This window comes from Pleurodeles waltl, chromosome 5 (assembly GCF_031143425.1).
Source record: "Pleurodeles waltl isolate 20211129_DDA chromosome 5, aPleWal1.hap1.20221129, whole genome shotgun sequence".
Taxonomy (NCBI): domain Eukaryota; kingdom Metazoa; phylum Chordata; class Amphibia; order Caudata; family Salamandridae; genus Pleurodeles; species Pleurodeles waltl.
In genome coordinates, this window is record NC_090444.1 from 836,087,796 (window position 1) to 836,376,153 (window position 288,358).

Here is a 288,358-nt window from a genome sequence, read left to right on the forward strand (position 1 = left end):
TTCTACCGCCGTAGTGGTCAGAGTGTTAAAGTGGCTGTCTCTGTTGGCAGTTTCTGCCATGGTCATGATTCCATTTTGTTTTCCGCTGGACTGTTTGCGGTATTACCACCGCTTTAACACTGACCGCCAGGGTTGTAATGAGGGCCTTTGTCTGCTCAGCTGCTTCCAGCTATCTCCTACGGGTCTGAATTATTGAAAGGCCGTGAGATCATGGCTCTGAATACCAGTCAGGTTAAAACATATAAGGCCGTTTTTAACATCCCGAAAAGTGCCTCCCCGGTGCAGGTCAGACTGGAGATGGGCCTAAAAAAACAAAGTTTCCAGCAACAGGGCGCCTTCCTTAAATCATCGTGGAAGTTACTTGTGGTAGAGGATTCTTCCATTCTCTACTCCTGCTGGCAAGAAGTGCAGGCGCAGCAGATTGGCAAAATGAAAGGAAGATGGGAAGCTACCTAACTCAGGTTATTACTAGCCTGGAAATAGAAGAAGCCTCGAAATGTAACATTGTGAAGGCTGAATTTAAGAGATTAGTTAACAGGACGGTTCGCTTACTCTCGCTCATCACACACAAAGCCATCTTGGCTAAAAGACGGAATGCCTGGGCCGTCCTGGGGTCCTATTCGACATTGTCCCCACAGGGGTACTTGGCCAACCACTTTTCTGTTCACATTAAACATCAATTCCTGTTGTACTGTATGGGTTTCTTTGACACTAAAGAAGGTTGTCTGTCCTGGAAAGGCCAGTACATGGATCAAAATTGCTGCTTATGCGGCTATAATCAAGAATCTTTGCTGCATGTCTTTTGTATTCGTCCTGCTTTAGGTCTGGAAAGAAGAAGACTGTTAAAACATGATTTTATAGTTAATAATATCCGTTCATGTAGATCAGGTGTAATATTCTGGCTCAAGGATGAGTCAATTCCATTTTGCTGTAAAGGGGTAACATTTTTTAAACTGCTCCATAAGAAACTGAACAAAGTGGATTTGGGAACACTGCTGTAGGTTAGTTCTCAAGGGTTGATCTTATAAGTTTGTTTTGGTTAGAAATGATTTTGAGCTATTAAGCTCTTGAAAATTTATTTTATTTTTAAGTGTCAGTTTTATTGCGTAATGTGTTTGTTTTATATTGCAATGTTTTTTATTAATCGAGCAATAAATCGAAATCAATCAACCACCCACAACACCCAATACCCACGCACGCAATCTTGGCATCATACTGGACTCATCCCTCTCCATGACTCTGCAAATCAACGCCATATCATCCTCCTGCTTCAACACCCTTTGCATGCTACGCAAGACTTTCAAATGGATCCCTTTAGAAACAAGAAGAGCAGTCACCCACGCCCACATAAGCAGCAGACTGGACTATGGCAATGCCCTCTATGCAGGGACCACAACCAAGCTTCAGAGAAAACTCCAGTGAATCCAAAATGCAGCCGCACGCCTCATCCTCAACCTCCCTCACCATGAACACATCTCTGCCCAACTCAGATCCCTACACTATCATTTTCAAAATCCTTGTCCACGCTCACAAAGCTCTCCACGACACCGGACTGGCCTACCTCAATGAACAAATCAACTTCCACAAACCAACTCAACAGCTCCGCTCTGCCAACCTTGCTACAGTGCCCTGCATCCAACATACCACCTCCGGCAGCAGATCCTTCTCCCACCTCGCTGCCAAAACCTGGAACTCCCTCCCCACCAACCTATGCAAGTCCCAAGACCACCTAACCTTCAGAAAGCACCTAAAAACTTGGCTTTTAGAACAGTAACCCCCCCTCCCCAGTGCCTTGAGACCCTGCCGGGTGAGCAGTGCGCTTAAGAAATTTGTTTGATTGATTGATTTCGACAAATCAATGATAGTAAACCACTCAACATCACATGGAATCTGAAACATTATCACAGCTGGATGTGGCACCACGGGACAACATTTGCCCACAATCTCATTTATTTTTCGCAAGTTCTGGACAATTCAAACTTTCCCACAGGGCTTTTGAAAACCCATAATCGGTGAAGTACATGGACTGCGCAATACTTCCTTCAAAACCCCTTGCTCTACAAAGTCTGCAATTATCTGGGCGACCTTCATAAGGACATTTTGTGGCATGTGGTACTGAGGAAGTTAGGGAAAAACTACATTCGGCTTTACAGGAACCTTAATTGGCTCAAATCCCTTTATCAGACCTACTTCTTTTCCTGTCAAATCCCACACTTTCTCCTTAACTGTTCCCTGCAAATCAGGAGGAAGCTCCCTCATTGTGAACATCGGGAAAAATTAAATCAGAGGGTACTCCTCATTTGTAGTTTCACCTTCTAACTCTGGGGCTTGGTCATCTTCATCATCACTATTCATCTGAATCTCAATTCCATCATTTGAACAAGTAATCAAACATTTTGTTTTACACAGCACGTCTCTTCCCAATAGATATACCGGTCTTGAATTGCAGACTACAAATTTGTGCAATCCCTTAAAGTTGCCAATTTTAACCTGAACTGGTTCTGTAATCGGGTTAGTCAAATACTGAATCACCACTCCTACAATCTGAACTGTTCTACCTGAAAGGGGCAAATTTGGTACTTCTGCACTTCTCACTGTAGTGCGTGTAGCTCCTGTGTCAACCAAGAATGAAACTCTGTGACCCATAACCTTTCCCTTCACATAGGGACCTCTTTGATCTACTTCTAAGGAAGTTGCAAGCACACATGGCTCCTCATCCGAACTGTCGCTCATCCAGTCATCAGTTATTCCATTCTCACTGTGTACTTTGGTGAAGCCTCTGACCCGTGATCTGTTGAGAAAGCATCATCTGTTGCTGTTCCATTGGACTTGAGGTATTTGAATTTGCTGTCTAGGTACCATGGGAACCTGCTGTTGCATTGGCTGCAACTGTGTCATTTGTACACGTGGCATATGCACCTGCTGCATGGGTTGAAAGTTCTGCACTTGATTCACATTATTTTGAAAATGTGGATTAGGACCTCTCACTCTCGGCCCTCTCCTGTTCTGGAATGAATTGATGTAATTACTTTGCTGAACAACACCTTCCTGCACCATCATCAGACATTCCGGTTTCCACTGTCCAATGGCTCCGCAAATGTGACATGACAACAATTTCTTCATTCCCTGCACATCATTCCGAACACCTACAGTACCCAAGTCTGGACCACGATTCATATTACCTCCGCAACCTCTACCTCTCATCTGGGGCTGAAACATCATGTTTTCCTGCTGTTGCTGTGGTAACTGTTGTGGAAAATTCCCTTGCATTCACGTTTGAGCAGCTTTAATCTGCATCGCAATTGCCTTCTCTTTCAACTTTTTCTGTTTCATTTCAGTGTCATCACTACAGTATTTCGCATACTGCAACACCTCATCAATTGGCTTTGCTTGCCAGCAAATCAAATGACTCTAAATCATCTGGATAATCTCAGTTCTCAATCCTTCCACAAATCTGAACACAAAATGAATTATGTCTCTCACCTCAATTGTCTCTGTACCACTGTAATGCTTGAACGCCTGCAACAATCTATCATAATATGCATGTATCGACTCCTTCGCTTCATGAACTGCCCTGTCAATTCTCTGCCAAACAATATTCTTGGGCGAAATTCTCGTTTTCAAAAATTCAATCACCTTATAGCAATATTTCATCGCCTCAGGAGATGGAGCACTTTTATTTTTGTCTCTCTCTGGTTCACTTGTTGGCCAATCTACACTACTCTTACACTCTATCCACAGATCAGCTGGAACCACTATCTCTAGTAATGTGTTCAAGTCCTCCCACAAGCACTTTGCAAGTTTCACAAACCTGTCTGTCTGCTGATACCACTCTACTGGCTTCTCTCTCAGTCTTGGATAATCATTTGTAAATGATAGAATGTCACTTCTGCTCCAAGAGACATGAATACAATTTCCTTCTGGAATCTCTCTCCTTGGTATAATTTTGACTATATCTTTATACTGCTGCACATTTGCAGTCAGCTCCACAGAATCCCTTTTTCTCTTGTCTCTTTTCTTTACCTATCTGCCATCCCATTTGTCTAATGCTCCCCAAGTCTGGGCACTTTAAAGCAGTTCCTTAAGGTGTGCCTTCATTCCGGCAGATCTCAGGTGTTCAAAATCTTTATTCTCAAAATTGAATCTTTAACTCCTCTTCAAATGCTTTGTTTTCTCTATTTCTATGCCATACTTCTCTGCCAGGTCTGCTAGTCTATGATGCACATTGCTCACTTCCCTTGTAATATTCAGGCACAAATATTTCAATTCTGCCTCTGCGTAGGATTTTAACCTATTCACACCCATAGTTTCTCAATGAGTTCACCCGCTTCCATGCTTAGCCTAGCATGATTCAAACACTGCTCTCCCCTACGAGCACTCTGTGGGGTATTCAGCTTGTCTAACAATTTAGTCAACTGCTGAGCTGTAAATCCTTGCAACAAAATGTTACTTGCTTGGACTGGTGGCACCTGCTGTGCAACTGCAGTTTGGGTCTGAGGTGTCAACAATTTCAAACTCTGGCTAACATTTGACCCTACCACAGTATCTGGAAGTGCTACGAATGGACTACAGTATAACAATGATCTTGATCCGTCAAAGTCTGTCCCACAGGAGAGACTACCTGAGCATTTTTATTATGTCCTCCCCTCATTATATTCTGGGACATGGCACCCTGCTTACATACAGTAGGGGTTTTCTATGTAATGAGGGTACGGCTAGACCAACAGTAATAGGTAGTGATATAGCATCTGGGGTTGGCCTGGCACTGTGGGAGAGTAACTCCCATGTTCTGATTCATCATTGAAGACATATCTGACTGTGGCCCTGTCACTGGAGTAAATCCTGGCATTACCTGCGGCTGCACTTGGGGCAGTAAAAGTAGAGTTGGTTCAGTCTGAACCTACATCAGTCTCGGGTAAACCTGTTCCATAGGCAGCATTAAGTTCGAATTCATTTCCATAATTGGCACATCAGGGTAAATTCTCTGAACGTGTGGTGGTTGCATCTGATTTTGTACTACAGGAGTGGTAGGCACATTAAGACCACTCTCCATGGCATTCTGTGTCAGGCTAGCATTAACCTGCATTGTCCAATTAACCTGTGTCAGAGCTGTCGGATCAGCACTGGTGCTCGGACCTCTCTCATGTGTTGTGTATGGTGGTGGGCTATTTCTCATTAACTGTGTAATAAACTTATCATCATCTGATTCCTCCTCCACTGTTGAGAATTTTCTAGCCTCCCTTCTCTCAGATGACTTCTGTTAGGCTTCCTAGTAGCTTTCCTTCCTTCCAATTTCATGATTCTGCATAATTGCCAGAAACAACTTAAATCCATGCAAAGCCTCCATCCTCCAATCTCTCTGATCACTATGCCACCTAGCCTCTGCTAAAGTCTTTTCTGCCTTTCTCATTCTCCTCTCGAATTTCTGTTGCTGTTGCTGCCTGGCTACTAGCTCCCAAATCTCTAATGCCTCAAACTGTGCTGGTCTCGGAAGGTTCTTCGATTCATATTGCACCATCCTTAAATGCTCCAAAACCCTCAAATTGAATGTCCCATTTATAGGAAAAGCTAAGTTCCCATCCTTCGCTGTCACCTTGCACCATTGTTTTAGCCAAAGACATGGCATGACACCCTTCTCTTCCATTACAATGTAAGCTGGTGTACCTTCAGACGGTGTAGCCTTGCCTATACTCGTAATACACGCACCTCCCCTTAAAGCGCTCTTTAAAGCTTTGAAAAATATCATCTTTTTGACCTTTTTGTTATTCAAAATCAAATCAGGAAGTACCTACCTTCTCAACCAATTGCCTCTCATGGACGGCTGACAATCCGTGCGCGACCCTTCTCACTAACCGGCCTAACCCAGGGCGGCTCCAATGACGTCACACTCACACGTACTGCAGCTGACAAAGTCTTGTGGCTTGTCCTCCATAACTTGGATTGACACAAAATGAATGCAAAAATTGTGAGCACTAATCAAAAACCAAAAAACAAATCTGCTGGTTTAACACAATCGCTTCAGAAACGTTTTGGATTTTTCACTGACGGCTCTCGCTCTAACAGCTACTCCTTTGTTCTCAGTCTCCCAGATTTCCATGCAAAATTCGACCTGCAAATTTTACTCTCAAACGATCAGTGCATCTGTCCTGGTGCACATAGGACTCACCAAATCTCAATCTAATTTTTTTCTTTCGCTCACTATGACTCACACTCTAACTTGCCGACCAAGCCGGATCAACCTACTAAACCAGACAGAGTACAACATAAAACCCATGTGTCTCATACACTTTTCGATATACTCTGGAGTCTTAGACCGCGTAGGGTCCGTACATCATCAACCATGTGGACAAGTTTTTTAGCACAAAGCGCCACACATGTGAAGTTCGATGACTTCCCTCCTGTCACACTGTGGAGTACGCACACTCATTCTACAACTTAATTTGGAGTACACAAACTCTCTAAACCCTCACAAACATGTGATTTGCATAAGCTGTACAAGCGCAACCTATTTTATTCACACTATCACAGCAATGCAGAGAACATCCGCAAACAACCATTAGCAAGTTCTGGGATTCTGGGAAAGTCATGTCTGGACTTAGGGAAACATTTTCTCTCCAATTTGCATCATTGAAAAATAAAATCCAAATCTCAGTAATAAAAATCCAAATCTCATTAATAATGAACCTCCACCTATGTTACTATCTCTGGACCTCTATTATAGGCTTTTAAGGAGACAAACCATTACCTCTTTTACCAACACTGTTAACACCTATTACTCTGTACTGGACGTCCATGATAAGCTCTTAAGAAGACAAACCATTACCTCTCTTTACCAACACTGTTAACACCTGTTTATCTGTACCCAATGCCTATGATAAGCTCTTAAGGAGAAAAACCATAAGTCTGCTACCATCATTGTTAGCACGTCTCACCTTAATAAGTAAACTTACAAGGGGACGTGAATAGGTCGATTAACCTTTTGACTCGCAATTAAGATGTTCCCATCATAACTCCGGTATATGCAAATCACTGATCACTAACCAATACACAATATCAATAATCAACAATAATCAATAACATTAATAATCAATAGAGTCAGTAATAATCACACACCATGACCTTTCAGCCATGAATAACCACACTTTCTAGTAAAAGTTAAAATATTTATTTCCCTATATTAACAATGCTAAGGCCATGTAGATCAATCTCAAAATCAAATGAATCACATACAGAAACAATACTGCCTGTCCAAAGCGGGGGAAAAGACGTAATCTAATAAAAGCTTGAACTACAACGCATTCTAAGGTTATGGTGCAAATTAATAACAAGGACAACTGCGTCAGAGTGATTACATACATTGGAGTTCAGCAGAGAAATTAATCAAGTATTGTTCCCTATTAGCAGAATTCCATTAGTGAGGATCCTTAACTACCACCAGATTAGCATCAGCAGGATGGGCTTCATGTAAAACAATTTTGTAACACGAATTTGGAAAAACATTTAACTATGGCTCTATCAAAACAATATGGTTGGTACCTAGAAAGAAAGAGCAAATATGCATGATAATCAACAGTCTAATTCATAATAACTATCCTCAATGTGGATCAGCAAACCGAGTCAGTCTTCATCCTCGGGACATCAGTCGATAAGCAAGGCATCAGGATTCAGCATCAAAGTTCAGAAAATGCAAAGTATTTAAGCAATAAAGTTAAGCACGTATTTAGTCAAGATGCATAAGGAAAATATTGACCTTTTGGCCAGCAAGAAAATGGGCAATGACGACATCCTCTCTCAGTGCAGTCTTGTTAAATTAAAACCACTAAAACTTTGTCTCAAATCCCTATTGGTCAAGGAATCTCATGTTCACACTTTGTCCAATAAAACTAAAACTCCAAATCTATGAATTTTACTATTACTCCATTCACATGTTGTTGATTGGTTGTTCTGCAATGTCCTCGTCATCCGGCTCATCAGTTAACAATATTGCTACAGCTTCTACTCCAGTCAGTGTCTCCATTGTTCTCCTCCTGAGAAAATCAGTCTCACAACATTACATACAAAATGTTACATTTAACGAGAACAGCATCTTCTAGCGGTCGGTCCTCATGAGAAAACTTCTTAGCTACGAGCACATTTAATCAATACAATAGAAAATCACAGTTTAACTCGCTAGGGCAGCAATTTATTTAAACGTTATGAAATACAGCTTGACATGAGGCTTGGCAAGTAGGCCAAGACCTTCGCTAAGTTAAGGCCTACAATTAATAAAGCTAATACATATTGCATAACCTTTAATATGACACATTACTACATTAGTCAAACATATGCTCAACATTTCATAACAATAGAATATTAATAAGTACACTTTGTAAACATTGGCGGCAACTCATCGTAATCACATTTTAAATTGTGTGCGTTATTTTTCAACGTTATTATATTTTCTACACAAATCCATTACTCAGAATACATAAACACTCATTAATAATTTTTATTAAAACACCTGCGCTAGCACACCACAACCCAAGAAATCAAGGTTGAGCTTCAGAAGTGAGAAAGCAGGCCGCTGCAACACTTATGAGTGCACTATCAATGCAAAAGAAGAGTGAGGCAGACTCATGAGACACAGACAGAGAATTACATGCTGTAAGACCAGGAGAGATTGATTAGAATGCTGTGTGAATTGAGCCTAAAATGTAACTCATATTAGACAAAAGTAGTACATTGTAAGTCAATTTGGAACCAGTTATGTAAGAGAATAGTTAGAAGATGCAGAAGATAGCCCTGGAAACCAGATCCCAAACTTCAATGCACAGCACTAGTGTTCATCTAACAGACCTTGAGAAGGCATGGGCAGCAAAGTTAAGTTACTGGGCTATGGGAGGGATATATATGTATGCCTACCCTGTCAAGGCTTTGATCATGGAGCTTTCCCTATTTGCAGCGTAGCAGGGGAAGGCTCTGACTTCAAAGTAATGATTGTAGCCCACTACAGCAACCTCATGTGCAAGGCCCAGTCAAACAATAAACATTCATTACATGTCATTCCTCTGCCTCTACTGCTACCTCAGAAAGCCAAACCCAGCCAATGCATAAATAACCCCAAGTGGGTGCTGGAGTGCACGAAAAATGACATCACCCTTAAAGTAATCCTTAGGGAGCCAGCAACCTGAGGGTGGACAATTCCATCCTTATTGCCTACACTTCCTCAAATGTAACAATTGATCCCCCCTCTGCAACCTCAGAAGAGGATATCCCCATCACCAGAGCATTCGTGGAGGACCTCTTCCATACATTAATGGAAGATATCTCAAATTTGAAGATAGAGCTGACAAAAGATCTTCATTAAGTCAAATAAGACTTATCTGAACTAGGAAACAATTTGAAAGATGTGAGTGATGCACATGAGAAAGAAGTAGAAGTCCAGAAGGTAGTAATATAATGTTCCAAGGCACAGCGTAAACTTACAAGGGCACTTATAAAAACTTCAAAAACGCTCTAGAAGCCATACCATCAGAATCAGATTACCTCCATCTAATGTATATTTAGGGAGTATATCGAAGAATATATGAAACAACTCTTCTAACAGATCAATTTGAATTGAACAAAAGCCTATATAGAAACAATAGAGTAGCAGAATGCTAACTAGTAACACAATACCTGCTAAAATCCTAACATGTTTTCAGGATTTCAAACTCCAAGAAGAAATGATGAAACTGGCCAGGTCCACAGGGTCAATAACACTTGAGAGACACAAATTTCTGCTTTACCAAGTTCTATCCCTCGTCACCTTATAACATTTTGGGACCTCTGTCCGATTAAAGGCTTTCAAAGAACCAGACATCAGGTGTAAATGCAGTCACCTCTGCTACCTTCGATTGCTGAGGTAATATCTAAAGCCAAGACGTTCCTAGATATCCCAAACCTACACTCTGAGCAAGCAGAGCCTGCCCCCTCTCCTCAAAGACACATTCACAAAGCTCTGAGAAGCAGGCAATGAAGGAAAGTAACACATAAGAGGAGATATTCTAACCCAGACTTTGCTACCATAGCTCAAGAAAGACAAGCAGTACTTGAGATGCTCAAAGAAGTCGACAAACTACTGCAAATCTTCAGAGTGCCCTGATCCAATGTTGGGATTGGGGAGTTCTTTGTTTACATGTAGCTCTATGGACTGGGGTGCTTGAAATTTTTGACTTACAGACAGGAGCCAAAGAAAAATCACACTAGCAACATATTTCAAGATGCAATTACAACAGATATCCTTTTTATGGACATCTTGAGGTCAACATATCCTGCAAGAATAACACTTAAGATACCCAAGATAGATCACAAAGAAAATCATAATGCTTGGGGCCTAAACACCAGAGCATAATGACTGTTCTCGCAGTGTTCCATGATTCCGGTGGGTATGTCTCCTACAAGTGAGATATTTCTTGGAGAAAGACTGACATCTAAATAGTTCCAGAGAGTTCCTGTACACTGCAGCCATCCAACAAGAGGGGAACTAGCAGTTGCTGATATCAAAGTCCTTTACCGGCAATGTTTACGAGAAAATATTCAAAGAGGACGGATGAGCTTTGGCTCTCCAACTCACACAAAACTCACTGATTGTCACACTTTCCAGCTTACACACACCAAAAAGTTCCAAGAAAGTCTTTGAGACATGCTATACTCAACATACTACAGGTAACATGCAAATTAATCCTGCAAGATGGATACTTCAACCTAGAGTTAGACACAAACTGGATAGATCAGCATATAGATCAGAGTAATCAAGGCTAACTTGAAAAACGGGAGGGCGTGACTTGAACACTTAGGCCCTCATTACAACATTGGCGGTAAGTGCCGCTTACCACCATGCTGACTGCCGCCAACGTACCGTGACTGCGCCGGTATACCGCTACGGGTATTATGACCCACACATAGAAATCCGCCACTATACAGACACCCACACAAATCAGCCAGCCCAAAGGTCAGTGATAAACTGGCTGTACCAAAACCCACACCGTTACGCCAACAGAAATACGCCCACAGCATCATGACCCACTAATCACTGTGGCAGACATTCAACCGCGGTAAACAATTGGCAGAACAGACCGCCGTGCTGAAAATACACACACACCAACAAAACAGCACTGCATTGGACAATTCAAACTACACACTCCTGACACACATACACACACCACACCCACAACACTATAAAACACACACCCACAATACCCACAACCCTTTACGACCCAAACATATTGCCAAGTGAGAGCGAGACAAAGCCAGGAGCACCCACTGAATCTGCGCCACAAAACACTGTCACCCATACACCATCCACGCACCTCACAGCACACAATCCCAAAACATCACCCCACACACCCTCACACATACCACTCACACTACACCCATGGCACCACAAAGACACCCCAGGTTCTCAGAGGAGGAGCTAAGGGTCATGGTGGAGGAAATCATCTGGGTAAAGCCACAGCTATTCAGATCACAGGTGCAGCAGACATCTATTGCAAGGAAGATGGAGCGATGGCGGAGAGTCGTGGACAGGGTCAACGCCATGGGACAACACCCAAGAACAAGGGATGACATCAGGAAGAGGTGGAACGACTTACAGGGGAAGGTGCGTTTTGTGGTTGCAAGATACCAGGTAGCTGTACAGAGGACTGGCGGTGGACCCCAGGTCCTCCCCCACAACTTACAACATGGGAGGAGCAAGTCTTCTCGATCATGCATCCTGAGGGCCTGGCAGGAGTAGTAGGAGGACTGGACTCTGATAAGTCAAATCTTTACTACTTTATCCCCCTCCCTCCCTGCATGCCATCACAAACAACAACCCCTACCCTCACCCCCATCACTCCACCACTTCACATATACCCCACCATCACAACCCACCCATCCCAATGCCAAGCCCTGGATGCAACAACAATGCATCTTCCCCCATCACAGACCTGCATGGACACCCATCATCACAGCATGCACACTAGTAACAAGCACTTAGCCAAACCAATTACATCTCACACAACCCAAAGGTACCTTGCTAATAACAACCATAGAGGGAAACGTATCCATGCACAAGATGGCACACACAGATACAATAACACTGCATTTACATCCCCACAGGACCCCCACTCAGCGTCACCGGAGAGGAGGTGCCAGCCACATCCACTCCCCCCGAAGAGGCCAACAGTGATGACAGCAGCTCTGTACGCCTGGATCACGATGACCAACCTGGCCCATCAGGGACCGCTGGACAGTCGGTGACTGAGCCACAGTCCCAACCCACCACAGAGCACCCACCCAGCGGACCCGTACCTCTGTCCCCCGGACACATCAATCAGCAGTGTGTCCATCACTACAGGGGCCCCAGGCAACCCCACAAACACAGGATGATCAGGGACCTGGATCAGTGGCAATGGGCACATGGTTCAGGGGACAGAGGTACAGGCCCAGGGAACCGACTCTCCACAAGGCACTCACCTACATCCTGGGAGCATACCACCATTCCCAGGAGACCATGGGCCAGATACTGGCCAAGCTGCAGGAGATCTAGCGGCTGCAGAAGGGACAGTACCTGGGGATCAGGGAGGACCTGAGGGAAATCCACACCACCCTGGTCACTATTGCAGGGGTGCTGGAAGGCATGGCAACACCATGAGGGAGGCAGTGGAACACCTACGGGCCCCTGACACTAGCCAAACCGAAGACCAGCCTCCACCTCCGCCGGCGCTAGTGGACAGGAGGCCCTGCCACAGGAACAAAGGGCCATCAGCACCCCACCCCCTGCAAATGGCCTCTGCGATCCAGGCAGAAGCCAGAGAACATTGCCAAGACCCCCGCTAGGAAATAAGACTCTCCTGATAGTCACCTGTCTGTCCCACTCTGTCACCCTGTCCACCTTGAACTGCCATTGCTCCCCCTCCTATGCCCCCTTGGACAATGCACCTGTAACACAAACAGACTGGACTCTATTCTGGACTTTCCTCTATCAGCAACCCAGCCCATTGTAATACCCCCTCCACTTATTAGCTCATAAATGAACACCCTTGGAGCAAATTCAAGTATGGAGTCTGTCAATTGTTTGACATATGTATTAGTTTAACAAACTGTAAACATTGCAATTGAAATGTACTGTAATATTTACATAGGTATGACCTGTAGTGGGCAGCAGTAAACACACCAGGAGCCAGAGTGGGGCACAGAGATCTGAAAATAGAGATGCCCAAGGGTGCAGTAAGTGCCCCGAGAAATAGGGAAATCAGGCTGCCATGTTCAATGTCAAACACAAAACTGCAATGAAAGGTGAAGTTACAGTGTCTTACCTGTGTGTCACTGGAAGTACTGTTGGATTAGTGTACTTCTGTTGTCCACATCTTCATCCTCTGCCTCCTCTTCGTCACTGTCCACAGGCTCCACCGCTGCCACACGACCATCCCCAGGCTCATCCTCCTGCAGAAAAGGCACCTGGCGTCTCAAGGCCAGGCTGTGCGACATGCAACATGCAACGATGATCTGGCACACCTTCTTGGGTGAGTAATACTGGGATCCACCTGTCAGATGGAGGCACCGGAGTCTGGCCTTCAGAAGGCCAAAGGTTCTCTCACTGATCCTCCCTGTTCACCCATGTGCCTCATTGTAACATTCCTCTGCCCTTGTCCTGGCATTCCTCACTGGGGTCAGTGGCCATGAGAGGTGGGGTTAACCAGAGTCACCTGTAAATATTTGAGGGATACCTGTTAGCCACACACTCACCCTCAGGGCCAAACACACACCCACATACCTACATCAACTGAGTGGGGAATATGGGCTCACCTATTAGCCACACCCTGTGCATCTGGAGTTGAGACATCACATACGGAATGTTGCTATTTCTCAAGATAAAGGCATCGTGCACAGAGCCAGGATACTTAGCATTCACATGAGAGATGTACTGGTCCGCCAAACACACCCTCTGCACATTCAGAGAGTAAACGTTTTTTCTATTTCTGAACACTTGTTCATTTCTCCTGGGGGGGACAAATGCAATCTGTGTACCATCAATGGCACCAATGATGTTGGGGATATGTCCCAGTGCATAAAAGTCAGCCTTCACTGTGGCCAAATCCTCCACCTGGGGGAATACGATGTAGCTGTGCATGTGTTTCAGCAGGGCAGACAACACTCTGGTCAGCACATTTGAGAACATTGGCTGAGACATCACTGATGCCATGGCCACTGTTGCTTGGAAGTAACCACTTGCCAGGAAATGGAGCACTGACAGGACCTGCACTAGAGGGGGGAGACCTGTGGCATGGCGGATAGCTGAAATCAGGTCTGGCTCCAATTGGGCACACAGTTCTTGGATTGTGGCCCTATCAAGTCTGTAGGTCAGGATAATGTGCCTGTCCTCCATTGTCGCCAGGTCCACCAGGGGTCTGTACACAGAGGATGTCTCCATCTTCTATTCATCCTCAGCAGTTGAACTCTAGGGTGAAAAACGGTGAGCAGAAGGTCATATTCACACATATGTCAATATTAATATGCATTTCTTCCTTTACAGAAACAGTATGTGAACTTGTGACTCAGTTGATGTGCCAATGTCTGCTGTGAGGCAGTTAGGTGCCATGGCCTCTGCCCCCCGAAATGGAGGCTGCCTGACCTGTGAGGAGAGACAAGTGGAAATGAGGTAATTCCACCGGCATTGTGCGCTGTTGTGGTCGGCAGTCAATGACCGCCGTGCAAGATCGCATTGGTTAGCATTGGGCCCTATGGGTTCCAGGAGGTAATGGCGATGTACTCCGGCGGTGACGGTATGCACCGCCGTAGATGTGACTGCCATTTTCTATCTGTGTACTCACTTGCTACTTGACCTTCAACCGAAGAGGACCTACACTGCAAGTGCTGCTGTGACCTGTGTCTGGAAGCAACAATGGCTCGAGTGGCTGGGGAAAGGGCCCCTGCCTTCACTTCCGAGGAGTTGGAGAGACTAGTGGATGGTGTCCTTCCCCAGGACACTTTACTCTATGGTCCTCCAGACAAACAGGTGAGTACACTGTGTGCATGATGCGTTGCCCATGAATGTATGGGGTGCTGTGTATGTAAGCCCCATGTAGGGTGGGGTCTGAGGTGTCCTGGGCAGAGTGCTGCATGTATGGTGGTCAGTGTATGTGTGTAAAGGGCTGGGAGGGCTATGGTGGGCCATGAGTATGACAGTCCGGACTGTATGACTAATACCTTTTCTGCTGTAATTTTTCTGCAGGTCAGCACCCCTCAGAAAAAGGGTATTTGGCGTGCCATCGCCAAGGAGGTGAGGACCCTGGGGGTCTTTGACAGGCAGAGCACCCACTGTCGCAAACGGTGGGATGACCTGCGCCGCTGGGCAAGGAAGACAGCAGAGGCCCAGATGGGGTTGGCCTCCCAACGAGGAAGGGGTGCCCGTTGTAGGAAAGTACCATCTTGCCTGGCATGTTACCCCCATATTTCACTGTATATATGTTGTTTTAGTGTATGTGTCACTGGGACCCTGCCAGCCAGGGCCCCAGTGCTCATAAGTGTGCCCTGTATGTGTTCCCTGTGTGATGACTAACTATCTCACTGAGGCTCTGCTAACCAGAACCTCAGTGGTTATGCTCTCTCTGCTTTCCAAATTGTCACTAACAGGCTAGTGACCAATTTCACCAATTCACATTGGCATACTGGAACACCCTTGTAATTCCCTAGTATATGGTACTGAGGTACCCAGGGTATTGGGGTTCCAGGAGATCCCTATGGGCTGCAGTATTTCTTTTGCCACCCATAGGGAGCTCTGACAATTCTTACACAGGCCTGCCACTGCAGCCTGAGTGAAATAACGTCCACGTTATTTCACAGCCATTTACCACTGCACTTAAGTAACTTGTAAGTCACCTATATGTCTAACCTTTACCTGGTAAAGGTTGGGTGCTAAGTTACTTAGTGTGTGGGCACCCTGGCACTAGCCAAGGTGCCCCCACATCGTTCAGGGCAAATTCCCCGGACTTTGTGAGTGTGGGGACACCATTACACGCGTGCTCTATACATAGGTCACTACCTATGTATAGCGTCACAATGGTAACTCCGAACATGGCCATGTAACATGTCTAAGATCATGGAACTGTCACCCCAATGCCAGAATACAATTCCATGATCCCCGAGTCTCTAGCACAGACCCGGGTACTGCCAAACTACCTTTCCTGGGGTTTCACTGCAGCTGCTGCTGCTGCTGCTGCCAACCCCTCAGACAGGTTTCTGCCCTCCTGGGGTCCAGCCAGGCTTGGCCCAGGAAGGCAAAACAAAGGACTTCCTCAGAGAGAGGGTGTTACACCCTCTCCCTTTGGGAAAAGGTTCCAGGGCTGGGGAGGAGTAGCCTCCCCCAGCCTCTGGAAATGCTTTGATGGGCACAGATGGTGCCCATCTCTGCATAAGCCAGTCTACACCGGTTCAGGAATTCCCCAGCCCTGCTCTGGCGCAAAACTGGACAAAGGAAAGGGGAGTGACCACTCCCCTGACCAGCACCTCCCAGGGGAGGTGCCCAGAGCTCCTCCAGTGTGCTTCAGACCTCTGCCATCTTGGAAACAGAGGTGCTGCTGGCACACTGGAATGCTCTGAGTGCCCAGTGCCAGCAGGTGACATCAGAGACTCCTCCTGATAGGCTCTTACCTGTGTTGCTAGCCTATCCTCCTTCCTAGGTAGCCAAACCTCCTTTTCTGGCTATTTAGGGCCTCTGCTTTGGGGAATTCTTTAGATAACGAATGCAAGAGCTCATCAGAGTTCCTCTGCATCTCTCTCTTCACCTTCTGCCAAGGAATCAACCGCTGACTGCTCAGGACGCCTGCAAAACCGCAACAAAGTAGCAAAGACGACTACTGCAACCTTGTATCGCTGCTCCTGCCGCCTTCTCGACTGTTTTCCTGGTGGTGCATGCTGTGGGGGTAGTCTGCCTCCTCTCTGCACTAGAAGCTCTGAAGAAATCTCCTGTGGGTGGACGGAATCTTCCCCCTGCAACCGTAGGCAACAAAAGACTGCATCACCGGTCCTCTGGGTCCCCTCTCAGCACCACGAGCGTGGTCCCTGGAACTCAGCAACTCTGTCCAAGTGACTCCCACAGTCCAGTGACTCTTCAGTCCAAGTTTGATGGAGGTAAGTCCTTGCATCCCCACGCTAGACTGCATTGCTGGGTACCACGTGATCTGCAGCTGCTCCGGCTCCTGTGCACTCTTCAGGATTTCCTTTGTGCACAGCCAAGCCTGGGTCCAGGACACTCTAACCTGCAGTGCACAACCTCCTGAGTTGTCCTCTGGTGTCGTGGGACTCCCTTTTGTGTCTTCGGGTGAGCTGCGGTTCACTCCTCTTCCAAGTGCCTGTTCCGGTACTTCTGCGGGTGCTGCCTGCTTCTGTGAGGGCTCCCTGACTTGCTGGGCGCACCCTCTGTCTCCTCACCCAAGTGGCGACATCCTGGTCCCTCCTGGGCCACAGCAGCATCCAAAAACCCTAACCACGACCCTTGAAGCTAGCAAGGCTTGTTTGCGGTCTTTCTGCATGGGAAGACTCTGCAAGCTTCTTCACGACGTGGGACATCCATCCTCCAAAGGGGAAGTTTCTAGCCCTCTTCGTTCTTGCAGAATCCACAGCTTCTACCATCCGATGGCAGCTTCTTTGCACACTCAGCTGGCATTTCCTGGGCATCTGCCCAATCTCGACTTTGTCGCGACTCTTGGACTTGGTCCCCTTGTTCCACAGGTACTCTCATCCGGAAATCCACTTTGGTTGCATTGCTGGTATTGGTCTTCCTTGCAGAATTCCCATAGCACGACTTCTGTGCTCTCTGGGGAATAGAGGTGCACTTTACACCTACTTTTCAGGGTCTTGGAGTGGGGTATTTTTCTAACCCTCCCTGTTTTCTTACAGTCCCAGCGACCCTCCACGAGCTCACATAGGTTTGGGGTCCATACGTTATTCGCATTCCACTTTTGGAGTATATGGTTTGTGTTGCCCCTATACCTATGTGCTCCTATTGCAATCTATTGTAACTATACACTGCTTGCATTACTTCTTTTTGCTATTACTGCATATTTTTGGTATTGTGTACATGTATCTTGTGTATATTTGGCATCCTCATACTGAGGGTACTCACTGAGATACTTTTGGCATATTGTCATAACAATAAAGTCCCTTTATTTTTAGTATATCTGTGTATTGTGTTTTCTTATGATATTGTGCATATGACACCAGTGGTATAGTAAGAGCTTTGCATGTCTCCTAGTTCAGCCTAAGCTGCTCTGCTATAGCTACCTTCTATCAGTCTAAACTGCTAGAAAAACCTCTTCTATACTAATAAGGGATAACTGGACCTGGTACAGAGTGTAAGTACCCCTTGGTACCCACTACAAGCCAGGCCAGCCTCCTACATTGGTTGAGCAGCGGTGGGATAAGTACTTGCAACTACTTACCACTTTGTCATTTTGTACTTTTCATGAGAGAAAAATATACAAAACAAGTTCAGTGTATGTACACCTAACCAAAAGTTTTGCTTTTCTTCTCTTACTCTATTTGCTAAGTGCTGAAAAGTACCTCTAAACTTTCAAAAAGTTTCAAAAAAGTTGAAAACGTTTTTTTTTTCTGTTTCCTTAAAAAGTCCAGAAACTTTTTCTTTCTTTTATCTGTCCCTAAACCTTTTTCTATCATGTCTGGCACAGGTCCTACTCTTGATCTGGTCAGCACAGCTTATGACCACCTTAGCTGGAAAGGTTTGAGGAGTCTCTGCATTGATAGAGGTTTAGGGGTAGGGAAGAATCCCTCTAGAGAATTGTTATCTAACATGCTCATTGAGAATGATAAGGCCTTAGCTGGCACATCAGTTGAGAATTTAGGAGATGGTCCACACTCTGACTCTGGGGCACCGCACCCCCAGTAAGAAAGTTAGATGGCATCTTTCCCAACCTGCCCCTTAGCAGACCACCTAGCATAACTGGTACTAATGTGAGCTCTCATCACAGTAGGGATGTCATTCCTGCAGGCCAGGTTGTTAGGGTGCCAACTGTTAGGGACAGGTCTCCCTCTGTTCATTCATTCATTCTTCTGTGTCAAAGCATGCCCAACCCACCCACCCTGATGACAGAATGTTAGAAAGGGAGCTCAATAGATTGAGAGTGGAAGAGTCCAGGCTGAAACTTAAACAGCAACAGCTGATTCTAGACAGGGAATCTTTAGACTTAGAAAAAGAAAGACAGAGGTTGGGGTTTGGACCCCATGGTGGCAGCAGCAGTATTCCAGATAGTAATCCTGTGAAAGAGCATGATTTTGGGAATATGCAAAAGATAGTTCCCCCTTACAAGGAGGGGGGTGACATTACCAAGTGGTTTGCTGCACTTGAGAGGGCCTGTGTTGTACAGGGGGTCCCTCAAAGGCAGTGGGCTGCTATCCTATGGCTATCTTTCAGTGGAAATGGTAGGAATAGGCTCCTTACTGTGAAGGAAAGTGATGCCAATAATTTTACAGTTTTGAAGAATGCACTCTTGGATGGATTTGGCTTAACCACTGAACAATACAAGATTAAGTTCAGAGAAACCAGAAAAGAGTCCTCACAAGACTGGGTAGACTTTGTTGACTATTCAGTGAAGGCCTTGGAGGGGTGGTTACATGGCAGTAAAGTTTCTGCCTATGAAAGCCTATATAATCTGATCCTGAGAGAGCATATTCTGAATAACTGTGTGTCTGATTTGTTACACCAATATCTAGTGGACTCAGATCTGACCTCTCCCCAAGAATTGGGAAAGAAGGCAGACAAATGGGTCAGAACAAGAGTGAACAGAAAGGTTCATAGAGGGGGTGACAAGGATGGCAAGAAGAAGGATGGTAAGTCTTCAGACAAGGGTGGGGACAAATCTAAAAATGAGTCTTCATCAGGCCCACAAAAACACTCTGGTGGGGGTGGTGGGTCCAAATCCTCTTCTAATCAAGTAAAGAAACCATGGTGCTATTTATGTAAAGTAAAAGGCCATTGGACAACTGATTCCAGTAGTCCAAAGAAAAGCACCAAGCCTCCCACTACCACAACCCCTACTGCTACACCTAGTGCCCCTAGTAATAGCAGTGGTGGTGGGAGCAAACCTACTAATAGCCAATCCAAGTGAGTAGCTGGGCTCACTTTTGGTACTTTAGGTGGGGTTGGTCTTGTTAGGGAGACCACAGAGGCTGTGCTAGTCTCTGAAGGTGCCATTGATTTGGCCACCTTGGTTGCTTGTCCCCTTAATATAGATAAGTACAAGCAACTTCCCCTAATAAATGGTGTTGAGGTTCAGGCCTACAGGGACACAGGTGCCAATGTTGCCATGGTAATAGAGAAACTGGTACACCCTGAACAACACCTACTTGGTCACCAGTACCAAGTGACTGATGCTCATAACAACACTCTTAGCCACCCCATGGCTGTTGTGAATCTCAACTGGGGGGGGTTACTGGTCCAAAGAAAGTTGTGGTTGCCTCAGATTTACCTGTAGACTGTCTACTAGGGAACGATTTAGAGACATCAGCTTGGGCAGAAGTGGAGTTGGAGGCTCATGCAGCAATGCTGGGCATTCCTGGGCATATTTTTGCTTTAACCAGGGTTTAGGCCAAGAAGCAAAAAGGACAGGGTGACTTGGATCATGGAACAATATACCAAGTGCTCCCTAAAGCTAGGGTTAGTAAGGGTAAATCCCTACCCACTATCCCTCCCTCTACAGATGATTCAACTTCTGAGGAAGAAGAATTTCCCCCCTGTGCAGAACCTTCACCAGAGGTGCTGGAAGCAGACACTGCTGAGCTTTTGGGTGGAGGGGTGCCTGCTAGGGAGGAGCTGAGTGTGGCACAGCAAACCTGTCCCACATTAGAGGGTCTAAGACAGCAAGCTGTCAAACAGCAAAATGGGGATGTCAGTGACTCACATAGAGTTTACTGGGAGGACAACCTCTTGTATACAGAGGCAATGGACCCAAAACCTGGAGCAGCCAGGAGATTGGTCATTCCCCTGCAATACAGAGAGTTCCTCCTAACTCTAGCCCACGACATTCCCTGGCTGGACATTTAGGGCAAATTAAAACATGGGAAAGGCTTGTCCCCCTGTTTCATTGGCCTAGAATGTCAGAGGACACAAAAGATTTTTGTAAGTTCTGTGTCACCTGTCAAGCCAGTGGCAAGACTGGTGGCACCCCAAAGGCCTCCTTATTCCACTGCCTGTGGTTGGGGTTTCCTTTGAAAGGGTAGGGGTTGACATAGTTGGCCCCCTTGACCCTCCTACTGCTTCAGGCAATAGGTTTATCTTGGTGGTAGTAGACCATGCCACAAGATATCCTGAAGCAATTCCTCTAAGGACCACTACAGCTCCTGCAGTGGCAAAAGCCCTCCTGGGAATCTTTTCCAGGGTGGGTTTCCCAAAAGAGGTGGTATCAGACAGGGGTAGCAACTTTATGTCTGCATACTTGAAGGCCATGTGGAAGGAATGTGGTGTAACATACAAATTCACCACACCTTATCATCCACAAAGGAATGGACTGGTAGAGAGGTTTAATAAAACTCTCAAAGGAATGATAATGGGACTCCCTGAAAAACTCAGGAGGAGATGGGAGGTCCTGTTACCTTTCCTCCTTTTTGCTTACAGGGAGGTACCCCAGAAAGGAGTGGGCTTCAGCCCCTTTGAACTCCTATTTGGGCACCCTGTAAGAGGTCCTCTAACACTTGTAAAGGAGGGTTGGGAACAACCTTTAAAAGCTCCTAAGCAAGACATAGTGGACTATGTACTTGGCCTAAGATCCAGAATGGCTGAGTACATGAAAAAGGCCAGTAAAAATCTTCAGGCCAGCCAAGAGCTCCAAAAGAAATGGCATGACCAGAAGGCTGTTCTTATTCAGTACCAACCAGGACAGAAGGTGTGGGTCTTGGGGCCACAGCACTCCAAGACAAATGGAGTGGACCCCACATCATTGTTGAAAAGAAGGGAGAAGTCACCAACTTGGTTGACTTGGGCACTGCCAGGAGTCCCCTTAGGGTGCTCCATGTCAATCGCCTGAAACCCTACTATGGCAGGGCTGATCTCACCCTGCTCATGGCAACAGATGAAGGACAGGAAGAAGAGAGTGACCCTCTCCCTGATCTCTTCTCTTCCACAGAACAAGATGCTCTGGTGGAAGGTGTAGTTTTGGCAGACTGTCTTACTGCTGAGCAGAAAGACAACTGCATAAATCTGCTGGGTCAGTTTTCTGAACTCTTTTCTACTGTGCCAGGCACCACTTCTTAGTGTGAGCACACTATATATACTGGAGACAGCATGCCTGTCAAAAGTAAGATCTATAGGCAGCCTGACCATGTCAGAGACTGCATAAAACAAGAGGTTCAGACAATGCTTGAACTGGGAGTGGTTGAACACTCTGAAAGTCCATGGGCCTCTCCTGTGGTGCTTGTACCAAAGCCTCAGTCCAAAGATGGGAAAAGGGAAATGAGGTTTTGTGTAGATTACAAAGGTCTCAACCAGGTAACTAAAACTGATGCTCACCTTATACCCAGGGCAGATGAGCTAATAGATACACTGACATCTGCCAAGCATCTAAGCACCTTTGATTTTACTGCAGGGTATTGGCAGATCAAGTTATCAGAGGATGCTAAAGCAAAAACTGCATTTTCGACTATTGGAGGGCACTACCAATTCACAGTAATGCCCTTTGGTTTGAAAAATGCACCTGCCACTTTTCAGAGGTTGGTGAATACAGTCCTGCAAGGGTTGGAGGCTTTTAGTGCAGCATATCTAGATGATATAGCTGTCTTTAGCTCCATAGATGGCTCCATAGCAGCCCCTCTTAATGACCTCACTTCTAAGAAAATGCCTAAAAGGGTATTGTGGACAGCTAGCAGTCAGAAAGCTTTTGAGGAGCTGAAACAGGCCATGTGCATTGCACCTGTCCTAAAAAGCCCATGTTACTCCAAGAAATTCATTGTTCAAACTGATGCATCTGAATTAGGGTAGGGGCAGTCTTATCACAACTCAATTCTGAGGGCCAGGATCAACCTGTTGCTTTTATCAGCAGGAGGTTGACCCCTAGAGAAAAGCGTTGGTCTGCCATAGAGAGCGAGGCCTTTGCTGTGGTCTGGGCACTGAAGAAGTTGAGGCCATACCTATTTGGCACTCACTTCATTGTTCAGACAGAACACAAACCTCTACTTTGGCTAAAACAAATGAAAGGTGAAAACCCTAAATTGTTGAGGTGGTCCATATCTCTAGAGGGAATGGACTATACAGTGGAACATAGACCTGGGAGTACCCACTCCAATGCAGATGGACTCTCCAGATATTTCCACTTAGACAATGAAGACTCATCAGGTCATGGCTAGTCTTATTGTCCTTCGTTTGGGGGGGGGTTGTGTAGAAAAGTACCATCTTGCATGGCATGTTACCCCCATATTTCACTATATATATGTTGTTTTAGTGTATGTGTCACTGGGACCCTGCCAGCCAGGGCCCCAGTGCTCATAAGTGTGCCCTGTATGTGTTCCCTGTGTGATGACTAATTGTCTCACTGAGGCTCTGCTAACCAGAACCTCAGTGGTTATGCTCTCTCTGCTTTCCAAATTGTCACTAACAGGCTAGTGACCAATTTCACCAATTCACATTGGCATACTGGAACACCCTTATAATTCCCTAGTATATGGTACTGAGGTACCCAGGGTATTGGGGTTCCAGGAGATCCCTATGGGCTGCAGCATTTCTTTTGTCACCCATAGGGAGCTCTGACAATTCTTACACAGGCCTGCCACTGCAGCCTGAGTGAAATAACGTCCACATTATTTCACAGCCATTTACCACTGCAGTTAAGTAACTTATAAGTCACCTATATGTCTAACCTTTACCTGGTAAAGGTTGGGTGCTAAGGTACTTAGTGTGTGGGCACCATGGCACTAGCCAAGGTGCCCCCACATCGTTCAGGGCAAATTCCCCGGACTTTGTGAGTGCGGGGACACCATTACACGCGTGCACTATACATAGGTCACTACCTATGTATAGCGTCACAATGGTAACTCCGAACATGGCCATGTAACATGTCTAAGATCATGGAACTGTCACCCCAATGCCATTCTGGCATCGGGGAGACAATTCCATGATCCCCCGAGTCTCTAGCACAGACCCGGGTACTGCCAAACTACCTTTCCCGGGGTTTCACTGCTGCTGCTGCTGCTGCCAACCCCTCAGACAGGTTTCTGCCCTCCTGGGGTCCAGCCAGGCTTGGCCTAGGAAGGCAGAACAAAGGATTTCCTCAGAGAGAGGGTGTTACACCCTCTCCCTTTGGAAAAAGGTGTCAGGGCTGGGGAGGAGTAGCCTCCCCCAGCCTCTGGAAATGCTTTGATGGGCACAGATGGTGCCCATCTCTGCATAAGCCAGTCTACACCGGTTCAGGGATCCCCCAGCCCTGCTCTGGCGCGAAACTGGACAAAGGAAAGGGGAGTGACTACTCCCCTGACCAGCACCTCCCAGGGGAGGTGCCCAGAGCTCCTCCAGTGTGCTCCAGACCTCTGCCATCTTGGAAACAGAGGTGCTGCTGGCACACTGGACTGCTCTGAGTGCCCAGTGCCAGCAGGTGACGTCAGAGACTCCTCCTGATAGGCTCTTACCTGTGTTGCTAGCCTATCCTCCTTCCTAGGTAGCCAAACCTCCTTTTCTGGCTATTTAGGGTCTCTGCATTGGGGAATTCTTTAGATAACGAATGCAAGAGCTCATCAGAGTTCCTCTGCATCTCTCTCTTCACCTTCTGCCAAGGAATCGACCGCTGACTGCTCAGGACGCCTGCAAAACCGCAACAAAGTAGCAAAGATGACTACTGCAACCTTGTATCGCTGATCCTGCCGCCTTCTCGACTGTTTTTCTGGTGGTGCATGCTGTGGGGGTAGTCTGCCTCCTCTCCGCACTAGAAGCTCCGAAGAAATCTCCCGTGGGCCGACGGAATCTTCCCCCTGCAACCGCAGGCAACAAAAGACTGCATCACCGGTCCTCTGGGTCCCCTCTCAGCATGATGAGCGTGGTCTCTGGAACTCAGCAACTCTGTCCAAGTGACTCCCACAGTCCAGTGACTCTTCAGTCCAAGTTTGGTGGAGGTAAGTCCTTGCCTCCCCACGCTAGACTGCATTGCTGGGTACCACGTGATCTGCAGCTGCTCCGGCTCCTGTGCACACTTCCAGGATTTCCTTCATGCATAGCCAAGCCTGCATCCCCGACACTCTAACCTGCAGTGCACAACCTCCTGAGTTGTCCTCCGGCGTCGTGGGACTCCCTTTTGTGTCTTCAGGTGAGCTCCGTTCACTCCTCTTCCAAGTGCCTGTTCTAGTACTTCTGCGGGTGCTGCCTGCTTCTGTGAGAGCTCCCTGACTTGCTGGGTGCCCCCTCTGTCTCCTCATCCAAGTGGCGACATCTTGGTCCCTCCTGGGCCACAGCAGCATCCAAAAACCCTAACCAAGACCCTTGCAGCTAGCAAGGCTTGTTTGCGGTCTTTCTACATGGGAACACCTCTGCAAGCTTCTTCACGACGTGGGACATCCATCTTCCAAAGGAGAAGTTTCTAGCCCTCTTCGTTCTTGCAGAATCCACAGCTTCTACACACCAGTGGCAGCTTCTTTGCACCCTCAGCTGGCATTTCCTGGGCATCTGCCCAATCTCGACTTTGTCACGACTCTTGGACTTCGTCCCCTTGTTCCACAGGTACTCTCGTCTGGAAATCCACTTTGGTTGCATTGCTGGTGTTGGTCTTCCTTGCAGAATTCCCTTATCACGACTTCTGTGCTCTCTGGGGAATATAGGTGCACTTTACACCTACTTTTCATGGTCTTGGGGTGGGCTATTTTTCTAACCCTCACTGTTTTCTTACAGTCCCAGCGACCCTCTACGAGCTCACATAGGTTTGGGGTCCATATGTTATTCGCATTCCACTTTTGGAGTATATGGTTTGTGTTGCCCCTATACCTATGTGCTCCTATTGCAATCTATTGTAACTATACACTGCTTGCATTACTTCCTTTTGCTATTACTGCATATTTTTGGTATTGTGTACATACATCTTGTGTATATTTGGCATCCTCATACTGAGGGTACTCACTGAGATACTTTTGGCATATTGTCATAAAAATAAAGTACCTTTATTTTTAGTATATCTGTGTATTGTGTTTTCTTATGATATTGTGCATATGACACCAGTGGTATAGTAAGAGCTTTGCATGTCTCCTAGTTCAGCCTAAGCTGCTCTGCTATAGCTACCTTCTATCAGCCTAAACTGCTAGAAACACCTCTTCTATACTAATAAGGGATAACTGGACCTGGTACAGAGTGTAAGTACCCCTTGGTACCCACTACAAGCCAGGCCAGCCTCCTACACCCATCATACCTTGACCTCCCTTGATATTCCGCATCCTGGCGGTGGCCTAATTGGAGTTGGATGGGCGCTTGAAGGCATCACAGGAACAAGAAGGGGGTGAGTACAGTATCAGAATCATGACCTTGCGTGCGTTAAGGTTTTACCTGGGTTGGGGATGTTGGCTGTGGGTGCCTCTAGTCCAGGGCTGATTGCAGAGGCCCCCTAGCTTTTTGCCCCCATTTTCCACTTTTTCCTGGTGTTTTCCTGACTCTGATGGTGCCCTGGGTACTGCTAACCAGTCCCAGGGCCTGTGCTCTGTGTAAAATCTGTATGCAAATTAGGCTAATTATAATTGGCTAAGTCAACCTAGCTATAAGTCCCTAGTATATGGTAGGGCATGTAGGTTTAGGGACCCCAGCATAGGTAGTGCACCTGCTGAGGTGCCCAGTCATTTTAAAGGCAGGCCTGCCTTGCTGGCTGCTTTTAAATTAAAGTTATATGCAAATTCAACTTTGGAATTAAAAGTAATTCCAAAGTCTTAAACTACCTTATTTTTACACATACGTCACCCCTAAGGTGTGCCCTATTCGCCCCTAGGGCTGGGTGCCATGTAACTATAATCAGGGACCTTATACAAATAGTTTTATAAGCCCTGGTGAGGTAAAACAGCCAAATTTGTTTTTCCCTCATTGTAGTGAATGGCCTCTATAGGCTAGAATGGGGAGACTTTATTTTAATGTTAAAAGTCCCCTTAAGTAACAGATACCAGAAGTTTGGTATCAAATTAATTGTTATAATAAATCCCACAACTTCCAGTTGTTGAAGTTAATATAACTTGTTCAGGTAAAGAGTTTTAAACTTTACCTGAAAAGTTTCCAACTTCAGCCCTGCAGTGTTTTTGCTCCTGTGCTCTGATTGACAAGCCTCTGGCAGCCTTGCCAGGCTGCCTTGATGAGGTGTGAAGTGGCCTGGCTCCACACAGAGATGTGCCTAGGGGAGGAGATCTCCCCCTCAGCAGATGGTGAAGCAGGAAGGGGGAGGGCTGCCAAACTGGTCTTCAAAGACAGAGAAGGACATTTGGAGCAACCCAGCAACACCCTCACATCCTGCAAACCCAGACAATTAGGTGCCCCCTTGATTAGATTAGGAGAGGGCAGGAGAGGGGTGTATTTAGGATTTTTAGGCACACCAGTGGGTGGGCTCAGCCAGATGTAACCTCCAAAAATCAGTTTAAGCCATGATGGATTTTTGAGGAATGTTGCTCCCTGGGATTGATTTTTGCCACACTTCCCAGGAAGTGGTCATCACAGGGGGAAGGACCCTGCCCCTGATTGGAGAACCAGGACCCCCTTGTTTTTCACCCAGGAGCAATGATAAAACTGGCAGACCTGCACCCACACCTCAGTTCCCTATCAGATTCCAACAAGGAAGAACTACATGAGAATAAGGACTGCCCCGCTGGACCCCTGACCTGTACCTGGACACTGCACTCTGGAGGACTGCACCAGCTGCACACTTGGGCTTCACCACTAAAAGGACTTTACCTGTCTTCTACTGCTTCAAGAAGGGACTCCCTGTCTGCTACAGGTACAAAGGAGCTGCACAGAGTCCCCTGCATCAAGTCCTACAAGCAGAGCCCAGCTGACCAGCGTCCAGTGGCCATTTGAGGATTCTGACCAGGTGCATTCTGGGAATTGTAGTCCCAACTCCCAAGGAGCAACTCAGAGCTTCTGGATCCTTGGATCAAGTTGTGGACACTTCAAGGACACAAAAAGGACCTCTGGAAGAAGATCCAGAAGTTTGGAGACGTTTGGAGCAACTCCATAAGTTGAAGAGGTGCATTGTGGGAGTCCCAGACCCCAAGAGGCACACCAGAGCTTCTGAACCCTTGGCTGGTGCTGTGGACCACTTTCCTGAATCAAACACTTCTGAAAGTAAGTGTGACAGTGTTACCTTGTGGGTGGTCTGAACCCTGGACTTTGTTCCTTTCCAGTGCGACCTTTTTTAACCCTTTAAGCGATAGTTGCTTCTGTGCGCTAGAAAGCATTAATTCTTTAAAAATTCATATCTCCGGTTCCCCTTATCTTATTTTATTCATTTTGGTGTCATTTTAAAGATAATAATCTACACAATGTTTAGAAATTGATTTCAGATTTTAAAACAAACTGTTTCCTGTGTTTTATTTAATTGACCAAGTGTATCCTTTGTCTTTCCCCCCCTTTTTGTTTTGTTACCCAGTCCATGTGTGCATTAGCATCATTTGGCGTAGGAGCAGAGGCACCGGCGACGGAGGGAGCCACATCCCATATGGGCCTTGAGGCCGAATCCCCCGACGATAAGGGCACCAGTGGGACGGAGGACAAGGGGAGCACCATGACGGAGACTGGAGGGGACACTACCGACTGCGACTCCTCCTCGGATGGAAGCTCCCTGGCGGTGGCGGACACCTCTATGCCCACCACAACAACAGGTACAGTCGCCACCCCTGTACCAGCACCACCCTCCCAGCAGCCCCTCAGTGCATTCACTCTGGTGTGGCGGACCAACAAAGCGCATTCCACGCTCTGGCCTCCGCACTGATGACAGCCATTGTCCCTGTCTTCAGCCTCCCCCCTCCCACTTCCTCTACCCAGTCCCAATCCCCTCAACCCCAGCCTATCCCAAGCACACCTTCAGACCAGCAATCACCCAAATCAACACACAGAAGTGGCTCAGGCAAACACAAGCACCACACTTCATCCCACAGGCACTCACACAAGCACCATCCCCATGCAGACACACCAACATCCACTGCCTCCACTGTGTCCCCCTCCTCCTCCTTGTCTGCCTCCCTCCCACCTGCATGCACTACATCCTCATCCACTACCTCCATCACCAGCACGCCTATCACTAAACGCCCCTCACTGGTAGTCACCACCCCCACATCCATGCACACGTCTCCTGTGTCTTCTCCCACTGTGTCTGTGACCCCTCCTTCCAAAGTACACAAACGCAAGCACAGACACACCCAACAGCCATCCACCTCACAACAGCATCCAGCCCATGCACCTGCACCCAAACACAGCAGACTGACAGCTCCTGTAACCACTCCCTCTTCCTCCATTCCTAAACCTTCACCCTCTTCCCGCCCCAGTGTCCCTAAGAAGCTTTTCCTCACCACCATTGACCTATTCCCTACCCCCCGTACTTCACCTTTGACTAGGGTGGCCAGAACCCAGCCAAGCACCTCAGCCACCCAGTCTACGGCCACTGTGGTTTCTGCAGCTGTGAGAGGCTCCAAAGAGGCACCCATCAGCCCAACCAGTGTGCCAGCACCACCTGCCAAGGCCAAGAAGGGCCCGCCACCTGGCAAGGGTAAGAAGGGGACACCAGCCAGCAAGGGGAAGGAGGCACAACCAGCCAGCAAGGGCAAGACAAAGAACCTAGCTGGCAGAAGCAAGGAAGCACCACCATCTGCCAAGTGCAGGAAGGGGCACAGAACACCAGCCATGGCACTTCAGTCGTCCGAGGCTGAAGGTGAAGGCCTGGAGGCTACCACCACCACTGGCAGCACCGCCATCTTCACCGCAGCCAGCAATGCCACCTGCGGCCAGCACCGCCACCTGCACCGCAGCCAGCACCGCCACCTGCCCCGCCGCCAGCAGCACCACTGTCAGCGGCAGCCCCAGTGGGCAGCCGTCCAAGGCTGCAGGTGAAGGCCTGGAGGCTACCACCACCACTGCCTGCACCGCCACCTGTAGCGCAACTGGCATCCACTGAGAAGCCGTCACCGCCGGACAACAGTGTGTAGTGTTGACTACATGGGCTACAGTGCGTCCTGGACCCTGCAACACCTGTCGGTGTGACACACAGGTGAGAGACTGTGACCTTGCACCATCCAGGATGAAGAACACTGGGCACACGGCCCCCTCCAGAACCAGTGGAATAAGCCATCCACTCAGCCCCTCCTTGCCAGGATGAAGCACACTGGGTACAAGGCCCCCTCCAGAACCAGTGGAAGAAGCCATCCACTCAGCCCCTCCTTGCCAGGATGAAGCACACTGGGCACAAAGCCCCCTCCAGAACCAGTGGAAAACTGGCACCCACTTGAGAGACTGTGGCCTTGTACTCCCCAGGACCAAGCAGTGGGCAAACCACCCACTTGAGAGACTGTGGCTTTGCACTCTCCAGGACCAAGCAGTGGGCAACCCACCCACTTGAGAGACTGTGGCCTTGCACTCCCCAGAAGCATGCAGTGGGACCCACTTGTGAGACTGTGGCTTTGCACTCCCCAGGAGCAAGCAGTGGGCAAACCAACCACTTGAGAGACTGTGTTTTTGCACTCCCCAGGACCAAGCAGTGGGCAAACCACCCACTTGAGAGACTGTGGCTTTCCACTCCTGAGGACTAAGCAGTGGACAAACCACCCACTTGAGAGACTGTGGCCTTGCACTCCCCAGGACCAAGCAGTGGGCATGGAGCACCCTCCAGGCCAGTGGCGTTATTCCATCTTCCGGCTGAGGTGCTCCCCATTCCCCGTCCCCCTGAGGTGCCTGTGTGTTTTCGACCTGATGCCCCTGCAGTGTTCTCTCTGTATTGAGGCAGGACTCAAGTGTGGCCTTGGCCTATTTGTTTTGGGCCAGTGCGCCACAGACATTTTTTAGTGGGCATTGTCCCTCCTTTTGTATATATTGTATATATTGTACATGCTGTTTATTTATTTATGAAGGTATTTCTCACAATTTCTAATGTTACACTCATTTGACTTCATTCCTTTTGTCCTTGCATTATTCCTGAGGGTTACGGGGTGTATGTGTAATGTTGTTGCATGTGTTTGTGTGTATGGTGTGGGGGTGGGGGTGTTGCCTGTTGCATGTGTGTGTCACCCTCTCCCCCCCGTGTGCTAGGTGCAGGACTCACTGTGGTTGTCTTTGCCGGCATTCATGCTCCTGGTATATGAGAAGATACACCAGCATGGGGAACACCTGCAGTTCGGGCTCCATGGCGTCCTGGTTCTTCCTTGTGTGTTGAGAGGTGAGTTGTTTCCCTTCTGTCTTCTGTTTCCGCCATGCTTTTGATGGTGTTGGTACCACTCCGGAAAATCTGGCGGATGGGTGTGTTGTAATGCAGTGGGCGGCACATTGTCTTCTGCCTGGTTGTTGGCGGTTACTGCCGCGGTGTTTGTTGCTACCGCCGTGGCGGTCGGAGTGTTAAAGTGGCTGCAACTGTTGGCGGTTTCCGCGTGGTCGTGATTCCAATTTTTTTAACGCTGGCCCATTGGTGGTATTACCGCCGCTTTATCACAGACTGCCAGGGTTGTAATGAGGGCCTTCGTTTGCAGGATATATGGGGTGCCAATACCCAAAAGTAGAAGAACAAACTCTTACATGTCACACCATACTTCTGCAAAACTATACTATTTTCTATGCACTCCCCAAGTAGTCAGTAAAGTGTCCACTGCAGTGATTGGTCCTATCACCTTTGTACACCAGGCACTAATTAAAACCACATTGGATATTCCCAATGGCTCAAAGAAACCTAGTCCTTGGAAAATAAAATACAGCATTAGCCAAGATTGGTAAATATAAAGAAAATCTCAGAGGGCATTTTTAGATATCTGACAGAAAATAACAAATCTGAGGTCAATATTAACACACACTGGGAGACTCTTAGGAACACTAATTGGTATATCAGCAGACAGAATAAAGAGAGGAGAGAAAAAATGGAAAAAACTGCGGTGAGGCTGAGAGAATTAGAAGTGATTCTTCAAATGATTGGGGCCTTCCAAGAGGGGCATAAAATACTAGGGGACATGATTAAGAGCTGCTGGCGCCATTTGAAATTCATATTAGCATAATTTGTTTACGCAAATGTGGCGTTAGAAGGCCAAACCGCTGTGCCATTTTTGCAAAGTGGTGGAATGCATGCATCGTGCCACTTTGTAACCCGGTGCTGGATAGTGTGGAAGAAGCTTTAATAATGGTAATCCCCAAGCTTGGCAAAGATCACACACTTTGTTCATCATATAGACTAATATTTCTCCCCAACGGTGATGCTAAGCTAAAAATCCTAAAGATCCTAAAAATATTGGCTCATAGACTGAAGTCCCTCATGCCCCTCATTCCTCCACAACGAAACCTCCATATCACTGACAACATTAATAGAACAAAGAAAAACACACTCCTTCATAATGGATGCTGAAAGAACATTTGTTATAGTACAATGGCTCTTTCTAGAAGAGACCTTAGCAGCATTCAGATTTACCCCAACATTCCACATGTGGATATTCATTAGCTACAACAACACAAGTGCAAATGTAATAATAGATGAGACCTCCTCGAGACGTCTTGCTGCACAAAGTGGCTTGAGACAAAGGCGCACCGTCTCTCCCTTTCTTTTTTCATTTAAATGGAAACATAATTTCAACAGTAGTAAAATCGGGGGGTGACACTCTAAAATAGCATATGTACACAGATGACGTCTTAGTATTCCTCGGTGGCGTCCTAAAACATCATCTGTGTACATACACAACTTGTGGGTGTCACCACCTATTTTGATACTTTTAATATTATTGAATAACCAGTCTGCCAAGCTCCATAATATAACACAAAGTACCAGGAAATGTTTGGTACAAGACTCTTCAACTTATATGGGCTAATGGGTTATTTTATGCAATATAAAATTCATTTAATCTACACTAAAACTCCCATCTCTAATAGTAAACACCGGTTCCCCTTCGTACAGATGGAGTCATTAATAGATATGTAAGTAGGGAATGTTTTAATGATACTAGAACTAAATCCTATATGCAACTATGTCTCACAGACACATCTTATGAATCTTTTTATAACTTGTCTTGAAGCAATTATATAAGGATGAAAATTCTGTGATCAAGAATGTTTATGCCAAACGGTTAAGGCAGATAAGTATTCCTAGATGTGAAAAGAAGGGTTTAGAACATGTGTTCTGGTACTGTGAAGTGATGCCCATATTTTGGAAATATATCTTTTTGGCCATTGTTGTCAGAGTTGGACATATTATCAAACAAACATCATGAACTGCTTTGCTGGGCATAACAGTGCCACCTCTTTCATATAATGAATGCTTACATTTAAATTTTACATCTACGCTGATAGCCGAATATTTTATAACTAAGTACTGTCAGTCTTTCTTAAGCCCCACCTGTACAGAGTAGATGAATACAATTAAAAAATGAGTAAAAGGGAATGCTGGTATCGTGTTCGTTCAAATAAAATACCAGATAATAGAGAGATGTGGGGCAAGTAGGCAAACAACTGAATAAGGCTGAATAAGGACTACTGCATTTTAGTCATGTTTTAGGCACTCATTGAGAATTTTGGAACTGCTTTTTTTTACTATGCACTGATACTTTAGAAGGTTTTCAGTGATTAACTTATACTGTATGGAGAAGGGATTCAAATTGCTATTTAGCATTCAGGTTATATAAAGCAACCCGGTATTACAAAGATTCACTTTTTCTAGAGAGGTGTGTGTGTTTATATAATATTTATAATAATAATAACTTTTATTCGGTATGAAAAAATTCATCCATTACAATAAATAATCTTCAATACATTTGTTAAAATTAGCAATAGAACCATAAATAATAAGAACACCCATCAGGAGTAAAAACATATATAACCACATACGTAAAAACAATAAAATAGAAGGATTCATTCTAAAAACTCTACATTGTTACGCCAAGTAATAGCTCCCTTCAGGAATGATCCCAGCCCCTTCCACACCAATACATCTGAGGCCATCTGCAGCCACATAAAAGCCGGACGATATTGCACAAAACCCTTGGGCTTTAGGAGAGGTAATAGAAAACGAGTTCTGAATGGGGAATAAAAAACACAAAACAAAGTGAAATGGGGCAAGGTCTGTTGGGACACCCCATCACAGGGGCAGGGTCTAATACATTTGTCCCCATACTGACCTAACGGGAAACAAAAATTACTTCTAATGATACCCAAACGGAAACGGGTTATGAGAGACCTTTCCCTCACATCCTTAATCTCTAAGAGATAGCGCTCAGGTCCTACCCACATCTTTAGCATAATAAAAACCCTGATCGATTTTTTCCCTAAGGCCTCCCCTCCCTCCTGTTCTTCTGGATTTTTAAAAAATTCTCCTTAACCCATTTCTTATCACACCTGGTCAGGCCTTCCGGATAATCAACCAAATCAGGACGCCCCAAATCATGAGCCATCTTCCTTATGTGCATCAGCCAGGGAATATTCTTTACATTGTCACAAGCCAGACAATCCTTTAAGATATCCCTATTCAGAGTGGCATGCTCATTAGTCCAAATTGAAATCCATAGCAGAAGGGGAGCCAACTGAATGGTGTCCTGGACAAACTCAAGCTCCAGCTCCAAGTGAAGGCTGAAACCAGGGATATTTTGTCCAACTCCCAATAGCCTTCTACAGAACCGATTTTCTTCCACCGTAAGGGGTCGGGAGTGCCTATACCCCCAAAGTGCAGCACCATACAGCAGGACGGGGAGGCATTTCCGCCTATAAATTTCAAGCAAGGGCTTGATGGGTTTACTACCTACCCTTACAGCAAAATCAAAAGTTGTGCCAACTACTGCATGAAAAAGCGCACCCCTTCTGGCAATACAAGGTTTCCATGATCCTTTCTCATCAAAAATAATCCCTAGATATGGAAACTCATGGACCCTACTAATAATTTGATCCTCCACCCTTAGCTCCCCCACTCTACTCAGGGGTCTTCCACACACCATAAAATGAGATTTCTTAAAATTGACCTCTAAACCCAGAGCTGACGTAAAGGAGGCATAAGCTCTAACTGATTCCCGGAGACCATTCATAGTACCGGCCATAAGGACTGCGTCATCCACGTACGTTAGTACAGGGATATCAGCACCATTCACCTTTGGAACATCCCTACAATCTTTCATCAGAAAATCAGACAATCCATTTGTATATAGAAGGAACAAAGTAGGAGCCAGAACACACCCCTGGTGCACACCCTTTGAAAGCTTAAAGGCCTCTGAGCATTCCCCATTCGACCCCACCCTAACATTAGCAATCGTCCCAGAATGTAAATATCGGAGCAACTCTACAATATTAGAATCCAGCCCTAGCTGATTTAATCTTTCCCATAATATAGACCGGTTCACCTTATCAAAGGCACAGCTAAGATCCATAAAAGCAAGATAGAGCGTACCTTTCCTAGCCTGCGTGTATTTACCGATCAGCATCAATAGATTAAGACATTGATCTTGCGTGCCAAGGCCTTCCCTGAAACCATACTGATCCCGGCTTAAGATATCATTCTCTATCACCCAGGACTCCAGGCACCTTAAAATAATCCGTCCCAAAATCTTCACCGAAGAGTCCAGTAGAGAAATAGGGCGGTAGGACTTAGGATCATTTTGGTCACCCTTTTTAAACACTGGGACAATACGTGCCAGTCTCCAAGAGGCAGGGATACCCACAGTAACTGCTGCATTAAGGACATTCAAGAGAACAGGTGCCCATAACTGGGGGTTCGCTTTATACAGGTCCATAGGGATCGAATCCGGGCCCGGGGCTTTATTGCATGCACTACTCTGTATCGCATCCATAACCTCCTGGAGCGAAAACCTAATTGCTAGGTTGGGAGCCATCCCCTACTCATTTTCTTGATTATTTCTTAGGGGAGAACCCTCAAAGATACTACAAAAGTGAGTTACCCATGCTTCCGGGGCGATGTTACAGCCAAGGCCCTCAGATGTGTCTGTTCCAAAGGAACCTCTATTTACCACTCTCCAAAACAGGCCAGGATCTTTCAGAGCTATGGCACGTTCTAACTCTTCCCAGGCTTTATCTTTATGTTTAATCTTGCTATCCCTCAGGGCCCTCTTGTATTTCATTCTAGCTTCTTTTACGAGGACCCAATCTATAGGATGTTTCTTAGTGGCCATCTTCAGGTTTGCCCTTGCATCATAGCAGATCTTGTCATACCAACGACAATTACGTTTACTAGGTTGGCTGCTTACTGAAAAAAGGCAGTCTCTCGCTGCTGCATTTACTATTGTTATTGCATTCATAACAGTTTTAGGATTAGGGGCCTCCGTCAAGAGTGTGTCCATAAATAGATCTAAATTTTTCCCCACCACCCTTTCAACAATTTTTAGGGAATCCACTTGCTTCCACCCAAGCCGCCTACCCTGGTCCTTTATCTCCACTACTACCGGCCTGCCTCGCCCCAAATTACGTAGGGCCCCAGGGAGTTTAAAGGATACTATAAGGGGATTGTGATCACTGAAACTCTCCCCCATCACCTCCCCCCCAGTCACCAGGTCTTTCATAGGTGGAGACATAAAGATATAGTCAATAGTGGATTCAAATCCTCTTCCCACATAAGTTGGGAGTTGATGAGTGCCTGCGGCTTCTATATCACACACATTCAGAAGACCCATCTTCCTGAGTCCCTTGATTAGAACCCTGCCTCTGGTGTCCTGCAGACCGTCCACTAAATAATCCTCACAGTCAAGAATAAAGGGATTAACCATAATAATATTTATGGGGGTCATTCTGAGCTTGACGGGCGGCGGGAGCCGCCCGCCAAGCGGGAACCGCCAGAATACCGCTGTGCGGTCAAAAGACTGCCGCAGTTATTCTGAGTTTCAGGCTGGGCTGGCGGGCGACCGCCAGAAGGCCGCCCGCCAGCCCAGCGGGAAACCCCCTTCCATGAGGATGCCGGCTCCGAATGGAGCCGGCGGAGTGGAAGGGGTGCGACGGGTGCAGTTGCACCCGTCGCGATTTTCAGTGTCTGCTTGGCAGACACTGAAAATCTTGGTGGGGCCCAGGGGCCCCGCGACACCCGTTACCGCCAGCCAGGTTCTGGCGGTCAAGACCGCCAGAGCCAGGCTGGCAGTAAGGGGGTCGGAATCCCAGGCAGCGCCGCCATGGAGGATTCCCCAGGGCAGCGGGAAACCGGCGGGACACCGCCGGTTTTCCGTTTCTGACCGCGGCGGTACCGCCGCGGTCAGAATGCCCATGGGAGCACCGCCAGCCTGTTGGCGGTGCTCCCGCAGTCGTTGGCCCTGGCGGTCCATGACCGCCAGGGTCAGAATGACCCCCTATATGTTCATCTTACCAATTATTACATTTTTTTATATATATATGAATTCTTACATTTCTGAATACCAAGTATCGAAGGGCACTTTAGAGAATTTTTCCTGGAGACCGTGTGCAATACTTGAACTGAGTCAGAAACAAGTGGGGCAGCTATATCATCATCCGTAAGGAAATAATCCAGTATTTATACATTGTAATTTGTATTCATTTGTAAGAGTATGTGGCTTAAACAAAACACAGTAGTCCTTAGTGACCTGTTAAATTCACTTCCAGCGTTAATAGAAGAGATGAAAGACTTTGAGGAGTTCTCTGGTTAAGCATCAATCTGCAAGTCACAAATACTTAACATATTAGTCCCCCAGATCCAATAAAGCCAGTTAGAAAATGCAATTCCGCATAGAATGGGTACACATTCGGTAATACATACAGGGATTCAAACAGAACTGACAGTGTGTTGTGTCGACAGGGCTGCGGTGGTGGAGGCACCAGTGAGTGTTATAAATGAAAACACATGTACAATAACTTGGCTTTGCTTTATGCGCTCGAACAGGCAGGCTAGTGCTCTGAGACAGGTTTTTTTAAACCACACCTGTCAACCTCTTATTTATAACCCTTGACCCACATGGTGTGGGGACCACGCTACATGTTATTAACATGAAGAGGTCCAGCATGTCGACCCCTCTCTCGCAACAAACAATTTGGCTGTGCCCATAACCCTTTGAGTCACTGGTGCGACACTACATTCCTCCCCAAAACAAAAACACAAAAACTCTTTGAACAACGGTACAAACATCAGTGTTACTTTGGCATTTCACACTAGATGATATTTCAGCCTTTGAGATGGAGCAGGGTTGCCCCTGAGTTTACACCTGGTGCAGGTGGCACAGTCACACTGGCTTTCCGACTGGGAGAGTTCAGTCTGAAAGGCCTGACCTCCATCGGTTGGCCTTAGGTTATACCTTGGTAGGGAAGATGGTGGCACATCCGGCAGAGAGCAGCCAGCATCCAACAGTCCATCGTAATCTTCATCTGGGTAATCGTCTGATGCATCACACTCCTATTAGTCTGGCTGTGGGTAGATTCTCTTGAACACGGAAATGTTTCGGGTGACCTTTTCCACCCCTCACCTGGCAATCACCATCATGCCTCTTTGGTGGACGATAGTCCATTGGTGGCGTGAGAATAGCAAGCAAAATTTGCTACCATAAGTTTGGTCTTTGAGGAGCAGCAGGTCTCCAACCTTCAGATCAGAGGCTTTTGCCCACTGATGTCGATTGGCCTTTCCATTTGCTTCCTTTCTCCTCAAGTGCACTCGCGGATCATCTACCGGTATGGGTGTCCAGAGGGGATGGTGTGGGATAGAGTTGGTGACCAACCACCCCATGGACAGGTGTCCTGGGGATTGCCCTATGGTTGAGTGCGGGATCTGACGGTAGTTTTGAAAGAATAAATAGATGGCCAACTCTAGTGATTGATGGCCGGCAGCTGCTATGCGGATTACTTTGTTTAATGTTCGCATAAATCTTTTGACTTTAACGGTGACCCTGCGCTGGTGTACACCTGTCATCTTGAGATAGGATAATAGGTTGTGGCTTTGGGATGGGTGTCCGTTGTCTGTTTTTAGTTCTGATATAAGGCCATTCATGGCCAGAATCTTTTTCGATCTTGGGATTACCTTGTTGCCACTTGGTGACGGTATGACCTCCACTTCAGGATATTTTGAGTCATCTATTACCACCATGGTGTGTCTACCATCGGGGAGACTCCAAAAGTCCAGAATGGCTGATACCCATAGCTGGTGTGGCCCCTTTTTGGTCTGTATGGGCACAGGCTGACTAAATTCCCCGTACGTTCCAGACAGTGGTTTGTTCAGTTTGGTGTTCGGTTTGCTGCTCATTGGCTTGATTGCGTTGACCAATAGTTCCTTGATCAGCCTTTGCAGTGCCCTGTTCTTCGATAGCTCTTTGGTACACCCCATTAGCAGAATGTTGGTTAGGGACCTCCCACCCTCCTCTAGGATCCTTTCACGTAGTTTGGCTCACATGCACCCTTTTTTGATCTGCCCTCTGATTTCCTCATTTTCATCTGCGAACCGGCAGGTACTAGCTGGCTTGTTTAGTCTCATGGGAAATGTGTTCGTTGATTCATCTGCTAGTTGCCTGGCTTGTCAAAATACTAAACTCTCATAGTTTGTGTTTACTATGGGCTCGACGTGTGCATTGAGGGTGGCGATAAGAGTTAGGTGTGTCTTGGGGGTGACTTCTGTAAGCGTTTTGGAGATCCTTTGTATGTCCATGCCACCTAGCTGAAGAATCATTGATAGCTTCTGGGCATTTTCTATTTTGGTGGCTTCAAAAGATAGCAGTACTCGCGCCACCCAATCCTTTCATCTAGGAGCCTGGGCCGACGGGGCCCCTTCAGCAACAAAAGTTTCTATGGATGGAACTGCTGCCATGTTGAATAACTTTCCCTTTTCTTCCTTATTCGTGTGTGTACCTCCACACTTCCTTTTTATGTCGCTCAACGTCATTGTGCTTGGGGCAAAACTTGTGCCACTTTGGCATGCAGAGCAATCCCACGGCAGGGCTGTAGCTGCTGAAGGCAGGCTTGCATGTAAGAGCCAACGGCGAGTGTGGCCAAGTGTTGGGCCAACAGGGGAGGCCTAACCGTTTGGGGCCCTAACTCTCCTTCAGGCGCTCGTGGCACAGTGTGTGGCATCTGGGTGCCACGCTGGACTTTCTGCTGTGGCGGGGGGGGCTGATGGCATGTGATGCAGCCAGGTGCGGGAGAGGCGGATCCAAGCATGGTGCAAGGATCCTCTGCGGCCCCGGTGAGCTGGCAGGTACGCCTCAGCCATTAAGCTGCTTCTCCACATCGCTTTCAGGGTGTGGGGAGTCCAAACACTCCTCATTGCCAGAAAGTTGTGTCGACAGGGCTGCGGCGGTTGAGGGACCAGCGAGTGTTATAAATTAAAATACATCTACAATAACTTGGCTTTGCTTTATGCGGTCGAGCAGGCAGACTATTCCCCTGAGACATGTTTTTTTAAACCGCACCTGTTGACCTCCTTTATTTATAACCCTTGCCCACATGGTGTGGGGACCATGCTACAAGTCATTAACATGGAGGGGGTGCAGTGAGTCGACCCCTCGCTCCCACAAACAGCTTGGTAGTGTTCGGAACCAGTTTTGTCACTGGCCGACAATACAACAGTGGAAGCTGCAGTTCACATAAACTACAAAAATCGAACCAAAGCAACACAACACAAGTTACAATCATATCACTCACTTTGCTTATCCTGGCTTGGGAGAGTAGTTGTGGTTAAAATCACAATAAAACTTAAGTTCTTGATTTCAGTCTCTCTATAACTACTCCTATCAACACTTAAACAGCTAAAAGGTGGCATTGGGAATTTCATATGATCAAGGGAAAAGACCCAGACTTGAGATTAAGCACTCATCCCATAGCCCATGGAGAACAGCATTGTCATCAACTTCCAATCTGCTCAATTAAGGTACATGATGGAGTGGCCTAGGACTAAATCTGGGGGGGGAGAGCGTGAGGGGTGTTGCCATGCTGGCATCCAAGCTAACCGCAGAGCAAGGAGCTTGTCTGGGGGGGAGATCCTTGTCCTTATGTGAGGGGCCTACCTTGCTCTCCCAGTCCATGCACAACTAGAGGGGGGTAAGGGTCAACCCCCTATAGGAACCTGGGTGCCACCTGCCACTGCTCGTGGGGGCTGAAATCATGCTTGCCACGGATGCAGCCTATTCAGGAGTGCAGGCCTTGGAGGCTCCACAGTGACAGGGGCTGCGGGTGAGCCTGAGGCCACTCTCGTTGCCCACTCGCTGAGTTGGGTGGGCACACATTGCTGTGGTGTAGCCGTAACACCTCCCTCCACCTGGTGATGTGGGTATTACCCATGGTCACTGATGGAGGATCAGGCTGGCTGGTGGTGGTACCAAGTAGTGACACTGATCATGTGCAGGTTGAGGGCTACCACTGGACACTGGACTGCCCTGCAGGACTGGTGTCTGGAACCCCCGGTCGTTAACCCAGCCTGGCAAGGAGCACATTAATAAACAACAGTACACTCAAGCGGAGATGGTGGGTGTTCACATAGGACTCTGCCGTAACATCAGCTATTTAGACGTCCACCACTTCACTGGCATGTACTACTCTTTCATAAGAGTGAGGCCAACCCTTTGCTTTGTGAGAACTTCTCCCCTGGGACTGTCTACTTATGCTATCCTTGATGCTGTTCTGACTAAGAGGCCACGAGTGGGAGGCGTTGGAAACTGCACTTATCCCAACCCACCAATCGCCTACAGTGGAAGAGTCCCTCCACACTGGGGCTAAAATGCTGCGGCCCTTGAAGCTGCCCTGATCCTGGGGGTGGGGTGATGCACTAAGAACATATTCATCGTCCTCCAGGAAAATACTATCTGGAGCTGTTTTTGTAACTGATCCATGCATCCTACATCTATTCCCCACTTGCTGCGTTATGCCCATCGTACGGAATGCATCCACTGACCTGCAATGTGAACTTAACAAGACCGTTGTGGTTTCCTCACTGTACCTACGAATATGCATGGATCCCAACATCACCGTTTCCTGGAGACCCTGTGAAAGGGTCACAGGATTTCCTTAGCAGGATCCATACTTGTTCCTCACTCTGGTAATGAACCGTGACAGGGCAATCTCCCCTTTGAGACAAGGAAGACACTGCAGCATGCTGACTCTTCTGCTGCTACTTCAGATCTGTCACATGATGTGGTGAACTATGAGCCCTCGTTGTCCATGACAGCTATTCTGGCTCACCTTTACGTGTCTGCAAGCCATTGATGTCATGATTGACCCCAAGGCCATGCATCTTGACTGCCTCACAAATGACATGGATAACCAAGTGATGCCAATCAATGGAACTGAACAACCATTTTCACACCCTCAGTAAAACAGCACTGACACTAAAACAAAAGTTGCTCAGCTCAAGAAGCATGTCTTGGCAATTACAATGAAGAACAAGGATCTGAAGGTGCACTCTAGATGCAATAATGTTAATATCATGAGGACGCAAGGCAACATATTTGAGGTTTTGCTAATGTCATCTTTTTGCCAACAGGATTTCTCTATGGGATTCTTTGTGGGACAGGTGCACAGATCACTCTGCCCCTGGCTATCCAACTAGTGCCCATACAAGGCTGATTATTGCCAGACTTATCAATTACCAGCAGTGTGAAGCTGTCATTGATCTGGCAGAGAACACAGACCCACGTCATCATCAGCGCTTAACAATTTCAAAATTTCTGGACTTTGCGGCTGTAGTCTTGGAGGCCAGGTGCAAGTTCATTGAGGTTTGGCGCCTGCTTCAGGATAGGTGCAAAAGGAACAGATGATGGACAGAATGCTGATCATTGTCAAAAATTCACCCCGTCACAAATTTGTGTCTAAATTCATCACTTTTTTGCTCACACGCCATCCCAGTTTGGACCCTGACATAGGCAAATCAGTTTTGACACTGCTCCCCACTGGAATAGTCCAACCTGAACTGGTAGTCGTGCTCCTCCACGGCCTGGAAAATAAGCATCCTGGGACCATTTTCAAAGTATCATCCTTCATCAGCCAGGCTACCTTCAATCTGGTGGCATAGTGAGCATGGGATCCATGTCTAGGCATACCCTTACCACTTAAGGATACAAATGCAAAAAGAACAGATGATGGACAGAATGCCGAACAGTGTCAAACATTCTTGACTGTTGGAGGCATTCCAGTTCACATTATTGCAGCGGCTAAAAATCAAAATTGTGTTTCGGTTGTATGGTGTTTTGTATTTGTAGAATGGTTGGAATGGGATATGAATGGTGAGTATGAGAGGGAATGGTTTTGTATGTGAGGAGAGTGAGTGAATAGTGGTGTTATCTGAATTTGTATTTCTGGACTTCCTGTGGGGAGCAGGGTCAAGAAGGATTTGCATGAGGCTGGGAACAAACTGGGGTGGCATGGTGAGCAAAAGAACAATGGATTGAACCCAGATCTGTGACTGGGTGAGTGTTTGAAAAGTTTCAGCACTCTGTCCATCATTCTTTTGTGTTGCTAAAGATGCCCTACGTGGGAAGGGTATGCCCAGACCTGGTTCTTCTGCTCACTGAGCCACTGGTTTCATGCTAGCCTGGCTGTTGGGGGGTGACAACCTGAAACAGATCCCAGTAGGCTTGTTTCTGCTTTAGGGAAGACCTTGCCTTGTAGTTCAGGATGGACTGTTTCCATAAGGAGCAGGGTCAAGACTTGTGTATGGCTGGGTCCAAGCTGGGGTGGCATGGTTTGCAAAAAAGATGGATTGGGATGTGTCCATGCGTGATTGCCAGTGGTTAAGATAATTTCAAGCATTCCATTTATCACCTTGTTGTTAATGCTTCAGGAGAGGCGCTTCAGATACTCCATGCTCTACCATGCAAAACGTGAGGTGGAACTTGATGGCAAGGGCAACATTTTTCAGTAAGTCTGACAGGCTTTTCAATTCCTCAGATCACTTCCTACCTCCATATCCACATCTGCACAACCCAACCAGGAGCAGTCACTCTGCTATTCATTGCCAGGCTGGGACTCCAGAGTACTAATTTAGGGAACCCCTGTGGCTCTTTCCTCCCTTGCCCCCCCCTTGTCTGTCGTCAGAATACATTTGTGATGACTCTACTCTAACCCATACACCTGATGATGGCTTTTGGATTGCCTGCTCTTACTTGATTCCTAGTTTGTGGCCAAAGAGGCTATAAGAGATGCTACAGGGGGAAATGGGTGACACTCCCTTTACACATTTGTAATTAATTGCATTGATCCTTATTGTTCCTCTCTTAGGATCGATGTCAAGCCACTTTGTGTGTAACACGTACCATCTGATTTTCATCTTGTTTTGTTTTTGTTTGTGGGAGTTACAAGTTGGGGATCCAGCACTATTACACCTGGCATCCTTGCCATGATCTCCCCTGGCTTTGTTGCCTTCTGACCCCCTGACTTTGTATTTGATGGCTTTAGGGCTCTGGGGCCTTTACCACTGCTGACCAGTGATAAAGTGAATGTGCATTTTCCCTTAACCATGATACCATTTGGTTATGCACAACTGGCATATTTAATTTACTTATAAGTCCCTAGTAAAGTGGACTACATGAGCCCAGGGTCTGTAAATTAAATGCTACTGGTGGATCTGCAGCACTGAATGTGTCACCCACTTTAGTAGCCCTTTAAACAGGACTTAGACCTGCCATTTCAGAGCCCATGTGTGCAGTTTTAAACTTCCATGTTTACCTAGAAAGTTAACCCACTTTTAGAAAGTTGCCTATTTCTTACTTTAACCATCTAGTGCCTTCTGTCTGTCTTTGAATGCACGTCTGGGTAGGTGACAGCTAGGAGCTTGTGCATTCTCTCTGGACAGCCACACACAAAGGAAGCTTAGGTGTGACTGAGTGACCATTGGCATTTTGATGGGCTATCCTGGGCAGGGTAGGAGGGAAGAACTGACACTCACACCTGAATAGGCTGTGTCCTGAGCCCTCGGACGCACATCCCCTGCAGTGCATCTGGTGCCAGGGCTTGAAGGGCAGGGACTTTGTGTATTTCAAAGGCCTGTCTTTGAGTTATCTCCCACTTCAAAGGCACCACTGGGTATATGGACTGGACTTCTGACTGTACCAAGTCAGTATACTCCTGGACCTCAGGGCATTCTGCAAGGAAGAAGGACTGCTGTGCTGTTGAAAGGTCTGTCACTCTGCTGGACTCTGCTGGACCTTGCTGGGTACCTCCCCTATTGCGCCTGCCCTGCTGCCCTCCTTGCCTGGGAGTTAGAAGGACTGGACCTGCATCTCTACATCCCCGGAACCAAAATGACTCCAATGGCTTGCTAGCTTCCTTCCTGTTCTGAAGACTAAGGGACATCAAAGACTTCAGTCCATCCTGTAAGAGCACCTGGACTTTACTTCCCAAGTGGTGCCAATCCAATCCTGGGCCCTTGGTATTGTGTATAAAGTGCTGCAACTGTAAAATCCATGCACAGCTGTTGTTGTGATGGTTGGAACTGATACATCTCTCCTTGACGGCACCATATTGCCTCTACAGCTGAGGACAAAAACATCACATCACTGGCTACACGGCTCGATAATGACGCATCGCCTTCATACCAAAGGGGTTCATGGACACGACGCTGTTTGAGGACATTGGCTCGATGACAATGCATCTCTGACTGCGTGGATCAGAGCCTACACATCCCCTGCATCCGAAGGGATCGAAGCTGAGGCATCCTGTTCTCTGCTCCTTGCATTGGGTCTTCGACATCATTGCAACCCTCCATCCAAGGAACTTTTCTATTGAGTCACAGTTGGTCCCTATATCTGACCCATGTTCCATTGTCGTCAGCTTGACTTTTCAGAATTTACCTGATCTAGCGTGACCAGATATCCCTAGCTGGTGCTTTAAGCTTCTACGACTACAATTGCATATAGTTCAAAAAAATAATATCCCAACTTCTACTGTTTGGATCTTTTGTCATTTTATTCTTGTTTTATTTATAAAATTAAGTTATATTTTTCTAACTTGGTGCATATTTTGTTTCTGTAGTGTTTTCACTGTTTTAATGTTTTATGTATGCACAAATACTCTTCACATTGGCCCTCATTACGACCCTGGCGGACGGCTGTATTTTGGAGAAAAGTAATGCTAACAGGCTGGCGGTACTCCTCCCCAAAATATGACATTGACAGATTGGCTCAAGCTAAACCGCCAATGTACCACTCCGTCTGCCAGGGCTGTAACAGCCGCCAGGCTGGAGGCTTCAGTCACTGACCCACCCGTGGGAATATGACCCCGCCTACCGCCATGGTTTTTGTGGCTTCCTTACCGCCACAAAAACCATGGTGGTAGGCACTATCAGTGACAGGGAATCCCTTCCCTGTCACTGATAGGAGTTTCCCCCGCCCCCTCCCTCTCCCCAGAGTCCTCCCCCACCCTCCCACTCCAGACCCTCCCACAACAGACACACACATTGACGCACCATCATACACACGCATACACACACTCATACCCACATTCACCCACGCATGCATAAATCCATTCACACACACATCCACACACACTTACATACAGACAAGCACCCACGCATTTACACAACACAACATACACGCACACTCACAACCATGCATGCACACACGCATTCCACACGCCACACACCCGCATTCACGCACACACAAACATACACCCACTCTCCCCCCACACACACAACACCCCCGAACCCCTCCCCTGATGAAGCACCTGACTTACCTGATTGCAGGGGGTCATCCGGCAGGAGACGGAACGGGGCGCTGCTGCCAGCAGCAGCATCCGCCAGCAGAACACCGCCAGGCCGTATCATGTGTCATGATACGGTCTGCGGCGGTCTACTGGTGTGGCGCTGCTGCTGGCACCAGTGCCACCTTACCGCTGTCCGCCGCAATGGCCTCAGCCAGAATTCCGCCATCCTTCTGGTGGAATTCCGGCTATGGTCATAATATGGCAGGCGGCAGGTAGCCGCGGCGACGGTATTTTGGCGGCCGTCGCCACGGCGGTAAGTGGTCAATACCGCTGTTGTCATAAAGAGGGCTATTGTCTCTTAAGTTAAGCCTGACTGCTTTGTGCCAAGCTACCAGAGGGTAAGCATAGGTTACTCTATGGCATGTATCTGACTTACCTTGACTAACATTGTGGTCCCTATTTGGGCAGGGTGCATACCAACTGAATGTTGAGTTATTCAGTGCTTTTAGATGTTTTCCCACATTTCTATTTGTCATCCTATAGGTCATATTCCAGAAGAGTGTATATTTCTGTACTCTCATGACCCTTTTAAATTGCAGCATCAAAATGCTGACCCAGCAGGCTGACTTCTTATTCTTGAGGAGATCGTTGATAAAATTCCATTTGTTTCGATCAACACCTATGTTCCAACCGTGGATGCTCCCCAGTTCTTGCTTAACATCTCATCTGTAGCCTGGCCAGAGCTGGATCCGCTCCTGTGCTCTAATGCTCCAATGTTAGCGGACAAACAACCTACAACGGTCCTGAGGGGCGCCATAGGTGTTTCCCCTATGCCTCTTGGTAATCAAAGAAACCACCCGACTCAAATCCAAACTCCACTCATCAAGGCCAGATGGGAGTGGCTGCCGGTAGCCCTTAATGCCCCTTGCCTCGCATGAGAATCAGAACCACCACAGGTATGTCCAGACCAGAAGTACCTAAGGCTGCTATCCTGGAACATAGCAGGTGTCCAATCATTGTTGGAAACAGGCTCTCCACCCAAAGCCTGACATAACATGGATATAATTGCACTCCAGGAAACCTAGTCACAACCGGTTTTTCCGATGTCATGTCTCACATCCTTTCAAATGAATGCAGTTAAGCACAAGCAGCATGAGAGGCCAAGTGGGAGTCTAGCAGTTTACCTCTCATGGAGAGCTGCCACAAGATGACAGACTGGCAAGTGCTCAAACTCTGCAACTGGAACTCCAACAATAGGCCACCAGTATTATTGGCCAACGCCTACGTACACCCCGGTACTTCCCCCAAATGAGCTACAATAAAAAGCCTAAAAAACTATCATTACATACTACCACCAGACCCACCCCGATTGGGCCATCATTCTGACAGGAGACTTCAACTCAAACTTATTTAGGGCTCAAGAGGAAGATGAAATACTAAGCGCCAACAATTCCTACAGGAACGTCCCGAAACAGGTGTTATTGACCTTTACTCGTCGTGATCAGCAGGGAGCACAATTGGTGACATCACTGGAATACCTCAAACTACGAGTACTAAAGAGGAGGTTCACTGGTGACTCGCCCCAAGCCACAACTTCCACTGCCTTAATTCACTTAATTCTATTATAGACTACACCCTAGACACACTGCCTCTGATCCCTCTGGTACAGCAATTTTAAACAAAATACACCACTTCCAGTGACCATTCATATCAAATACTGACCTTAAGGTCCTTTTTGCTTGTGCACGAACCTGCCCCGGCACAAAAGGGCTCAATAGAGTCAACGAGTTTGAAGAGACTACGTTGGTCATCTGCCACAACAGGAGACTTATCTTTATCTGCAAAATTGCAAATGTTGGAGAGCCTTAAAAACCACAAACACATAATGGATGGCTGGGAGGACTTCTGAGTGTAAATACTGGACCAACAGTCTCATCGCAACCCATCACAGCCAATTCGGCGAATCACCTCAGCCCACCTTTCAAAACAAGCCCAACTCCTCAAAAAAGCTCAAAGGAAACTTGCAAGACTTCTGAAAGCTCACCCAGGCAATCTGCTACTCCGAGAACAACTGAAGTACTCAAAGAAAGAGAACAAAAGACGAATACGTAAAGACAAGGTCGAAGACATGAGCTCCTTTCAGCTAAAAATAATGCATGCTGCAAAAGGAAAAAATCCCAGGGAATTATGGGATATCATTAATAATCTAAATACCCGAAGGAATTCAATCAACAACTCAAACATCCCGGAAAAGACCTGGGTGAGTTGCCTCAACACAATCTTCACAGCAAGGTGCTTCCTCCGTGAAAACACCCCACAATTGCCAGCATGGACACCCATAATGGGAAACATCTTGCTGAATGACAGGGAGATGATGAAACTCACCCAGTCGACTAACAGGACATAACAAACACTCCTAAAGGCCAGTTGGGAAGGAGCCCCTGGGCCAAATGGCCTTCCGCAAGCCATTTTTACGGAAGAAGCTGTCTTCTGGTCAGAAGTGCTAACCTTCTTATACCAGGAAGCAAGCTTAGGAGGAGGCATCCCTGAGAGCTGGTGAGGCTCTAAAAACAATTCAATCTTCAAGGGTGGCAAAAGAGATTATCCTGGCAACTATAGGTTAATCGCCCTTATTGATGTTTAGGCAAATAACTACGCCTCCCTGCTCCTTGCTGAACTAACAACATGGCCTGAAAAACATAAAATCGTCACAATCAACCAAACAGGCTTCAGTAAAGGAGTGGGTACTATATCCTAATAACTTCATTTCTGGTAGAGTAGAGTAGACTGCGGTACAGGAAACTACATCTTGGTTTCAAAGATGTTAAGGCTGCCTTCAACTGAGTGAATAGACAAGTGCTCTGGAGCAAGTTGAAGCAATGGGGCCTTCCGGCCCCCTCCTCAACGCGATATATACTCAGACACTTGGGTATGCATAAAGATCAGGGATGGCACAAGCCTCTCAAGGAAAATCTCCACAACCCTTGCTCTGAAACAAGGCTGCGTACTCTCCTGCATCTGCTCCCAGCTCTGGACACCAGAAAAGTTTATCCCCTTGCCTGGGAGGGCTCTCACTGACACAATGACTTTATGCGGACGATCTGGTACTGCTCAGCTGCACTAAGGTTGGGCTACAAAGATCCCTAAACATTCTTGCAGACTATGTTCAATCCAACCAGCAGGAAATCAATGTGTCAAAATCTAAAATAGTGTGTGTAGGCTGCAAGCACACCCTTAAATCAAGGATGGCCCTAAGCAATGTTTCATTAGCGATGGTGCCCTACTACAAATATCTTGGAGTAATTTTAGACACCCAGGGCTGTTTCCAACAACAGAAGAAATACATCGATCAAAGAGTCCCGGCACTAATTTATGCTTTCTCCCTACTGGCCAAACGGCTACACGGTCCATCATTTTGTCCTCTGCTAACAGTCATTTAATCTGAACTGCTTTCCACACTGACCTATGCAAGAGTAGCAATGCACGGTCACGACGAGCCCCTGATAGACAAAACACAGCTCAAAGTATTCAGACAAGGCTTCAAATGATAAAATTCTGCCTCACTGGTGCTGCTCCACCTTGAATTTGGACTTGTACAGCAAGACTTGGCTGCAAGAGCAGAGGCGGTTAAAACTTGCACAAAATCAATCACTCAGCAGACAAATTTAATTGAATTCAATTGAACAAAGCTCTTTGACATGCCTTAGAATATGACCAGCACTCAGCCTACCATAAGTACCTTCGATCATCAATCATCGAACTACGATATACAATTCATTTTCTAGAGGGGCTACTAAGGCCATTAAAATTATTTCATTCATAGAAGACAAATTCAAATTTAGTGCCTGGACACACGCATGGATGACCATAAAATACGATGCCAAACTTTAACCGGCTGCCTATCTCTTCACAAAGTTTGCACCACATATGAAACATAATCTTACGACAAAGGGTCTAGGCAACCTGCTAACCTTGGCCAATGCTCCACCCTGGAAGAACATTACCTCGCAGCAGTGCAGACACTGTGCATTGCACAAGGAAGATCTAATACATATATTCTGCATCTGTCCAGGCCTGTTAGATCTCCGAAACAGATTTCTCAAGAGCATGTTCCCCGACAGAGCTATTAGAACCTGCAGAGGAGCCATAGCAGCCTGCTTCAATCCGCATGACCCCCAGCTAAACTGTAAGTTTGTCAAGTTCTTGAAATATGTTATGCATACTGTCCACTCAAGCTAAACTGTAAGTTTGTCAAGTTCTTGAAATAACTGGTCAATGCATTGCTCTGCCTCCCGTGGCTCCACCTTGTAAGTAGAGCCCTTTCCCTGGCTCTTCTGAACTCTTGACCCCTGTCAGGAGTTCGAGGATTTCCTCCACCCACAAGCTTCTGCCTGCACCTCATCCCTGGTGTCCAGTGGGAGAGCTCTGCTTTCCTACTAGTCTACCTTCTGCCTCTCTCCTCCTTTTTCTTTGCTTTGCTCTCTGCTCTGCTACACTGCTCTCCCTTAGTGCTCCTTTTCCTCATTTCTCTCTCACTCTGCTCTCTCTCACTTTAGCTCTCCCCTTCTCTCTCTCCCCGCGGCTCCTGCCCCATGGCCCGCCCCCTTTTTCGGCTCTGCCCCCTTTTTTGTGCCATTTTTGTCCCTCTCCCACCTCCCAGCTGTCCTCTCCTCCCCCCTACCTTCCTACATAATGGTGGCTGCTTCATGGCCGCGCAGTGGATGCATGCAGCAGACGCACACAGCGGGCGCGCCGCTGGCACACCAAAGGCAAGCCTGTCTGCATCCATTCGCGCCTGGACCACACCCAGCGCCAGAACCCCTGGCTCCCATCCCCCTCACCGCCGCCATGCACATCTTCACTACCACCGCGCCATCCTCCGCGCCCTCAACACCGGCCTCTCTCCTGCCTGAATTCAAGCCTCCCCGCAGATCACCCATGGACCCTTCTCCTGCCAGAAATGCACCTTCACCAGCCTCCATGCCAATGACCCACCCACCAAGGCAGGACGCAACCTTCTCAGATGTATCCTTCTCAACACCCGCTTTTTCCACATGCACGCAGTAGAGCAATGGAATCTACTCGACTCAACCTCCCCGGACGTCGCCTTCCTGACCGAGATCTGGATGAACCACTACTCATTGCTTGACATCGCCATAGCCATCCCGGACGGCTACAAGATCACCCGCAGGGACCGCTCCAGCAAACTAAAAGAGGATGCATCGCCATCATCCACAAGAACACCCTCAGGATCATGACGAACACCGAAGACACCCTCAGCACAGCTGAACACCTGGACTTCCAAATCCACACTGACCCAAACACCACGCTCCAAGGAACCCTCATCTACAGGCCGCCCGGCCCACAACAGCAGTTCAGCGACTACAGTTCAGTGACTACATACTGCTCAAAGACTTAAACTTCCACCTTGAGAACACCAACGACAAAAACACTGCCATCCTGCTCGACAACCTCTCCAACCTCGGCCTCAAACAGCTCGTCATAAAACCAACCCACTCCACAGGACACTAACTCAACCATATTTTCTCTGCCAGCAATCATGTCTCTTTCAGCCAAACCACCGAACTCCACTGTACAGACCACCGCTGCATCCACTTCTCCTTCAAGAAACCCACAACACACCACCACCCACAACGGATCCCCGACCGCAGTTGGAACAAGGTCACCGAAGACCTTCCTATCGCGACCCTCTCCCGGAACCCAACCATCGGCACCACTGACACTTATGCAGCTGCCCGCAACTTCAGGCAATGGGTCAACACCTGTGCCAATACTCTTGCCCCAATCAAGAATCTCTCCAACAGACGCACCAACAGAAAGGCCTTCTGGTTTACTGCCGACCTCCACAAATCTAAGCAAAGCTGCCGAAGACTCGAAAGAAAGTGGTGACAAGATCCGACTCTGGACAACCTCACAGCCTTCAAAAACGCCATCTGCAGACACCACCAACTCATCGAGGCACCAAGAGAACCGCCATCAGAGACCGAATCAACAACAATGCACAAAGCCACAAGGAGCTCTTCAACGTTGTGAAGGAACTCTCCAGCCCCAGCTCCAACACCAATGACATCCCGTCATCCCAAGACCTCTGCGACTCCCTAGCCTCCTACTTCTACCGCAAGATTGCAGACATCCATGACAGCTTCAGCACCCAACCCCCCCCAACCACCTACACCACAGATTCACCTCCGACCAACCTCCTGTTCTCCTGGACCCCCGTCAATGACAACAACACCATCGAAATCATGAACACCATCCACTCCGACTCTCCATCTGAACCCTGCCCTCACCACAACCTCAACACAGCAAGCTTCATCATCACACCCCAACTACGGAAGATCATCAACAGCTCCTTCGAGCCCGCCACTTTGCCGGAGAGCTGGAAACACGCCGGGATTAACGCCCTCCTCAAAAAACCCAAGGCGGACCCAAAGTACCTCAAGAACTTTCGCCCCTTCTCCCTGCTCCCCTTCCCGGCAAAAGTCATTGAGAAGGCTGTCAACAGACAACTAACCTGCCTCCACAAGGAGAACCGCACCCTGGACCCTTTCCAATCCAGATTCTGCAGAAACCACAGCACCGAAACCGCCCTAATCGCCACCACTGACGACATCATAAGCATACTGGACAGCGGCGAAACAACGTCCCTCATCCTCCTGGACCTCTTGGCCGCGTTCGATACTATCTGCCACCATACCGTATGCTCATGCCTCAGTAATGTTCGAAATTTGCGACAGAGCCCTGGACTGGGTCACCTCCTTTCTCACCGGCAGAACCCAGAGAGTCCGCCTCCCCCCATTCCGCTCAGAGGCCACCGAAATCATCTGCGGCGAACCACAGGGTTCATCCCTCAGCCCGATCCTCTTCAACGTCTACATGGCCACGCTCATAACATCGCCTGATCCCACAACCTCAACATCATCTCACACGCTGATGACACCCAGTTGATCCTCTCCCCCACCAAGGACTCTGCAAAGACCTACCTCCATGAAGGAATGAAGGCCATCACCAAATGGATGAAGAGCAGCTGCCTCGAACTCAATTCCGACAAGACGGAAGTCTTCATCTTCAGCTCCACCCCCTCTGCATGGGATGACTCCTGGTGGCCTGCCACTCTTGGAACCACTCCGACTCCCACCGACCACGCACGCAACCTAGGATTTATCTTGGCCCCCTCACTATCCATGACCCAGGAAGTCAACGCCATCTCCTCCTCTTGCTCCAACACCCTCTGCATGCTCTGAAAGATCTACAAATGAATACCCACCAAAACCAGAAGAACAGTCACCCAAGCCCTCATAAGCAGCAAGCTGGACTACGGCAATGTCCTCTACGCAGGAACCACGGCCAAACTCCAGAAAGGGCTGCAACGCATCCAGAACGCCTCTGCACGCCTCATCCTGGACATCCCCTGACACTGCCAGATCACAGACCACCTGAAAAACTTGTACTGGCTCCCAGTCAACAAGAGAATCACCTTCAAATTCCTCACCCACACTCACAAAGCACTGCACAACACTAGACCAGAATACCTAAACAGGCGACTCTCCTTCTGCACCCCGACCCAGCATCTCCACTCCGCCGACCTCGCCCTCGCAAGCGTCCTACATGTCTGCAGAACTACAACTGGCAGTAGATCATTCTCGCACCTCGCCACCAAAATGTGGAACACCTTTCCCACCCACCTGCGCCAGACCAAAGACCTCCTTTTCTTCAGGAAACTTCTCAAGACCTGGCTGCTCGAGCAGTAGCATCAGTAGCATCATTACATCAGCATGCCATGCAGGCTAATCAGCAGGGAGGTGTCCTACACAAACGAGCACTGTGGCATCAGGCAGCTTCTGGCCGTCCGATGTATCGAAAGAGATAAAGACATACACATTCTGGGAATGCAGGAGGCTCTGTAAGGAGGTTTTAGCTCATAGAAAGTGTGGCATCATAAATCAAGCATCACAATATCAGCAGGTGAATTAAAAGACAGCTGAGCATTCTGGAGGGTTATCAATCAGCCCTTTTATTCTGAGGCTGCAGCTCCAAAGGTGGAAACCCTGTTCCCAGCTGAAGTTTGGGTAATTCACTTTAGCCAATTATTCTTGTTCACACTGCACAGTTTTGAAGGATCTGTAGAAGATATTGAGGCCCATGTACGTTTCTTTGCTCAACTCTACTAAAAAGATCTTAGGCAGGGTCCTTTTGGCTAGGCTTGAATCCTAGGCTGAAAAGAATGCTATCCTGAATGATGTGCAATATGGTGTTTGCTGAGGTTTATGGACGGTACAACAGTCCCTAAATGTATATCTTTTAATTGCTAAATATACTAAAGGTGAGGACACTCCCATCCATCTGGTATTTATGGATCTGACTAGCACTTTTGACACTGTTAATACCTCTCAGCTCTAGTCCATAATGTTGGAGATGGGCATGGAGGACCCAATGATTGGATTATTGAAGGATATTCATAGGGATACCACGGTGAGGATTTGCTTTGGGCAACATGGAATACGTACAACGCCTAGGCATTTTGTTAGAGGTGTTCCTAAAGATTGCATATTAGCACCTTTTTATTTTCTCTCAACATGAATGAGCTTCTGGCTACTTAGTTAAATTTGGAAATGATCTTGCACTTGTAGGTAGACACCCAATTCTGGTGCTGCTGTAAACAGATGATGCAGTCTGTTTGCCATAACTGGGGGCAGTCTTTAAGATCTTTTGAATCATTTTACCTTTTTTATGAAAAATTTGGAGCTTAAAGTTAATTTCATGAAGGCCTTTACTATGACCTGTGGCCCATAGAATACTAAAACTAGCCAACACTTAATAGAGGGTGCAACAGAAGAGCAGGTTGAAAATGTCACTTATCTAGACATCACTTTTAGGTCATCACCCATCTTGTTCCATCTGATTAATGTTAGATCTCAACAGTTAGAGAGATCAGTTCAGGCTGGTTTTATATTTGCACAGTGTCTTATCCAGGTGATTGATTGACACCTGATCTGATCAATATAAGTCAATAAGAACGCTCAATGAAGGACCGCACACCAATAATGCACACAACTTGGCTTTTAATAGAATTTTCAGTGATACATTTGGCACATCAACAAAGTAGAATAAAAAAATAGCAATAAAGAGTATCTATTTATATATGAGCAGAGTTCACCAATATGAATGCTTCATTAATTGACTGCCTATGAAATGCACGTCTGCTACTGCATCATATTCACGTTAAGACGTTCAAAGAAAAGCCAAGTGTAAATGAGCAGAATAAATTAGATTATAAACATAGCACTAGTATGTCCATCAATCAGAAATAAAGCAGAGAAGCAAAGGCCTTTTATCCCTGGGTGGAACTTAACTTCATCCACAATGCTGGAAGGCCCTGTCCCGCTTGCTGGAACCTCTCTCCCCCTCGAGCATCGCAGTCTAAGAACAGCACAGCCAGGGAGGCAGCGAGGTGGGTGATGGCAGCTTGCACAACTCCATCTGCGAGCTTCAATCCCCTCACCCGCGCTTCAGTGCTTAAATAACCTGAAGCTTGGACTCTATCCCTTTCTCGCCTTTTCTAGCTATGTTATCAGCACATGTCCCTTGGCTGCTCTGTTGTTCACTAGCCATTATTTAAAACGATTTATCAGAAGACTTCAGGCAGCGCCGCAGGCTGTGGCACTCATATGTCATGGAGAGCTAGATATATCATTTTTGGAGAATGGAGTGAAGGTGAGCCTACTCTTATTGTGGATTTCCATATGGAAGAAACAGGAGCTGATGCTACACACAACAGATCATACATTTTGAATAAAGCTCACTGTATCCCATGATTAGCATTTGTAAAAAAAAATACATTTTTGACATGGGGTGGATAGAGGCTTTTTTTTAACCCTGAAGAAGCAACATCATTAAGTAAGCAGATCATAAAAGAATGGTAGAGGGCGAACCTAGGGAAGGCTAGATAAAACCACAGTTTGCTACCATCTTGATTTGCTCACTAGGGGAGAGGTGGAGCCTTATCCATGAAATGGTATGACCCCCCAGCATAAATTTTATGATTTAGACTAAAAATGGTTCCCTTTTTGGTGGAGTTTCCAAATTGTAAAACTTGAGCAGATGATTTTATTGTATGTCCCTATGACAATTATTCCACACAAAGTACCCTGCACTTCATCATATTGTGCAATATATATTCTGAACCTAGGGAACATTATCTTTTGCTTTTATTGTGCGATTTAAGGATAAGGTGGGTTAAACAAGCATTAGGAGCCTTGCAACATCTGTTTTCTGATAAGTCCCATGTAAATATGAATTTTATTTTAGGTGCTATAAAGATAAGGAAACATTATGTTTTCTTAGACCGATGGGGATCACCCTGTACACATGAAATTGTATGTATTTAATGTCTCTTTTTGAGACACACTTTTATTTTTTAGTAAGGTTTTTACTCTATGTTGGATGTATTGAATTTTTCTTAACCTGTACTGTATGTGCTTCACCTATTGTTGTTGGAAGGAATGAATGCACTTTAATAGCTGTTATTTTAAGCTGTATACATTTATTTTGACTGACTGACTGATATACCTATCTTCCCAAGAACCTCCCTTCTAACCTGCAAACTACTAAATATACCCTCTGTAGGGTATGGAGAGGTAGCAGAGGAAACAGAACAAATGGATTTGGGGAGAGAGGAAGAAACCAGATCTTAAAAATTAACATTTCCGTTAATAGAGGAAACCAGTGTCTCTGAAGCCACAATGGGCAAACAATAAGGTCTGCTCCCTCTCTGAATTCTCAGCAGAAGTCGTGGATTCAGAAGGATTAGATGAAAGGCATAGAAAAGGCTTTTTGGCCCCTGGCAAGTTAATGCATTCACTCCTGCTGAGAGAGGCTTTCTGAGCCTAGAAAAGTACATCAGAAGAAGGGCAGAAGTTTGATCTGCAAAAAGATATACAGAGGGACTAGCAAACCTCTGACACATTATTTGGGACAATTTCCTCGAAATTCTCAAATTCAGAGAAAAGGCAAACACACTGCTCAAGGTGTCTGCTATTATGTTGTCTTTTCCCTGAACACGGATTGCTTTCAGGGATGCTAATCCCTCTGCCCAGTCCATTACCCTTTCCTCTTGCATCTCTAGTTATCACCATCGTCATTGGTGGCCAAAGATAAAACTCCTTTCTCCAAAATGGCTGGAACTAACCACCAATGAAGTTGAGCTCTCTTTGTAACTGGGGTAAGGAGCGTGAAGCTCTAGGATGTTGTATGCTAATGCTGAAGCATGAGAAATACAAGAAATACCAAAACATTTCAGTATAGTGAATGAATACAGCTAAAATCAACCATTAAAGGAAACTGGAATATTTTGTAACACAACATATGTCCCTGTACCCATAAGCATTCTCTTCCCCATGCATGTTCCATGGTCAAACAAGTCAACTATCTGTGAATTAATTTTAGTCTTCTTTCTACTGGAAGACAGACCAGACCCCCATACTTCCTGAAACCAGGCTTCAATACACGTTAGGCTCTGAGAAGGAATACACTTCAATCTCTTGAGATTGAGGAGAAAACCACACATGCTTAGGCTCTGTACCACCTTTGATTCATCCAATGTCAACCTTTGGGCACAACTGAGATGATCCCACAGGTTAGTATTTACCTGAATATTCATCCCTTGCACAAAGGCAATCACTGAACCAAAAGTCTTGGTGAACATCCTTGGATAGATCTTGTGGTCCATATGGAAGGACTCAAAACTGCCAGTGACTCTTACCCACGGCTACTTTAGAAACCAAGGCAATGGGAATATGTAGATAAGCATCCTGAAGGTCTAGGTATGCTAAGTAATCCTGCAGATGAAAACTTGGACTCACATATTGAAAACCTGAAATGAATTGTAATTAGAAACAAATTCAGATTCAGATCTTCAGGATTTATGATAAGGCGATATTCTTCCAGGAAATTCTTCACTAGAAAAACAGGAAAGCACCAGCCTTGACATTTTTTCTGAATCTAGAACCGGTACAGGTAGTTCTCTTCTGGAGCAGCAATGCAATTTTCTTCCCCAGAATGCTTGACTCATCCTTACAGTCTTTGGGGATATGTCCATGGAAAACAATTCTCTGCTCATCCATTTGACTGCCCTCTGCGTATTCGCTGATTGTGCTTTGAATCCTGAGAGTTCTTTGAAGTACCCTACTGAAGACTTGGGTTGAAACTGATTGTTGGTGAAAGAGGGGTCAAATTAAATCCCTCTACAATTGTTATAATTCTTTAGTAGTAGAAATACTTTATGTGTTTATCAACAACCATCAAAGTAAAAACAACATTTCATTACATACAAATAGAATTAAAAAAATACTGGTACTATATAAAATCATAACAATCATTTTAAAAGGGAAATTTAATAAAAGCTATTGACTGTGCTAAATATTTAATAACAAACATCTGTTAGCCACAAAGATTCCACCATTTCACATTCATAATTCTCTTGATTTTAAAAGGGACTGAAGCCTCTGGCGACCAGTAAATGGGGTATATTTTGAATTCTGCAGCTGTCAAAATAAATTATTGCAGACCGACTCAAGTAATATAACTATATAACAAGATAAAACATATAAGTACTATAAAAAACATAGGAATCATTAGGAGTCAGGTATTGATAAGAATGTATGTCCCTTGTACCAAATGTTCAGTAAAAATCTGCTCACTGCAAAACCAATGTGTTCCGCTGTGTCACTTTTCAGAATCCTTAGGGTTTGTAGGTATCGAGATGTCCTTAATTGCAGGCATATTGGATGTATCCGTTTGCTACGTGACCCGCTATACTCTGGACAGAAAAACAAAAGGTGGGCTTCAGTTTCATTTGCTAATTCACATCCGAGACACACACTTGATCCTATATCTCTACACCATTTACTAGAAAAGTATGTTAGCAGTAATGAGCCAACCCTAAAACGTTTGGCAAGAGCAGGAGTACTTTTTTCCAACAATAGCTCAAAGCTTGGGAGAAGCTTGATTTCCAGGAATTTGTACATCAGTGAACCATAATCCTCAGCCAAAGTGTGCCACTTATTAATGTATTCCCAGCAGCGATTTTTAAGCACATTGAGATCAGCTTTATGAAGCAATTCTGGCTCATCCCAAAACCTCCCTAGGCACAGTCTTCATAACAAGTCATACATTGATCTCACCCAGGGAATTATGTCTAGCATTTGAGAGTTATCAGGGGCCATATGTACGAACACATTTTCCCATAGACATAGAAGGGGTAAAATCCTTTGATACATCTGGCCCCAGATCTCTGAAAGAATCCCTATAATAGCTCAGTTCATTAGTGGACCACAAGTGGACCCAATAAACCAAAAGCTTCATAGCTGCCAGGTCAGCAATTCTCCACAAGTCAATATCTAAATAAAGTGGGGTCAGTGAAGTGCTCGCAGGTAATAATAGCAACTTCCTTCCAAATGTATTTTCTGCAGCAGCTAAGCAGCTTGTGTTACACTGGCCCCAGATCTCTGTGCAAAATAAATCAGTGTTTTGTGCCTTGGCTCGAAAGACTGCTAGGGCTGCAAAAACAGAGCAGCAGTTGGTCTTCTTATATACCCTAGAATGTCATTACATCTATGCTCTATAGTTACAGAGGACTTAGTGAGCTGAGGCAGCCATTTAAGTTTGCTGGTCAATTTGACTCCTAGATAATCAAATCTTCCAATATTTTAATGCCCATTCAAATTAGCATACTACTAACTTCCCTCTGGTCAAACACCAGACATTGTGGCCCTTATTATGAGTCTGGTGGTCTTCAGACCCCCGGACCCGCGGTGGCGGTCAGACTGCTGCGGTTGTGGCAGTCTGACCACTGACACTGCCAGGTTGCCCCCAGTCAACAGCCTGGCAGTCATGATTGTTGTAATCCACCAGGGTGGCGCTGCATGCAGTACCGCCATGGGGATTATAACTCCCTGTGGGAGGCTGGCCTGGCTTGTAGTGGGTACCAAGGGGTACTTACACTCTGTACCAGGTCCAGTTATCCCTTTTTAGTGTAGAAGAGGTGTTTCTAGCAGCTTAGGCTGATAGAAGGTAGCTATAGCAGAGCAGCTTAGGCTGAACTAGGAGACATGCAAAGCTCCTACTATACCACTGGTGTCATATGCACAATATCATAAGAAAACACAATACACAGATATACTAAAAATAAAGGTACTTTATTTTTATGACAATATGCCAAAAGTATCTCAGTGAGTACCCTCAGTATGAGGATGCCAAATATACACAAGATATATGTACACAATACCAAAAATATGCAGTAATAGCAAAAGGAAGTAATGCAAGCAATATAAAGTTACAGTTGATTGCAGTAGGAGCACATAGGTAAAGGGGCAACACAAACCATATACTCCAAAAGTGGAATGTGAACCACGAATGGACCCAAACCTATGTGAGCTTGTAGAGGGTCGCTGGGACTGTAAGAAAACAGTGAGGGTTAGAAAAAAAGCCCACCCCAAGACCCTGAAAAGTAGGTGTAAAGTGCACCTATAACCCTCAGAGAGCACGGAAGTCGTGATAGGGGGTTTCTGCAAGGAAGACCAACACCAGCAAAGCAACCAAAGTGGATTTCCGGACCTGAGTACCTGTGAAACAAGGGGACCAAGTCCAAGAGTCGCAACAATGTCGAGACTGGGCAGATGCCCAAGAAATGCCAGCTGAGGGTGCAAAGAAGCTGCCACCGGATGGTAGAAGCTGTGGATTCTGCCAGAACGAAGAGGGCTAAAAACTTCCCCTTTGGGGGATGGATGTCCCACGTCGTGAAGAAGCTTGCAGAGGTGCTCCCACGCAGAAAGACCGCAAACAAACCTTGCTAGCTACAAGGGTCGCAGTTAGGGTTTTGGGATGCTGTTGTGGCCCAGGAGGGACCAGGATGTTGCCACTTGGATGAGGAGACAGAGGGTGCGCCCAGCAAGTCAGGAAGCCCTCACAGAAGCAGGCAGCACCCGCAGAAGTACCAGAACAGGCACTTGGAAGAGGAGTGAACCTGAGTCCACCCGAAGTCAGAAAAGGGATTCCCACGACGCCGGAGGACAACTCAGAAGGTTGTGCACTGCAGGTTAGAGTGTCGGGGACCCAGGCTTGGCTGTGCACGAAGGAAATCCTGGAAGAGTGCACAGGAGCCGGAGCAGCTGCAAATCACGCGGTACCCAGCAATGCAGTCTAGCGTGGGGAGGCAACGACTTACCTCCACCAAACTTGGACTGAAGAGTCATTGGACTGTGGGAGTCACTTGGACAGAGTTGCTGAGTTCCAGGGACCACGCTCGTTGTGCTGAGAGGGGACCCAGAGGACCGGTGATGCAGTCTTTTGTTGCCTGCGGTTGCAGGGGGAAGATTCCGTCGTCCCACAGGAGATTTCTTCAGAGCTCCTGGTGCAGAAAGGAGGCAGGCTACCCCCAGAGCATGCACCACCAGGAAACAGGCGAGAAAGCGGCAGGATCAGTGATACAAGGTTGCAGTAGTCGTCTTTGCTACTTTGTTGCGGTTTTGCAGGCCTCCTGAGCAGTCAGCGGTCGATCCTTTGGCAGAAGGTGAAGAGAGAGATGCAGAGGAACTCTGGTGAGCTCTTGCATTCGGTATCTGAAGAATTCCCCAAAGTAGAGACCCTAAATAGCCAGAAAAGGAGGTTTGGCTACCTAGGAAGGAGGATAGGCTAGCAACACAGGTAAGAGCCTATCAGGAGGAGTCTCTGACGTCACCTGCTGGCCCTGGCCACTCAGAGCAGTCCAGTGTGCCAGCACACCTCTGAATCCAAGATGGCAGAGGTCTGGGGCACGCTGGAGGAGCTCTGGGCACCTCCCCTGGGAGGTGCAGGTCAGGGGAGTGGTCACTCCCCTTTCCTTTGTCCAGTTTCACGCCAGAGCAGGGCTAGGGGATCCCTGAACCAGTGTAGACTGGCTTATGCAGAGATGGGCACCATCTGTGCCCATCAAAGCATTTCCAGAGGCTTGGGGAGGCTACTCCTCCCCAGCCCTGACACCTTTTTCCAAAGGGAGAGGGTGTAACACCCTCTCTCTGAGCAAGTCCTTTGTTCTGCCTTCCTGGGCCAGGCCTGGCTGGACCCCAGGAGGGCAGAAACCTGTCTGAGGGGTTGGCAGCAGCTGCAGTGAAACCCCGGGAAAGGTAGTTTGGCAGTACCCGGGTCTGTGCTAGAGACTCGGGGGATCATGGAATTTTCTCCCCAATGCCAGAATGGCATTGGGGTGACAATTCCATGATCTTAGACATGTTACATGGCCATGTTCGGAGTTACCATTGTGACGCTATACATAGGTAGTGACCTCTGTATAGTGCACGTGTGAAATGGTGTCCCCGCACTCACAAAGTCTGGGGAATTTGCCCTGAACGATGTGGGGGCACCTTGGCTAGTGCCAGGGTGCCCACACACTATGTAACTTTGCACCCAACCTTCACCAGGTGAAGGTTAGACATATAGGTGACTTATAAGTTACTTAAGTGCAGTGGTAAATGGCTGTGAAATAACGTGGACGTTATTTCACTCAGGCTGCAGTGGCAGGCCTGTGTAAGAATTGTCAGAGCTCCCTATGGGTGGCAAAAGAAATGCTGCAGCCCATAGGGATCTCCTGGAACCCCAATACCCTGGGTACCTCAGTACCATATACTAGGGAATTATAATGGTGTTCCAGTATGTGAATTGGTGAAATTGGTCACTAGCCTGTTAGTGACAATTTGTAAAGAAGAGAGAGCATAACCACTGAGGTTCTGATTAGCAGAGCCTCATTGGGACAGTTAGTCATCACACAGGGAACACATACATAAAGGCCACAAACTTATGTGCACTGGGGTCCTGGCTAGCAGGGTCCCAGTGACACATAACAAACATACTGAAAACATAGGGTTTTCACTATGAGCACTGGGTCCTGGCTAGCAGGATCCCAGTGAGACAGTGAAAACACCCTGACATATACTCACAAACAGGCCAAAAGTGGGGGTAATAAGGCTAGAAAGAGGCTACTTTCTCACACTCCCCAATCCACCAGCCTTTCCATGGCGGTTGAACTGCCACAAAAAGGCTGACAGAATGGGGGTATCTGGGGCCAGTTGGGGCCCCTGTACTTCCCATGGACAGCCCCTTCACGCTTTCCACTGTCCGAATTACGTTAATGTTAAGGCCCTGTTTCCAGCTGAGCTAGTGGGTGGAAACATTGTTTCCACCCCCTGGCCGAGTGGGAAATTTGTAATAGGGTTGGAAGTGTTCTGGCCGTACTGGCGGTACAAGTTTGGCAGGTGGTCTCCGTTGCCAGCCAAACTCGTAATGAGGGCCTTAGTCTTCTTTGCATTCAGCTCCAGTCCTCTAGACCTACAAAAATTCATAAATCTATTGTTAAGGGCCCAGAGCCCCATTCGTGTTTTGGAAATGAGTAATGAAGCATTTGGGAAAAGTAAAGTAGGTATTTTTGCATTATTAACAGTAGGAGAATCATTTTCTTGATCAAGGAGTTTCTTCACCGCATCATTCTAATAAAGTGAGACTAATGTAGGCACCAGCACACCACCTCTAATAGCAGTCCTATCTGCTATTTCTCCCTGAGTGCCCAAATGCACCTGGGCATAGTTCTTCAAATAAAACTTAATAACCAACCCAAGCAAGTTTATGGGAACCCCCAAGTTAACTAGCACATGCCACAAGAAGCTACGTGGGATGAGAGTAAATGAAGTTTTGAGGTTTACAGAAGCTCCATAAAGCATTTGTTTTGCTAGTAGAACATATTTCCAATATACACCAACTAACCTGAAAACCTGGTCAGAAGTATTGGTCTTCGGACGGAAGCCTGCCTGCAAGGACAACAAAAGTTTCTCCTTTTCTACCCACAGTAACAGTCTATCTAAAACTTGCCTAGCAAAACATTTCTGGGGGCTGTCAATAAGACTTATAGGTGTGTAATTGGAAGGAGCAGTAGCATCACCTTTTTTATAGATCAGAATTATCTCAGCCCACTGCCATGTTTCGGGAATATCTCCTCCCTTTGAGATGGCATTAAATAAGAGATTTATGTAGCTAGTCCAGAATAATGGCTCCAACTTATACAAGTGTCCTGGAATTGTATCCAGTACGGGCACCTTAGCATTTTTCAGCACTTCAATTGCCCTAGCTGAATCATCAAGACTAAAAGAAACTGGACCTCCAATGTCCCCTCCACCATGAACAAATGCAAAGCCTCAATAGAAACATCATCTTCACTACATACGAACCTGTGCGAACCTTCGGGCGTGCAGACTAACTAGTAAAATGGGAGACCCAAATGTTGGGATTAATATGATAGTGATGGGAGCGTCGCTTTCGGACCCTGCTATGTCCATAGTTCTTATAGTTCTTTATTCTTTTTTAAAAGGTCCTTGATTCTGCTGCAGGGTAATTCAAAACTTAAAAAATGTAAAGAAAGACAAACTCTCCCTTGAAGATGTAAAGACAGTCCTTCACTGTTGCCGCAGGGAGATCAACCCTCATCACAGAGGCAGGCAGCTGGTCTTAATTTGCTGTAACACAGACAGCTTCTTATATTCAGAATCACACAATCCTTTATTACAAAACAGTAAATAATAATTGACTGGCCAATCATAAACTGAAACAGAAAAATATTTGAACACCTGTGACCCTGTAGACCCTAAACTATAAGCTAATCTTCTACACATTCTTCACTTGTGGCTTTAAAAATGCTCAGGCAAACTAACCATTCTTCAACCTAGAACACATACATATTTGGAGTAAATACAGTTTTATTACCATGTGTGCCTTATTGTTGTAAGCCTAACACCTCCATGTAGTTTGAACTGATTAGATTTCCTGCACTCATTGTCTAATCAGGTTACAATCTATTTGGAAATACGAAGTACGCTCCAGTGAGTCTGTGTGCTGAGAGTTATAAATACCTACATGTTTGCTAAACACACGTTAGATTTTAACTGCAACCCTTTCAAGTTACTTATTTCAGTACGTCCTCAAGTGAACTCCATCCTATTCTGGTCAGTATTTTTTTGGGCCTGCAATGTTCGTTTGCTAGATACATCTGGGTAACACCTTCTGCCAATATCTGTTGTTGAGTTATATTTTTACAGTCATCTTCTACATTTCCTGTAACATTCCCCCCTCTAGCTGATATTTCAAATATTGGACCTAAACCTTGATCTTCATTTAGCACTAAATGATACACATTACCCTGAGAATTTGCTGCATGTGTTGGTGACCTAACTGGAAACATCCCTCCCTCCTTAGCACCTACTCTTCTACAACATGCTAGAATCAACTCTATATCACCATAGTTTAGTAGTAAGACTACAATAGATGGAATCAAAGTTCCCAACAGTCCCGACATCCAGGATAGCAGTAATGTCAACCGCCCATAAAACCAATTACCTGGGGGTACCTCCTTCATCTACCATTTTCTTTTTTTAGATTATGCAGTGTCTTCATGGCTTCTGATAAGGTTCTATTATTTGCATCATTTGCTGGAATGAAAGTATACCCCCCTTGCGTGGGCATCATAAGGTCAGGTGTATAGCAGTGCTGCATTACCATCATTCTCATCGTACACAGCTCTTTATAACCACTTTGAACCCATCCTTTGTAGTGTTGATAGTCTTAAGAAGTTCCCATTGGGTTATCAAGCTGTTGTCTTGGCCTGCACAAATGGCAAAAATAGCTGTGCATGATTGAACAAATGGTACACCTGAGGAATGTCACTCCAAGTACTTGTACCATAATATTCTGCAGTTCTCTTCTTTTGATTATGATGCAGCAAGGTTGTTAGATGGCTCATGGGATGTTCATGCAAACCTGGCAGATTAATTCCAGGAATTATCAAAAACTGAAAATGCAAAGTAACAATGGAGCAGATTCCACCCCAGTTTGGTGGCAACTGGGAATACAGTAGTCTTCCACACTGCCAATGATAATCCATAAGGCTGGAGGTACCTTCATACATGTCAATGTTATCTATTGTAGTCTTACACCCAATATTTTGGCTCACATCAACAGTGCCATTTCCTCTGAAACATAAAGATATGGTAGTTAGTTTCATGACAGTTTGAGGGCTTACTCTGCTTGCTATAAAAGCATAACATTAAATATTTTCACCCCAGATATGTGTACACTTCCCTTTTGTACCCTAACATTATTAACTTTCCATAGAGATATAACCCTACAAGAAAATAATTTGATATCAGAATGCCATTGATCATGGGCAAGGAATGATCTGGTGACTCTAAATCCTTGCCTAGAAACACAATCTAGGGGTAACGAATTTACTAAATATGCGTTACGCTTAGTGGGCAGGCATGCTACTCCTAGAAAACCTACATCGGGGATCATCTGAATCCAATCTACAGTAGTAGGACAACCTAACTTCTTCATTCATGATGTCTCTTCTTTGATGTCCTGTCTGTCTGTGAGAATGTATAACACTTCTGCTAAAGTATCATATTTTGTGGTGTTCATGAAGAAATGTGCCACTTTAACATTTGCCAGCTGCATTTGGGCCTTACCTTGACCTACATAAGTAAAGATGTAAGAAACCTAAGGTTGTACTTGGGGGCACTTCTTTTGTTGAATATAGTCTATCTGATCCAGTAGCATGAGGAATTAGGGAGGACACAAAACAAGACTCACTAGTGTTTTCCAAACTTATGCCTAACATATACCAATACCACATATTATCTAACAATTGAGTATGGGCATTATGGACCACATTATTATGTTAAGAAGGTTCCCTTCCTAGTTATAAAATATTATATTTAAAGAACTCATTCTCGTAGAAAAGTAGAAAAGATAGAATCAAGAGACAAAAAAGAAACAAGAAAACAAAAATGCATATCTTTCATGCTTCCCTTTCAAAAAAGAATTGTCCAAAAGTAGAGGTGGGGGGGCTATTTTTACGATGACAATCTTCTTTCCCCCTCTTGTTCCATTTACATTGTTTATGAATCTTGATGAGATGCTGGACTTAGGTTAGCGTGGGTGCAATGAATCCAGAATCCAGGGGTTTCTGCCATCGAGCAGTGCAAGTCATCATGCTCACAGTGTACGGTTTATCTAAATGTTTTTTCTTCCACTTGCATATGAAGTTCTTAACAAAAACTTTGTCTCCTATATGCACAGCTTGGAGGTCAGCCTCAGCATTGGCACACTTCTCCTTTTTCTTAGTTACCATTTTAGAAATGAACTTTTCAGTTCTCCTTAATTCAGAAAGATACACTTGCATTTCATCATTTAGAATTTCTGCAGAGCTTTCTCCCTGAACACTACTTCTGGTGGCAGGGACTTGCTTATTCATGAGTCTCCCTGTCACTAACTGATAGGGAGCCAAGTGATGATCAGAACTAGGTGTATTCCTAAGAGAAAAGAGTGCTATTGGTAGGCAACACAACAATTTGTTATCCAATGTAGCACATAGCGTATTGATCTAACATTTCAAAAAGGCTGTTTAGGCCTTCAACAATGCCATTACTTTGAGGATAGTACACAGAGGATAACTTATGCTTTCTCCCCAACTGTGTTGTGATATGCATACATATTGCATTGACAAAATGGGTGCCATTGTCAGATCTTATTCCCTGTGGAATTTCCCATCGTGGAATTACTTAACAGATTAGAAAGGTAGCTGCTGATTTAACATCACAAGGAACACATGGTCCATCTAGAAAAGGGTCAGACCACAACTATAAGATACCAGTATTTACTGCACCTATCAATCATGTCCACAAAGTCCAAGTGAAGAGCTTTGAAAGAACCTTGTGGTCATGGAATGGTGGGATTTATCACTTCCAGTGAAGGTTTAGGAGAAAACTGCTGACAGGCAATGCAGTTATGAAGATACATGGTAAGTGTGTTGTGCAGATTAGGAACAAACAAGTCTTGTTGTATTTGCATAGACAGATAATCTCTTGAAGTCTGAGCTGGTAGATGTAACTGATCAAGAGCTATTATAAGGAAGGCTTATGGCATCACTCGTTTACCTGTAGATAGTTGTGTATATATTAGGGCATTCCCTGACTAGATGCATCCTCTATCCTCCCATAACATGAGGAGCAGTGTAGGAAGTTGGCTCTGTATGCACTATTTCAAAGTAAGGAATAGTATGCACAGAGTCCAAGCGTTCCCCTTAGAGGTAAGATAGTGGCAAAAAGAGATAATACTAATGCTCTATTTTGTGGTAGTGTGGTCGAGCAGTAGGCTTATCAAAGGAGTAGTGTTAAACATTTGTTGTACATACACACAGGCAATAAATGAGGAACACACACTCAGAGACAAATCCAGCCAATAGGTTTTGTTATAGAAAAATATATTTTCTTAGTTTATTTTAAGAACCACAGGTTCAAATTCTACATGTAATATCTCATTTGAAAGGTATTGCAGGTAAGTACTTTAGGAACTTTGAATCATTTCATTAGCATGTATACTTTTTACATAAAACACAATAAGCTGTTTTAAAAGTGGACACACTGCAATTTTCACAGTTCCTGGGGGAGGTAAAGTAATGTTAGTTTTAACAGGTAAGTAAGTCACTTACAGGTTTCAGTTTTTGGTCCAAGGTAGCCCACCGTTGGGGGTTCAGAGCAACCCCAAAGTTATCACACCAGCAGCTCAGGGCCGGTCAGGTGCAAAGGTCAAAGAGGTGCCCAAAACACATAGGCTTCAATGGAGAGAAGGGAGGTGCCCCGGTTCCAGTCTGCCAGCAGGTAAGTACCCGCGTCTTCGGAGGGCAGACCAGGGGGGTTTTGTAGGGCACCGGGGGGGACACAAGTCAGCACAAAAAGTACACCCTCAGCAGTGCGGGGGCGGCCGGTTGCAGTGTGCAAACACGCGTCGGGTTTTCAATGGTTTCTTATGAGAGATCAAGGGATCTCTTCAGCGTTGCAGGCAGGCAAGAGGGGGGCTCCTCGGGGTAGCCACCACCTGGGCAAGGGAGAGGGCCTCCTGGGGGTCACTCCTGCACAGGAGTTCCGTTTCTTTAGATGCTGGGGGCTGCGGGTGCAGGGTCTTTTCCAGCCGTCGGGAAATGGAGTTCAGGCAGTCGCGGTCAGGGGGAGCCTCGGGATTCCCTCTGCAGGCGTCGCTGTGGGGGCTCAGGGGGGACAACTTTGGTTACTCACAGTCTTGGAGTCGCCGGACGGTCCTCCCTGAGGTGTTGGTTCTCCACCAGTCGAGTCGGGGTCGCCGGGTGCAGTGTTGCAAGTCTCACGCTTCTTGCGGGGAGTTGCAGGGATCTTTAAATCTGCTACTTGAAACAAAGTTGCAGTTCTTTTGGAGCAGGGCCGCTGTCCTCGGGAGTTTCTTGTCTTTCTCGAAGCAGGGCAGTCCTCAGAGGATTCAGAGGTCGCTGGTCCCTTGGAAAGCGTCGCTGGAGCAGGTTTCTTTGGAAGGCAGGAGACAGGTCGGTAAGTCTGGAGCCAAAGCAGTTGGTGTCTTCTGTTCTTCCTCTGCAGGGTTTTTTTCAGCTCAGCAGTCCTCTTCTTCTTGTAGTTTCAGGAATCTAAATTCTTAGGTTCAGGGAAGCCCTTAAATACTAAATTTAAGGGCGTGTTTAGGTCTGGGGGGTTAGTAGCCAATGGCTACTAGCCCTGAGGGTGAGTACACCCTCTTTGTGCCTCCTCCCAAGGGGAGGGGGTCACATCCCTAATCCTATTGGGGGAATCCTCCATCTGCAAGATGGAGGATTTCTAAAAGTTAGAGTCACCTCAGCTCAGGACACCTTAGGGGCTGTCCTGACTGGCCAGTGACTCCTCCTTGTTGTTTTCTTTGTTTCCTCCGGCCTTGCCGCCAAAAGTGGGGGCCGTGGCCGGAGGGGGCGGGCAACTCCACTAGCTGGAGTGTCCTGCGGTGCTGTGACAAAGGGGTGAGCCTTTGAGGCTCACCGCCAGGTGCTACAGCTCCTGCCTGGGGGAGATGTTAGCATCTCCACCCAGTGCAGGCTTTGTTACTGGCCTCAGAGTGACAAAGGCACTCTCCCCATGGGGCCAGCAACATGTCTCTAGTGTGGCAGGCTGCTGGAACCAGTCAGCCTACACAGATAGTCGGTTAAGGTTTCAGGGGGCACCTCTAAGGTGCCCTCTGGGGTGTAGTTTACAATAAAATGTACACTGGCATCAGTGTGCATTTATTGTGCTGAGAAGTTTGATACCAAACTTCCCAGTTTTCAGTGTAGCCATTATGGTGCTGTGGAGTTCGTGTAAAACAGACTCCCAGACCATATACTCTTATGGCTACCCTGCACTTACAATGTCTAAGGTATTGCTTAGACACTGTAGGGGCACAGTGCTCATGCACTGGTGCCCTCACCTATGGTATAGTGCACCCTGCCTTAGGGCTGTAAGGCCTACTAGAGGGGTGACTTATCTATACCTGCATAGGCAGTGAGAGGCTGGCATGTCACCCTGAGGGGAGTGCCATGTCGACTTACTCGTTTTGTTCTCACCAGCACACACAAGCTGGCAAGCAGTGTGTCTGTGCCGAGTGAGGGGTCTCCAGGGTGGCATAAGACATGCTGCAGCCCTTAGAGACCTTCCTTGGCATCAGGGCCCTTGGTACCAGGGGTACCACTTACAAGGGACTTATCTGGATGCCAGGGTGTGCCAATTGTGGAATCAAAAGTACAGGTTAGGGAAAGAACACTGGTGCTGGGGCCTGGTTAGCAGGCCTCAGCACACTTTCAATTCAAAACATAGCATCAGCAAAGGCAAAAAGTCAGGGGGTAACCATGCCAAGGAGGCATTTCCTTACAAGCAGCTTCCTACAATTTGGGCAGATGTAAATGTGCTGTCTCAGCACAATGTGGCATATCATTGTCTGTGATAAGATTACATTCAGATTCAGGCAGTGAGACAGTTTAAGCCACCAAGACAGGGATATGTTGTGATGCCAATGGCACAAGGGGGGTATGTGTCTAGCTGCATCTCTAGCTGCCCAATCTGCTAGTGCATTACCCTCAGATACAAATTCCTGTCCACTTGTATGTGTTGCACATTTCACAACTGCCATTGCCTGTGGTAGTACAAGTGCCTCTATTAAAACCTCTAGGAGGTTTCTATTTATAACAGGGTTTCCATCTGATTTAAGAAAACCTCTCCTGCTCCAACTCATGATTATGGAATGTAGTGTAGTTGTCACATAAGCTAAATCTGAATAAATTGTAATAACTGCTCCTGATCCTTGCTTAAGAGCTGCTATTTATGCTATTAATCATGCTGCTTGCGCAGAATAGTCTACTTGTAGTGTCAAATTCTCCACTATATTGAGTGTACCAAAAGAGTCATGCTGTTCTGCTCTGACTGCTGCTGCACCTGTGTATCTAATTCCTGTATCTTGGTCAATGGTAGAAGAGCCATCAACAAAATAGCTATCTGGTATAGGATCCTCTGTTGCCGCCAGCAAAAATCCTTAAGAAAGCGATCAACCAGTAACTCAGCCATCACCTAGAAGACCACAACCCCCTGGACACCTCCCAATCTGGATTTTGAGCTAACCACATCATGGAGACAGCCCTGTTTGTGGCCACAGATTATGTCAGAGCCCTCCTGGACCACAGGAAAATAGCATACCTCCTCCTCCTGGACCTGTCTGCCATGTTTGACATGGTCTTTACCACATCCTGATCAACAAACTCCACCACATTGGGATTCAAGGCCTCATACCTCACCGTCAGAATCCAAAGGATCCTTCTCCCACCGTTCACCTCAGAGCCCAAGAAGATCATCTGTGGGGTCCCCGAAGGATCGTTCTTTAGCCCAACCCTCTTCAACATCTACATGACTGTCCGTGGCCATCACTGTCAGATCACACAAACTCAACATCATCTCTTATGCTGATGACACACAGCTCATCCTCTCATTGTCCGAAGATGCCTCCAACACAAAAGCCAACTTCCACAGGTGCATGATGAACTTAGCGGACTGAATGAAGGATAAGTGTCTCAAACTCAACACAGAAAAAATGTAAGTCCTCATCTTTGGGAACAGCACCTCGCTATGAACTGACACATGGTGACTGTTGGACTTTTGCTTATGCAGGGTCATCCCCAGTATTTTTGCCTCCTGCCTCCTATTTTTTTCTGACCTGTTGCTGTTGGCTTTTCAACTCTGAGCACTTTACCACTGCTAACCAGTGCTAAAGTGCATATTCTATCCGTGTGAATTGTATGTAATTGGTTTATCCATGATTGGCATATTTGATTTACTAGTAAGTCACTAGTAAGGTGCACTAGAAGTGCCAGGGCCTGTAAATCGAATGCTACTAGTGGGCCTGCAGCACTGGTTGTGCCACCCACATAAGTTGCTCAGTAATCATGTCCCAGACCTGCCACTGCAGTGTCTGTGTGTGTATTTTTACACTGTAAATTCGACTTGGCAAGTTCACCCACTTGCCAGGCCTAAACCTTCCCTTTTCTTACATGTAAGGCACCCCTAAGGTAGCCCCTAGGTAGCCCTAACGGCAGGGTGCAGTGTATGGATAAGGTAGGACATATAGGGGTTCATTCTGACCTCGGCGGTAAAAGGCGCTTACCGCCGGTCAGAAGACCGCCAGAACACCGCCGCGGCCGCGGTAAACCGCCACGGTCATTCTGACCCGCAACTTGCAAACCGCCAAAAACCCGACATCCACAAAAGTCCGCCACACCAAAGGTCAGCGAAAAATGGCGATGACCAAACCTCCACCGTCACGCCAACAGAAATACGCCCATTCCATTCCGACCCACAAATCCCCGCAGCGGTCTTTCAACCGCGGTATTCCATTGGCGGTACACACCTCCGCGGTCAAAATACACACACACATAGAAAACTCAGCCACATTGGTCAGTTTGAAACACACACACCTGATACACATACTAACACCACTCCCACTCACCCAACACAATATAAAACACACACCCACATCACCCACAAACCCCTACGACCCGAAATTATTGACGAAGGCTAGAGAGAGAGCACAGAATAGACAATCCCACAAAACAGAGGCACACAACACCATCACCCACACAGAATCCACGCACCAAACACCACACACCACCACACGCACCACACTCATCACCATAAACGCCACCCCACACCTCATCCACACCACCCCATGGCACCCCAAAGACACCCCAGGTTCACTGAAGCAGAACTCAGGGTCATGGTGGAGGAAATACTCCGTGTAGAGCCCCAGCTCTTCGGGGCACAGGTGCAGCACACCACAATTGCCAGGAAGATGGAGCTATGGCAAAGGATAGTGGACAGGGTCAACGCGGTGGGACAGCATCCACGCAATCGGGATGACATAAGGAAGCGCTGGAACGACCTACGGGGGAAGGTGCGTTCCATGGTATCAAGGTACAACATTGCGGTGCAGAAGACTGGCGGCGGACCTCCACCTACTCCCCCAGAATTTACAGCATGGAAGGAGGAAGTCTTGCACATCCTGCATCCTGAGGGCCTCGCAGGAGTAGGCGGAGGAATGGACCCTGGTAAGTCAAATCTTCACTACTGCTTCCCACCCCCACCCCACCTGCATGCCAAATCATACCCCCACCCCCATCACACCAACTCCTTGCAAATGGCTCACCATCACAACCCACCCATCCCAACACCAAGCCCTGCATGCGACCACAAAGCATGGACACCCATCACCAAAGCATGCCCACTGCACACACACATCACCCCCACAAGCCACCCTCACAAAAGCCCCCACAAGGGAATGCCTGCACTTGGGTACACGGACACCCACCCATCACACGAAATGCCACACACAGAAGCAATAACCATACCTTTATACCCCTGCAGGACCCGAACGCCACCACACCGCCACGGAGGGTACAGAGATGTCCATCCCACCCCCAGAAGAGGCCCCCAGCGATGACAGCAGCTTTGTCTCCCTGGACCCAGATGACCAGCCCGGCCCATCGGGGACCTCTGGACAGTCGGTTCCCCACAGACAGCCACAGGCTACACCAGACCCAACCCCCTCTGGGAACACCAGCACAGCTCCCACCCAGCGGGCCCATGCCTCTGTCTCCAGGACACGTCGATCAGCGGTGTGTCCACCACTACAGGGCACCCAGGTTGACCCACCACCCCAACAACAACCCTGGGGGCAGTGGTAGTGGGCACACCGTCCAGGGGACAGAGGGCCAGGAACACAGGGGAACTGGGAGGGCTGCTGTGCGACAGGGGGGGGACAGGCCCAGGGAACCGACTCTCCAAGAGGCCCTCTCCTCCATCATGGGAGCTTACCACCACTCCCAGGAGACGATGGTGACGGTACTGGCCAGGTTCCAGGAGATCCAGGCACTGCAGGAGGAACGGTACATGGGGTTCAGAGAGGAACTGAGGAACATCGGTTCCGCAATGGGGACCATCGTCGTGGCCCTTAACCAGATAGTCACCACATTGCGGGACCATGTGGCACCCCAAAGGGCCCCTGTCACTAGCCCAGGCCAGGAACAGCCTACCACCTCCGCCGGCGCTAGTGGACAGGAGGCCCCCACACAACAACAGGCCACCAGAACCCCACCTCCTGCAGAAGAAGAACCACCCCGCAAGTGGAACCTGAGATGTCACAAGAAGACAGAGTAGGATTGCAAGACCCCCGCCAGCCTAAGATACCCCCTGAGGTCATCCCACTGTCTCACATTGTCACCCTGTCCAACCTTTAACTGCCCCTGCTCCATCCTTCCACAGGCATATAGACAATGCACCTGTGCGACTGAGAACTGGACTCTGCCATGGACATTACTCCACCCCCACCCATCACCGTTTTACAATCATGTACCTATATGTAGCACTTAAAATAAATCACTTATTGCACTTAAAATAACAGGAGTCTGCTTGTATTCTTAACAAATGTATTACACATAACGGTGCAATAATGTCCAGTTACTTTGTGATGACAACATACCAATTTCAATAAGCTTTAGTCCATGGGCAAACAAAGCAGAAGTCACGCAGTGGGTCATACAGCTCTGAAAAGGGAAGGGAAAGTCACAAATCAGTTAACAGGAACTGGGGGGAAACACAGACAGTAGAGACGCATGAGGCCTTAAGGAAATGTAAAATGGCGTGGGTGATTCTTACCTGTGTGCTACTGAAAATATTGTTGTATGACTGTATCCCTGTTGTCCGTGTCGTCCCCGTCGTCTTCCTCCTCTTCACTCTCCACAGGCTCCACAGCTGCTACAACACCACCATCTGGACCATCCTCCTGCAGAAAAGGCACCTGGCGTCGCAAAGCAAGATTGTGAAGCATACAGCAGGCCACGATGATATGGCACACCTTCTTTGGTGAGTACATTAGGGATCCCCCTGTCATACGCAGGCACCTAAACCTGGCCTTCAGGACCCCGAAGGTCCTTTCTATGATCCTCCTAGTTCGCCCATGGGCCTCATTGTACCGTTCCTCAGCCCTGGTCCGGGGATTCCTCACTGGTGTCAGTAGCCACGACAGGTTGGGGTAACCAGAGTCACCAATTAGCCACACACGGTGTCTCTGTAGCTGTTCCTTCACATAAGGGATGCTGCTATTTCGCATGACATACGCGTCATGCACTGACCCAGGGAACTTGGCATTTACATGGGAGATGTACTGGTCAGCCAAGCAGACCACCTGGACATTCATCGAATGATAACTTTTTCTGTTTCTGTACACCTGCTCACTTTCTTTGGGGGGAACCAAAGCCACATGGGTCCCATCAATGGCACCAATGATGTTGGGGATATGTCAAAGGGCATAGAAATCACCCTTCACTGTAGCCAAATCGCCCACCTCAGGGAAAATAATGTAGCTCCGCATGTATTTCATCAGGGCAGACAACACTCTGGACAAAACCTTAGAAAACATAGGCTGAGACATCCCAGATGATATGGCCACTGTTGTCTGAAAAGACCCACTTGCCAAAAAATGGAGTACTGACAGAACCTGCACCAGAGGGGGAATCCCTGTGGGTTGGCGGATGGGGGACATCAGGTCTGGCTCCAGCTGGGCACATAGTTCATGTATAGTTGCTCTGTCAAGCCTGTATGTAAGTATGATATGTCGTTCTTCCATTGTCGACAGGTCCACCAGCGGTCGGTACACGGGAGGATTCACCCTTCTCCTCGCAAGTCCCAGCAGCCGGTGCCTAGGAAGGACAACATGGAGCACAGAGTCAAGCAACCCACAGGTTCGTTCACACAGCTTGCACAGTACACGAATCGCTATGCATTCAAAGGCTTGTATGAGTGGCAATGCAAGGCCTAGGCCTGTGTGACGCAGTAGAAATTCAGCCATGTGGGCCCTTGAAATGGCGGCTGCCTGACCTGTGAAGTGTGACAGTGGGATGTGAGGTCAATGCGCTGGCGTGGCACACCGTGGCGGTAGGCGGTCGAAGACCGCAGTGCTAAGCCGCATTGGTTAACATTGCACCCTATGGGCTTCAGTAGCCAATGAGGATGTGCGCCTGCGGTCGCGGTACGCACCGCCGCGGGCGTGACCGTCATTTTCTATCTGATTAATCACTCGAGACCTGATCATCCACAGGAGAGGACCGATACTGCAAGTGCTGCTGTGACCTCGGTCTGGGAGATACAATGGCTGCTGCGACTGGGGAAAGGGCCCCTGCCTTCACTTCTGAAGAATTGGAGAAACTTGTTGATGGGGTCCTCCCCCAGTATGCTCTACTCTACGGTCCTCCAGACCAACAGGTTAGTACACAGGGTGCACGTTGAATGGGCTATGCCTGTGTTGAGTGGGGTGTATGTAAGATCGTGGGGAGGGGAGCGAATGAGGAGTGCAACGCACGAAAGATGAGAGCATGTGCCACATGGCAATGTTGGGGAGGGGGGGGCCACTCACATTGACCAGGCAGAAAAGTAATGAGATTTCCTTTACCACCCTGTACATGTCACATAGGTCAGCGCCCATCAGAAGATCGACATGTGGCGTGCCATCGCCAAGGACGTCCGGGCCCTGGGGGTCCACAACAGACGGGGCACCCACTGCCGAAAGAGGTGGGAGGACATCCGCCGCGGGACCAGAAAGACCGCCGAGTCTCTGCTGGGGATGGCCTCCCAACGTAGGAGGGGTGCCAGCCGCCAATTGACCCCCCTGATGTCCCGGATCCTGGCGGTGGCCTACCCCGATTTGGATGGGCGCGTGAGGACATCACAGCAGACACAAGGGGGTGAGTATCAGCACATTCTGCTATCTTTGCGCGCAGTGAAGGTGTCTGGGTGGGGGAGGAGGGCTGTGGCTATCTCTAGGCCAGGGCGCATTCTGTAGGCTAGGCCCCTCCGTTAGGCATGGCCCTGTGCCCCCGCCCCCCATCTCTGTAGGGTGCCAAGTACAGCTATCCATGGTCCGGCCTCACCCATGTGTGCATTTGTCGTCCATAGACCTGTAGGCCTAGTCACAATAGCTGAGTAGTGTACCCCAATTGCGCGGCCTAGTGCAGGGGGCTTCTGTGTCTGTCCTCTCCGACAACGGTGTTGCCAATGCATGCACTCAACCTGTCTTCATTTCTCCCCCCCACCCATTTTCTTTGTCTTCCTGTTCATGTGTGCAATAGCATCATCAGGCGGAGGAGAAGTGGCATCGGCGCACGAGGGAGCTGCATCTCACATGGCCCCGGAGGGCCATGCAACAGACTCCGAGTACACAAGTGAGACGGAGGGCGAGTGGAGCTCCACAAAGGGGACCCGTGCAGACGTCAGCGACACCGACACGTCCTCGGAAGGGAGCTCCCTTGCGGTGGCGGCAACATCCATGCCCACCGCCACAACATGTACAGCCGCCACCCAGCGCACCAGCCCCGCCCTCCCAGCAGCCCCTCAGCCTTCGCCCCGTGCCCGCTCGGCCAGGAAGCCGGGCATCTCCTTCGCCCCAGGCACCTCATGCCCTGCCCCAGTTACCCCTGCTGCCCTCAGTGAGGAGGTCATTGACCTCCTGCGGACGCTCATTGTTGGGCAGTCTACCCTTTTGAATGGCATCCAGGGTGTAGAAAGGGAGGTGCATCGGAGCAATGCATACCTGGAGGGCATTCATTCGGGTCAGGCTGCCCATCAGCGATCGTTCAACGCTCTGGCCTCAGCACTGACGGCAGCCATTGTCCCTGTCTCCAGCCTCCCTCTTCTGACTCCCTCCACCCAGTCCCAGTCTCCTGTTCCTCTGCCTATCCCATCCACACCATCAGACCAGCCTGCACACACCTCTACACCCAAGGGCAGCTCATCCAGACATAAGCACCACAGATCCCACAAGCAGTCACCCAAGCAACATCCAGATGCAGACATGCCAACAGTCAATACCACCTCTGACCCCCACCTCCTCATCTCCCTTCTCCCTCCCTCTGACGTCTCCACTCACACCTGCATGCACACCACCATCAGCCAGTACTTCCATCACCAGCACACCCTCCATTACAGTCCGCACACGTGCAGTCACCACCCCCACTGCCATTTACACGTCCCCTGTGTCCTCTCCCAGTGTGTCTGTCACCCCCTCTTCCAAACCACACAAACGCAGGCAGCCACCCACCCAACAGCCATCCACCTCACGACAGCCTCCGTCACAAACACCTGCACCCAAAGACAGCACACTTGACTCTCCTACAACCACATCCTCTTCCTCCACTCCCATACCCACTACACCTACCCGTCCTTCCCAAGTGCTTTTCCTTTCCAACCTTGAGCTCGTTCCAATCACTGACCCACCCCCTCCATCTGGTAAGAGTAAAAAAAGCACCTCAGCCACCACCAGCCCTGCATCTACTATGACCATAGTGCAGGGCTATTGGAGTCCACCAGCTCCTAGGGCAGGAACATCGGCCAGCAGCAAGGGGACAGCCAGCCCACCCCCTGGGAAGAGGGCAAAAAAAACTAAGGGGCGGCGCGACAAGCCTGAGACGGCTGCCACCAAGGACAGTAGCCTTGCCCCGTCACCTGCCACATCATCAAAGGGAGGGAAGTGCCACAGAGCTTCAGCGAAGGAGGGCAAGGGCAGCAGGGCGGAGAAGTCAGGCAGCAGGCGAGCTGCCCAGGAGGGCCCCACCAGCCCCATTCCGGTTGTGACGGACGACACCCACGGGCCCAGGACTCCATCACAGGAGGGCCTCGCGACCGCAAGGTCGGATGGCGACTGAGCGGGAAGTCTTGGCCAGGTCTGGCTCCCTAGAAACACAGGACAAGCACCGCTGAACAGGGCCCCGCCGTGAGAAGAACCGCTGAACAGGGGCCCGCCGTGACAAGAACCGCTGAACAGGGGCCCGCCGTGAGAAGAACCGCTGAACAGGGGCCCACCGTGAGAAGAACCGCTGAACAGGGGCCCGCCGTGAGAAGAACCGCTGAACAGGACCCCGCCGTGAGAAGAACCGCTGAACAGGGGCCCGCCGTGAGAAGAACCGCTGAACAGGACCCCGCCGTGAGAAGCACCGCTGAACAGGGGCCCGCCGTGAGAAGAACCGCTGAACAGGGGCCCGCCGTGACAAGCACCGCTCCGCTGGGCACCGCCGTCTCAAGCACCGCTCCGCTGGGCCCTTCATCTCAAGCACCGCTCCGCTGGGCCCTTCATCTCAAGCACCGCTCCGCTGGGCACCGCCGTCTCAAGCACCGCTCCGCTGGGCCCTTCCTGTCAAGCACCGCTCCGCTGGGCCCTTCCTGTCAAGCACCGCTCCGCTGGGCACCGCCGTCTCAAGCACCGCTCCGCTGGGCCCTTCATCTCAAGCACCGCTCCGCTGGGCACCGCCGTCTCAAGCACCGCTCCGCTGGGCCCTTCATCTCAAGCACCGCTCCACTGGGCACCGCCGTCTCAAGCACCGCTCCGCTCTGCCCTTCATCTCAAGCACCGCTCCGCTGGGCACCGCCGTCTCAAGCACCGCTCCGCTGGGCCCTTCATCTCAAGCACCGCTCCGCTGGGCACCGCCGTCTCAAGCACCGCTCCGCTGGGCCCTTCATCTCAAGCACCGCTTCGCTGGGCCCTTCATCTCAAGCACCACTCCGCTGGGCACCACCGTCTCAAGCACTGCTCCGCTGGGCCCTTCCTGTCAAGCACCGCTCCGCTGGGCACCGCCGTCTCAAGCACCGCTCCGCTGGGCCCTTCCTGTCAAGCACCGCTCCTCTGGGCCCTTCCTGTCAAGCACCGCTCCGCTGGGCCCTTCCTGTCAAGCACCGCTCCGCTGGGCCCTTCCTGTCTAGGCCCGCTCCGCTGGGTACCGCCATCTCAAGCACCGCTCCGCTGGGCCCTTCATCTCAAGCACCGCTCCACTGGGCACCGCTGTCTCAAGCACCGCTCCGCTGGGCCCTTCATCTCAAGCACCGCTCCGCTGGCCCCTTCATCTCAAGCACCACTCCGCTGGGCACCGCCGTCTCAAGCACCGCTCCGTTGGGCCCTTCATGTCAAGCACCGCTCCGCTGGGCCCTTCATCTCAAGCACCGCTCCGCTGGGCACCGCCGTCTCAAGCACCGCTCCGCTGGACCCTTCCTGTCAAGCACCGCTCCGCTGGGCCCTTCCTGTCAAGCACCGCTCCGCTGGGCCCTTCCTGTCAAGCACCGCTCCGCTGGGCCCTTCCTGTCAAGGCCCGCTCCGCTGGGCCCTTCATCTCAAGCACCGCTCCGCTGGGCACCGCCGTCTCAAGCACCGCTGGCCCATTGACAGTGCAGGTTCTGTGTCGAGCAGGGCTTCACGAAGCACTCTGGGCACCATGCCTCCTCCATTAACAGTGGAGTCGGTAATCCATCTGATGGACTGTGGCTTGGCACTTCCCAGGATGGAACAGTGGGCAAGCCACACACTGTAGAGACTTGAGAGACTGTGGCTTTGCACTCCCCAGGATGGCACAGTGGGCAAGCCACCCACTGTAGAGACTTGTGAGACTGTGGCTTTGCACTCCCCAGGATGGGACAGTGGGCATGGAGGCCCCTCATAGATCTGGCGTCGTGGACTCATGTGGCTGAGGTGCCCCCCCTTCCCTTCCCCCTGAGGTGCCTGTAGTTTTATCATCTGATGCCCCAGCAGTGTTCTCTCCAATGATATCTGGTTTCCTGTGTGGGCTTTGCCCATGTGTTTGTGCACATTGGCCCACGGACTATGGAATTTGATAGAATGGGCAGGACTTATTGCCTATGTATATATTTTTAACTATGTTCATTCCTTATTTTGTATCTTTCATATTGCATATTTCCCATAACTTCAATGGAGCTATTTATACAAATATTTTATAGATCATTTTAATTGTGTCTTTGCATTATTCCGGTGGGGTTGGGGGGTGTCACTCTGACTTGTTGCTCTGCATTGGGGTGTAGGTATTTGGGGTGGGGGGGTGGGTGTATGGCATATGTGTGTGCCAGTAAGCTTTCCTCCTCCCCCCTCCCCTGTGTCGTAGGTGCAGTACTCACCGTTGTCGTCTGCGCCAGCGTTCGTACTCCTGGTAGATGAGCAGGTAGACAATAGCTGGTAGGATGTTTAATTCGGGTTCCATGCTGTCCTCCTTCCTTGTGGAGTGTGTAGAGGTGAGCGTTTTCCCGTTCGTAGTCTGTTTCCGCCGTGTTTTTATCGGCGGGGCTCCCGCCCCGGAAAAGGTGGCGGATTGGTGAGTTGTGATAGGGTGGGCGGTACATTGTCTGCCGTCTGCCTGTTGGCGGTGACCGCCGCGCTGTTTGTCTGTCCCGCCGTGGCGGTCGGAGTGTTAAAGTGGCGGGGGTGTGCTGGCGGTTCCCGCCAGGGTCAGAATTCCATTTTTTTGACCGCCTGCCTGTTGGCGGGTTGGCCGCCGCTTTATCACCGACCGCCAGGGTTGGAATGACCCCCATAGTAATGTGGTTTATATGTCCTGACAGTGAAATACTGCCAACTTTGTTTTTCACTGTTGCAAGGCCTGTCTCTCTCATAGGATAATATGGGGAATACCTTTAAATATGATTAAAGTGTACATTCCCCTAGGGAGTAGATGGACATGTGGAGTTTGGGGTCCCTGAACTCACAATTAAAAAATACATCTTTTAGTAAAGTTGATTTTAAGATTGTGCGTTTGAAAATGCCACTTTTAGAAAGTGAGCATTTTCTTGCTTAAACCATTCTGTGACTCTGCCTTGTTTGTGGATTCCCTGTCTGGGTCAGTTTGACAGTTAGGTTGTTTTTCACCTCACACTAGACAGTGACACAAAGGGGGCTGGAGTGTAACCTGCATTTCCTGATTAGCCATCTCTGCCAGGAGGGAGGGGTGGAGTGGTCACTCTCATCTGAAAGGACTGTGCCTGCCTCTGACAATGCCGGCTCCAACCCCCTGGTGTGTGTCTGAGGCCTTGCCTGGGCAAGGCAGGATTTCACAAGTAGGCGTGAGTCCCCTTTGAAGAAAGGTGACTTCAAAGACTCAAATGGGTATAAGAAGGGCACCCAAATCTACAGACTTTAGAAACACTTCTGGAACCAAGAGGAACCTCTGCCGGGAGAAGAGCTGATAGCTGAGGAAGAAGTGCTGCCCTGCCTGTGACTGTGCTTTGTGGAGCTTTCCTGCAGTGCTGCTTCTGCCAGAGTAAGAGGGCAAAGACTGGACTTTGTGTGCCTTCCATCTTGTGAAGAAATCTCCAAGGGCTTGAGTTAGAGCTTGCCTCCTGTTGTTTGAAGTCTCAGGGACAGCAACGACTTCTCTCTGCCAGCACCTGGAGTCTCTGGAGAGACTCCTGCCCGACAAGTGGTGCCCTATCTATTCCCTGGGCCCTTGAAAGGAAAGCTGGTGGAATCCAAGGAAATCGACTTCGGACGACTTCGGACCGACGCCGCTGCTGAATCCGGTAACGCTGCCTGCACCTGACGGCGTGACCTTCGCTGGAAACGCGACGATCTTCGCAGGCCCGACGCCGCAGCAGCCCCGCTGAAGTCTGCGACTCCGTGGAAGTCGCCGCACCACATCGTGACCGACGCCGCTCGAAGTGCACGGATTCAACGTTTCGCACAGACGCCGCGATTCCCGGCTTTGCGCATCGGCTTGTTTTCACTCTTCACCAAAGGTACTGTACTTGGGGGTCTACACGACTCCGTGTCCAGCGCCGCTGGTGTCGGCTTGTTGGAAACGACTCCGTCACGACGCTGTGTTAACATCTCATCGAAGCATTTTTGTTTCTAAGCGCTATTTTTTTAGTTTAATCTTTACAAATGTATAACTTGACTTGTGTATGTCGGATTTTTGTCGTTTTGGTCTTGTTTTGTTTAGATAAATATTTCCTATTTTTCTAAACCGGTGTTGTGTCACTTTGTAGTGTTTTCATTAAGTTACTGTGTGTGTTGGTACAAATACGTTACACCTAGCGCTCTGAAGTTAAGCCTACTGCTCTGCCAAGCTACCAAGGGGGTAAGCAGGGGTTAGCTGAGGGTGATTCTCTTTTACCCTGACTAGAGCGAGGGTCCTTGCTTGAACAGGGGGTAACCTGACTGTCAACCAAAGACCCCATTTCTAACAGTGACACGCTGAGCTCCGCACACCCGCCCAACAGACCATGCCAGCAACCTCAACATCATCCTGGATAGCAAGCTATCCATGAAGAAACAAGTTGACGCAGTTTCCATTGCCTGCTTCGACACTCTTTGCATGCTCCGCCATATCTTGAGGTGGCTCCCAGCAAACATCAAAAGAACCATCACACAGGCCACCAGCAGACTGAACTACGGAAACACGCTCTATGTAGGAATCACAGCATGCCTTCTGAAGACACTCCAGACAATGTAAATTGACTCATACTCGACCTCCCCAGAAGGACCCACATCACACCCCATCTCAAGAAACTACACTGGCTCCCTATTTAGAAGAGATGCCATTTCAAGATGCTGACCCACTCCTATAAGGCCCTGCACAACAAAGGACCAGCACACATCAACGAACACCTGACCTTCCTCTAACTGACCAGGCACCTCCAATCAGCTTCGCTCCCCCTCACAAACACCCCATGGATCTGTCGAGCCAACAGCAGAGAATGCTCCTTCTCGCACCTGGCAGCCAAGGCTTGTAACAACCTCCCTCTGCACTATCGCTCCAGCTATTCAGAAGAGAACTAAAGACCTGGATGTTCAAAAGAGACTCTCACAAGTGATTTGCTGTGCTCTATAAATGTTTGATTGATTGATTGACCAGACTGGATGGGCAAAGAATGTTACAGGGTTCACTGCATGACACTTCACAACCTTCAAGGATGGTAGTAACAGTATCACCTCACATGCTCACACTCGCTGTGTAGTCAGAGTAGTCTTAGCCTTCTGAATAATAAAAAAACAGCATGTTCTACATATAGCATCAAAGGTGCCCCTATAACAATGGGGGTGCCCTTCTGCACTGCAAAGGCTGCAGTGGCAAGAGCTTCTACACAGGGATAACCACCTTTTATCACTGGATCTGAGAGTCTGCAATGGGTTTGTGTCCCAGAGGATGTTTCTATGTAATGATGGTTGTCATCACCTGACCTTTTTTTTTTTAAATGGCAAAATAAATAAAATTCCTTGGTATAATCAGGAGTCCCCAAGACCGGAGCATTTGTTATTTCAGTCTTTAATTTCTGAAAAGTCTCCCTCATCTCTGATGTACATGTTATCCTGTCATTTCTGTCTTTGGCCTGTTTGATAGAAGCTAACAAAATTGCAATCAAAGTACTATAATCAAAAACCTATTGTCTCACATAATTACAAACACCAAGAAGCGTCCTATGGTGATCGTACTACAGCGGAAGTGTTATCCGTCACATGTGGAATGGAGTCTTTCTCTACTTTGTATACTCTTTGTGCAAGAGTGACTAGAAGAGATATGGTCTGATTTAGAAATTGGCAGCGGGGAATACTCCGCCTCAAACATGAAGGATATCCTGTCCGCTGTATTGCATTCCCATTAGATCCTAATACAACGGATGGGTTATCCGTCACATTTGTAATGGGGTATTCTATCCTCCAGGTTCTAAATCAGGTCCATAGTGTCCATTCTACACTGCTGCTTGGTAGGACTACAAATCAGTATGCCGTCAAAGTATTGCAACAATGTGCTGACATATTGAAAATCAGACAAACAATTTCTTACCATTCTGTTAAACATACAAAGGGACTCACAACACCCTTGGGCCAAATGAGAATAAAGATACTGAGCCCCACAATGAGAACACTGTCAAGTACTGACTGTCTGGGTGAAGAGGGATACTAAGAAAACATTCTTCAGATCAATAACAGAAAAGTACTTAGCATCCTGAGGAATATTTGTCAGAATGATAGCTGGATCAGGAAGAATTGGAAATTCAGGTACCATTATATCATTCAGGGAGTACAGGTCTTGAACCACGTACCAAGTATTGCCCTTAGACTTCTTAGCCAGGTAAATCAGGGTCTTACAAGGAGACATTCCAGGGTAAATTACTCCGTGCTCTATCAAGGCCTGTATAGTCGGGCTGGATCTAAATGTAGGGTGAACTGTGCTTCTAATTGTCCTGTATGTTGGGATTCACTAAATCTTTGCTTGCTGCCTAGGTGTGCTCACAGAGTTTGGCTTTGGTATTTGTGGAACAACATTAGGGGTAGCTTTTGGGGATTGTGAAGGGGTCACAATTTCAGGGTTCTCCAAACCCACTGCAGCTTCTTGTAGCTGCAAAGGTAGGTAAATTCTGAGTACCTTGGGACAGGTACTCATAGAATTGCATGGGGGTGGGGAAACAGATGGGGGGCTAGTGATATTGGATTTTAAGGGGTCCTTATATTGTTTGCAAAATACTTGCCATAAAGCTTAAATAGTTTCTCTTTTTTGTAATTTGGTTCCTTCATATTTACTCCTAAGGTATGTAACAATATGCTCATTATTTCATCATCAAATGTTGCTTCTTTTGGCCAGGGATACGCATGTTTCGGGTGGCTTTAAACCAAAAACATATTGTTGTGATTTTCTCTGATTATTGGGAAAAACCTTCCCCATATGTGCTAGGGGACTCTCCATAATGACTCGTCTTCCCAATATGTTTAAATTTTACCTTTTTATCTATCTAGTCAAATACTATTCTTCTTTTAAAACTTACCCAAATATTTTTGAAAGCAGGAAAACTTAGCAATTTTGCCTTTGTCAATTATACAAAACACATTAAAAAACTATTATACAACATTACACAACAACATGACAACAGTAGCCACTTCATTCATAAACACACATACTCCCCATCAGCATGAAAAATATGAACACATGAACTATTTCCTAAATATGAATCACCATTTTTTAAACTCTAAATGGTAAAAACAACCAGCAACCCCATGTCACTTTCCCACGCTTAGCGAGGATAACCTTTTCAGGCTATGCATCTCTCAGATCATAGAATGAGTTCTGGATAATAGATCCAGGGCAGAAATTTGAGTGTCCAGATTGTACTTAGAGGTAAATTGAAACAACATCAGCCTTCCAGGAGTCCTTTCATGTCAAAACATTATGTACACATTGGCAACCACCAATTTCGAACTACACAAATTGACTATGTCCAACTCGTCTTTGGGAATAACAAGTTAACCAGCTATACAGCGCTCAATTAATCAATGGTACTCTACTCTAAACGATATATGCAACTGGCCACCGTGGTCACCTTTCTCCACGTTCAGAGAAGATAACCTTTTCAAGCATTGTGTCTTTTAGACCACAGAATGACTTCTAGACATTAGGTCTAGGGCAGTAATTTGAGTATTGAGATCTGGAGGTAAAGTTTAGGGGCATCAGCTTACCAGCTGCCCTGCTATGTCAACAAAACACACATTCGGCTCCATCTGAATTCAAATTACCCCCATTGACCACTTCCAGTTTGTTGCTGGGAGTAACAAGTAAACCAGTTATGTTGTGCCTTGCTATTTGTACTTCCTATTTGATATTGTGCAACACGTACAAAGTCTTGCATGTGATACCCTTATGTCTCTTATAACATTATGGGTCTCATTACGAGTTTGGTGGTCTGACTGAAAGACCGCTGCGGTGGTGGTCACCAAAAGACAGCCATCTTGGTTGTCATGCAGATGGCTGTATCATGAGTTACACAGCCAGGACTGCTGAAGCCCAGCCAAAATTCCAGCACCCCCAGGACTCTGGAGGACAAGAAAGAGGCAGTTATATCACCAGCACCGCCAGCCCGTCAAAAATCTTCCAAACCAATTACGACTCACAAATCACAATAGCGTTTCTCCCATGACGGAAAACCAAAGGTGGTGCGAACCGCGGCGGTCGGTGGTCTACACAGCAATACACCACACCATATTGGATAGTTTGAATTCTACACACCTGACACACATCCATATACTCGATACACCTTGAATCAGCACTATTAGACACACCCCTTTGCACCCCACAATCCTTTGCATAAAAATGCCATAATCAGCAAGATAGAGGCCGCACACAGAATTTAGGAACCATGGATTAGGCACCCCTCATCACTCCAAATACCACTCATCTCCACCTAATATCATGCAAATCACACTAGTTTTTGCCACACATCAGACACCACCCTTCACCCACTCACAGCACAGCCCCCACACCTCATCACCCATCTTTTCACCTTATGGTGCCTTCCATCACTACCATGTCCCCACAAAAACATCCAGCTTCACAGATAATGGGTTGAGAGTCATGGTGGATGAAATTAACAGAGTAGAGCCACACCTATTTGGAGCCCAAATTCAACAAACATCTAAAGACAGGAGGAAAATGGCAATGTGGCAAAAAATAGTCAACAGTAAATTCTGTAGGAAGCTATCCACGCACAAGGGAGGACATCAGGAAGAGGTAGAATGACCTCAGAGGGAAGGTACTTTCCATGGCCGCTAGGCACCAACTGGGTATCCTCAAGACTGGTGGTGGGCCCCCACTTTCTCCCCCAACGTTCCCAACCTGCCTCCTGAGCGCTTGATCGGACTACCTGTGGGAGTGGAGTCAGGTAAGTCACAACACTGAAAATGTCACCCTAAAGTTCTGGCTTGTGTGCTCACTGATCACCTTTTGACATCTTAACAGCCAACACACTTGCCACCCCTGTGTCCAACTGTCCAAGTAACTCTCTCTGCCATATCACATGTCAATGAAACTCACCTGGGGGCACAGAGTCTGTGTATGACATGGGTAGTACAAGGACTAACAGCACTATAACTCCCAGGAGACACTGTTCTACCTTTAAGAAAAGCAGAACAGTGTTCCATAATCAAAATAGCCTTGCATGTTAACGACACAATCGACTCAACCCACCTGAATGACCCACATTTATACAGTCTAGGGCAATGTCAGCAATGTTATGGGCATCTGCCAGTATAATACCACCAACACACAGCCACTGCTGTGACCTCTGCTAAAATGGCCCTTTTACCTCCCATCACAATGGAAAGATACTCACCTGGGGGGGGGACACAAATCTGTAACCTGATATAGAGGCTTAGGTTACTCCTAAGCTGATGGACAGGTCAGTGTCCACTTTACATTCTACAGCTGTCTGGTGACACAATACTGAACTACTACTAACTGGGAGGTAATCTGAACAATATAAAGCTACACAGCAGACCAGACATGAGTCTTTCAACAGACCTCCAACTGACAAGCTAATCTGATATCCTGTAGCAAGGTGTTTGACATAGGAATTCCCTCTATCCAGCATAGCTGTGTTGTATAGCTATTTCAGCCATATTTTGTACATGTTATTTTAGCTACCTAGACCTGCAGCTGTGCACTTTCACCTAGATACGTTTTCTTACTCTGTGCTCTTTCCAAGGCTAAAGTCAGATAGGATTGCCGGCAAACATGGTATGCTGTGTCTCCAACATTCACAGAAACCGGGGACTATTTCTTAGAATGTTAGCTGTTTTATTATAAGAACACCCTTTTGTCCCAAACCAATTAGAGGGAGATTCCAGCCAGATGACCACGACTGTATGCTGATTGCTGATTGCTGATTGCTCCGCTACAGCTACCTGCTTAGATGGCAGAGCCCCTGATCCATATGGGGATGGTATCTTTCTAGACTACAGGCCTCTTTTCCAGGTATAAGGGATGATGTTCTCCAAGGGGGAAACCAGAAGGGCAGATTAGTTTTAGTATGCTGTGCTCACACTTAGCGTAGGCGGGAAGATTATAGATCAATACCCCTTTTGACAGTATGGTGAGACTGTTTTTGTGTTTTACACTTTTAGTCACATGCTTGCTTTTATTGTGTTTTATCATCCTAGTTATTGCTATACATACACTTTTATCTAAGATGCAGTTATTTCAATAAATGCTTATTGAACTATATTCTGCCTCTGTTGTCTTTGTTTGAGTGAGACTTTTGGTAACTGAGAGAAAAGGAGGTGATCTGATTTACCACAATTACCTGAGGAGTCTATCTTGCCATGTGCCCGGTTGCCACAATCATCTCGGCCAGAGATGAGGCGCTGCTAGTTAGACGGAAACCCCGGATTAGGCCGACAGGTGTCACCTGGTGTGGATTTGTACTCAGTACCCGCAATCCATGTGATCCTACTGCCCAAATCTAGTAGCCTCATTAGCATAATGAGAACCTATTTGACATGGTGCCACCAGTGTTTGATCAGGCACTGATATTCGGATCCTCCTAAGTGTCTCTGTCTCACTGAAGGCTAAAGACACCTCAATACTATATACGGAGACACCCATGGTATTGAGGATTTCCTCCTCAGCTAGGTAGGTAGGACTTATCTTAAGCTGTAGGTTGTTCAAGCTTGAACCTTAAAAGGATTAATCTCCAGTTGGTATCCTTATCTCTGAACACACAAGTACCAGTAATATGGCAAACCCTCAACGGGTAGCAATTGCAGTAAATATGAGACCCCCCCTTACTGCACATTTAGTGGCAAACGGCCTAATGGCCCAAAGGGGCCAAGTTACATTTGTTTTTGAGGCTCATGCAGCCTACAGAACAGAAATGTTTTTTTCTTGGGTCACCTTTCCAGCAGCAGATGGGTACACACATACATTCCATCACTACACACCTCCAAATGCACCTGCATAATACAGAGCATTTGCACATTTAGAGATACCTTTATCTTATCATGACAATAATAATTGGCTTGGTGGTGCCCTACCCCATACAATACTACCTGTTAGGTTAGGTCCTTTGAGTAATGATGTCCGGACCAGGCCATTGTTGGCCACATATACACCACATCCTGGCGCAACAACCTTGGCGATAGGTCAGGTCTGCCGCTTAAATATAGAGCTTACAACAATGTATAGACAGTTAGTACAATTTGTTATGCAAACATTAAATGTAAACCCAGCATGTGCTGCTCCGGCGCAACAACACGCAGTAACGCCAGGCCTTAATCCTGCTACTGTACATTCGATCAAGGGTAAAGTACCCGCCAAGCGAGAGGAAGTTCCATTTTGGTTAGCTCAAAAAATAAATGCCCTGGAAGGAGTCTTTCCCCATACGGGACCTCAGGATAAACATAGAATTCTGACAATGTGCTTGCCAATCGGAATGGTACCCACAATTAAAAACTGCAATACATGGGGCACGGTATTTGCCACGCTCTATACTACTGCACACGGTACACCAGCACTTGCCAATATTCTGGAGGTGTTGAAACAAATTCAAGATGAATGCGGGGCTGCCACAGTCCTAGACTTGGGGGTTCAATTAATGGGCAATTTTGCAGCGGTGTCTTCAATCATATTAAGTAACCTTAAAGGGGAAGCAGTTGCACTAACAGTGCATATGCGGCTCCGTGATGTTTCTCTACAGGATCAAGAACGAGAGCTGCCAAAGATTATTGCTGAAACCTATTCTAGTATTGATCAAGATAATCTGGGAGCCAGACCGACTAAACCACAACTACAAGGTAGATCCAATGAGGATACTGCCAAGCAAGCACCTAAGGGCTACAAAAAACGCTGGGATAAAAAACAACAAACACCTAAAAAAAGAAAGGGGAGAATCTCTGCATACGGAGACCCCCCCCAAAATAGATATAACCTTAGAAATAGGGATAATATAAAACCGACTGACAGATATCAATATACTGATACACGCCACTCTTGTTCCTTTCAGGACTCACTAGAAAAATGCAGTGAGAGAGGTGGGTGGTCAGAGCAGTGAACCCAGTATCTGAAACCGAGAAAGGACTCACAACGTTTGTCTGAAGTTTCAGTTAAGAAAGAAGAGAAACCTCCACAACAGAAACCCCAATTCAGTAAGAAAAAAAGTGGCAGCAGTTGCAATCCGACATGCCACTTAAGAAGAGGGCTTTATGAAAGTACAAGAAATGGGCACTGGCACTGCTAGATAGTGCGGCAGAAGTCACAATAGTTTGCCAGGATCTTCTAGAGCATCTGGAGGTGAAAGCAATTGATGGCTATATGCAAGTAGAGACTCCAGGCATGAGTGTCTCCACACCCGAAAGGGTGTATAAAGTGACTAATCAGTTAGAAGGGGACATTGAATGCATGATTGACACCATCTTTTGGGACTGCGTCGTCTCTATTTATGAAATCTTGCTGGCTGAAAAAGATTGGCCATCAGTATTTGTCGGTGATCTTCCATATGGAGAGGTCGTTTTTGAGAAATCCTTCTTGCTCCTTGTTCCTAAAAAGCTAATTGAAATGTCTGCCATTAATTGGGCAGTGGCGCAGGCACCTGCATTATACCCCAATCATGTATGATGCAAAAGCCCCAGTGAGGGTAATCCTCAATTAATTAGAATACCAGGGTGTCAATGAACCCTCAGACTCATCAATGAATAATCCATTATTTCCAGTCGCAAAACCCGACCACTCATATAGAATAGTCTTAGACTACAGACATTTAAACAGTCACACAAAGACTTTTGCTATACAAGACGCATGTAGCACAGCACTGATGAACAACACTGTGCGGAAAAAATACAAAACGACCCTGGATATTCCCAACTGCTTTTTCTGCCAAAACATAGCACCTGAAAGTATAGACTTAACAAGTTTCAGCGTCCTAGGCTCTCAGAATATTTTTTGCCAACTCCCACAAAGCTACAAGAACAGTCCAGGTCTGTTTTCCGCTCATGTAACATCAATATTACATGACATAGAACCTGATGCGTTGTCCTATGTGGATGATATCTACCTCACGGATGACAACCCCATGCAACATTTAAGACTGGCAGCCCACATTGTTGTAGGATTTTCTGAAATTGGCTACAAATTCAACTTCAAAAAAACAAAAATAGCCTTTCTCAGTATTCTGTTTCTGGGATACAAGTTGTCGGCTGAAGGCAAGAGTCTTGCTCCCTAATTTTTAGAAAAATGCACACAACTGGAACCACTGAATCCAATAAAAAAGCTCCGATCAGTATTGGGCTTTCTAAATTTTGGCAGAACTTACTTTCCAGACTATGCACAACGCATTAAACCCTTATATGACTTAACATATTCTGACTTTCCCAGCAAAATCTGGACAGTCGAACACACACATATTCTCAAAGCATTACAAAAAGACATGCTTGAAGCAAAACACCTACATTCAAGGGACAATAAAACACATTTGGTCATCAGAGTAATTGCTGGTGCTATGGGTTTCACCTATGTGACTTTCAATGAGGGTGAGACAGTCCCAATTGCATGTAATTCACACTTATACTCCACAGCTGAACAATGCTTTGCTCCCACTGAGAAAATTCTCATTGCTGTTCAGACAGCCGTTCTTAAAGAGATACCTTTGGCCCACGGGAAACGCATCATTGTCATAACCCCCATTCCAGCCCTTGAGGCTGTTACCAAAGCAACCGTTCCTAATGCTACAGCATTACATCCAATTGGATTAAATTGGCAATGTCTCTGACGGCCTCTGATGTTGATTATGTTTTTGACTCGAAATTGCTGACCCAATAATTCCTACAATATGAACTTGAATATCCAGTCCCAGCAAACACACTACCTATTGAACAATATCAGACCATCCTGTACACCGATGGATCAGCTCAACCTGCTCTAGGCACCAAACGCCAATACTCATCTGCTTGTGCAATTATGAGTGGATACATGAAGGATGGCAAGTTCCATGCACAAAGTACTTACACACAGACTCTAGGGGACTGTACCGCACAACTTGCAAAGCTCAAGGCTCTGGAACATACATTCAAGGCTCTGGTGATGGCACTGGGACATACGGATCCTGAACAGATGACATTGATTGTCTGTGATTCGTAATACTGTGTCCAGTCCTTCAATGAATACCTGCATTACTGGCGACAAAATGGGTTCAGAGATTCAAAAGGAAATACCATTAAACACAGACTTCTGTGGGGGAAAGTAGCAGACATGAAAGAAATGGTTCCTAAGGTCCATGTTGTACATACACTAGGACACCTTTGCTTCGGAATATACATGGAAGGCAACACTTTGGCTGATGGAGAGGCAAAGTCATCAGTTGCTATGGCTTCTGTTGCAGCAGTAACTCGTTCTAGATCAATAGTGGATGATGAAACACTATCAGCTGTAAAAGCTTCGGCTGATGGCACACCCTTGCTTAAAGCCTATCCTGCTAAATATTCCTACCAAATGGCAGGCATGTTTGACGCAGAAGTGACAATACCAGGTGTGGGAGTTTGACTGATTCCCAATAAAGACCTTCGACCAGAGTTAGAAAAAGCAGCGCATGAGGGAGTTGGTTTTGCACATGTTGGTGTGGCAGCTACAATTTCAACATTACAATCACGCTATTGGTGGCCAGGTCTTTACAAACAGACCAAACAGTATGTCCTTTGTTGTGACATCTGCCAACAAATTTAAGGTTCCAGCGTTAAGCACCCACCGCAGACACCCCTCCTAATTTCCAATAAACCAATACAATGTGTGTACTTGGACCATTGCGGTCCCCTGACACCAGAAAGTGCTTACATATAGATCTTAGTCGCTGTTGACTCGTGCTCCAGATTTCTATGGGTTTGACCACAATGCTCGGCTGACGCTCAAACTATTGTTAAAGATTTGCAAGTCTTTATTGGTACATATGCTATTGCGACTTTCCACTTGGACCGGGGCCCTTCTTTTGCCCCAAGGGCTTATAGGGACATCATGGGTTCATTAGGGGTTCAACTGCATTACTTGTCTCCATTTCATCCTGAGGGAAATAGTGTTGTGGAGCAACAAAACTGAGATTTAAAGCAATCCTTGACTGCTAGATTATTAGGCATGGGTCGTAATTGGCTCACACATCTCTATGGAGTTCAGAGAGCACTTAATAATCTGCCCAGAAGGTCCCTGGGGGGACGTATTTCATACAAGTGTCTGTTTGGAACTCAAATCTATGTTTCAGATCTCAATGGTCCTGGCATGGAGGCGGCAGATACACCTTTTGACATAATGAACGTGTCACTGTCTTGCAGGAGTTATAACAATTCCGTGATGACAACGCATCTGCCAGTGCTGCCTCCCTCTAGAATTAGGGATGTTCCAGTAATATCTACCGGCTGTATTCCTAAATTAGGGGATCTAGTGCGTGAAAAGATTGCTGTGAAAAAGGAGTTCGGTCCTTCTTATCGTGCACCGGTTCCAGTCTTGGGAATACACAGTACAGAACTGCCATTCTACCACCACTGCCTGGTTCAAAAGAGAAACGCTTTATCTCCGTTGACAATGTCAAGCTACACCATGTGGCCGATACTGCACAGCAGACCTAGGGGACTCCAAGGTAGTACCCGAATCCCTCCCACTACAAACCAGGATGTTCCCCTACAAGTCATCAACAGCAATGCTGACACCTTTTTGAGCTTGGGGAGGGTGGAAAATGAGCTTTCATTAGTTCCACTAGCAACTATTTCTACATTGCTTTCTGCTGATACGGAGCAAGCTTCTAAAAATTAGACACAAACAGTTAGCATAATCTACTATGAACCACTGAGGGAGTATTCTGCAGCTTCTTCTCTTCAAAATAGAGCTCCAATATTTGCATGTACAGATTCTGGTTATTTCGGCAATATTGATGACTCCTTCACAAACTCATCTGGCTCAACTGTAACTGAACTGTTACGAGCACGTAAGCTAATACATTGGCTAAAAAATAACTATTTCACTCCTCCATGGAAACGTCTATGGTCCTCATTCACTATATTTGCTTTTCATCTTTGGATTGGGTTTGTCTTTGTTTTAGTTCTCCTTACACATGGTCATTACATTCCTGAACGCTCTACAGTTGAACTGGTGGATAAAGTTTTAAACCCACATTTTTCAATACACAAAAATTGCAGAGACTTGTCCCTAGTGAACATTTTAGCTATACCAATTCCTGATGAGATTGTTTGGGATAAATTATTATTCAATATACATGGACCTATAGAGTTCATTCAAATTCCATATGTATTCAAATTTTCATTAGCTGATGTAATTTCACCCGGTGTGGTTTTGATGATTGGTATGTAAAAACAGTTGATACTATGATACCTGATCTACAGTATTATACAGTTTTTGAAAATGATGATGTGTACCAGTTTAAAGGAAATTATGGAGATATGTTCAGTTACAACTACTACGGAAATCGTTTCATTCACAAAATCAGTACCCCAAAGACTATTTTTAAATATGCACAATGGGAACAATGTCCGACTCTGCCAGCGGGCAGTTCTAAAATGTGTACTGAAAAGTTTGCATATTTTTCTGGGCACAATGTTAAAAATGCTGAGTCATATTATTTTAACCCCTTCACTGCCAAGCCTTTATCCCCCTCAGGTGCCAGGCCCTTTTTTGGCTATTTGGGGCCGTTCGCACTTAGGCCCTCAAAACTTTTGTCCACATAAGCTACCCATGCCAAATTTGCGTCCTTTTATTCCAACATCCAAGGGATTCTATAGGTACCCAGAAGTTGTGTGTTCCCCTGGAGGAGACCAAGAAATTAGGCACAATACAGTAAACATTTCATTTTTTTTTTTTAAATGGGAAAAAGGGCTGCAGAAGAAGACACGCTTTTTTCCATGAAAATGACATCAACAGAGGGTTTGCAGTGCTAAAATCACCATCTTCCCAGCTTTCAGGAACAGGCAGACTTGAATAAGAAAAACAACTTTTTCAACACAATTCTGGCATTTTACTGGGACATACTCTGTTTTTACTATATTTTGTGCTTTTAGCCTCCTTCCAGTTAGTGACAGAAATGGGTATGAAGCCAATGCTGGATCCTGGACAGCTAAACATTTCTGAAAAGTATAAAAAATTCTGAATTCAACAAGGGGTCATTTGTGTAGATCCTACAATGTTTTCCTACAGAAAATAACAGCTGAAATAAAAACAAAATTGAAATTGAGGTAAAAAAAACAGCCCTTTTCCTTTAAATTTTAACTTTTTCCTGCCATGTCAGATTTTCAAAAGCAATATACAGTTAAGTCTGCTGGACTCATCTGGTTGCGGCGATATATAGGGCTTGTAGGTTCAACAAGAACCCAGGTATCCAGAGCCAATAAATGAACTGCACCTTGCAATGGATTTTCATTGTATACAGCAATTAATTTGCTGAAATATGAGGAGTAAAAAATAGGTATCAAGGAAACCTTTATATTTCCAAGATAAGGTGTTGAGAAGCAGCGGTTACTTGAACATCTCTGAATTCCGGGGGTCCCGGATTGCCATGTGAATTACAGGGCATTTCTCAAATAGACCTATTTTTTACACACTGTCTTACATTTGGAAGGAAAAAATGTAGAGAAAGACAAGGGGCAATAACACTTGTTCTTCTATTCTGTATTCCCCCAAGTCTCCTGATAAAAATGGTACCTCACTTGTGTGGGTAGGCCTAGCTCCCGCAAGTGGAAAGGCAACATGGACACATCATTTTTACATTGAAATCTGATGTGTTTTTTGCAAAGTGCCTAGCTTTGGATTTTGGCCTCTAGCTCAGTTGGCACCTGGGGAAACCTGCCAAACCTGTGCATTTTTCAAAACTAGACACCTAGTGGAATCTAAGTGACCTGTGTGGCTCTCACCAGGTTCTGTTACTCGGAATCCTTTGTAAACCTCAAAATGTGTCCACAAAAACATTTTTTCCTCACAATGCGGTGATAGAAAGTTCTGGAATCTGAGAGGTGCCGTACATTTCCTTCCACCCAGCATTCCCCCAAGTCTCCTGATAAGAATGGCACCTCACTTCTGTGGATAGGCCTATTGCCCGTGAACGGAAAGGACCCAAAACACTATGTGGACACATCAAAATGATCAAATACAAAATTACCTGTTTTTGCGGAGGGGGGGACCTACGTTTTCGGTCCTGGGCTCAGCAGCCATATAGAGAAACATACCAAACCCAAACATTTCTGAAAATTAGACAGCTGGGGGAATCCAGGGAGGTGTGACTTGTATGGATCCCCCAGTGTTTTCTTACCCAGAATCCTCAGCAAACCTCAAATTTAGCTAAAGAATCTAATTTTTGCCACATTTCTGTGTGGGATCACCGCACTGGTGCAAATTTCCTACCACCCAACATTTCCCTCATCTTCCTAATAAAAATGATACCTCACTTGTGTAGGTGGGCCAAGTGCCTGTGAGCCAAAAACATGTTGAAATTGAGGGGAAACCAAAGCGGGTCCAAAATGGCAGTTTGAAAAAAAACATACCCCCACCCACTTAAAACAAATAATAATAATTCTTCCTTGGTCTCTGGTGGGCTTTTTGCCCCCCAAGTGGGGCAGATATGGCCATCAGTAATGTGCCCCCATTGGGAGCGACCCTTGCCCAAGGGGCTGCCCCCCAAACACAACACACACACCAATCCCTGGTGCCTAAGTGGTTTCTGCCCCCCCCAGGGGAAGATTGGCCTAATATAAATGGGCCGATCTGCCTCAGAGGGGGGCAGAAATGGCCTAAAGTAAATTTGTCCACCAAGGTAATGACCCTTGCCTGAGGGGTCGCTCTCCTTGCGTGAAATTGGCGCAAAAAAAAAATCCCTGGTGTATAGTGGTTTCTGTCCTCCTTGGGGGGCAGATTAGCCTAATAAAAATACCAATCTTCCCCAAAGGGGGTCAGAAATGGCCTAAAATAAAATTGCCCTCCTGGGAAGTGACCCTTGCATAAGGGGATGCTCACCATCTGTAAAAATAAAAAATAAAAATCCCTGGTGGCTAGTGGTTTCTTCCCCCAAGGGGGGCATATCAGCCTAATTAAAATAGGCTGATCTGATAAATTCCCCCCCCACAAGAGGAGCTACCCTTGCCTAAGGGGTCGCTCCCCACATGTGAAAAAGTTTTAACAAAAACAAACAAAAAAATGATTCCTGGTGTCTAGAGGTTTCTGCACCCCCGCGGGCAGATTGGCCTAATTAGAATATGCTGATCTTCCCCTGTGGGGGGAGGGGGCAGAAATGGCCTTAAAATAATTTGACCCCCTTGGGAGCGGCCCTTCCCCAGGGGGCCGCTCCCCTTATACATAAATTTAAAAAAACTCCCTGGTGTCTAGTGGGCATTTCTGCTGCCCGAACGCTTCACGATCGGGCAGCTGAAATGCTGAGAGAGACATCAAAGGAAAGGAAAGGCCTCTCCTTTCCTTTGATGCTTCTCCCACCCCCATCATGTTATCGGAAGAGAAATGCTTTTGCTTTTCTCTTCTTATCCGCGCGGGGTGGCCTTGATGAGGTCAGCACAATATCGCACGCTGACGTCATCAGACATCACAGGGGTGGCTGGTGGGGGTGTAAGGGAAAGCGATTCCACTTCCATCCCTGCTCAGGGGAGTGGAGTGCTTGGCAATCGGGGGAAGCGCTGAGGCCCATAGCAGTACGTAACGGTTACGTCCTGGGCACCCAAGTGGTGTTTTACCTGACGTAACCGTTACGCTCTGGGTCCCCGGTGGGTTAAATTGCCAGTAATGAAAGATTTGCATGTTTTATTGACAGACACAGAATTAATATATTCCAATTCCTTTGTTTCCCGATTGGCCATAGAAGGTTATGAATATTGGTTGAATTCTATTCATCATCATCATACACAGCTTTATTCAGTTATATTCAACCATCAAAGCAATAACATAATAAAAATACAGAAATAAAATCAATTTCAAGAAGAGAGGACACAACTATCATTCTATCAGAAATAACTCAGGCGGAGAATAAAAGCATAAATATTTAAAATCATAAGCATACTTCCCTGCAAATTGTATTTAACCACCTGGAAGCCAATTTCTCTTAGCAGTCTCATTAACAGCTGGTGAACAATCACAGTAATCTTAAAAAACATATATTATTCAAAAATAAATAATTAAAACTATAAAACTTAGAACTAGTCATTATAGTTTTTTAGATGACATGTGCGTACATACCATGTGGCCGCAAGGAACTTACTTACCGCACAGAACAGGGAAGTGAAGGTATCCCTCATCATAATCCTTAGGGCATCTTTGCAATGTATCATGCCCATATTCCTACAAATTGGGCGTAGCCACTTCCGCCGTGCAATCCTATATATGGGACATATAAACATAAAATGTACTATGGATTCTGGAGTGCAATTACAGTTGGGACATAAATCAGTTGTTGTAGCAGAACTCCATGTGCTGTTAAAAGATTTAAGAGGTAAGCATCCATACCTAAACTGGATACATAAACCTTTGCTTAGCGGGTCAGAAATTGAATCCATAAATGGTTCAAGATGAGGATACCACTTGAAATCAAGAAATTGGGATGTCAATCTGCCATGTGACATATGTAGCAGGTAATTTTCCCTGACATAAGTCCATACAATGTTTTCAAGTGTTTCTTGTGGTCCCTCCTTAGATTGTAAGGTTGACTCCAAAAGTTTTTAAGACCCAAAATATGAAGCCAATTTGAGATATGCTTAAGCCAAGGAATAGAAAGTGCATTGGGTCTTATCTAGAATATCTTGGAGGGACTCCTTGTATACAATTAGTTCAGGAGTAGTCCAGATGCGTACCCAGGAAAGCAGGGGTTTTAGAACAATTTCATCTGAGATACGCGAAAGACCAATGTCCCAAAACATTGGGATCAAAGGGGTATTCCGAGGACATGCCATAAGCGATCTTATGAACCTATTTCCCCCCACGGAGAGTTTACTTACATTAGAAAATCCCCAAATTTCTGCCCCATAAACCACAGCACCCTGGGCCTTCGGCAAATAGATTTTAATAGCTGGAGAGACTGCTCTCTCTGTGGTGGATTAATGGCCCCAGATCTGTGTGATAGAAGGGCTATGCTTTTATCAATCTGAGCCTCCCAATGCATATTATTGCTGATTCTTACCCCCAGGTAATCGATGGAACATACCTTACTTAGGGGGGGTCCCGTTGTGAAAGATGGTATATCTCTTAGTATTACCATGTTGGAAAATGGGTTATTGGTAAGGGCAGGTAGGTACCTACACTTAGCAATAGGCCACTAACCTCCACTTAGGTCCAGTTAGGTCTCAGTAAATTAAACCCAGCTCAACCCTTGGTTGCTTGGCAACGAGCGACTAGGCTTAACTTAGGAGACAGAGTATAAAGCATTCAAATATCACAAAACAGTAATTAAATAAAACACAGGAAACAGTTTAAAAATCCAAAACCAATTTATAAAAATAGATTATAGTTTTATCTTTAAAATGACACAAAAACAAATACAATCGGATAAGGGGAACCAGAGATATGATTTTTTAAAGACTTAGGTGGTCATTACAACCCTGGCGGACGGCGTTAAAGCAGCGGAAATACCGCAAACAGGCCGGCGGACAAAAAAAGGGAATTATGACCCTGGCGGAAACCGCTAACAAAGACACCCACTTTAACACTTCGCCCGCCACGGAGGTACAGACAAGCAGCGCGGTGGTCACCGCCAACAGACAGGCGGAAGACAATGTACCGCTCACAGTATTACAACCCGCCAATCCGTCACCTTTTCCGGGGCGGATTCACCGTGGATAAAAACATGGCTGAAACAGCTTTTGCAATGGGAAAACGCTCACCTTAACATATCCCACGAGAAACGAGGAATCCATGGAGATGGAACACCAAATACTCCCTGCCCTTGTGTTTCTGCTCTTCTACAACCAACAGCTACGTAGGCGCCGCAGACAACAGTGAGTACTGCACCTACGACATGGGGGAGCGGGGAGGCAAAAGTTAGGGGGACACACACCAAACACCCCCACCCCCACCCTCGCATATTACAACGTACACACCAATGCATTCACAAAAATCACAGTAACAACCCACAATCCCCCGGAAGAATGAATACACAAAGCGAAAATCGGTCAAACAATGTAATGTGCCAATATACATGTCATACAAAAATATACAGATATATATTTGAAAATCAGTCATAATTATATACAATACGAGAAGTAGTGCAGATATGTACATAACAATGTCCGTGCACCATCAGTCCAAAAATACATGGGCGAGGCCCACAAACGATACCTGACCACAATCGGAGAGAACACTGCAGGGGCATCAGATAGAAATATTACAGGCACCTCAGGGGGAAGGGAAGGGGGGCACCTCAGCCGGATGACTGCAAAGCCAGATCCACGACGGGGCTCCATGCCCATTTATGCCCTCCTGGGGAGTGCAAAGCCACAGTCTCTCAAGTCTCTACAGTGGGTGGTTTGCCCACTGTGCCATCCTGGGGAGTGCAAAGCCACAGTCTCTCAAGTCTCTACAGTGGGTGGTTTGCCCACTGTGCCACCCTGGGGAGTGCAAAGCCACAGTCTCTCAAGTCTCTACAGTGGGTGGTTTGCCCAATGTGCCATCCTGGGGAGTGCAAAGCCACAGTCTCTCAAGTCTATACAGTGGGTGGTTTGCCCACTGTGCCACCCTGGGTAGTGCAAAGCCACAGTCTCTCAAGTCTCTGCAGTGGGTGGGTTGCCCACTGTGCCATCCTGGGTAGTGCAAAGCCACAGTCTCTCAAGTCTCTACAGTGGGTGGTTTGCCCACTGTGCCATCCTGGGGAGTGCAAAGCTACAGTCTCTCAAGTTGATGCAGGTCTCTACTGGTACTGAGGGGGACTGGTGTCCAGATTGGATGAGTCTCCCCGTGAAAGGTTGTGTCCTGTCACTGTCCCAGCTGCACATGGGATAAGGATGCCTGATGTGGCGGTCCATTCACTCCTATCCGGTGCATTGCCCTGTTCAGCGGTGCTTTGCCATGGCGGTCTTTGCCCTGTTCAGCGGTGCATTGACATGGCGGTCTTTGCCCTGTTCAGCGGTGCTTTGACATGGCGGTCTTTGCCCTGTTCAGCGGTGCTTAGCCATGGCGGTCTTTGCCCTGTTCAGCGGTGCTTTGACATAGCGGTCTTTGCCCTGTTCAGCGGTTCTTTGACATGGCGATTCAGGACTGTTCAGCGGTGCTTTGCCATGGCGGTTCAGGATAGTTCAGCGGTGCTTTGCCATGGCGGTTCAGGACAGTTCAGCGGTGCTTTGCCATGGCGGTCTGTGCCCTGTTCAGCGGTGCATTGACATGGCGGTCTTTGCCCTGTTCAGCGGTGCTTTGACATGGCGGTTCAGGACAGTTCAGCGGTGCTTTGCCATGGCAGTTCTGATAAGGACATTGGTGTGTGGCATGACGTTCTATACACTGGACATTGGTGTGTGGCATGACGTCTCATCATTGCCCAGTGGGGCTGTGGCAGCCTGGGCCCTCCAGGGCACTTACTCCGGCGTTGGCGGTGGTCTCCTGACCAGTGACGATAGTGGGGCCCTCCTGGGCTGTGACTCTGGTGGTGGTCTCTGGACCAGTGACGATAGTGGGGCCCTCCTGGGCACTGACTCAGGCGGTGGCGGTGGTCTCTGGACCAGTGACGATAGTGGGGCCCTCCTGGGCTCTGACTCTGGCGGTGGTCTCTGGACCAGTGACGATAGTGGGGCCCTCCTGGGCACTGACTCTGGCGGTGGCGGTGGCGGTGGTCTCCTGACCAGTGACGATACTTGGGCCCTCCTGGGCTGTGACCCTGCGGTGGTCTCCTGACCAGTGACAATAGTGGGGCCCTTCTGGGCTGTGACTCTGGCGGTGGTCTCCTGACCAGTGACGATAGTGGGGGCCTCCTGGGCTGTGACTCTGGCGGTGGTCTCCTGACCAGTGACGATAGTGGGGCCCTCCTGGGCTGTGACTCTGGTGGTGGTCTCTGGACCAGTGACGATAGTGGGGCCCTCCTGGGCACTGACTCCGGCGGTGGCGGTGGTCTCCTGACCAATGACGATACTTGGGCCCTCCTGGGCTGTGACTCTGGCGGTGGTCTCCTGACCAGTGACGATAGTGGGGCCCTCCTGGGCTGTGACTCTGGCGGTGGTCTCCTGACCAGTGACTATAGTGGGGCCCTCCTGGGCTGTGACTCTGGCGGTGGTCTCCGGACCAGTGACAATAGTGGGGCCCTCCTGGGCTGTGACTATGGCGGTGGTCTCTGGACCAGTAACGACGGTGCTGGCGGTTGTGTCTCGACCGCCGGAAATGATGGCGCACTTCTCCGCCGTGACACTCACAACAGGCTGGGCAGACATCCTCTGGCCCTTCTCCACCTTTGGTGGAGTCACAGCTGACTCTCCAATCCCCTTGGAACCCATGTCAGTTGTTTTCCCACCTGGAGTCTTAACACGGTCCCGTCGGCCACTCTCCAATTTTATTGCCTTTACAGTGGGTGGGCTGCCAGTGCCTTGGCTCCGGGTCCTACTGCCTGCCCTGGTGGCCGGTGCACTCCAAAAACCTTGAACAGGCACCACTGGTATTGGAGGCTTTTTGGCTGAGGCGCTACGACGGGACTGATGAATTGGAGGGGGTGGGGTGGGGGCAAAAAGGTCAACTTTACAGAAGGACAGTTTCTGACGAGCACTGGGATGGGTAGCTGGAGGGGGTCTGGGAGTGGAGGAAGAGAAGGTGGTTGTCGGAGGTGTCACTTTAGGTGTTTTGGGGGCAGGTACTGGAGGCTGTTGTGAGGTGGATGGATGTTGGGTGAGTGATTGCCGGCGTTTGTGTACTTTGGGAGGGGGCGTCACAGACACACTGGGAGAGGACTCAGGGGACGTGTAAATGGCAGTGGAGGTGGTGAGTGCAGGTGAGCAGGGTGCGGTGCTGGGTGTTCTGGTGCGAGTCTTAGTGGCTGTAGATGTAGTGCATGCAGGTGAAAGTGTAGACGACACTGGGAGGGAGGAGGGAAAAGAGGAGGAGGGGGACACAGTGGAGGCAGTGGATGTGGTTGTGTCTGTATGTGGGTGAGGCTTGCGTGAGTGCTTGTGGTGTGTGTGGTGCCTATGTTTGCTTGAGCTACTTGGGTGTGTTGACGTGTGTGCATGCTGGTCTGTAGGTGTGCTTGGGATGGCTGGGGTACAGGAGATTGGGTCTGGGTGGAGGAAGTTGGAGGGGGGAGGCTAGACACAGGGACAATTGCTGCCATCAGTGCTGAGGCCAAAGATTGCAGGGTTCACTGAAGGACAGCCTGACCAGAATGAATGCCCTCCAGGAATGCATTACCGTGTTGCAACACTCGTTCTACACCCTGGATGGCATTCACAATGGTAGACTTCCCAGCAGTGAGTGACCTGAGGAGGTCAATGGCCTCCTCACTGAGGGCAGCAGGGGTGACTGGGGCAGGGCCTGAGGTGCCTGGGGTGAAGGTGATGCCCACCCTCCTGGGTGAGCGGGCACGGGGCGAACGCTGAGGGGCTGCTGGGAGGGCGGTGCTGGTAGGGGAGGTGGCGGCTGTACCTGTAGAGGTGGGGGGCACAGATGGTGCCACCACCACAAGGGAGCTCCCATCGTCGAACTAGTCCGTGTCGCTGGTTGGTGATCCGGTGGCCGACGTGAAGCTCCCCTCGCCCTCTGTCCCACTGGTGCATTCAGAGTCTGTGGTGTGGCCCTCCATGGCCATGTGGGATGCAGCTCCCTCGTGCTCCGGTGCCACTGTACCTCCGCCTGTTGATGCTGATGTACAAAAGGACAGGGAGAGCAGACAAAGGGGGGAGACAGAAGAAAGAGGGTTTTAGTGCATGGCATACCGCTACCGTTGGCGGACAAGACAAACGCAGATGCCCCCTGCATTACGCCGTGCTCCTGCCCTCTGCACATGCAATTTCTGGGATATGGCCTATATGGCAATGGTGGACATCGGCGCACATGGATGCCATAGGGGCAACTATACCTCGACTTGGCACTTTGCTAAGGTGGGGTAGAGTGCCACATGGGCTACATTACGGAGGGGCCTTGCCTACCGAACTCGCCCTGGCCTAGGGACACCCACAGCCCATCTCCACCACCCAGACACCTCCACTGCACGCAAAGTCCACAGAATGAGGTTGTACTCACCCCCTTGTGTCTGCTGTGATGCCCTCAAGCGCCCATCGAACTCCGGGTAGGCCACCGCCAGGATCCGGAACATCAGGGGGGTCATGGTGCGACGGGCACCCCTCCCACGTTGAGAGGCCATCCCCAGCTGAGCCTCCGCCGTCTTCTTGCTGCAGCGGCGAATGTCCTCCCATCTCTTACGGCAGTGGGTGCCCCGTCTCTGGTGGGCTCCCAGGGTCCGGACCTCCTTGGCGATGGCACGCCAAATGTCCCTCTTCTGGTGGGCGCTGACCTACATGACATGCACAAGGAAAGAGGACCAGTCATTACCAACTGCACCGTCGTTGTGAGTGGCCCCCTCCCTACTCTGGCCATGTGGCCCATTCATTCCCATGCATTAATGTTCTATGGACTCTGCCCCCTTCCCTCTTCCAACCAGCCCTCTCCACCCAGGACTAGCCCATACAACGTGCTCCCTGTGTACTAACCTGTTGGTCTGGAGGACCGTAGAGTAGCGTGTACTGGGGGAGGACCCCGTCTACCAGTTTCTCCAACTCCTGTGCAGTGAAGGCAGTGGCCCTTTCCCCAGATGCAGCAGCCATTGTCGCTTCCAGACCGAAGTCACAGCAGCACTTGCAGTGTAGGTCATCTCCTGTCGAAAGTCAGCTATCTAGTGATTGAACAGATAGAAAATGGCGGTGACTTCCGCGGTGGTGACGTCCGCGGCAGGGCGCATCATCACCGCCGGCGCACCTGTTCATTGGCTCCTGGGACCCATAGGGTCCAATGTTAACCAATGCAGCATTGCGCCGGCGATCTACGACCGCCTACCGCGACGGTGTGTAACGCCAGCACTCTTACCCCACAATCCCATTGTCCCAGTTTAGAGGTCAGGCAGCCGCCACTTCAGGGGCCCACATGGCTTCATTTCATACTGCGTCACACATAGCTAGGCCTACACTCAACACACATACAGGAAGGGTTATGTGAGTGTTGTAGTCTTGCGTGTGACTGTGGGTACATACCAGGAGGAATAATGACTGGTTCTTCGCTGTTGTCCTTCGTAGGCACCATCTGCTGGGACATATGAGAAGATGGCGGAATCCTCCGGTGTACCGACCGCTGGTGGACCTGTTGACAATGGAAGAGCGACATGTCATCGTAACCTACCAGTTTGACCGTGCCCCAATCCAGGAACTATGTACCCAGTTGGAGCCAGACCTGATGTCACCAATCCGCCATCCAACTGGAATCCCCCCTGACGTGCAGGTGCTGTCAGTGCTCCCTTTCCTTGCAAGTGGGTCTTTTCAGACAACAGTGGCCATGGCATCAGGGATGTCCCAGCCTATGTTTACCAACGTGTTGTCCAGAGTGTTGTCAGCCCTGCTGAAACACGTAAGGAGATACATCATTTTCCCTGAGGTGGAGGATTTGCCTACAGTGAAAGGTGACTTCTATGCCCTTGGACATATCCCCACCGTCATAGGTGCTATTGATGGTACCCATGTAGCTCTGGTCCCCCCCCACAGGAGTGAACAGGTGTACAGGAACAGGAAGAGTTATCAGTCCATGAATGTACAGATGGTATGTTTGGCAGACCAGTACATCTCGCAGGTAAATGCTATGTTCCCTGGCTCAGTGCATGACGCCTACATCCTGCGGAATTGCAGCATCCCTGATATGATGGGACACCTCCAGAGGCACTGTGTATGGCTTTTGGGGGACTCTGGTTACCCCAACCTTTTCTGGCTATTGACCCCAGTGAGGAATCCAAGGACCAGGGCAGAGGAACGCTACAATGAGGCCCATGGGCGGACTAGGAGGGTGATCGAACGCACCTTCGGCCTCCTGAAGGCCAGGTTCAGGTGCCTCCATGTGACAGGTGTATCCCTATTCTTCTCACCGAAGAAGGTGTGCGACATCATCATCGCCTGCTCCATGCTCCATAATTTGGCTTTGCGATGCCAGGTGCCTTTTCTGCAGGAGGATGATCCAGATGATGGTGTTGTAGCAGCTGTGGAGCCTGTGGAGCCTATGGACAGTGATGAGGATGAAGCTGATGAAGAAGACAACGACAACAGGGAGTCAGTCATACAGCAATATTTCCAGTGAGACACAGGTGAGAACATTTTCATTTTTAGCATTACATTAACTTTCACACGTCTACCTCTAACCTGTTTTTCGATTTAAGTCAACATTTGGAAACTGAGTTGTACCCTTCCATTACGGTTTCACAGGTGTGGTTACCTACATGTCAACTGCTTGCATCCTTCAAGGGCTTGTGATGTGTGACATAGGTATGTTAGCTTTAGAATGGTACACCCATTATGACACTGTCATTGATAATACATTTTTACTAAATCACAGACTGACTCCAGATTGTTTTGTGTTTCAAGGGTGTTTATTGAAGTGCTCAGAAATAGGAGGGGGTTGTAAAATGAGGATGGGTGATGGTGGAGGAATGTCCATGGCAGAGTCCAGTCTATTAGTCTCACAGGTGCACTGCCCATCTGGGCATAGGAAGAGGAGCTGGGGCAGTTAAAGTATGGACAGGGTAACAAAGTGGGACAGTGGGAGGACAATCAGGGTGGTGTCATTTCCTGGCGGGGGTCTTGCCATCTTGCTCTGTCCTGTTCCTAGATCTCAGGGACCGCTTTCGTGGTGGTTGTCCATCTGCAGGGGGTGGGGTGCTGGTGTGGTGGTTCTGTGGCGGGGCGTCCTGTCCACTAGCGCCGGCGGAGGTGGTGGGCATTTCATCATCCTGGTTAGTGTCAGGGGCCCCTTGGAGTGCCACGGTGTCCCTCAAGGTCTGCTGTATGTCCTTCAGCACCCCTACGATGGTGCCCAGGGCGGAGCTGATGGTCCTGAGCTCCTCCCTGAACCCCAAATACAGTTCGTCCTGCAGGCGCAGGGTCTCCTGCAACTTGTCCAGAACCGTCGCCATCGTCTCCTGGGAGTGGTGGTATGCTCCCATGATGGAGGAGAGGGCCTCGTGGAGAGTGGGTTCCCTTGGCCTGTCCGCCCCCTGTCGCACAGCAGCCCTCCCAGATCCCCTGTGTTCCTGTGCCTCCGTCCCCTGGACCGTGTGCCCACTACCACTGCCCCCAGGTCCCTGTTGTTGTTGGGGTGGTGGGTTAGCCTGGGTGCCCTGTAGTGGTGGACACACCGCTGATTGACCTGTCCTGGGTAGGGAGGTTTGGGCCCGCTGGGTGGGTGCTGTGCTGGTGTTACCAGAGGGTGGAAGGTCGGTGTTGGGCTGTACCTGTGCAAGGGGAACCGACTGTCCCGAGGCCCACGATGGTCCGGGCTGGTCATCAGGATCCAGTAGGGCAGAGCTGCTCTCGTCACTGTGGGCCTCTTCTGGGGGTGGAGTGGTGTTGTCTGGACCCTCTGGTGTGGTGATGGTCCTTCGGGTTCCTGCAGGGGCATAAGAGCATGATTATTGCATGTGTGTGTGTAATGGTGTGCAATGGGTGGCTGTTTGTGTACCCCAGTGCATGCATTCCTATGTGTGAGTTTGTGTGGTGATGGTTGGGGGGGTTGTACTGGATATGTGCAGTGGGCATGCTTTAGTGAGGGGTGTCCATGCTTAGTTGTGTCATGCAGGGCTTGGTGTTGGGATGGGTGGTTTGTGTCATGGGTACATTAGTGAGGAGTTGTAGTGATAGGGGAGGGGGTGAGGGAAGGGGTGTGTGATAGCATTCAGGTAGGGTGGGGGATATGATAGTTAAGAATTGACTTACCAGTGTCCCATCCTCCACCGACTCCTGCGAGGCCATCAGGATGCAAGATGGTCAAGACTTGCTCCTCCCATGTTGTTAGTTGTGGGGGAGGAGGTGGGGGTCCGCCGCCAGTCCGCTGTACCGCGATGTTGTGCCTGGAGACCATTGAACGCACCTTCCCCCGTAGGTCGTTCCACCTCTTCCTGATGTCCTCTCTATTTCTTGGGTGCTGTCCCACGGCGTTCACTCTGTCCACTATTCTGCGCCATAACTCCATCTTCCTGGCTATTGATGTGTGCTGTACTTGTGAGCCAAATAGCTGTGGCTCTACCCGGACGATTTCCTCCACCATGACCCTGAGCTCCTCCTCGGAGAAGTGGGGGTGTCTTTTGCGTGCCATGGGGTGGTGTGGGTGATGTGTGGGGTGGTGTATGTGGTGATGAGTGTGGTGAGTGTAGTGGTGTGTGGTGTTTTGTGCGTGGATGTTGTGTGGGTGATGGTGTTGTGTTCCTCTGTGTAGTGGGGTTGTCTATTCTGTGCTCTCTCTCTGTCACCTTTGTGTCTAATTTTTGGTAGTAGGGGTTTGTGGGTTATGTGGGTGTGTGTTTGGTGTGTGGGAGTGTTGTTTGTATGTGTATCAGGTGTGTGTATTTGTAATTGTCCAATGTGGTGGTGTTTTGGAGATGTGTGTGTATTTTGAGCGCGGCGGTGTGTACCGCCAATGGAATACCGCGGTTGAAAGACCGCCGCATGGATTCGTGGGTCTTAATAGCATGTGCGTGTTTCTGTTGGCGTGGAGGTGGAGGATTTGTTTCCAACAGTTTATCACTTACCTTTGGTGTGGCAGTGTTGTGTGGGTGTCTGAATTTCAGCTGATTCCAAGATGTGTGTCATAATAGCTGTGGCGGAATGCCGCCGCCGCGGCGGTGTATTGGCGGTCTTCTGCACGGCGGTAAGCGCCTTTTACCGCCAATGTTGTAATGACCCCTTTATTGTTTTTTTAGCGCTTAGAAACAAAAAGCGCCAATCGGGTCATCTGGTTGCACCTCGACCGGGGCAAAGTAAAAGTTTAAGGCCGACCTCGATGGAGCCCTGCTCGGCTGCAGCTCGCGGGAGGCCTCGGTCAAAAGTTTACCTTCGGACTTAGGCGGTCATTACAACATTGGTGGTAAAAGCCGCTTACCGCTGTGCAGAAGACCACCAACACACCGCTGCGGGAGCCGAAATCCGCCACAGCTATTATGACCCACAGCACGGAATCCGCCGAAATTGAGACACCCACACAGGTCCGCCACACCAAAGGTCAGTGATAAACTGGCAAAAAACAAATCCTCCACCGTCACACCAACAGAAATACGCCCACACTATCACGACCCACAAATCCACGCAGCGGTCTTTCAACCACGGTATTCCATTGGCGGTACACACCGCCGCGCTCAAAATACACACACATATACAAAACACTACCACATTGGACAATTCGAAATACACACACCTGATACACATACACACACCACTCCCACACACCCAATACAATATAAAACACACACCCACATCACCCACAAACCCCTACGACAACAATTACTGAGAGAAGGCCAGAGAGAGACGCCACCATCAACAATACTAGTATCCACAGGCACACAACAACATCACCCACATAACTTCTACACACCTCACACTACACACCACTACATATCAGCACACTTATCACTCCACACACCACCCCACACATCACCTACACCACCCCATGGCACGGCAAAGACACCCCAGGTTCTCTGAGGAGAAGCTCAGGGTCATGGTGGAGGAAATCGTCCGGGTAGAGCCACAGCTATTCGGATCACAGGTGCAGCACACCTCCATAGCTAGGAAGATGGAGCTATGGCGCAGAATAGTGGACAGGGTGAACACAGTGGGACAGCACCCAAGAAATCGGGAGGACATCAGGAAGAGGTGGAACGACCTACGGGGGAAGGTGCGTTCCGTGGTCTCAAGACACCACCTGGTGGTTCAGCGGACTGTCGGCGGACCCCCATCTCCTCCCCCACAACTAACAACATGGGAGGAGCAGGTCTTGCCGATTCTGCATCCTGAGGGCCTCGCAGGAGTAGGTGGAGGAATGGACTCTGGTAAGTCAAATCTTAACTATTACATCCCCCACCCTACCTGCATGCCATCACATACCCCCACCCTCACCTTCACCCCATCACTCTAACTCCCCACAAATGTCCCAACATCACAAACCACACATCCTAACACCAAGCCCTGCATGTAACAATAAAGCATGGACACCCATCACTAAAGCATGCCCACTGCACATACCCATACACCCCCATAAAATACCATCACACAAGGTCCCACACAGGTATGCAAGCACTGGGGTAGGGGAAACATCCTTTATGCCGACTTTTTTATAACGAAGTCCTGGTTAACGAAAGCGGAACAACGCTTTCTTTAACCACAACTTCGTTATTTTGTGCCTTAACCACGCATGTCCTGAACAACGAACATGCATGGTTAAGGTACAAACAAGGGAGTCGGCTGAGGAGGACGACGCAGATGAGGTGACGACTCAGGTAAGTGGGGGGTTTTAGGTTTTGGGGAGGGGGTGGGGGATCGGGGGTTTTAGGTTTTGGGGTGGGGCGATTTTGGTTTTGGGGACGGGGTGGGGGGGTCGGGGGTTTTAGGTTTTGGGGTGGGGTTGGGGCGTTTTTGGTTTTAGGGAGGGGGTGGGGGGTCGGGGTTTTAGGTTTTGGGGTGGGGTTGGGGGGGTGGGGCGTTTTTTGTTTTGGGGAGTGGGTGGGGGGTTGGGGGTTTTAGGTTTTGGGGTGGGGTTAGGGCGCTGGGGTGAGGCATGCAGGATCTATGGGTGCCTGTTACTAATGACTTTACCAGGAATGCCTTTACAACAAAATATCGTTGTTAAGGCATTCGTGGTAAAGGCATTAGTAGTAACAACGAGGTTGGTGTTCCGACCTCGTTGTTTAGGCACCCGTTGTTTTGTCAGTCGGCATTCCGTCGTACAACCCTGGGGTTGACGGTCACCCACCCATTGCAAACCATGGCACACACAGATGTAATAAACATCCTTTTATACCCCTGCAGGACCCCTACCCAACGTCACCGGACAGGAGGGTCCACACATGTCCACACCACCAACAGAAGAGGCCCACAGTGATGACAGCAACTCTGTCCAACTGGATCCAGATGACCAGCCCGGCCCATCGGGGATCTCTGGACAGTCGGTTCCCCTCACCCAGTCACAGGCCACCACAGACCTTCCTCCCTCTGGAAACACCAGCACAGCACCCACCCAGCAGGCCCATACCTCCGTCCCCAGGACACGTCAATCAGCAGTGTGTCCACCATTACAGGGAACCCAGTATAACCCACCACCCCAACAACAACAGGGACCTGGGGGCAGTGGTAGTGGGCACATGGTCCAGGGGACGGAGGCCCAGGAACACAGGGGAACTGGGAGGGCTGCTGTGCGAGAGGGGGCGGACAAGGAAAGGGAACCCACTCTCCACGAGGCCCTCTCCAACATCATGGGAACCTACCACCACTCCAAGGAGACGATGGCAACGGTACTGGCCAAGTTTTAGGAGACCCAGTGCCTGCAGGAGGAACAGTATTTGGGCTTCAGGGAGTAACTCAGAGCCATCAATTCCACCCTGGGCACCATTGTAGTGGTGCTGAAGGATGTACTCAACACCAGGAGGGACACTGTGGCACTACAAGGGGCCCCTGACACTAGCCTGGATGATGAACTGCCCACCACCTCCGCCGGCGCTGGTGGACAGGAGGCACCGCCACAGGACCACCACACCAGCACCCCACACCCTGCAGAGGGAGAACAACCTTGCAAACGGTCCCTGAGATCCAGAACAAAGACAGAGAACGATGCCAAGACCCCCGCCAAGAAATGAGACCACCCTGATTTGTCATCGTACAGTCCCACTTTGTCACCCTGTCCATCCTTAAACTGCCCCAGCTCCACTGCCTATGCCCATTAGGGCAATGCACCTGTGAGACTAATAGACTGGACTCTGCCATGGACATTCCTCCACCATCAACCCTCACCATTTTGCTACCCCCTCCAATGTTGAGCACTTAAATAAACACCCTTAAAGCACAAAACAATCTGGAGTCAGTCTGTGATTTCGGAATACTGTATTAGCAGTCATGGGGCAAAAAGCTCTTTCATTTGTAATGTCAACATACCTATGTCACACAGCTGTAGTCCATGAGGAATCAAAGCAGATGTCACACTGTGGGACCCACATCTGTGAAATCATAAGGGAAAGTGACAACTCAGAGACCATACACTGGGTGAAAACGACAGATAGTAGAGAGGTAGTAGTGTTTAAGTACATGTAGTAGGCAGGTTTGTATACTTACCTGTGTTTCAATGGAAATATTGCTGGATCACTGAGTCCCTGTTGTCCATGTATTCTTCTTCTGCTTCCTCGTCTTCACCTTCCACAGGCTCCACAGCTGCAACAACACCGCCATCTGGACCATCCTCCTGCAGAAAAGGCACCTGTCGTCGCAAAGCCAAGTTGTGAAGCATACAGCAGGCCACAATGATCTGGCACACCTTCTTTGGTGAGTAGAAAAGGGATCCATCTGTCATATGGAGGCACCGGAACCTGGCCTTCAGGAGGCCAACGGTCCACTCGACCACCCTCCTAGTTCACCCATGGGCCTCATTGTAGCGTTCCTCTGCCCTTGTCCTGGGATTCCTCACTGGGGTCAGTAGCCATGACAGGTTGGGGTAACCAGAGTCACCTGCATATGGCGAGGGACAACTGTTAGACACACACTAACCTGTAGGGATATCCCCAGACTCATGGCCCAGCGGCGCTTGAGACGGCGGTGCCCTGTTCAGCGGTGCTTGGAGCGGCGGGCTCCATTGCAGTGACTCAGCTGCCGGCGCTCCTTCATGTCCCAGCGGGGCTTGTGCTGGCGGTCCTCTCTGTCCCAGTGGGGCTTGTGCTGCTGGTCCTCTCTAGCCCAGCGGGGCTTGTGCTGGCAGTCCTCTCTGTCCCAGTGGGGCTTGTGCTGGCGGTCCTCTCTAGCCCAGCAGGGCTTGTGCTGGTGGTCCTCTCTGTCCCAGCAGGGCTTGTGCCGGCGGTCCTCTCTGTCCCAGCGGGGTTGTGCTGGCGGTCCTCTCTGTCCCAGCGGGGCTTGTGCTGGCGTTCCTCTCTAGCCCAGCGGGGCTTGTGCTGGCGGTCCTCTCTGTCCCAGCGGGGCTTGTGATGGCGTCCTTTCTAACCCAGCGGGGCTTGTTCTGGCGGTCCTCTCTGTGTCAGCGGGGATGACAGCTGTGGACTCCTGGTCAGTGGGGATGATGGCTGTGGCCTCCTGGTCAGCGGGGATCTGGTCAGCGGGGATGGCGGCTGTGGCCCCCTGGTCAGGGGGGATGACGGCTGTGGCCTCCTGGGCATTGGGGATGATGGTCCCAGAGATGTTGTGGCTGAGTTGCTAGTTCGGGGCCTAGGAGACGGACGAAGTGGGGCAGGTGTGGGAAAGAGGTCAAGGTTGGACAGGAAAAGTTTTTGGGAGACACTGGGATGGGTAGCTGGAGGGGGTTTGGGAGTGGAGGAAGAGGTTGTGGTTGTAGGAGGTGTTCGTTTGCTGACTTTGGGTGAAGGTGCATGCGCTGGAGGCTGTCGTGAGGTGGATGGCTGTTGGGTGGGTGTGTGCCTGCGTTTGTGTATCTTCGGAGGGGGCGTCACAGACACACTGGGAGAGGACACAGGGGACGTGTGAATGGTAGTGTGGGTGGTGACTGCACGTGAGCGGGGTGTGGTGGTGGGTGTGCTGGAGAGGGACATAGTGGCTGTAGAGGTAGTGCATGCAGGTGTGAGTATAGACGAGACAGGGAGGGAGGAGGGAGACGAGGTTGAGGGGGACACAGTGGAGGCAGTGGATGTTGCTATGTCTGCATGTGTGTGATGCTTGCGTGAGTGCCTGTGGGATGTGTGGTGCTTATGTTTGCCTGAGCTTGCTTTGTGTGTTGACGTGTGTGCATGCTGGTCTGTAGGTGTGCTTGGGATAGGCTGAGGTACAAGGGATTGGGTCGGGGTGGAGGAAGTTGGAGGGGAGAGGCTAGACACAGAGACAATGGCTGCCATCAGTGCTGAGGCCAGAGTCTGAAAAGCTCGCTGAAGGGCCGCCTGACCAGAATGAATGCCCTCCAGGAATGCATTTGTTTGTTGCAACTGCCTTTCTACACCCTGGATGGCATTCAAAATGGTAGACTGCCCAACAGTGAGGGACCTGAGGAGGTCAATGGCCTCCTCACTGAGGGCAGCAGGGGTGACTGGGGCAGGGCCTGAGGTGCCTGGGGCGAAGGTGATGCCCACCCGCCCGGGGAGCGGGCACGGGTGAAGGCTAAGGGGCTGCTGGGAAGGAGGTGCTGGAAGGGGGGGTGGCGGCTGTACTTGTAGATGTGGGTGGCACAGATGTTGCCGCCACCACAAGGGAGCTCCCATCAGAGGACGAGTCCGTGTCACTGGTCTCAGCTCCTGTCCCCGCCGTGGAGCTCCCTTCGCCCTCCATCCCACTGGTGAAGTCCGAGTCCGTAGTGTGGCCCTCCATGGCCATGTGGGATGCAGCTCCCTCATGCTCCGGTACCACTGCTCCTCCGCCTGATGATGCTAATGCACACAAGAACAGGGAGACCACAAAAAGGGGGGACGAATGAAGAAAGACATGTTGAGTGCATGCATTACCGCTATCGTTGGCGGATACGACAGACACACAAGCCCCCTGCACTACGCCGTGCTCTTGGGCTCCACTGTTCAATTCCTGGGAAAGTGCCTACTAGGCTATGGACGACATCTGCACAAATGGATGACACAGGGGCATGACTAGGTGTACTTGGCACTCTACAGAGGTGCGGTGGGGTGCCACATGGCCTGCCTTACGGAGGGACCTTGCCTACGGAACTCGCTCTGGCCTAGGAAAACCCACAGCCCACCTCCCCCACCCAGACCCCTCCACTGCGTGCAAAATCAGCAGAATGAGAGTGTACTCACCCCCTTGTGGCTGCTGTGATGCCCTCAAGTCCCCATCCAACTCCGGGTACGCCACCGCCAGGATGCTGAACATCAGGGGGGTCATGTTGCTACAGGCACCCCTCCCATGTTGGGAGGCCATCCCTAGCTTAGCCTCTGCCATTTTCTTGCTCCAGCGGCGAATGTCCTCCCATATTTTCCGGCAGTGGGTGCTCCCTCTGTGGTAGACCCCCAAGGTCCGGACGTCCTTGGTGATGGCACGCCAAATATATTTTTTCTGGTGGGCGCTGACCTACATGATTTGTACAGGGGGAAGAGAAACTTATTACCAACTGCACCGTCACAGTCATTGGCCCCCATCCCGACCCTTGCCATGTGGCACATGCACTCACCGTCTGTTCATGCACGCCGCACTCTCCCCCCTTCCTTCTTACATCCACACCTCCCCACACAGGCATAGCCCATACAGCATACTCCCAGTGTACTTACCTGTTTGTCTGGAGGACCGTAGAGTAGCGTGTACTGGGGGAGGACCCCATCCACAAGTTTCTCCAACTCCTCCGATGTGAAGGCAGGGGCCCTTTCCCCAGACACTCGAGCCATTGTCTCTTCCAGACCGAGGTCACAACAGCACTTTCAGTGTAAGTCCTCTCCTGTCGAAGATCAGGTATTGAGTGATTGAACAGATAGAAAATGGCAGTCACGTCCGCAGCGGTGCGTACCGTCACCGCCGGCGTACATCGTCATTGGCTCCTGGGACCCATAGGGTCCAATGTTAACCAATGCAGAATTGCGCTGCGGTCTTCGACCGCCTACCGCGACGGTGTACAACGCCAGCGCAGTTACCTCACATCCCATTGTCCCACTTTAGAGGTCAGGCAGCTGCCATTTCAGGGGCCCACATGGCTTCATTTTCTACTGCGTCACACATACCTAGGCCTAGACTCAACACACATACAGGCCACTTTTTTATTATGAATGGTGTTCTGTGTAAGCTGTGGATACATACCTCTGAGTAGTTTGACTCTGTACTCGCTGTTGTCCTTCATAGGCACTGTCCGCTGGGACATGCGAGGAGATGGCGGCATCCTCCAGTGTACCGACCGTTGCTGGACCTGTCGACAATGGAGGAAAGACATGTGATAATCACATACAGGCTTGACCGTGCCACAATCCAGGAACTGTGTACCCAGTTGGAGCCAGACCTGATGTCAGCTATCCGCCATCCCACAGGAATCCCCCCTCAAGTGCAGGTGCTGTCAGTGCTCAATTTCCTTGCAAGTGGGTCATTTCAAACTACAGTGGCCATAGCATCAGGGATATCCCAGCCTATGCTTTCCAACGTGTTATCCAGAGTGTTGTCTGCCCTGCTGAAACACATGCGGAGCTACATCGTTTTCCCTCATGTGGAGGATTTGCCTACAGTGAAAGGTGATTTCTATGCCCTGAGACATATCCCCAACATCATAGGTGCCATTGATGTGACCCATGTGGCTTTGGTACCCCCCCACAGGAGTGAACAGGTGTACAGAAACCGGAAGAGTTATCATTCACTGAATGTACAGATGGTATGTTTGGCAGACCAGTACATCTCCCATGTGAATGCCATGTTCCCTGGCTCAGTGCATGAAGCTTACATCCTGCGTTGGCGGTGTTGTTGCAGCTGTGGAGCCTGTGGACAGTGAAGACGAGGAAGCAGAGGAAGAAGACATGGACAACAGGGACTCAGTGATCCAGCAATATTTCCAGAGAGACACAGGTAAGAATACAATCCTGCCTACTACATGTACTTAAACACTACTACCTCTCTACTGTCTGTCTTTTTCACCCAGGGTATGGTCACTGAGTTGTTACTTTCCCTTACGATTTCACAGATGTGGGTCCCACTGTGTGACATCTGCTTTGATTCCTCATGAACTAGAGCTGTGTGACATAGGTATGTTGTCATTACCAATGAAAAATCATTTTGCCACAGTTATTGCTAATACAGTATTCCGAAATCGCAGACAGACTCCAGATTGTTTTGTGCTTTAAGGGTGTTTATTTAAGTGCTCAATATTGGAGGGGGTTGTAAAATGGTGAGGGTGATGGCGGAGGAATGTCCATGCAGAGTCCAGTCATTAGTCTCACAGGTGCATTGCCCAAATGGGCATAGGAAGTGGAGCTGGGGCAGTTTAAGGATGGACAGGGTGACGAAGTGGGACTGTAGGATGACAATCAGGGTGGTCTCATTTCTTGGCGGGGGTCTTGGCAAGTTCTCTGTCTTTGTCCTGGATCTCAGGGGCCGTTTGCGAGGTGGTTCTCCCTCTGCAGGGGGTGGGGTGCTGGTATGGTGGTCCTGTGTATCAGGTGTGTGTATTTTGAATTGTCCAATGTGATAGTGTTTTGTATATGTGTGTGTATTTTGAGCGCAGCGGTGTGTACCGTCAATGGCATACCGCGGTTGAAAGACCGCCGCGTGGATTCGTGTGTCGTGATAGTGTGGCCGTATTTCTGTTGCCGTGACGGTGGAGGTTTTGTTTTCACCAGTTTATCACTGACCTTTGGTGTGGCGGACTTGTGTGAGTGTCTGAATTTTGGCGGATTCTGAGCTGAGGGTCATAATAGCTGTGGCGGAATTCCGCTGCCGCAGTGGTGTGTTGGCGGTCTTCTGCACGGCGGTAAGCGGCTTTTACCACCAAAGTTGTAATGAGGGCCTTAGTCTCTTTTTTCGAGATTTCCTTTACCGGGACAAACCAGCAAATCAGGCTGGGTTGCGGTTGAGGCAAGAGTTGCCGCGGCGGTTCGGTCCCTCTATTGAGCTTTTTTTCAAAAGTTCTCCAAACTTCTGGGTCTTCTCCCAGATGTTCTTTTAAGGTTCTTTTGGGGTCCACAGCTCACCCCAAGGGTCCAGAAGCTGTGAGATGATCCTAGGGGGTGCGGACTACAACTCCCAGAATGCACCTGGCGTAAACTCCTTTTTGGCCACTGGACAGTGGTCATCTGGTCGGTTTCTTCAGGAGTTGGTGCAGGGGACTCTGGTTAGCAATTTTTCATCTGTAGCAAACAGGGAGCCCCTCCTTGAGCCAGGCAAAGTCCTTCTTGTGGTGAAGCCCAAGTGTGCAGCTGGTGCAGTCCTTCTGAGTGCAGGTTCCAGGTGCCGGCCAGGGGTCCAGCAGGGCAGTCCTTCTTCTTCTGTAGTTCTTCCTGGTAGGGATGTGGTAGGGAACTGAGGTGTGGGTGCAGGTCTGCCAGTTTTATCCTTGCTCCTGGGTGAAAAACAGGGGGGTCCTGATTCTCCAATCAGGTGCAGGGTCCTTCCCCCTGTGATGACCACTTCCTGGGAAGTGTAGCAAAAATCAATCCCGGAGGCAACATTCTTCAAAAATCCATCATGGCTGAATCTGATTTTTGGTGGTTACATCTGGCTTAGCCCATCCACTGGTGTGGCTAAAAATCATAAACACACCCCTCTCCTGCCCTCTCCTAATCTAATTCAAGTGGGCACCTAGTTGTCTGGGGTTGCAGGATGTGGGGGTGTTGCTGGGGTGCTCCAAATGTCCTTCTCCGCCTTTGAAGACCAGTTTGGCAGCCCTCCCCCTTCCTGCCTCACCATCTGCTGAGGGGAAATTCCCTCCCACAGGCACATCTCTTTGTGTGAAGCCAGGCCACTTCACACCTCATGAAGGCAGCCTGGCCAGGCTGCCAGAGGCTAGCCAATCAGAGCACAGCAGCAAAAACAATGCAGGGCTGGAATTGACAACTTTTCAGGTAAAGTTCAAGACTCTTTACCTGAACAAGTCATATTAAATCCAAGAACTGGAAGTTGTGAGATTTACTATAACAATTAATTTGATACCAAACTCTTGGTATCCATTACTTAAGGGGACTTTAAAAATTAAAATAAAGTCTCCCCCATTCTAGCCTATGGAGGCCATTCACTACAATGAAGGAAAAACAAATTTGGCTGTTTTTACCTCACCAGGGCTTATAAAACGATTTTTATAAGGTCCCTGCTTATAGATACAGGGCACCCAGCCCTAGGGGCACATAGGGCACACCTTAGGGGTGACTTATATGTAAAAATAAGGTAGTTTAAGACTTTGGAACTACTTTTAATTTCCAAAGTCGAATTTGCATATAACTTTAATTTAAAAGCAGCCAGCAAGGCAGGCCTGCCTTTAAAATGACACTGGGCACCTCAGCAGTGCCCCTATGGGTGCACTACCTATGCTGTGGTCCCTAAACCTAAAGGCCCTACCATATACTAGGGACTTATATGTAAGTTAACTTAGCCAATTATAATTAGCCTAATTTGCATATTGATTTTACACAGAGCACGGGCCCTGGGACTGGTTAGCAGTACCCAGGGCACCATCAGAGTCAGGAAAACACCAGCAAAAAGTGGAAAATGGGGGCAAAAAGTTAGGGGGCCTCTGCAATCAGCCCTGTTTTCTCACATACCACAACCCAAGGTCATAAGTTTGGTTTTATTATGATTAACCGGTTCGGTGCCTTGGATGAGGTTATCTCGTCCAAGGCGCTGGTTCCCCGGTGCCTTGGACGAGCTCACCTCGTCCTGCTATGGGCCTGCGGGGGGAGCGCTAGCGCTCCCCCGATGTCCAGGCACCTCCCCTCCCCTGGGCAGGGATGGAAGGGGAATCGCTTCCCCTTCCACCCCTGCCCCCCTGCATCCCCCCTGTGGCGTCTGATGCCGTCAGCGCGCTTTCGCGCAGTGACCTCATCAGAGGCCTTCCCTCCGATGCTGGAAGCTCAGCTTCCAGGACTGATCGGAGGATAAATGCTTTGCATTTCTTCTCCGATCACGTGGAGGGGGCAGAGAAGCCTGAAAGGATAGGAAAGACCTTTCCTCTCCTTTCAGGCTTCTCTGGGCATTTCTGCTGCCCGATCGCAATGCGATCGGGCAGCAGAAATGCCATTAGACACCAGGGATTTTTTTTGTTTGTTTACCTGATAAGGAGAGCGGCCCCTTGGGCAAGGGCCCGTGTCCCGGGAGGCAATTTGTTTTTTGGCTGTTTCTGCCCCGGGGGGGCAGAAACCCCCCTAGACACCAGGATTTTTTTTGTTTTTGTTTTTGTGTTTTTTATTTGTGGGGAGCGACCCCTTAGGCCAATCTGCCCCCAAGGGGGGCAGAAACCACTAGACACAAGGGATTTTGTTTTTGTTTTTATATGTACACATAAGGGGAGCGGCCCCTTGGGCAAGGGCCGCTCCCCAGGGGGGGGAAATAATTTTACGGCTGTTTCTGCCCACAGGGGGGGGGCGAAAACCCCTAGACACCAGGTATTATTTTTTTTATTTTTTTGTTATATGTGGGGAGCGACCCCTTAGGCAAGGGTCGCTCCCCTGGGGGCAAAATTAATTCTAGGCTGTTTCGATCGGCCTATTTCTATTAGGCTAATGTGCCCCCAAGGGGGGCAGAAAGCACTAGACACCAGGGATTTTTTTTTGTCAGTTTCACTTGAGGGGAGCGACCCCTCAGGCAAGGGTCGCTCTCCTGGGGGGGGCAAATTTGTTTTAGGCCATTTCTGCCCCCCTTGGGGGCAGATCGGCCTATTGTAATTAGGCTGATCTGCCCCCAAGGCGGGGAGAAACCTCTAGGCACAAGGGATTTTTTTTTTGTTTTGTTTTATTTTTTTTATATGTGGGTAGCGACCTCTTAGGTAAGGGTCACTCCCCTGGAGGGAAAATTATCTTTGGGCCATTTCTGCCCCCTTGGGGGCAGATTGGCCTATTTTTATTAGGCCAATCTGCCCCCGGGGGGGGGCAGAAACCACTAGACACCAGGGATTTTTATTTTTTTTCGAATATTTCACGCAAGGGAAGCGACTTCTTAGGCAAGGGTTGTTCCCCTGGGGGGCAAATTTATTTTAGCCCATTTCTGCCCCCCTGGGGGGCAGAGCTGCCTATTTTTATTAGGCCGATCTGCCTCCATGGGGGGCAGAATCCACTAGACACCAGGGATTTTTTTTTTGCTCCTATTTCACGCAATGGGAGCGACCCCTTAGGGAAGGGTCGCGCCCCTTGGGGGGCAAATTTATTTAGGTCATTTCTGCTCCCCTTGGGGGCAGAAACCACTTAGGCACCAGGGATTGGTGTGTGTGTTTTGTTTGGGGGGGGGGGCAGACCCTTGGGCAAGGTTCGCTCCTCATGGGGGCACAGTACTGTTGGGGGCAGATCAGCTGATTTTTGGAAGGCCCATCTGCCCCCAAGGGGGGCAGAAAGCCCACCAGAGACCAGGGAAGATTTCTTTTCAAAATAAGAGGGTGGGGGTATGGCCATACCCCCACTGCAAATAAATGGGGCCAGAGTTGTTGGGGAGATGGGGCAAGTACCCCCGATCCACACCCCGGGGGCAGGAAGTCTACTAAATGCCAGGGATTTTTTTTTTTAAATAGTGGGGTGGTGGCTACCAACCGGTATGGGCATGGTTATGCCCCCACCCCAAATGAAGGGGGTAACAGTCTTTTAGCTCTTCCCCGCACACTAAAACATCTTATCCCATGACAAGCAAGTGACATTTGATTATCTGGGGTTTTGTTTTGACATTTGGGCCATGAGAGCTTGGCTAACTCTCAAAATCGTCCCACTTGGAATGGTGAGGGCTGCACTTTTTGGACTTTGGGACGCTTCCATGTAGAAAAATCCACAAGACCTAGACACATCTGAAAACTAAACATCTGGGTGAGTCCAGGGTGGTGTGCTTCACATGCACCCGCACCATTTTCTTACCCACAATGCCCTGAAAACCTCAAACTTGCTGGAAATCACACATTGTTCCCACATTTTTGTGATGGAACCTACTGGAATCTGCAGGAATCCAGAAAATTACTACCACCCAGCATTGTCTCATCCATACCGATAGAAATTCTGCCCCACTTGTCAGCCTAAAAATGTTTTTTTCCAAACTGCCCTTTTGGGCCCGCTTTTGTTCCCCCTCAATTTTGACATGTTTTTGGCTCTTCCCTGTCACAGGCACTTGACCCACCTACACAAGTGAGGTATAATTTTTACCGGGAGACTGAGGGGAACGTTGGGTGGTAGGAAATTTGTCCTGGTACGGTGATCCCACCCAGAAATGTGGGAAAAATGTGATTTTTTAGCTATATTTGAGTTTTGCTGAGGATTCTGTGTAAGAAAACACTGGGGTATCCACGCAAGTCACACCTCCCTGGACTCCCTCGGTTGTCTAGTTTTCAGAAATGTCTGGGTTTGGTAGGTTTCCCTGTATGGCTGCTGAGTCCAGGACCAAGAACGCAGATGCCCCCCGCAAAAACAGGTAGTTTTGTATTTGATCATTTTGATGTGTCCAGATAGTGTTTTGGGGCATTTCCTTTCGCAGGCACTGGGCCGACCCACACAAGTGAGGTACCATTCTTATCGGAAGACTTGGGGGAACACTGGGAGGAAGGAAATGTGTGGATCCTCTCAAATTCCAGAACTTTCTGTCACCGAAATGTGAGGAAAAAGTTTTTTGGGGTCAAATGTTGATGTTTGCAAAGGATTCTGGGTAACGGTACCTGGTGAGAGCCCCACAAGTCACCCCATCTTGTATTCCCCTGGGTGTCTAGTTTTAAAAAAAGTGCAGGTTTGGTAGGTTTCCCTAGGTGCCGGCTGAGCTAGAGGCCAAAATCCACAGGTAGGCACTTTGCCAAAAACACCTCAGTTTTTTGTAGAAAAATGTGATGTGTCCACGATGTGTTTTGGAGCATTTCCTGTCGCAGGCACTATGCCTACCCGCACAAGTGAGGTACCATTTTTATCGGGAGACTTTGGGGAACGCTGGGTGGAAGGCAATTTGTGGCTCCTCTCAGATTCCAGAACTCTCTGTCACCGAAATGTGAGGAAAAAGTGTTTTATTTAGCCAAATTTTGAGGTTTGCAAAGGATTCTGGGTAACAGAACCTGGTGAGAGCCCCACAAGTCACCCCGCCTTAGATTCCCCTGGGTCGCTAGTTTTAAAAAATGCACAGGTTTGGTAGGTTTCCCTATGTGCCGGCTGAGCTAGAGGCAAATATCCACAGGTAGGCACTTTGCAAAAAACACCTCTGTTTTCTGTGGAAAAATGTGATGTGCCCACGTTGTGTTTTGGGGCATTTCCTGTTGCGGGCACTAGGCCTACCCACACAAGTGAGGTACCATTTTTATCGGGAGACTTGGGGAAACATAGAATAGCAAAACAAGTGTTATTGCCCCTTGTCTTTCTCTACATTTTTTCCTTCCAAATGTAAGACAGTGTGTAAAAAAGACGTCTATTTGAGAAATGCCCTGTAATTCACATGCTAGTATGAACAACCCAGAATTCAGAGATGTGCAAATAACCACTGCTCCTCAACACCTTATATTGTGCCCATTTTGGAAATACAAAGGTTATCTTTATACCTATTTTTGACTCTTTGTATTTCAGCAAATGAATTGCCGTATACCCGGTATAGAATGAAAACCCACTGCTAGGTGCAGCTCATTTATTGGCTCTGGGTACCTAGGGTTCTTGATGAACCTACAAGTCCTATATATCCCCGCAACCAGAAGAGTCCAGCGGACAAAGCAGTATATTGCTTTCAAAAATCTGACATTGCAGGAAAAAGTTACAGAGTAAAACGTAGAGAAAAATGGCTGGTTTTTTCACCTCAATTTCAATATTTTTTTATTTCAGTTGTTATTTTCTGCAGGAAACCCTTGTAGGATCTACACAAATTACCCATTGCTGAATTCAGAATTGTGTCTACTTTTCAGAAATGTTTAGGTTTCTGGGATCCAGCATTGGTTTCACACCCATTCTGTCACTGACTGGAAGGAGACTGAAAGCACAAAAAATCATAAAAATGGGGTATGTCCCAGTAAAATGCCAAAATTGTGTTGAAAAATTGGGTTTTCTGATTCAAGTCTGCCTGTTCCTGAAAGCTGGGAAGCTGGTGATTTTAGCACCACACACCCTTTGTTGATGCCATTTTCAGGGAAAAAATCACAAGCCTTCTTCTGCAGCCCTTTTTTCCCATTTATTTTTTTAAAACAAAATTTTCACTGTATTTTGGCTAATTTCTTAGCCTCCTTTAGGGCAACCCACAAAGTCTGGGTACCTCTAGAATCCCTAGGATGTTGGAAAAAAAGGACGCAAATTTGGCATGGGTAGCTTATGTGGACAAAAAGTTATGAGGGCTTAAGCGAGAACTATTCCAAATAGGCAAAAAAAGGCCTGGCACAGGAGGGGGAAAAGGCCTGGCAGCAAAGTGGTTAAGCTCCAATCCGTAATCAACACAGAATGAGCTAAACCTGTCCATTAGGACCTGAAGACCCATAGGAGTTTTGGAAATCAAAAGGGAGTCATCAGCAAATAATAAGATTGGGATTTTTTGATTGTTCAAAGAGGGCGCGTCATTACGGCAATCAGATACGACTTGCACCGCCTCGTTGACTAACAGGGTGAAAAGAGTCGGGGCAAGGACGCAACCCTGGTGTACCCCTCGCCTAATGTCTATTCTATCAGTAAGTTCCCCCTGGCTACCCCATCTTACTTGTGCATATGTATTCTCATGCAGCCTTTGGATTAAGTGCACTAGGTTTCCTGGGGGTACCAATTTTGTTAAAGACTTCCCATACCTTCTCTCTTGGAACAAGGTCGAAAGCAGATCTTAAATCTACATAAGCAACGTACAATTTTTGCTTGGCTAAGGTGACATATTTCCAAAATAGCAATGAAAGCCTAAAAACTTGGTCCATGGTACTAATTTTTTGGCGAAAGAAAGACTGAAGAGGGGATAAAACCTGGTTATCCTGGACCCATTCCGTGAGCCTGTCTAAGACTTGCTTAGCAAAGATCTTATGCAGGTTATCAATAAGGCTGATTGGCCGATAATTAGCTGGCAAACCCACATCACCTTTCTTATGTATAGGAATTATTTCTGCCCCATGCCACGAGCCTGGGATGGGACTACCTGCTGCTATAGCATTTGACAGTGTATTTATGTACCATGCCCATATGATGGGTTCAGATTTAAACAGGTCCCCCAGTATCTTGTCAGGGCCAGGGGCTTTCGCTAGTCTCATAGAATTGATGGCTGCTGTTGTTTTATCTATTGTAAAAACAATGTCCTCCGCTGAACTTTTATCGGACGCTCTGTAGTTATCGCATCCAATATCTACAGGGTCCTGTTGAACAGGGGAAGTATAGATCTCAGAAAAATAAATCACCCATCTTTCAGGCTCAATGTACATGCTTATATTATCATTGCCCCCTCTTGATCTACAAGCCAACAACCTCTAGAACGAACCATCATCTTGGTTCTTAACTGCTTCCAACAACCTCTGCCAAATCTCATGTTCCCAGCTTTTTTTAGCTCGTTCCAGGGACCTAATATACCTGAGTCTGGCGTTCCTAATCTCCCCCTGTGAGTGATTTTTTAAAGCTACTTTTAAATTGGATCTTGCACAAACACAATCCTTGTTATACCATTACCTACTTGATACATTGTCGGTGTCTGCCTAGAAGAGGATTCCTTATAAAAGATACCCTGAAGGGCACCTACCATTTCTGTATGGATAGCCATGATTAGAATAATACCAGCCTCTTGTTCCCTAAAACTAGAGAAAAATTCTAGAAACGATAAGTAGATTTCCCTGATCAAGTACAGGTTTGATATCACTTTTGACCAGCCGACACGGGTTTGTCCAAGATTCAACCGGGGAGTTGGAACATCAAGGTCTCTAGATGCTGGGCTCTTGCAAATACATGATTAGTTAAGGTAAGGCACAAGCGATTATGACCGCTATCATGGCGGAATATTATTTCCATATCTAAGGTACTTGTCCATAGTCTAATATCCACCAAGAGATAGTCAGTGGTACTAGAGGAAAGCCCTCGCTTAAAGGTGGAAGCTTCAATGGTTTGAAAACAGCTGTTCCTGCAAGGGGCATGCACTTCCTCTGCGGCAAATTTGGCTTGTTATCTGAAGGGAGTCCCGGTCCCCTTGATTAGACCTGTGTTCCAGGTACTCTCCAATAGCAGCCGTGTGCTTCTTAACAGTGAGAGCTGTTGTGAAATGTGAGCTGGAATACCTTATGTCGTTTCGGTCTCCCAAATTGTTATATGTTGCAGGAACATCCTCCCCCCTGCACAATTTAAAGGAGTAGAGGTCATCTGGCCTCAATTCTAATGTGAATTTTGAAAAGTTGAGCAGACTAAAGTCTTTATTGTTTCAAAAACATGTGACACTTACATCTGCTTGCGAGATCTATACATGTCAGGTTGCGAGGTCGTCTGCATAGCTTCAGGCTCTTTTACGTATTAACTTTCCGGGATACTTTGGTGAACTTGTGGGACTTAAATTCAATGCATCCAGTACTACTGGAATTGCCCACTTTTTTAAGGCTGTTGGTTCTGGTTTCGTTCACACCTTCTCCTCCATATTCGGTTTAATACCTTCAGCCATACACTCAGTTTTTTAGAGTGTTTTCGGGGGATTTCCGATTACTTTGGCTATAATTGGTGGCATGCTGCTGTTTCTACTTTTTCTGCACAATAGCTATCCCTTTTCAACAGGGAGGACTGAGAGCGCTGTCGCCGGTGCAACTGTGTCGCGAACGCATGATGCACTATTTCAGAACACCACTCCTGCAACAGTCGGCGTGTAACATGTCTTTGTCATTCCGACCGGTTATGGATTGTGTAGCCAGTGTTTCAATGCCTTTGGTGCCTCTTTGAATGTACACTGGATGTCTGTCTTACTACGCAGCACTTACTTTCATTGGACACTGGTCTGCTGATGTTCGTGATGAGGGCTCATTATCAGACATGCACGTTGAGGGTGCGTCTGCTGCTGAAGTCTGCCTATGAGTTGCACTTTGTGGATACTGAGACTCTTGGCTCACTGATGGGCAATACACAGAATGCTGCTGCCTCAGTTGAAGGTCAGGCTTTGGAACAGGACTGCTCTGTGGTCTTTCTTGGACATGATTTACCACCTGCCGAAGTGGAATGTTTCCTGGCTTCAATTGTCCCGGATATAATTGGCAATTTCCAAAATGACTCTGACTTTTGACATTTGGATTCTTGTGCCACTAACGTAGTGTTTTAAAATTACCCTTTCCTATGGCTCCTGTTTCATAACTTGTCATAATTGATGTCTTTGGTATAGCTTTAGTTTAGGGTTTACATGCCTTATTTTAACTTTAACTTTGAACCACCTTTGACCGGCAAGGGAGGGTTTTGTATAGCTATTTTAGCCATATTTTATAAATGTTATTTTAGCTACCTAGGCCTGCAGCTGTGCACTTTCACCTAGATTCATTTTTTTATTTTTCAGCAAGAGACACTTTTCCGGTGCTGTTTTATTATTACTATTGCATTGTTCTTTCGCCTAGGAAAACATTGCGTTCTTAGCAGAGACTTTGTGCTTTTTCCAAGGCTACAGTCAGATAGGATTGCTGACAAACGTGGTATGCTGTGTCTCCACATTCACAGAAACCAAGGACTATTTCTTAGAATGTTAGCTGTTTTGTTATAAGAACACCCTTTTGTCCTAAACATGCTAGAGGGAGATTCCAGCCAGATGACAACGTCTGTATGGTGATTGCTGGTTGCTTTTGTAGAGCTACCTGCTTAGACGGCCGAGCCCCGGAGCCATATGGGGATGGTGTCTTTCTAGACTACAGACCTCTTCTCCAGGTATGAGAGATGATGCTCTCCCAGGGGGAAACCACACAGGCAGATTAGGCTTAGTATGTTGTGATCATACTTAGTGTAGGCAGGAGGATAATAGATCCATTTACATTTTGACAGTAATGTTATTGCTATACTTATACTTTTATCTAAGATGCAAGTATTTCAATAAATGTTTATTGAACAACATTCTGCCTCTGTTGTCTTTGCCTGAGTGAGACTTTTAGTAACTGAGAGAAAGGGAGGTGATTTACCACTATTTCCTGAGGAGTCTGTCTTGCCATGTGCCCGGGTGCCACAATCATCTTGGCCAGAGATGAGGCGCTGCTATTTAGCAGGAAACCCCGGATTAGGCTGACAGGTGTCACCTAGTGTGGAATTATACTCAGTACCCACAATCCATGTGATCCTACCACTTAAATCCAGTAGCCTCATTAGCATACTGAGAACGTACGTGACAGCTGTACCCCAGATATCAAGTAGGTGTCACTGTCACATCAAGGGATCAAGCAAAGCCTTTCTGTACATGGCTCAAAGCATATCTACCTGTCAAAGTGTGATACCACATGTTGCATTTCAATCTGTAATAGTATGTTACACTTATTCAACAGGTCACCTACCCACTGTGACCAAGAAGAGAACACCTGAGACAAAGCCCTCAGTGGGGACTACACCCCTGAGTGTGAGGACAATGAGGACGACTCTGTCCCATCTGGGATACCTAGTCAGTCTACAACTGTCAGCCTCACCTTGCCCGCCTTGACTCCTCCCAGTCCTGTTGCTTCTACATCCCAGACTACCATTCACCACGAAGCCTGTGTCCCAAGGACAGTTAATAGCATCATGTGCCCCCCAGTACAGGTACTGAAGTCACCACTAGAGAACCCAGACAATTAAGGACCTGACACCAGTGGGAGTGGGCAAACTGTGCCAAGGGCAGAGGCACTTGGGGATATGGTGCATGGGAGGGATGGTGTGAGCCAGCAGATTGAGGCTAGGGATACAACTGGCCAGGACTCCATCTCCCAAGTCTTGGAGCCTAACAACAGTCCCAAGGTGTGATAGGCCAGGTACTTGCCATGATGTGAGGGATAAACAGCAGCAGTGGGACAGCCACCAGGAAGCCATGCAAAAATGGGAGGCACACAATACCAATATGGCTTCCCTAACAGGGCAGCTGACAGACATCAATCCCACCCTGAGTAGGATATGACCTTTGGCTATGTCACTCTAAGGACTGGAAGGTCCCTGTCTGAATATTGTAGCTATTCCAGGGAGAAATCTCATGTGGGAATAAATTATAGGTACTATTCATTCACTGTATTATCAATTAATTACCAGTAGTACTCAATATATTATTTTTATTTGGCCATGTTACATCAGGCCGCTCTACATCTTGGCAGCCAGTGGAATGGAGACTCTGCAAGGGGGAGGACATCCCTCAGACACCCCTGCCTCTGTAGCTGAAGAACCCCCCAGAAACATGGATGTCCACCAAAACATCTAGGAGGAGCAGTTGCCAAGACTTCAACCACTGCCAGGAAACGATCCTCTACTCATTGATTCCCCTTGTGTATCACAAATAGACCCTGTTAACTGTTTTACAGCCACTAATTTTCTAATGGCACAAGGAGACTGGACTTGAGACTCCAAATGCTGCAAATGCTGAAGCAGCTACCCTGATGATTACATCTATCCTTACCTGAACCCTTCAGTGTTTGCACTTCATGATTTGATCCCATTCCTTTAATTTACATGTGCACTTGTAAATAAATACAACTAAACCATATATTGTTTTGGAGAGTCATTTGTCAGCTATATTGAACAGTTAACTGTGAAAATTGTTGCATACACATGATATTCTTATATGTTCCAAACCTGTTAAGACCCATCTCATATGTACTATTGAATCTGGGTCTGATATACTGCACTTTCCAGCACATAGGTTGACAACATGCCAAATATCATGCAGTGCAGTATAGCTTCACAATGTAATGCTTCAGCATAGGTGTAAATAACAAGTACCCCACACACTACTTAAGTTAGGGACATGTCAGTGTTTGTCTATCCAAATAGGCAAACATATTGTTTCTATGTTTCATCAGTTAAATCCTTATCACAAACCCATACCACACCTCCCAAATGACCATACCCCATATTACTGACAGATCAGTACAACTGTCCCCAATCATTGGAACTTCCACTTACCATGGTTAGGTACCTGTTATCATGCTACTCACCTATGTCAGCCTTGACACACATGCACAGTGGCCTGAAATGAGGAAACATAGTGTCAACTACATACAAGTTAAATAGTATCAATTTCAAATCAATCAATAGGTTGAGGCAATGGAGTTCACAGGCTCATCAGAATAGTCACAACTCCATGTACAATTGTGTATACACACCTGAGCTATGTACTGCTAAGCAACTAATGATCTGTCTGATGGTCATACAAAGACCCTTCACAAACATCTCTAAGCACCCCAAATACTCACTGAGTCAAGTATTTTACAGAACAACACATTCCTACAGTCTGTTGAAGTACTGATTTATGATGAGATCTGCACGGCTGTCTCCACCTTCATCCCCATCATTGCCATCCTCGCTTGGCAATTATGCATTCTCCCCTGCTGGAGCTGCAGGCTCCCCCCTCATCTGGTATATATGGGATCTGACCTCTCAGGGCGAGGTTGTGGAGCATGCATTAGGCAACAGTGATTTGACACACTTTGAGCAGAGGAGGGCTCCACTAGACTTATCAATGCAAACAAATCTTGACTTTAGGAGCCCAAAAGTACGCTGCACATCACATCTTGTCCTTCCGTGGGCCTTATTTAAGCAAACTTCTTTGGCATGGTTGGGTACCTCAGTGGGGTCAACAACCAGGGACGGTTTAGATAGCCAGAATCCCATGTGTGCAAACATAAATATTGGACATCCTTACATTTGGCAGCAGACATAAGATACTAACATTTATCACCTATATGACGTACCAACCAGTCAGGCCCTCTCTGTGTACTGTTGTGTCATCATCTGTGGGATATTGCTATTCCGCATGATGAAGGCATCGTGAACTGAACCCAGGTACTTTTCACATATTTGGAAAATTTAGAGGTCCGCTAAACAGACTACCTGGACATTTATGGAGAGGAAGTTCTTTCTGTTCCGATACACCTGTTCATTGCTACTTGGGGGAACCAATGCTACATGGGTACCATCAATGGCTTCCACCACACGTGAGATGTGTGCCAATGCATAAAAATCAGCCTTCACATGTGCCAAATCCTCACGTTGTGGAAATCGGATATAGCTGTCCTGGTGTTTCAACAGGGCTAAGAGGACTTCCTACAATACCAAACTGAACATAGGCTGTGACATCCCTGCAGTTAGGTCCACATTTTTTTAAAGGAGCCTGTGGCCAGAAAGTGCAACACTAACATGACTTTTACAATGGGTGGAATGCTATTGGGATGACAAATGGTAGACATTTGATCTGGCTCCAAGTAAGGACAGAGATCCATGATTGTCTGCCTCTCCAGGCAGTAGACCTGGATGACATGTTGATTATCCATGGTCTGCAGGTCTGCTAGTAGACAGTACACTGGAGCTTGTATGGCCCTTCTCATTCTAGGGTAACTAGATGAAGGAAAATAAGAAGGTATGTCTATCAGTCATAGTGTCCATTGTAAGTGTGAAAACACATATGTCACACATGATGCTTGGACATGCCATAGGAAACAGTAAAAACATGATACACAGGACATACTTAGGGAAATAATGGCTTATTGCTGCAATGTCACCCCCTTACCTCAATTGTGACTTGGAATTGGATACGCATGTCACTGAAAGTCTCAGTGATAATGACATTCTTGACATATTTCACATATAAGAGACACAAATACCCTCTATCCAATTGCCATGAGGGTGTAGACTATGGGCCTGATTACAACTTTGGCGGAGGGGGTTAATCCGTTCCAAATGTGACGGATATCCCGCCCCCTGTATTACTAGTTCCATCGGATATAATGGACTCGTAATACGGCGGGCAGAATATCTGTCACATTTGGGACGGATTAACCCCCTCCGCCAAAGTTGTAATCAGGCCCTATGTCACTAATGATATATGTCTCACATATCATGACTTTTATAACATGTACTTAAATCAGATTTCAAAAGCATGGTTGCTCATAGCCAGCACTGAAAACTATGGCGTACGTATGTTTCTGACCCGTGAAGCATCTTTAATTTACCTTTCCTGACATCTAAGGACCTTAAAATGTCAGCTGTCTGAGGTACAGAACTGGGTATCAGGAAATGACCTACGTCCGCTGGCGGAAGTCGTCATGACAGTAGGCGGTTACCACCGAAGTGGATATTGCCATTGGAACACATAGCTGCCTTTGGCGGTCTTGGGCCAATGGTGGTAACTGCCGGTGGTGACGGTCTCTTACATGGCAGATGTGACCGCCATTTCATACATCATCTCTCACTTGACTCCTGATACTGCTGCCAGGAAGACCTCCACAACTTGTGCTGCTGTGTACTGCCTCTTGGAGCAATCATGCCACACCCTACAGGTGATAGGGCCCCTACCATCTCATGCGAGCAGCTGGAGAAGCTGGTGGAGGAGATCCTACTGCTGTATGGACAGCTCTATGTGGCACCAGAGGAGCAAGTAAGTGCACAAATATTTAATTAGCTCAACTATACTTTGTTTAACTAAGCAAAGGCTAATGGGCAATGTTTCAGATTGTGTCCTTAAAGTCTGTAAGGTGCCAAAGTCGGGATAGAGTGGGATGAGTTCCTGGTCATGTACTTATGTTTGGTGACAGAGTTTGAGTCCTGAGACATTGTGGAGAGTGTTTGATGTATGTTCCCTGACCCACCTTATGACTGTTGCACAAGATTAACGGATTTGGTATACCAGACTCCTCCTGAAATACCATATTTGCAACTGTGTTTACTGTCTTGTCATATGTGATAACATGACAGCTGGCAATGGAGATGCATGTTTCCACCTCACATATGGCTTGATTGCATGTGTTCATCTACCAGTCAGTGGTTGGCTTGTTGTACTAACTACTTAGTAACCCTGCCTGTTTTAGCATGGTACATGTGGACATGACATACCTTTTTTTATCGATGTCATCCATGCAGGTCAACGCCCATCAGAAGAAGGGGATCTGGTGTGCCATCGCCAAGAAAGTGCAGACCCTAGGGATCCACAGCCAGCCACTGTTTGAAGAGGTGGAAGGATCTGAGACGCTGGGCCTGGTAGACAGCAGAGGCACAGCTGAGGATGTCCTCCCAATGAGGACGGGGTGCCCGTCGGACCATAACCCCCCTAATGGCACACATTTTGGCGGAGGCCTACCCTGAGTTGGATGGGCTTTTGGATCAGCACAGCAGCCACAAGGGGGTAAGTACAGACCTAACTCATGTTTGTCCCTTCATCAGGTGATTAACCGAATGAGGGAACTGAATGTTGGCTCTGACAATGAGATAGGTGCAAAGTGTCACAGATCTCCTGTGTACACATTGATATACCTTGTCCATCTATAGCACATAAGTTGTGCACACACAAATGTATTTAGAGGCATGTTACTCAACTATATTTTCTCCTCAGTACAACTGCATATTATGGTGCACATATGACTGTGTCATATGTGTACCAATAAACAGCATTTTCAACTCTGGTAATTGTTAATACCCACCAAAAGGTCAATCCTCCCAATCTCATGGAGGTAAGGTGTGTAGGTCCTTGATCTCTGTCCTCTGCAATGTCTCAAGACTCCTGTCTATGTGCAACATGGATTCAGACATATTCAAGTCATTTCTAGTTATCTAATGCTATCTGATAAGAGACAGCAGAATGTGAGGCTGTGATGTCCATCTGACATGTCACATGGCACACAAGATTAACATCTTCACACCTGTTACAAGGTAATCCCCCTCGGTAAATGAGGGTTATACATTGACAATTGTGAAGTCTCATCAGAGTAGACAACATGCATGTTGGATAACATTGAGGTGTTGCAACATTTCCATAGGCACACATATATTGGTACCAGAGGCTAGGAATGTTACTACCTTGCTAACGTTCTGTTAGTGGAAGGTGGCCACGCAGCATTGTCGTTGGGCATACTGTTGTAGGCATGACACATAGAAAATGGTAGCCTATTCACAGTTACATTCTTGACAGATATGTATCAACATCATGTAACAATTGAAAGGTTTAGTAATGTATCAAGATTGGTAATAGTTATGTCTTATTGCTGTTGCTCTGAGGGATGTGGCAAATGAGTCCTGTGCGTTGGCCCTGAGAATCCTCCGCAGAGAGATGTAAGGCTTGCCATGTCTGATGTGTGTGTAGTGATGTACCCACTCAGTCAGTGGGTCTTTGATGGACACATTGCATGAACATATAGGTCTGATTGTCATATTTCTGCACAGTATGTTACTCCATATATAGGGTACATTACTTTTGCCATCTTGTGGTTGTGTGTGGGCCATAGGTCTGAGCTTACTTGGCCCTTACTTAACTGATAAAGTTTGTTTGCAGAAGATCAATGACCTAGATGCCTTGGTCTACAATGTATTTTCAGTCCTTGATACATCACTATTGATGCATGTGTGTATGTGACATGTGTTCTGAGTCCTTAATCTAAAATTGGAATGTATGACAATTTGAGTTGTTACAGGTTTGCATATGTCCATTGGGTATGCTTGTAAGTACGTGACATGCAGAAGGTATGGCTACACTAGGCTTGCTTGCCTTTACTATAACACAAGTGTCATAGTTGGTACATTATATCAGAGTGGAATAAGTGTATGTGTATAGTATGTGCTTTTGATTAGTAATAGGCAATTCCACCTTCCTAAACTATTGGTTGATTGGTGCTTGACTATTTTGTTGTGGATAGGGAATCAGTATCATGTGGCAAAGTCACCTTGTCATGGTAGGTCAGTGTGATTGGCCAACTTCATTCATGGTATTTTAGGTGTCAGTTAGGTAGCTTAGCTGGTATTAAACAATGTTCATATTGAGGGACATACATCATGTTTTGTTGTAACATGATGTTGGCACTTTACTGGCACTACCTGGGGGTGCTGGTAACCAGGATGTAATGAGACCTATGTGTACTGTATGATGGAAGTGTTATCTTGTGAATGGGATGATCATACTTGACTTTCAGTTTTTCAGCATCAGCACAGGCAGGCAAAGGAGATGTGGCACAGCTGAATCAGGAAAGCTTTTGGCCACGGGACCTCCAGTCACGAGAAAACCCACAGTGAGGGACCCAGTGGCCCCGAGGACACGCGGGGTACCATGGGGAGGGTCCGGATCTAGTACATCTTCAGAATCCTCATCTGGTGGCCTCTCCCTAGTGGTGGTAGACCCTTTTGGGACCACCCCAGTACCATCTCTATCACGCACCGCCCATTCTATCACAGTCCTCTCTGTAGCTCCCCACCAAGTTGGCCATGCCTGCCCATTCAAGAGGGTGAGCACTTCCTTTGCTGCAGGCCCCTCGGCCCCAGCCCCTCTTAGCCATGCTGCACTCAATGAGGAGGCTATTGACCTCCTGAGGTCGAATTCTGTGGGCCAGTTGACCATTGTGAATTCCATCCAGGGACTGGCATCTCAAATCCAACAAAGCAATGCATTCCTGGAGGGCATTCAGGGTGCACTGACTGGCCTACAGAGATAATCTCTACCGTCCCCCCTCCACCTTCCTCTTCCCAGTCCAAATCCCCCCTTCCCTGACCCAGCCAAAGCAGACAAACAGACAGGCATGCATCCACTTCAACATCCAAGGGTAGCACAGACAAACATAAACACCACAAGACACATCATTAGCATGTACACAGACAACATCAACCTGCAGATACACCAACAGTCACGACCTGCCGTGACACCCCCACCACCCCAGCATCACAGACACAACACCTGAAACACCTGCAGACACTACACTAACATTCACTGATCCAGCCACCATACCTATCCTAGTAGCAGACAGCACCCCAGCAGACCCTCAGACATCCACCCCAGTCACCACACCCGCAGGCACCACAACCACTGACATTCCTACATGCAGCACATCCACCATATCTGCAGTCACCATGCCAACAGACAGCACCCACCCACCACCACAGAATCCCCAGCACCTCCACCACCCCTCATGCCCAAGACACATAAAAGCCCTCCCTCACTCACCCACACAACAGCACCCGCAAGCACACCTCCTACAATCACGCACCCAAAACATCCACTCCTAAACATCATACAACCACTCACTCACCCTCTACATCCAAACCCCCTTCTGATGAACGTCCCCGTGTGTCTAAGAAATGTTCCCTTTCTGAGTATGACTTTTTCCCAGCTCCCCGCGTGACACCCCTAAGAGATCTGTTTCCCTCCCCAAGGACAACCTTTCCACCTCCAAGGACTCCCCTAAGCCCCCTGCCAGCACTCAGGCCCCTCTCTGCGCCAACAAGAAGTCCACCCCTCCCAAAAAGGTCTGATCTCTCCCAAGCCAAAACCTAAACCCCCCACCCAAGCCTAAACCTACCCCCCAATCCTCCAAAGATCCCTGAAGTGACTTCCTACCTGTGGGGGTTATATGGCAGTCAGGAGTCAAGTTGGGGCACCATTTTGTGCGTTTGGTGCAACATTATGTATGTATGGACTGGTCAATGGCCTTGGACTTCTATTTTTTTTAATTAACATTATTATAATACCTTATAACCAACCAGTTCTTTGACCTGCATTTCCTTTCCTATGTTTGATTTGTTCCTGGCTGTCATTTGTTTTGTGGCAGTATTTGTCTGTGTATGTGTATGTGCTGTTTACTGCTGAGCAGTGTGTGAGGTTGTATGCAGTGCTCTTATCCCTCAGAGATAGGGTGTGTTTTGTGGGATGTGTATGTATATGTAGCTGAAATGTTGTTGTCATGGTGGTGTGTTGTGTTAGTGTTGATATGTATTTGTTGTAGTGCTGTGTGGTTTTTGTTGTGCATGGCATAATAGGTTCAGTGTTTTGTGAGTGTGTGTGATGTGTAGGTTGATTGTTTGGTTGTATAATTGTATTTGTTTTATTACAGATGGTTGTATATTATCTTGTATCTCTGTGGAGTCTCTGGCCAGTGTCCGTTGTGAGTGTTTGACATGTGTTTATATTTGTGCGGTTGTAGTGTTGTTGTTATGAGTTTGCATGTTGTATGTGCACTTGTGAGACTGTGCTTGTTCTGTGTTGCATAAGTGTGTGTTATTGTGTCTGGTGTTTGTGTGCTGGCTGCAGTGTGCATGCTGTGTTCCAATTTATACATTTTAAAACTGTAACAAGTGAGTGGGTGTACTCACGGTTGTTGTCTGTTGTCGTCCAGTTGTGGTTCCATGGTGGCTCCGGACGAGTATGGCTTCCTGGAGGTGAGTGTCTCCTTTTATACGGTTTGTTTCTACATGGTGTTCCTTGGCTGTCAGATTGCGCTGGAAATCTTGGCCGTGTGCAACCTCGTAATGAGTCCAACAGAAACATGGTCTCTGCCAGACTGGTGGTGGCTCCAATCGACCACCGCGGTTTGATCACACTGGCGGTGCCAGTGGTGCTTTGGCAGGTTCTGTGTGCACCACAGCCAATGTCAAAACTTGTGGGTATTCTACCCCAGGCTGTTGGCTGTCGGAGCTCCACTGCCAACATGGTGGTCCTCAGACCACCAAAGGCATAAAGAGGCCCTCTATGTCTACATGTGTGCTTAATATTGCCAATGGAAATAAGGCATACAGTAGATACAAAAGCATGACATTTTAGTCCGCATTTGCTCTTCCCTTAAAAGACAGCAGTCCCTGGAATCTTTCTCAGCCTCCTGTGCACAGCAGAACTTTAAAAAAACACAGTTTCTGCTTACCCTGTGAAAGATGCACAATAATCTATGCAGCAGGGTATATAGAGGGTCCTCTGGTGTCGGCAGTCAGGTGGAAACAAAAATGGGACCTCCTTGGTCTGGCTCACCAACTGCTGAAGGGTAATTCAAAACTTAAAAAATGGAAAGAAAGACAACCTCCTTTTACTGTCATGCAGGGAGATCAACCCTTCTCCTACAGGCAAGCAGCTGGTCTCAATTTGCTGTTGCACCAATGGTTTCTTATATACAGAATCACAATGCTTTATTACAAAACAGTAAATAATAATTGACTGGCCAGTCATAGATTGAAACAGAAAAACATTTGAACAACTGTGACCATGTAACCTCTTATCTCTAAACTAATCTTCTTCACATTCTTCACTTGTGGCTTTAACAATGCTCACTAAACTAGCCATCCTTTACTTTAGAATACATATATTTTTGTGATAAGCATAATTTTAATACCATGGGTGCCTCATCCTTGTAACCCTAAGACCTCAGTGTAGTCTGAACTGATTAGATTTCCTGCACTCTTTGTCTAATCAGGTTACAATCTACTACCTGCATGCTTGCTAAACACAAGTTAGCTTTCAACCGGCTCAACTCTTTAGAAGAGTCAGTCTTCCATCCTCTCAGATACAACTATCTCCTAAAAGCCACTGTCCTCCTAGCAGTGTTGGCTAAATGCCCTAGATTGTACCTCCATGGCTACTAGAAAATGTGCAATATCTCCCCCTCCGAATAGCTGTGGAAAGGGTACAAAATTCCTTCAGCAAAGACTGAGATGTGTAAACCATTTACATTCCTCAATCCTAGATTCAGGGCAGAATAATCTGTTTTTAGATGTGCCCCTACCCCCTTATCTGCTGGATGTGGGACCACCATCAAGAGATAAAGGGGGTCCTTCTGACCTCAGTGGTAAAAGGCGCTTACCGCCGGTCAGAAGGCCGCCATAACACCGCTGCGGTCCCGGTAAACCGCCACGGTCATTCTGACCCGCAACTGGCAAACCGCCAAAAACCCGACACCAACAAAAGTCCGCCACACCAAAGGTCAGCGAAAAAATGGCGATGACCAAACCTCCACCGTCACGCCAACAGAAATACGCCCATGCCATTACGACCCACGAATCCACGCAGCGGTCTTTCATCTGCGGTATTCTATTGGCGGTACACACCGCCGCGGTCGAAATACACACACCTTTACAAAAACATCCCCACATTGGTCAATTTGAAACACACACACCTGAGATCCATATACACATCACTCCCACACACCCAATACAGAATAAAACACACACCCACATCACCCACAAACCCCTACGACAACAATTGCGAATCAAGGACAGAGAGAGACAGCACTGCTTAGAGTAGACCATCACACCAAGGCAAATCACAACATCACCCACACAATTACCACGCACAAAACACCATACACCACCACACACATTACACTCCACAACAAATACACCACCCCTCACCTCATCCACACCACCCCATGGCACCTCAAAGACACCCCAGGTTCTCTGACGCAGAACTCCGGGTCATGGTGGAGGAAATAGTATGTGTAGAGCCCCAGCTATTCGGGGCACAGGTGCAGCACACCACAATAGCTAGGAAGATGGAGCTCTGGCAAAGGATAGTGGACAGGGTCAACGCGGTGGGACAGCATCCACGCAATCAGGATGACATCAGGAAGCGATGGAACGACCTACGGGGGAAGGTGCGTTCCATGGTATCAAGGCACAACATTGCTGTGCAGAAGGCTGGCGGCGGACCCCCACCTACTCCCCCAGAATTTACAGCATGGGAGGAGGAAGTCTTGCACATCCTGCATCCTGAGGGCCTCGCAGGAGTATCTGGAGGAATGGACTCTGGTAAGTCAAATCTTAACTACTACTTCCCACCCCCACCCCACCTGCATGCCAAATCATACCCCCACCCCCATCACAATCACACCAACTCCTTGCAAAAGGGTCACCATCACAACCCACCCATCCAAACACCAAGCCCTGCATGCGACCACAAAGCATGGACACGCATCACCAAAGCATGCCCACTGCACACACACATCACCCCCACAAGCCACCCTCACAAAAGCCCCCACAAGGCAATGCCTGCACTTGGGTACACGGACACCCACCCATCACACGAAATGCCACACACAGAAGCTATAACCATACCTTAATACCCCTGCAGGACCCGAACGCCACCACACCGCCACGGAGGGTCCAGAGATGTCTATCCCACCCCCAGATGAGGCCCCCAGCGATGACAGCAGCTCTGTTTCCCTGGAGCCAGACGACCAGCCCAGCCCATCGGGGACCTCTGAACAGTCGGTTCCCCACAGACAGCCACAGGCTACACCAGACCCAACCCCCTCTGAGAACACCAGCACAGCTCCCACCCAGCGGGCCCATGCCTCTGTCTCCAGGACATGTCAATCAGCGGTGTGTCTGCCACTACAGGGCACCCAGGTTGACCCACCACCCCAACAACCACAGGGACCTGGGGGCAGTGGGAGTGGACACACCGTCCAGGGAACAGAGGCCCAGGAACACAGGGGAACTGGGAGGGCTGCTGTGCGACAGGGGGGGGACAGGCCCAGGGAACCCACTCTCCAAGAGGCCCTCTCCACCATCATGGGAGCATACCACCACTCCCAGGAGACGATGGCGACGGTACTGGCCAGGTTCCAGGAGATCCAGGCACAGCAGGAGGAACGGTACATGGGGTTCAGAGAGGAACTGAGGAACATCGGTTCCGCAATGGGGACCATCGTCCTGGCCCTTAACCAGATAGTCACCACATTGCGGGACCATGTGGCACCACAAAGGGCCCCTGTCACTAGCCAGGACCAGGAACAGGCTACAACATCCGCCGGAGCTAGTGGACAGGAGGCCCCCACACAATGACAGTCCACCAGAACCCCACCTCCTGCTGAAGAAGAACCACCCCGCAAGCGGAACCTGAGATCTCACAAGAAGACAGAGTAGGATTGCAAGATCCCCGCCAGCATATGATACCCCCTGATGTCATCCCACTGTCCCACATAGTCACCCTGTCCAACCTTGAATTGCCCCTGCTCCATCCTTCCACAGGCATATGGACAATGCACCTGTGCGACTGAGAACTGGACTCTGCCATGGACATTACTCCACCCCCACTCATCCCCGCTTCCCAATCATTTACCTATATGTAGCACTTGAAATAAATCACTCATTGCACTTAAAATAACAGGAGTCTGCTTCTATTTTTCACAAATGCATTACACATAACGGTGCAATTATGTTCAGTAACATTGTGATGACAACATACCAATGTCAATAAGCTTTAGTCCATGGGCAAACAAAGCAGTAGTCACGCAGTCGGTCATACAGCTCTGAAAAGGGAAGGGAAAGTCACAATTAACTTTAAAGGAACTGGGGGGGAAACACAGACAGTAGAGACGCAGGAGGCCTTAATTAAATGTAAATTGGGGTGGCTGTTTCTTACCTGTGTGCTACTGAAAGTATTGTTGTATGACTGTAACCCTGTTGTCTGTGTCGTCCCCGTCGTCTTCCTCCTCTTCACTCTCCACAGGCTCCACAGCTGCAAAAACACCACCATCTGGACCATCCTCCTGCACAAAAGGCACTGGGCGTCGCAAAGCAAGATTGTGAAGCATACAGCAGGCCACGATGATCTGGCACACCTTCTTTGGTGAGTACATTAGGGATCCACCAGTCATATGTAGGCACCTAAACCTGGCTTTCAGGAGGCCGAAGGTCCTTTCTATGATCCTCCTAGTTCGCCCATGGGCCTCATTGTACCGTTCCTCTGCCCTGGTCCTGGGATTCCTCACTGGGATCAATAGCCAGGAGAGGTTGGGGTAACCAGAGTCACCCAATAACCACACACGGTGTCTCTGTAGCTGTTCCATCACATAAGGGATGCTGCTATTTCGCATGACATACGCGTCATGCACTGACCCAGGGAACTTGGCATTTACATGGGAGATGTACTGGTCAGCCAAACAGACCACCTGGACATTCATCGAATGATAACTTTTTCTGTTCCTGTACACCTGCTCACTGTCTTTGGGGGGAACCAAAGCCACATGGGTCCCATCAATGGCACCAATGATGTTGGGGATATGTCCAAGGGCATAGAAATCACCCTTCACTGTAGCCAATTCGCCCACCTCAGGGAAAATAATGTAGCTCCACATGTATTTCATCAGGGCAGACAACACTCTGGACAAAACCTTTGAAAACATAGGCTGAGACATCCCAGATGATATGGCCACTGTTGTCTGAAAAGACCCACTTGCCAAAAAATGGAGTACTGACAGAACCTGCACCAGAGGGGGAATCCCCATGGGTTGGCGGATGGGTGACATCAGGTCTGGCTCCAGCTGGGCACATAGTTCATGTATAGTTGCTCTGTCAAGCCGGTATGTAAGTATGATATGTCGTTCTTCCATTGTCGACAGGTCCACCAGCGGTCGGTACACAGGAGGATTCATCCTTCTCCTCGCAAGTCCCAGCGGACGGTGCCTAGGAAGGACAACATGGAGCACACAGTCAAGCAACCCACAGGTTAGTTCACACAGCTTGCACAGTACACGAATCGCTATGCATGGCACGGCTTGTATGAGTGGCTATGCAAGGCCTAGGCCTGTGTGACGCAGTTGAAATCATGCCATGTGGGCCCTTGAAATGGCGGCTGCCTGACCTGTGAAGTGTGACAGTGGGATGTGAGGTCACTGCGCTGGCGTGGCACACCATGCAGTAGGCGGTCGAGGACCGCGGCGCAAAGCAGCATTGGTTAAGATTGAACTCTATGGCTCTCAGGAGGCAATGACGATGTGCGCCGGCGGGCGTGGTACGCACCGCTGCGGTACGCACCGCCGCGGGCGTGACCGCCATATTACTCGAGACCTGATCATCCACAGGAGAGGACCTATACTGCAAGTGCTGCTGTGACCTCGGTCTGGGAGATACAATGGCTGCTGCGACTGGGGAAAGGGCCCCTGCCTTCACTGCCGAAGAATTGGAAAAACTTGTTGAGGGGGTCCTCCCCCAGTATGCGCTACTCTACGGTCCTCCAGACCAACAGGTTAGTACACAGGGTGCACGTTGAATGGGCTATGCCTGTGTTGAGTTGGGTGTATGTAAGATGGTGGGGAGGGGAGCGAATGAGGAGTGCAACGCACGAAAGATGAGAGCATGTGCCACATGGCAAGGTTGGGGAGGGGGGGGGGGCACTCACATTGACCAGGCAGAAAACTGATGCGATTTCCTTTACCACCCTGTACATGTCACATAGGTCAGCGCCCATCAGAAGATCGACATTTGGTGTGCCATCGCCAAGGACGTCCGGGCCCTGGGGGTCCACAACAGACGGGGCACCCACTGCCGAAAGAGGTGGGAGGACATCCGCTGCGGGACCAGAAAGACCGCTGAGTCTCTGCTGGGGATGGCCTCCCAACGTAGGAGAGGTGCCAGCCGCCAATTGACCCCCCTGATGTCCCGGATCCTGGCGGTGGCCTACCCCGATTTGGATGGGCACGTGAGGACATCACAGCAGACACAAGGGGGTGAGTATCAGCACATTCTGCTATCTTTGCGCGCAGTTGAGGTGTCTGGGTTGGGGAGGAGGGCTGTGGGTAACTCAAGGCCAGGGCGCTTTCTGTAGCCTAGTACCCTCCGTTAGGCATGGCCCTGGGCCCCCGCCCCCCACCTCTGTAGGGTGCCAAGTACAGATATCCATGGTCCTGCATCACCCATGTGTGCATTTGTCGTCCATAGACCTGTAGGCCTAGTCACAAGAACTGAGTAGTGTACCCCAATTGCGCAGCGTAGTGCAGGGGGCTTCTGTGTCTGTCCTCACCGCCAACGGTATTGCCAATGCATGCACTCAACCTGTCTTCATTTCTCCCCCCCACCCATTTTCTTTTTCTTCCTGTGCATGTGTGCATTAGCATCATCAGGCGGAGGAGAAGTGGCATCGGCGCACGAGGGAGCTGCATCTCACATGGCCCCGGAGGGCCATGCAACCGACTCAGATTTCACCAGTGAGACGGAGGGCGAGGGAAGCTCCACAACGGGGACCCGTGGAGACGTCAGCGACACCGTCACGTCCTCGGAAGGGAGCTCCCTTGCGTTGGCGGCAACATCCGTGCCCACTGCCACAACAGGTACAGCCGCCACCCAGTGCACCAGCCCCGCCCTCCCAGCAGCCCCTCGGCCTTCGCTCCGTGCCCGCTCACCCAGGAAGGCAGGCATCTCCTTCGCCCCAGGCACCTCAGGCCCTGCCCCAGTTACCCCTGCTGCCCTCAGTGAGGAGGTCATTGACCTCCTGTGGACTCTCATTGTTGGGCAATCTACCCTTTTGAATGCCACCCAGGGTGTAGAAAGGGAGGTGCATCGGAGCAATGCATACCTGGAGGGCATTCATTCGGGTCAGGCTGCCCATCAGCGATCGTTCAACGCTCTGGCCTCAGCACTGACGGCAGCCATTGTCCCTGTCTCCAGCCTCCCTCTTCTAACTCCCTCCACCCAGTCCCAGTCTCCTGTTCCTCTGCTTATCCCATCCACACCATCAGACCAGCCTGCACACACCTCAACACCCAAGGGCAGCTCATCCAGACATAAGCACCACAGATCCCACAAGCATTCACACAAACAACATCCAGATGCAGACATGCCAACAGTCACTACCACCTCTGTGTCCCCCTCCTCCTCGTCTCCCTCCTCCCTCCCTGCGACGTCTCCACTCACACCTGCATGCACACCACCATCAGCCAGTACTTCCATCACCAGCACACCCTCCATTACAGTCAGCACACGTGCAGTCACCACCCCCACTGCCATTTACACGTCCCCTGTGTCCTCTCCCACTGTGTCTGTCACCCCCTCTTCCAAACCACACAAACGCAGCCACCCACCCACCCAACAGCCATCCACCTCACGACAGCCTCCAGCCCAAGCACCTGCACCCAAAGACAGCACACTTGACTCTCCTACAACCACATCCTCTTCCTCCACTCCCATACCCACTGCACCTACCCTTCCCATTGCTCCTAAAAAACTTTTCCTCTCCAAAACTAACCTCTTTGCACCACCTGACCCACCCCCTCCATCTGGTAAGAGTCCAAAGAGCACCTCAGCCAGCACCAACCCTGCATCTAGTATCACCATAGTGCAGGGCTATTGGAGTCCACCAGCTCCTAGGGAAGGAACATCGGCCAGCACCAAGGGGACAGCCAGCCCACCCCCTGGGAAGAGGACAAGAAAAATTAAGGGCCGGCGCGTAAAGCCTGAGACGGCTGCCACCAAGGAGAGTGGCCTTGCCCCGTCACCTGCCACATCATCTAAGGGAGGCAAGGGCCAGAGAGCTGCAGCGAAGGAGGGCAAGGGCAGCAGGGCGGAGAAGACATGCAGCAGGCGAGCGCACCAGGAGGGCCCCACCAGCCCCATACCGGGTGTGACGGACGACACCCACGGGCCCAAGACTCCATCACAGGAGGGCCCCGCTACCGCAAGGTCGGAGGGCGACTAAGCGGGGAGTCTTGGCCAGTTTTGGGTCCCTTGAAAGACAGGACAAGCACCGCTGAACAGGGCCCCGCCAAGACAGGCACCGCTGAACAGGGCCCCGCCGTGAGGAGCACCGCTGAACAGGGCCCCGCCAAGACAGGCACCGCTGAACAGGGCCCCGCCGTGAAGAGCACCGATGAACAGGGCCCCGACGTGAAGAGCACCGCTGAACAGGGCCACGCCGTGAAGAGCACCGCTGAACAGGGCCCCGCCGTGAGGAGCACTGCTGAACAGGGCCCCGCCAAGACAGGCACCGCTGAACAGGGCCCCGCCGTCAAGAGCACCGTTGAACAGGGCCCCGCCAAGACAGGCACCGCTGAACAGGGCCCCGCCGTGAAGAGCACCGCTGAACAGGGCCCCGCCGTGAGGAGCACCGCTGAACAGGGCCCCGCCGTGAAGAGCACCGCTGAACAGGGCCCCGCCGTGAAGAGCACCGATGAACAGGGCCCCGCCGTGAAGAGCACCGCTGAACAGGGCACGCCGTCTCAAGCACCGCTCCGCTGGGCACCGCCGTCTCAAGCACCTCTCCGCTGGGCACCACCATCTCAAGCACCGCTGGTCCATTGACAGTGCCGGTTCTGTGTCGAGCAGGTGTTCACGAAGCACTCTGGGCACCATGCCTCCTCCAATACCAGTGGAGTCGGTTATCCATCTGATGGACTGTGGCTTTGCACTCCCCAGGATGGTACAGTGGGCATGAAAGCCCCTCGTGGATTTGGCGTCGTGGACTCATGTGGCTGAGGTGCCCCCTTTTCCTTCCCCCTGAGGTGCCTGTTGTTTTATCATCTGATGCCCCTGCAGTGTTCTCTCCAATGGTATCCGGTCTCCTGTGTGGGCTTTGCCCATGTGTTTGTACACATTGGCCCACGGACTATGGATATTTAATGGACTGTGCAGGACTGATTGACTATGTTCATACTTTGCACTATGTTCATTATTTCTTTTGTATATTTCATATGGCATATTTACCATGACTTCAATTAACCTATTTTATACATAAATTTGTAACTTCATTTTAATTATGTCTTTGCATTCTTCTGGGGGGTTTGGGGGGTGTCACTCTGACTTGTTGCTCTGCATTGGTGTGTAGGTATTGGGGTGGTGGGTTGGGGGCGTGGGTGTATCACGTATGTGTGTGCACGTAACCTTTCCTCCTCCCCCCTCCCCTGTGTCGTAGGTGCAGTACTCACCGTTGTCGTCTGCGCCGGCGTTCGTACTCGTGGTAGATCAGCAGGTAGACAAGAGCTGGTAGTATGTTTAATTCGGGTTCCATGCTGTCCAGATTCCTCGTGGAGTGTGTGGAGGTGAGCGTTTTCCCGTTAGTAGTCTGTTTCCGCCGTGTTTTTATCAGCGGGGCTCCTGCCCCGGAAAAGGTGGCGGTTTGGTGAGTTGTGATAGGGTGGGCGGTACTTTGTCTGCCGCCTGCCTGCTGGCGGTGACCGCCGCGCTGTTTGTCGGTCCCGCCGTGGCGGTCGGTGTGTTAAAGTGGCAGGCTGTGTTGGCGGTTCCCGCCAGGGTCAGAATTGCATTTTTTGGACCGCCTGCCTGTTGGCGGGTTGGCCGCCGCTTTATCACCGACCGCCAGGGTTGGAATGACCCCCAAAATGTTCTCCAACTGACCTGTTTAGGTTATCCTGAAAAGGATCAATAAAGTGCTTTTGGAGAAGGTCCCATTGTTCCTAAGAGGGAGAATGTGAAAGGTGTCTTCAGTTTCCACTGTGTTGTTCCATCATGAACACCAGCACACAAACTAGGAAAAAGAACGGCTGTAAATATAGTCCCTGCAGGACCTCTGATCAAAAGAGACTCCCACTTGCCAGTCCATAAAAAACAGTGCTTTCAAACACTTATAAAGTATAAGTAAGCCCTGTAACCAATTGCTTCTAAATATAAAGTAAATAACCCCCCTTCTTATTGCTAAAGGAAGGAAAAAGAAAGCTGTATTCAATAGGCATCGAAGAAGACAGGGCACCACTAGCTCTCTCTTTTTTTTGCTGAATCATGGTCAGTTCTGCTTTGAAAAAGAAAGGAGGGACCAGATGGCTGGTTAACTTCTCAAATTCACTTTAGACACAGCAGAAACAGGTAAGTAAAAACATTTTAAATCCCTAGAATAAAAGGACTTAATAACCAGTATTTAAATGTATGACTCATAGATTCTTGTGCCAAAGCAGCAATGAATCAAGTTGTTAAATAGATCAGAATAGAATGACTTTTTTATAAAATTAAAAATCAGGCCTTCTACATTGCCTAAAGAGAGAAAAAAACATAAAACTGCTGCACGTAACAAAAAAACACAACACAAACCACGTCACAAAAATGTGTAGAAACTATAAAGGAAAATGAAACATATAGTGAGCCTGTTGTGCTCAGTTTAGCAATGGCCAACTTTTAAGACATGATTAATTTGCTGTTAGCTAATAACCTTAGTAAGGCCATCTATTGTTTAAAAACAACATCTCTCTCACCAAAAGGCAGGCCCTAGGCACTGCCTTAAGAGAGAAACCATCAAATCTGTGCATATAAACATTAAATCCAGGCCCAAGCCACTGTGTCTCAAATGTGTGCAGAAATCATAAAAGAAAACAAACACTTAGGGCCTCATTACGAGTTTGGCGGAGGGGATTTCTCCGACCAAAAGTGACAGACATCATGTCCGCCGTTTCACATGTTCCATAGGGTTTAATGGAACTTGTAATACGGCAGAAGGGATATCTGTCACTTTTGGGGCAGAGTAATCCCTTCCACCAAACTCGTAATGAGGCCCTTAGTGAGCCTTTCATGCTCTGTTCAGCAATGGCATGATTGATTTACTGCCAGGTAATAAGGTTCACAAGGGATTAGAAAACAACATTTATCACTTCTCAGAAAGCAGGCCTTCCGTGCTGCTTAAAGAGGCAAAATAATCCCTGTCCCTCATATACCTCCGTAACAAAATTGTTGTCCGGAGATTTTCATTTTCGATTTGTGTTTTTGGATCATTAGAGAAATAATTTATCTGGGGTAGACATTGCTGATCCGGGATGAATTTTTCTGGACTACATTTTAATAAATGGTAGGTGTTGCAGTGATGATCTAATATTTCTGTATTCATGAGACCTAAATACTCCATTTTGGGGTCAAAACATATGTTTTGGTGGTCAAGTAGTCCTATAGAGACAGAAAAGAACTCCTCAGAGCAACCCTTCTGCCATTTTCCAAAATGGCAGATATAATAGAGGAATAAGACATGCATAGAAATAAAACAAATAATAATGGTTTTCAATCCTTATATGTATACATAAACAAGGTGTATGATCTGAATATGAAAAAATAATGTTTATCACTTCTGTTTTAGACACTTTTTTGTAGTTCACTTTATTTGTTTTGGATATCGCTTGTGGTACATTTGCAGAATGTTGAACATTTGAGAAGAGAATATTGACAGGGACATCTTTTTGTAGCATGTTTTACAAGTATATGTCCATGTAAGTTCTGTAGAGTGAGGATTTAGAAATTTTGTAGGTCTTAGCACCCATCAATATCTTACCAACCAAATTCACACTGATCTTTCTCTGTATGCATAATCCAAAACATTTACGCATCTTCTAACCAAGTAGAACGCTCTTTAAATGTGTTCACGCACAAAATATGATGTTGGTGGCAGGTCATTTAGCGGGACTGATCTCATGAACTCACTGTACCAAAAATTGGCAAATGTGTGACCACACTTGCACAAGGTATTTTCTATGTCTTTAAAATCACTTTCTTCTTATGTCTCAGTAAAGCCTTTTAGAAACTTCCTAGGTTCAGCAGTTAGAGCTCCAAGCTTTGTTCCAATTTTGGTCATAGTGTCATCACCTGTAAGCATATGTGCCTTGATAAGAACAATGGGCATTTCTGGGTCAAGTTTCTTGTACAGAATATGAAGCAGGATTAAGGCCCTAATTTTAACAATGGCAGTAAATGCTACCTACAGCCACGGCAACAGCCGCCAAAAGACCATCGCTGCAGCTAACATCCGTCCGCCATAATATGACTACAGCCGGATTTCCGCCACAAGAAGTGTGGAAATCGGGCTGTGGCCAAGCTGGCAGACAGTGTAAAGAGGGTGCTGCTACCACCAGCAGCGCGACGCCAGTGGACCGCCGCCAGCCATATTATGTCAAATAATACAGCCTGGAGGTGTTCTGCTGGTGAGCGCTGTGTTGAGGTGTGTGCATGAATGTGTGAGTGTATGTGTGAATGCGAATGAGTGTGTAGTGTTGTTTGAGTGTGTGTGTGCATGTGTGAGAATGCGTGTATGAATGGAAATGTGAATGCTTGTATGCATGTCAGTTTGAATGTGTGTACGGATGTGTGCGTGAATGAATGGACGCATGCGTGTATGTCTGTGTAAGTGTGTGAATGAGTGGTGTGTGCCTGCGAGTGTGCTTGTATGGGGGAAGGTTTGGAAGAGGAGGAGCGTTGATGGGGGGGTTGGGATTGTCTGGGGATGGTTGGGGGGGGTGGTCCTCCTACCAGTGCCGGTTGGAGATTGTTATCTCTGGCCCGGCGACTGCTACCGCCATGGCAGTCATTGTGGTATATAGCCAACCCGCCAATGTCATAATGTGGCGGTATATACCGCCAGCCTGTTGGGGGTACTACTGCCACATTTACACCGACCGCCGGGGCCATAATGACCCCATAGGTGTCTTTTCTCCCCTGTTCCATAACGTATCCATAACTCTGACAATGCTTCACTAACGAACATTGCAATAATAACATCTGTGCCATGTTCGATTGGAACCATTTTGAAAAGCCAACTCAACATGTGGCACAACACGAAGGTTAGCTTCCTCCAATTCGCTGTTACGTTCTTGAATAATATGGCCCATACCTTTTGAATATATCTCGGCAGGCACCAACTCCTCATTGACAATCATTCAACTTGGAATAGTTGGAAATTCTGTATTCACTGAAGCATCAACAATGTTTTGGTAAGTTAACCTCTCCAGGTTCATCTTGTTTGATGTGGATGATAAGAATTTATCAAGTTGCACAGGTATAGGTGTCAAATTTTTGATGCAGGCAAGGTCAATTGTTCCACTTGTAGACAATCATGTGATTCTCTCACATTCTTTGACAGATAGTTCAAGTTAGCTGTCAAGGGCAATGTGCAGTTCTGGCAAGGTGCACACTGACTTTGATATTTGTAGAACAGTCTGAACGACGTCTCCGAAGTTTTGCACGGATGAAATCTTGACTGTTCGCAATTGTGACATGTAGTCTACAGCAACAGCAGTTTTCAATGAGTACATCTTTTTTAACTGAACATTTTCAGGCAAAAGTTGTTTTTTTGAGCTCTTGTACAAGTTTGTTTTTTACTAGTTTGGTTGCAGCACCTCTATCAAATATTGCGTTTGTAGGAAGAAGATCATGCAACAGAATGTCCTTGATAATTGCACCCCTTTCTTTTGCTACAGCCATCTCACTATGTGCTTGTGAAAGTTATCTTTTTGTAACCTATTTTGTATTGGCTGATTGGATGAAACTCTTATTATGGCAATTAAAGAGTGTAAGTTTAGTTATAGAGATTATATCAACAGCCTTTTCTCTTTCAATACAAATCTCTCCTGCTTCTATTCTGCGTATAGTTTCAATCTATGTTCCAGGACATCTAGTAGATGTGTCTTTATATCATTAACCACATATTGTTTGGTCACAAAGTTGTGTACTCACATAGGCTCAGTCATTTCAAAAGGGTTTACTTGCTGCTGCATGGAATGAAGAAGGCTGTCAACATGTTTATTGAAACATTCCCCTCTCTTTCCCATAAGCTGGTGGAGAAGAACAATTTCACAATGGTCCATTAATTTTGAATTTATCATCTCTCTGAAAACTTTGCAAATAGAAAGGTCTTCATGGTAAACTAGCTGCCATTGAGCAACATATTCACTTTTATATGTCTGACCAACAGTTCCAACAGTTCCCTTGAACATTTTTTGTGATCTCAGGATCATGTGTTCCAGTTTCATATCTGGAGCCACAGCATTGAACCTTCTCCCTCGCTGTCTTTTGCCACAAAGGGGGTCATTCCGACCCCGGCGGGTGGTGGGCGCCGCTCCCCGGGCGGAAACCGCCAAAAAACCGCACCGCGGTCAAATGACCGCGGCGGTCATTCTAACTTTCCCGCTGGGCCGGCGGCGATCTCCAAAAGATCGCCCCCCGGCCCAGCGGGAAAGCCCCTGCAAAGAGGAAGCCGCCTCCGAATGGAGCCGGCGGATTTTCAGGGGTGCGACGGGTGCAGTGGCACCCGTCGCGATTTTCAGTGTCTGCAAAGCAGACACTGAAAATCTTTGTGGGGCCCTGTTAGGGGGCCCCTGCACTGCCCATGCCAGTGGCATGGGCAGTGCAGGGGCCCCCAGGGGCCCCACGACACCCGTTCCTGCCAGCCTGGTTCTGGTGGTGTAAACCGCCAGAAACAGGCTGGCGGGAAGGGGGTCGGAATCCCCATGGCGGAGCTGCAAGCAGCGCCGCCATGGAGGATTCCCTGGGCCAGGGGTAAACCGGCGGGAAACCGCCGGTTCCCCTTTTCTGACCGCGGCTTTACCGCCGCGGTCAGAATGGCCCGGGAAGCACCGCCAGCCTGTTGGCGGTGCTTCCTCTGCCCTCCACCCTGGCGGTTTCAAACCGCCAGGGTCGGAATGAGGGCCTAAATGTCTTTAGATTAATTTTCTGTAGAGGTATGATTTTTCCGCCTCTAGCTTATTTTCTCTTTCCAAATACCAGGACCAATATCTCAGGTAGTTTATGTAATCAAATTCAAGAAACACAGTAATCAGTGACTCCAGTCTTAACGTGGAGCTCCCAATCACTTTTCTGATCAGCATGTACCAAGTTTTTTTACTAGATTATCATTGTCAGACAAGAAAAATCCAAACGCACATTCACACACGCTAGAGTCCCGTTACTCATCATGCAAGGATTAGGCCCAAGCGTCATCGATAACGGAGTCGGGGGCCCAGCCCGACCTCCATCTAACCGCCCTGATCAAGAATCACCCAGCCGAGTGAAAGGGCGAGGCCTGGAAAATCAAAGTAGGCCACCGGAACAGGAGCTAAGGAAGTTGCTGCTGCTCTGCACTGGGACCTCTGAATAGTGAGCATGTGGAGCTGGGCTGGCTCCCTTATATAGAGTCTTGGCCCAGCCCACAACCACACCCACGCATGCTACAGGGAAAGCTCCTAGAAGGCCCTGGAAAGGGACCACACCCTGACTCACTCTGAAAGCCTGCAGCAATACATTGCAAATGAACAGTATTTATAAGCACCTTAAAAATAAATCTTCAGGATTGAACTCTGCAACAACAACATATCAGCACAATGCATAAATTACGTTATCTTGAGAGTGCTGGGTTTTTGCATTCTAGTCGCCTGTACAGCGCGCACTGCCCTGGTGTTGACAATCATGTATAAAACATTTCCCCAGTACTTGCAAAGTTCAAATTTTTCTTCACATTCTTTGACAAACTCTACAAACTTGTTTTTCAGGTTATCTGATTTTAAACTGAGTGTATTGAATGTTGCCTGGCTTAGAATTATGGTGGTCATTCCAACCTTGGCGGTAAAAGCCGCTTACCGCTGTCAGAAGACCACCAACATACCGCCGCGGCCGCAGTAAACCACCACGGTCATTCTGACCCACAACAGGCAAACCGCCAAAATACAGATATCCACAAAAGTCCGCCACACCAAAGGGCAGCGAGAAACTGGCGATGACCAAACCTAAACCGTCACGCCAACAGAAATACGCCCACACTATCACGACACAGGAATCCACGCGGCGGTCTTTCAACCGCGGTATGCCATTGGCGGTACACACCGGTGCGCTCAAAATACACACACACTTACAAAACACAGCCACATTGGACAATTACAAATACACACACCTGATACACATACACACACCACTCCCACACACCCAACACAATATAAAACACACACCCACATCACCCACAAACCCCCACTGCTACAGAATCGGGACCATGCACTGAGAAAAAGAGAACTGAGCACCCAGACGCGCATTTTACTTTCACCCAGCAATATTTCCACGCACTTCACACAGCACACCAATACACATCACCACACAATCCACCCCACACATCACCCACACCACCCCATGGCACCACAAAGACACCCCAAGTTCTCGGAGGATGAACTCAGGGTCCTGGTGGAGGAAATTGTACGGGTAGAGCCACAGCTCTTCGGGACACAGGTGCAGCACACCACCATTGCCAGGAAGATGGAGCTATGGAGCAGAATAGTCGATAGGGTCAACACTGTGGGACAGCACCCAAGAAATAGGGACGACATCAGGAAGCGGTGGAACGACCTACGGGGGAAGGTGCGTTCAATGGTATCCAGGCACAACATCGCGGTGCAGTGGACTGGCGGCGGACCCCCACCTCCTCCCCCAGAATTCACAACATGGGAGGAGCAGGTCTTGGCAATCCTGCATCCTGAGGGCCTCACAGGAGTATCTGGAGGAATGGACTCTGGTAAGTCTCATCTTCACTACTTCATCCCCCCCACCCCACCAGCATGCCAACTCATACCCCCACCCTCACCCCCATCACATCCTGCTCCTTGCAAATGTCTCCCCATCACAGCCCACCCATCCCAACCCCAAGCCCTGCATGCGACCACAAAGCATGGACACCCATCAACAAAGCATGCCCACTGCACATACCCATCCCCCCCCCAAACCACCGTCACAAAAGCCCCCACACGGGAATGCCAGCACTGGGGTACACGGGCACCCACCCATTACACGCTATGGCACACACAAATGCAATAACCATACTCTTATACCCCTGCAGGACCCGAACGCCACGTCATCGCGCAGGAGGGTCCACAAATGTCCACTCCACCCCCAGAATAGGCCCACAGTGAGGACAGCAGCTCTGTCGACCTGGATCTAGATGACCAGCCAGGCCCATCGGGGACCTCTGGACAGTCGGTTCCCCTCAGACAGCCACAGCCCATAGCAGACCTTCCCCCCTCTGGGAACACCAGCACAGCACCCACCCAGCGGGCCCATACCTCTGTCCCCAGGACACGTCAATCAGCGGTGTGTCCACCACTACAGGGCACCCAGGTTAACCCACCACCCCAACAACAACAGGGACCTGGGGGCAGTGGTAGTGGGCACACAGTCCAGGGGACAGAGGCCCAGGGAAACAGGGGAATTGGGGGGGCTGCTGTGCGACAGGGGGGGGACAGGCCCAGGGAACCCACTCTCCACGAGGCCCTCTCCTCCATCATGGGAGCCTACCACCACTCCCAGGAGACGATGGTGACGGTCTGGCCAGGTTTCAGGAGATCCAGCTTCTGCAAGAGGAACAGTATTTGGGCTTCAGGGAGGAACTACGAAACATCAGTTCCACCCTGGCCACCATTGTAGGGGCTCTGAATCAGGTAGTCACCACATTGTGGAACACTGTGGCACCACAAAGGGCCCCTGACACTAGCATGGACCAAGAACTGCCTACCACCTCTGCCGGCGCTAGTGGGCAGGAGGCCCCGCCACAGGACCAACAGGCCACCAGCACCCCACCCCCTGCAGAAGGAGAACCACCCCGCAAGCGGGCCCTGAGATCCAGGAAGAAGACAGAGTAAGATGCCAAGACCCCCGCCAGGAAAGGATACATCCCTGATTGTCATCCCACTGTCCCACATTGACACCCTGTCCATCCTTATACTGCCCATGCTCCACTTTCCACAGGCATTTGGACAATGCACCTGTGATACTCATAGTCTGGACTCTGCCATGGACAATCCTCCACCATCACCCCTCACCGATTTTCAATCACCCACCAATATAGAGCACTGAAATAAACACAGTTATTGCACAAAACAATCAGGAGTCTGGCTGTGAGTTTGTACAAATGTATTAGACATTACCGTGCCAAAAATGCATATTTACATTGTGATGCCAACATACCACTGTCACACAGCTGTAGTCCATGGGGAAACAAAGCAGATGTCACGCAGTGGGGCCCACATCTCTGAAATTGGAAGGGAAATTCACAACTCAGTTACCATACACTGGTGGAAAAGGTCAGACAGGAGAGAGGTAGTAGGGGGTAAGTATATGTAATATGCCGGGTTTGAATCTTACCTGTGTGTCATTGAAAATACTGCTGTATTACTGCGTTCCTGTTGTCTATGTCGTCCTCTTCGGCTTCCTCGTCTTCACTCTCCACAGGCTCCACAGCTGCTACAACACCACCATCTGGACCATCCTCCTGCAGAAAAGGCACCTGGCGTCGCAAAGCCAGGTTGTGAAGCAAACAGCAGGCCACGATGATCTGGCACACCTTCTTTGGTGAGTACAATAGTGATCCACCTGTCATATGGAGGCACCTGAACCTGGCCTTCAGGAGGCCGAAGGTCCACTCGATCACCCTCCTAGTTCGCCCATGGGCCTCATTGTACCGTTCCTCTGCCCTTGTCCTGGGATTCCTCACTGGGGTCAGTAGCCATGACAGGTTGGGGTAACCCGAGTCACCAATTAGCCACACACGTTGCCTCTGGGGTTGACCCATCACGTAAGGGATGCTGCTCATGATGTACGCGTCATGCACTGAGCCAGGGAACTTAGCATTAACATGGGAGATATACTGGTCTGCCAAACACACCATCTGTACATTCATAGAATGATAACTCTTCCTGTTTCTGTACACTTGTTCACTCCTGCTGGGGGGGTACTAAAGCCACATGGGTCCCATCAATGGCACCTATGATGTTGGGGATATGTCCAAGGGCATAGAAATCACCCTTCACTGTAGGCAAATCCCCCACCTCAGGGAAAACGATGTAGCTCCGCATGTGTTTCAGCAGGGCAGACAACACTCTGGACAACACCTTGGAAAACATAGGCTGGGACATACCTGATGATATGGCCACTGTTGTTTGAAATGACCCACTTGCAAAGAAATGGAGTACTGACAGCACCTGCACTAGAGGGGGGATCCCTGTGGGTTGGCGGATTGGTGACATCAGGTCTGGCTCCAGCTGGGCACACAGTTCATGAATAGTGGCTCGGTCAAGCCTGTATGTCCATTGTCGACAGGTCTACCAGCGGTATGTACACAGGAAGATTCCTCCATATCCTCGCATGTCCCAGCGGACGGTGCCTATGAAGGACAACAGCGAGCACAGAGTCAATCAAGCCACAGGTACGTAACCACAGCTTGCACAAAACACGATTCCCAATGCATTGAATGGCTTGTATGAGTGTTGATGCAAGGCCTAGGTATGTGTGACGCAGTAAAAAGTAAGCCATGTGGGCCCTTGAAATGGCGGCTGCCTGACCTGTGAAGTGCGACAATGGGATGTGAGGTAAATGCGCTGGCGTGGCACACCCTGGCGGTAGGCGGTCAAAGACCGCGGCGCTAAGCAGCATTGGTTAACATTGAACCCTATGGGTCTCAGGAGCCAATGACGATGTGCGCCGGCGGTCGCGGTACGCACCGCCGCGGTACGCACCGCCGCGGTACGCACCGCCGCGGGCGTGACCGCCATTTTCTATCGGCTTAATCACTTGATACCTGATCTTCGACAGGAGAGGACCTACACTGCAAGTGCTGCTGTGACCTCGGTCTGGAAGAGACAATGGCTCATGCGACTGGGGAAAGGGCCCCTGCCTTCACTGCTCATGAATTGGAGAAACTCGTGGATGGGGTCCTCCCCCAGTATGCGCTACTCTACGGTCCTCCAGACCAACAGGTAAGTACACTGAGGCCATGCTTAGTGGCCAATGCCTGTGTTGAGTGGGGTGGATGAAAGATGGTGGGGAGGGGAGCGATTGAGGCATGCATCAAACGACGGATGAGAGCATGTGCCACATGGCAAGGGTAGGGATGGGGGGCCACTCACATTGAGGGTGCAGAAGGTGATGACTCTTTTTCTCCCCCTGTACATTTCACATAGGTCAGCGCCCACCAGAAGATTGATATTTGGCGTGCCATCGCCAAGGACGTCCGGACCCTGGTGGTCCACCACAGACAGGGCACCCACTGCCGGAAGAGAGGGGAGGACATCCGACGCTGGAGCAGGAAGACGGTGGAGGCTCAGCTGGGGATGGCCTCCCAACGTGGGAGGGGTGCCAGTCGGACTTTGACCCCCCTGATGTTCCGGATCCTGGCGGTGGCCTACCCCGATTTGGATGGGCGCGTGAGGACATCACAGCAGACACAAGGGGGTGAGTACACTCTTATTCTAGTGACTTTGCGCGCAGTGGAGGTGTCTGGGTGGGGGAGGAGGGCTGTGGGTCTCCCTAGGCCAGGGCGAGTTCTGTAGGCTAGGCCCCTCCGCAAGGCATGGCCCTGTACCCCCGCCCCCCACCTCTGTAGGGTGCCAAGTACAGCTATTCATGGCCCTGTGTCATCTATGTGTGCAGATGTCGTCCATAGGCTTGTAGGCCATGTCCCACGGATTGAGTAGTGGACCCCAAGTGCGCGGCGTAGTGCAGGGGGCTTCTGTGTCTGTCCTGTCCGCCAACGGTGTCACCAATGCATGCACTCAACATGTCTTTATTTTCTCCCCCTCCCCTTTTTTGTGTATTTCCTGTTCATGTGTGCATTAGCATCATCAGGCGGAGGAGAAGTGGCATCGGAGCTCGAGGGAGCTGCATCCCACATGGCCATGGAGGGCCATGCAACGGATTCCGATTTCACCAGTGGGACGGAGGGCGAAGGGAGCTCCACAGCGGGGACTCGGGCAGACATAAGTGACACAGACTCGTCCTCTGAAGGGAGCTCCCTTGTGGTGGCGGCAACATCTGTGCCCCCCGCAACAACAGGTACAGCCGCCACCCAGCGCACCAGCTCTGCCCTCCCAGCAGCCCCTCAGCGTTTGCCCCGTGCCCGCTCACCCAGGAAGGTGGGCATCTCCTTCGCCCCAGGCACCTCAGGCCCTGCCCCAGTCACCCCTGCTGCCCTCAGTGAGGAGATCATTGACCTCCTGAGGACGCTCACTGTTGGGCAGTCTACCATATTGAATGCCATCCAGGGTGTCGAAAGAGAGGTGCACCAGAGTAATGCATACCTGGAGGGCATTCATTCTGGTCAGGCTGCCCTTCAGCGATCGTTCAACACTCTGTCCTCAGCACTGATGGCAGCCATTGTCCCTGTCTCTAGCCTCCCCCCTCCAACTTCCTCCACCCAGACCCTATCACCTGTACCTCTGCCTATCCCAGACACACCATCAGGCCAGCCTGCACACACCTCAACACCCAAGGGAAGCTCAGGCAGACATAAGCACCACACATCACACAGACATTCACACAAGCAACATCCACATACAGACATACCAACACCCACTGCCTCCACTGTGTCCCCCTCCTCCTCGTCTCCCTCCTCCCTCCCTGTCACGTCTCCACTCACACCTGCATGCACTACATCTTCAGCCACTACGTCCATCACCAGCACACACACCAGCACCCCCCGCACACGTGCAGTCACCACCCCCACTGCCATTTACACGTCCCCTGTGTCCTCTCCCAGTGTGTCTGTGACCCCCTCTTCCAAGATACTCAAACGCAGGCAGCCACCCACCCAAAAGCCATCCACCTCACGACAGCCTCCAGCCCAAGCACCTGCACCCAAAGACACCAGACTTCAAACTCCTACAACCACATCCTCTTCCTCCACTCCCATACCCACTACACCTACCCCTCCCATTGCTCCTAAAAAGCTTTTCCTGTCCAAACTTAACCTCTTTCCACCAACTCCCCCACCCCGTCCATGTCATAGGACTCCAGTCAGCACCTCAGCCACCACAAAACCGGGCCCTGTCATGACAGTCTGCCATGGACTATGGAGACCCCCACCCTCCAGGGCAGCCAGTTCAGTACGGAGCCAAGGCATGGGCAGCCCACCCCCAGAGAAACAATCAAAGATAGGCAGTGGCCGGCGCGAGAGGGTCAAGACACCAGGCACAAAAACCCCTACCATGGCTCCGGCAGGAGGTGTGGAGACAGCAGTCACACCGCCCAAGGTGGGGAAGGGCCACAGGCGAACAGGGAAGGCTGGGAAGGGCAGCACTCCCGACAAGACCGCCATCAGCCCAGCTGGCCAGGAGGGCCCGCCAGCCCCATCCCAGGTGGGCAGGAGGCCACCAACATGCCCGGCACTGCAGCCCAGGAGGGCCCCGCCAGACACAGGACAGATGGGAAGGAAGGCACCGCCAGCCACAGGACAGGTGGCAAATGAGCTCAACGCCATGGCCAGATCCACTGAACTGGGCCCTTCATGTCAAGCACTGCTGAACTGGGCACCGCCGTCTCAAGCACCGCTGAACTGGGCCCTTCATCTCAATCACCGCTGAACTGGGCCCTTCTTCTCAAGCAACGCTGAACTGGGCACCGCCGTCTCAAGCACCGCTGAACTGGGCCCTTCTTCTCAAGCACCGCTGAACTGGGCACCGCCGTCTCAAGCACCGCTGAACTGGGCACTTCATCTCAAGCACCGCTGAACTGGGCACCGCCGTCTCAAGCACCGCTGAACTGGGCACCGCAGTCTCAAGCACCGCTGAACTGGGCCCTTCATGTCAAGCACCGCTGAACTGGGCACCGCCGTCTCAAGCACCGCTGAACTGGGCCATTCATCTCAAGCACCGCTGAACTGGGCCCTTCATCTCAAGCACCGCTGAACTGGGCCCTTCATGTCAAGCACCACTGAACTGGGCACCGCCGTCTCAAGCACCGCTGAACTGGGCCCTTCTTCTCAAGCACCGCTGAACTGGGCACCGCCGTCTCAAGCACCGCTGAACTGGGCCCTTCATCGTAAGCACCGCTGAACTGGGCACCGCCGTCTCAAGCACCGCTGAACTGGGCCCTTCATGTCAAGCACCGCTGAACTGGGCACCGCCGTCTCAAGCACCGCTGAACTGGGCCCTTCTTCTCAAGCACCGCTGAAATGGGCACCGCCGTCTCAAGCACCGCTGAACTGGGCCCTTCTTCTCAAGCACCGCTGAACCATGAGCGCCAGGGGCTGGCCCGCATCTTAGTCGGGCAGGGCTGCACGAAGCAGTCTGGGCACCAGGCCCCACCCAGAACCAGTGGAGACTGTTATCCACTTGTGAGACTGTGGCTTTGCACTCGCCAGGATGTAACAGTGGGCAACCCACCCACTTGTGAAACTTGAGAGACTGTGGCTTTGTACTCCCCAGGATGTAACAGTGGGCAACCCACCCACTTGTGAGACTTGAGAGACTGTGGCTTTGTACTCCCCAGGATGTAACAGTGGGCAACCCACCCACTGTAGAGACTTGAGAGACTGTGGCTTTGCACTCCCCAGGATGTAACAGTGGGCAACCCACCCACTGTAGAGACTTGAGAGACTGTGGCTTTGCACTCCCCAGGATTGAACAGTGGGCAACCCACCCACTTGTGAGACTTGAGAGACTGTGGCTTTGCACTCCCCAGGATTGAACAGTGGGCAACCCACCCACTGTAGAGACTTGAGAGACTGTGGCTTTGCACTCCCCAGGATTGAACAGTGGGCAACCCACCCACTGTCCGGACTTGAGAGACTGTGGCTTTGCACTCCCCAGGATTGAACAGTGGCCATGGAGGCCCCTCGTGGATCTGACGTCGTGGACTCATCTGGCTGAGGTGCCCCCCCTTCCCTTCCCCCTGAGGTGCCTGTAGTTTTGCTATCTGATGCCCCTGCAGTGTTCTCTCCATTGGAGTCAGGTATCGAGTGTGGGCTTTGCCCATGTGATTTGGGCCCAGTGGTCCACGGACAATACATGCTACAATGCTTGGACTTGTACATTTATGTATATAACAGTTTTTGATGTAGAATTATATTTTTAAGCCAGTAATACAATATATTCCTATGTTTAGAATCATTTCCTTTTGTGTTTGCATTCTTCCGGGGGGTTTGGGGGGGGTCACTCTGATGTGTTGATACGCTTTGATGTGTGTGTTGTAGTGGGTGAGGGTGAGGGTGGGTGTGTCGCGTATGTGGGTACCCATAATATTTTCTCCACCCCCCTCCCCTGTGTCGTAGGTGCAGTACTCACCGTTGTCTTCTGCGCCGGCGTTCGTGCTCCTGGTAGAGGAGTAGGAACACAATTGTTGGGAGTATGTGGAATTCGGGTTCCATGCTGTCCTTATTCCTCGTGGGCTGTATGGAGGTGAGCGTTTTCGCTTCGAAATGTCTGTTTCCGCCATGTTTTTATCGGCGGGGCTACCGCCCCGGAAAAGGTGGCGGATTGGTAGGTTGTGATTGTGTGGGCGGTACATTGTCTCCCGCCTGTCAGTTGGCGGTGATCGCCGCGCTGTTTGTTTGTGCTGCCGTGGCGGGTGGTGTGGTAATGTGGCGGTCTCTGTTGCCGGTTTCCGCCAGGGTCGGAATTCAATTTTTTTACCCCCCAGCATGTTTGCGGTTTGGCCGCTGGTTTAACACCGACCGCCAGGGTTGTAATGACCCCCTATGTCTTTTGAATGAAGAGCATCCTGTGCTGTGTTCACTTCTGAGATAAGATATGCAAAACCTAATTTATCATTCTTGCTCCACACAGCATTCCAACGCAAAGTTTCTAGAGCCCCAGATATGATGGGCATACATTGTAACAAACTAATATAATCAGTTCCGCTCATTACTCACTAGACAGTTTTGCTTCCAAAGATTTCAGCCTCAATAAGTGTATCGTCCATGCCACATCCTCTGTGATAACTTAATGCACATTGCAACACAACCTTTATCATGTGGAAAACGCTAATCATTGGAAAAAGATAATAAAATTCTATAGATTTGCTCATAAAAATGTCAGCTAGAATATGGAAAACTCATTCATCACAGAAAATTGGCAGGATAAGCTGCTCCTCAAGCTGAGCATGCACATTTTTTATTTTTTTAAAGTGGTATATACTGTTGCGTTGTATGTGACTGAAGATGGTATTACTGGTAAAAGCCCAACCTTCTTCAGTGGGATGATATTCTGTGGGATCAGAGCATAAATTCCAGCCCATGGAGTACTGACTTTTCTTCATCCTTCAGTCCACACCGAATAAGCTATATGAAAAATTCAGTTAAATTAGCTTTGTGGACAGCCACATCAGGTAGAAGATCTATTCCTCAGCCACTTTGGAACTTTCTGGTAGCCTGGGATGTTTTGATGACTTCTAGTGATTTTGCGCACGTTGGCAAGGCAGTTGGGTTATAAGTTTGCAGCTTTGTTTGTTTATGCCTACAGCTGACAGAGCTTATTTTCCAGCAGCTATTTCATTGGTAAGCGCTGTTTGTTTGCCGGGAGGAGGTCAAGGGGCAGGAGCCCTTTAAATTGTACTCGCGCTCCCGCCGTCGCGGGAAGCGCTGTTTGTTTGCCGGGAGGAGGTCAAGGGGCAGGAGCCCTTTAAATTGTACTTGCGCTCCCGCCGTCGCGAAGCCCGTCATTGCCAGGAAGAGGCAGGGCAGGGCCACCCCCCTGACATCTACCCAAAGACGTGGTCCATACAACAAACTTGTCTATGGCTGCCTGAAGGAGTCTCCAAGTTCCTCTGCTCAGTGCGTGGGTAGCTCTTCCACAGAGCCCCAGGCCCCACCAAGCACGTGGAAAACTATTATCCCAAACCGGATACTTGCAGGTGTATCCACGTACTCAGCTGAATTTATCTCAGTTCATCATATAACTGCTTATTGAATTCCGTTTCTTGGAGGGTGGAAGGAGGCGGCACCATTCTTCTCCCCCCAAGGGCAGGAGCCCATAATTCATTACCCGCTCTACACCTGTCTGTGCCCGATAAGTGGTTGGGCCAGGCTTCATATATATACGTTTGGGCGTTTTACTGTGGTCTTGTTTTTGGGAATTGTTAACAGCAGGGTCTGAGAAGCTTATTAATCACACTATAGTGTCAGTGGCTGGGTCCCAAAGGCCTACACACCCCTATAAGCCGGGGCCCACTAAAGGCCCCTGATTTAAAGAATAATGGGCCGTCGACGTGGGGGTGGGTTGGAAGGTAAACAGCACTCTAACAGAACCTTAGATGGCTTTCTGCAAAAGGCTGTTGGGGAACTTGAAAAAGAAATAGAGTTAGTGCAGCGACGCTTAGCTGCCCCCCCTTCTTCTAATAACAGCCTAGTTCATGTTAGCTCAGCCCCACAGCCCTCCCCGCGACCAGAATTACAGTCTGTACTGACTACCCATTTCCCTTCCCCCTTCAAAAATTCCCAGGAGAATCAGGACGAAACCCCAATTGTAATTACCACCCGTGCTGCACCTACTCCGCCTGCCCAGAGTCCCCCAAACGAAGGCCCCCTCACCTTAGCAGATTCCAATACCAAAGGAAAACGGAAACGAAGGGAACCCACTTTTAAAAACAAACGATCTAGGACTTTGAGCCCCTCTAACATGGCCCAACCTTCTAATAAGGATACGGTATCAATCCCCTTACACAACACAAACGAGTGTCATACAAATGAGTACACCAGGGATTTCATAAGAGTTGAGCTTTCCAAACTTTTTCTTCCAATTTTAACCCGCCTCCAATCGATTGAGGACAAATTGGAAAGCCTTATCAATAGCCAGCCACCCAAAATTGCTCCATCCGTAGAAATTCAATCCCATCCCCTTGCCAACCATGACCCCATCACTGCCAACAGACCCACTGGCCAAATAGCAAAAATCCCTTTTTCCTCTTTAAACCAAGATTGGACCAGCTCCGTCAAAACAGCTAGTATTTTAATGAATAAGCCCCATATGGTTCCAGTTCCCCTTTTAAAAGGAACCGCCACATGGAATAACCCTGTAACTAATCCGGGAGATGGCAACCCCACTTGGGATCACCTGCTTACAGAACACCAGAAGAGCGACAAGTCCAGGGGCCTGTCAGATCCAAAAGTGCTCCATTTGCCACCAGAATCATGTCATTATGTACTCATTATATCGAATGTTCCTGAACTCAAACCTCATTCCACTGAATCTTTTACCGAACTTAAAAACAAGGTTATTCATTGGTTGCACGTGAACGCAGGGTTTGCTTTTTCCATGACACCCTCAATACTGATGGTGAGAAGGGTAGGGTGGGTGGGTTCCCTAGCGAAGATCGGTTCAGGGGACTGCATAGTTATCAACTTTAATTCTCCAGACCTTGTCCAACGGCTCTTTATAAACGCTAATAGACCTTATCCTATAACTGGAAAAGCCTCCCTTTGCAGGTTACAAGTGTTTTATCCACCTCCCACGCCAGTTTGGAGTAGACAACGGCCAACGTTATACGGGGCTTCCCCGGCTATCCACACACAGTCTATCCCTCTATTTGGCCCCAGTTGCCCTTCGTCATCTCTTTCTGAAACAGACTGACTAGGAGACGACCTTTCGGAAGTGGCTCCGAGCAATGGTGATGCTGAGGACATTCACCCTACTGCCCTCAGCATCTCTAACTCTGGTGCCCCTTTGACCTTGGCAGATCCTGTTAACCAGGGATCACCCATAAGCACCACGAGCCAAGTCAGCGAGGAATGTATTCCGTCCCTGTCAATTGTTCCATACATTCTGGTGTCCACCCGCATGTCCAACCTACCTAATTCATATATAGCTGGGGCCACATCCAGCGAGGTTCACATGGCACATAGCGAGAAAGCCACTGGTCCTAATATACCCGAGGGAATTAGTATGGTTCCTAGCAGTTCCTCCTCCTGTAGGAAATATCCTCAGAATAAAGCAGGGTCCATAAAAACAGAGGATCTCGATAAGGTACTCAGCTGGAACATAGCAGGGTTGGAAAGCAAATTACAAAGTCCAGGATGGGGCAGTCTTATTGATGATCACCTGATCTGCCTCTTCCAAGAAACGTGGGCATTAGAACCCAAATATAGACTAGGCTTTAAAAGCTATTGGGTTCCAGCACGCAAGTCCTCTTCTGGGAGACCATCGGGAGGGCTGCTTGCGTGGATCAACACTTCTCTTAGGTGCAAGATAGAAGAAATAGATACGGGTTGCCCTGACTTGCAAGTCCTATTAATAATGATTTCTGAAGAGAGACCGTTACTTTTAATTAATATCTATAACAGGAATGTGAGCTCCCACACCGATTCTGATGTCCTGTCCATTTTGGACAGTTTTCTTAAAAACAATCCTTCCTTCTTTGTTTTGATTGGAGGGGATTTTAATGTCACTTTTGAACCTAATCCTCTAGTCCAAGGAATATGCATGGGGCATCCCTCAGCTAGTCTCCAACAAAAGACCAAGGCTGAATAAATCTGCGCGCTTACTGGCCGACATCACACTAGCCCATGGCCTCCGAGCCTGCAACGGTCGCTCACGCTCGGATGTAAATCTACAAGCTACCTTTAGGCGTGGAGGGCTCAGCAGTCGTATTGATTATATACTTCTTGACATCCAACTGTGGAGCCACATGTTTGATATGAGGGTTCAAAAGCAAATTGAGAGTGATCATGACCCGTTGATTTTATCAACCAGAGGACTTTTTCCTTCGTTTACTGTGCCCTACTCCAAGAGCCATGCCTCCCAGCTGGCTCTAACAAATAACAGACGCAACCTAAAATGGGAATCTGTTAATTCTTCCCCTAAACACCTGGCATCCATTTACAACCTGCTTGCCAACCAGATGGAGTGTATGATCCGCCTAAATGAGAACGGGGAGGGTGACAGAGTCTTAGCAGCCCACACTGACTTGTTCCAATCTTTAAAGCATCTTTTCACAAAAAAGTTTCTCAATAAATCTAACAAAAAGCACTGCGCTCCTTGGTTTGACAACTGTTGCAGAGAAGCACAACTATCTCTCCTGGAAGCAATAAAAGATGGCCATGTTGGGCTGTTAAGAACAGCCAGAAAAGTTTATAAGAAGGAATGTTCTAAGGCACGCAGAAGTTGGGAAGAGGCCAGATGGGTTATTATTTTGGAGACTGCTAAATCTAATGACACATCTAGGTTCTGGAAACTAATAACTGATGACTGTAGCAACTCCCCTGCCGCACCTGGCTCATCAATCCTCTCAGCATCATGGGTAGAGCACTTTGGGCAACTATATGAAGGGCCTTCTGAAGCATCTTTGTGGGCCCCTGATGCCCCAATAAACCATGAGACTACCCCGATCACATTCTCTCTATCCGAAACAAGAGCAGCAATAGACTCATTGAAATGGGGAAAAGCCCCTGGCCCAGACAAGATCCCAGGCGATCTATACAAATCAAGACCAGATATATGGGCACCATATCTCAACCTTATCTGCAATGCTATTGCAGCAGGGGCCCCCGCTCCTCCCACTTGGAAAGGGGCCGAAATAGTACCCATTTTTAAAAAAGGAAATCCGAACATCCCTGCCAATTATCGTCCGATTAGTCTCCTTGATAACTCCCCAAAAATCTATGCAAAGCATCTTTTGCTCCATCTTGAGGAATGGATTATGGAGTCCGAAGCTCTTTCTGACCTACAAGCAGGCTTTAGACCTGCAGTGAGTACAGTTGACCAAGCCCTAAGATTCATGTCAATAAAATGGAAGAATGTTGACCTGGAGAGGGGTAATCTCTATGTGGTCTTCATAGATCTCAGAGCCGCATTTGATTTGATCCCCCGGAACCTGCTTTTGTCAACATTATCAAACATGGGAGTGCCATCTGGTCTCCTGAAACTCATTGCTCAACTGCATGAAAATACTTTCGCTCAAATTAGATGTGGCCAGGGGGGTGAGTTGACTGACCCCGTAGCTATTAAAAAAGGAGTTAGACAGGGATGTGTTCTGGCACCCACTCTTTTTTTGCTATATATCAATAATTGCATCCACTACTTAGAGAACTGTATAAATGATTCACCTAAATTGGTTGGGAAAAAAATCCTGTGTCTGCTATATGCAGATGACACAATTTTGATATCTAAATCGCCAATGGGAATCCAAAACCTGATCAACCAATTCTGTGTTTTTTGTAGTGACTATGGTCTGGATGTAAACATTAAGAAAACAAAACTCATGATGTATAGTACCTCCAAGAAACGCTTGCGCGTTAGCATAGAAATGAACTCGATCCCACTGGAGAAAGTAGAAGAGTTCGACTACTTGGGTTTCAGACTATGGACCACAAGCAAAAGGATGGCAGCCATTGACAAAGGGGCTCTCATTATAAGCCAGAGAGGTGGGGCCCTTGTCCGTAGATCGAGAAAGGCTCCGAGTCCCCCCTTGAACATACTTGCAGAGATCTACAATGTCCAAATCAGAGCAGCGGCCCTGTATGGAGCGGAACTTTGGGGGTCCCACAAAAACCTTGATACTCTGCAAACCAAGGAAAACCATTTCCTTAGACAGATTGCCTGGCTAGGTATGGGCTCACCAATGACCCCTCTAAGGCTAGACCTAGGTCTAAACAGTATCAAAACCACAGCAGCCCTCAGGCCTCTCTCCTATTGGATCCGCTTATGGAAATCTGTTGAACTCGAACCATATAGGCTGGCTATAAGAGAGCTCATAGCCACCCCCCAGGCACTGGAGAAAATCCCATGGCTGAAGGCTGAAGGAAATGAAATCTGCCTGGGTCAAAATAGGTTTTCCTTCATACTGGAACTATCCGGATCAAATCCCCGATAATGCAAAGAAACTTGTCACAAAAAGATATTGGGAGAAAGTTAACGAAGACTCCTTGCACCAAAAAGGGGCGGGCAGGCTAACAATGGAATTTCTCCAATTCAAGCACGAGCCCTGGCCTGAGAACTTCTTGAACCTTCCCATGCCTCCGTACGCCCGTGCTTTATATCTCCAACTCACCAGAATCTGTACATACGACTCATCCACCGTGGTAGCTATTACAGTTACCAAATTTTTTGCGGAGGCCTGGTACATCCAGCGTAGGCTTATTGTTTCAAAGGGCATGTGAGCCATCCTGTCATTAGTCGACAGAAGGAGTCTCAACTGTTATTTTATTTTTGACGAGGGCCAGGTCTTACGGGGAAACAATTGCACACATTGGTTTGTCAGACAGAATTTTATATTTTATCTTTTATCTTTTTTATTCTTAATATTTTAGCCATGTCTTATTTATTGTACTTTTTATCTATAATCAAATACTTAGTCCTGTTGATCTTATTGTTATACTGTCCTGATTATTACTGTTTTTTTATTGTTATCTTGTTTTTTTAACAAATACTATTTTATCATGTTTGATTGTTATCTTTGTTACTCAAAATGGCCTAGATCTCTAGACCGAATGAACTCAAATAAATAAAAATATTTCATTGGTACAATCTTGAAAAACACCACGGCATTATAATGTGTGGTGGATTTTTCAGACAAAGAAGAGCTGCCTTGAACATCCAAATTATCCAGAGCAGCAAAGTATTGTTCTGTGTGAGCCACTCACCTAAATTCCAGGTGTTTTGATGGGTAGATGACTGTAAAGACTAACATGGCTACAATGAACAGTGCATTGCCCTCTCGCAAGTCCTCATGGGAAGGGGGTTTTGGGAAGAGAAAAAGAGAAAATACCAGCTTCTACTTCGTGGACTGCAAAATCAGACTGCTGGATTCTGGACTGCGTGTCGTGTTGGGCGTCAGGACTTCTGATTTCTCAAAATACTGGGTTCTTGTTTTTTAGGAATCTGGGCTGCAAAATAATTACTTCATTAATACATTGAACTTGCAAAAACTATTGTACATTGCATAATGTCAGTTATTGTTGACACATTGTGCATACGTTTCAATAAGGCTGAACAAGTCCTCCTCTTTTCACAATACTTTCAGGGTCTCTGAAGCACTGTCAAAACTCAAAAACAATCAATTTGACTAAAGGGCTTCTTTGTGTTCTGGCGAAATTCCTTGCCAATAATAGTTTTGACAAAGTTGCTCTATTTCTAATCTCCTAAAAGGGAGCGCTTGTTACAGGAAATACATCTTTCCTTAATGTCTGTTTAGCGTTATCTTAGATTTCAATCCAAATGATAAATCCCGCTAGGTCTTATTGTCATAAATTATTTAAAAGACAAAGGGGGTCATTACAACCCTGGCGGATGGCGGAGAACCGGCGGTAAGACCGCCAACAGGCTGGCGGTCTTACCTTGGTGAATTATGACCATGGCGGTTACCGCCATGGTCATCCGACGGTTCTCCGTCCCGCCCTCCAGGGCGGAAACGACCGCCGGGCTGGAGACCTGGGTCTCCAGCCCCGCGGCCGTCAGTATACCACCGGCAGTATTTGGCCGTGGATTTCCAGCGGTTTGAACCGCCATGAAATCCATGGCGGTAAGCACTCTCAGTGCCCGGGAATTCCTTCCCTGGCACTGATAGGGGTCTCCCACCCCCCCCACCCCCACCCCGACTCCCTCCCCTACACCCCCCACCACCCCTGCCACCCCCCAAAGGTGGCAGGGCCCCCCTCCCCACCCCGACCCCCAACATAACATTACTCACACACACACTCGACACGCATGCATGCACCACCAACACACACACCCCGAAATACATGCCCAGAGCCACACACACAGTCAGGCACGCACACCCACATTCAAACATACACGCACACATCCATACAGACATACCCACAGCCATACACGCACTCATTCCCATACACACGACACCCCCGCAAGCATACACGCACTCACACACCCCCTCTACATACACACACGCACACCCCCATGCACGCACACAACACACAACACCCCCCTCCCCTAACGGACGATCGACTTACCTGTTCCGTCGATCCTCCGGGAGGGGACGGGAGCCATGGGGGCAGCTCCGCCAACACCTCCACGCCAACAGAACACCGACACGGCGAATCACAGGACGTGATTCGCTGGGCGGTGTTCTGTTGGCCTGTTGGTGGAGGTGGAGCAACCTCCACTTCCCCGCCACCCGCAAGTATGGCTGTTGGCGGCTCTCCGTCGGAATAACGACGGAGAGCAGCCAACAGTCGTAATACGCCGAGTGGCAAACCGCCTGCACAGGCGGTCTTCCGCACAGCGGTCCCTCGGCGGTCTTGCAAAAAGACCGCTGAGGTCGTAATGACCCCCATAGCTCTGTTTTGTTTCATTTAAGCAATTAATCTTTCTTTACCTTGAAATGAAGTTACTTGCTTAAAAATTTCAGAAGAACCCAAACTGTTTTTTTTTACCTTTCTTATTTTCTCTCTATTACAGGAAATATGGGCTTGTCGGCAGAAGACATAAGAGGAGAGCTGGGACTCTTCAGGAAGCTAACCCGACAGTGAGGATTGCCGGAACTCAAAGTTAATTGGAAGCTGGTCGTAGAATGAAGAACACTGGAACTCGACTGGAGGCAGGCTAGAGAACAAGGGACTTGACTTGACTGGAAACTGGTGAGCAGAGTAATAGGTAGGAAGCCGAGGAAATCCTCAGACTCACAAGCATCCTTAAATAATCAAATGTGCAAATGTGCCTTTTGGCAGTTGATTGATTGTTAAGAAAATGAGCAATTAACCTCCTGATTATGGCATGTGTTCAATACAAGTCACCATGTGAAGGGCACATGTTTTGGAAGTTACAGTTGGAGCAGGTGAAAAGACAGTTGGTTGTCTATTATTAAGGAAATTAACAATTATCGTCCTCATTGTGGCACATGTTTAATACAGATCACATTGTGAACAGCACATGTTTTGGCAGTTACAGTTGTTACAGGTTTAGCAGGTGGGATACAACGTGCATAATCAACAAGCATTGGTTATAGTAAATGAGGAATTTAATAAGCATTGGTTATTGCAAACTTTATATTCAAAGATGTAATGAATATACCCAAAAAAGTCCAAATTGTATTTGTAATTGTAATTGTGTTTATATAGCACTTACTACCCCTGATGAGGCGTCAAAGGTTTTTTTGGCATGTAGCACACTACTCCGGAACCCAAATGAATTAGTGGTGGATTAGTATAAGGAATATGAACACAGAATTTGTATTATTATGAGTTAATTTGAGCAGAGGATATGTGAGTTTGTTAGTTGGATTGGCTAGAATAATGGAGGGATAGAGAAGGGAAGAATCCAGAAGTGTTAATTGGGAGTTTATAGTAATAGGATGAGGCTTGGGATGAGTAAAGGAGAGATGGAGGAGGGAAGAGTCTGTGGAAAGGGTTAGGGAGCTCATAGTAACAGGAGGGGTTTTGGATGAGTCAAAGGTGAGATAAATGAGGGAGAATTTAGTAGGGTTGTTTGGGAGATCATAGTAGTAAACTGTGTTTTCGGGTGAGCTAAATGCGGTAGAGGAGGGAAGAGATTTCAGGCAGGGTTATTTTGGAGATGAAAGTAGTAGAATGAGTTTGGGATGAGTCAGAGCGGGGATGGAGGATAGATTGATGGAGACATAGGGTGATGGGGAGACAGGGTAAAGCTTATAAGAGAGTAGGTTTACATTATTTTTAGTTTATTTATTATTTTATGTTTTTTTTTTTAATTTACTTATTTAAAATTTGAATTTTATTTATAGATTTGATTTTATTTATTTGTATTTATTTTTCTCTACTACAGTAGGACTAGAGTAATACATAAATAGATATGTAAATACATAGTAAAGGAATATATCTGCAAAGAGTATATTAATGGGTATAATACTATGAGAAGAAAAGTAGTATTGTATAAGCACAGACTTTCAAGATTTGTAATGTTTAAAGTTAATTAATACATTTTATTTTGTAACATTCATTTATCTTTCCTCAATTTTTGAATAGCAAAATGCTTGCTGTTAAATAGAAAACAAAACATTTGATCATTGTAATATAAAAATGAAAGCAGTGATTCATAAGTAGCTAATATAACAACTCATCTAGGAGCTATGCAATGATCTACAAACATGTTAAGCAGAGAATAATACTCACATATATATGTATATACACACATATATGCATACACACATGCACACATACACACACACACACACATATATATCTATATTTAACCGTCAGTAAATATACATCTGTTGAACAGGATTTAAGAGTATGTGTATACTTTATTATTAAGAAATAGTAACGATTCATATTTCTTAACAAACTATACATAGCTAGAATATACACATAATCAGATTATAAATATTTATCAACACTGGCACATGCTGTTCATTGCTGTTTGAATATGGTGGTTTCGAAGGAAAGTGCCAACTCTTGAGTAGTCTTCTGAAGGCAAAATAGTTATCCGTGGATCTTATATTGGGGGTAATGAATTCCACAGTTTGCCTGCTTGAATGGATAAGGATCTACCACCTATTGTCTTTTTCTTGAATGGTGGCGTTCTAAGGCGGGCTGCCAATCTTGAATGGAGGATTCTTTGTTGAATGTATTTGGTTATTTTGTTTCTGATGAAAACGGTCCTGTTTCATGTATAGCTTAGTGGGTGATACAGAGCAGCTTGAAGGTGGATCTTCTGGCAATGGGTAACACGTGTAGTGCTCTCAAGGCAGGGGAGATGTGGGCTTGTGGCTTTACATGTAATAGTGTCCTGGCAGCTGAGTTCTGAATACATTGTAGTTTTTTCATAAAAGTTAGAGATGATCCATGTTACAGGCCATTGGCATAATCCAGTTTGGATAGTACAAGAGAGATAGTAGCCTGCACCTTGTGTGGCAATCTGAGGTGGGGGAAGATGCGTTGCAGAGTCTTCAGGGTGATGAAGCTTGATTGTGCTCATTTGTCCACTTGGGCATTCATTATTAGCTTGGAGTCCATGGTAGTTCCAAGTTTTTTTAACTTCCTTAGATACTTGAGGAGGTGGACCGAGATCATCAGGGCAGGCGCATAGTCGGTCATAATTTTTCCTGTCGCGACATGTGAATACTTCTGTTTTGGAACTATTCAGTTTGAGATGGCTCCAAGTCATCCACTGATCAACTGCTCTGAGGCAGTTGAAGATTTGCGAGTTTTCAATGTCTTCAATGCATTCTAATTTTAGTTGTATTTGTGTGTCATCCGCATAGTTGTAGCATGTGAGTTGAAAATCATTGATCAGTTCTGTTAACGACATCATGTAGATGTTGAAACGCATGAGTGAGATGATTAATCCTTGGGGGACCCCTGCTTTTCTGAGGTAGGATTTGAATGAGAAGGGGGGATAGATAATATTAGTTCTGTTTTGAAGGTAGGATGTAATCCAGTCGAGAACAGTCCCTTCTATGCTGGCTTTGTGGAGTCTTTGAATTACGGTGTCATGGTCAACAGTATCAAAGGCAGCTGAGAGGTCCAAGAGAAGTAGTGCAGCATCTCCATTGCAGTTGACTGTATTTTTAAGATCATCCCAGATTGCTATGAGTGCTGCTTCAGTGCCTCTTCCTGGGCAGAATCCAGTTTGATAGTCTGAAAGTATGGAATTGTCTTGAATGAATTGTGACAATCGGGGCAAATGCTGCTCTTTCTATCAGTTTGCCCAGGAAAGATCCATTTGTGATTGGTCTGTAGTTGTTAGGGTCCTGCAGGTCTAGCTTTGTTTTCTTTAATAATGGACATATGTATGCCTTTTTCAGATCTTTGGGAAACGTTCCTGTAGTTAAAGAGTTATTGATGATTCTTCTTACAGGTGTAGCAGCAGAAGTAGATAAAAGAATGTTCTTGAAGATGTGTGGTGGACTAGGGTCAGAAGGGCAACCAGAAGGCCTGCTTGCTTTGACGAAATCCATAAATTCACCTTGTGATATTTGTTTGGAAGGAGTGCAGAGGCTGGGTTGGTATATTCTTGAAAGTAATTTTAGGGAAGGGGTTGGTGCTGATGGTTTTCTTCTGCTTTAAACAGGAGTCCAATATGTCTGCCTTGGTTGTGTACTGAGTTGTCAGTTTGTTTGTGAAATCTTGAGTAGTGGGATGACTTCCTGCCATGCATTTAGGTTTTTGAAATTCATTGAGAAATTTATAAAATTCTTTAGTTGAAGATTTGGCATTTAGAATTTTGCCTGAGTAGTACCTTGTTTTAGCTTTTTTGATTGATGATTTGTATATTCTGTTAAGTTTATGTAGCTGAAGTTTATCTTGAATGTTGTTTGTTTTTTGCCAGGTCCATTGCAACCTTCTGATTTGTTTTATCTTTTTAAGTTCTGTATTTCTCCAAGGTGTTGGTTTTCTTTTGTCCTGTTTAGTTTTTCTGAGTGGTATTAGAATATCGAAAGCTTGTAGGCACTCATAAAGTTTAATAAATTAATTGTATCTAGATCTGTGTTGGCTGTTAGTTGTTTTTCTAAGTCTTCAAAAATGATTTTGCTCCATGGTCGATAGATGCATGTATGCAAGTTGTTATGGAGTGTGTTGATTTGTGGTGTTTTATGTTGGAAAGTTATCAAATGGTGATCTGACCATGTGATTGGTGTGATGCTTTGAACAGTAACTAATTCAGGCTTTGCAAAAATGACATCTAGGATGTGTTCAGTGATGTGTGTGGGTTTGTGCAGGATCTGATGTAGGTTCAATGTGACTAGACCACTGCTGATAGCTTTTGGATGAGGCATATTGGGTTTGTCAAACCAAATGTTTAAGTCCCCAAGAATGCATAGGTTTGAGTATAATGTTATATGGTTGGAGACTGTAGCTAGAAAAAGGTCTGGGAATGTTGAGTTGTTAGGAGGAGGTCTGTAAAGGAGGAGAAAGTTACAGGAGGACGTTGGTGTAGGGTTGCATCTGGTGAGGAGGGCCTCACAACCTTGTAGGGAAATGCTGTCTGTTTTACTGAGATTTATTGCTTGTTTGAATATAATAGGTAGTCCACCGCCTCTCTTGCCTATACGGTTCTGTGTGATGGTTTGATAGCCCACAAGAATGGCAAAACTGGGGCCATGTCATCCCCCAACCGTGATTTCGTTGTGAATAGTAAGTCAGTTTGTGTGTCCATGAGCAGGTTGTAGATGTGGTGCTTGTTTTTTTAGAGTGATCGAGCATTTATGAGCAGGCAGTTTAGAAAATGTGTTTGTGGCGGTGTTGTTTGGTTTTGGAAGAAGGGTGAGCAGTATATTTTAAGCTAGTAGCAGGTGTGTTGTTAGTTGTGATAACTGTGTGAGGGTCACAATAGTCCTGTTTTTAATGTAGTGTTCCTTTTCCATCTGGTTTAGGAGGCATTTTAGTGGGCCTGGGTGTTTTTGTTGTGGACTTGGTGGCTGAGAGAGACATGAAGAATGTATTCTTTTTTGTACTTTAGCCTTATAGTGTCAATCAATCAATCAATCGATCAATTAATTTGTAAAGCGCGCTATATACCCGTGAGGATTTCAAGGCGCTGGGGGGTGCTGCTACTCCTCGAAGAGCCAAGTATTGAGTAGTTTTCTGAAGGATAGAAGGTCCTGGGTCTGTCGTAGATCCGGCGGGAGGGTATTCCAGGTCTTGGCGGCGAGGTAAGAGAATGATCTACCGCTGGAAGATTTGCGTTGCATGCGGGGGCGGAGGTAAGGGCGAGGTTAGCGGAGCGGAGATGCCGGGCGGGGGTGTAGAAGCTGAGTCTGTTCTTCAGGTATGATGGTCAGGTGTTGTGGAGTGCCTTGTGTGCGTAGGTGAGGAGCTTGAAGGTGATCCTCTTGTTGACGGGGAGCCAGTGAAGGTCTCTTAGGTGGGGGGTGATGTTGCAGTGGCGAGGGATGTTGAGGATGAGTCGGCGGAGGTGTTTTGGATGCTTTGGAGGCGTTGGAGGAGTTTGGATGAGATACTGGTGTAGAGGGCGTTGCCGTAGTCGAGTCTGTTGCTGACGAGGGCCTGGGTTACTGTTTTTCTTGTTTCTGTTGGGATCCATTTGTAAATTCTGTGAAGCATGCAGAGGGTGTTGTAGCAGGAGGAGGAGATGGTGCTGACCTGCTTTAACATGGAGAGTGAGGAGTCGAGGGTGAAGCAGAGGTTTTGTGCGCTGTCGGTGGGCGTCGGTGGGGGACACAGCGTGGATGGCCACCATGAGTTGTCCCAGGCGGAGGGGGTGCGCCCAAGGATGAGGACCTCTGTTTTGTCCGAGTTCAGTTTTAGCCGGCAGTCTCTCATCCAGTCGGCTATGGCTTTTAGTCCCTTGTGGAGGTTAGTTTTGGCGGTGTGCGGGTCCTTGGTGAAGGAGAGGATGAGTTGGGTGTCGTCGGCGTACGAGATAATGTTGAGGTTGTGCTGACGGGCCACTTGTGCGAGGGGGGCCATGTAGATGTTGAACAGTGTCGGGCTGAGGGATGAGCCCTGGAGTACGCCGCAGATGATGTTGAAGGCTTTGGATTGGTATGGGGGGAGGCGGACTCTTTGGGTTCTGCCGGCGAGGAAGGATGCGGTCCATTCGAGGGCCTGGTCCTGGATTCCTGCTGCGTGGAGGTGGGATTTTAGGGTGTGGTGACATACGGTGTCAAAGGCGGCTGTTAGGTCTAGGAGGATGAGGGCTGATGTTTCTCCATTGTCAAGGTGGCTTCTGATGTCGTCTGTGGCGGCAAGGAGGGCGGTTTCGGTGCTGTGGTTGCGTCTGAAGCCGGACTGGGAGGGGTTGAGGATGTTGTAGTCTTCGAGGTACCGAGTGTTGACGATTTTCTCGATGACCTTCGCCGGGAACAGGAGCAGAGAGATGGGTCGGAAGTTTTTCAGGTCCTTGGGGTCCACCATAGGTTTTTTGAGAAGGGCGTTGATTCCGGCGTGTTTCCAGCTGTCCGGGAATCTTGCAGTTTCAAAGGAGATGTTGATGGCTTTCTGTAGATGTGGTGTGATGGCCATGTCTGCTTTGTTGAAGATGTGGTGTGGGCACGGGTCTGATGGTGATCCGGAGTGGATGAAGTTCATGATCTTGCGGGTTTCGTCATCGCTGATGTTGGTCCAGGAGGTCAGTCTGCTGGAACGGGTGGAGTTCATGGTGGGTGGGGTAGGAGCGTCTGGAGTGTGAGGGGAGTTGAAGCTGTTGTGGATATCCATGAATTTTCAGTGGAAGGCAGTTGCTAGGGCGTCGCAAAGTTCTTGGGAGGGGGTGATGTTGTTGACGGTGGCGTTAGATTTGGAGAGTTCTTTTACAATGCTGAAAAGTTCTTTGCAGTCGTGGGCGTTGTTTTCTAGGCGGGTTTTGAAGGGGGATCTTTTTGCCAGCCTGATGAGATGGTGGTGTTTGCGTGTGGCATCCTTGAGGGCCGTGTGGTTGTCTGGAGTGCATTCGAATAGCCATATTTGCTTGAGTTTTCGGCAGTGGTGTTTGGAGGCTTGGAGGTCGTCGGTGAACCAGGTGGCTTTTTTGTTGATGTGGTTGTTGGAGGGTTTTCTGAGTGGAGCAAGGCGGTCGGCGCAGTTGGTGATCCATAGCTTGAGGTTGTGTGCCGCGATGTCAGGGTCGGTGGGGTCGACGGGTGGTTTCCGGCCTAGGGCGTTGATTAGTTGAAGTTCGGTGACTTTGCCCCATCGGCGGTGTGGTGGTTGTTCGGCTAGGTGGTGTTCTGTCTGTTTCTTGAAGGTGAAGCGAATGCAGTGGTGGTCGGTCCAGTAGAGTTCGGTGGTATGGTTGAAGGTGACGTGGTTGCTTGTGGAGAAGATGGGGTCAAGGGTGTGACCGGCTGTGTGTGTGGGTGTGTTGACGAGCTGTGTGAAGCCGAGGTTGGCGAGGTTTTCGGTCAGGGTGGTTGAGTCGGTGTCATTGTTGTTTTTGAGGGGAAAGTTCAGGTCCCCGAGGAGGATGTAGTCCGTGGAGGCGAGTGTGTGGGTGCTGGGCAGGTCGGCGATGGTGTTGCTGAAGGGTGCCCTGGGATCTGGGGGTCTATAGATGAATGTTCCTCTGAGCGTGGTGTTGGGGTCGGTGCGGATTTGGAAGTGAAGGAGTTTGGCGGCGCTGAAGGAGTTGTCCGGGGTGGTTTTGACTTCGAGGGTGGCTTTGTGAATGATGGCTATGCCTCCTCCGGTTCTGTTGGTGTGGTCTCGGCGAGCGACTTTGTATCCGTTCGGGATGGCTATGGCGATGTCGGGTGCTGAGGAGTCGTTCCACCAGGTTTCGGTTAGGAAGGCCACGTCCGGGGAGGTGGACTCGAGCAGGTCCCAGACTTCGATGGCGTGCTTGCGTGCTGAGCGGGTGTTGAGGAGTATGCAACGGAGGTGGTTGGTCTTGATCCTAGGAGGTATGTGGCCTCTGTTGCAGGTGAAGCTGCAGTTGTGGCAGGAGAAGGGTCCGTGCGTGCTCTTTGGAGAGGCCTGGAAGCAGGTGGTGTCTCGGCTGGTGTTGAGTGCGCGGAGGGTGTTGGAGTCGTAGCGAATGCTGGCGGGGTGTCTGTTGCTGGGGCTAGGGGTCCTGGCGCTGGGCGCGGTCCAGGCGCGGACGGGCGCAGACGGCTGCCATAAGAGGTGGGGAGGGTGGGAGTGGCAGCTGGGAGGCGGGAGGGCCTGACGAATGAGAGGGCTGGGGGAGGGGCCGCAGGGGACGCAGCGGCGGGAAATTAGGCTAATGAACGGTGAGAAAGAGGGAGGGAGGCGGGAGGGGCTGCAGGGGACGCAGTGGTGGGAAATTAGGCTGAAGAAAAGGTGAGAAGGAGGGGGGAGGCGGGTGGGGCCGCTGCGGCGGGAAATTAGGCTGAAGTAACGGTGTGAAGGAGGGGGGAGGCAGGAGGGGCCGCAGGGGACGCAGCGGCGGGAAATTAGGCTAAGGAACGGTGAGAAGGAGGGGGGAGGAGGGAGGGGCCGCAGGGGACGCAGCGGCGAGAAATTAGGCTGAAGGAACGGTGAGAAGGAGCGGGGAGGTGGGAGGGGCCACAGGGGACGCAGCGACGGGGAAAAGAAAGCAAAAAAAAGCGGAGTGGAGGTGGCGCGGGAGGCGGAGCAGGGAGCGACCTGCCCACAGAAGTAATGGACAAGGGGATGCAAAGTTGTTAAGAGTGGCATGTTGTTTATTTTGTTGGCGTCTGTTTAGTGTGGAAGGAGTATAGGTTGTGGATGGTGGAGGAGCATGTGGATCATAATGTAAGACTCTAAAATGTGCAATGGATGAGAGGCGGGTGAATGCATGTTGCTGTGTTGGGTAGATGTTTGTGAAGAGTGAGAATTTACAAGTAAAGATTAGGCAGGATTTGTATTATCTGTGTAGTCATGAGGGTGGGAGTGAATGTGACAGAAAGTATTATGAACGTTTGTTTTATTTTGATATTGTGATGTATGTGGTCTGTTTTGTTTTTGTGGAATCGTGAGAGGAGATATTGATTTAGTGGTTTTCTGTGAAGGATTTGTATGTGAGTTAGTGCTGGTAAGTGGTATTAGAATATTACGGGGGGTGTTGAAGTGTTTTGGAGAAGAGTGGATGAGATGTGTAAGAGGGGATGGATGAGGATTAGGGGTGTTTGTGTCAGTTCGGATCACTGGAAGAGGTAATATGTTTGGTGGAGTGAAGTGTAAGGTTTGTATGGTTGTGTGTAACTGGTAAAGAGAGGGGGAGGGTGTTTGTGGATGGCGTGTTCGATGGCTGGATTTCAATATTGTCATGATAAAAGGTGGTCTTGCAGGAGCAAATAGAGGTGTTGCAAGCAAAAGCATCTTAATGTAATGGAGCTCTTGGATGTGCTAGTATACCCACAACAGTTCTCCCCCCCAAAGGCAGATGTGCTGGGCATGGTTTCATAGGATTTAACAGATGAAATTGTTGGACCAAAGGAGGGGCATGAACGAATGATGTGGATTCCCAAGAATGCTCAGAAGGATTATATCCTTTCCAGTCTATCAGATAATGCAATTTACCATGAATTTGCTTAGTGTCTAAAATGGGACGTACCATATATTCCTGATGCACATTGACATCGACTGGAAAGGTGGTGTCAGGTCTGGTGTTTGGGTGGTAGGGTTTTAACAGAGATACATGAAATATTTGGTATATCATATATTTGGGCGGTAGTTGCAGCTTCATCGTAACTGGTCCTAAGACTTGTGTGATCTTGAATAGTCCTAGATAACGTGGTTGCTGTTTTCTGGGATCTGCCAGAGTAATGTTATCAGGTGAGAGCCATACTAAATCCCCAATTTGGTACATGGGTTCAGGGCTTCTGTGTTGGTCAGCTTGTAATTGCATTTGGGTCTTCTATTTAGCGAGCTTGTTTTTTGCTTTCCATTAGATGTCTTGTCAAATCTTTAATCGTTCAAAGACGGAGGGGACTGAAGGAGTTAAGTCTGCAATGGTTACCAAGAGATTACAGGGATGGGTGCTGGAGAGAAAATAAAACAATGACCACCCTAACTCTGAGTTGATTTAGTTATTATATGTGCTTTCTGCCAATGGTAGGGCTTGGTCCCAAGTCCCAGTTAATGAGGACAGGAGGCAAAAGAGTGTTTTTTTAAAACTTTCTGGTTAACTCTCTCCGTTTCACTATCCATTTACGGTGGTAAGCAGTGGATAGGGCTATTTCTTTGCCAAGTGAAGAACAAAATACTTTCCAAAATCTTGATGTGAATTGACTTACACGATCAGAGATAATTTTCGTGGGCAAGTCATGGAGTTTGACCAAATGCTGTAGAAACAGAGTGCTAAGCTCAGCAGCCGTTGGTAATTTCTTGAGTTGCAAAAAAATGTGCATTTTTGATAAGAGGTCTACGACATCTAACATGGTAGCATGTTTGTTAGATTCTGGTAAGTCTATCATAAAATCCATGCTGACTGTGTGCATGGTTTAGGAGGAATTGGCAAGGGTTGGAGAAGACCAGCGAGAGAAAGGTGTCAGGCTTTATTCCGAGCACAGGTTGGGCATGACTTTCCATGGTGCATGTTTTTCCACCAAAATTTTGGTGAACAGTTTTCTAAAGACTTTACCTGGGTGTCCAGCCAGAGCAGAATCACTAGCACTTGATGTTACAACTCCTGCATTGGAATGCACAATTTCCCTGCATGTAGGTAGTAGTCACTGTTCAGGGGGGAGGTCATGAGATGCCGTCTTGACATTATCCATGAAGGTATCTTTTGTGGTTAGAGCTATCACTTTGTCTGCAGGTGTCATAAAGGGAGGGTTACAAGAATTAGCATCCTCTTGGTCTCTTAAAAGTGACAAGATATCTGACTGAAGTTGTTTGGTCCCTGATCTGTAGGTGATAATAAAATCAAAATTGCTGAAGAAGTGAGGCCAGCCCATTTGTCTAGGGGGTCAAAGCTTTACCTGAACTAAAGAATTGCAAATTCTTAAGGTCGGTGTAGATGGTAACAGTGTGCTTTGCTCCCAGCAAATGATGTCGCCACTCAGTAACTGCTGTTTTAATAGCTAGTAGTTCTCTTTCAGCAATGGTATAATTTATAATTTTTTTAATCTGGAAGTTTTTTTGAATAAAAGGCTACCGATGGAGATACCCTGCTTGTGGATCTTTTTGTGATAACACACTTCCCAGAGTGAATTGAGAAGCATCACCTTCAACATAAAATGGCTTCTCAGGATCTGGGTGGTGTAAAATGGGAGCAGAGGTGAAACTTATTTTGAGTGTTGTGAAGGCGCTGCTCAAGACCAGATAAATGGTTGTCCCTTCTTTAATAAGGTGGTTATAGAGACTACTATTTGTGAGAATTGTGGAATGAAGCGCCTATAAAAATTGGCAAAACCAAGAATCTTTTGGACATCCTTACTAGATGTAGGGGTTGGCCATGAAAGAATAATGTCTATCTTTTTGGGGTCCATGGTAATGCCGCTGGATGATAAGTGACATTCAAGGAACTGTACTGAGTCAGTGTTAAAGGTTAATTTACTAGTTTGGCATACAAGGAATGTTCACAGAGATGTTGCAGAGTGGTCCTAATGTGCTGAGTGTGTTCCTGCTTAGTTTTAGAGAATATCAAGTTAAGATGTCACCTATATAGAGTACAGCACATAGATCTATGAACTCATGTAATACTGCATTGATAAAGTATTGGAGATGCCACCGGGATGTTGCAAAGCCCAAAGGGCCTCATGGTGTATTCGAACAAACAAATCTTTTTCCGAAAGGCGGTCTTCCATTAGTCTCCTTCCTTCACACGGATCAGGTGATATGCACCACGCAAGTCTAGCTTGGTGTAAATGTGGACCCCTGGACTTGGTCCAACAGGACCAGTATAAGAGGCAAGAGGTAACACATTTTGATGTTTGCTTTATTAACCATTCTGTAATCAATATAAGCCTCTAATCTCTGGATTAAAAGAGGTGACAAAATAGGAGAAGTCAAATGTCTTATAAACCCCAAATCCAACAACTCATTCAAGTCCTTCTGCAGACATTGATTCTCGGGTTCTGTTAATGCATATATCCTACTGCAAGGAAGGACTGCTCCCAGAACTAAGTCTATCCGACAATCATAAGCCCTATGAGGTGGTAAATGAGTTGATTTGATCGGGTCAAAGACGTTTTGGAAATCAAGATATTCTTTTGTTAGAATAGTGGGAAAAGGGTCATTGGTTGTGGCACAATGTAGTGGTGTAACAGGACAGCGGGCTTCTTGACATGTGGCTTCTTGGCATGTGGTCATGAAGAATGGATAGTCCAAGGTGACTGTTCGAGAAACTCAAACTATTTTAGGAATATGGTGTTTTAGCCAGGGAATACCAAAAACAACCCCAAAGATAGGGGTATCAATTAAGTCAAAGGTTGTGTCTTCTGTTTGACCGTTGTCACATACTGTGGTAAACGGATTAGTATGAAACCAATTAAGGCCAGACGACAAGGCTGATCCATCAACTGCCTTAACTGGTTCAGGTACTACCTTGGTTACACGTGACACTCCCAGCTTGCCTGCTATGGCCAGATCAAGGAAGTTACCAGCAAGGTTAAACATAGGAAGTAATCAAGGCGTACGTGTAACCTGTGTGGTATGGAGTAGAATGAGTAGAGTTTAGTAGTGAGGTTTTGTACCTGCCAGGCATCGGCAAGGGACCATTGTTGCGTCGAGCTGTAAAGGCGTGCTGTTTGTGCAGGTGGGGGGTAATGTGGGAGGGGTGAATGAGATCTGTTGAGGCAGAGATCTAAAGATCAGTTATGATCCCCACCTAGTACTCAGGGAAATGCAGTTTTGTGGGCAAGGACGGAGGCGAGGCCATCCCAGAAGTCTCCCTGGTTAGTGTTAGGGGCATAGATACTGCCTATTAGTAGGGGGCGACAGTCAAAGCTCCCCTCCAGGAGTACATAGTAGCCTTCAGTATCAATGGTGGTGTCTAGGATTTGATAAGGAACTCCTGGTCGGACCCAAATCAGGGAGCCCCGGGCATATGCAGAACAAGTGGGTGCATAGATATGACCTCTCCAGCATTTTCACACGCAATCTATCTCGTCTTTTGTGATGTGGGTCTCCTGTAATGGACTATGGGGCTCATTCTTACTTTGGCGGGCGGCGGAGGCCGCCCGCCAAAGTAACCCCGTCAGAACACCGCACCGCGGTCGAAAGACCGCTGCGGTGATTCTGAGATTTGCCCTGGGCTGGCGGGCGGCCGCCCGCCAGCCCAGGGCAAATCAACCTTCCCACGAGGACGCCGGCTCAGAATTGAGCCGGCGTAGTGGGAAGGTGCGGTGGGTGCAGTGGCACCCGTCGCGTATTTCAGTGTCTGCATAGCAGACACTGAAATACTTTGCGGGGCCCTCTTACGGGGGCCCCTGCAGTGCCCATGCCATTGGCATGGGCACTGCAGGGGCCCCCAGGGGCCCCGCGGCACCCCCTACCGCCATCCTGTTCATGGCGGGTTTCCCGCCATGAACAGGATGGCGGTAGGGGGTGTCTGAATCCCCATGGCGGCGGAGCGCGCTCCGCCGCCATGGAGGATTCCCCCAAGCTGCGGAAAGTCGGCGGGAGACCGCCGACTTTCCGCTTCTGACCGCGGCTGAACAGCCGCGGTCAGAATGCTCGTGGGAGCACCGCCAGCCTGTTGGCGGTGCTCCCGTGGTCGGTGGCCCTGGCGGCCACCGGCCGCCAGGGTCAGAATGACCCCCTATGTGTGCATGCTGGCTCTTGATGTAGGAAAACACCTCATATCCCCTGTGCGCAGTGTGCATGCACATTTAATGTGAGGAGACGTAGCAGGTCATGGGAGTTCTGCATTTAGATTGGGAAATGCTGGGATGACTGGAGGTAGGGAGGCCTGCACTTTGATTATCAGTATTAAAACCCTGCCTATTGCGTGTGAATCGGGTAGGTGCTATAAGCCTGCTGCAATATTGATGGGGTACTTGAGCAGTATGGGGATAGGAATCAACAAGAACTGGGTAAATGGAACAGGGAGGGCCTACCGTAACTACAGTACACCCAAAAAGAACACTTATTAAAAACTCTAATAAACTGTATGGGTGACCACTAATGTGGGTGCGATGTTTGCATGTGAGTGCTCTGATGAAGGATGTCTATGGGATTGCAGGATCAATGGAGATCCCTGAGATGGAGACTCAGGGGAGGTAAGTAGGATGTGTATGCTTCAAGGAAGGGGAGGGTCGGCTATCAGAGCAAATGCCAGTGGAGGAGTGCTGGAGTGATGGAATGGTTAGGACATTGCTAGTGGAGAGAGTAAGTATCCCCGCCTGTAGAGTGGAAGGGAATGTAGGGGGAGCAATGTGGTATTGACATGTGGTTATTCTGACAATATTGACAAACAGTACATAGTAGTGTGCATTCTCACGTTGTGATGAGATAAGGGTGTTTGCTGTTTGTGGTGACATTCCAGGGTGGGCCGTGGGGCCTTGTTGAGAGTCTTCCGATAAGAGTGTGTCTTCCTCTGATGTAAAGAGGTGGGAGCCTTTTTCGTCATCAGTTGTAATATTGTGAGGTTGTATGTCTGCTGCTGTCTGCAGGGCTCGCCACCTGTCCTCGATGATTTGTTCAAGGTTTGAGGGCACTGATGTTCTTTGAGTTCTCCTTGTGTGGGAATGGTTTTGTTTCTTTCTCCTTGGCTTGGGTGTGGATTGGAAAGATCTTTTGCGATCTGCCGCTGCCAAACCGTATTGACAATCTGTCCAGTCCCAGGCTTCCTTGGGATCAGGGAAAAACAGGGTAGTGTTGTTGGCACAGATTTTGAGGTGTGCCAGGACAAGAAGCGAGTACTGAACGCCATGTTGGCGCAGATGGCGTTTGACTTCTAGACAGGATGGCCTTTGCTGCTGGACCACCCTGGTGTAGTCCAGGAAAAGCATAATGACTTTATCTTCTACCTTTTGGGAGTGTAGCTCGATGAGCTGCCCAAAGGAGGGCATCCCCATCTTTAAAGTGTAAGAGTTTACCAACATGGTTGGGGTGGGGTCCCTGATGAAGGACGGTGGATGGGCAAAAGGTGTGCTATCCCCAGTGTGAAGAACGGGGTGAGTTCTGATGCAGGAGTGAAGGATTTGAACCAGGTCTTGAGGTAAGGAATTGCATCACGGCCTTCCACTCCTTCGGGTGGGCCTAGTGTATGGACATTACTTCTGCAGGATCATCCTTGGGTGTCATCTCCTCTGTCCTCTAGGTGGCAGGCCTGATCCTGTAGCTCCTGTATGATCCGTTGGCTGTCGATCACTATAGGCTGGAGTGTGGTCAGCTGTTTCTCCCCTTCAGATACCTTGCTGGTGAGTTTGCAGTGATCATCTTGGAGAAAGCTGATGTCAGTGGCCATGGCATTTAAGTGCATCTCCATGGAGACTTGTGAGTGTTCTACGTCTGCCAACACTAGGTCCAGTTTGTCTGTCTGAGGTGCAGGTTGGGAGGTGTCTCCTGGGTGAGTGTCAGGTATGGTGCTGAGTGGAGGCTCAGGCACTTGGGCTGAAGTTGATGTTATTGTTGTGGCTGACCAGAGCCTACCCAATCTGTGGCTTACCAGGGAGGTTTGTTTCAAAGACATGAAGACTGGTGACAGATTAGGAGTAAACCCGGGGTGCAGAGGGCCATGATGAATCCTGGAGATGATGGCCAGATAGTAGTGCCTGGGGTGCAGGGTCAGGACCGATGGGGTGGATTAGGTGGGTAGCTTGTCACCACTCCTTGGTCAACCTGATTTAAGGCAGTGTCAGTAGCAATGGGGGTTCTGGGCCATACCTAATACAGTAAGGTATGGAGCAGATCACTGGGGCAGTTCACCTATGCAGAGGTGGGAAGGAGGGGGCCCCTACCTTCTTGTGCTGTTGGCACAGAGTTCATGGGGATGGATCACGGGTTCTTGGTGGGTCCTTTCTCTCACCAAGCTGAGTCAGAATCAGTATGTGTCACTCTTAATGCCCCCAAATGTCTTGCCACGCTTCTCAGTTGTGATGGAGATGCAAGGGGGGGCTGGCCAGTGCTAGTGGGTTAGTATTGAGGTGTCTGCAAGCAGATAGGGATGCTGTGTTTTGCAGTCAACATCCACAGTGCTTTGCCACTTCTGTTTAGCTAATGGGGGCCCCTCCTCACCCAGCATGCGTCCCAGGATGAGCACCGGTTTAGGGGGCGTGGAGGGTCCCTTCCCTCCAGGGTGAAATTCTGCCTGCAATGAGGAGGAGTTTACTGGCAGCTGGTGGGTCTATGTGCTATGAGGCAGGCGCAGATCAATTCTTCTGAAGTGAAGGCCCCAACACTCTAATTAGGCATGATGCTTGCCCAGATGTGGCCTGGAGGGAGTCACAGGTGCAGGCTGCAAAGGTCAGTCCAGGCCGATTGGGGAGGTGGGATCAGCGCAGGCTTAGTACTCAGGATGTCGCATTTCTGCACACACCTCCTTTGTCACGGGCCTTGCTGGATCTGCAGAAGCGGTGTCACTTCCTTGGTGTGTGGTGTCTCCCTTCAAAGCAGTCATCACAGGGCCCCTGTGTTTCACCCTTGGGTGAGAGTTACGGTGACCAAAGTGTGAGGCGGATAGGGGCTGCGTCCTGGTGAGCTCTGTGCTGGGGTCAGCATCTGATAATGGCTCATGTGGCCTACCCTTGGACAGTTCCCGTCATTCTTGAGGATGGCCACGTTGTCTCTGGAGGTCTTCTGGGTTCGCTGTCTGGTGCAGTCATCGGCAAGGGGGCCCTCAGGCAGTAGTTAGCACCCCTGCCCCCGGGCCATCATGCAGATTCCCATGCCAGGTTGGGTGTCGATTAGCAATCTGGTGGATGGAGCTTCAGGGGCTCACGTGCGTCATCTTGGCTGGCTTGGTTATGCCCCTGAATTACTTCTCTAATGATACAAAAACACAAATCAAAAATGTTAATCTCTGGACAACAGTTTTTTTATGGAGGTATAACAAGAGGCCAGTACTAAAATCATCAAACTTCTGCAAGAAACACAGGCTTAAGTCACTGAATATAAAATGTGTGCAGCAACCATAAGGGAAAAGAAACATATAGTGAGCTTTTCAAGCTCTGATTATCAATGAACTGCTGTGAGATACGGTTACTTTGCTGCCAGTTAATAAGCTCCACAAAGATTTAAAAATCCAATTTCTCACTCACCAAAAAGCAGACCCTTCATGCTGCTCAAAGAAAAGATAACAGATGGGATTTTTTTTGAAAGAGTAACAGATTTTGATTATCTAGGAATTAGGATGGAGGATTCACATAAATGGCCAGCCCATCTGCTAAAGTGTATTATGTCCTTGAAACAAAAAGAAGGTGGTATACTGAGATTTGCTGCCAGATCACCCAGACATTCCATTACGCCGGCAATGGACATTTATAAAAGTCAAGCTAGAGGAAGTCACCTATGGTGCTGAGTTATGGGGGTATTGCAACTTGCAAGACTTGGAGAGAGCAGAAAACTTGTATATAAAAACTTTATTAAAAGTGCCCTCGAGCTTCACCACTTTGCCCATACGAATGGACTTAAATTTATACTCTATAGCAAAATCGGCTGCTCTAAGGCCACTTCAATATTGGATCAGATTATTCTCTACAGATACTTTAGACCCATATAGAGTTTGGCTTGGAGCAGTTTTAACAGCCCCCAATATAGAGAAAGTCCTGTGGTGTAAACACATAAAAAACTCTCTTCCATACGCTTGTTCTAGGCCTGTATTGGTCCGATCCTATCCATCTCCCAAAGAATGCCAACCAGATCTTGAAGGCACACTTACTGGTCGAGCCGACAAATAAATCAGATGGCATTAGTTCCATCGTCCAGTCTGACAGAGGATTTTCTATCAACTAAGTGCCACTATGAGTTCGAGAATTATTTAGACATAATATCCGCACACTTAGCACGTGCCCTTTATATTACATTTAGACTTGGATCATTACCCCTGCGGGCTTTTACATCAAGATGGGAACAAACAGAAAATCTGACTGAACTTTGTCTAAAGGGATGACCCAGGAGAGTGTTGCACATGTTTTATTCTTTTGCCAGGAGTATAAGAAACAGAGGGCTTACTGGATAAAACCATTATGTAAATCGTTGGGCATTAGGGATAGCCACTCAGCTCTTAGAATTTGTAAAACAAGTCCACATGTGATGGTGGTATGCACATTGGCAAGGGTTTTAGAGGCAATTTGTTATGCTAGAGGCAAATGTCTTCCCAAAAAGAATGAATTCTATACTTACAATGGATATTACTTGTGCACGTATGTAGCTATTGCTACTAATAATGAGATAACAATCCCCACTGTTTTTTGCACAAGATTTGTAATTATAGTTATGTCGCAAAACTTTATGGTGATGTGTATTGTGTATTCTTATAACACTTTTAGTGACAAATTGCTTATTTTTATAATATTTATATTGACAACTTGCCTACTTGTATTATGTGGCCCTGAGGAAGTCCTGGATTCGTTTTTTAACATGATGGGTTTGATTTCATCGACTTTTTAAAAATGTTTTTATTCCTTTTAGAAATGTATGAATTTTGTTAGCATGCTTTTATGGTATTTCTTGCCGAAAAAAGGCTGAATTGAATTAAATTGAAAAGATAACAGAGGCATACATCCTGCTGCAAGGCAGAAATGTGGGCCAGTCCAATGGCGTTTAACAGCAGAAGCCCAAAAGACCACAGCAATGAGCATAAACCCCTCACAGCCCACTTAGTTGTAGGGCTTGAAAAAACTACTGTCAGCTGCCCAGGTGTGGGCGGAACTCACGGAGTTCTACTCCACAGAATTCCGTTGAGTTGATTTAAAACTCTGTGGAATTCTGTGGAGTTCTGTGAGCGGCAGAGTGCCACTGCGCCTGCCCTAGTGGCACCCTGCCCTGAACGCATCCGATCTTGGAAACACTAAACAAGAACAGGCCTGCTGCCATTTCAGGCATCTTCTGCACCGGCCGCCGATAGACAAGAAGCCTGGGCAGGCATGTGCACAAGAGGCCTTAAACTGTAGCTTTTGCTGCCTACAGCATGGCCGGAATTGAGGCCAGGGCTGTAGGTAGGGAAAGCTGCCGTTTCAGGCTTCTTGTGCACCAGTGTGCACAAAAAAAAGACAAAGACTTATCTGGGTCCTCCCATGGTCCTCATTGCCAGCGGCCTGCCTCTGCCTCCCTCTGCCCCCTGCTTCCGGGCTGCTGGCAGAGGAAGTCCTTGATCCTGGGCTGGCGCTGACAGCAGCTCCATGCTGCCAACATTGGGCCGAGAGTGCGCACTTCAGCCCAGTTATGGGACACAGAGCAAGTGCAGACTGTCTGTGCTTGCGCTATGTGGCCTACAACTGGGCTGCAGTGCACATACAGTGGTGAGCTTTGCTTCACTGGCGGGACTAGCAGAGTTTTTGGTCAAATTCCGTGCTCCAAGTGGATTGCGGAGGACGAAACACTCCGTTAGGTTTGCCAGATGTGCGGAGCGCTCATCACCCGGCCCTACCTGAGCTGCCTCAAATCCTAAAACATCCATGCCAAGTACCATGATCAATTTTGATTAAATAAAGACAGACACAATTTACAGCCCATTGAAGTAGCTCTGCTCTAGTGATGCTCAGTCCCATCACAAAGGAATTAATGATAAACAGTGTTTTGTAAATACAACAAACAATGTCTGAACCGGCAGAGAGTGCGTGCTCTTGACAGCCTTGATTGGTTCTAAAGGTGGAGCCTTCCCTGCTACGTTTTTTTCAGCAAGATGACTGCCCCATTTGAGCACTCTGGGTCTATTTGGCCAGAGACATGCTGCCGCTGGAGGTGCCCAGGCTGGAGCAGCTTTGTTAGGTTTTGCCTTCACAGCACTTGCACTGTGGTTGCTAAGTCTTTTGTTACTAAAAAATAATATTTAAAGGGACAAGGAACCTGCCCCTACTTCACACCTTACATACCTGAACTTCTCATTTGTTCATTCCAATGTTGCACCAACATCATTTGTCCTTACTTGCTTTTTATTGGCTAGCAGGTCACTTCCTACTTTTCTGTTTTTGCCATCGCATGGAGGCAGAAGTACGCCTTCCTGTTTTTGGTGATTGGTTATTTGTTCGTGTTTTACGTGAAAAGATTAACTGAGTGCAAGTCAATGCATGGTGAAATGTGTGTAAACATGTTGGTCATCTTGCAATGGAGTATGGAGTGCAGATGTAAAGCAAGCAGCGTGTGGACTGTCTACCTCATCTACCTCCCTCCCGGCATTGTTATTATTATTATAGTCAACAATACCACTCAAAATGATTGTGCATCCCTCGTTTCAAACTGCTTATTTTTATTTTTAATGACAGTTCACATTAAATTTGAGCAGTTACTCTGAAAGACGCCTCTAAAAATAGTCTAGTATTTTAGCAGTCACGCACTGTGGCTCAGACCGTTCATGAAATACATCCTCAACAACAGGGGTGAGTGCCGAGGGGAGAAGAGATTGTGCCAGTGCTGTCAAACAATGGGTCTGTGCATCCCCCTCTCAGTCTGGGTGTGGGGAGGGCTGGAAGCAGCTACTGGGGATAAGCAAATACGCCAAGTCCATCTTATACCTTCCTGGGGTCAGCTGCTGGCTGAATTGACTCTACCTAGGCCTGTCTCTTAGTGTCCCCACAGAGTCTGACCCAGACCTCATTAGGTTGGCGATTAGGTTCTCTATGCTAAGGATTTTACATTTCATGATTATTGCAAGATGGTGGGGATCTTTGTATTCACAACTCTCATCTTTACAATCATGCTTGTTGTATTATGGATTATCCTAATCATTGCAGCTCATGCATTTTATTGTAGATTGCAGGCTTTTCAATAAACGTATTGAAAACTCTACTGCATCTTCTTCATTGCCTGTGTGTGAATGAGACTTATTACTAACGTGAGATAAGAGTAACTTCTGTTCCAGTAACTCCCCTGAGATATCGCAATCTAGATTCCATGCGTAAGGCAGCCAGAAATTACCTTACACTGTTTGGGTTTTAGGTGAGGTACTGGGTGTGAGCCGGGAAGGTTGGGCAGACAGTTGCAACTTGTTGTAGGACTGGGTTAGTCGCCTACAAATTAAAGTGCTGTCATCCCTAAACCAGCAGTCTTGCATAGGAGTGAGAGCCCAACTATGACAGGTGAGGAGAGTTTGGTTTTAGATTATGAGGAGCAGGAGGTTGAAGAAGGTGAATTGGTGGTTCTATGAGGAGGCGGTGTGAGAACTTCCAGGGTGATGTTCGGGGGGGTAGGGCAGGTCTAAAGAGGTCTCCATTTTGTTTCAGAACAATTTGAGACAGAAGTCACTGTAGGCCATGTAGAAGGAGATCATGGAGCATGGCAGGCTGGGGGGTGGCAAGCTTTGAGGCAGATGCCGATCCTGAAGCCAGGTAAGCAGGACATGGAAGTGGCGGGGCCTGTCATGGTATCTATGGATGTGGATGGGGGTGTGGAAAGCACTAGGGGTGGGGTATGACAACAGAAAGGGACATAAGTGCAGACCGCAATGTGGAGACAGAGAAAAGTAAGGATGCAGCAGGAAAAAAGGTGTAAGGTAACTGACACCTAGCGCAGAGAAAAGTGATCAGGTTAAACCAGGGAATGACACTCAAGACAAAGAAAAACAGGGAGATGGGGGTCAAGGTAGGGCAGGAAGAGAAATATGCTAAAAAAGAGAGCAAAAAGCTTGGGATAAAGAAGTTGCTGTATATGGGAATAAGAGAACTGTTGGGGGCACACTTGATGGCTTCAACGAATGAAAGGATTTAGAAGGGGGAACACATGGAGGTCTTTAATCTGCGGCATAGAGAAGTTAGGGATAAGGAACGGTTGACGGAAGAGGAATACAAACCGGCAAGGCAACCAACAGTGCCAGTGACTAAAGAAAACTGGACTGTGGCTTTTATTGTGTTTGCCACTGTTTACTGTGAGAAATGTTCTGAGAGGTGTGTAGTTCTGTTCAAATATATGGATGTTATCCAAAACGATCATACTACTTTTGGGGATATGCTTGGATGTGTTATGATGAGGAATTTTGTGCAAGTCTGGCAGAAGTTCCTGAAGGAAAGTGGGGGGAACTAGACAATAACTTATGGCTATACATGATGGGGACAGTATGACTGGTGGTATTCATGGAAAGTGGCTTGCCACTGGTATATCGGCCCTTTCTACTGCACCCCACCCAGGTAGAACTGGGATCCGTGAGTAGGTCAGTTACACAGAGGAGGTGCATGCTAGGCCTTCAACAAGGGGTTCTGCAACACTGAATATTGTACATTTTGTCATGAATGCTAACAATTTGGAGGAAGGTATCCACTTACCAAGTGTCGGGGACAGGCAAGGGATACACAGGGGTTTTCAGGGTGACAGTGGCAGCAGCTGAGGAGTAGGAGGTGGGGTCTGCTGGGTGCAGAGGCAAAAGGCTCTTATGCCAGTTGAAGTACACTGCTTGGCTCATTGGTTTCAATGGTGTGGGGACAATCAAGACAGGCAGTTGCTGCAAGAAAGGTTTATAAAGGGCTGTTGTTTGGCCTACCAGGGCCCATGGCATAGACGGTCAGTAAGAATAAAAAATCTGCAAAGGAATATCCATATTTCATGCCAGAGAAGTGGGATAAGGAGGGAAGGATGGCTGGCCCATTTGGGGATTACCCATTGGTCAAATTGATTGTGTCATCGATTGGGGTGGTCCCTAAGAGATAGGGTAGTTTTGTCTTGTATAGCAATTGTCATGACCAGAAGGACAGTCAATGAAAGATTTCATATCAGATGATTTGGCAACAGTATCTTAATCCTCAATAGATGTGGCCATTGACCTGTTAAACAAGGTAGGCAGAGGGGTATAGATGGCAAAGAGTGGCATTGTTAGCATTTCGCCTTCTTCCAGTCTATCCTGTAGATTTTGAGCTGTTGGGGCTACAATTTGAGGACAGTTGATATGTAGATAAAGCCTTGCTCATGGGTTGTTCCACTTTATGCACCTTTTTTAGAAAAATTCAGTTCCTTTCTACAATGGCTGTTCCCCTTTTTGACAGACTGCGTGACCCGCTACCTAGACAACGCCTTTGTGGGGCACCCTGGCTCTGTGGACTGCCAGCGGATGCTGGACAGTATTCAGGAGTTCATGGAGGACATAGAGATTCCATTGGCCAAGGAGAAAACAACCAAACCTAGGGCCATATTTATACTGTTTGACGCAAACCAGTGCCAGCGCTAGTTTGCGCCAAAAAATGTACCGCCGGCTTACGCCTTTCCAAAGCGCCAGACGGGTGCCTTATTTATGGATTGATGGTAGCCGGTGCTGCGGGCTGGTTAGGGTAAAATAAAATTACTCTAACCAGGCAGCGCAGGCGTAGGGAAGAATGGGGGTTGTGCGTCAACAAATGGTGCAAGTCAGGTTAGAGTAAAAAATCATGGCTCTAACCGGACTTGCGCCAAATTCTTGACACACAACCCCCATTGAAATGACTCCTGTTTTAGCAAAGACAGGAGTCATGCCCCCCTGCCCAATGGCCATGCCCAGGGGACATCTGTTCCCTGGACATGGCCATTGGGCACAGTGGCATGTATGGGGCCCAAGTTAGGCCCCCCTATGGCACATCAAAAAAAATTACAAAAATGCTAACCTCTACTTACCTGGGATGGGTCCCCCCATCCATGGGTGTCCTCCAGGGGTGGGCGAGGGTGGCAGGGGGTGTCCCTGGGGGCAGGGAAGGGCACCTGTGGACTGTTTCTATGGTCAGAGACCATGGAAATGAGCCCACAGGTCTCTTAACGCCTGCCCTCACCCAGGTGTTAAAAAACAGTGCAAATAAGGCTGGGCGGCATTTTTTAAGGCCCGCCCCTCCTGCGCGTCAAAATGACACAGGAGTATAAATAAGGCGCACAGGCCTTAAGTTCATTATTTGGACGGGAACGCCTACCTTGCATGTCATTAATGCAAGGCGGTTTCACACATCCAGAAAATGACGCACACTGCTGAATTTTGACATTCGTGGGGTCAGGCTTCAAAGTATAAATATGGTGTTAGGTTTGCGCCGAAGTTGCGTCAAAAAGTTTGAAGCAAATTCGGCGCAAACAGAGTATAAATATGCCCCCTAGTGTGGTTCTCACCTTTTGATTGAAACTGGCAGATTGGTGACACAGAATGCAGCAGTTGGTAGCAGGGTCACTGGCTCGGTCGAAAAGGAAGGCATACGGGTAGGCCTGGTGAGAGTTTTTGTCATCAGGGGAAAAAGGAGACACTGTAGAGAAGTGGAGTGGATGAGAAGAGAGGGCGTGGTTAATTTCACATGAGAATGACTGAGATAGGATGGTATTGGGTGATGATTCATGGAAAGTTTTCAGAGGTGGTGTTCTTATGTAAGTTGTTGTGGGGTTATGCACCCTCGGCACAGAAGTTAGGGATGAGGTTGTTGGAAGGTTGGGCAACGGAGCAAGGAGGTAGTGGGAGGAAGAGAAAGCTGATAAAGTGGCCGGTCATTTGTATAGTTTTGGATGCGTTTTGTATAGTTTTCATTCTTAAAGAGTTCCTAATTATTTGCATGTTGTTTGGCGCATTTTGCATATCCAAATTTCTGGGACAGAAGAGGAGAGATGGTTTGCTCTGGTGTGAAGTGGATGAGAGAGGAAGAGTCTGGATATCTATCTGGGTAAGTTTAAGACAACTCAAAGAGGTGAGGGTAGGGTGCTGCAGTTACCCCGACAACCAGATTTCCCCAGTGTATTTGTGTAAGCAGTTGCACAGCCGGGGGGAATGAGGAACATGGAGGTGTTTTAGCACCAAGACTGCTCCAAAATGACAGCATTTCAGTTGCTGGCAGTGCTGCTTAGAACGTTACATATGTTGGGCTTCCCTGCGAAGGAGTATGCAACGCATTAATTTCAAACAGGGGCAAGGACAGGATAATGCATTTGGGGAGATAGTTGTTGTAGTGTTACAAGAGATATGTTAGAGACAGGGATAAGCACAGCAAATAATGACTAATTGTGCTATTGTTTCATCATAGGTTCCACTTGTGGGCCGAAAATGGAGGATTTGACCGTATGCACAGTGGGACACTTCTTTGTCAAGTGGGCGGAGAGGCAAGTAAGACTTACGTTGAATGGGATGGAACTGGTTTTAAGGGAACATGGGATGAGATTTAGTTGGGGGGGTTATGGCAAGCATTGCTGCCGCAGTTGAATGCTATGCTAGGGAAGGATGGCTGTCCAGATGTTTTGGCAATCTGCTTGGAGAAAATTACCTGGAAAACGTGAAGGGGCTAGCTTTGTTTAAGGCAATGAAGGCGGATTTGAGGGAGATAAAATGCTTGTGGTCAGGTACCTACATATTGTGGATGGAGCTGATCCCTAGGAGAGTGAGGAGGGGAGCACAGAGGGCAGGTGCAATCAACAAGGTGAGGTGGAAGTGGAATAGGAAAGTACAAAAGTTTTGTAAAGTGAAGGGATGTTTAGAGTGAACTTGAACTATGACGTGGCACATTTCTTCAGAGGAGATGGTGTCCATCTGTCAGTCCTAGGAATGGATCTATATTTGATGCAATTGTGAGAGGCTTTGTTGGTGGCACTAGGCATTACATTGTTGTATTTGAGGTGCTGAGCTGTTGAGGGAGTCATCATGAGATTAGTGGAAAGGTTCTGGGTCTTTGAGGGGGCAGACAAATTCTAAGGAAGTTTTTCTGAATGGTGTTTTTGCATGGTTTCAAGAGGTTTTATTCGTTTTGGGGTGGGTCAGACAGTTTGTAAGGTGGGGGGCAAGTAGTCACCTGCACAAGGCAGGAAGTTGAAGTCTGACAGTTTTAGGATATAAGCAGTTCAGGATATAGGGTAGAGTTGTCAGGACAGGCAACTGAGTTGGGGAGCTGTTTGGGAGAAGGAAAATTAGGCTTGGTTAATGTTAGGCATTAATCTGATGTATAGTGAGGTTTTAGTTTTGTAAGGCTTTTACTTAGGATTATATATCAGTTGTGATGTTCTCCTTTCTCAAGAAAGAGGCCTTTTCAACACCTATGAGTCAGTTGCGGCTCTGTTCCCTATAGCCCAAAGGGAGCTTGAGGGACAGCCAACAGGAGAAGTCTGTCCCCTGGGCATTTTTGGGCATGGTACAGTCCAATGACTGTACACTTCATTTGGGCAATTCTGGTAGGGTAGGACAGTGGGGAGGGGTGAAGAAGAGAGGTTTTAGGCTACCATCCAAAATTTTCACCAGGAAAAACAGTGGCAAGTAGTGCATTGAGCAGGGTCTTCAATTTGTTCACACCCACTATCCCTTTTTTCAACGGTGTGGGTGGTAGGTTCTACAAGAATGTAGTCGCTATGGCACATGGGCACATATAACAGGTATTCTGTACCGGTTTGTCACTATGGACAGGTGTAAGTAGTTGAAGAAGATGTTTTGCCAGGTTTCAAGTGTTTTTATGTTGTAGGGGAGGTTACAGAGTTTGCAAGTGAGGAATCAATGCCTTAATCAAAAGCATTGTTGATGGCTTAGCTGGCAGGCTGACTGGGTTGTAGACAACATTAGGAAAATTCAATAACCGAAGTACCCAAAATTAGAAATTAGTGCCCAAGGTGTCATCCTCTCTGTAGGAGGCTGTCCTGATTTATAGTGGGTACCTATGGTACTTATACCTTATACTAGGTCCAGTTATCCCTCATTAGCTGTAGCTGAGCAGCCAAGGCTTATCTAGGAGACATGCAAAGCTCATGCAATGCCACTGTAGTCACACTGTACTCACACACATGAAAGAAAATACCCCGTTACAAAAATAAAGGTACTTTATTTTGGTGACACAAATGCCAAAAATACCATAGAGACTATACTCCATTAGGAGGTAAGTAATACACCAATTATATACTTTAGTGTGCAGAAATAGCTGTAAAAATAGCAAGAAAACAGCGCAAATAGTGAAAATCACAATAGCTAGAACTGGGCCTGGGGGAACACAAACCATATAATAAGAAAGTGGAATGTGAATGTTGGTTTTCCAGCTAGGCAAGTGTAGTGCGTAGAGGGGCACTGGGAGTATTAGAAAACACCAAAGGTAAGTAACCCCAGAGACCCGGAAAGCAGGAGTAAATCACATAAACACACACTTGAACACACAATAACACAAGAAAGTAGATAATGCAAGAACCAGAAGAGACTGCCAGACACCAACAGTGGATTCCTGGACCTGAAGCCCTGTGGCAGACGGGGACCAAGTCCAGGAAGCAGAGAAGAGTCCAGGGAGAACAGGAGCTCCTGCTAACCCGAGTGAAGGTGTAAAGGAAGAACCATAGGTGAAAAACAACAGTCAGTACTGCATCCAAGAAGACGGATGCGGGTTCCTGGTTTGTGCAGATGATGTCCTACGCCAGATGGAAAATTGCAGTCTCGTTTGCATCGCTGGATTCCTCCAACAAGACTTGACACACGCAAACCTTGCAGTTAACTGAAAATGGTGGTGCCTGGGACCAGGAGGGACCTGGTGGACTCTACCTAGGAGGAGGAGTCAGAGGGGGCTCTAAGCAACTCAAAGAGCCCACAGAAGACCAGGCAGCATGCACAGGAGTCCTGGGAGTGCTGGGAGCCGTAGCTGCATGGTGCACAAAGAACTTCATGGAAGAATACCAACAAGCCTTGGCAACTGCAAAACACGTGGTACATGGGGTACTTTCTTGCGTGGGGAGGCAAGCTCTTACCTCCACCAAAGTTGAATAGTAGGACATCAGGACCGTTGGGACCACTTCGGTCTACCACCCAAGATGCAGGATCCACGTAACTTGTCAGGATAAGGGACCCACGCAGCCAGTTATCATTGCAGAGAGTTGCCTGCTGAAGCTGAGGCATGCCCTAAAAGCTATAAGCCAGCTACTTAGAAGCATAAACTAAATACAAGCGAGAGGCCTGGGAGCAACTTTCAAAGTCTAGTGATCTAAGGAATAGCTTGCTTTTCTGGAAAGTAGTCCATAATAATCCTAGTGTTTGAGAAGGGCCAGAAGGATGACTCGAGATGTTACAGGCTATATCCCTTATTAAATCTGCAGACAGTGTTATGGGCTGAGTCATCCTCATCAGGTTTATGACTTGGTTGGCAGAGAAAAATATATTGTCTGACTTGCAGTGTGTGGTTTTAGACTGGGGCGTAGCAATACTGATCAGTGCTGAATATATACATGCTCATGGGAAAGTATACTGTGGCCATGGCTGGATCCCTTTGATAACGCGTCCCTTTATGATAATTTATTACACATCAGGACTCGTTTTAGGCCAATGAATCTTTTGACCCAGTTGAGAGACACCTTAGGACGAAATAGCTAATCAATATGTCAATCAATACGTCAATAATGTCATCAATATTTATCACGACAATACATTTCACTTTAGTCAAAGTCATTAATCAATTCAAGACGCTACCATGACCTTTCAGCCATGAATAACCACACCAGTTTAGTAGAATGTTATGCGTTTTTATTCCCTATTTAGTTACAATCTAAGAGCAGATGCGTTAATCTCAAAACCAAGAAACATAATAGCATAGTCACAATATGGCAACTTTGATAGGATTTCATTGAGGCAAGAATCACAAACATCAGAACATAACACGGCGTAAACATAGAACAATTTTAGCAGAATGTCAATAATGCGTCCGATCAACAAAGCATTGTCTAGGTCGTTTGTCTATTTGCGTCAGTTTTGGTGAACACCTGTCCTAACCACTGATTAGCATTCGCATGTTGGGCTTCATGCAAAACAATTTAGAACACTAATTTGGAAAACATCTAACTGAGGTCTTTGTCAGAAGTAAGCAGTTGGTACCTAGAAAGGAAAAGCAAACAGACAAATTTACAATCGCATTGTCCTAATTACCCTCCAAAGTTTAGGTCAGCACACAGGTTCAGTCTTCGTCTTCAGGACATCAGTCAAAACGCCATCTGTCAGGACTCAGCTCCGGGGCAAAAGGGGGCACTTCCCTCATAAGGAGGTAAAGTGTAAAAATGGACACTTCTAAGGGCGAGGATAGTTTAAAGTAAACCAACAAGTCACCAAACAGAGTGACAGAGTTTCTGGATAAAATCAATAGCATTCCCTAACCCACCTAAATGACTCCCCGTGACATGGGTTTTTATCCCTTTTTTGTTGTACATTCCCCCAAACTTTTATTGGACAATTGATATACCCAACTATCTTTAACCTATCAGAAAACACATTAGGTCACCTAACTCTTCACCCCATATTATTTTACAAGTCTTTGATTGGTCTCCATAATTGACGTCTTTAGAGGTGGCACGTCCGGTATGATTTCATCTTTCTGTAATTCTTTGCACATCTTTTGGTCAGTAACTTCATTGTCTTCACTGGTTTGAATGACCTTGTACATTACATTAATCTACACTGTTTCATTTTGTTTTTAACATTTATTCTGCAAGCAAGGAAAAGCTATGGGAACGGATCTAACATGATTACATTCGTCTTCTAGTTTGAAGAAAAAAACATACGGGGTCATGTCCTTTTGTGAGTCAGCACACTGCTAGATAGAAAAATACATTTAATATTAGAGCCAAGCAGCTAATCTCCAGCTCATGCTAATTTAAGGCCTATAAGGATTTTAGCACAGATTCAGTAACGCAATCATTAGTACAAACTTATTTGAATATAATATAAACATTCTAGTCATCATTATTAGTCTACGTATACATTGGCGGCCACTCCCCGTGGTCACATTTCAGGTACATGTTTAAGCAAAATTACTAATACAGTTTTATGCAGCAGTATCACACATTAATTCATAAACATTTTATGTTAATATGGATTATATAAGCTACACTCTCTCAGTCCCTCCTCTGATGACGTTCGTCATCACACAAACCATCACACAAACCTTTCACTTAATTTTTCACTTTACGCATAATGCGCATTTCAACATCTTGTCCCTTGTGTGAACTTTCCCAAATTTCATTAAACATTTTCTCCCTTTCATTTTCTTTGTTCCTTTTATTCCTCTTTGTCCAATTTCTTTTAATTTTGTCATTTATTTTGCGTGCTCCCCACAATCTTAATAGACAGGCCAGAACAATGAATAGACCCCCTAATATTTTTGCAAGAACCCCATTCCAAATATTGCTAAACCAGTTCCCTACTCTGGCAATTCCTTTTCCCAATTTCTCCCACACTCCAGGTTCCTTCAAATCCTTCAAATCTTTAGTTTGATTAGTAAGCATACCTCTAATCTTTTTACTATTGTCAGGTGTATATGAGCAACAATGACGCTCGTTGAGCATCTTTCAGACTCCGCCGCTTTTTGCTAAAAGAATGTCTAAAGCAAGCCGATTTTGAAGAGTCATAGCTCTTTCCGCAGCAAGTTCAGTATCCATCAGGAGTATAGCCCCTGTAAAATTTGTCAGCATGTTATCCACAATAATAGACAACTTTCGAATCTTTATGGAGTTTAAGATAACCCCTACTGAAGGAATTATGGCTCCAAATATGTCTCCAACGACAGCAGCCGCTGTCTCTCGTTTTTGTCTAGCATGTTGTAATTCAGACGTTTTAGGTATTTGCTTTAAGTCATCAATCTGGTAAATCTTTAGGAAAACTATTCCCAAATAACATGTGCCATACCATCTCCTAGGGAGATGGTAATAAGCATTAAGTCCACAGATATAATAGATCCCAGGAATAGCTGGGTCCTGTCCATTTAACATGAATGTCCATTTACTCTGAAACAAAAACACATGCCTGCATTCACTCGTTCCCACAAATAAAGTGTCATGTTCTGATTTTGGTCTATATATACAAAGCCTTCCTACATGTAATGCATCTATAGCTAGTTTGCCTTGCATCTTTATTGCAGTGTAAGCATAATCATTTGCATATGTGCGTTTCTCTAGCCCTTTTTCTAATCTTTCCTTCAATGCTTTGTGTCTATCATCAGTGTGATCTAAGAAGCTTTTCTCTACAGGTGTCAATAAGCAAGTCAGATTGTTGCGGTGTGCATAAGCTGTCCCAAATGTAAGCGTTGGTTCAAAGAAACCTCTAACTAATTTTATACTATGCTCCTTGGCTAACTTGTTCAGAAATTCAGTCACAGGCACAAAAGAAAACACTACATCCAAATTTGAACAGAAGTATTGCACATGTTCTTGATTATAGAATCTTGTTAGTAGCAAACTACAACTTATCCCGTATGTTAGTGGCAAGCTATGATAGGTGACCCCCTCTTGTACTGATGAAGAAATCTTTGTGCACACATAACAGTTTTTCGCATCTATTGTTTCAACATACTCATTCAGGAAGCGGTAGAAGACATTAGTGGAAAGTTCCCCGTTTGAGTTAGTTCCCTCATGCAAACTTTTCCCACGGTGTTAATGTTGTGGTTTCAGGTTTTGAAGCATTGTTAGTTGCTTTCTTATCCAACCACGGCATTCCCACAATCACTCCTGCAATTATTATCGCACACACAATACCTAATATAAGACTTAATCAACCACACACCTTACCCTTTTTGTCACTACCTCTATTATAAGCCATGTCTGTAAAGAATCAGATAGCAGAACAACAATCAACTTGAGGACGATATAAAACTCTTCTTGATGCAAAAGTCTCTTTCTCTCTGCGTGTATTTACAGCTTTCACTCACTCAAGGACCCATTTGTCAAATCAGGTTAGCAGCTTGTCATAATCGGGTTTTCAAAGTCAATTCAGGTTACCAGTGTCACATCCGGCAATTTATCAGTCTCTTTCTCAACTTTTCAGTTTTCAATTTCAATTTCAATTTTAACAAAGTCTCTCTCTATTAATTTATTTCAGGTACCGTAGTATTGGCCTGCTACTTCTCGATCAAAACAGAACGCTAAGAATTCTTGTTGCCATTCAGATGTTGTTGCATATGCCCACTCAGGACCTGCGTATCTTCTATTTGCGGTTCTCTTTCTTTTCAACCTGCATTCACTTTGTAATTCTCATTCACTTAGATCTTCTGCTCTTGTGGTATCGGTTTCTTCTGTCATTGTTTCACCTGGTAAGACCTTTTCTTTTTCGCAGCCTGCTTCTCTGGCCAATTATCTCCCTTATGAGTCTTTTTCCTGCTTGTCCTTTCAGGACGCTGAACAGCACCCTCCTCTTGTGCTATGGTGTTTTCTCTTGATGGACCTGCAACTGGCTCAGGGGATGCTGGTGTACTTTGATCTCTTTCTACTATTCCCCGTTCTTCTTCTTCTTCTGGATCTGTAATGGGTTCAAGCTCTAACCCGTATCCGTCTGCTTCTGGGAGAACCTCTACTTGATTTAGTTCTCCTGCTGCCTCTACTGAGATAGGCACATTGTCACCTCTCTCGAACTTGTTTACTGTTTGAGGGACTAGGCTGTTCTCAGTGGGCTCTCCTGCAGTCTCAGTTCCCTCTTGGCTATTCTCAGGCCCTGAGACTTCCCTCTCTGAAACTGTTGAGTCAGAAACTTCAAGTTCCTCATCAGTTGGACACGTTACCTTCTTTGTGTGACTGGCATGTATCCAGTTTGGAACGCCTGCACATTTCACGGCAGTGGTTGTTGTCAATATTACTTGATATGGCCCCTTCCAGCACGGCTCCAAACACGACTTTCTCACGTGCTTCTTGACAACCACCCAGTCACCGGCTTGCAGGGTGTGACCTGGATCGCTGATCGGTGGCAATGTGTTAGCTTCCACCTCGTGAGAAAAAGAGCGAACCACATCAGCCAAACCTTTGCAGTAGTCCAACACCATATCATCCGTGATATTCACAAGAGCATTTGCCTGGCACTGCAGGTAGCCTCATAGCTCTACCCATAAGGATTTTGTGGGGTGATAGTCCGGTCTTCTTATCAGGGGTGTTCCTCATCGACATCAGCACTAAGGGCAATAATTCTGGCCATTTCATATTGGTAGCTGCGCACATCTTCGCAATTCTCTACTTCAAGGTACCATTCATTTGTTCTACTAGTCCTGATGCTTAAGGGCGGTAGCTACAATGCAGCTTCTGTTCAATGTCTAATGCGACACACAAGAGCTTAAACACCTCATTGTCGAAGTGTCCGCCCCTATCTGATTCTATAGAGACCGGAAACCCAAACCTGGGTATTAGTTCCCTAAGCAGCAGCTTTGCAACTGTGAGACTGTCGTTTCTACATGTGGGGTAAGCTTCAAACCAGTGGCTGAAAACACACACAATCACCAACACGTACTTCAATCCTCCACCAACAGGCATTTCAATGAAATCCATTTGCATCTTGCTAAATGGACCGCCAGCTCTCCCTATGTGGCTCAAAGTTACCACAGTCCCTTTTCCGGCATTCATCTGTAAACTTCGTACTTGTATAGCGCACTACTTACCCGTTAGGGTCTCAAGGTGCTGTACGCATACCGCTGTGGAACCCTTCCTGGCTTTTCCCTGTGAGGTGCCCACTCCTGGGCAACCTCCAAGGTGAAGCCAGGCATCCCAGTGCTGTTGGGGCCGTTGTGGAGATTTAGAGTTACAGAGTGGGACCCATGAATTAGATTAGGCACCGATGCGAGAATTATCAGGTCCGAGGAAATTGAGCCCAAGATCCGCCGAGGCGGGAATTGAACCCTCGTCCCGGGCCAGATTTCTGCATCAGGGTCTGCCGCTCTAACCATTGAGCCACACTTCTCCGTTGACAGATGATGCACCTGTGACAAGTAACCTCTGTGGCATGTCTAAATTTTGGGTTAAACCAATCAATCTTGAATGACCTGATCATTGCATCTCTCCCAAGATGTGCCTGTCCATGGTAAAGCCTCGCAAATTGTGACAGAAGACTGTTTAGCAAAACCAGTTTCCCCTCCTCTGAGACCCATAAGTCGTCAACTCTTTGTACACATTGCATTCTCTGCCAGGAGCGTTTTTCCTCTTTGCTAGCACGACCCTGTAGTGTTTTTAGCTCATCTAGCGTATCAACCACCCTTAATGCAAGGTTCAAACATGTGTCATTTTCGGTTTGCGGTAACTATTCCCACTGATCCTTGAACAATATACAGTTCAATGCGCAAAATCTTGCAACTTGATCTGCATAGCCGTTTCCCATGGACACAAAGGGGGTCATTCTGACCCTGGCGGTCTTGGACCGGATTGCCAAGGCCGGCGGTCAACTGCCGTTTTTGCCCCGGCTGGGAGAATCCACCAGGGCAGCGCTGCAAGTAGCGCTGCCCTGGGGATTCTGACCCCCGTACCGCCAGCCTGTTTCTGGCGGTTTTCACCGCCAGGAAGAGGCTGGCGGTAACGGGTGTCCTGGGGCCCCTGGGGGCCCCTGCACTGCACATGCCACTGGCATGGGCAGTGCAGGGGCCCCCTAACAGGGTCCCGGCCTGCTTTTCACTGTCTGCATGGCAGACAGTGAAAAGCGCGACGGGTGCAACTGCACCCGTCTCACCGCCGCAACACCGCCAGCTCCATTCGGAGCCGGCTCCTTTGTTGCGGCCTCATTCCTGCTGGGCCGGCGGGCGCTAACTTGGTTAGCGCCCGCCGGCCCAGCAGGAATGTCAGAATGGGGGCCGCGGAATTTTGGCCGCGTGCCGCCAGAGTTGGAATCACCCCCAAAGTCTTGTGACTTAACATGAGCATTGCATTATACCACAGCAGTTTCAAGAGGTAACTGAATCGCATGTAACAAATCCTTAATTTGTTCACCATTTTTCACAGGAGAACCTGAAGAGGTCATGAAACCTCTCTGTGACCACAATTGGCCAAAATCATGTACAATTCCAAATCCGTATCTGCTGTCAGTATAGATAGTGAATATCAGATTTTCAGCTGCGTGGCATGCCTTAGTAAGGGCAATTAATTCTGCTACTTGTGTGGAATACACTCTCTCGAGCCAGGAAGCTTCAATGATACCAGCTATGGTACATACAGCGTAACTGGCTCTCAGCATTCTGACTGAGTTTCTCAAACAGGATCCATCAACAAACATAATGCAGTCATTTTCCTTTAACTGCGTATCTTGAATATCAGGTCGGGCTTGGTACTTAGTTCTGTTACCTCATGACAGTCATGCTCCACTTCCTCTTCATTATTAATGTCGGTACTCTCAACAGGAAGTAGAGTTGCCGTGTTTAATACAGTACATCACTTCAGTGAAACATTAGGCGACCCCAAAATAATTGTCTCATATCTGGTAAGTCGGGCATTTGTCATGTGCTGAGTTTTGGTTCAAGTCAACAAAATTTCAACTGAATGTGGAACCATTACTGTAAAGGGATGTCCCATCACTGTGCCTTCACACTGTGTGAGGCTTTGACCAACTGCTGCAACTGTGCGCAAACAACCCGGTAAGGCTGCTGCGACGGGGTCCAAGGTAGCTGAAAAATATGCTACAGGGTGATTTGCACCTCCATGGACCTGTGTCAAGACAGACAAAGAACAAGCATCACGTTCATGACAAAACAGTAGAAAAGGTTTCGTGTAATCAGGCATACCCAAAGCTGGTGCCCTGCACATGCACTCTCTCAATTCCATGAATGACTCAAACTCTCCCTCGGATAACACTATGGTATACAGCTCATCCTTAATCTCTTTACCTGTCAGCTTTATCAATGGCTTTGAGATAATTAAGAAGTTGGGTATCCACTGGCGACAGTAGCCCACCATTCCCAAAAACATCCTGACATCTCTCTTTGTTGTCGGGGGTTCATTTGCAAAATAGCTGTTGCTCTTTCCTTCGATATTCTCCTGGACCCTTTCTCAATCAAGTGTCCTAAGTATTTCACCTCTTTTTGACAGTACTGCAGCTTCTTTGGTGACACTTTATGTCCATTCTTTCCTAAGTGATTCAATAAGGCAATTTTGTCATACCTACAGTCATCTTTTGTCCTGGACGCAATCAGCAAATCGTCAATGTACTGTACTAGAGTCGAATTGAAAGGCAGTACTAAGGATTCTCAGTCCAATATCTGATTGAAGATGGACGGTGACTCAGAAAACCCTTGAGGAATTCTGCACCAACTGTACACCTTGTCCAGGAATTTGAAACTGAATAAAAACTGGCTGTCCTCATGAAGAGGCACCGAAAAGAAAGCTTGTGACAAGTCTATAACGGTGAACCATTCAGCATCACACAGAACCTGAAACATGATCACTGCTGGATTTGGCACTATGGGGTAACACTTCACCACAATCTCGTTTATTTTTCTCAAGTCCTGCACAATTCGAACCTTCCCACAAGGCTTTTTCAGACCCATTATCAGTGAATTACATGGGCTGCTCAATACTTCTTTCAGGACTCCTTGTTTTACAAAGTCAGCGACTATTTGTGACACCTGGATAAGAACATCTTGTGCCATGTGATATTGTGACACCTGGGAAAACACTGCATTTGGCTTCACTTGTGCTTTAACTGGTTCTACTCCTTTTATCAGTCCCACTTCCTTTCCTGTCAAATCCCATACATTCTCTGTCACTGTCCTCTGTAATTCAGTTGGTAAGTAAGTCACTGTAAGCATCAGGAATAAGGTTATCAAAGGGTAATCCCCATTCGCTGTTTCTGACTCTAAGAACTGACCATCCTCTACTTCATCATCACTGTTTGTCTGCAGCTCAATTCCATCATTGGAACAGGTAATTGAGCATTTCGTTTTGCACAGTAAGTCTCTTCCCAGTAGGGACACACGACTCGAATCACAGACTACAAACTTGTGCAGTCCCTGGAAGTTGCCAATCTCAACTTGCACTGGATCTGTAATTGGATTTGTCAAATACTGGTTTGCTACTCCGACCACTCTTATGGTACGTCCCGAAAGTGGCAATTTCAGAGCCTCTGCACTCCTGACTGTGGAGCGTGTAGCTCCAGTATCAACCAAGAATGAAACCTTGTGACCCATTGCCTTTCCCTCTACATAGGGTCCCCTCTGATCTACTTCTAGGGACGCTTCAAGCCTGCACTCTTCATTGTCTGAACTGTCATCCGACCATTCCTCATTCATTCCATCTTCACCACGCAATGGGAATTGCTGAGCTGTATTATTTTGGCACATTACTTGACCTGTGACCTGCTGAGGAAGCATCACTTGTTGCTGTCCCATTGGAGCCATTGGTAGTTGCATTTGCTGTCTAGGTACCATGGGAACCTGCTGTTGTACTTGCTGCATTTGCGCTGGTTGAACACGCGGCATTTGCATTTGTTGCATGGGCTGTAACCCTTGCATCTGAACCATGTTATTTTGAAAGTTTGAATTCTGATTTCTCAATTTTGGACCTCTCACATTTTGCAATGTACCGACATTAGTGCTTTGTTGAACAACACCATCCTGCACCACATTTGGGTATTTCCGCTTCCAATGCCCCACGCCCCTGCACGTGTGACATGGTGACATCTTTTTCATACCCTGTCCATCACTTTGAACCACAACAGTATTTAAGTCTGGACCGCGATTCACAAAACCTCGACCTCTCGGTTGTGCCTGAAACACACCATTCCCTTGCGGTTGCTGCTGTATCATCTGCTGAATTCCATTTCCTTGTATACCTGCCTGCGCAGCCTTTATCTGCATCACCATCACTTTCTCCTTCAACTTTCTCTGCTTTAACTCAATCTCGTCACTGCAGTATTTCGCGTACTGCAACACCTCATCAATTGGCTTCGCTTGCCAACAGATCAAATGGTTCTTAATCTTCTGGCTAACCTCTGGTCTCAGCCCTTCAACAAATCTGAACACGAGATGGTTCATGTCCTTCGGTTTAGTAGTTTCAGTACCACTGCAATGTTTGAATGCCTTCAACAATCTCTCATAGTAAGTATGTATCGATTCTTTAACCTCCTGTGAGATCCGGTCAATTTTCTGCCAGTCAGTCACTTTCGGCGATACTTTCTGCTTCAAAAACTCAATCACTTTATGATAGTACTTCATCACTTCCTCAGAGGGTGCTCCGGTCACCTTATCCCTTGCCGGCTTCTGCGTCGGCCAGTCTACCCCTCTCTTGCACTCAAGCCATAAATCGGGCGGAACAATGATCTCAAACAAGGTATTCAGGTCTTCCCAGAGACACTTCGCAAGCTTCACAAACCTATCTGTTTGCTGATACCACTCTATCGGCTTCTCCCTCAACCTGGGATAATAATTTGTAAAAGATAGAATGTCTCCCCTGGACCACGGTACATGAATTAGAACCCCACCAGCTGTTTCTCTCATGGGTAACATCTTTACTGATTCTGTATCTGGTGAAGTTTTTGCTTTACTCGATCCCGGACTGACACCTTTCTCCTTGTCTCTTTTCTTTGCCCATCTGCCTTCCCACTTTTCTAAGGCTCCCCAGATTTGCGCTCTTTGAAATATTTCCTTTAGATGCGATTTCATTCCGGCAGACCTCATATGCTCAAAGTCTTTTGAATCAAAGTCTAACCTGTAACTTCTTTTCAAATGTTTAGTATTCTCAATATCAATATTGTATTTGTCTGCCAGGTTCGCTAATTTCTGATGTACCTTACCTACTTCTTTAGTAATCTTAGGGGAGAGATATCTCCATTCTGCTTCGGTGTATGACTCTAACCTGTTTACCCCCATTGTTCCTTCCACTAATTCAGCAGCTTCCACGCCCAGTCTCACAAAGTTCAGGTACTCATCTCTCCCTAACCTTTCCGGTTCCACTGCAGTTACTGTAGTCTTTTGTGAAGCATAGGTCTTCTCTAACCACTCATTTAATTGTTGTACCGTAAACCCTTGCAATGAAATGTTCCCTGCATGCATCATTGGCGACTGTGAAGCATTCGTACTTATTGTCTGTGGGGTTAGTACTCCTAGCCCTGTCTGTCTCATTGCCTCCAACGGTGCTTCATCCGGGTTAAGGTCTAACAAAGACCTTGGTCTTTCGACCGCTTGCTCTCCAAGGGCCATTAACTGGGGAGTTCCTATGGGCCCTCCTCTTATTACATCTTGGGTCATTACTCCCTGATCACATATACCAGGCTTACCTTGTGCATACAATGGCACAGGTGGACCAACAGTAATCGGCAATGGTATTGTAGCTGGTGTCTGACCTGGTCCCAAACATCGTGGAGCAGCGACTCCAAAGGTCTGATCCAGTAAATCCGTGGCAGGTATTAATGGAGGTCCTGCTGCTGGGTTATATCCTGGTATCAGTTGTGGCTGTGGTTGGAGCAGCATTTGTGGTGTTGGCTCAATCTGCACTAACTTTGATTTTGTATATATCGGGTCTGGTGGCACTATCAGATTTGTAGTAGTCTCTAGTACTGGGACGTCTGGATAGATCCTCTGTATCTGCGGTGGAGGTTGCAACTGTATCTGCATGTCTGGCGCAGTGGGTACACTGACACCATTTTGTGTCAAAGCCGTATCACTAGTCTGTACTGTATCAGTAACTCCCTTCTCTTGCGTCTGGTTCCCAGGACCCGCACTAGTGCTCGGGACATTGCCACTTACCGCATAAGGTGGCGGGCGATCATGTAATATCTGATTTAGGAATTCTTCATCGTCTGAATCGTCTTCTTCTATCCAAGATCTCTTAGGCGGTCATTCTGACCGCGGAGGGCGGCGGTCGGTGCCCGCCATGCGGTCACCGGCGAATGACCGCCCCGCGGTCAAAAGACCGCGGCGGCCATTCCAACTTTCCCGCTGGGCCGGCGGGCGCCCTCCAAAAGAGCGCCCGCCGGCCCAGCGGGAAAGCCCCTGCAACAATGAAGCCGGCTCCGAATGGAGCCGGCGGAGTTGCAGGGGTGCGACGGGTGCAGTGGCACCCGTCGCGATTTTCACTGTCTGCTAAGCAGACAGTGAAAATCTTTGTAGGGCCCTGTTAGGGGGCCCCTGCACTGCCCATGCCAGTGGCATGGGCAGTGCAGGGGCCCCCAGGGGCCCCACAACACCCGTTCCCGCCAGCCTGGTGCTGGCGGTGAAACCGCCAGGAACAGGCTGGCGGGAAGGGGGTCGGAATCCCCATGGTGGCGCTGCTTGGATTCCCTGGGCCAGGGGAAAACCGGCGGGAAACCGCCGGTTCCCCTTTTCTGACCGCGGCTTTACCGCTGCGGTCAGAATAGCCCAGGAAGCACCGCCAGCCTGTTGGCGGTGCTTCCCCTGCCCTCCGCCCTGGCGGTCAGAGACCGCCAGGGTTGGAATGAGGGCCTTAGTCTCTTTAGGCTTATTAGAGTCTTTGTCTGTTTTACCTGTGGCTTTCTTCCCCTGCGTCTCATCTCCCTGTTATTGCTGGGAATAATTTGAGTCCGTCAACTATTCCCCGTCTCCACATTTTGCTCTCATTATCCCACCTAGCTTCCGCTAGAGTCTTTTCTGCCCTTTTCAGTCTTCTTTGGAACTTCTCTTGTCTCTGTTTAAGAGCCATTAAATCCCAAATTGCTAAAGCCACATACTGAGCTGGCCTCGGGGGTGGCTTCTGTACACTTAACATCCACCTTAAATTCTCTAGAACTCTCGTATTGAACGTCCCATGTTCCGGGAACGCCAAACATCCCTCTTTTTCTGTCAATTTGTGCAACTGTTTCATCAATAAGCAAGGCGCGACACCTTTTTCCTCCATAACTATGTAAGCTGGAGTACCATCAGGTGGTGTAGGCTCCCCTTCACTCGCCATAATGTATGCGTCTCCTTTCAGAGCACTCTGTGGTATCAAAGTTGAGTAAGAGTCCAAGTCCACGCATGTGATGATTATAGAACCATTTATTCCAGGAAACTTCATAGATAAAATAACAGGAACTCCAGCCTACAGTAAAACCTCCAGCTCCATCAACTGTCCAGCACGGAATGCTGTCCAGCTGAGGAAGAAACTAAATGCTGAAGGAGGGACCAGAAGATACCAAATGAGAACAACACTAAACAAATAACCTTAAAACATAACATACAAACATATCCTAATATACTACAAAACAATACCTACAATGTTGATAAAGATATAAATACAATACCACACCACCCCCCTCTCTATATAAGTTAAATCACAACAATTCTATTCATATTCCAGATCCTCCCATCATCAAGTTTGACAGCCCCTCTAAACACTTTGACAACTTCATGTACAGGACTGAACTTGGAAGTACTAGACCTGCAAATTCTAGGTAATTTGACTCTAACTTTGTCTCCAACACGTACAACGCTTTCTTTGACAGATTTACGAACATCATAGATTTCTTTCCTTTTCAGACAGTGATATTCATCTTTATCTTTAGCATTTCTTTCAATAGATTCTCTATCCACAGCACAAGAAAGATGTTTCCTAAGCCAGGGAGGATTGATTTTGGTATGTGGCACTCGTTTCCTAAACAATAAGAACGGTGTCTGTCCAGTGCTGGAATGTGGAGTAAACCTGTACTCTTCAACTTTTCCTTCCACCCAACTCTCCCACGCAACTCCATTTAATTTAGCTAATTGTATGGTTTCTTTCAAAGTTCTATTAAAACGTTCCACCATACCATTGGTTTCTGGGTGATAAAGAGCACATTTTTTGTGAACAATTCCCCTTGACAAAAGAAAATCTCTCATAAACTTCGAGGTGAACTGAACCCCATTGTCTGACAATATCGCACCAGGATTCCCCTCCCTGCTGAAAACTTTGGACAAAAAGTCCACCACTATCTTTGAAGTGATCTCAGAAGCTATGCACACCTCAGGCCAACGGGAAAGCATGTCCATCAGCACTATGATATACTTAGAGCTAGACCCGGAGGACACAGGACCCAAAATGTCAATAGCAACTTCTTCCCACACTTCATTTGGAATCTCTTTAAGTACTAACGGTTGAGTCCTCACCTTAAGTGTCTTGTCTGCTAAACGGCATTCAACACAATCTCGTACTCTCCTTTCTAAAGCAATATCCATTCCTGGCCACCAATAAGAAGCCCTCATTCTTTCTTTAGTTTTGCTTATGCCAGGATGACCCGAATGAGAGAGAGAAAGAAGCCGATCACGTAAAGATGTTGGAGGAACAAGCTTGTTACCCCTTAGCAACATACCTTCATGTGACCACAACTCATCCCACACCTTCTTGAAAGGAGATAATGAGGTGCCATGGTACTCCTTCAATTTCCCAGAATCCACCAATTTTATAACCTCAGAAAGATCTTGATCTTTACTTAATTCATCACGCCATTCACCTTCTAAAACACACCCATCCGTTATAGTGCAAACTTTAACTTCTTCATCCGTCCACCACGACAAACTATCACACTCATTAGTCTCATCACCAGACCCTAACCTAGACAAGCAATCTGCTGTCTTGTTGTCACATCCTGGAACATATTTTACTGTAAAACGATAATCTTGGAGCCCAACAATCCATTTACAAATGCAGGAAGAAATATTATCCAAACCTTTCTTCCCAAAAATCTCTTGTAATGGTTTATGATCGGAGTGAAATTCAAAAGAAATTCCCCAAAGAAACTGTCTAAATTTCTTAATAGCCCAATAAATTGCCAGAGCTTCTTTCTCTATGGTAGAATAATTAAATTCTGCACCACGTAGAGTGCGAGAAGCAAAAGCAACCGTAGATTCATTTTTTCCCCTTAGTTGCTTTAACACACAACCCAGACCTTTATCAGATGCATCTGTAATAAGATGACAAGGAAGACCAGGTTGAAAGCCACAAAGAGAATGAGCAGAAGAAAGAGCTTCCTTGAGATCTTGAAATTCTCTCTCACAATCTGAGGACCAAACAAACTCACTTCCCTTCTTGAGCAAAGATCTAATAGAGCATGATCTTTTAGCAAAGTCGGAAATGTACCTGGCATAGAATTCTGCCATGCCTAAAAAGATTTGAATGTCTTTTTTACACATAGGAGTAGACAAACCTGTAATGGTACGTACTAGATCATCTTTCGGTTTGACCCCATCACATGAAATGACATGTCCTAAATACGTTATCTGAGACTGAACAAATTTACATTTTTCTTTTTTCAGCGTGATACCCTTGGCTCTGAACAATGAAAGTACACATCTTAATTTCCTAAGATGTTCTTCATGAGTATTGGTGAATACTAGAACATCGTCTTGGAAAAAACATACACCTTCTAACTTCCCTAATATATCTTGCATAAGCCTTTGGAATACAGCTGCTGCAGAACACAGACCAAAAGGCATACGATTGAATTTGAAGACACCAAAGGGAGTAATGAAAGACGTGAGAAGTTTCGAATCTTCAGTCAGTTGCACTTGATGGTATGCAGAAGTTAGGTCAAGAGTAGAAAAAACTTTTGCATTTCCTAAAGAACTTATCATTTCCTTAATGTTCGGTAAAGGAAATCTGTCTTCAACCACTTCCTTATTCAGGTTGCGAAGATCAATACATAGTCTAATGTCTCCAGAATGTTTGGTGGCAACAACAACCGGAGCTATCCATTGTGCTGCTTCTACTTCCTGGATAATTCCACTGCCTTTAAGTCTTTCAAGTTCTTGCTTCACCTTACCTCTTAAACTTATAGGAATGTTTCTCAATTTTGAAACTATGGGTTGCGCATCTTTCTTCAAAACAATCTGATGTTTGTAGCCTTTTATGCATCCTACTTTAGCACTAAACACATCCGGATATTCATTCCATAATTGATGTTTAATATCTGTCACCTCTTGAACCATAACTTGAGGCACAGCATTAGGGTTTAAAACTATTCCCAATTCTTTCTGATGTGGCCAACTCAAAATGGTGTCACCAACCACAGGAACGTAAATTTTACCAGATATTTCATTGCCTTTAAAATTTATCATTGCATTAAAGTATCCTTTTAATTCAATGGGTTTACCCCCATACGAAAAAGGCAAAACATCAGGAGATAATAGGTCAACTTTACCCTCAAAGGACATCATATAATCTTCCACAGATACGAGAGAGAGCTTAGCACCCGAATCCATCATCATAGTGATCGGGATTTCATTTATCATTACAAGATCTCTTGGATACTCACACCGGACAGTGGAAATACAGTTAACATCATTTACCACTTGTAAGATGAAAGTTTGATTTTCATTATCATCAGACACTTCATTAATTTTCACATTGCTTTTGCTAGTGGACTTACAACACTTAGCAAAATGACCCGTTTTGTTGCATTTGTTGCAGACAACATGAATAGCAGGACAGTCTTTAGAATTCGCAAGATGAGAAGGTGAGCCACATCTAAAACAGAAAGTTTTGGTTTTGTTCCTTGGGTTGATGAAACTTTTAGACTTTGAATCAATTTTGTTTATGGAAGAAGAGGCTTTAGAATTCTTCAAAGTTTCAATACAAGATTGTGAATGTTCAATTTGCTTTGCAACCTTCAACACTTCATCAAGATAAGGATCACTCTTGGACCATAGAGCCTCCCTAACTTTATCACTTTTGCATTCCAACATGAATTGGTCCCGTATGCGTTCATCTATAGAAGAGCCAAATTTGCAAAGAGAAGCGAGTTTGCGAAGCTTCGTTATATAATCTTCTATAGATTCTTCCTCCATCTGTTTACTTTTGCCAAAATAGAACCTTTGTAAAAGAACAGATACCCTTGGTAAAAAATTAGTGTCAAGGCGAAGCAGAGTTTCTTCAAAGTCATTTAAAGGAGCATCACCAACAGCTCCATCCACAATAGACACTGCAGGTAAGGTCTCCAAAATTTCTTGCCCCTCCGCACCTAAACAATGTTGAAGCAGAGAAGTTTTCCTTTCAATAGATAAATTGGTTCCACAGACTTTTAAATAAGTTAAAAAAACTTTTTTCCATTTTGGCCAAGGAATTTTTGGATCACCAGGAGAGGATAAGAAAAAAGGAGGAGGAGAAATATTCTGCATTATGACAAGAAGCAAAAGGAATGTTAAGGTGAAAGAGAAACAGAGTAACAGAGTAAAAGATTAAGTAAAAGTAAAGGATCAGTATCAAACTCAAATCCAAAGAAATACAATGTTCATATTAATAAAATAAAAAAAAATAAACAAGTAACAATGAAATTTCCGATTGCAATATGAAACGGAAGAATATAGCAAGAACAACAGGTAAATGATGATTTAAAAATTCACACAATTTAAATATTAATGTGCACCCACAATACATAAAATGTAAGATAAGCCAAAAGTTAGAAGCTTTATAACGCAGGTGGAAATAGAAAAGAAAAGAAACTGGAAACGCACCAATTAATGTGAAAAAGAAATCAGCTGTACGTTAGAACAGTATAGCAATTATGTCTGTTTGTAGGCCTGTGATTACTTCGTACATCCACCAGATTAGGCGAGACTGTCATCCACTACCTCTGTTCTCCACTTGTTCTGGAGGGGGTGAAGGGGGCAGGGTGCCCAGAATGCTTCATCCTGCCAAGGACTGGGGTAGTGGATGCTGTTCTCCACTTGTTCTGGAGGGGGCATGGTGCCCAGTAATGCTGCACCAGCGGTGTGGCAGTTCCCATTACCTCACATGGGTGTCTGAGCCACGAGATTTACCGGTAACATGATACTCCATGGAGGCAGAGCCAAACTCCTCCTTGCGACAACTAAAGCTGCAAACTGCTGGAAGTGCCAGTGCTGGTGCCTCATGGAGTGTGTGCAGGGTCCAGGACATCTCCAGCAGGCTCGGACGCCTGATCACTGGGGATGCTGCTGATGTCTGCTGTAGTGGCACTAGCTGGGCACTTTACGGGGCAGGTGGCAGGGCTGCTGCGAAGATGGTGCCGGTGGTGTCTGCACTTGTGGAGGGAGACACCAGGCCATCTCCTGCAGCCTCGGAAGGCTGCCCACTGGGGATGATGCTTGTGACTGTACTTGAGGCAGTTGCCGTGCAGGTGGCGGTGCAGGTGGCGGTCATTGCGGCAGTGCGGTACAGGCTGCTGGGAAGTCTTGAGGAAGGGGTGACACCAGTCCCTCACCGGAGGCTCTGTGCCCTGGGCTGACTTCCCTTAGCTCTTGTGTCCCTTCCCCACCTTGGAAGTCGCTGCTGGGACCTTGGCATTGTCCTCTTTGGTTCTGGAAGAGGCCTTGCTGGGTGGTTGGTGTGGCTTTTCTCTTCCGCATGCTGGCCCCTTCTTTACCTTGGCAGGTGGCAGAATAGGGTGGTCCTTGGATTCACTAGGTGGCACACTGGCAGCTCTGATGGGTGCCCCCTTCGATGTTCCAGGACTTGCAGGGACCAGACTTGACGTGGATGTGATGGCTGAGGTGCTGGTCAGGGGTCTAGACAACGTGGCCCTAGGTGAGGGACGGGGGAGATGTAGGGAAGAGGTCAATGGTAGCCAGGAAAAGTTTCTTAGACACACTGGGACGGGAAGATGGAGGGGGTTTGGGAGTGGAGGAAAAGGTAGTGGTTGTAGGAGGTGTACGTCTGCTGAGTTTGGGTGAAGGTGCATGGGTTGGAGGCTGTTGTGAGGTGGATGGCTGTTGAGTGGGTGTGTGCCCGCATTTGTGTACTTTGGGAGGCGGGCTCACAGACACAATGGGAGAGGACACAGGGGACGTGTGAATGGTAGTAGGGGTGGTGATTTCACATGAGCGGTGTGTGGTGATGGGCGTGCTGGTGATGGAGATAGTGGCTGAGGATGTAGTGCATGCAGGTGTGAGTGGAAACGAGACTGGGAGGGAGGTAGAGGACGTGGAGGAGGGGGACACAGTGGAGGCAGTGGATGTTGGTGTGTCTGCATGGGGATGGTGCTTGTGTGAGTGCCTGTGGGATGTGTGGTGCTTATGTTTTCCTGAGCCACTTTTGTGTGTTGATGTGTGTGCATGCTGGTCTGATGGTGTGCTTGGGATAAGTAGAGGTAGAGGGGATTGGGTCTGGGTAGTGGAAGTTGGATGGCGGAGGCTGGACACAGAGACAATGGCTGCCATCACTGCTGAGGCCAGAGCCTGAAATGCTCTCTGCTGGGCCGCCTTGCCAGAATGACTGCCCTCCAGGTATGCATTTGTTTGTTGCAAATGCCTCTCGACACCCTGGATGGCATTCAAAATGGTTGACTGCCCAACAGTGAGGGCTCTCAGGAGGTCAAAAGCCTCCTCACTGAGGGCAGCAGGGCTGACTGGGGCAGGGCCTGAGGTGCCTGGGGCGAAGGAGATGCCCTCCCTCCTGGGTGAGTGGGCACAGGAAACACGTTGAGGAGCTGCTGGGAAGGCGGTGCTGGTAGGGAGGGTGGCAGGTGTACCTGTTGTTGCGGTGGGCACAGACGTGCCCGCCACTGCAAGGGAGCTCCCATCAGAGGAGGAGTCGCTGTCACTGTTGTCCCCTCCTGTCCCCGTCGAGGAGATCCCCTCGCCCTTCGTCCCACTGGTGCCTTCAGACACCATACATTCACCCTCCTGGGCCATGTGGGTTGCAGCTTCCTCCTGCTGCGGTGCCACTGCTCCTCCGCCAGATGATGTTAATGCATACAAGGACAGGGTGACAAAACAAAAAGGGGGAGACACATGATAATGCAACACCACTACCGTTGGCGGACACAACACACAGGGAGCAGCCCTATGCACTAGCCCATGCACTAACAGTTCCTAGGAAAATCACCTGCCCATAGGGGACGATGCCTAACCCCATTTGCTGCACACCTGGAACCCACAGGAGCCTCACTAATTGTAGATGACCACTACCACTATTGGTGTTGGAGTGGCACAGAGCCTGCCTAACAAGGGACCTACCATAGCATGTTCGCCCTGGCCTATGGGAACCCACAGCCCACATCCCCCACCCAGACACCCCGTAAAACACGCAGAGTCAGCTATATGAGACAGTACTCACCCCCTTGTGGCTGCTGTGATGCCCTCAAGCGCCCATCCAACTCCGGATATGCCACCGCCAGGATCCGAATGTTAGGAGGCTCATGGTGCAACAGGCACCCCTTTCACGTTGGGAGGCCATCCCCAGCTGGGCCTCCACCATCTTCTTGCTCCAGCGGCACAGGTTCTCCCATCTCTTGCGGCAGTGGTTGCTCCGTCTATGAGAGACCCCCAGGGTCCTCACTTCCTTGGCGATGGCACGCCAAATATACTTCTTCTGGTGGGCGCTGACCTAGAGGAAATGTAAAGTAATAATGGAACTTACTCCACCGTCCGGTTCTTTGTACTAAATGCCCACCAGTTCCCACCCATGCCCTGAAACACATACACTGACCATCCTCTCATGCAGGCCACACACCCCCACCAACATGTATCTTACATCCAGACCACTCCATTCAATCATGTCTCATCCATCATGCTCACAGTGTACTCACCTGTTTGTCGGAGGACTGCAGAGTAGCGTGTACTGGGGGAGGACTCCATCCACCAGTTTGTCCAACTCCTCCGCGGTGAAGGCAGGGGCCCTTTCCCCAGATACATGAGCCATTGTCGCTTCCAGACTGAGGTCACAGCAGCACTTGCAGTGTAGGTCCTCTCCTTTTGAAGGTCAGGTATCAAGTGAGTGAACAGATAGAAAATGGCGGTCACGTCCACGGCAGTGCGTTCTGTCACCACCGGCGTACATCGTCATTGGCTCCTGGAACCCATAGGGCCCAATGATAACCGATGGTGAATTGCGCGCGGGCATTGACCGCCTACCGCGATGCTCCACAAAACCAGCGCAGTTACCTCATTTCCCCTTGTCCCTCCTCACAGGTCAGGCAGCCGCCATTTCAGGGGAGCATATGGCAGGGCACCTAACTGCATCAGAGCACATTTGGGCAGGAATACGGACAGACAGCGCCACACACCGATTAAATCACAGTAGTGCTAAACACCCTTGTGCAACCTATGTGGTACATGACCCTCTGCTCACCATTCTCCTCCATAGGGCCCATCCGCTGGGGCAGATGATGAGATGGTGTCATCCTCCGGTATACAGACCCCTGGTGGACCTGTCGACAATGGAAGACAGACACATCATTATCACCTACAGACTTGATCATGCCACAATCAAAGAACTGTGTGCCAAATTGGAGCCTGACCGGATGTCAGCTATCTGCCAGCCCACAGGTATCCCCCCTTTTGGGTAGGTCCTGTCAGTACTCCATTTCCTGGGCAGTGGTTCCTTTCAAACAACAGTGGCCATGGCATCAGGGATGTCACAGCCAATGTTCTCTAACGTGTTGACCAGACTTTTGTCTGCCCTGCTGAAACACATGTGCAGCTACATCGTTTTCCCCCAGGTAGAGGATTTGCCCACAGTGAAAGGAGACTTCTATGCCCTAAGACATATCCCCAACATCATTGGTGCCATTGATGGTACACATGTGGCATTTGTCGTCCCCCCGCAGGAAGGAACAGGTGTACAGAAATCGTAAAAGCTACCATTCCATGAATGTGCAGATGGTGTGTTTGGCAGACCAAAACATCTCTCATGTGAATGCCAAGTATCCTGGCTCTGTGCATGACGCTTACATTTTGAGGAATAGCAGCATCCCTCATGTGATGGGGCAACTCCAGAGGCACTGTGTGTGGCTAATACATGAGCCCAAGGTCCCCACACAGAATGAATAGGTTTCAGGATATGGGATAGTCTCTAATGGTTGGTCTTTGTCTAACATTTGTCCCTCAACATTTGCAGGTGACTCTGGTTACCCCAACCTATCATGGCTACTGACCCCAGTGAGGAATCCCAGAACAAGGACAGAGGAACACTACAATGAGGCACATGGGCGAACTAGGAGGATTATAGAGCGGACTTTCGGCCTCCTGAAGGCCAGATTCCCGTGCCTCCATTTAACAGGTGGCTCCCTATACTACTCACCGAAGAAGGTGTGCCAGATCATCGTGGCATGCTGTATGTTGCACAACCTGGCTTTGCGACGCCAGGTGCCTTTTCTGCAGGAGGATGGGCCTGATGTTGGTCTTGTGGCAGCTGTGGAGCCTGTGGACAGTGAAGAAGAGGAGGCAGAAGAAGAAGATATTGACAACCAAAACAACATCATCATGCAGTACTTCCAGTAAGACACAGGGAAGAGACTGGCACTGCTCCTCTCATATCAGACTACTGTAGGACATTGTATAAGTCTGCCTTTTTACCTCTGTGTATGGACCCTGACAGTCCACTTTGGCTTTCCTTTTCACAGATCTGGGTACCACATTCTGCCTTCTGCTATTTTCACTGCTGCCCAACAACTGTCATACTTTGGTATGTGAAAATGAACATTAACATTGCTATTTGTCAAAGAGGTTGTAATAACACATTTGTGAAAGTACAGACTGACTCCAGATTGTTTTGTGATTCAAGGGTGTTTATTTAAGTGCTAATAAGTGGAGGGGGATGTGCAATGGGCTGGGGTGATGGTGGAGGAATATCCATGGTAGAGTCCAGTCTCTTTGGATCACAGGTGCATTGTCCAAGGGGGCGTAGGAAGTGGAGCAATGGCAGTTCAAGGTGGTCAGGGTGACACAGTGGGACAGAAGGGTGACAATCAGGAGAGTCTTATTTCCTGGCAGGGGTCTTGGCAATGTTCTCTGTCTTGTGCCTGGATCGCAGGAACCGTTGCGGGGTGGTTCTCCTTCTGCAGGGGGTGGGGTGCTGGTGGCCTGTTGGTCCTGTGGCAGGACCTCCTGTCCACTAGCACCGGCGGACGTGGAAGGCTGTTCATCGTTCGGGCTGGTGTCAGGGGCCCGGTGGTGTGCCACTGTCTCCCTCATTGTGTTGGCCATGTCTGCCAGCACCCCTGCTATGGTGACCAGGGTGTTGTTAATGGACTTCAAGTGCTCCCTGATGCCCATGTACTGTTCCTCCTGCAGCCGCTGGGTCTCCTGCTACTTGGCCAGTACCATGCCCATGGGAATGGTGATATGCTCCCATGATGTTGGAGAGTGCCTCGTGGAGAGTGGGTTCCCTGGGCCTGTCCTCCCCCTGTCGCACAGCAGTCCGCCCAGTTTCCCTGTTGTCCTGTGCCTCTGTCCCCTGAACCGTGTGCCCACTGCCACTGACCCCAGGTCCCTGATTGTCCTGGGTTAGTGGGTATGCCTGGGGTCCCTGTAGTGGTAGACACACTGCTGATTGAAGTGTCCTGGGGACAGTGTCCTGGGCCCGCTCAGTGGGTGCTGTGGTGGTGATTCCTGACGGGGGAGGTTCAGTGGTGGTTTTGGACTGTGGCAGGAGAACCGACTGTCCAGAGGTCCCTGATGGGCCGGGCTCGTCATCTTGATTAAGGCGTGCAGAGCTGCTGTCCTCACTGTGGGCCTCTTCTTGTGGGGGACTGGATATGGCTGGCACCTCCTGTCAGGTGACGTTGGGTAGGGGTCCTGTTGGGGTGTAAATGCATAGTTATTGTATCTGTGTGTGCCATCTTGTGCAATGGGTGTGTTTTCCTCTACTCCTGTGCTTGCATTATCACCTTGGCCCTTGTGTGAGTGGTGATTGTGTGCCCTGGCTGAGTCTCTCTACTGGACATCCTTTGGTGATGGGTGTCCATGCAGGTCTGTGATGGGTGACCATGCATTGTTGTGACATGCAGGGCGTGGTATTGGTATGTGTGGGTTGTGATAGTGGGGTTCATTTGAGGTAGTGGAGTGATGGTAGTGAGGGTAGGGGTAGGAGTTTGTGATGGCCTGCAGGTAGGGTGGGGGATATAGTAGTAAAGTTTTGACTTACCAGACTCCAGTCCTCCTGCTACTCCTGCGAGGCCCTCAGGATGCAGTATTGCTAAGACTTGCTCCTCCCATGCTGTTAGTTGTGGGGGAGGAGGTGGGGGACTGCCAGTCCTCTGTACTGCTACCTGGTGTCTGGATACCACGGAACGCACCTTTCCCCGTAGGTCGTTCCACCTCTTCCTGATGTCATCCTGTGTTCTTGGATGCTGCCCCACGGTGTTGACCTTGTCGACGATTCTCCACCATAGCTCCATCTTCCTTGCAATGGATGTCTGCTGCACCTGTGATCCGAATAGCTGTGGCTCTACCCGGATTATTTCCTCCACCATGACCCTGAGCTCCTCCTCAGAAAACCTGGGGTGTCTTTGAGGTGCCATGATGTGGTGTGGGAGATGTGTGAGGTGATGGTTGATGTGATGTGTGCTGTGATGTGTTGGGGTGTGTTTTTTTAGGTGCGTGGATTGTGTATGAGTGATGGTGTTGTGTGCCTCTGGATGCTGGTGTTGTCTTTGCTATTCTTTCTCTCTATGCTTCTTCCAAAAATGTCATTGTAAGTCGTTGTGGATAATGTGGGTGTGTGTTTTATAATGATGTGGGTGTGTGTCAGGTATGTGTATTTCGAATTGTCCAATGTGGTTGTGTGTGTATTTTGAGCACAGCAGTGTGTCCCACCAATGGTTTACCGCGGTTGAAATACCGCTGCGTTGATTCGTGGGTCGTGATAGTGTGGGCGTATTCCTGTTGGCATAATGGTGTGTGTTTTGCTATCGCCAGTTTATCACTGACCTTTGGTGTGGCGGACTTGTGTGGGTGTCTGTATTGTGGCGGATTTCTAGATGTGGGTCATAATACCTGTAGCGGATTTCCTCTACGGCCACGGTATGTTGGCGGCCGTCAGCACGCCGGTCAGCGGCCTTTACCGCCAGGGTTGTAATGAGGCCTATATTTTCTAAGGGTAAATGTATTCTTTTTCTGTTTTCCAGATATCTTCTTCTACGTCAAAAAGAAGAATTACAATGCCTGACAAAACACAAAGTAGAAAAAAACAGCAGCAACAAAACTTGCTGGTTGAGACTGAGAGTAAAAAGGAAGATAAGGTGGAGAATGGAGTAAGAAAAAAAAAAGTCACTGATAAGAGTACTAAGGGCCTGATTTATACATTTTGGCGGGAAACTGTGCCAACGCAGTTTTGCATCAAAAAGGTTAGCGCTGACTAGCTCAATTTTTTAATGCCACTCAGGCGTCACATTTATACTTTGACGCTGGGTGGTGCTAAAAAATGTTTAGAGTCATTGTTTCTCCCATTAACTATTGAGCCTTGTTTTAAGGCAAAATGACGTTAATGGAGGAAATATGACTCTAATCCAGTTTACGACATGGAAACACGTTGCAAAGTGGAAATGCACCATTTTTGCCCTCAATAGCGTCAAAAAGAGACTCAAACGGAGTAAACAGTGCAAAGGAGCCCCAAAATGGATCCCAGAAGCCAGGAGAGACCCCAGGGACACCACAGTCAACCAGGAACCAGCCAGCAGGACACAAACAAGACCCAGGGGAGGGAGAAGAAAAAGTGGAAGTGTTGTTTCAGCGCAGAGGAGCACAAAATACTGGTGAGAGAGGTGAGGGAGCATCAAAATCTACTCTTCGTCACCTCTAAATAGCCAATTGGAAGGAGAGAGGCAATCTGACAGCAGATTGTGGATAAGGTCAACAGTGTGGCAGAGGGTAGGAGAACAGTGACTGAATGCAAGAAACACTGGCATGACGGCAATAGAAGGACCAAGGAAAAAATGGCACAGAACAGGAAGGCAGCACTGCACACTGGAGGGTGGGAGTCCAGCACCGCAAGAGGACTTCGATGAGATGGAGGAGATTGTTGCAGCGGTTATCCCGGAAGAAATCGCCACAGGGATCTAAGTAAAGGACAGTGCAGAATACCAGGAAACAGCACAAATGCAGGGTAAGTTGCATGGGGGAAATATATGCACAAATGTCAATGCTAGAAGGGGGAGGCACATAGTACACACACAATGTATATAAAAGGAGCGCAGAGGGACACATTGCACACTAAGCAACTTGCACCGTGCCAACTTAAGCTCACCCATGTACTACCTGCACCTTGGGAGTACCATGCACCATTGAAACATGCACAACCTGGACAAATTAAGACACCAGGCCTAAATACCCACAAGTACAAATTCAGCACATGGGATGGATGGCATGTACAATCACTGTGCCACTGGTTGTGATATCACTAAGGGCCAGATTTAAAGAAAAGTGGTGCAGTGCGGTGCTGTGCCAAAATTGCCAGTACAGTGCTGACAATTGCTGCTGTGTCACTTTAGAAACACAGGGATGCGCCATATTTAAGGGAATACGGCACACCCCTGCATTGCCCCCTGTGCTGGAACTAACTTTAGCTGCCAGCACCAACGTAGATATCCTTGCACCATCATGCAAGGATGTCTGTGTTGAGGGGTGTGATTGTTTATGTGCAGGAACGGACACCTTCCTGCACATAAACAACAATTTCTGGCTTTTTGATTTTTCTATGTGTGTGGCAGAATGCAGCACGCATAGAAGAAGCAAAATAAGAGGAAGAATAAAAGCATCCCTCCTTGTTGCGCTCTGCTAATATTGATTTTGGTGCTGCCTCAGGTTTACGAGATGTCATAAATCTGAGGCAGCGTAAAAATGCAATGGGTATTGCTGTGGCATGCCCAAAGCAACACCCATTGCACAGCTCTTCCACGCACAGTGCTGTGTGGGAAGGGGCCATATTTACAAGGTGGTGTTAAGCCACAAAAAGTAGCTTAATGCCACCTTGTAAATACGGCGCTGTGCTTAGCGCCGCAGGAGCCTCACTTTCAGTGATGCTCCAGTGGTGCTAAGCACTGCGCTGTATTGATAAGGTAGCGTTAAGACACTTTTTATGGCATTCTGTCTCCTTGAAAATATGTAGCCACCTTATCATGACAGTGCGTGGAAGATGGTGCAATGGGTGTTGCTGTGGGTGTGCCACAGCAACACACAATATATTTCAATGCTGCCTCAGATGAATGGAATATTGTACACTTGAGGTAGGGCCAAACCTATAACACCTGCCCCAGGGGTGGCATTAGCAGGGTGCAACGAGGAGGAATACATTTGTACCTCCTTCATTTCTGAATTCCTATGTCTGCTGTAAACTGCAGCTTGCATAGGAAGAGCAAAATGCCAGAAGGTGTAATTCCATGCACATTAATAATCCTATGTAAATGATGATTTGGCTCTTCCGAGTGTGCTGCATTCCACAGCTCACGCAGAAGTGCCAGAGTGCCATTGGTAATTTAATGTGCATGAAGGGACATTTTCACACACATGAACAGTCACACCCCTCAACGCATACATCCTTGCACAATGATGTAAGGATGCCTACAATTAGGCTGGCAGCTGAATCTTGCAACAGGATGGGGGACAACACAGGGGTGCCCCTTTATCACTTGCATACGGTGCAATCTTGTGTCACCAAAGTGAAACAGTGAGACGCTGATTATTATTGCACAGCACTGTGCTGTACCACTTCAACATCAACATGGGCCTATAATGACAATGAGCCTCAATCATCAAGTCAGTGAAGTGACTTGTCAACTGCCATAACACAGATAGACTGACTATACACTATCTCATTGCAGAGGGTGATAGCTCACCTGCAGATCTGCCTGTCTGGAATACCCTGATGACCTGAATGACCAGCTGTCAACTATCAGCCAAGACATCCTCCAAGAAGTCCTTGTGAACATGCAGACACCACCTCCAGTCGCAAGGAGGAGAATTGAATTAGCAGACATCCCACAGGCCCCACTTAGCACCCCAAGAGTACAACCTACAGCACCAACACAGTAGAGGACTCCGAGGACACAGGGACCAGCTTTGAGAGGACAGTGGTGGGAATCCAGCGGGAGCTGGCCAAGGAGGTACCGGTGGGGATACAAACAATGTCAGCCAGCCATGAGGGGATGCGGACGTGAATGGTTACAGCAACAGAACAGACTGCAGCCAACCGACGCACACACTCCCCAATGCGTGGAGTCCAGGAGTGTCTGAGGGACATAGCTGCTGCCATGAGGGAAAGGCCACAACAACTGCCCTGCCAAAATGGCAGCAGTATGTCTGTGGACAAAATTGACTCCGTGCACCGGGTATTGGTCTCCCTCAGGGAAGACATGGCTGCCTACCACAGGGATGTTGCAGCTATACTTAAAAACCAGCAGCTGCAGTGATGCCATATGTAGTGCCACAGATGGCAGCAGCCGGGAATTGGGAGTCCACATCTCCAACCAATGAGTTGTGTGTGGCCCCCACTACCTCCCCACTACCACCATCAAGGGTAGAGGAGGCACCACACACATCGGAGGATGAAGATATGGAACAGATCCTCTTGACCCATAGGAGTTCCAGGTAGCACCAGCCCATGCCACATAGGCAGTGTTTTCTTTAGTCCTGTGCTTGACATCATGCCAGTGTTGTCACTCTGACAGATATGCACTCCACCTCAACACACAGTTGACCTCTCTGCAATGGACTGCTATTGTCCCTAACTTTCCATTTGGCAATTTAATGTACCCCTGCACTGAAAGACACTTTAGCCAAACATGTCCTGTGACATGTCCCTCAACTCTGGACTTGTGTCCCAATTGGATGGATTCCACAAATGGGGTCATAGACCTGGACATTGTATATACTTTGCACTGTTACACTTGTAAATAAACACCACCTACACAACCAGAAGGTTTATGTGTGTTGTGACACTTCTACTATGCCTAGTGTTTGTGATGTGTGTAACATGTCTCAAGTCACAGAGTGTCAGTACAAGAGTGCATGTATATGTGGGCAAATATCTATGGACATGGTACCTACATGTTGTACGTTTATGTTGGCCTCATCCCCTACAATCAAATCAATGAATTTGTGATATAGTCTGAAAACATGTATGCTATACCCAGTACATACTGCAAGAATGGTTGTGAAACAGTCATCGGGTCAGCTTTGAGTATCACTGGGACACATTGGTGTGAAACAGAGAGACTCAGACTCATCCATTATTGCCACTGGTGAGTTTAGCAGGATAGGAATGATATGTAGGCAGTAGTAACATGTCCCACAGTGACCAAAATCCCAAACCAAACACATACAGTGTTAGCTGAATTCCCACACCTATCCTGTCCTATACATGGTCAATATAGTCATCTTGAGTGGTGGGAACACTGGATGGGAGGTGCACAGGTAAGTAGATGTGTTGTAGCTGCCAATGTGACAGCTTAGTCATAAGGAGGTGTTGTAAATGTCAAGAGAATAATTTGGATGCAGGACTGAGTCCCCAGAACAATATGCAATTTGCACTGTACACCAATGGGAAGACTCTGAGACCCAAGCATATGACAAATGAAGTAAGGGAGTACCCAATAACATTTATTATGATAAATAAATCAATTAAACAATAATACGTAACACCTATCCTAATCTAACCTATGTTAACTATACATAACCCACAATAGACCCTAACTACTCTATGCTAAACTTACCTTACACATTTAACAACAGACTCTAAACATTCGCCCCCCACCCTCCTTATATCACAGGGCACATGCAGGACAACATACACTAAACTACACATAGTAACTATGAGTTAACAAATATTTTTTTGTTGTATTTTCCTTTTTTTCTTTTTTTTCTTTTTTACAAACATATAAAAGCCCCAACATCACCCCCCCACCCACCCATATAGTAAAATATAAAAAGTAGTAAACCCGCCCCCCAAACCTACTTATACTAACTAACCCCCTAACCTATTCTAACCTACACCTAACCCCTAATACGTACAAAAAATAGTAGAAAAATAGGAAGGAGCTTAGTAAATTTGGGAGGAGTGACATAATGTCATTCATAGGTTGGCCCTTTTGAGTCTTTTTTAAATATTATTGAGGGCCTTGCTATTCTTAGCCACCTCTTGCTCAATGGAGTCCAACTTTTGTAGAACCAGTTGTACATCCCTCTGTAGATCTTATATGGCACTCATGTCGATGGCAACTGATGTGGGTGGCTGTGTCATGCTACTTGTGGGTGCAGCAGCTGGAGCAATGGTGATGTTGGCAGCTGTGGGCCCCTGCACAGCAGTTGTGCTTGGTCTGGCCTGTGTGGGACGTGTGGGTCCCCCTTGGCTGAATGCCCACCACTCACCAATGGATCGCTCCGAGCGATAGCGACGTGCCATCCTCCTGAACCCAGATTCCACTGCCAAAATGTGCCTATAGCGCACTGCCCTCTTCTGAAACGCACAGAGTTGGTTCTCATTCATGTTGGCAGCTGTAAAAATGAGACAGGTAACCATCAGTGTCAGCATTGTGTGGAGTATGTACAGTAAATCAGCTTACTATCAACATCGAATAGCACATGCGCTCCTTCTCAAAATCCAGATGGTACAATGAACCTGATGGATGAAACGACAACGCTGCCTTAGCACAATTTCCCTTACATCATAGCCATTCACAAAAAAATTAGGTAACAAACAAATCCATATGTGCGCAGACTTTGCACCATGTGTGACAATGCTAAGGCAGCATCAAATTCACATTGATCAGGGCCACTATTCCTCTTCTTAAGTGTCAAATTGTCAAACAAACATCACCTGAAACTTGATGCTGTTATGGGATCATGTTGTTTACCATAAGGGTTCAGTGTTGATAGGTACACATGCAAGCCCGAACAAATGGACTGACACCTACACAGTGAGCATAACATTTACCTACACATTTGCTGATCCTACCCCCTGTGCCCCAGGGGGTATGGCCATGCAGGTAACATCTCAACTTTCTAGATCATCCACCAATGCATGCCCACTCATACATGGAGTCAGGGGATGGACTATAATTTCAGTCATGACAAAATATGAAGCTGGAATCCATAGTTCTCTCACTTCTACATTCATGTGTCCAGGTGTAGATAACCATCAATACCTGATCAGCCAACACCATTCCTCACACACCCATAACCATGCCAGCACACAATTGTACTTGACCTGTATGCATGCCTATCACATTCCATTTAGTTGCCACATAGGTGGACTACAAAATTATTGGCACCATGCTAGCAGACAAATGCCCACACATTCCCACATGTACACCACAATACAGGGATGGCCCAATTTTTCATTCAAATGGTGCATTACTGTGTTGTGTAAATGACGGTGTGTTCCAGTGCAATTACATACACAACAGTGCACATCTGAGTCAGATAAGGAGCTTCATGTGGCTTGTCATCACCTTGTTTACACAATGCTGGACATTGAGCGCCAGAAGTTTCACATGATATGACACTCTGCTCGTGCATGGGAAACCACTTAAATGTGACACATTGTCACCATTCATCCTAATCTGCTTTCTGATCATTTTATAGCTCCTTTCACCCAGCATTGGGTGCTGAGCTCATGACTCACTCACACTAAACACTTCAGCACTAGATAGGACAGAAAAATCAAATTCACTGAATACATCTAGGTCCTCAAATCTTGCCACTTCACCAATGGTGTAGGGGGGGAGTCCACCTGAAATATATGGATGGACAACCATGGTTAGTATCACAAAACTGTCACTACTAGTGGACAACAAATGGCAGTATGTATTATTTCAGAAGAGTGAGGTATTTATCCAGTTTGTGGACAGTGCAACAGACACACCACTGCATACTCACAATGAGACTGTCACTCTGGTGTATGAGAGCCATACATCTGCACTCTTACTCTGGGCTTGAGACTCATGTAGTGCTACATCCTGCAAAAACCTTGTGTGGCCAATCTGTAGAAGATGGAACTGCACAGTATGAGGTGGAGTTGTGTGACAGATAAATGACACAACATTGCTCTCTGCAAGACAACTGATCCAGGTATTCTGGCTTGTCCTGCAAGGCACACAGAGACACTTTGTGGAGGACAAGCAGCTAAATAGTTAGTCTGCAATTCACATGCATTGTGTAATCCATGACTGATGTGTCACTATTGGCTGCTGGCATCAAATGGCCCATTGCAAGTGCCCCCTTAGGCTGGTATTCCCCCTTTGTAAATACAATTCCATGGCTGATGTATGTGAATCTCTGACATTATTGCACCATAATTGGATTGTCGTACTTAGTTATCACAATCCACTCTCAAATGGTATGCTGGCACTGTTTAACCTTATCATTCATAACACAATGCTGGGGCACAGTTGTCGCCACGGCCCATGAAATATGTGACTTTATGATGAATGTGCATGACTATCCAAACGCCTGACTTGCATTGGTTAAAAGTTAGGATATGTGAAGCCCTGGTCTATACTGGCACAGAGGCTCTCCATTCTAGTTGCATGCAACCTGTCCACATGCATTGTAGGCAACACGCCAACACATCTGCTACTGGCATTCAGGTGTAGTGAACAGTAATTAGGTAGCCAATGGGAAATTTACCAACAGGCCCACCAAGCACCACACCAAGATGGTCGAGTAGATCCTGCTCCCTGCCTACAAGGTCAGCCCACCGATGCTTCAGCTGATGGTCATTGTGACTGGTGTGATACACCCTCTTTAGGTGGTGGAGCACCTTTTCCCACTACAGCCGCCTTCCCTCTGTGCAGTAGCCTGGATCACACAGCCACCCATCTCTAGCATCCATTGGGAGGTAGTGGGCTACTAACCAAATACATCCTCACAGCTCCCCTCCCCCATTCTGGTCAGCCTCCCCCGCCAGACATTGCACTGGGGTACAGGTAGGAATAAACGTCAAACAGTACAATGGAAAATAAAAAGAGTAATGAAAGGAAACTTAATACCAAAACATTCTATAACCCAACTAACCCACCTATTGAACTAATCCAGACAGACACCAAACAGCACAAGTAAAAGGTAAAATACACTGAACACAACAAATTCACAGACACAGGGACAAATGACAAGAAAATACAACAGTAAACATGACAGAAGGGACAGCGCAAGATAGAATAAATCACAATTAGACACCATCAACTCCAAAACACTACCGCGCAGTAAAAAGAGGGGCAGAATGTAAAGAGAAAGTGAAAGTACACCCACTGTACCATACCTGTAAAAAGGATACCCTATTACATCACTTCCTGTGCCCTTGCGTCATGTTTTCCGTTATGTGTGTATTTTTTTGAAACATCTGATATTGGTGTGAGTATTTCTGACGCATGACGTGCGTCTGTTTATATTGATGCATTACCTTTATGCATTGATTTAACAGTAAATCAGCATTGCGAGGAGTGCAAAGGTGGAAAATATGCTAAGGGCCCATGGGTCATGTAGTTTGCGGATATTTCCGACGCATTTGCGTCTATTTATTTTACTCTAATCATGATTACGTGATTTTGAGATTTGTTGACGTATGCACCCTGTATCAACATAATAATTTTATGTGCTGTGCTGCCATATGGCATTTTATGTATGGCCACATGTGGTAGTCCATTGTACAATGTGATTTGTGTGTGATTGTTGTGTTACACCAATGTGTGTATTACAAAATCAGTAGCATGCAAATGTATACACGTCATGCATTTGTCTGTAAGTGTGACCATAGTGTATTCACATATGTATGGCAGTCAGTAGTATGGCAGCGTCATGGTATGTGATTGTGATTTGTGTTCACTTATGTGCTGTGTGTAGTTGTCTTACACAGCATCACATTTCATGCAACAATCACAGTTCAGGGATTGTTGATAATGGCTGATGCTTGCAAATTGGCAACTGTTATTCCACAAATGTCTCCATATGTTGATCTTGAGTATATGGATGACTTGTGTGTGGCCTACACATCTATCTGACATGCATACATCTTTGCTACATACTGTGATTGATACACTCTGCCTCCCATCCTACCATTTCATGTATTGAACACAATAGCCAGTTGACAATCTGAACATTTTGCTTTATATTACAATTACCTTGTGCTGGACATGCAGCTCTAGCTGTCACGACTTACGTGCTGCTTAACCCTGGAGTCCGCAGATTGAGTGGCGTGGATCTTGAATGTTCGGGCTTGGCCCAGGTAGGGGCGACTCTTTCTGGTAGCCACGGTTCTGCAGGCAATGGAAACGCCAAGAGAAGACCGTGCCCTCAGAAGTAGCGCCAGAGGAAAAAAAAACCTGAAAAGAGGAAAAAACCTCCAAAAGATAGGTTCCTGAAACAGGAACAAAAGAACAGGAATCACCAGAGGCAAACATACAGGAAATATACTGGAATCGACAAGAACCAGCACAGGAAGGTAAAGGAACAGGAGCGAAGAGACCATCCAAACAGGAAGTGTTGCAGCGCAAGGAGAGAAAGAATCACAGCCCTTAAATACCAACAAACAGGAAGCGACCAACAGGAAGTACAAGGACAATATCTTAGATAGGGAAAAGATACATAGAATAGAATGGACTAGGAGCCATAGAGAGTAGGGAACAAGGAATGCTGGGAAAAGAAGGGAAATATGGGAAATATGGGAAGGGAGAAAAAACATAAAGGAAGGCACAACCAGATAGCCAGAAACGGCAGAAAAGAAAAGAGCAGGTGAGTGGGGGGTCAGACCTGCCTGTGAGTGCGGTGTAGGAAAGGAAAACGAGGCCCCATGCCCAATTTGGGGCCTCGGAGGATGCAGATCAGCCTAGGGGCATGGCACGTCTTGTGACCGAGTGCCGCTGGCCGAGCCGAATGTTCGGCTCGTGCCGCGCGCAGTGGTGCGACAGTAGGCCCCCCCCGAAGGTCCAGGTTTTTGTGGAAACAAGTGGTGACAATGGCGAATCAGAAGAGGTGCGTGAACAGAAGATGCATCTTCCCAAGAGCATTCACTGAGAGGATAACCCTTCCAATGAATCAGATACTGAAGACGTTTGTGAAAGAAACGAGAGTCACAAATCTCTTGTACCTCATATTCAGGTACATCATCCACTAACACAGGAGGAGGACAAGGAAACTGACGAGTGTAAGGATCAGGTACATAAGGTTTGAGCTGGGAAACATGAAAGACCGGATGAATTCTCCAGTTACGAGGCAAGTGAAGACGGACAGTGACAGGATTAATCAGCTGAAGAATACGTAAAGGACCGTAGTAACAAGGTGTGAACTTATTCTGAGAAAGGCGTAAAGGTAAGAATTTTGACGAAAGCCAGACTTTATCATGAAGGTGATATTCTGGAGCATCCCTATGTTTCTTGTCTGCTATTTTCTTCATGTATCTCTTGGTGTTCAAGAAGTTAGATCGAATCAATCTATGGATCTGTAAAAGTCGTCTGGAAAAGGAAGTAACAGCAGGCAGAGAAGAGGTAGACTGGGGAGTAATAGGAAAAGAGGTGGGATGACAGCCATAAGAACAGAAAAAAGGAGTGACCTTGGGGGCACTATGGACAGTATTATTGTAGGAGAATTCAGCGATAGGAAGGTAAGTGTTCCAGTTGCTCTGGGTAGAATTACAAAAGCAGCGAAGGTACTGCTCCAATCCTTGATTGAGACACTCAGTCTGTCCATTGGTTTGAGGATGGAAACCCGATGATAGTGCTATATTGATATTCAGTGTCCTACAAAAATGTTTCCAAAACCGGGAGATGTACTGAGGTCCTCTGACAGATACAATGTTATGTGGAAGTCCATGGAGACGGAAAATGTGATGGATAAATATCTGACTTAGTTCTTGGGACATAGGTAACTTTTTCAGGGCAGTGAAGTGAGCCATCTTAGGAAAGGAATCTATGATAAACATGATAATCCGGTTCCCTGCGGATGGAGGGAGCAAACACATGAAATCAGTAGAAATGGTGTGCCAGGGAGCAGGTGGAACGGGTAATGGTTGTAGTAATCCTGCAGGTCTGGTATGGGGAATCTTTACTTGAGCACATATGGGACAAGCCTGAACGTATCTTTCGACATCCGACTTCCAGGTAGGCCACCAGAAAATCGCAAGAGTAGTTCTTGTGTGGCCTTGATGCCCCTGTGACCAGCAACCGGCGAATCATGGCACATTTGTAGTGCCTTTTCTCTTACTCCATTAGTAGGGAGGAACAACAGGTTCTGATAATAATAATACCCTTGCCTTTTACATATAACGGGGTTTAGTTTCTTTAATTCTTGATCAGACAGGTTGGAATATTCCAGTTGTACCTCATCCAGGAAAGACTGGGCTACTCCGATGATCTTACTAGGCTCAAGTAGATACTGTAATGAGGTAGGAGTACAATCTGGATAACGGCGAGACAGAGCATCAGCCAGAATGTTTTGGGATCCAGGAATATAGGTGACGTAAAAGTCATACTGACTGAAGAAAAAGGCCCAACGAGCCTGACGACTATTCTGGCATTAAAAATCACGTAAACATTGTAGATTACGATGGTCTGTTATCACCTCGAAGGGCTTCTTGGAACCCATAAGAAACTGTCTCAACTCTAGGCAGGCTGTTTTCAGAGCTAATAACTCCCTTTCTAGTACTGAGTAATGTTGTTCCGACGCAGAGAGTACATGGGACAAATAGAAAACAGGATGTTCAAGACCGTCATCTTCTTGTTGTTGGAGTAAGGCAGCTCCGATAGCTCTTTCTGAAGCATCTGTGACAACAATAAATTGTGTGTTGGTATCTGGGTGTCTCAATATTGGAGCTTGAATAAAAGCCTTCTTTAGACCTTGAAAAGCTATTTCAGCCGCCCTAGTCCAAACAAAGCCTTTCTTTAAATTCTCCTTCTTTAATGTTTGAGTTATGTGGCTGGTTTGTTTTGCAAAGTCTAAGAGAAACTGCTGATAAAAGTTAGCCAATCCTAGAAAACATTGGCCCATATTTATACTTTTTTTAGCGCCGCATTTGTGCCGCTTTTTGACGCAAAAACAGCGCAAACTTACAAAATACAATTGTATTTTGCAAGTTTGCGCCGCTTTTGCGTCACAAAATGACGCAAATGCGGCGCTAAAAAAGTATAAATATGGGTCATTGTGTTTCCTTAATAGAGGAAGGAGAAGGCCAATCTAGGATGGCTTGTACCTTTTCTTGGTCCATAGCTATGCCAGTGGGACTAAGATGATAACCCAAATATTTGACCTCAGTCTTGTCAATCTCACACTTTTCTGGTTTAAAAGGCAGTTGATGGTCCCGGAGTCTTTGGAGGACTTGTTTCACGTGAGAGGAGTGCAGTTCAGGACGTCTAGAATAAATAAGGATATCATCTAAGTAGATGACAACCGTATGGTTCAAAAGATCAGAAAATACAGAGTCCATAAATCTTTGGAAAATGGAGGGGGCATTAGTGAGACCAAAAGGCATTACTCTGTACTCATAATGACCAAATGGGGTCCTGAAAGCTGTCTTCCACTCGTCTCCTTCTTTAATACGTAAAATGTGGTAGGCTCCCCGTAGATCCAGTTTGGTAAATCGTTGAGCCCCTATGACAGCCTCTAATATATCCTTGATGAGGGGTAAAGGATAACGGTCTTTTATAGTTATCTTATCTAGGCCTCGATAACCCTGGCAGGGACGAAGATCCTTTGTCTTCTTGGGTACAAAAAAGAGGGGAGCCCCTGCCGGAGAGGACGATGGTACAATGAGACCGCTGTGTAAGTTTTCTTCCAGATACTCCTTTAGAACTTTCCTTTCGGGTTCTGTGAGTGAATACATCCTCCCAAAGGGAACGATAGTTCCAGGTTCCAAGGGAATAGCACAATCGTAATCTCGATGTGGGGGTAAGACAGGTCTGGATGGTTTTTGGAACACATCTTGAAATTCTGATAGTGATCAGGGACTCCTTGGACTGTATTGATGGAACATCCAGTAGTAATTTCAGTAGGCTTCAATCTCTCGGGTGACCAATATGTGTCTGAAGCAAAGCAGTTCTCATGAAAAAACTGTGAGGACAAGGAAATAGTCTGGGTTTCCCAATTTACATAAGGATTATGTCTTATGAACCACGGAATTCCTAAAATGATAGTATGATTGGGAGATGATATTAGGTCAAATGAGATGTGTTCTTGGTGTTCCCAAATTGTAAACTTAGTGTCAGGGTGGTAGTATCAACTGGACCAGAGGATATTAAGGACCCATCCACTGTGTGCACTTGTTCTGGAATTTCTTTGGGTCGTGTTGGTATTTGTTGAGTAGTGGCCCATGTCTTATCCATGTATATGCCACTAGCACCACAATCAAGTAAAGCCATTGTTCTTTCTTGACGGCTGTCCGGTAACTGTAACATCACAGGTAACATAAACAAAGTTGTGGCATTGTCCTTGAATGAACTGATGGAAGGTATAGCCGATGATCCCGTCCCCTCCCTTCTTACAGAGGACGGGAAGTGGTGTTTCCCGATGGCCTTTGTGGACGAACGGGGCAGGTACGAAGCATGTGGCCAGCAGCATCACAATACAGGCACAATCCTTTCTTACGTCTGTCTTCCCGTTCGCTAACGGAAAGTGAGCCTCGAGTGGTATCCACCTGCATAGGTTCACCCTCTGTGTCTCTGGCGGGAGGACGAGGTTCCTCAGAACGATGCATAAAGACCTGTGAAGTGCTTGGCTGGGAAGATCCTCTACTTTTTCTCTTCTCCAATCGTCGATCTTGGAGACGGTATTCGATGGAAAGAGCTTGATCCATCAGACCACGAAGATCTTCAACTCGGGTGGAGTGTACTAACTCATCTTTAATTTCTTCTTTAAGTCCTCTACGGAATAAAGTCACCAGAGTTCGTTCCACCCAGGTGGTCTCCGCCGCTAGCTGTAGAAAGCGAGTAATATATTGAAGGACATCTTGTGAGCCTTGTTGGATGTCACATAAGGCTTCTTCCGCAGAGGCCTCCAATCCTGGACGACTAAACATCTGTTTAAACTGATTCACGAAGGCAAAATAGTCTGACAAAACCGGGTAATTGGATGATACCATTGGGGTTGCCCAGGCCAAGGCAGGACCGGATAACGCAATGATGAGATATCCCATCTTTGTCTTGTCCTGGGAGAATTGGGTAGGTCGGAAGGCAAAATACACAGTTAAAGCATCGAGGAATTCTAGCACTTTAGTTGGTTCACCGGAGAAATGAGGAGTAGAGGTGGAGACAGGTGGAACATCGGCACTGCGGAAAGCCAAAGCCTGTCGTAAAGCAGCGTTCTCATTGCGTAATTGTTGCAGTTCCTCTGCCTGTTGCTGAATAGTTGCCTGAAGAGATCGATCAGGATCTGCAGCAGCCGCCACTGTATCATCCATGGTGTTAGACGACGTCAGGAGAATTTGGCGCTGCAATCTGTCACGACTTACGTGCTGCTTAACCCTGGAGTCCGCAGATCGAGTGGCGTGGGTCTTGAATGTTCGGCCTTGGCCCAGATAGGGGCGACTCTTTCGGGTCGCCACGGTGCTGCTGGCAATGGAAACACCAAGAGCAGACCGTGCTCCTCAAAAGTAGCGCTTGATGGAAAAAAAATTTGAAAAGGGGAAAAAAACTCCAAAAGATAGGTTCCTGAAACAGGAACAAAAGAGCAGGAATCAACAGAGGCAAAAATAGAGGAAATGTAATGGAATCGACGAGAACCAGCACAGGAAGGTAAAGAAACAGGAGCAAAGACACCATCCAAACAGGAAGTGTTGCAGCGCAAGGAGAGAAAGAATCACAGCCCTTAAATACCAACAAACAGGAAGTACAAGGACACCATCTTAGATAGGGAAAAGATACATAGAATAGAATGGACTAGGAGCCATAGAGAGTAGGGAACAAGGAATGCTGGGAAAAGAAGGGAAATATGGGAAGGGAGAAAAAACATAAAGAAAGGCACAACCAGGTAGCCAGAAAAGGAAGAAAAGAAAAGAGCAGGTGAGTGGGAGGTCAGACCTGCCTGTGAGTGCGGTGTAGGAAAGGAAAACGAGGCCCCCACTCGGAGGATGCAGATCAGCCTAGGGGCACGGCGGGTCTTGTGACCGTGTGCCATGGCCCGAGCCGAATGTTCGGCTCGTGCCGCGCGTGCGGCGCGACACTAGCTACATATGTTCTCATCCATTCTGATGTGCATTCCACAGACATATTCATGCAATGTGTGAGGTCCTGTACACCCTGTGACAGGATCAGGCACCATGGCAGTGACAGGTGTGATTTCCATGGATTTACTGTGCATGCTCAATTTCTCACATTGCTTGTCATATGTGGGCTAATCATGTTGGGCATTGTCACCAATGATGTCCCCACTTTGTCACACATGCCCCATGTAGCCATTGCAAATCTCACACTGAGTTGTGTTAGTGGTCTGTTCAACCATTACCGTCCCACCGTATTTTGACATCCACTGCCTCATGTGTGGACCCTTATTAAGTTCATTTTTAGACATGTTGTTATTGTGTGTGATGTGCTACAAGCTGGCAACGTGGATGTAAATTATATATAGTGGTCCATAAACTGTGTTCTTCAGTTGTCACATTCAGGTGATGGGGCTAATTGTGATGTGTGTGATGGTAGCAGTTCGCTGTAACACTTCACATGTGATGTTGCTACAGTACTCATCAGATTGTATTTGTGACATGCTCCCTGAGGGTAGACTGATAATCCTAAAGTATATGTTGGCGAGATTGAAGACACCGAAGCCAGATTGTGTGGATTAGTGAGATGTTTATTGACAAAATTTACAAGGAGAATTACATGATGATTATGTGAAGAAGTTCTGTACAATTTGCAGTCTGCGCAGTATCCCAGCAGCTGTGTTGTGGTCTTCCCACTGATGTACTTCTCCACCATCGTCCTCTTCCTCAGGCAGGTCATCAACCTTCTCACATAATGGTACGTTCATCCGTGCACATATGTTGTGCAGGATGGCACAGGTCAATATGATCTTGCAGACAATTTCTGGGGCACATAGGAGGCTGCCTCCTGAGATGTCTAGACTCCTGAATCTGGACTTCAGGTTGCCAAATGTCCTCTCCACAATGGTCGGTGTCCTCCGATGTCCCTCAATATATGCACAATCTGCTGCTGTGCTTGGGTTGTGAAATGGGGTCATTATCCATGGCTGTATGCTATAACCCATATCCACTGCAAAATATTACAGGAGTAAATCATTGTGAGAGCTTGCAAGATGTAAGTCATGTAGCATGGCAGTTGATATTAGGATCTGGTTGTAGCTCATTTGCATCTCTGTTTTGTTGTGAGTTACTAACTGTGTGATCTTTCCTCAGCACTAGGTTGTTGGACATGACAACCTTATGTATTGTTCAAGGACCTTGAACACTTAATTTGGATTCCACACTGATAGTCATTCTGTTTGTACCATGCATTTTGTAGTGCACTTTTGTATCAGTGTGCTATCAGTAGAAGGGACATGGCACATCCTGACAACACAATGGGGTTAGATGTGGTGACAACATAGTGGCACTGCATTGCCTGGACATCTCATTCCTTTTGACATGTGTCATTGCAGATGAAGTGTGACACTTAGGGCTTATGAAATTGGTTAGTGTGAATGCACAATATGTCTCCTAAATTGGCTGCTGTGTCCTGCAACATTTCAACAATGCAAGGATGCCCCATGTGTGACATGTTACTTGGCAACCTTTTGATGTCCCCTGCGCAAGTTGCACATGTGTAGCCGTGCACCAATGCTACCTACCCTAGACCAGGGTACTTGGCTATTTGCCATGTGGAGGTGGATGTATCGGTGCTGTATGGTACACCGCCCTGAACATATGCTTTTTTGATAGCTAATTGGCTCTTTCTATGCGTGCAGCCGTGTGCAGCATGCATTTGTGCCACATTCATCTCAGTTCATACCACCGTCTACCTCCTATTTGCAAACTGCATATTGCACCCCTGGGGTGGTATTATTTTGTTGGCACTTCCTCAGGTCTTAGGGGACAGCAACATGTGAGTTTGCACTTTCATGCTATGTATCTTGTAGTGACAGACCTGCAGAGAGAAACATTGCACACCCCTTCCACACTACATGCAGCATAGGAGGGTGGCCAATTCAGAATGTGAGTTACAGTAATGTAGAGATGGTCATCTGCCAAGGTGTACATACAGTGCAGACCATGACTATGAAACGGTGGGCTATTTACATTGTTCCCTTGGTGTTCCAGAGTGGCAGCTAATGTTTGTGTCGCTATGAGATATCCAAGGGTGTGTATCCCATTGTCACCGGATGATCAACATAACTAGCAGTGTCTCTCCTATCTTCCAAAACAGTACTGTGCATTTCTACTGTCGACACATGCACAGTGCAAGCTATGGGATGTGGCTCAGCTACTTAGCAAATGTGTCCCTTGGCACAGTGCATGTGAGATCAGTGATGTCCTGTTATATCCTACTGGGTCCCACTATGACATCCATGATCTGCACTGTCTGACTGTGTCTCTGCACCCTGTTAGGCCATTTCTTATATCTAGTACAGACATGATGGCGTCGTGAGTCAGTGAGTGTTGCATGTGAGGTTGCACTACAGTGACTGTGGTTCCACTTCTAACACATCTGGCACATGGTATGTGTTGGTGATTGATCTTTTATTTCTGTGTGTGTGAGCCACTGTGTCAGACAGTTGTCTCTGCACACTACAGGTAAGATAGGTATGTGTGGATGAAATGCAGTAGGTATTGGCAAAAGTTGTGTGGTGTTTGATATTTGTTTTGGCAGTGATTAGCACGACATGACTCAAGACATCTTTGCCTATTTGGAAGTTACATGACATGGCATGGCATATTCCCCTTGGTGTGTCTGTGCTATTGTTTTTTTGGTGTAGAGTGTGTGTGATGTGTAGATAGTGGGCAACCAGAGGCCACTTGTAGTGGTTGGTGTAGTTCTGCTGTTTTCAAAGGGTAGATGTCTGCACCTTCCCTCCTGTGGTGTGCCTTTCAAGTTGTGGGTGTGTTATGTACATGTGGATGTGTGTACTGGTGCTGAGCACTGATTGTGCTGTACTGCAGCATGTTGCATATGCATTATCACCTGCACATGCGTGTTACCCTGGCCATATGTTACTGTAGTGTTGTATGTCTTGTGTGTTCGAGAGAGTTGGTGTGTTGAGTGCACATTAGTAGATTTGTAGACTTACCCACAAGTAGGCCATTTTTAAATTGTCCATCGTGGAACTGTTCATTGATCATACTGTGCCGGAATATGTAGGCGTTGTTGGACTTTTTTGCTTATGCAGGGTCATCCCCAATCCTTCTGACTCCTGCCTCCTATTTTTTACTGGCCTGTTGTTGTTGGCTTTTGAACTCTGAGCACTTTACCACTGCTAACCAGTGCTAAAGTGCATATGCTCTGTGTGTAAATTGTATGTAATTGGTTTATCCATGATTGACATATTTGATTTACTAGTAAGTCCCTAGTAAGGTGCACTAGAGGTGCTAGGGCTTGTAAATCAAATGCTACTAGTGGGTCTGCAGCACTGGTTGTGCCACCCACATAAGTAGCTCTGTAATCATGTCTCAGACCTGCCATTGCAGTGTCTGTGTGTGCAGTTTTAACTGTAAATTCGACTTGGCAAGTGTACCCACTTGCCAGACCCAAACCTTCCCTTTTCTTACATGTAAGGCACCCCTAAGGTAGGCCCTAGGTAGCCCCAAGGGCAGGGTGCAGTGTACGGTTAAGGTAGGACATATAGTAATGTGTTTTATACGTCCTGACAGTGAAAAATTGCTAAATTCGTTTTTCACTGTTGCAAGGCCTGTCCCTCTCATAGGTTAACATGGGGCTACCTTTAAATCTGATTAAAGTGTAGATTCCCTTTGGGAGCGGATGGACATGTGGAGTTTGGGGTCTCTGAGCTCACAATTTAAAAAGACATCTTTTAGTAAAGTTGATTTTAAGATTGTGTGTTTGAAAATGCATTTTCTTGCTTTTACCATTTCTGTGACTCTGCCTGTTTGTGGTTTCCCTGTCTGGGTCAGTTTGACAGTTGGGCTGGTTGCACCTCACACTAGACAGTGACACAAAAGGAGCTGGGATGTAGTCTGCATTTCCTGATGAGCCATCTGTGCTGGGAGAGAGGGGAGGAGTGGTCACTTACACCTGAAAGGGCTGTGCCTGTCCTCACACAATGCAGTCTCCGACCCCCTGGTGAGTGTCTGGGGCCTGGCCTGGGCAAGGCAGGATTTTACATTCAAAAGAGACTTTACTTTGAAGTAGGCCTACTTCAAAGGAGAAATTTGTTATAAGAAGGGCACCCAAAACCACAGACTTTAGATCACTTCTGGACATCAAGAGGAACCTTTGCTTGGAGAAGAGCTGAAGAGCTGAGAAGTGCTGCCCTGCCTGTGACTGTGCTTTGTGGAGCTATCCTGCAGTTGCTGCTTCTGCCAGAGTAAGAGGACAAAGACTGGACTTTGTGTGCCTTCCATCTTGTGAAGAAATCTCCAAGGGCTTGATTTAGAGCTTGCCTCCTGTTGTTTGAAGTTTCAGGGACAGCAAAGACTCATGTGGACTGAAGCACTTTGATTGCCGTGCCAAGGGCGCTTTACTCATGTGGACTGAAGTGCTTTAATTGCCGTGCCAAGGGCGCTTTACTCATGTGGACTGAAGTGCTTTGATTGCCGTGCCAAAGGTGCTTTACTCATGTGGACTGAAGCGCTTTGATTGCCGTGCCAACGCTGCATAACTCTTAAAACTGAAAACGCTTTGCTCGTTGTGCTTAGGGGCGCTTTACCTTTGGAAGCAACAACTCCCTTCAAGATTTGACTCATCAAGACCTTACCGCTACGTGTACGACCTACTCGTATCTGAATTCACAATGGAAACAAGGATACTCCGATTTGCTGTCAATCTGCCATGCAGGAAATCTGCTCTTCTTCAGAGGAACCCCCACGAGGTCTGACTGCATCAAAGTCTTCAAAATAGTGAGCAATGTGCTTGGGTGTGGCTGGGCTTTATAGGCCTGCCACACCCCAAGATGGCTGCTGCCTCTAAAAACATGGGAATTGTAGTCCCTTCATAGAATAGCACTGATAAGTGCATTTTGTCCATCAATGCTCCATGAGCTTTACCACAGGGCAGATGACGCTGATGACCACTTTTAGAACAAGAGAGGATGACAAGTGGTGCGCATGAAGCACCGCAAATCAGCGCAGCTGAGTTTCGGGCGGGACTTGGATCGTGCACAGCCTTATTCCTGACATTACACCTCTCTCCCAAGCGCGGTCCAGGGCCCGGCTTATCACGATGGAGGAGGTGAAAGCGTTGCATCAAACGTGGTACATGGATATGTCTTGCAGGTTCCCAAGAGTAATTTTCCGGTCTGTATCCTTCACAGGACACCAAGTACCAAAGGGAAGACCCACGATATCTGGAGTCTAAGGTCTAAAATAGATCGCACCTTATACTCCCAATGACCTTAGACTAATAGAGGAGCAGGTTGTGTGACACTTGAGGGTGAAACAGGTTTAAGAAGTGAAGTGTGAAACATCGGATGAATTTTCAAAGACAATGGTAATTTTAGTTTATATGTTACTGGGTTTACTTATCGCAGAACTTCATAGGGCCCTATGAATTTTGGATAAAACATATTTTTATTTTTGAATACAAAGTTTTTCGTGGATAACCAAACTCTGTCTTTGTCTGTATACTGAGGACGAGGCTGGTGTTTTTTGTCATATTGCATTTTATATTTTGTCTTTGCTTGATGAAGATTAGTTTGCGATTGTGAATGTACCTTTTTCATGTGTGTTAACATGTCCATGACTGCTGGAGTGGTTTGAGTAGAAGCAGGTAGCGTAACTGGCGAAATGTGCGGATGACTCCCATATAAACCATAGAAAGGAGTTGAGTTTATTGAAGAGTGGTGAGAGTTATTATAAGCCAGTTCTGCAAGCCACAAAATATCCAGCCAGGTTTTAGGAAACTTTGAGGCATAACATCGTAAATATTGTTTTAGAGTTTGGTTTAGTCTCTCTGTTTGACCATCCGTTTGTGGATGATAACAAGTGGATAAAGTTGAATCAATTCGTAAAGCCTTGCACCATTGCTGCCAAAAACATGCAGAAAATTGTGTTTCTCTATCAGAGAGGATGACTCTTGGAAGTCCATGAAGGCGAACTATGTTTTCTAAGATGATAGTTGCTAAGGTGTCGGAGGTTGGGAGCCCTTTACAGGCAATGAAGTGAGCATATTTGGTAAGGCTATCCACCACCACTAAAATGGTTGTAAATTGCTTTATATTGAGGAAGACCAGTAATAAAATCCATAGAGATATGTTCCCATGGATGATTGTGAACGGGTAGAGGTATCAGTAGACCTTTGGGCTTGCTATGTTCGCTTTTGCATCTTGCACATACTTCACATGATTGTAGCATTTGCTTAATGTCGTGAACTAATGTAGGCCACCAAAAATACCTTTTCATGAGTTCTAGTGTTTTTTGAGGACCTGGATGACCTGCCAGAGGATGACTATGTAACCAATGAAAAGCTGTCTCTCTTAACTCCTCAGTAGGCAGGAATACTCGAGATTCGTGTAGAGGTAAGCCTTGTTGAATGGACCTTTTGGTATCTTGTTGTAACCATTCTTGCCACTTGGTGACGTGAAAATGATTATGAATGAGATCAAAGAATTTCTCGGCTGCTACTAAACACAACACTTTTGAAGGTGTTATAATAGGCATGGGTTTTTGTTCAGTATGTGTGATCGAAGAATCTTGCCTAGACAATGCGTCGGCCTTACGATTATCTACTCCTGGTCTAAAAGTCACTATTAACTCAAATTCTGCAAAGAATAGCATCCATCTCAGTTGTCTGGGAGTTAGTAGTGTGGCAGAACTCATAAATTGTACATTTCTATAGTCAGAGTATACAGTTATTATGTGTTTTGCTCCCAATAGATAATTTCTCCATTCTTTGAAAGCATTGCCAATTGCTAGTAATTCTTTTTCTGCAATGGTGTAATTCTGTTCTGCTTCATTCAATTTCCTTGACGCATATGCTATGGGGTGCAATTGTCCAGTTTCTCGATGAAGTTGGGATAGGATGGCCCCAACAGCTACATCGGATGCATCGGCTTCCACAATGAATGGTTCCTCCACATTGGGGTGAGCTAGAATGGGAGCTGAAGTAAAGGCCTTTTTTAAGTCTTGAAATGCTTCCTCTGTCTCTTGGGACCAGTTGAAGACGGCCTTTTTCCTTACCAATTTGGTGATTGGTGCCACCTTTTGGGAGAAGTGATGGACGAAGTGTTGATAAAAATTAGCAAAACCCAAAAAACATTGGATGTCACGTACTGATTTTGGTGTGGGCCATTCGGATACAGCTTGAATTTTTCTTTCAGTCATTTGCATGCCGTCCGGTGTTAAAATGACTCCCAGAAATTCAACTTCTTTGGTATGGAATTCGCATTTACTTAATTTGCAAAACAAATCATGTTTTTATAGACTTTGTATTACCTTTTTTACTTGTTCTTCATGTATTTCTTCAGAGTTTGACTAAATCAATATATCGTCAATATAAACGATGACAAAGATGTCTAGGTATTCTCTCAGAACATTGTTTAGGAAATATTGAAAGGCTGCTGGGGCATTACATAGACCAAACGGCATCACTAGATACTCATAGAGGCCATAACGAGTCTTAAAAGCCTTTTTCCACTCATCTCCCTCTCAAATTCGCACTAGGTCATAAGCACCTCGTAAGTCAAGTTTGGTGTAAATAACGGCGGATTTCACCTGGTCTAACAAGACTGGGATGAGAGGTAGTGGATATTTATTTTTAACAGTGATCTTGTTTATCGCTCTAAAGTCATTACAAGGCCTCAATTCGTCATTAGCTTTGGATATGAAAAACAGCGGGGAATCCGCTGGAGATCGTGATGGCCGAATTAGCTTGTTGGCTAAACATTGATCAAGGTATTATCGTAGCACTTGATTTTCTTTCTCTGATAATGCATAGATTCTACAATTTGGTATATTGACGCTGGGTACAAGGTCTATCTGACAATCGTACGGCCTGTGAGGTGGTAAGGAGCTCGCTTTCTTTTCACAGAAAACACCAGTATATTCTGAATACTGTGATGGTAGATCAATTTCCTTCTCGATTGCAGTAGCAATAGAGTGTTGAAGATTTCCTTCTTTGTCTCGTCTTGGTTGAAAAAAAAAATTGTGCAAGAGGAAGAAGAAAACACAAAACATGGTTGTGCCAGTCTATGCATGGATTGTGTAACATTAACCACGGCATTCCTAGGATAAAACCATATTGGGGTGCTTGGATTATATCAAAGCGTATTATCTCACAGTGGTTCTGATTCTCATCATCTTTGCAAATCATTTGTATTCGTGAGGTTTGTTTAGTAACAGGGCCTCCTGCCAATTTACTACCATCAATTGCATAAACAGCTTCTGGAACCTTTTTCTTGACACTGGGTATATGCAAGTCTAGTGCAGTTTGTTGGTCCACAAAATTTCCTATTGCCCCTGAATCAATTAGAATTCGTACATTATGCCTTTTTCCCTGTACAGTCATTTGTAATAAAATTCGAAAATGTTTGACATAACGATTTGTGCAAGAACACACTGAAGGGATTGTCAATTTGCCCAAGAGGTCCCCTCCGTTTTTTCGTGGGCACTTAAGTTTTCTTGTGAACTTTCCATAGCAACCGCTATCTTTTTCTTTGTCACAAATGTTGGATCAATTTTACCGTTGGGTTCCTTTTACGACCTACTCGTATCTGAATTCACCATGGAAACAAGGATACTCCGATTTGCTGTCAATCTGCTATGCAGGAAATCTGCTCAGTGGGCTGAACTTAAAGCCCTTCTTTTAGCACTAGAAAAAACTGAGACAGGAAGACTGACTTTGATAGTCTATGATTCATATTATTGCATTCAGTCTTACAACGATTATCTTAATCAATGGAAACTGAACGTGTTCAGATATTCTAAAGGGAACACCATAAAACACAAAACGTTGTCGGGGAGGGTGGCTGATCTTAAGGAGAAGCTACCGTGTGTCCATGTAGTACATACATTGGGCCACCAACGTGTAGGAGTACACGTTATCAGTAATACTTTGGCTGATGAAGCAGCCACATCTGCAGTGGCTAGGGCTTTTGTGGCTGCAGTGACTCGTTACCATACAAGATTGGATAGTAAAATTTTGACTGCCGTGAAAGCTTCGGCTGAGGGCAAGTCTCTACCGAAAGGGTACCCTACAAACTATTCCTACCATATCAGTGCACAAAATGTTGCCTACGCAACAATTCCTGGGGTTGGAGATCGGGTGATCCCCAACGAAGACCAGAGGTTAGGTCTAGTGAAAGCAGCGCATGAGGGTGTTGCTTCTGCTCATGCTGGTATTTCGGCCACAATAACACTCTTACAGAAACGCTTCTGGTGGCCTGGTCTATGCAGATGGACAAAACAATATGTTCTCTGTTGTGACATTTGTCAGCAAATTAAGGGCTCGCACATCAAATGCCCTCCACAGACATCCCTTATAGTGTCCAGTAGGCCACTACAATGTGTGTACCTGGACCATTGCGGTCCACTTCAACCTGATGGTGCACACAAATATAGTTTAGTCATTGTGGATTCTTGTTCTAGATTCCTGTGGGTATGGCCGCAGCGGTCGACTGACGCTCGGACTGTTATAAAAGAATTGCTGATCTTTATTGGTACATATGCGGTTGCAGCATTCCATTCAGACCAGGGCCCTGCATTTGCCTCTAAGGCATTCAGGGACACCATGGGGACGATGGGTGTTGAACTCCATTACTCCTCCCCATACCATCCTGAGGGAAATTCGGTCGTGGAGAGGCGGAACCATGATCTAAAGCAGTCTTTAACAGCAAGGTTATTAAGTTCTGGCCCTAGCTGGCTTCATCACCTATATGGGATCCAGAGATCACTAAATAATCTGCCAAGACGGTCCTTGGGGGGGCGAACTCCCTATGAGGTTTTCTTTGGGATATCTATGTATGTCCCAGATATTGATGGTTCTGGTATGGTGGCAGAAGAAACACCTTTTGAAATAAATGAACGTCTCACTGTCTTACAGGAGCTTCAACAATTTCGGGATGAAAAATCATCTACCAGTGCTGCCATTTTAGGAATAAGGGATATTCCAACAACTTACACTAGCTGGATTCCTAAAGTTGGGGATCTAGTTTGTGAAAAGATTGCTGTGAAGAAGGAATTCGGTCCATCCTACAGAGCTCCAGTCTCAGTCTTGGGAATACAAGGTACCAGAACAGTAATCTTGCAACCGTTGCCAGGTTCCCGAGGAAACAGATTTGTTTCAATTGACAATGTCAAATTACACCATGTGGCCGATCCTTCACAGTAGACCCAGATGTCCCTTGGGTGATTCCCGATCCCCTCTCACTATCCAACAGGACATTCCTCTTCATAATAGAGTGACCAATAATACTATGGACTATGTTACGATGGGCAACAATGCTATGAGTACCTCCTCGACCATGGGGAGGGCAGAGAATGAGCTCCTGCTTGTTCCAGTCACCAATTCCACAACTTCTAGTCAAGAGTTGGGCGTTTTATACACCAATACAACACAGACTGATGGCACAATGTACCACGAGCCCCCACGAGAAGTCAACACGTCTACGAATACTGAACTTGCTCCTGTTTTTGCAGAGACTGGCTCTGGCTACTTTGTCGACATTGATGACTTTTCTTCTGACTCATCGACTCATACGATTGAAAAGGATTCAAAGACGCTCAAGCTCTTTCAATGGCTTAAAAAGAACTACTTGATATATCCATGGAACTACTTTTGGTTCTGCTTGATATTCATTACTTTATTTTTTTGGATTGGATTTGTGACTGTTTTTTTCTTGCTTACAAATGGTCATTACATCCCTGAACGCGCAATTATAACACCAATAGATGAATTTTTTACTCCACACCATTCCTCAAACAAGGTCCGCAGAGACTTGTCCCCGGTGAACATTTCAGCAGTACCCATTTCTGATGGGATTGTGTGGGACAAAGTTCCTTTTGAAATATACGGGCCTACTGAGGTCATTCAAATTCCATATGTATTCAAACTATCAATGACAGATGTAATTACACCCAGTGTTGTTTCTGATGATTGGGATGTCCATACGGTTGATAATATGTTAACTGAAATGAAGGACTATTCGATCTTTGAAAGTTATGATGTATATGTAAATACAATGAATTATGGGGAAATGTTCTGCTACAACAATTGGGGACATTACTACCTGCACCGTGGAACTAGACATAGACCTGTTCTTAATTACACACAATGGGAACATTGTTCAACACCACCAGTGGGGAGCCCTAAAATGTATTTAGACAAATTCACTTACTTTACTGGGCATGATACTCCGAATCATATTTTTTTATACTGCCTTGTTCAAAAATTAGGAAAATTAGGAAAATGTTGCTAACTGATACAAAACTGATATATTCAGATGCCTTTGTTTCCCGTCTTACCATTGAAGGTTACGATCACTGGGACACAGGTTTGGCAAATACAGGGTAGGGAGGCCTTGTTTATGGCATGCCTGATACCTGAACAAATGATTTTTTTTAATAACACTGTTCAACAGACGTCCTGCTTCAGGTTAGCAAAAATAAAAGAAATGAACACACCCAGTATCCCCACACCGGCCAAATTTAATGGTTCGCAATTCTTTTTGAATAACACTGAAGAAGAGCTAGATGCAAAGGTTCAGGCTGGTACCTATAATTCTTCACTTTCCAGTCCCGACGGGTGGTTGATTTGGCCAATAGACACCAATGGATGTCAGGCTTGTTTTTTAGATTCCTCAGTGGGTTTTAACATTAGCCGGCCAGATCCTCGCTTCATCTCGGGTCAACACGTGGGAATAGTGACTACGTATAGTGTGGGTAAACTGTGTCAACAATGGGTACAGTCTAACACGTTAGCCGCAGTTAAAGAACACCTGAACACACTTTCTGAAAATATAGACTGGCAGGACTTCCTGTTGGGTCCTAGGAAACAGCGCTCTAAAAGATTTGTTTCTGGGATGTATAATAAAATGTGGAAACTTTCTCAGATAGAAGCCGCTGCTCGCTGAAGGCAGATATATAAGGAAAATTTAGAAAGAACTTTGGCAGTTGTCGATAATGGCATGAACACCCTGTCCAACAAAATGTATTCGCTCATGAATATAGTGTAATCTATGATTGATATTATTCAGTCAGACATGTCCCGTTTATACCATGGACAAAGTCAGCTGCGTTCTATCATGCAGCTTGGTTGGACGTTACAAACATTGAAAAATGGCTGTGTTCCATGTAGGTACATTAACGGTGGTGAACTGTTCGCTGCTTTTAATCTCTCTGAGAAACAACAAACAATGGCTAAAAGGGAAACAAGCTTTACCATGCTTCATATAGAGAAGTTGGAAAAGTTGCCTTTTACGATAGCTGAGAGTCCTTCGACTGTCTGGCTTATACATGGCATTATTAATCTGCCCATTTCCACCTTTCGTTTTTCGCAGTGCTTGAAACATCTTGCATTGGGCAGGTATGAGTGTTTGGGTGATAGCTATATTAAAGAAGAGTGGGAGTTGCCTTTTGATTATAAATCTCTGAACGGCGAGACAGAAGTCTTTCTTAGTGGGAGCGACTGTGAGACTACTGTTAGTCATTCTATGATCTGCAAGCAGGTGTACCTTCACGGTCACTACAATGCGGGGGTCGCAAACGTGGCCTGTTATCTTAAGGGTACTCCCGTCTCTTTGATTCAACCAGCATTTCATGTCCTTACCAATGGCAGTTACCTAGTGCTGAGAGATCAAAGCTGTTGTGGTATGCAACCGGGCATTGCCTACACAATTTCGGTCTCGAAGGTCATTACGTGTTGTGGACATGTTTTATTTCCCCCACACAAGAGATAGAAGTATTAGAAATTTGGCCTCACATTGATACCATTAATGTCAATTATGACAAGCTGAGTAGACTAATGGCACTACTGTTTCAGAAACAGGTCACTTTGACATCCGCTAGAGAGACGTATGCGCTCCAGATTGCGAGATCATCAGCCGAGATACAATCCTTATTAAATACCAACTTCCCCAAGCACTTTGGTGAGCTGGTATCCAGAATATTCAATGCTTCGAGCACTACTGTGATTGCCCACTTCTTTAAGGCTGTCGGGTCTGGATTTGTATCCATCTTCCACGCTATCTTCGGAGTCATCCCATCGGCCATCCATTCACTCTTTTCAAGTGTGTTTGGTGGTTTTCCTATAATTTTGTCAATATTTGGTGGAGTACTGCAGCTGTTTTTTCTGATTTGCAGTGGTTGTCTCTTTACAGCTGCACAGAGCGATGGAGCAACTGCCACCAGCACAACTGTGCCGTGAACGCATGGTTCAGATCTTCGATGTTTCCTTGCTGGAGGAATTAGAGTGGAATTGGTCATTGTCATTTCGACCACTCCTCTGGTGCGTGCAGCTGGTCTTTCGCTGCGTTTGGTGTTTCTTCGAACATTTGCCAACTGTGTGCCTTGCCGTCCTGCCAAAATCTCCTGTGGACCCAGAACTGCCAATGTCCCCGATGAGGGTTCATACACGGTCATGCCCTATGAGACTAAGGCTGATCCGCGAGGCCACTTATGAACACTAAGAGTTGCTTCTACCCGCACTTGAGACTATTGCGCACTTTTGCTCCGTGAATCCATCCACCCAAGTTATTGATCTCACATCAGATGATTTGGCCTCATTTTTTGATGACTTTTTGCAAAGTGACTTCGGAGCTAGTCTTCAAGATCATGACTACAGTTCCACGCCACATTGATCTACTTTGGGCCGCTGTGCTTGTCATGGTTGACTTTAAGTCTCTGTAGTATGTTTTAAACGTTTGATTTTTTAACTACGTTTTTAACGTTGGTTTTTATGCGTTGCTTTTAGTTCACAGCAGCTTTTTTAGCTTTTGGATTACCACACCTTCGGTGGCGGCCAGTACTTGCGTCATAGTTCTTACGGCAATGGGTAGGATGTAGTGAATCCTAGTTTGTTTTAATGGGATAACGGGAGTTAGCTTAGCTTTCGCTTGCAGACTTGTGTCCCCGTCACCTAGTGACTTTTAACCTACTTAGCTTGCTCTGTCTTAGAACATTTATTTAATTAAATCTTTTAAGATGGCTGCTGTGTTTATAGTTAGTCCCTTTTGTTTAGAGTTATGTTATCAGTGTCACCTCGCTAAGGCGTCACCTCATACAACAAAGACAAACAAACTATAAGGGCTCACATTACAAATTACCGTCCCAAGCATGCAGCGTTATCTATTGTTTTGGAACAACTTACGTCAGGGGTCCAAGTAGATCTGTATTAATACATCACACTTTAGACAGATAATCATAGGGATTCTGACCAGATACCATCACTGCTATCGATGCTGCACGTCCCGTTGACACTGACCCGGACTTCGTGTTCTGCGGAAGTTTGAGCTTGAGACCTAATTCAAGGTAACCAGGGTTGGGGGCTCCTTCCAGAGACATGTCATGGGCAGATTAGGTTTAACATACCCATCTCTCCTCTAAGTAGAAGTTTAGGCCTATTATGATAGGGTACACAGACATATGATACTCTTCATGTCTTCCTATGCTAATAGAAGATGGTGGGGGTCTTCATAATCATGACACTCGTCTTTACAATTCTATCTCTTGTACTGTTCATTATCCTAATCATTGCAGCCAATATGATTTACCGCGTTATGTTGAATAAAAACTATTGAAACATTACAGCATCTTTGTTATTGCCTGTGTTTGGTTGAGATATAATATATCTGTGAGAAAGGGGTAATCCCCATTTAACCACGACATTCCCTGAGATGTCATATGTCTGAGTCCATGCATAAAGGCTGCCACAAATCACCTTTGACTGTTTGGGTTATTGGTGAGGTACTGCTAGTGAGCCGAAAGGGTTGGGACTATAGTTGTGATTTGTGATAGGACAGGCATAGTCACCTACAAACATAAGTACTGTTATCCCCAAACCAGCAGTCTTGCCCAGGGCAGTCCAAACTACGACAGGTTGTCCTGGTTTTGAAGACCCTCTCCTGCCTTCTGTGTTGCCTTTGTGGGCTACTTTGTGGTGGTAGTGATTGCTGAAGTTGTTGCTGTCCTCTGCACTGTCTAGCAAGCTGCATCAGTATCACCTCCATCTCCTCCTGTGGGTTGTGATGTTGCTTCTGTGTGTTTTCCTTAAGTAGTGGTGTGTATGCCCCATTTTAACGCCTGCACTGACCCAGGCGTTACATTTGGATGCAAATTGGTGTTTAAATATGGTGCTGGGGTGTTTGAGTAATTTTTTTGGACGTGAACACCTACCTTGCATCTCACTGACTCAAGGAGGTTTCATGCATCCCAAAAATGACCTTAACACCATTATTTTCACGCTAGACCAGTCAAAATATAAATATGGAGCTAAGTTTGCACTGGATTTGCATTAAAAAAGATGCAAATCCGGCACAAACAGAGTATAAATATGCCTCCAAATTTTCTGTACACCATTCTACTAGGAAACACTTTTATTTGCATTTCAGACATTTGTTGTGTGCTGTACAATGCAGCACAGATGCAGTGAGTGAAATGTGTAGAGAAATAAGTACATTTTTCCTACTTAATGGCTGCCTCACTTTAAGCCAGGTGAGACAATCTTTATGAATCTGCCTAAAGAAATTCTTGGTGGTAGCATTGAAATGCCCAAGTCTTACTATTCGACCGCCCCTTTGATCTAAGGTAGTGCAATGCCACACAAAGAGCTATTTACACTACTTTAAGGACAACTTTCCTATGCAAAAACAGTTTTGCGCAGGAAAGTGATTTATAGGGACTTTGCAGTGCTTTGCACCATTGTGCGTCGCCAAAATGCCTTGATAATTATACTCCATGGTGTTGTCGTAGACACACGTGCTGCAGACCCGGGTAGTGTGACAGACTGAATTATTGGAATATTTCACACGTTGTTATGTGGAACCTTCATTTTGTAGCCCCAATGTAAGGAAAAGTGGACTATAAAATTATTTGATAACTTTTTTTTTAACTTTTCTTCATCCAAAACCTTCCTTAAGGAAGCCTCAGGCGTACTCACTATTTTGATTGATTGAAGCAATACTTTTCTGCTAATAGAACATTTTCATCCCTACTTGTAGCTACTAGACTAGTCTCCCAAGACCGTAAAGGTTAAATTAACGTTGTTTTACACTTTTGAAGCACTATTATTTTACAAGGCTTAAATGGTTCATGTTTTAACAGAATATCTGTGATTATATAAATATGGAGAAAAGTCCACTTCTCTTGGAATATTTATGTAATAGGGCAGAACATGTATTTCCCTTTAGCTTGCAAAGCGAGCTTATTTTGACATAAATGAGGAGTAGACATGGTCAGACCAATTAAGTTAAAATGTCACCCTGATAGACCTGCTTGTCATCAGTGAAAAGTAGGGGGCAACGCCATATTTTGATTGGCCTGGCCCTCACAGGATCCCTGTAGCTACAGCCCTAGTAAAACTGCGACTGTAGGCTTACACATTTCTTTGTAAATAGGACTCAATTTATTGAGTGTTTGTATAAACAGGTAAGCTAGCCTCTACCAGTGCAAAAATAAGGACCCCCCTCTCATTTGTTGATCACGTGTTTAAAATCACAATCTGGTGTCAGACCTCTACCCAACTCTGCTGAAGGAGGACTTTTCTTACTTGCAGTAGCAACACAAAGTTGTTTGTAGCTCGTAGAAAGTCTGATAAGCTACATAAAATAACTACCATGCTGTTTTTTCATTCAGACAGTTCGTTGTGACACCTACCGAAGGCAATGATTAGGATCAGCAAGACTAGATCTCAGAGTAATTTGGATTTCAGGTAACTGGAACATTGCCTGTTGTACAATAGTCACCGTTTATAAGTTAGTTGCAGTACAGCTTACAGTGTGTTTGCATCTGTTTCTGGCCCAGCATCTAGCCCACTGCTTTTCCAGTCACCTTGCATCCAATAAATGAGTACCTCCAAAAATGTTAGTGAACCACCATAATGTCCGTTGGTATTGTGTTCTTTGCAAACATTTCTTTACACTGGAAATTCCTTCAACTGTATCCCTTCGTCAGTTTATCAGAATCAGCTGTAACATTCTCAAACTCATTAACCTCTCTAGGTGCAAAGCCTCAAGTTCATTTACCCAGTAGGTCTCATTGCACTTATTCCTTGTTCTCATTGACCTTCTCTGGCGGTGATTTATTGAATTTTATGTGATATGAATTGTGTAAAGGATGTACGAAATGTCACTCTAACCTTTCATCAATCTGTTATGTGAATCAAGTCATGATAAACACTTTTTAGGCAATGCAGACGCTCAGAATGATCTTTTCTCATCAAAATATTCCCAGAAGCTACAGGCATCTATCAGCCTTGTCATATCACGGCAAGACTATGCAAATTAACTCTACATAGAGATATGTTTATTTCCCCCTATTGCATAAGCAGGAAAAGGATCCTGAACATGGTACCTAGCTGCTAGTTCTTGTTCTATTGAAGCCCAATGAACTAGTGCTCCGGGAACTTAATGGGCTCCCAGTGGTGAGGCTACCTTCAAGGCACTCTGCCTCAGACAGCGATCCATCAGTAGCAAAGGTCTCATGTTCAATTAAGCTCAATTAAAAAGGCACTCATAGAACTGAGCACAGATCTCTATAGTGACATCTCTCACATACTTCCTCTCCTATAGTTGCCCACTTCTAAGAAAAGAGAGTCTACCTTTTATTGGAACCTCTGTGTCCCAGTAGACAACTTTGTACCTCACATCCCAGCTAGGATAAACATTCAAGAAAATCGGAAATTGAGGAGGGAGGTTAAAATCTGACTGTATCTAAACTAATTAAGTTCTAGTATAGGCTTTCCCTTATACCAACAACAAACAATCTTTTCCTGTAAATGACAACCTCCACCTCCGTGCTTTGTGATGACCTCCTGTGTGCTCAATGTGGCGGATGGAATCCATATCCATGAGAAGAAACCTAGGCCCAAATTTATACTTTTTGGTTCAAAACTGCATGAATGCAGTTTTGCACCAAAAATGACAGTGCTGGCTTGCACGATTCCTGAGCTCCAGACGGGCACCAAATTAATGGTATGGCGCAAGCCGACGCTCAGCTTGGGGTAGCATCAACTAAATTGACGCTAGCCAGGTGGGGGTGGCAGTAGGGAAGGAGGAGGTTGACTCGAAAAAATTACGCTAGCCTGGTTAGAGGCAAAAAAATGCCTCTAACCAGACTAGCGCTGTTTCCTGACAAACAACCACCAAAAACATGACTCTTGTTCTAGTAAAGACAGGAGTCATGAGCACCACCCAAATGGACAGCACAGGGGACAAGTGTCCCCTGAGCATGGCCATTGCACCCTATGCCATGCATGGGGCCCCAATTTAGGGACCCCAATAGCGCTTAAAAAAAAACAAAAAAACATGCCTACCAATTCTCACCCTACTTACCTGGGATTGGGTCCCCATCCTCCGGTGTCCCTCTGGTGGGGGTGGGGGTGTTCTTGGGACTTGGGGAGGGCACCTGTGGACCCATTGCATGGTGTTTAACCATGGAAATGGGTCCACAGGTCCCCTAACGCCTGGTCTGATTCAGGCAATAAATAATGGTGCTAAGCAAGCTTAGCACCATTACTTAGCCCCTCCCCCTAGCTGTGCATTATTTTTGCACAGGGGGATAAATATGGGGCTATAGGGATAGCACCATTTTTTGTATGGGAATGCCTACCTTGCATCTCATTGACGCAAGGTAGGTGCACGCACCTAAAAAAAGGTGCAAACTCAAATATTTTGATGCTAGACGTGTCTAATGTCAAAATATAAATATGAAGTTAAGTTTGCGCTGCATTTCCGTTAAAGAAAAGGACTCAAATGCAGCTAAAAAAAGTATAAATGTGGGCCATAGCATGTGACATCGGTCTGTGGCAATACACACAGCAGATAGATTATTGAGCAACCAAGCAACATCCTATAACTTCATAATTGTGCACAAATCACCATGCCACTACAGTGGTTGCATGTCAGAACTAAGCAGGCCTTTTCCACACCAGTCTTTACAACGTAGTCCGAACCACAAATGTGTCTTTACAACGCATTCCTTTCCCACGTAAGTCATTAGAACGACTTGCATTAGGGAAAGAGCTGGACTTTGGAATAGCATAATTTACTATTCCAACTCCAGTCTGGCAACAGTAGTGAAAGTGTTGGACTTAAAGTCCAACGTCAGTCCAACAACTTTTTCCATAAGGCAAGTCATAGTAGCGACGTGCGTGGTAAAGGAACGCATTATAAAGACGCATTCATGGTTCGGACCACATTGTTAAGGCACAGCGTTGTTCGAGCCCCGTTATAAAAGGCTGCTTCCGCAATACAGCGGATCTTAACACTCAAGCTGAACATTCGGCTGTAGACCAGTACCTTGCAACTTACTATGTTTGTTTATCTTGTTTGCCATCTTTGTGACGATTTTTTGTATATGACTAAAAGTTCCTGATTGCCTACAAATCCATGCCAGCAAATTACAATCTGCAGTTTCCGAATAGATCTGAAAGAGTACACAGTGTGTGGTATGTTGCCCCTCTCCTGTGGAAAACATCTGTCTGTGCTCCTGATTTTAATGGCTCCTAATTACTCTCAAAAGCCATCTCTTTTCGAGAGCAGGACATAGATTTCTATTGCTTCATTCCTAGTCATTCTCAATATTCCCTGCTATAGGTGCCCATGAGTCCTATTTTCGCTAGAGATAAAATTCAACAGAAAATACTCTGGCTGCTTGTCTGCAAGTGCACAACTGTTTCACTTTTGTATTTCCTCAATGGAAGTATTTGTAACAAGGCAGAATGATAGAACAGCAGCCAACAGCATGAGGTGAGATATGCTGAAAAAACACATACTGACCACAGACATGACTAACAATGTCTGGTGGGTACAACTAATTGGTATTGGTTAATCCTTTGAGATCATCGACCACTGGCTACATAGACAATGTTTTTCTGCATTCAGTGCAAGGCGTTGGATGTTCCTTAAATCATAAACCCCAAATCGCCTATTCTTTCCTCCACTTTTGGTTAATGCCCCCAGCCGGCTTATCCCAACCCACAGTAAAATTAAATATAAAGCATTCATCATAGCTGCATACATTCAGCACATACTATGAACTGCCACACTTGTCTATGGGAGGATCCACAGAAACATGTATAATCAGGCATATACAGCAATAAATAATTGTAACATGCTTGCATTCCATTTATCAAGCCTCTTACACACATTACATGCCTGGGTGCAGCGACCTAAGAAAGGATTAGAGCACCTCTCTGGACACTCATGTACAGCAATGAAATGCCTCTTCCATGGGACACCGCAATTTCAACACTCTTAAAACACTCATGCCTTCACTGGATAGGGAGCTACTTGTCTGCTAATATACACATGCACCTTTTCTGAGGCATGATCCAATAAAAGGCAGAATATTACACCAAACAACCAATGCCTGAGGCAAGACATCTATCCTCCTAAGGGGCGGATCTAAAGTATGATTAACACTGTTTCAAAGCAGTGACTCAAGGAGGTTGACCGAATCACGGCAATGGTTGAGGGACTTACCCAAAGTCCACTCAATGTATAGTATAAACAACAGGTCTTGTAAAGTTGGTGGCTTTCATTTGTGCTTTACGTAATCTATGTCTTCATATCCTAGTTAATTAAATTGTCAATCAGTTTCTTCTGCTCTTGTGCTAAGGCTTAACTAATCATCAATGGTTTGTTTATAATGAAGTGTTCATTCCTTGTAGAAGAAAGAACATTTACCTCAAAATGCATTGGATCGAAGACAATGTTATGCACCTAGAGCAGAATCTGAAATGAAATTGTAATGGGCTTCAATACTCTATGTTAATGAGAGTGATTGAACTCCAATATTGAAAGAAATTACAAAGAATAACAATGGCCTTGAAAAGAGCAGCAAGATACATCACAAAATGGGATGTGTGAAGAGGTTTTTATAAAAAGCTGGTTTTGATGTAGGCTTCCATCCATACAAGGTGTGTGGAGAGTGTTGATTCCTCATACAGTATTTATCCCAGGGTATTCGAGCAGGACACTGGCATATTTGAAGAACAGACTAGCAGCGGCTCCTCCTCAATGGCGAAGGAGCATCGATACACTGGCTAAGAGCTAGCAGCCAAAAAATAAAATGATATTCTATTATCATTTTATTTTTCAGCTGCTGGCTCATCTAGCGTGTGCATGGAGGGGCTGGGCTGGACCATGGGAGTGGGGAGGAGGGGTGGAGTGCACTTAAGTGCGCATTTTAGTTTGACCGTCTGTCTTAGGCCTGCCAAACTGACATGCGCATGTAGGTTTACAGCTGGTTGCACAGCTGGTGTTGCAGAGCTGGGTTGGAGAAACAGCACAGACTCCAATGCTCTGTCTGAGCAGCAGACCAAGCCCCTTACACCAATATGGTGCTTCTCTCATGCTAGGTATAGCATGAGAGAAGCACCAAGATTGCTTGGGGAGCCTGTGCTGATGCCCTAGGGACCGCTGAGACACCATCAGGAGCAAGAAGTGGAGCGAGGCGGTAGGACAGGTAAGTTTTTATATCATTATTATTTCCCAGCCGCCACTGGAACAGACCCACCATTCTGGCGGTTTGAGCATCTTTGTTTAAGTCTTGCCCAGGAAAATGTAAGTAACTTCCCAAAATTATTATCAGCAACATGGGATGTATAATAACAATAAGATACTACCAACATCCTACACCAAAACAGCAATTAATTTTTTCCAATATGCACATTTTAATGGGCTGTTACATTGGACTGGAACAGAAATGGCAATTATATATCCTGGCCTAATTTTAAAACAGAACATTTTTTCTGACATTATTTATGACCAGCAGTTTCTAGTGGATCATCTAGCATTAGATGGCACCACTTCTTATGTGACATAAATATTTGTCAGCTGTAGATTCAGAGTTTTGTTTCATGCACATATTCTTTAGGAGACACATACATGATTTCTGCCTCAGAGAAAAAATGTTCCTAGGAAATGTGGCACTCCATAAAGTATTCACTATTTACATAATTCACTAGTACTCTTTTGGAATTGACTCAAAACATATGACATTATACCTGTTCAGTGGGAAAGGCCACTGTAATATAACTATGTTGCACTGGGTTCTGCCCCAGCAGTACACCAAGATTTTTTCCTTTTTTGATTACCCAGGTTTTGGACTCCTCCACGGTAATCACAAGGCAAACGGACTGCGCATGTTTACCGCCAGTGTCAACCTTTTAAGGTAAGGCTGCTGCGACACAGCAAGGGTAAGGGGCACTTGGCTAGTTACACTTGAACACGGATGCACAAGCAGGTGCAAACATTTGCGTGCTGCGGGTGGGAGACTATTGTTGTGCGCAGCCCGATAACAGTGCACAGGTAGCTTGGTGCAATGGGGACTCTGCAGGGATAGGTATTCACCTGAGATAGGCATTATGAGGGTAGTGTGCACTATCAGGGAAAGTCAGGCCCAGATTTACCAGATTCCCACGCAGGGCACCAGCCAAAAAATCTGTGCTGTACTGCGTGAGGAGAGAGCAGGAGAGTACCATATTTACTGAAATGTGGTACTCTCCTCCCTTCTCACTAGTGCTAGTGCAGAAGTCTGCTGCCGTGCACCATGCACACACCTTTGCACCAGAGTGCAAGGGTGTGTGAGAGAGTCTAGCACAGGTTTTGTACTGGAAGGATACCCTTCCAATACAAAATACTATGCTTAGAATAACCTAGAAATGTTTCCCACATTGCATGTGTGCTGTACAGTGCAGCACACATGCAAAGTCAGAAACAAAAGGAGAAATGAATGCATTTCTACATTTTTGTGCCTAGTTGAAGTTGGCATTATTTTCTGACGCTAAACCTTTTTTTAAAGGAAATAGGATTTAGTATAAGAAACCTTGGGTGATTGCATGAGCATGTCCATGCACCACACAGGGTATGCCCCCTTGGAGCTAAGTAATGCAAAGCAGCGCTACTTTAGAGTGATTTTCCAGTGCTGAATAAGTTTAGCGCTGGAAAGTAAATTAGTAAAAACTATTTTGCATCGATTTGTGCCACTTTTGTGGCACAAACATGGCACGGAAACTTAGTAAATATACCCCTAAGTGCATTTTACTGTTTTATCTGTAGTGACACTCCATTATAAATATAGGGAGGGAAGTGAAGTTTCGCTCCTCCTTGGCCTACAGAGACCATTGATGTCTTGAATTAGAGCGTAACCTCTGCTAGAAAACCAAATATGCAACTTCCAAAATGATAACTGTACATCATGTGGGTCATTCAGAGTTTTCATATTTTCCTGGCTCAGCTCAGGATCAGAGCCCAAGCCTGTTGTCACCCTGCGGTGTCCAGTAATTACATTTTCTCCAGCAACAGGAATAAAGGCCACCCCTACACAAAAGGAGCAATTAGCACTAATTCTCCTTGCTGCTGAGGAGTGGGGCAGAATGACCTGTATCAATCACCCAGCTGTCGCACTGCACCAAGGATGGGCCTGTCCAACCCCACTGAACAAAGGAGAGTGCCCAGGCAACTGGAGTCAAACCACTGTGTGCAAGTCCATGGCAGTGATGTCAGCGAGGGGTGGAGCTGAGACCACAGGAGCTGATTTGACCAGTGGCTCCTTAATGACGCCATTTTAGATTGCCCCAACATGCTGTGCAGGAGGGTTGGGACAGGGGTGAAGAGGTGACGTGGCAACCCTGGATTAAATGGGGATGCCTGTCTTCTGGAACCTTCCTCTCCTCTTTAAAAACCTATTGCACAAGGGGTAGGCCCTCTCTTCTCTGGGAATTGTTACTCACCGCACTGCTGGATCCTGGGACTGTGATGGATAACAGGAAGGAGGAACCCCCATTCAGAGCCCTTACTCCCCTGTTGGGGGAAGCCCTGGACTTTTCTGTACCCACCAATAAAGCCACAAAGGATAACTGGCACACTGAGCCAAGAGGACCAGCGTTTGGAAGATTGCACTGCTCTGGAGGTCGGGAGGGTTGTTGGAACTGCCCCTGGTCAATATAGTTTGGCACCAGGAGTAAAATGAGCCTAGGATTATCCAAATTTGGCCAAATGATGCCAAAGATATGGCATTTTAAAGTTTGGCGACCTTTGACCTTCTCTGCCACCAAGCCCATGGAGGCCCCCTGTTCCAAACACATTTTTGTAAATATCTTCGCTTGTGGTGATCCTAGGACAATGGGACCACCACCAAACTACTCAGCATGATTGGCTCTTGCTCCGTGGATAATCTTCTGTATCCCCACTCTAAGGTGGGGAGCAAAATCACCACTTTCCTTACTTTTTAGTGCATTATTACATTTTTCCATGGTTGAAACATTTGCTCTACAGCCAGGGTCTTGTGTATGGCATCAGTTTAGAAGGCATGAAAGGCTTAAAATATGTATTGCACTACACCCTCTAGGGGTTCATTGTATGGTTACAATGTAATGCTATTTCATGTGGTTATGCCCTCTAGGGGTTAAATATGGGATGCACTGAAATGCTTTTCATGATACTGTTTTATGGCTACAGTGCAATGCTTTTTCACAATGCTGTTTTACTGTGATGCCCTTAAATTTCAAATATTTGAAAGAATGCAAAAACACAAAGTTCATTCCTGATAAATGTTTCATTAAGTTTTCATGATGATTGCATATGTTTCTCTGTGCAATTTATCACCATTATGACAATGGTTCATACTCAAGTAATATCTTGTGATTACATAATGACTGTTGGAACTTGTGTAATATGTTTGGGTGATCCAGCTAGGGGATCACCAGTGATTTTGCAAAGTCATCTATACTATGTTCCATCTGCCAATGTATATTTGTAAATTATTACATAGTGTTTAGTAGTTTTTGTGTAATAAATGTACTTCTCGTTTTCTAAAGAAAAAGCACTGACTGGACAATCATTTATTGAGTGTTATTATTGTGTGCCAGTGATTGGTTATTCCTAGCCCACACCACCTCCCTTGAGTAGGCCTTACACTGCTTCTTCTTGCTACCCCGTGAGAGTCAAGCACTACAATGGGGTATTTGGATCCCACTGAGGACAATTGAGGAACATTTCCTTGTGCTGGCCACACACCTAATAGCTCAATTTCCAACATACTACTTAGCTTATTTTTTGTAAACTTGGGGGCGTGTTGAGTGAGCAAAATGAATTTGGGGGCTACTGTGTACTCTCCATCTGTCTCAGAGTTCACCATCTACCATTGGTGGAAGTTCTCTACAATTAGTACTAGCAAGATATTGATAACCACTGCTTTTACAGCACGTAATGTACATCTGCAAATTATTTGTAATAGCTCTGTTAAAAGGTGTTTCCTCACAGATCCAGCATTCACACACATGAGGGACATTCCCTGTGTCTTGCAATAAATGACATAGGCTCAATTGAAATTGCAGGTGAGGACACAGAATACAATGCATTAATGCTGGAAGGTTAATAAAATAACATGTTTGCCAGCTATTTAACACTACAATTATTTTGCTCCTTACTCATTACGCCTGTTGTAGTGTCATTCACATTTTAAATCCACCCACGACAACATACAGCATAGGGGAATGGGTGAGCTGACTTCATCCATTGACTAACTTCACTGTAAGTGACAAAATTCTGCCCTTTCCCAGTGAGCACATCCTCACACAAAGTAGGTCCTTTTGGCTCCAGACATTACTATAACAATGTGTGTTTTTTAGATCAAAAATATGTTTTGCTTTTAGCCACTGCTTTTTACACTGAGGAGTGACCAGCAGCTTCTCAAACAGTAATGTTTTGGAAAAAAACATGTCAAAACATGCTTTGAAAAAAGCCAAAAGATTGGCAGCCACTGCCAGACCCATTTGTTTTGCCAGTGCTTATTTTAATTTTCAGCCAAGCTCCACATTTTGAAGTCTTCTGAAATCCTCACGCTTTGATCACAGCTTTTATTATGAAGTCGCCGTGTTTTTTGTTGTGTAAAACAAGCACCATCACCTGCCTGCACCATATCAATTGAACATTACTCCATTTACTGGCTTATGAATGATTGCTGTAAGAACAGCCACTAAGGCTATATGTACATTCCAGCTGAGGGCTAACCAAGAAAAAACAAGGTCATGTTCTCTATTGTTCGCTGGGAAGCATTTGAACATTGGTTGCCAGACCCAAGTAATCAAACTGTCAAAGCCCTGATTATGAATCAAGGATTAAATCCTGATTCCTGCTCAAGTCCAGTTTGTGTTTGTGGAATATTTTTACTTCAGGACTTTTCTTTTTTCTTATGTTTGTCTGGATGAGGTTGACCCACGAAGAAATCCCTCGTACTCCAACTTTTGAACTGGGAACACCACTCCAGATTAGATGCTACTGAGCCTCATCATTCAGGTGCAGTCTGCGTTTCATGGCACAGTGAGCACAGGATGCTCGCCAGAGCATACCTGTAGCACTTACGCTGTGGCACTTACAAAAAAAAAAAGTGATGGGTGAGATGCATGAATTAATCTCAGCAACTGCCAATTACTCAGAAACTCATTTCAGTCCATGTTTTTGTTACCCTATGCCGTTCCAGACAAAGAGACTATATGGTGGTCATTCCGACCTCAGCGGTCTTTTCAATAAACCGCCGACGGACCGCCGTACGGAAGACCGCCACGAGCCATTATGACCGTTGGCAGCGCTCTGCCTGTTTCCGGACGAAGAGCCGCCAACAGCCATACTGGCGGCAGGCGGGGAAGTGGAGGTAGCTCCACCTCCACCGCCACGCCAGCAGAACACCGCCCAGTGAATCAAGACCTGTGATTCGCTGTGGCTTTATTCTGTTGGCGTGGCGGTGTCGGCGGAGCTGCCCCCATGGGTCCCGTTCCCTCCCGGAGGATCACCGGAACAGGTAAGGTGATCGTCCGTTAGGGAAGGGGGGTGGGAGGGGTGTTGTGAGTTGTGTGCGTGCATGGGGGTGTGCATGTGTGTATGTTGAGGGGGCGTGTGAGTGCGTGCATGAATGCGGGGGGGTGTGTGTATGTGCATGAGTGCGTGCATGAATGCGGGGGGGGTGTATGTGCATGAGTGCGTGCATGAATGCGTGCGTGTATGTGTGTATGTGTGTGTATATGTTGGGGATCGGGTTGGGGAGGGGGGTCCTGCAACCTTTTGCGGGTGGCAGGGGTGGTGGGGGCTAGGGGAGGGAGTCGGGATGGGGGTTGGGGGTGGGGGAGACCCCTATCAGTGCCAGGGAAGGGATTCCCTGGCACTGATAGTGCTTACCGCCATGGATTTCATGGCGGTCCCAAACCGCATGAAATCCATGGCAGTAAGCCGGGGTCAGGCGGGTTGGAATACCGCCGCCGGTATGTGACGACTGCCGGGCTGGAGACCCAGGTCTCCAGCCTGGCGGTCGTTACCGCCGTGGCGGTCGGAATAGTGAAGCGGCGGCTGGCCATGGCGGTAACCGCCATGGTCAGAATTCATGGAAAAAGACCGCCAGCCTGTTGGCGGTCTTATTGCCGCTTCACCGCCGACCGCCACGGTCGGAATGACCACCTATATGCTCAAGACCAATACTCTGTCCAATTAGTTTTTGTAGTAAATGTATTTTCCCCCGACAACTACTATCCAACTACACAACTTCCCTGTCTATGCTGGCAGTACATTTTTTAATATAAGAAAGAAGTTTATTAGATTCCAAGTCAATAAAAACTAGAACGATCCTCAAAAAAGGATACAACGGTCTCATCTAGTATGATACGCTTATGATAGACTGGGCAGAAGTAATGGTAGAAGTGGAGGCCTTGCAATTATTTGTAAATCATACCTTACATGTCAATGGAATGGGACGGTCACTTCCCCTGAGATATGTGAATAACTGTATTTCAAATTATACCAAAACAATTCCATATTATTGGAGGGTCTGCTCGTTTATCGACCACCTGGCCCTTATACTAATTTTTTGCAACACTGCCCAATTTTACTGGAACCTCTAACCATATCTACTAAAGCTATCATCCTAGGGGACTTTAACCTTCATTTTGATGACACTCAGAACCCACATATTGTTGAATTTTTTAACTTTATGACTGCTTTAGATTGGAAACTAAAAGTTAACTCTGCCACTCATGTTGCAGGCCATCTGTTACATGCGATATTTACTCAAGCTGATGATCAGATACTATTATCTAACTCCCCTCTTAGCAGGACAAACCATTATCTATTAATCTTTAGATTTACTAAGGCATGCCTTGCTAACCTATCTGGTTTTAAGGGGAAACCAGTTATACTTTGGAACCGCATCAAGAAGCACGAATTAGGACCAGCTCTTGAGGCAGGTTGGGCAGATGCCAAAGATCTGTCAGCTTCTGACAGTTTCAATCAGGGTATATCCATTGCTATTAACCAACTAGCCCCACTCAAATCCGCTACCTCACCTGAAACTAAAAAAGTCAAACACCCTTGGTTTACTAAGGACCTTAAGATACCTCAAAGAAAATATCGACGAACGTTAATCCCTAATTTGATTGAGAAAGGAAAATTAAGAGCTGCTCTCAAAAATTACAAAGAAGCGATTTTTAAAGCTAAATCAGAATATCTGACTGCAAAGATTAAGGAAGCATCTAAAGCCCCCAGAGAACTTTTCAGAGTCGTACCCACTTTGACAATGTCTACACCCTCTGTGGAGCTGGAGAACTCCGAAGAGTGTTGTAATAAGGTGGCCACTTTCTTCAAAAACAAAGCTCTACAAATATATTTGAGCTTCAATCTCACTGAGGAAATGGATGGAGGTCTTGACATCACCAATAGCACTTTAGATATGGACCATCCTCTGTTAACTAACTTCCAACTTTACCTCCTGAGAGAATTACAAAATTAATGCTAGGAATTAAATCAGGTTTCCCTAATGACCCTTGTCCTCCTTATATTTTGCAACAGGTTTCTGATCCTGTTTTAATTGCGCTAGCTCTGTTTTTTTGTGAAGTTTTAGCTACAGGATCCTACCCCCCTTCCTGGAGGGATGCTACAGTGATCCCCCTGAAAATGAAACCTGAAGGAGCAAGACTTGACCTGGGTAATTTACAGCCTATTTCCTGACTTCTCTTTCAGATAAAAAATTTTGAAAAACATATCAATATGGAATTAGCCAATTTTCTAACTGCTTCAGGAGGATTTGACCCCTCACAACATGGTTTCAGGCAGGCTCAGAGCATGGAATCAGCCTTATCACCACCTCGGATACAATTCGTAGGATGGTGGATGAGGGTCAAGGAGCTATTTTAGTCCTCTTGGACCTCTCGGCAGCATTCGATACAATCTCGCCACAGATCATGCTATCTCGCCTCTATCAAGCAGGAATTAGAGACAATGTCTTGGTGACTCTTAATTCTTTTTTAAGAGAAAGAGCGATTACGGTAAGCTGTGGAGACTTAACGTCACCATCCTATTCTCTTCCATGTGGAGTTCCTCAGGGCTCCTCACTTAGGCCCACATTATTTAATTTTTACGTTGCACCTTAAGCTAGACTTATCTGAACATTTGGCTTCATCCCCACTTCTTACGCCGATGACACTCAACTCATCATTCCGGTTTCTAAGAACTGGGAAGAAGTGGCTGACCGCTTTAGGAATTGCATGCATGAAGTCAATAGGTGGATGGACGCTAATTGGCTTAAACTAAATGGAGAGAAAACAGAAATTTTGTGTTTTGGCCCTGTCAAAGATTTATGGAACTTGCGTTGGTGGCCATTAGAATGTAAAACCCCTCCTATGCCTATCGCGGCCACTCGAAATTTAGGTGTTATCTTCGGTATTTGTCTTATTTTTAAGCCACAGGTTAACCAGGGCTTTTGGACCTTGAGAATGTTGAAAAAGATCCTCCCTTTTCTAACAAGAGAATGGAGGGTCACAGTTATTCTGGCATTGGTAACATCCAAATTAGATTATTGTAATGCCTTCCTGCTTAATCTGGATAAGGTTTCACTTAGGAGGCTTCAGCTTATCCAGAACACAGCTGCCAGATTTATCTTAAACCTGCCTTGCCCGGCATCTGCCAGTGACAGCTTGAAACAATTGCACTGACTACTAGTGGCAAAGCGTTTCAGCGCTTCGATGCTTTTTGCCGGAATGCGCTTTTATAAATATAAAAAAATACAAATACAAATAAAGAATCGCCACCCTTATAAGATATTCTGACGTTACATTCTTAGAAGTCAATCTCCAGTTACAATTGATATTAAAAATGTTGTGACTAATCCTGCCATTTGTTGGGACTCTAGTTTAAAAGGATCTAATATTTTTATTAATTTAAATTTAATTTGCTCTTACTAATATGTTGCTTTCTACTGACCAAAACAGGGACACATTAATGATTTACTTCAGGTTTTTGTAAAAAGCTGATTAACACCACGCAGATTATTGTGCAGAGTTGCAGAAAAGGGGAAGAAGATATCCAAGTACAGAGAGTAGAAGGCAGTCAATAGCCCATCGAAGATATAGGGGGTCATTCTAAACCTGGCGGTCGGCGACCGCCAGGGCTAAAATTACGGAAGCACCGCCAACAGGCTGGCGGTGCTTCCTTGGCCATTTTGACCGCGGCGGTAAAGCCGCGGTCAGAAAAGGGCAACTGGCGGTTTCCCGCCGGTTTACCCCTGGCCCAGGGAATCCTCCATGGCGGCGCTGCTTGCAGTCGCCATGGGGATTCCGACCCCCTTACCGCCATCCTGTTCCTGGTGGTTTTCACCGCCAGGAACAGGATGGCGGTAACGGGTGTCGGGGGGCCCCTGGGGGCCCCTGCAGTGCCCATGCCACCGGCATCGGCACTGCAGGGGCCCCCTAACAGGACCCCACTAAGAGCAGACACAAAGCAGACACTGAAAATCACTGAAAATCGCGACGGGTGCCACTGCACCCGTCGCACCCCTTCGACTCCGCCGGCTCCATTCGGAGCCGGCATCCTCGTAGAAGGGGGTTTCCCGCTGGGCCGGCGGGCGGGCGGGCGGCCTTCTGGCAGTTGCCCGCCGGCCCAGCGGGAAAGCCAGAATGGCCGCCGCGGTGTCTGCTGGTAGGAGACTTATTCAGTAGCCTGAGGTGTGAAGTTAAAGTCTTAGGTTGTTCAGCCATGTCATTAATTTCTTGCTATTGTTGAGACAAAAGTAGGTCTTGGGCATCCAAGCAGCAGGACAAGATGCTCAGCTGACTGTTGTCACTTGTCTATTCGTAGGACGGTAGGACTGACCAAATGATTAACATGTGGGCCACATTGTTTCGCAAAAACTACAAACCTGAATGCAAAGAGCAGTGCTTTGACCATGAGCAAACAGAAATCAATTCAACATAAAATGTTTGAGTTTAATTTTTACCCAAATGGACCATTCACATACTTTTTTTAGTGTGAAATGCATTTCCCGTGATTATACATAATATCACATAATTTTGTTTTAATTATGCTACACAAGATTATGCAACATACCCCACCCCTACTAATTTGTTCTCCTGCAGTGGCTAAACAATTCATTTGGTGCTGAAATCCAATTAGAGTTCCGTCTAGCATCACAAGGCCATCTTCTTATAGGAAAGTCAATATGTTTGGGGGAAGGGCCTTCTTGTGGTGAAACTCTTGCAAAAAATAGCAACAATAAAATAAATAGTAACTGATTAAGAAGGCAATCTTAGCTTATCCGATTTTCAAATAGTATTATGCTTGCTAACACTCCTTTGACTTCTATGTGGTCCTGAGCCCATGTTGAAGAGTGCTGCTGCTTAATAAGAAAGAGGCAGCTCTTTCAAATGTCCACCAGTAGAGGCTTAACCCACAGACTTTTACAATCTGCAGACTTGCCAAAAACTCCAGAGAGAGGAACTATGATTGCCTTTCAAGGGGTAAAGTAATGTAGAACAACGAAGGCCTGTGGTCAGGTAAATTTGACATCCTTTCACCAGTTTCAGACATAGGGAACATTACTACCTATTTTTTAAGACAGTGCTGCAAAAGTCAAATAAATGTTTTTCCTGACAGACAAAGCGGCAAAGTTAAGTGATAAGCTGCAGGGTCCAAACTATCCCTTCTTGAAAACTGGGTTTGTAATTTGCCTCCCTACTCTTTCAGGGATGACTTCTTTCTTTTTCACATGCTGCAAAACAGTAAATGCACTGCTGCACACCACTCCGTGAATTTTAAGTGAATGCCTTAGGTCATCCATCATGGCTCTAAGCTTTACTATTTCTCAAGGACTTCAGCCTCCCTAGTGTGTGTTTGCACAGTGTTGTGCTGTGTACATGGGGTGTCAACTGCAACAAACAAAAATTATAGATTATTTGAATTAATGTCACCCACTGGTGATCACTCAGCGTTATTCTCCTTTAATACTTTATTCGGTACAAATAGACCATAAAAGACATTTAATAAATACAGCCATACAGACTTCAAAAGCAAATAAAACATTATTAATACAAGTTCTGAATTCCAAAAGCAGTGTGTATATAATTTAACATAGCCTCTATTGTCTCTACATCTCCCAACTTGTGCAAATATGAATAAGCGAGCTGGCTAGTCCTAATACTTTTAGCTAAAAGAACAGGACGTAAAAACTGTTTTCTTGGTATAATATAAAAATTACAAAAAAGTATAAAGTGCAATGTGCTTTGAGATGATTTTCCATCACAGCAACATAATGGAAGATTCTTAAACTATGTTCCACAGGAAGGAAATGCTACCAGGTAGTGCAATGTGTTGAAGCGTAACCTGGTAAGTAGAAACTTTTGACGCTCAGAACTGGTAATAACCAGGTACAACATCGATTGTAATTGCTGAAGCTTGGTTTTCTCCTGGTTTCTCTCTAGACATAAATTTAACTTCGGTCCTGTGTTTGCTGCCAATATATTTCCTTCACCCTTTTTATGTCCCGCTTTGTTGTAAGATTCGGCTTAGAAAAGAACTCCCCTACTCCAAGGGAGAACAACAGAGAATGCACATATCTAAGCCAAGGTATATCCAATGATCTTGTTAACAAGAGGCAGTCCTGTATCAGCGTCCTACATAATTGAGCTTCCGGTTTCGCCCAGATTTTTAGCCAGAGTAATACTGGTTGGAGCTTTATATAATCGAATATAGCCCTCAAGTCCACTTCATCTTGACAGAACTTTACCGAACTTGATTGTGGGACTGCTAATAACCTCCTTAGGAACTTATTTTCTACAACTTGGATACCTGATGAATCAGCATAACCCCAAACCCCTGCTTCAAATGTCGCGATAGAAAGACATTTGCTAGAAAATACAGTCATCATCTCTTTTATAGGTTTATGCCCCAATTGTTTTGAAAATTTAAAAACGGCATCTATAGCTCATTGAAATTGTGTTAGGCATACATTTACTAAAAACTTCCAATTAAAATCAACATCAATAGGAACTCCCAAATACGTAAAAAGTGTAACCTTGGATATTTCTTCCACCTCCAGAATAAATTTGTTAGTTTTGCTAGCTTTGGCCCACTCTTCATCACAAATGACTTTGATCTATTAATTTTAACACCAAGATTTCCCATAAAAGCATTAAAAGCATTCAATAGAATTTGAAGACCATTTGCTGTCCTTGAGATGAGTACAGCATCATCCGCATAAAGCAGTACTGGAATTGGGGAATTATTAATGCTTGGAAGATCCTTCCCCATCTCACAGAGAAATTTCTCTAGGCCATTTATATAAAGAAGAAAAAGAAAGGGGGCCAGCACGCAGCCCTGCCTTACCCCTTTTAATGAAGAAAACTTCTCTGTTAATTCACCCTCCTGGGAGTAACGGACTCGTGCTGAGGTACATGCATTGATTCTGCTGAGTAAGACAATTATATCCTTGTCCACCCTCATTTTTTACATGACCATCCACAATTTCTCTTGATTAACTGTGTCGAAAGCACATGATAAGTCCATAAATGCTAAATGTACACACTCTTTTTGACTTTCGTATATTTCTGTACTATCAAGGTCAAATTGAGTGTTTGTTCAACTGTACCCAGCCCTGGTCGAAACCCAAATTGCACTTCTGAAAGGCAATTAGTCTCCATTGCCCAATTTTCCAGCTTATTTAGGATCACTCAGCGTAAATCTTTACCGAGCTATCCAAAAGAGAGATTGGTCGATAACATAAGGGGTCTGTGATATCCCCCTTTTTAAAAATCGGGACAATGATCGCCTCTCTCCAGGTATCTACTAGTGGGCCTGTCATAGCAGATCTCAAAACATTAGTAAGCAATGGTACCCAAAAATCTGGTAGCGCTTTATATAAGTCGGCTGGGATCCTGTCTGGGCCAGGAGCTTTCTCCGATGGGCAATCTAAAATAGCCTGTTTTACATCAACTACATTTATAGTGTTACTAAAGGACACACTAATCTGAGCGTTATTTATAACCATAGAGCGAGTCGTATCATCCTTTAATGCATTATCCTCTATTGCAAACGTTTTTGAAAAATAGTCCACCCAAGATTGTGCTGGGATGACAGTGTCCGTCGCCATTTTGACCTTATCATTCATCAATAAAGAATTAACCACTCGCCACAAAGCAGCTGTATCTCTATTTTTGCTTGCCTTTATCAGATCCTCCCAAGCAGAGTCCCTTAGTTCCGCCTTTCTGCTCGCAAGTGCATCCTTATATCCCTTTCTTGCGATTTTGATAGCCTGTCGATCTTGAAGGAAAAAATTAATTGTTTTCTTCAAATTCTTTAAAGAAGAGGTGCATGCATGATTGAACCTATACTAGGACGTTGACGTTTTTTGGCCATATACTTTGTCAAAGAAGAAAAAGAATAAACAATTTCATGAGGTGGATTATTTTCACCCAAAGTTATCATGACGCCAGTCCAATTGTTCACAATTAAATCTTTGAAAAAACTGGTACTATCTATTTTCCCCCATTTAATAGTCAGGCCTTTATGAGCTGAGAACTTCATATCTGGATATCGCTTCTCTTTTCTTGAGATGTTGTTCAATCCCAAGCTTGTTTCTATAATTAACGGATTATGATCACTAACACAAGTTAGCATCACCCTGAATTTCCCAAAAAAGGGGATAAGCTCTTTAGAATAAATGATAAAATCTATTGTATATTGGGTGTCACCTCTTATAAACGTCGGTACCCCCTCAACTAGTGGTGTCGGGAAGAGCAAAAAATTGGTTATTATCAAATGATTTAAAGCGTTCCCATAGGGGGAGTGTTTGAAATGTTGAATGGGACAATCATTTTCGTCATAGAGCCCACAGCAATCTGAAAGCTCTAATTCACAGCGATGGATGTTAAAATCTCCAGCCCAAATTATTCTTAAATCCTTCTTACTTGTGTTCAAGGACTGATGTATTATCATTTCAAGGCTATCAGTCACACTAGTGTCCATATGGTCAAAGTTATTATTGTAATAATTAATTAGCAACACATCAAATGGCTCAAAAAGTTTCAAAGTTAGGGCCCAAAAATAGGGGAGATGTGCCCAATACACGGACCTCCACACCCCTTGCCATTACAGATACAAAGGTGGCTAATCCTTCCTTGGGCCTACCTGCGGGGGATTTAGTTGCAGGAACACTATGAGGGTCATTCTGACCCTGGCGGCCGGTGGCCGCCAGGGCCACCGACCACGGGAGCACCGCCGACAGGCTGGCGGTGCTCCAATGAGCATTCTGACCGCGGCGGTTCAGCCGCGGTCAGAAGCGGAAAGTCAGCGGTCTCCCGCTGACTTTACGCTGCTCATTGGAATCCTCCATGGCTGCGGAGCGCGCTCCGCAGCCATGAGGATTCTGACCCCCCCTACCGCCATCCAGTTCATGGCGGGAAAGCCGCCATGAACAGGATGGCGGTAGGGGGGGTCGCGGGGCCCCTGGGGGCCCCTGCCGTGCCCATGCCAATGGCATGGGCACGGCAGGGGCCCCCGTAAGAGGGCCCCAAAATGTATTTCACTGTCTGCCTTGCAGACAGTGAAATACGCGACGGGTGCAGTAGCACCCGTCGCACCTTCCCACTCCGCCGGCTCGATTACGAGCCGGCATCCTCGTGGGAAGGTCGTTTTCCCCTGGGCTGGCGGGCGGTTTAACTGGAACCGCCCGCCAGCCCAGGGGAAAACTCGTAATACCCGCCGCGGTCTTTTGACCGCGGCGCGGTAATTTGGAGGGCGGGATCCTGGCGGGCGGCCTCCGCCGCCCGCCAGGGTCATAATGAGGCCCTATATGTAGTGTAGCCATTAACATGCGGCGGCTCTATGAGCCATGTCTCTTGGCAACAGATAAAAAGACTAGTTGTCACTAGTCCCAGCCAATCAGGGATTCCCATTTTTGACTTCAATCCTGCCACATTCCCGGAAATAATCCCTGAAAGTGTCGTGCCTGGTATACTGGAAACTCCCTCAGATTGCAGGTAAGGCTGGTGTGATATATTTATCTCAGAGTTCTCCTCTGAGTGGGACCTTGTTACTAATGGTCAATCTAATTGCTCTTGATAAACCAAGGGCTCCTACCTATTAGACAGCAGCAGGGCAGTATCATATGGCTTGGGTACACCTGAATGACTGGGATTCTGTACTTCGAGACAATTTGAATCGGGAAATTTAAAAGGGGCTGGAGGTAAAATAAACTCAGTTAAACGTTTGAATTTTATAAATCCTATAGATTGCATTGTGGTTGAAGAGATGTTGGTACAAGATACTGAATATCCGGGGAGTTCTAACATTTATAATTATACAATCCCCCTGCGAGGTTTTAGGCGATGTGCCAACCCAAGGGACCCGTCTCACAGTTATAATATGCTTAAAAATATCGGGCCTCTCCCCCAAAAACTTCCCAACCCAATGTGTGTCTTTATTTAACAAGGATGTGTGAGACTCAGGACATGAATTTCCTAGTGTGGGCACATTTTCCAAAATTATGACATATGGGGCACAGACCAGTGGAATCTTTGGATCTGGTATTTGGGGTACTATGGGGACCTGACCCTCACAACTCTCTTGCTTGTCTCTTCCCCGCTGTAACAACCTATTTCTGGATTTTTCTGTATCCACAGAATTCAGGGATTTTGTGGCTAAATTCAGGGGAACGTATTGCCTACCTTTTTGATTTAATGAGCATAGAGAGTCAGTACAGCTAGACTGAATTTCCGCCCTCGGTTCCATCCTCAGTTGTGGCGATTTCATTGTCACGGATGTAGAGGCAACCTTCTCCTCAAGAGCAGCCACCTTCTCCAGAACCAGGAAGCATAGCTTTCTGATATCACCTAGCTGACTATCAATGTGATTAAGGAATTAGTTGGGAATTTCCATAGTTTTATTGTTTCTTGACTGTTTCCCTGTAGGTTTCTTTGGTGGTTTAGATTGTAACTTCCCCTTACTATTCTCTATTTCTACTAGAGCCTTTTCAGATACACTGGGTTTTACAGGGGGCTGGGCCGAATTTATAAAAGAATCTAAAACATGGGGAGAAGTCAATTGCCTACTCTTCTTAATGGGTGGACTCTCAGGGGTTAAAGAATTAATTTGGTCAGCTTGCGGATCCTTATCACTTATAACACAGGGGTTTCTTATCCTATTTGATAATGAGTTTACTTGAGGAGTTTTTACTTCTATCACTCCTTTCCCTGTCTTCTCAAATGTTGATTCTAGGGTGGTTTCCACCTTTCCTATCTCCGATTCAATAACACCCATCACAGAAGTGAGGTAGCTAGTTATCAGCTTGGGGGCAGTAACCTCCTGAGAAGAGCCCCCTTTTCTGTGGTCTCCCTTATGTTTCCCCATTGAAATAGGGCAAACGAGTTCCAAAATAGAGGTTTAATATCTTATATCTTATATTTAAAAGAGAAATGTCATTAAGATTACAATTCTACACACCCTCCAGCTTCTATTCCACAGTTAAATTGCTGGCACATTAAAATATCAAAAATATTAAAATACAGGACGCATTAAAAGCCTAAAAAAGGTCCACCTTTTCCTTCAGACAGCACTGCTACAGTATTTAGTCGGTCTCCAGGGCCTTTTTGGCATAGATTAAAGAGGGGGGGCCCAGCCCAGCCTCTTCCGGTCCATGACGGGCGAAGGACGGGCCCGCCCTTGGCCTGGGCTTCGCCCGGGAGCGTCCCGCAAAGCAGGAACACCAGCAGTATTTTAAACGCTCTGCCCCGGAGGCTCTCCGCCCCCCTCACGTTGCCCAGCAACCAACAGCAAGGATCCAAACAATGGAGGTGATTTGGCGCGTCCCGTGAAGTGGGAGCGCCAGAAGTATTTTAAACACTCTGCCCCGGAGCCTCTTCTCCCTCCTCACGTTGCCCAGCAACCAACAGCAAGGATCCAAACAATGGAGGTGATTTGGCGCGACCCGCGAAACGGCAGCGCCAGCAGTATTTTAAACACTCTGCCCCGGAGCCTCTCTGCCCTCCTCACGTTGCCCAGCAACCAACAGCAAGGATCCAAACAATGGAGGTGATTCGGCGCGTCCCGCGAAGCGGGAGTGGCAGCAGTATTTTAAACGCTCTGTCCCGATGCCTCTCTGCCCTCCTCACGTTGCCCAGCAACCAACAGCAAGGATCCAAACAATGGAGGTGATTCAGCGCGTCCCCATTCAGTGTTATTTTCCAGTCCATTGCTTTTCATTCACCATTGCATTTTAGGCAGGGGCCAACTCTATGTAAATCAGTACTGGTCCTTCTCCTTGGCAGGCAGGACTCCCTCATGAAGTGAAGACAAGCAACCCGGGATTAGTTTCCGCCTATTGAACCTCATCAATAGGGTGCAGCTTGACTCCTATGGCACATTGAGCACAGAACTCATGTCTGGGTATACCAATCACATTTGGGGTGTCAACTGAAACAAAAAACAGAGTGGTGGACGAAATGCTTGAATTTAAATCAGCCTCTGACAATCACTTGGAATTGCATTCCAGTCAATTTTTTTCCTAAACATACAGCTCTAGACAGAGACCACCTATCCAAATCAGTTCAGACCACGAACCTCATGGGAACAGTCCTTCCAATTAAAGCATTTCACCCATCACTTTTTTGTGTTCTCATTGTGATATCTTTGATATGAAGTGCATGTCCAGATGTGGGTCACATGTCCGCTCTACCACTGGAAACATGCTGCACCCTGCTGACATTACCAGTTAGACCCAAACTGCTCAGGGTTGCTTGTATTCTGGATCAGAGCAGACCTGGCCTTGGTATGTGTGGCCTAGATTGTTCCTCTTGCAGCATGACCAAGGGTGATTTGTTAGAAAGCTGGTTCCTGTCAGAGAAGGTATGATAGGCAAAAATGATGGTTGAAATACAGCCCAAGTAATTGCAAGTGGCTGAAAATAATTCAAGCATTTTCCTATCGCTTTTTTAATTTTCCTTTGTACGTTGGAGTGTGGCCTTTAAATTTCTTAAGAAAGGGAAAGTTCCCTTTCTTCATTTCATACGATTGTCGTTATGGGAGAGATAAGGACTCTTTCCCACTGCAATTCAATGGTTGCAAGGCTATGCGAATTTATTTTGTAAATCAAAACCAAGTCTGAAAATGTAATTACCTCAACTACTTTGACCCAGGCCTTCTCTCTAGCATGTCTCTTCTTTGCGTCAGCATCAACTGTTTAAATGCTTTAATTTTCTTCCTCAAGGCTAGAAGATATAGAGAATGACTATATCCAAAAGGAATTCGGCATGAGTCTACCTGGGTTGCATCAATCCAATCGGCATCTTTGTAATGACATGGGTGACCTCATGGAATATATTATATTTGCATATGTTCTCTAATTAGGTCAAACACCCGGCGAACAGCACACTGGTATTAGGAAATGTGATCCGTAAAGCCACCAACCCTGAGTATGCAAAAAACACAAATCTCATCTATCTGTAATTATGTTTCCCTCACAGCAAATTTGCCTTTTTTGTACTCGAGGACATGCACCTCTAAAAAGTATCTGTTCTCGATTCCTAAAAATCAGATATGCTACCAAAAAACGATTGAGAAATAGTCACTTACATCCCAGGAAAAATCACGAACAGGCGAACAACATTGTAAAATTTCAAAATTAAGCCATAATAATTAATATGAATGTTTTTTCAGTTCATATAAAACGGAATAGCTTGGTGGGACGTCATCCTGAAGCTTAACAGGAACGAAAGAAAAACGCCTATCAACATTTTACCCTGGGAGTATAGTAAGAGAGATGAAATTTAACTTCTAGAATTCCAAATGCTCCCCAATATAGACTTTTTTGACCCTTACACTGATGTTATGAAATGTTATTTCAGTTTGTATAGCGCACTGATTTGTTCCCCTATCAAAAAGGAGGCCTCACAAGTTGAGCACTTAATAGTCTGTATATGGTATTTGAGCAGTGTTATTCACTTGAGGGCTTTTACTTTATTTTAAGTATGTTAAAGATAGTTATTAAAAATAACGATTTCGTTGTCTCCCTTCCTGGGAGATCCTTCCATTACAACTTTTCAGATAACCTAAGAAACGTTGATAAATTATAAAAGTTTCATTAAATGTTACGCCTACTGCTAGATGTTCACCCAACTTTCTTTTACCATAATCACTGAAAGGGAACTTAAACCATCAAGGAAAGATTAAGCTGGTCAAGGATCCTCAAGACAGAAAATTGAAACTTTTTTTTAACTCTCAATGTTCTCCCTCTAAGCAATATTCAGCAAGTTCGCCCGGTTAATCACTTTACCATGCTACGGGGTGGGCTCCTCGACCACTCCGATCACCCAGGGTCAACATACAGTTGTTAGAGAGAATACCTGAATTATCTGTTAGCACTTCATTTAAGTGTCCATTGTTTATTTTCCCAGTGCATAATTTACAGTCCCCACCTGAGGTGTGGAGCTTGCCATAATCAGTGCGTTCTGTTTCTGCCTGTGAACTAAACCAAAATGTCAATCGAAAATTGTGTCTTGTTTTGCTTTCTCTATATCCAATTCTGAGAAACCTTGCACTATAAACCCATAGCATTCAGAACTAGAGTTGATTGAAAATCGACTTGAGTTATTCATTGTTATATACTACTATGAATGCTTCACTCTTGAGATCTGCCTAAGGGATCCATTTTAACACTGGTGCCCGGAGAATAACTTCAGCAGCTTGCCCCTTATAATAATTTGACTGGCGACAGGGCTCCTTTATGCCTAACTACAAATATCTGCCGAGCTAGAGCCTTAATCGCTAGCTCAAGGCCATGGGCTAATCATTTCGAATTATTAACATTTGGTGAAGACGCATACCGTCTAAAATGTAAATTCTACACCCTGCCGCTTCTATGCTGACTCCCTGGAATTGCAAATAATGCAGAAGGATGCGTGAGGCCTCCAGTAATTATCACCAGTAACTGCTACTAAGTGTTTTTTTTCAGTCTAGATACTGGTGAGAGCCAGCCTGACTGGTCAGTCAGTATGTTGAGTTTACACTAACGAAGAATGTGCTTCCAATGTCTCTTGAACTGTTGATAAAGAGGACATTTTGGAATCAATTACAGAAAAATGTCAACTGTTTGGTAGAAACGTAAAGTTTTTTGAGACCTGCAGTCATTAACTAGGCAGGCCATTCAATTCGACACCAGCGGGGATGTCCTTGGCATCCCATGTCCTCAGGTGGAAAGATCCCTCATTGGGAGAATGTGAGTACTTTATTGTGACTACAATTGTCACAATCTTTACATCAGAGGGCTTTTATTTAGTACTTCCTTTTGTGTAGCAGCTGAGAAATAGTTAAAACACTTACTTTTTTTACTTAAATCAATCTGGTCTTAATTGGCCCAACCAGAGGAGAAACCACGTGACGGAAAATAGAAAGAGGATGGAAAATGTTACTGTGGAGGAACAAGTAATACCTGTTGTGAATAATAGCTGGGAAAATCAAATCTTGAGCAATTAGACTGATAGCAGGAAACAAATTTTGAATTAGCATATTTCCAAAACTAATAACTAAAACAATTAATTGAGACAACACGCCTGTGAAGATGCTTTGAGACTAGTGACCCCCCAAAATGTTAACCTAAAACAATGTATCAAATAATTTGAAGAAATATTAATACTGCGTCTACCTGCAAGCCCTTTCTAAACCTTTAGGCTCTTGGCTAATCTGTACAGCTTGAATATCAGTCGTACTGAGGCTCAGATTCACTATATATCCGTGCAGGTGCTCGTATAATGCTAAGCAATGCTTAAAAATGCAAAACAGCACAATTGACAACATTGATCTTTTGCAGGGCAAAAAAATGTGCCAAAACGGCAGAATCTGAATTTTGGAGATTAGGTCTGACTGAATCCACCCAATGGTGAGGCTAAGTTCCCTTAACACACCCCTCTCCTAATCAAATCAGAGGGCACATGGCTGTCTTGGTTTGCTGGACATGGGGGAGGTCCTGAGCTGCTCCGAATTTCCTTCCCTCCTTTGAAGAGCAGTTTGCCCCCCTCCTAATCCTGCTACCCCCTCTGCTGAGGTAGATCTCCTCCCCCAGGCACTTCCTTTGTCATCAGCCCAGGCCACTTCACACCTCATCAAGACTGCTTGGCCAGGCTGCCAGATGCTGGTCAATCAGAGAAGGGCACTACTGAGCTGAAGTTGACAACTTTCAGGTAGAGTTCTAAAACTCATTCCCCGAGCTTGTTATATTAAATTAAACCGATACAAGTTATTTGATTTATTATAACAATACGTTTGGTACCAAACTTGACATATCTAGCTCCTTTTGAGACTTTATTATTTAAAATAAAGTCACCCCATTTTAGCCTATGGAGCCTATTCACTACTGTTAGACTTTTCATCCTTGGCGTGGTCTCCCTTAACTTTTTGCCTCTGTTTCCCAGGTTGTTGATGTATGCTGGACTCTGATTTTGCTGTTTTTGTTACTCTGGGCACTTTATCACTGATAACCAGTGCTAAAGTGCAAGTGCTCCTTTACAAAATGCGCATGTAATTGGCTTATCCATTATTGGTATATTTGATTTATTAGTAAGTCCCTAGTCCAGTGCAATAGAGGTGCCCAGGGCCTGTAAATCAACTGCTACTAGTGGGCCTGCAGCACTGGTTGTGCCACCCACATAAGTAGCTCTGTAATCATGTCTCAGACCTGCCACTGCAGTGTCTGTGTGTGCAGTTTTAACAGTAAATTCGACTTGCCAAGTGTACCATCTTGCCAGCCCTAAACCTTCCCTTTTCTTACATGTAAGACACCCCTAAGGTAGGCCCTAGGTATCCCCAAGGGCATGGTGCAGTGTATGGTTAAGGTAGGACATATAGTAATGTGTTTTATATGTCCTAACTGTGAAATATTGCTAAATTTGTTTTTCACTGTTGCTAGGCCTGTCCCTCTCATAGGTTAACATGGGGGCTACATTTAAATCTGGTTAAAGTGTAAATTCCCTTTAAGAGCAGATGGACATGTGGAGTTTGGAGTCTCTGAGCTCACAATTTAAAAATACATATTTTTGTAAAGTTGACTTTAAGATTGTGTGTTTGAAAATGCCACTTTTAGAAAGTGAGCATTTTCTTGCTTATACCATTTCTGTGATTCTGCCTGTTTGTGGATTCCCTGTCTGGGTCAGTTTGACAGTTGGGCTGGTTGCACCTCACACTAGCCAGTGACACAAAGGGAGCTGGGGTGTTGTCCGCATTTCCTGATGAGCCATCTGTGCTTGGAGGGAGGGGAGGAGTGGTCACTCAAACCTGAAAAGGTTGTGCCTGCCCTCACACAATGCAGTCTCCAACCCCCTGGTGAGTGTCTGGGGCCTCGTCTGGGCAAGGCAGGATTTCATATTCAAGAGAGACTTTGCTTTGAAGTAGGCCTAATTCAAAGGAGTATAAGAAGGACACCCAAAACCACAGACTTTAGAACACTTCTGGAAACCAAGAGGAACCTCTGCCTGGAGAAGAGCTGAGGAAGAATAGCTGCCCTTCCTGTGACTGTGCTTTGTGGAGTTATCCTGCAGTTGCTGCTTCTGCCAGAGTAAGAGGGCAAAGACTGGACTTTGTGCGCCTTCCATCTTTTGAAGATCTCCAAGGGCTTGATTTAGAGCTTTCCTCCTGTTGTTTGAAGTCTCAGGGACAGCAAAGACTTCTCTCTGCCAGCACCTGGAGTCTCTGGAGAAACTCCTACTCTGCCCTGTGGTGCCCATCAAGTTCCTGGAACCCTGAAAGGAGAAGCTGGCAGCCTAAGAGGAAGAAATCCACGCACAGAATGCCTTGCGGGGAAAAGATCGATACAACTCTGATCTGCAGCTTTGCGGTAGAAAATCGACGCTCGCATGCAACGTGATCAAAGAATCGACGCACGGAGCTGGTGAAAAAACACACAGCATTGCTGACGGAGGCTGGTGTGATCGCAAACTGCGTTGCGCAGTTTTTGGATCATCGTGCAGCTGGATTTTCGACACAAACACCGCTGGGCGTGTAAAAACAACGCAAGCCCTGCCCGGACCGGAGAGTGCTGACCGGATCGACACATCGCTCTCCTGCAGAGAGAAGAAACAATGCCCCCGACCCGATGAAAGGAGAAACGATGCAAGGTCTTGCTCGTGAGTGAAATCGACGCATTGCAAGCCCTTTTTGACGCACAATCGCCCATGCAGGGTTAATTTTGACGCAACCAAGGTACATTTTCATGCTAACAGTGTTAGTGTGTGTTTAAAACTATATGAGGACTCATTTAGCTTTTTAATTGATAACTTGACTTGTGTATTGTGGATTTTGTCGTTTTGGTCTTGTTTTGTTTAGATAAATATTTTCTATTTTTTCTAAACCTGTGTTATGTCATTTTGGAGTGTTTGCATTAAGTTACTGTGTGTGTTGGTACAAATATTTTACACCTAGCACTCTGAAGTTAAGCCTACTGCCCGTGCCAAGCTACCAAGAGGGGAAGCAGGGCTTAGCTTAGGGTGATTCTCTTTTACCCTGACTAGAGTGGGGTCCTTGCTTGGACAGGGGGTAACCTGACTGCCAACCAAAGACCCCATTTCTAACAACTACAATGAGGGAAAAATTAATTTGGCTATTTTTCTTCCCCAGGGCTTATAAAACATATTTTATAAGTTCCTGCATATAGTTACACTGCACCCCACTCTCGGGGCACTTAGGGCACACTTTGGGGGTGATTTATATGTAAACATATGGTAGTTTAATACTTTGGAAGCACTTTTAATTCCAAAGTTGAATTTGAAGGTAACTTTAAAAGCAGCCAGCAAGGCAGGCCTATCTTTAAAATGACACTGGACACCACAGCAGGGCACCTATGAGTGCACTACCTATCCTGGGGTCCCTAAACCTACTTGCCCTATAATATACTAGGGACATATAGATAGGTTGGCATAGCCAATTGTAATTAGCCTAATTTGCATACTCATTTTAATCAGAGCCCTGGCCCTGAGTCTGTTTAGCAGTGGCCAGGGCAACATCAGGGTCGGGGAAATACCAGCAAAATGCAAGCCAATAGGTCTCACCTATGGGCAAGCTATTGTCTTTGTTAGTCCAGTTGGGGTGGTGATTGGGAAGGTGGATAAATTGTTGGAGAGCAGGATAGTTAAAAAAAAGAAACCAAAAGCTAAGAAGCAGCCAGCACTGGCTGTGTCATACCTTTTTTTTCTTTTGTCTGCTGGGAGGGGAAGAAGAAATGAACGGGTGGGTGTGGGGAGGAGAAGAAACAGTGACAGGGTGGGTGCAGGTTAGGTGAAAAAGGGACGTTTCTATGCCAAACAGCTGTTTGGCAAAAGTTGCGTTCTCCATAGAAAATGGTAATAAGAGCCAGAAAAGATGCACCCATCCAAAATTGAGGAAAAGTAAACCACGCTTCTAAACACATCAGAAAATTACTATTTTTGCATGTGCCTTATTGGTGCAGCTCAAACCAATGAAAGCACAATAAGCTTATGTAAAATGATGTAGTAAAATTCCACAAAAAATACATTAAGTGGTTCTGTGCCAATCTCAGAGTCCAATGGCAGTTTAGTCATGATTTTGCCAGTGAAGTATGCACGGTTGGCACCAATTTTATGGTAAGACACCATCTACCTGTTTGTCATCCAAGCTGATACACGTGGTAGTGGCAGTATTTTATACAGTTATTATGGTGTGTTTAATTTGGTCTATTTTTTCTAATTTCTAATCTGTTTTAGAGTGCGTGGAATGTAGAAAACAAACAAACTGTCAAACTGTGCTTTCAGAGCAGAGTGGAACCATTAATGCTACATCTGGTCCCTGACATGCTTCCCTGAATTGCAACAACCAGCGCCAATGAGAAGGATGGGGTGTTAGGCAGACGGGACACCAACTGTTAAACTGAGGAACCAGGTTTGAGTCTCGTGTCACTTCAAAAGACTGTGGTTTAGGGCGATCACTTAATCTCCCTTGCCTTCAAAAATTAAAGTGAATTAACGTGTGTAATATTGGTGCTCATGTAGCGTGTCCAATACTTTCATGCAGAGTTAAGTTTGCGATGTTTAAAAAAGGCAGAAAATAAAACAGGCAATAGTACCTCAATCACACCGCAGAGGGAAACATATTAAGCTAAATTAATCTGTACTTCGTCCATGAGCCACACGGAGAGCAAGAAATGACAGCATTGCAACAGGACAGACAAACTAGAAGGCAGCAAACACGAATGATGATGATGTCGACGAATGGTAAGAGAGGGCGGGCTAAAAGTCCCTTTTTGGAGAGTTTTCTTCAGATTCAAAAGATCGTCGCCTTCAAGATAAACATTTGCTATGTCTTTACATTCACTGTTATTTAAAATTGTACAAAATGTTAATGTCACATAAGAAAAGGAAATAAAGTAGAATCAGTGCAGTGTAAAAGAACCATTTCAGAGCACAAAAAATATTATTTTAGTCTTTAAACCTGCTAACGCAAATATGCTTATTAGAAATAATTAATACATGTTAATGTGTATTTAATGGAAAAGTTCATAGAGAAAATTAATCGTAGAGAAAATAAAGTGCACGTTTGAAATTGTGATCACGGGGAGTGGCAGCCATTTCTACGAAGTTATGCTAAAATCACTAAAAAGATATGTGAAATAATGACAATGTGAAAGAATAATGTATTAATATGTCATATTAAGATGTATAACCTATGTTTTGCATTCATTTATAGAAGTTAAAATAGTTGAGGTTAAGGCCTAGACCTTTCCAGGCCTCACTCACAAGGAGCTGAAATACCAACACGCTGTAGAGAAGCAGATGCATAACCTGACCCTGAACCACCCAATGTTAAAGTTGCTTAGCTAGAATTTTCTGCAGTGTACAGATGGACAGGAGATGATGAAGACAATTTGATACAATTATGTGTAGAGTAGGCTAAATGTACTTTCCCAGGACTTTAACAATGAAATCACTGACTGAAGAGGAACATGCACCATTTCCAATACCTGAAGAGTCGGATGATGAGGACATCGTATAGTGGACCAATCTGTGTGATGTGAATGGACTAATATTCAAATTTATCGATTTGGAATATTAATATTATCCCCTTCGCTGCCAGGCCTTTTCCCCCTCCTGTGTCGAGCCTTTTTTTGGCTATTTGGGGCAGTTTGCGCTTAGGCCCTCATAACGTTTTGTTCACATAAGCTACCCACGCCAAATTTTCTTCCTTTTTTTCCAACATCCTAGGGATTCTAGAGGTACCCAAACTTTGTGGGTTCCCCTGAAGGAGACCAGGAAATTAGCCAAAATACAGTGGAAATTTTGTTTTTTTTTCAAAAAAATGGGAAAAAAGTGCTGCAGAAGGCAGCTCGTGGTTTTTCCCCTGAAAATGGCATCAACAAAGGGTTTGCGGTAGCAAGATCATCATCTTCCCAGCTTTCAGGAACAGGCAGACTTGAATTGGAAAACCCAATTTTTCAATAAAATTTGGACATTTTGCTGGGACATACCCCATTTTTACTATTTTTTGTGCTTTCAGCCTCCTTCCAGTTAGTGACCAAAATGGGTGAGAAACCAATGCTGGATCACACACAGCTAAACATTTCTGAAAAGTAGACAAAATTCTGAATTCAGCAAGGGGTCATTTGTGTACATCCTACAAGTGTTTCCTACAGAAAATAATAGATGAAATAAAAAAATATTGAAATTGAGGTGAAAAAAACTGTCATTTTTCTCTGTGTTTTATTCTGTAACTTTTTCCTGCGATGTCAGATTTTTGAAAGCAATATACTGTTACATCAGCTGGACTCTTCTGATTGCGGGATATATAGGGCTTGTAGGTTCATCAAGAACTCTAGGTACCCAGAGCCAATAAATGAGCTGCACCTTGCAATGGGTTTTTATTCTATACCGGGTATACAGCAATTAATTTGCTGAAATATAAAAAGTGAAAAATATGTATCAAGAAAACATTTGTATTTCCAAAATGGCCACAAGATAAGGTGTTGAGAAGTGTTGCGTGGGCTCTCATTATCCTAAATGAGACTACTGGATTTCTAGGCAGCAGGATCGATAACGGTGTGGGGGACAGAGTCTGACCCACGTGTAAGGAACTCTGTCACCCTAAATCCGGTTGTTGCTCCGGCTAACTAGCAGTGCCTCATTTCTCCCACGGGGAAGAAATGATTGGGCAGCCGAGCGCATGACATCTTTGGAACTTCTCAGGGAAGTCGTGGTCACTCAGATCCAAACCAACTCTCTCATTCACTATATGGTCTCATATACAAATGACAAAGACAGTATAAGTTTTATATAATGTTTTAATAAAACAACTGTATTTTAGATATTAAGGCGTGAGCCACAATAACCAGAACAATACAACATAGTAGGATTGATATAGTAACCAGGAGAGTAAAACATAGAAATAAAGCTATCATAATTCCTAACCGTTTCTACTCTCCCTCTGCTTGTTCTATTTAGAGCACAGCATGTTAAGCTTTCAGCTTGCCTTTCTGTATCACTAGGGAGACGGACACACTCATACCTGAGCAAAGGCCTGTGATCTGGTTCAGCATCTGCAACGAGGCAGTCAGCGACTAGTTGTGGTTCCCTGGTCGGAATCTCCCTCTGCCATGTATTGGGACAAGGAAGTGATTTTA